Source organism: Stegodyphus dumicola, chromosome 6, assembly GCF_044657685.1.
Source record: "Stegodyphus dumicola isolate Sdum_Otavi_A_Nest chromosome 6, ASM4465768v1".
Taxonomy (NCBI): domain Eukaryota; kingdom Metazoa; phylum Arthropoda; class Arachnida; order Araneae; family Eresidae; genus Stegodyphus; species Stegodyphus dumicola.
The window spans coordinates 230667622-230955979 of record NC_140773.1 but is presented as its reverse complement, the minus strand read 5'-3'; the positions used below and the strand labels follow the sequence as shown (position 1 = coordinate 230955979).

Below are 288358 nucleotides of genomic sequence, written 5' to 3'. Positions count from 1 at the left end.
GAATCTTGCGTTCCGTCAAACAAAGAAGATCCGTGTCTTTTCACAAAAGGGGTTCGTGATAAAAGAATTAATTTAATAGTGCATGTTGATGACATCCTAATAAGTTCTACAGAAGGACTAATTCTTAAAACAATTAATGATTTAAAGAAACGTTACCAAATAACGCATCTTGGTGAAGCTAAATATTTCTTAGGCATGGAAATAAATCGCAAGGAAGATGGAAGTTATCTCTTATCACAGAAAAATAAAATAAATCAACTTGTTAAGCAATTTCAACTTGAAGAAGCGAAACCCGCCAGCACACCAATGGAAACAAACTATTATAACCTAAACAAGGAAGAAAATCTCCTAACTTCAAATGATAAATTTCGCCAAGCTATTGGAAGTCTTTTGTATATATCGTCTATCACAAGACCAGATATCTCATATTCAACTCACATACTCAGCAGAAGGTGTAATAATCTACGTCAAAAGGACTGGAATGCTGTTAAGAGAATCATTAGATACTTAAACACGACAAAGAAATTATCCTTACAAATTTCGTCGAGTGAAGAACCTAATATTACAGTTTATTCAGATGCTGATTGGGGACAAGATATTGAAGATAGAAAATCTACATCAGGAAGTGTTATTTTATTAGGAAGGAACTGTATTTCATGGTTTTCAAGAAAACAAACTTGTGTTTCTTTATCCTCAGCAGAAGCTGACTACGTTTCACTATCGCAAGCTACGCAAGAACTTGGCTATTAAAATTAACAGAAGATTTCAATCTACCCCAAACTCTACCGATAAAGGTATTTGAAGATAATCAGTCTACTATAAGACTCGTAGAATCTGAAAAATTCAGTTCACGCACAAAACATATTGATACAAAAGTTCATCATATACGCGACTTGAATAACAAAGGAATAGTAAAACTTGCTTATCTTTCAACAGAGGAAATGGTTGCTGATATTATGACTAAACCAATTCCTAAAGCTAAATTTCAGTTTTGCAGGAATGAATTACAATTGGTATGAGTTTCATTAGCAAAACAGGGGCAATGTTAGCATAAATTTAAATATTTTGCATAATGAAACTCGAAAGGCATACGAAACGAACGTGCGCCAAGGTATATATTGGCGAGAGAAAGTAAAGCTCGTGTGCAATGCAGAATATTTGATTTTCACCCTAGCTACTTGTACCTGGCCAAAGGTCTAATCCAGTAGTACTTTCTTCTCTTTCAGGTACTATGGCAAAGTATATTCCTGTTTATTTTTCTTATTGCCTAATATAGGTAAGCCTGATGATATTTAGTACTGATGTTGATTCTCTGTAAGTTATTCTTTTGAATACTTCAATTTTAATGTCTGTGAAGATTATTACTTTTGTTATGCTTAAGTTAAGCAAAATTATCCTATTAAATAAAGATTTCGTAGTTAAAATTTTTGACTTATGATTCTTTAATTCTGTGCTTGAGGAAACGTACTCATTACGCCTTCAGTGCTAATGCACAACCAACATAAACTCAACGCATAGTTACGCTTGGGAATGCTTTGGAATTTTATAATCACATATGCTAAATTGTTAAATCGAAATAATTCAAAAATGTGTCATTACACTCAGTCTTCTGTATATATAAAGAAGAAAATCTGTGTGTTTGTTCGCTAATACCTCAGTCACTACTATAGATAACGTCGCCAAACTTTCTACAATTCTTTTCTGGGTTCTGAAAATGGTCGACGCGCACATTTTCCTCAAAACAAGTAGCTAAAATCATAGATATTAATTAAAAACACGGAAAAATGACAATTTTCGCCCTCATTTTTCCGAGTGGCAACGGTCTTGCAAGCTGGAGATGAAAATCTGCTTTATTTCAAAAGTTGTTGCCACTGATTGCTTTCAAATCCTAGAGTTTGTTAATAAAAAATTTCTAAGTTTTAAGATGAATTAACCCCTTAACTGCCGCGGAAAACGTACAAGATTCATTTCCCAGTGCCACGGTTTTTCACATATACGCGCGTAGTTATGCGATTTATTAGGGGGAAAATAAGAGCAAGTTTTACTTTCTAAAAATTGTTTACTTTCACAAAATAAACAGTAAAAGAAAAAAAAATGAATGCACAAAATTTAATATTTTGAGTAAAAATATAATAAAAAGATGTAAGTATAATAAAAATGATATTCTTATAATAAAAAAGTCCCTATAATGGGTTTTCGATCAATTCATTTTTAGACCAGTAAAGTGTAATATCACGTTTCAGTGTTATATACCTTGTGAAATCAGTATGCCTATAAAAACATATATTCTTTTAAATGCCACGATATTGTTCTTGATTCTTCGTTTGCAAGGTGTTGTTGGTTCATATACTCGTCTACAAAACGGTTAGTTTCAGTAGCAATATAAAGCACGAGCAGTTCATCAAAAAATAATTCAAAAAAGATAAATGGATTTGAAACATCCGTTATATCTTTCTTTATTCCTGGAACCTACTACAAAAAGTAAACGAAAACGGAGGACACAGAATAAAAAAAGAATAAGTTTTATTCAAACAACACTAGCCAATACCACGCAGTCATTACTTTCAGCACTTTAGACACGTCCCTCTCTCCAATTTCTCCCCACACTTCTCTGAAATAATATCCTCCTTCACATACTTCGTCAAGGTCATTCTGGTGTTGCATTCCAAAAGTTTGCGAATAATTTAACGGGTAGCAGCGCAAAGCAACTGATAGTGTTTTGTAAGGGCGTATATATACGCCCGGGGCAGTTAACGCATCGGCTGAGCAAGGCGTATATATACGCCCGCGGCAGTTAAGGGGTTAAAAATAGTATTGCCAAACATTTAAATGCATTATTCCCGATTCTAAAAATTCGTGAGAAACCATTTCGACTCTTCCCATCTTCGTACGACTTTATTCAGCCGAAATATTAATTTAAAACTCTGAAATCGCTAATTCTTGCACTTATTTCTCCGAGTAGCAACAGTCTCGCGTGTTGGAAATAAAAATGCTTTATTTCGAAAAGAGTCGCTACTGCTCGCTTTTAAATCGTAGATTTTGTTAATCAAATATTTGTAAGTTTTATAAAATCTGTACATATAAAGAAGAATGTCTGTTTGTGTGTTTGTTTGTTCGCGTTATTGATTTCTCATCAATTATGAAAAATTTTTTTGCCACATTTTATCGACTCAAATTGAATATAGGTGGCATATTGGATGGAATTTGAGTTTTTACGACCGTTTGATTAGAAAGACGAAAATCATTAAAAACTGCGTGCCATTGTTGCTGATACAATGACAGAAAATTAGCTTATTTTTCTATCGAAATTTTTTATGTGGGTTCCATGTCGCATCAGCCTGAAGAATGTATAACTGTGAATCATATTTTTGCATCGTTATTAAAGAAAGATTACAGAGGTATGGTTCTCTCAGTTTTTTAGATATATTACTCTGAATCTAACTTAACTGGCAATGGGTAATTCCCCTAGTTAAAGAATAATGAACAAAAGATGACATTATCTTAAAGTGCCTACTGAAATAATATAGCATTCATAAAAAATAAAAATTCTAAAGAGCTATTTGAAATCAACGCATGTATTACAGCTAAAATTATTTTTGATCCAGAAGACCGAATAAAAGATAAATTGAATATACAGCATTTTATTCAATCACATCTATTATTTTTGCTTTGGCATTGTTTACGTTAAACATAGCACTAAGTTTTTGAAAAGGCTTTTAAGGAATTGCATTTTCTCTCTCAAAGGCAATATAAATGATTTTCTCAAATGTCTTAGTGTTGCTTAGTGTTGCAAATCCTAAAACAATTCCTTTTAGCGTAGTATGATTTTATTCATTGGTTCTGGAAGCAAAATGTCAATAGTTCTTTTTAAATGCAAGATTGCGTTTTAGTGGTATTAATATTTAATACATTTTCAAAAGTTTTTTCGATTCTTTAATCTTCTAATCTACTCCCAGACAACCGCATTAATTCCAATTTAAAATTCATAGCAAGAATACGAAATGCTTCGCTTTAACGAAAATTTCAGGAGAAAATCGCTTTAAATAAAGCTTAAAAATAAATGCATTAAATGAATTCACTTTAAATAGACTTGTATCGGTAGTTAAACTTAAAGAATGGAAGCTTTCTTCAGAAAATGCTCTTGCACTTTTATTTATAGACTTTTTTTTTCATTTGTGCAGAAGAGAAAATAGCTGAAAGTTTTCTTGAAAGTAACAAATATATAAATGAAACATTTAATTTTGTGTTATGACGATTATGCTAAATGTTTGAAACTTGTGTGGTTTAACAAGACGTCTGGAAAACTTAGTCGCAAAAATTATTTCTGATTTAGTTACATTAAAAATGAAATAAAATGCAATATATGAGGTACTTCTCAATACATAAAAGTCAATATTTTCAGTATCATGCGGTTTTAGCAAAGGTTAAGAATAGAATTGTTATATAAGAAGCAGCTTTGATATGCGCATGTCTAAAAAACCAAATTTCAGCTTAGCATGCAAAATTTTTAAAAAACGCGATTCTTCTTCATAAAGTTTTATACCTCTGTTTCTTGCATATTTCTCTAACAAAGATTTCTAACTTCTTATTACACACCAGTACTAAAACTATAAACTAATTTTTAAAGCTTTGTTGAAAATTACGTTCAGTCTACAGAGGGCATTCACACATTTTTAGACGAATTTCATTGTATTTAGAGAAATATTTTACCTAACATTTTTGTGTCTTAAATGTTCTCTTTTATAACCCTTTTTCTTCCCTATCTTTTTATACCATCGAACCTGGGACCTCTTAAATAACGCGCTGAGTGTTCTAACCATTACACTACGAAGGCATGCTAACAAAGCAGGAGAAATACTCTCCCTTTTAAAGGGCGACTGGGGATTAGGAGACCCAATAGCCAAATCCTGGTGGTGGAGAATCCTCATCCACCACCCTTTTAGTTCGGGCTCCACTGTAGAGGCATTAGTTATTTTGAAAGTAGGAGACATGAAAAAGAGCAATGCCCTCGATGGGATTCGAACATCGGACCTCTCGAATACGCGCCGAGTGTGCCGACCATTACACCACGAAGGCATGCTAAGAAGGCGGGAGAAATACCCTATTATCCCATTCCTCTTGAACAGCTTTCCAAAGTTCAAGGAGGGTTGTAGGTCCCCGTTTGGATAATCCGCTTTTTAAAAGTCCCAAAACGCAAATATCTGTGAGTTATCTGTGAATTATTGTATTATTTAGTTGGGATATGAGTGAAGGGTATAAACCTTCATACCCTTTTCTTGTTCCCTTTTTTTAGGAAATTAAAAGTGAATTAATAGTGCATAGCACACTGAGTGACTGGGAACAAAGCGCTTAAAACGGGTTGTAATGTAATCTGCAATGTATGAGCAATGCCCAAACTTCGATGCAAACTTCTGTACAAATTTCAGTTGCACAGAAACTTTACATTTTACAGACGGTTTTCATTGTCTTTACAGAAATATTTTACTTAACATTTTTATATTTTAAATGTTGTACTTGATAACACTTATTCTTCACTATCTTTCTGTACCGTAATTTCCAAAATAAGAAAACCTTTTGTAGTGTCGGAAGAGGTATTTCATCTTATTCCTCTTGAACAGCTTTCCAAAGTCCAACTAGTCTTGTAGGGCGACTTTTTAATAATTTTCTTTTTTAAACTCCGAAAGCGCAAAAATCTATGAATGATACGTTAGGGAATTGGAAGATTTAGTAGGGATACGGGTGAGGATATGAGGAGTGAGTCTTAATACCTGTTTCTTGCTCGCTCCATTTTTTCCAGGAAATTAACAGTGGATTTTGAAATTTGGATGCCTGCTTTGTCTTGATTCCGTTCTACTGATTGATGGCACTGTGGATAAAGAGAAAATATTTCATATTTGAAAACTGAGTATAAAATAGATTTCTGATAATATGTAAAGTTGATCTTAACATTTTTCTCCACTCTCTTTATTTTAAATTTGCCTTTATATGTGAAACCAACAATCATAAATCTGTTTGAAAAGCTTTCTTTAGATTCTTTGAACCATGATTTAAGTATTTTTCTCCTCTTTGATGAGTAGTCATTTAAATATATCCGAGATATATCTATTGCGACAATATTTTTTCATTTTCCTCCGAATAAATGTTTTTCATAAAGAATTTTGCAAGGCGTTCTGCGATATGTCGCGGAGAAAGACGACGCACAATACGTTTTTTTCTCCTTTTCAAGATTCAAATCAGCATTAATCGCTTTATTTACATTGATCATTTTAATTGATTTGCAACTCAACTTTTTCTAAGAGCTTAAACGTAGCCTTCCATTCTTTGGGTCTTTAAAAGCGCCATTTTGCATGAAAACAAAACTTTCAAGTATAGACGATAATTTATTCTTTCAAAATATAGCTGCAGTTAAAACAATAATTCTAAGCACACGCTGTTTTTTTAATAGCAAAGTAAAATCGTCTGAAAAAAGATGTGCGAACTATTTCAATGGTTTCCTATCGCATCCAAAATAGTCTTCTATTCTCCAATGTAAAGCCATTTTTCATCAATATTTGGTATACCAAAGTATCGTTTAGCTGTACCGCTCTTTCTTACCATCAACCGTTTTACCACCATGCTTTTTTGCGATGGCTTTCTCTATAATTTCTTCATAAATGTAATAATATGAACATATAGAGAAGGAGAAAACATCCAAAAACATGTGTACGAGATCTTTACTCCTAGCAAATATATATTTGAACCCTCCGAGCATTACGGGTTTAGCCCTGAAATTTCAAAGTTCCTCAAAATATCATTAATAAGTGGTATTTTCTTGACTTTAATTAACAAAGGACACTCTCATTTTGTACCTTGATTGCTTTTCTTCCAAAGTACATCCAAACCGAAATTAGATACATTAAAAGCTAGCAGAAACTTTCATGTATAATGAATATAGAAGGCAGACTTCTATACGGAAGTTTCCGCCGTAACGCTGAGAGAAGATCAGAATAAATTAAATTATGAGATACAACCTAGATCGGGCACTAGGACCATATTGAACTTTTGCATCACCGAATCATTAACGATAAGCACATGAATACATTTATGTAATATTTGAGACGTTTACATTAGGAAGTAATATGTTCTTCATATGTGCGCATAATAAACTCTAAGCTACACAGACTAACTCTGAATATCAGTGTACGTTATCCACAGTACTGCAAATGGCGCGGTAAGTCGATCAAAAGAAAGCACAAAAGCAAATTAAATCAACAGATCTAAATTGAGCAGTATGTGGTTTTCTTGAATTGTTTGTGTTAACACGGGAATGATGAACCTGCTTGATGCATTATCATTAACATATCTGTATCTGATGCTGTTGAGGCGTTCCAATATAAACATGTGAGACCTTGAGTACTGGAAGCAAAAATGCGTATATTTTATTAGTTTCAGAAGAACACAATATCCGCGGTCTGACATAATCATGTCTTGACAATAGGTGTTTCTGAGGATGAAAAAGATCTTCACGATCTGCATACTGCAAGAGTCCTCCAAAGATTCATCTTATTTAGACGCAAGATGAATCACTAAATTTTTTTTGTTATCCACAGCAACTGACTTATTGAGCGAGAAAAAGTCATGTTGAGTAACCTTATAAGGTATTTCTCCCGCCTTTTTAGCAGGCCTTAGTGGTGTAGTGATCAGCACGCCCGGCGCGTATTCCAGAGGTTCGGTAAGGGCATCGCTCATTTTTCATGTCTTCCAGCTTCAAAATAATCTAATATCTGTACAGTGGCTTCCGAACTAAAAAACGGTGGTGGTAGATGAATTCTTCACCACGAGGATTTGGCGATTGTGTCCCCTAATTCCAGGTCGCCCTTTAAAAAGGGGAGTATATAAGTTATTTTCCCCGTTTTCTTAGCATGCCTTTGTGGTGTAATGGCCAGCACACTGGGCGCGTATCGAGAGGTCGTGGTTTGAGTCCCAGCGAGTGTTTTTCTCATTTTTTCTCTCCTTCTTTCAAAAAAATACCTAACGTCTCTACAATTTTGATTCAGTAAGAAGTAATTCCAATTTTTAATGTTAGTAGCTGAACCGTTTAGTTCTCATTTCAATCACAGTTAGCAGTAATGGAAAATACCCAGTCTTTTTTACCGGCCAGTCTCATGCAAGAGCAGAAACATGAAATACGAATCCCAAATAACGACCAGATCCATAAAACATTTACGTAAGCGATTCACTTGCTTCGAAATGAGTTGAAATTTAAGATTTCATGAGAGAGATGCAAATGATAAATCCCATCTGTACAATCATGTCCTTAATTAACGTACTCAAATATACTTAGGACTTTATGAAGCATATCTAAACATCTCAAACGTTTCCATTAATCTCTCTGCAATCATATGTTTTAAAATTTATCAATTTTTTATTAACAAACACTACGATTTGAAAGCGAACAACGGAAACACTTTTCCAAGTAAAACATTTTACCTCCAGCTCACGAGAGTGTTGCCTCTCCTAAAAATGAGTGAGAAAATTATAGTTTTCAGAGTTTTTAATTAATATCTTGGCTGATTAAAGTTGTACAAAGATGAGAATGGTCTAAATGTCTTACAACGAATTTTTGAAATCCGAATGTACCTTTCTCGAAACTCAAATCCCCGCCGTGCCGGACCAGATGACACAAACAAAATAAGAGGCAGACGTGCACAGATTTTAATAGTATAGATATTAGCAAAAGGATATAACTATACGTAAGAGAAGCAAAACATACTCTTCTCTTTGGGATGATTAGCGGCGGTGGCCAATCTTCGACCTACATAACCATCTTGATTTTAAATCAACGCACTGTTCTTGCAATTTTATTCCGGTGCGGAAGATATTTAAATAGGATAAGATCTAACACCTTTTATCGGTATATATGTAATTCACCAAACTCTCTATTCTAAAAGTTAATCTTTACCAGCTTTAAAATAGAAGTGATAAAGGAAATAAATCCCGCTTATACTAGAGACAAACGGTTCTTCTTAAATCTTCCCTTATTCCTAATATTGCTTAAAAGGTATAAGGTACTTCCCCCGCTTTCCTAGCGTGCCTTGGTAGTGTAGTGGCCAGCAAAATGAGCCGGTATATCAGAGGTCCGTGGTTCGATTCCCGGCGAAGGCTTTGCTAATTTTTCATCGTTCCTGCTTACAAAAAATACCTAATGTCTCTAGCCAGTGATGATCCTTATCAGGTTCAAAACCCTAATGTCTCTACAGTGGCGCCCGAACTAAAAGAGTGTTGGATGAGGATTATCCAATCCCCCCCCAGGATTTGGCGATTGGGTGCCCTAAAAACTTCAGTCGCCCTTTAAAAGGGGGAGTATATAAGATATTTCTCCCATCTTCTTGGCGAGCCTTCGTGGTGTAGTGGTTCTGCACGCTGGGCCGGTCGGTATTCCAGAGGGGCGCGGTTCGATTCCCGGCAAAGCCGTTGCTAATTGTTTATCTCGCCTGCTTCCAAAACTTACCTAATGTCTTTACGAAGGTTTATTTTGTGCAACGAAGCTGAACAAGGTGCATGCTTATTTTCAGAAGATGGGGAATGCTCAGTAAATTATTTGAATTCTGTGATTCTCATAAATAATACATGGAATGGCAGATAAAATAGAAAGCAAAAAACGATGCTTGTTCAACTGAATCCAAAACTAAATTTTAAAATATTAGCTCAAGTCCGAAAATAGAAGCAAGGAAATTTTAAAAAAATCTGATATTAAAAGCAAAAATGCTTTAATTTAAATTAAATGAGAATACCTTTTATAGTCTTCTTTTCCTCTCGAGAACTCAACCTCATTTTCATGCATTAAAAGCACGTTTCTTATTTATGGCTCCTTGAATGTTCATTTTAACGACTATCGACATTAACCCTTACAATTCCTAACAGCAGTCTCTTTCTTCCCTTTATTTATCATTATATTTTTATGTAAAGAGTTATTTATATTCACTTTAACACTAATTTTAACAGCTTTTACATCGCATATTATTTTGAAGTAATGTGAAGTTAGAGGCAGCTATAAGATAATTGATTACAGATTCAACAAATGATTTTAATTTCCTAAAAGTATTTAGGAAGCTGTACTTAAAGCTTTAGTTTCGTATAGCATTTCAAAAATAATCCTATTATTGCGTGAATATTTTGAAATGCTGTTTATTTACAGGGGGGAAAACAACTAAAAATCTACTGAAAATTTAGTAATAAAGCGCGCACAAAACAATCCAATAACGAAGAAATTTAATACTTTTGAAATTAAATTTGATTTTTAATTGTAAGGTATTTCTCCCGCCTTCTTAGTATGCCTTCGCGGTGTAGTGGTCAGTACGCTCGACACGTATTCGGGAAGTCAGTGGTTCGAGTCCCCGCTAGGGCACTGTTCATTTTTCATCTCTCCTGCTTCCAAAAAAACCTAATATCTCTAAAGTATAATTAATTTTGTACTTTGTAAAATTAATTATTGTTCAAATCCTTTTGGCAAATTACACTGAAAATATCTGATGTGGACAGCACATTATCTCCTTGTATGGCCAGTTACGTTATAAAAACTCGAAGTATCGTCATAAAAAATTGCAAAATACAGAAAAACATAAATCAAGAAATACAGTTAAAAAACGATTTTCATAATTAAAATTAGAGTTTCTGTGCAAAAGCAAGCAATTCGGCCAGCGGTCAAGAACTTCCGGTGCGGCCGATTGTAATTAAAAAGGGAGGTACACAACTACATGTTATAGCAGTTCTATATATAAAATTTGAACGTTTAGAAGGTAGTCGTTTTGGATTTATGCGAGATACCTACATACATATGTACGTACGTACAGACGTCAAGAAAAATTCTTTTCGGTATTCATTTAATTCTAATTTCCATTCTTTTTTGGAAAAAAATAGTCTTTTATTTTATCCGTAGGTACAGATGTCTCGTAAAAACATCGTTCAAATGGTTTCGAGCGTGTTTGAAATGGATATTTTCGTTGAAGAACGATTCCCGAAATTTTTCGCGATTGTAAAAATGAGCCTCAAGATTCAAACGGTTTAGTAATGTTTTTCATTTTCTATCTCCGGAAGATATTAGACTATATTTTGGACACCACAGTCTTATTTTGCTTTTTTTTTTTTTTTTTTTTTTAATTTTGCTTTAGTTGAAAATTTTATATACCTTTTTCCTATTTTCAACTTTATTCTTATGATTTGAGAAACACGAGAACTATGTAGGACTCCGATTCTAGAAACTTTAATCTACATCCCTTTTTAAAAAACATGTGTGAGCCATGATTTATTCTATGAAAGCGAAAATGTGACATTTAAAGAAAATTTGTTTATATACCCATCCCGTTATTTATAAATCCTAAGTGATCACCACGATACATAATATTAAAAGATTGGAATTTTTTAATTATGGTAAAGCGCACGAGGGCTATCTGCCTAAAGGGATGGATGCCTTCGTGGAGGACTTTCTAAGGGAAATTGGCTCGTATACACGTTACACATGGGTAAAACCACGAAAACGCCCATGCAGCCAGCCCGTTCACGCATATTAAAATAAAATTTGTTTATATACCCATACCGTTGTTTATAAATCCTAAGTAATCACCACGATACATGATGAAACCGCAAGCAGAATTTGAAATGTAAGCCAAAACTGATAGTGAAAGTCGAAAGAAAAAAAATTGGAGATATGTGCAAATAGTTTTAAGCTCCAGGTTTCCTTGATAAAAAAAATTAACAACATAGCAAAATTTTGATTTCTGAAAATCACCAACAAATCCCGTTTTATGTGTACCGAATATATGAAGCTTGCTCGAGCTCCGAAGCGAAAGAAATGATTTCTTCGCAACCAAAAAAAAGAAAATTACGTAAGAATTTCTTTCCATCCGCAATTTTTTAATATCGCCCTTTTTTGCATACAAGATTTTCATAACTTTTTCTTTTATGTTCCAAGTACTGACATAAAAGTTGTGGTTTTCGGACTTTAAAGCAACTCTTCGACGCAGTTCCTTAATGATTCCGGAGAGCATTAGTGAAAGGAATTTTGCTTTTTTTCTGCCCGCGATTATTACCATTGGAATGCCTTAGGTGCAAGACACGAAATAAAAAAACAGCATCCACGAAATGATCTTTATTTTACTTTTGAAATTTTTCTAAATTTCCCAATGACTTTGTCGCTCTTTCATTTGAAGCTCACGTGTGGATGTAAAAGAAACGAAGAAGGGAAAAATTAGCTGTGCTGGATACCCGCTTCCAGCTAACTCTGAATTTATCTTTTAAATCACGGTTTTACGTTATGCTGCATTGAACGTGCTAGTGTAGAGGGTGCAATTAGCGAACTCCGTAAGCTCTTCGAATTTCTTTTCCACTCGTAATAATATTCCTGGTGACTTTTGAACTTGAATGAAGGAACTTGAATCTCCGAAGTAATCCTTAAGTTTCTGAAATAAATTGGTAAACTATAGGAATTGATTACAAATAAAACACTTTTTCTCTTTTTAATTGTCCTGATTAAAAATTGTTTAGTCTGGATTTTAGCATACTAAAGATTGTTGTTGAGCTTGGACTTTGATATACATGCTCAATAAGTTTTATCCTTGCAGATGAGAGACCTTATCCATATTCTTTTGAAATAGAAAACATTTTTACTAATGGCTAGAAATTTGACGAAATGGACCTAGTTATTTAACAACTAGGCGGCCAGCCTTCGTTTGGCTTTTAAATGTAAAGAAAAAATGCCTACAGGGAACACCAAACATTAAATTTAAAAACTGCATAGAATTTTACTCCGCTGAACAACTTTATCGAAACAAAAAAAAAAAAAAAAATTTCAATAAAAATGTATTACATATAAAAAATTACAATAAAATAAGCAGTATCCCTTAATAAAAATATTAATTATCCTAATAAATTAATTAACTTCCCGCTGCCTTCTCTCGACAAACATCCAGTGTCCAAGAGAAACATTAAATTTAAAATTTGCACAGAATGATCGCCCTCATTTTTCCAAGTGGCAACAGTGCCGATCAGCAGTCCAGTATACAATTGAATGAAAGACTGTTGCCAAAATCACATTTGTAAAAGAATGAAACTATTCAAAATGATGCGATAAAATCGAAAAAAATAAAATTAAAAGAAATCTGGTTCGAATTTTAAAAAAATCGCTTCGAGGTGCACTCGCTCCTATCTAATTGCACTTATATACCAAATTTCGTAGCCCTGGGTCTATTAGCTTATGCGCAGCACGAAAGAAAGACACAAACACAAACAGACTCTTCCTTTTATATAGTATATAGAGAGAGATTATTATTTAACAATTTAGGGTTTTTCGAAACTGGATAGACTTATTAAGATAATATATGACTGAAGTTTGCTAACGTTTAGCAGATTTAACACGTTCATAATCAGAACTTTCAGTTTAAGGATGCAACTGTAGAGACATTAGATTGTTTAGAAGCAGAAAAGATGAAAAATGAGCAACGCCTTCGACGGGACTCGAAATGCGGGCCTCTCGAATACGCACCGTGCGTGCTGTCCTCTACATGGCATGCTAAGAAGGAGGTACGTGCTGGCATGCTAAGAAGGAGGGAGAAATACCTTATATACTCCCCCTTTTAAAGGGCGACTGGGGATTAGGGGACCCAATCTCCAAATCCTGGGGGGTGGAGAATCATCCTCAACCACCCTTATAGTTCGGGCGCCACTGTAGAGACATTAGGTTATTTTGGAAGCAGGAGAAATGAAAAATATGCAACGCCTTCGCCGGAACTCGAACCACAGGCCTCTCGAATACCCGTCGAGCGTGCTGACCACTACACTACGAAAAAGGCGGGAGAAAAACTGTACAACAATTTACCAACGTATGAGGAAAAAAACCTAAGGTCGCCGAGCCACGTTTGATGAGGGTGATTGCAACCAAATGGGAGGACATTGCAGATTTTTCAAGTCTCCTCCTTCAAAAAACCTAATGACTCTACAGAGGCGCCCCAAGTAAAAGGTAGTAGATGACACCAAGATTTCACGATTATGTTCTCTAATTCCAAATCGCCCTTTAAAAGGGGGAGTAAATATGATATTTTCTCTCTTTTCTGCATGCCTTCGTGGTGTAACTGGAAGCATACTCGAAGCGTATTCGAGAGATCCAGGGTTCGAGTCCCGGCGAGGGCACTGCACATTTTCACGTCTCTTTCTTCAACGAAAACCTAATGACTACATATTTCTGTTTCCAAGAAAAATTAAGAATTAAATACTCTACCAGTTTTATATATATTGTTCACTGTATAGATTTTTTCTGACATAATTGTGAGTCTGATCCTAGAGATGTTTCTTCACATGGTGGAAAAACTCAATTCATTTACCAAAAAAAAAGGGGGTACTCATTTTTTCCGAAATGTTTCGGTGTATTTCGTTTTTTGATAAGTCCTTGCTGCAGCCTCTGGTTTTTTAGTGCTACACGGCACAAGAGCAACCAAAAAGGAACCGATATAAGGTCAGTATAGTAAATAGTAAAGTTCGACAGTTTTCAAAAAGGACGGGTAATCTTAAAAGCATTCCTTTCTTCCCATTATATTTAAGCATTTAATCGTTAGAGTAATATCCGTAATTTTTCTATGATTTGTATTCGTCTTTCAGGCAACTTTTCAGCTCCTATTTTGGATGAATTCTTTGTATTTTGACACAAAATAGTCCTTTATTACATTCCTGATCGCTTGTTTGCCGTGAAAGCTTTCGCAATAAAATTAAAATTCTACCGTCTCGTCACCGAGAAATTGCCCAGAATACACTGCAGAAAGCGACCGAATTGCGCCTTAAAAAGGACATCTTTTTTTATATTGAACTCGTCGGGAGACGGTTTCAAGAGTCTCCAGTCTCCCTTCCCCTACCATCGAACCTCTCGAGAGATCTTTCGACTTTCTCGTATTGTACGTTTTTTATGTGCTTTGTGCCGCACCATCACAACACAGTTACAAACATCCAAACGTCCTCCAGCATTCGAAACCTGGCAAAACGATTAATATTTTTCGATGCAGATGAAATTTTGCTCTGTAAATTCCTATATTACTTTCCAATAAATCTTATGAATAACATGCTGCTAAGAATTGCAGAGTCATTAGATTATTTTGATGCTGGAGACGTGAAAAATGAGCAACACCCTCGTCGAAACTCGAACATGGACCTCTCGAATACGCGCCGAGGATGCTACCAATTACACCACGAATGTCTGCAGAAAAGAGAAAATACCTTAAAATTTAAGCAAAACTGCGTTTTCCTAATACTCATAAATTATTATATTACATTATTCATAATATATATCATATTGTATAATTCGAAATTAAATTCTTTCGTTTTCGCTATAAACCGTATTCAATCTTAAAAATATTCTTACCTGTTTTATTTTTTCAGTTTCAAATTTAGCATTATACTAATTTTTATTTTAGACTTTAGCTTAAGCAGACGCTAAATACGCTCTTAATATTTTAATGCTTAGAATAAAACTTAAAAATGTTATATGTATCTTGAGAAAAAAAAATAATGAAACAGAGGTAGAATAAAATAATTTACTGACGGAACAAGGTCCTCAAGCATAATAATTTCTTTTATACAACACGCAAAAAACAAGAAAATATGGCGTGAAAGGGCAGGCAGAGAGATAACAAAAAAACTCTGAATTGAAAAATAAAGGGCAGTTTATGCCCTAAGGTATATAAAGGCATTAAAGGAGGCAGCTCTTTCCAACCAACAAAAAATTGCTTAATTTTCCTCTTATGTCAGTTTTGATGCAATTTTCTTATTCTTTATTAATTTGCCGTGAGGTGAGTTGACACTAGTTTGAAATAATTTATCGATTAAAATATGTTCTTAATCCTTTTTATTCAAAGTGTTGTCAAACAACATGAAAACAGCAGTGGAGAGTTATTCAACATCATTCTAAAAATATGGAAAGGGTGGTAAATTAAATATTTTGTCTGTGAATTTAAATAAATCGTATATAACGAGTAATTAATTACATTAATTATGTACGGCTAAAATACATTTCATTATGTATTAGTAACACTTAGTCGACAGCGTTGTCCTAATTAAATGTATACCTTAATTTAGCAGCCATATTGTAAATTATTATTATTGTTAATCTTGAGATTGAAATTCTGAAGCATTTCATACCCCACTCTTCTTTTTTCTCGTAGATCTCCTGCCATTCTTGAGCCATTTCCATAACTTGTCTTTTCTCTTAATAACGCTGCTAATGCTGTTAACTTAGTTTCAGTGCTCCCTAACTTGTAGTGTTCCTCCCTTTTATTTAACTACTAAGTGTGGAGGAACCTAGTGAACAGCTAAATAATCGCTTACGTTCAGTAACAGAAACGTAAAACACACGAAGGGTTAGTTATCCTTTATTGATTCATAAGTCAAACAACAAAAATCAGCGTTATATTTTCAAATTTTCACAGGACTAGTTTCGATGGTTTTTACCGAACCACCATCCTCAGCTGCAAAACCGCGAATGAACGAGATAGGATATAATGATTAGATAAAGCCTGGACAGAAAATAAGCTGGTGGCGCCATCTGTTGATTAAACCAGAACTAAAACATAATTTCTTTAAAGGCCGAAGGCACAGATGGTTTGGAATTACTATCCTTAACTTGATCCTTTATTGCTCAAAGTAACGATTAATCGATGGTCTCTTTCTCAGCACGTGCAACGAAGCCTCCACTTGGACTTCAACTCAAAATTATCAGAAATAAGAACTTAACTAATGCCTCCTAAAGACATTTAGCCAAAGTTAGCACAGTTCTGTGTAGTTGGCCTATAAATATCGATTTACCTAGCGAAGCTGTTAAGGGCCCGTAATACAGCCGAGCGTAGTAGCAGCTTAGAAAGATATGGCCAAAACGCAAACGCGCTTTAGTCAGAAACTCTGCTTCTCTCTGAATATCTTCTAAATGTAATTATTCCTGCTATGTACATCGTACCATGCTTTATTTGTAATACTAGTTACATATGCTAATGCTGTTCTCTAGATAATGGTGGGCGTGGTGCTGTAGTGATTAACCAATTTGGTAAAGGGACAGTGCCCACGCCCCCGTCACTTATCACTTATCTCACCTGTCACCTATCGAAGTCAGTGGAATTTCGACTTAAATACTATCCTTTCATTTGCATTGAACGAGATCCTAAAAACATATTCTGATAAGGAATTTGTAAGCTGAAATTAGGAGAGATAGGAAAAGCGTTTTAACTTAAAAATAACTGTTATATACTTAGGATAAACTCAGAACAAACATCACCCAAGGTGTTAACAATGTTAAAAATGCTCAAACTCAAAACAATAAGCTCCTCAAAAAACTACTTTTGAGTGCGTACGGGTTCGTAATAGTAGAATAGGTTCGAAACGAAAATAGGTTGCTACATATTAAAACGTTCCCCAAGAGAACTATTCTTGGCGCAAACTTTAAATTTCTCAGTATGTTTCTCATCAAACTTTTACAAAATTGATATTTTGGCATAATTTGAACCGTAGAATCGAAATATTAAAAAGCTATTGGTGTATTATTAAAGAAAAAGTCTGATTTTGTTTCAAAATACCTATGTTAGAATAATGCTGTATATAAATATGATATATATCCTAAGTTGCTCTTTCGAGGCATGGAAAACGCAAGTTACATTTCGACAATCGCTCCAGTAGAACGAGAGATATAGAACTGCCCCCCTTTTTTTTTGTCTCTGTGTGTGTGCAAGGTACACCTGACTAATTATATGAACTGAGAAGTAGACTCAACTCATGCTGTGCTAGTCAAGTACATTCATCTATTATTCATATGATTTTACTAACGTTTCATTAACACTAACAATGGTGGCGCTTCCTTCTTAAGAAAAGAAGGAAAAGAGCTTAGGCAATGTTGCCCGTTGCTCTTCTGCTATTTGAACATTTAAAATCTTTTTTTAAATGTTCAAATAGCAGAAGATTTTAAATGTTTTTTCCCGAGCAAGGTAAATAGTAAATAAGTAGATAAGATCCCAAACTGCCACCAAATATATAGTATAAGTAAAAGATGCCATCTCTAAATTCAGGGGGTCGGTTAAATCGTTAAGACATTCCAAACCAGTTCAATCCCTCCCAAACCACCAAACGCGAACTCTTGACCAAACAAGGGTGCAATGGTGAGTTTGAAAAATAAGTTACATAAGGAGGACAGAGGTACTTCCTCAAACCAAGTGACCAGGTGGTGTATATAGATTTGATATCTATATTTATATCCAAAACACAGCTGTGAGAGGGAATTCCCTGCATAGTTTCTTTTACCCAAAAAAAGGGGTACTCACAGGGCGTCTCATTGCTTGTTTCTTGTGGTTTAAAATTCACCTTACCTGTAGGTGTTTGTTATACATTAGGAATTCTATTATGCCAGACAGCAGAAGGGCCTGATCGAAGCTGATGTAGGGAAACCCAAGGAATGTGTTTCTAGGAACGGAAAACACAAGACATCGTCACAGGAAGTGAATAGGTGTTTCCTCTTCTTCTCCACAAGCTGGGCAGGGAGGAGATTCGACAAGACCACATTTGTGGAGATGCTTGGCCAGATAATCATGTCCGGTAACAATTTAAATTACCTGGCCTAAGTTAGTTCTACTGAGGTGTATGAGTTTACCTGATAAGTTAAGTGTACCGAGCACCAATTTAGAATGAGCGCTAACGTGTCATAGTCTGACATGATGTGTTCGTCTGTTTTGTTAAACTTAAGGAAATCCGCCATTAGATCTTGTATTTTCAACCTACAGCAAATGTTCTTACTCCTTTGATAGGGAAGCACAGCGTATCACTCTCAAAAGCATCACTACACAGCGTATCATTACAGCGTATCACTCTCAAGAACTTCAAAGGAGGTAAGATGGCTTCCCCGCAAAGCAGTTTTAGGGTTGTCATAAAATGGCAAGATAAGCCAGGATTGTCACATTTAGCAAGAAATCGCCCATTTGGCGATATTTGGCGACAAAATTGGAGATATGACATGGACGGATGGAGAAAAACAGCACATAACAGAGCAGCCAATGCGCTATAAAATAATGACTTACGAAACTCGAGATTTATAGATTTTGTGTACAGCTGATAAAAGTATGAGAGAAGGCTTTCTGAGAATTCTGAGATTGCCAATCGATGCAAAAACTTTTAAAAAAATTAGTTTGAATAATATGCCGGGTGAAGAAGGTATTCGCACATTTTTAGACAATTTTCATTATAATTACAGATATATTTTAACGATAATTTTTATGTTTTAAATGTTCTATTTGATAACCCTTATTCTTCACTAACTTTCTACAGCGTAATTTGAAGATAATAAGGCTTTTGTAGTATCGAAAGAGGTACTTTATCCCATTGCTCACGAACAGCTTTCCAAATTCTAAGGAGTTTGTATGTTCACGTTTGCACATTTCGCTTTTTAAAAGTGCAAAAATACATTGGTGACAGAACAGGAGATTTAGTAGGGATCTGAGTGAAGGGTATGGTCTTGATACCCTTCTTATTCCATTTTTTTCCCAGGAAATTAGTACTAGAATTTGACATGTGACTGCTTGCTTTGTCTTGCTGCAGTTCTACTGCTTGATCATACTGTGTGTAAAGAGAAGGTATTTCCTATTTGAAAATTCGGTATAAAATATGTTTTTGATAATATGCGGAGTTGATCTTAACATTTTTCTCCGTTCCCTTTATTTTTAATTTGACGTTACATGAAAAACCAGCAACAATCATAAATCCCTTCGGCCCACCAGCGGCCGAGCGGTAAAGTCGCTAAACACTCGTAGTTCGATCCGACTTTCGAATCCCGCGAACGGGCTGGCTGCATGGGCGTTTTCGTGATTTTCCCCATGTGTAACGTGTATACGAGCCAGTTTCCCTTAGAAAGTCCTCCACGAAGGCAACCCTCCCCTTAGTCCTCGAGGCTTTGCCATAATCACACACATAAACATAAACATAAATCCCTTCAAAAACCTTTCTTTAAATTTCTTGAACCATGTTTTAAGACTTTTCTCGTCTTTGATGATAATAAATGGATCTCTTTTTATTAGTCATTTAAGTGTACCCAAGATTCCTCTATTATGACAACATTTTTCCATTTTTGTCCGGATAAATGTCTCTCATAAAGAATTCTCCAGCGCGTTTTGCGTTCGGCGATGTCGCGGAGAAAAACGATGCACATTATGTTTTTTCATCTTTTCCAGATTCAAATCAGCATTAATCGGACACTGAGCATTTTAATAATTTTACAACTGCCCTTTGAATTGACGGATTTTCTTTTAATATTAAATAGCTTACTTTTGCAACTTTTCAAACATTCCGTTTGCTCCTTGGCTACGCATTTGGAATAATTTTTCCACTTGAAGCTAAATTTTGACGTTTCCTTCCCTTTATTGATGATAACCTTACCTATCATAGCTTTAGATATGGAAACACCATGACTTTCACAACATTTTTAATAACTAGATAGGAATTATTTTCTTCGGAAAGAACATAAACATAACCTTCCTGTGCTAGCAAGCCGGCATCTACCATCAGACGATATCGCTTCAAGAATTGTCATCGTATCGTCCAAGCTCTTGGTGGCAGTTGTTGGACCGGTTTTTTTTCCTCTTCTGCTGCTGGCGTTCGGGGTGTAGGACGGGCTGCGGTCTGTCCTCTCCCTGGCCAATATGATGTGCCATTTTCCTGCTGCTCTTTGCTGTTCCTTCGATGCTGTCCGCCATAGATGAAAATCCTTTTAGTGAGATCTTTACATGAAGATTCAAGAAAATAATTACTCCTGTTTCCTGTACATTGCTGCAGAAAATAAATTTTGTTCGGCTTCTTCCTCCTTTTGAGAAATCTTCGCAGCACGTGTTTATGAAACCTGAAACTTCCTGATCTAAAGAAGAAAATGCAGAAATACCAGGATTGATCAAGTATGCTTAATGACTGCCATCAAAATTTGATTGTTCCTTTTACACCAAGACTTTGTTTCGAGTGGATCAAGAAGGATTGACTTCATTCTGAGTGCAACGTTAATTCTGGTGATGCGCATCACTCGTGCTTGATGTTCAAATTTATTCGTCTTTATTTATATTAATACTTAATTCAATATCAAAGATGAAGAATAAAATATAATTGATTTGGTAACATACTGTTGTCATACTTTGGGGTAAGTACTTTATTTTGCTATCCTCTGTGGGTTACATATTTTATCCCTGCCATTCGGGTTATTGCGGAAACAACGTGATGTACTCTTAATCATTGTTGTAATTTCATCGCTGATAATTACATAAGAAATTAAAAAATATAAATATTTTTACTACATACAAATATTTTCACTACTTATAGCTCTTCTTAATTAATTTTTTCACTACATATGGTGCCGTGACAAAAGAAATAACTTAAAATCATTTAGTTCAGGTTGAGAATTCAAATAAAATGTGTGACCTATAGTATATTTGCTACACATATGATTTATATTGTTGAAAATTTATGATAAATGATGGGTAATATGCCATGAAAGAGTAATTCTATTTTGAATAATTCAAAAAATTCAATTTCATATGTATTGTTATATATATGTGCATATTTAAAGAAAGTTTTAAGATATTTGAATCAAAAACTGATTTCAGTAATTTCATTGGATTGTGGTATGTAATGATAAAATAATGTTCAGCAGTATTAGAATCCAGAAGTGTTAATGATCAATGTACTTATATTGCATCACTAATTTGATATATGCATGGTTAAAGTTACAGGAGATCCTAATTAATTACTAAAAAAAAAATTACCTTAACTTTGCTATCTACTCTTATATGCATGTTTGGTAAATGTATATGTAAATTATCAGAGAGAGTGCTAAGTGTTTGTGTAAAATAATGTAGATCTCAATAACATTAAAATAGAAATAGCAGATTGTAAGCTAATGCAACATAAGTAACTATATTTCTTCATCCATGTCAAAGCTTAAAGGTAGATCTAACATTGGTATGGCAACTTCCCTAGCTTCTGCTCTGCCCACATTTAGTGGCAACTTATCTGAAAATGTAAATTTCTTTCTTGATCAAATAAATAGTGTTGCTAAATTTAAAAAATGGTCAGAGGAAAAGAAAATCATTCTGAAAATAAACTGTAGGGATAAGCTCTAGATTTCCTAATTAATGATCCAAGAGTGGCTAAGGAAAATAAATTTGAAAATTTAGAAAAATTATTAAAGAATAAATTTGCACTCGTTGAATCCTTTCAGGACATTCTACAGCAATTCTCAAACATTTCTCAAAAGTGTAACCAATCTGTTAGGGAATTAGCTGACGAGATTACTACAACAGCGACAAAATACATAAATGAAGATTCGGTTGAGGATTCTAGTTTACATAAATTAAAAGAGAAAATGAAGCTCACTAAATTTCTTGAGGCCCTCAGAACAGACATTAGGATTGAAGTTAAGAAATTGGGTCCATCTTCCTTTGATAAGGCTGTAGAATTGGCAAGTAATATAGAAAATGCATTGAATGATGAGAAAACATATTTGAACAGTATAAATGTTGAGCAAAATTTAGAGATTAATAATCTTCTCAAAGAAAGACTTGAACAGAATAAGATTATTCAGGAGCTAACAGATAAAGTAAATCAACTTTCTCAAAATAAGCCTATAAACACATCTTATACAAGAATAAATCACAATGCTTCTACATCTCAAAATTCTAGCAACTTTAATAGTGTATCTTGTCATATATGTAGCAAAAGACACTTAACAACAGATTGTTGGTATTTTCCTAGGCAAGACCAGCATAATTTTAGAAACAACACATTCAGGGGACACAGACAATTTCGAAACACTTGGCGGAGGAACTATCATCCTTACAGAAATAATAGTCAATACAAAAAAGGTCAGAATAAGCATTTAAACTAACTAAGGATTCTTGCCAGATATATTACAACAAAAATTTTAGACCCCCTGCAAGAATCCGCAGAGACTGGGGTTATAAAGAACACCTGTATAGACATCATAATCCAAGAAAGATCCAAAGTAACAGCAATAATGTCCAACACAAGTTTGCAAAAAATAAAAGATGTAATAATAGAAACTCAATCAAATTGTTGATGTCTTGTAACTCAGAAAATTCTAATTATCTGCCAATAATCAAACTTAAAATTGGTTCTCAGACTTATGAAGCTCTTCTTGATACTGGTGCTAATTTATCTTTAGTCCAACCAGATGTTATTGAGGAAATTAAACAATTCACTAAAGTTGAATTTGTTTCTCGAATGGTAAGAATAAAAACTATTGAAGATTCATGCATCCCTTACATGTCTGCAGTTAATTTAAAATTCAAAATTCAAAGTAAATGGTTCACTAATTTATTTTATGTCACCCAAAACAATTGGAATTCTACTTATCAGATAATCCTAGGTTATGACTTCATTCAAAGTAACAAAATTTTGTTAGATTCCATAAATAAGAAACTCATAGTAGATAATACTCATTTGGACTTTGAAGAAAATTATCCCAATAAAAAATTAAGCAACTCAGTTAATGCAAGAAGTAAAAATTGTAATTTAAACTCATTAAGAATGGTTTCTAATATAACTGTCCAGCCAGGTCAATCTCAAATCATTTCTTTAGCTGTTCCTGAAGCTTTAAAACAATTTAAAGAAATTTTGCTTTCTCCAAAGCCATCAAAAAATAAGTTCCATATCAATGAATCTTTACATATAGTTGATTGTCACAACCACATTCAAACTATTGTTGAAAACAACACCAATGAGAAATTAATTCTTAGGAAGAATTCTGTTATTGGAACTGCTGTGCCATTTCACTTTGAGGATATTGTTAGTCCCAAAAATCATGAGACTTTACAAATCAACACACTAAATCTGCAAGAAGTAATTAAACTTAGAAAAGAGGAATTAAATGTATCAGACTTTAAACTAGATCATTTAAATGAACAAGAAAAAAATGAAATGATAGAATTGCTAATGAATAACTATGCTGTGTTTTCAAAATCATATAATACTTTAGGATCTACCGATAAAGTTGTACCAGAATTTAAACTTCTTCACAATTTCCCAATTCAAACTAGACCTTACCCTATTCCTAAAATTGCAAAACAGTATGCTCAACAAGAAATTGCAAAATTATTAGAAGCAGGCATAATAGAACCCTCTTCTTCAAGTTATAGTTTTCCTGTAATATTTGTTAGAAAAAAGAATTTACCTGGTGAAGATAAAAATGCACCAAAATTTCGTATGGTTGTAGATTATCGTCTATTAAACTGTATCACAGAATCATACAAAATTTGTTTACCAAAAATATCTGAGATTTTGCATAACATTGCTGGTAGGAAATTGTATTGTGTACTGGATTTGAAGTCAGCCTTTTTCCAGATCAATTTGCAGGCCTCTGATAAAGAAAAGTTGGCATTTTGAACCGAGCTGGGTAATTTTCATCCTTGTAGACTTCCCTTTGGAGCTCGCAATAGCACTTCTTATTTCCATACATTAATTTCAAAATGTTTAAATGACATTAAAGGTAGTAATGTTCAATTTTTTCTAGACGACATTATTATTGCAGCTGATAGTATGAGTGAGTTAAAAGTAATTCTTCAAAAAGTGTTTGACAGATTAAAATCATTTAATTTAACACTAGATCCAGCTAAAGTGCAGCTCTGTAAATCTGAAATAACTTATTTGGGGTTCAATATTTCACAAGCAGGTTTTTCTCCTTCTGAAGAAAATATTTCAAAGGTTACAAGATTTCCTATTCCAAAGGATGTAAAACAAGTTCAGGCTTTTCTTGGCATGATGAACTATTTTAGACATTTAATCCATAATTTTGCTGAGATCACTCAGCCAATAGTACACTTAACTAAAAGAAATGTTCCCTTTGTTTGGAATCAAGATTGCCAAGATGCTTTTGATAAATTACAATCAATAATGTTGGACAAACCAACTATAAGGAACATTGATGATAATCATGAGATATTTTTGATCACTGATGCTTCTAAAGTAGCTATGTGTGGTATTCTGTTACAAAAGATTGATGATAAATTCTTTCCTGTAGAATTTTATTCGAAACTTCTCACTCCTGCTGAGTCTAGATACCCATCGATCAGGCGTGAGCTTTATGCTATTTTTTCTTCTGTCAAGCATTTTTATGAACATTTATATGGCAAAAGATTTACTATTTTAACTGATGCTAGACCACTCACTTTTCATATGCAGCTGGATAAGCAGCCTGACATTGTTGCCAGATGGTTGTTGTATTTACAGGATTTTGATTACTCTCTAAAACATATACCTGGTTTTTCCAATCCTGCAGATTTTCTTTCTAGAGTTCCTGAAGCATCTCATAGTGTAAACAATATCAACTTATTTCATTCAGATAATACTCAGTTAAGCATCCAAAATATAGTTAATCACCAAATAAATGACAAAAACATTAAGGATATCTTAAGCCAAATTAACAATAATAAAGCTGATATTTGTGGAAAATATTTTATTGACAAAACAAGTGGTGTAGTAATGATAAAATTAAGACCTAGAGCACATCATTTAAAGACAAGGCATTTAGAAAATAAAATTCTACTTCCAAATTCTTTAGTAAAACCTTGTTTAGAGATTGCTCATGCTCCGCATTTTGGTACTAGTAAAACTCATGAATTCATTAAGAAAAGTATTTCTGGAAGGGCATGTTTTTAGATACAAAAAACTTTTGTGAAAAATGTCAACAGTGTCTGGAGAATAAACCAAGGTCATGTTAAACAATTACAAGCAATATAAAAAAATCTGATTTAGCACCTGGAGAAATGTTAGCAATTGACATTGTGGGTAAATTGCCCAGATCACATGATGGGAAATTTTTCATTCTTACTATTATTGATCATTATTCGAGATATTTAGAAGCTATTCCTCTGTCAAATATTACATCTGCTACAATAATAAGGTGTATGAATCTTTATTTTTCAAAATTTGGTATTCCAAAAGTAATTTTATCTGATAATGCTTCAAATTTTTGTTCAGCTGAATTTGAAAAATTTCTAAAAGATCTCAATATTGAACACCGAAAAAGCTCCATTTATTATCCACAGTCTAATGGAATCATAGAAAGAGTTCATCGAACTATGAAAGAAAGCATAGCTTCTTTATCCAATAAGGTAATCGAATGGTCAGATAGATTAGCTTTTTTCAAACTATATTACAACAATTCTAAACACATAGTGACAGGTTTTACTCCCGCACAGTTATTTTTTGGGCGAGAACTCAATACACCTCTAGATACAAATAATGAACCGGCAACGGTTAGATAATCCTTCACAATACTTGTTACGTCAGAGAGAACACATTAAAGCTACTAGAGAATTAGTGAAACAAAACGAAGAAAAATATTTTCAGTCTCAAAATAAAGTTGTTAAAGGCAGAGAACCACCAAAATTTAATATTGGAGATGATGTATTTTTAAAGGCTTTACAACCACCTCATGCTTTTCAGCCCAAATTCAATGGACCTTTCAAAATAATAAAAAATTTTCGAAATAAAAACTACTTAATTCAAAACATCGAAGACAACAAAACTACAAAAATTCATTGTAGCAAATTATTTAAAAGAGTTGATCCAAGGTTCAATTTGATTAATTAAGAACATTTATTTCATCGAGCTTGTTTTTCTTGTTCACTAAGTTAGAAAAAAATAAATAAATAGAAGACATACACACATTTGTAAGTGTTAGGAAATTAGTGGATTTATTTCCAACAAAAGAATTTTTTTTTTTTAAGATTTCTTGATCAGTGTGGGTGTCGGTTGGCCACCTTCACTCACACGTTTGGTTGGCTGCAGGCTGGTCCGGGTTGACTAATGTCATGGAAATTACAGAAAAAAAAAAAAAGTGTGCAGTACACTTAGTGATCATTACAAGTAACGAGCTAGACATGAAAATTGTGCTACTAAAACAAGCTTGAGTAGTAAAATATATATACATATATAACAATAATAAAAAGAGGAAGAAGAAAATTAATGTGTTCAAAAAAAAATGAAATTGTAGAGTAATTGGTCTAGATGAATTTAGTAATTTCAAGGGCAAATTGATGTCATCCAGAAGAATTTATAGAATCTGTATAATTAGAAACTTGTCAAAAACAATGATCATTAATGCAGAGTTGTGTTTAACAGTGAAAATGTATGAATGTAAAAATAGGTATTAGCTTACAATTTCCATTTACAAAGAGAAAATTGTAACTTGACTACAGATTGTAATGAAAGTGTATGCTGTAATTATATGAGTAACTTGTATGATATGTATTAGTTATTAATTTTTGATTGTACTTCATATGTGTAGCACTTATCCCAGACAGTGAAATTATGATAAAATAATTTTTGACTATTTTTCATTTGATTTAACTATTATACCAGATCATACTTGTAATGAGTGTTGTGCGTCAGTAAATTTATCGTGCAATGAACTGTGTTTCGGTGAAATTTATCATACAGTGCTCAGCGTCAGTGAAGTGCAGTGTTCATGCGGTGATCTGTGCTTTTTCTTTGGCCGGAGGGAATGTGCTAGCAAGCCGGCATCTACCATCAGACGATATCGCTTCAAGAATTGTCATCGTATCGTCCAAGCCCTTGGTGGCAGTTGTTGGACCGGTTTTTTCCCTCTTCTGCTGCTGGCGTTCGGGGGTGTAGGACGGGCTGCGGTCTGTCCTCTCCCTGGCCAATATGATGTGCCATTTTCCTGCTGCTCTTTGCTGTTCCTTCGATGCTGTCCGCCATAGATGAAAATCCTTTTAGTGAGATCTTTACATGAAGATTCAAGAAAATAATTACTCCTGTTTCCTGTACATTGCTGCAGAAAATAAATTTTGTTCGGCTTCTTCCTCCTTTTGAGAAATCTTCGCAGCACGTGTTTGTGAAACCTGAAACTTCCTGATCTAAAGAAGAAAATGCAGAAATACCAGGATTGATCAAGTATGCTTAATGACTGCCATCAAAATTTGATTTTTCCTTTTACACCAAGACTTTGTTTCGAGTGGATCAAGAAGGATTGACTTCATTCTGAGTGCAACGTTAATTCTGGTGATGCGCATCACTCGTGCTTGATGTTCAAATTTATTCGTCTTTATTTATATTCAATACTTAATTCAATATCAAAGATGAAGAATAAAATATAATTGATTTGGTAACATACAGTTGTCATACTTTGGGGTAAGTACTTTATTTTGCTATCCTCTGTGGGTCACATATTTTATCCCTGTCATTCGGGTTATTGCGGAAACAACGTGATGTACTCTTAATTATTGTTGTAATTTCATCGCTGATAATTACATAAGAAATTAAAAAATATAAATATTTTTACTACATACAAATATTTTCACCACATATGGTGCCAGAATATTTTTACTGCATATCTATTCTCAATAATATTTTTTACTACATCTGCTGCAGTGATAATTTTTTACTACATACTACTAATATTTTTTTACTACACTTCCATACATTTCTTCTTTTTTGAAACGACATTTTGCAAAAAAACAAAACTGTCCAATAGCTGATGATAGCCATTGAGACAGTATACTTTGAAAAAGAGGCGTTTGAACTAGTTAGATTTAGGAAAGGAAGTTTTCCCAAGCGGAAGATTTCTTACAGAAAAGGAGATTAGTCTAAAAAATGTGTGAACAGTTTCTGTATAATTCCTTTCATAATATTTAACCCTAACTTACAATTATAAATCTTATCTTTTGCATACAAAAGCTTTATTAAATTCTGTTTGACTTTATAAATTTAGAGCTCTTTCAAGAGGAGAAAATCAATTCGACTTCCATCTGAGAAAGAATGAAACTTTCTCGCTTGATTAAATGCACCATTTTTCTCCACATTTCGCTAACGAATCCCATTCAGATTCGGAGGACGTATCCTGCGGCAACCTGTCAAGAATGCAAAAGCATTAATTTATTTACTCTTCAGACAGAAAAGAAAATCAAGAGCATATGATTTTAGCAGGCTCGGTCGTCAAACTCCAAACAGCGTTGAGACAGAAAAGGAGGCTCTCTCATCCATTAAACCTAAGTGCCGGAAATTTGAAAATCTCACTAGCTCTCTCTCATTAAAAATCAATCCTAACTTTCAGAGAGCTTCCATACTTTTTATTCTTTGTTCCAATTTTTCTTATTAGTTTACATCATCTCTGAACACCTAAGAGAAAACATAATCACTTTCCTTATTTTCCCACTGAGATTTAAATTAAAATGATGAAAACCATTCAGACAGTATGGAAATGTTAAAACTTCTTTATCAGTCTTATCTTTATCAATAGAATGAGAGGAAATTTTAAGCAAATATTGAATACAGAGTTAGGAATCAAAGCAAACAAGATACACTTAAGAGCTACATGTACAAATTCATCCTTAAAATTATTTCGTTTTTAATAAACTGTGTCACATACATAGTTAAATGTGAATTTTATAGAAGAACGAAAGCAACATTCACGCACGATCTCAGGTGCAAAGAATTTAATGAAAGCTGTATGTTGAAAGGTAATTTTCATTTTTTTTTCCACCAAGAAAATGGATTCAGCTGATTTATTTACATGATATGAAGGTCAAAATCCCTGCCGTTTTTTCAATGGCTGTTTTAGTTATGGGATGTATTAAAAATGTTTATGGCCATTAGAGGATTATAAATAAGGTAAGAAGAAAAGACAATTAAAAGTGATCAGTTATGTTGGAGTTTCTTCTTATCATTGGGAAGTGTTAAAAATACTTAAATCCTGAACAAAATTGATGATACTGGAAAAGAGTCGGTACCCATAGCTTATATGAAAAAGGAACTACCGGTGAAACCAATCAAACGGAAGAGAAATATTTCCCAAAATTTGCTTACCAGTTTCCCGTTGAAGCCATCCTGGTCAGTTCGGTGGTTATCGGACTCGGTTGTCATATCATTGATCTGGATTCGATTTTCAGCCTAGATTTCGAAAAAGAAAGATTTGCTGCTATAAATTTGCAGACCAGTCTTCTTGAGGATGTATTGCTCTGCCACTGTGTTTTGTTAGCTTTAGATATTATCGCGTGGTCACTTACTATAGTGCAACCTAAGCAATGCCATCGTTGATTCGAAGCTGAATAACTTCTCATGTCCAAGTTATAAGGTATTTCTCCCGCCTTCTTAGCATGGCTTCGTAGTGTAGTGGTCAGCACCCTCGGCGTGTATTCGAGAGGTTCGTGGTTCGATTCCTGGCGTTGCTCATTTTTCATCATTCCTGCTTTCAAAAATTACCTAATGTATCTACAGAGGCGTTTGAACTAAAAGGGTGGTGGATGATGATTCTCTACCCCCCGCCAGAATTTGGCGATTGGCTACCCTAATCCCCAATCGCCCTTTAAAAGGGAAGTATATTGTTGCGATATGTACAGGAGCGGTAAGATGGCATCCTCGCAAAGCAATTTTAGGGTTATAGATAAGGCAGGGTTGCTACATTTGGCAAGAAATCGCCCATTTGGGGACATTTTGCGACAAAATTGGCGATATGCTATCGACGGATGGAGAACCTTTTGAAACGAATTCTTACCTGTTTAGGCCAGAATGTTCTCGAACACCAGCCAAAAGCTATATAAACCAGGCTGGTACGCGGAGAGTTAGTTAGTATCGAGTTAGTGTCTCATCTAGCGACTCAGTCCGTGCGGAGTCGATCGAGTTGACAGCCGGGCAGCGAGTGCCGAGTGGGTCATCGTGTGCATCGGAAGAGTCTCTTAGTGTATCGCGGTTAGTGCATCGTCGAGAGAGTGTGTTAAGCTCCGGGAACGACTGAACCTAAGAGTCGGGAACTGTGCTCTGTGTGTCGTCGAATGCATCGCGAGTTGTAGCGTGGAGAATCCCGAGAGTACGTGGAGAGAGTCGGAGTTGTACTCTGGTACTTTGCAATGAAGCTATCTTCACCGTTATTGCATGACAGTGGGAAGGCTGTGTCGCGGATTGATCCAGCGTGTTTATAGTAGATCTTCGACGATTGTAAAAGTGTTTTGGAGCTGTCCTGATTAATATTGGTAAATAAAGTGTGTTTTGATACTTCATTAAGAGTCTTCGTTGTTCACTCCAAATCCACACGAACCCCGTACAAACGTGAAGGAAGAAAATAAAGTAACAACTGGTGTCAGAAAAGAAAAACGTCACAATATAAAGTATTTCTCACACCTTCATAGCATGCCTTCGTAGTGTAGTGGTCAGCACGCTCGGCGCGTATTCAAGAGGCCCGTGATTCGAGCCCCGGCGAAGGCGTTGCGGATTTTTCATCTTTCCTGCTTCGAAAATACCTAATGTCTTTACAAAGTTGCCGCTGACTTCTAAAGTAAACATTTTCTGTAAACTCAGAATCACAATGCGTAAAACATTAGATCCTCATTTAGCGCAGTCAAAGTCTTGGCAGGGTCTCTAATAACCGCAGGTCACAAATACCCATTTTCCGAAGTAATTTTATAAATTCCGCTGCAAATTTTAATATGCCAGAGAGATTTTCGGCTGTGCCTAGCGATAGTAGAATGCTCCACCAATTAACTACAAATACTGATGGTCATATAACAGGCGGTACAGCAATTCAGCTGGTAGTAAGTAAGTAAATATCTGCGTTATATAAGGAAACTAGTTACTATAAACCGTAAAAACAGTCTTGAAATTATTGAAGCTATCCACAGGAAAGAAATGAGCGCACCAAACATATGGTATGTAAATTTTCCTTACTTTTCCACCGATTGTCAACTAGCGGTCGAGTAGTAAAGTTGCTGAACACTGGTAGTTCGGTCCGGAATTCGAATCCCGACGAACGGGTTGACTGCATGTGCGTTTTTGTGGTTTTTCCCATGTGTAACATGTATATGAGTCGGTTTCTCTTAAAAGGACCTCCACGAACGTATCCCTACCTTTAGGCAGACAGCCGTCGAGTGCATTGCCGTAATTAAGTAAGCCAAGCCAAAATAAAACTTTTCCACCAATGATCCACCATCCACTGTGTTTAGTTAGCTTTTCGATCAAAAGAAAGCCATATTATCGGAACTGTCTTATCACTTATGCCATATCTCTCGCGTCGGCTCTTGCGATGCAAATCTATCGACATCTGTACCTGTAGCTGGCGATATAAGTATCTAAAGCTGGAAAATTGTCGGTCGGTTAACGGTAAGGTGTCTAAACTGGGATGGAAGACGGTATGCAATGTGTTCGGCAACCCAATTCTGTGCATTACATTATTTGCACGCACGAAAAAAAGACAAAATAGTTAATATAACATGCACGGATACACTATTACAAAGATACTAAAACCATTCTAAAAGTACAGATTGTATCAGAATGCACAAGGTAAAAGGAAGACTGACAGTTATCTATAAATATATTTGTGTAAAGGAATAATGTATTAACCCAACTTTAACATAAGAACTGTATTTAAAGAGATAAACCACACAACAAAACTATATGGCGCATTTCTTCCTGCATTTCATTTAAACTTTATTTCTTAGAATTTCATTAGAGACGTATTTCGTATTCAGTTAATACAGTTCTCACTTCGCAATAAGGCATACATGAAAACTCAAAACACCTTCACTAAAAATTCTAAAATACAGAAAATTCGAAAGCACCAAATACAGTCAACACAATTAAAAAAAAAACAATTTTTGCAATTCAAATCAGAGTTTCTACGCTAAAACACGCAATTCGGCCAGCAGACAAGAAGACAGACTTTTGGGTGCACAAAATTGAAAGTTAATCCTTGGTCCTACTGGGCAGAGAGACACTGAATTTGGTGCACCAACTGACTTATTTCACTCTTCTACTAAGAGTTTCAAATGTAAACAAATGACGACCTCGTTAGGCTTTGCTCCACTTAACCTTTTAAATTGTTGATAATTCTACAACTATTGCATGCAGATTGATTAAACGCATAAAAACCTTCATCAGAATATAAGAACCACATAATTCAATGACTTTTAAAGCAAAAAAAATGCACAGTTTACCAACATGCAAGAATAAAAAAAACTGAGCTCACCGATCCGAGTAACAGAGAGGGTATATATATATATATGTGTGTGTGTATACTCTTGGTGCGGCCGATTGCAACCAAAAACTGAGCTACACAATTACATTTTATAGCAGTCCTATATACAAAATTTCAACATCCTGAGGCTAATCATTTTTTAATTATGCGAGATACATACATAGATACGTACAGACGACACAAAACAAAAACTCCTCTGAATCCATTTTAAACCCATCTTACAATCAGTTTTGGGAAAAAGCGTTTTTACGTACAGATGTCACGCAAAAATATCATTCAAATGGATTCGAGAGCGGTCAAAATGTATATTTCCTTTGACAAATGACACCCGAAATTTTTCGCGATTATAGTACTTATTTTACTTCGTATAAGGAAGTTAATATAACCCTTGCATTTTATAACAGAAAATTTCAGTCTCCTGCGCTATTATTAGTTTTATGATATGTCAATGGAGTTGTTCAACTTAATATATCTACTGAAATAATTTAGAAAAGCTGAAAACTATTGTATTTAAAAAACATACGAAGAAAGCAATTGTAACATTATCAAATCTTAGTATTCTGTATTTTAAGAAAACTTTTCTAAACATCAAGTACTTTCTGGTGAATTTTCTTTTGACATATATAAGTTAAACTAAGGAAATGTAATAAACTACAAAACACCATTTTGAATCTCTAAAGGTAAGTTTCAATAGTTTTAGAATAGATTTATCTGTTCTGTGTTCTACTTGTCTTTGTATTTTACCCTGAAATCTCTGAAAGCTTTGAGCTTTTGCGACACCTATAAGTTTTCCAGACAGCGTTATATACAGTCCTTACTTCTTTTCTTTTCCCTGAGGAGTTAAGGTTTTGTATTCTTTTGCTAAAAGGAAAATGTATTATACTCATGCTTTATTTTATCTTGGGATTGAAGACTGTTACTTAGCTCTTCGTATTATCCATTTAAGGCATCGATTAACACAATCTGTATACACTAATATTTCGGAATGTCGATTAATATAAAAATGCTGGAATAAATTCCCCAAAATGTTTCAGAAGAATAATCAGAAGTGAAATGTCAGTCTTCATATAAGACTGATGTTTTTGTTCTAATCATCATGACCTTGCTTTTTGGAAAATCATTATTCGCCCAAAGAAGCGTTTGCCCAGAAGGGCTATTAGTCTCAGAACGGAATTTTGCGTTGAATCACTATAAAAGTTTGAATCACTTTTCAGATTGTTGCCACTAAATATTATCGCCCTGTATTATATTAAAAAAATTAAGTAATGAAGAATTTGCATGAACGTATGTATGTTTTTCGAATTGTGAAGAAAACAACGGTACCTGGAGCCTTTGAACTTTGAATAACGTAGTCCTCCAACCGAACATGGGCACCTGGAAGGCCAAATTTCGAATTTGGTTTATTGTGTATTTCATATTTTGTGTAACTTTAACGACATTTTGATTAACAAACTCAACAATTTCAAAGCGAGCAACACTGCACGGAATAAAACACTTTCATCTCCCCCTGCAATTTAAATTTCAAAAGTATTTAACCCTTTGCGGCACAGTGTGTCCGGTCTGGACACCCCTAAAAATTTCCTTCTGTACGCACAGTAACATTGAATGAAAAAAGATTTATAAGTTACTATAGGTTACTCTGAACCTTCTTTAATTATAGTAGATGGCAGCTCAACACAAGCCCAGTCCATATATTTTAACCATGTTTAGCTTTTTAAGACCCTCATTTTTCAACGAAATCTTCCAGATTATTTTAGGGTATAAAAGGAATTGTTTGAAAAGAAATTTCTATGTTATATTTTTGGCTGTATGCTAATCTCCTTATTCTGCATTAGTTTTAAATTTTAACCTTGAAATCTTGCCTAAATCAAACGGTGAACTCTAGGTGGGCTCAGACAGGGCTCACTGATAATCTAGAACAACTGAGAGTCTATATTCTTTGTTTCTCCGTATCTCATCGGACAGTTCATTTACAAAAATGCTCGTTTCAGCACTCTTTTCGAAGCTCTATTCGATCAGTGTGCCACTTTGGGCACACCCACAGAATTAAAACCATAAATGCTATATTCACAAAATTTTACGTGTGCACTCCTCTAGGCCTAACTAGACTGCCTACCTTTTTTTTTTTTTTTTAATCAAAACTCTGACTTTAAAAGGTAGCGTGCCGGAAAGGGTTAAATAACATTCACACAAAGAGAATCAGAAAAATATATTATTAAAACTTTTACACGCCTTTTATTTCCGTTTGCCATATAACAGTGAATATTTTTAATAAAATGTTATTGAAATAGTGAGAAAATAGTTTCCTACTGTAGTTGTCAATAGGGTCCATTTTACATATCCATAACAAACAATTCGATTCTCTTAGTTATTGTTATTAAATTTATATTTAATGAAGGAGAACAACTAAAGAATAACTCAAAAAGCAATTCAATGGCAATCAATCCATTAATAATACTTATCTGTGAAAGCATCAGAATTATTTTCTAGTTGTCATTGCAATCCTTGATAATTACTGTCAGCTGGTTGTGCCAAAGTGGAGTCGATCTGATCATGAAAATGCAAGTGTCAACGTATCATTATGTTGTCATAAGTTGAGAAAACTCTTATTCTTCTTAATTTGAAGAATGCTAAAAGGGAACAATTAATATGACAGCATATTAATATTTTATTTTAGAATATATGTATATTGCAGCATGGTATCTAGCTAGTTAAATGTATCATAATTACCATAGCTGAAGTAAAAATATCTCATGTGGTCACCACACGGCCTATTAAATTATATATATTTTTGCTGCATTTCATTTAATATTATTTCCTCGAATTTCATTAGAGATATATTTCTAATTTAATTAATTCAGATCTCACTTTGTGCAAGGCAAAAACACATAAAAACTCGAAACGTCTTCATTAAAAATTGTAAAATATAGAAAAACATAAAACACTAAATATAGTTGAAAACAGTTAAAAACAAAACAATTTTACAATTAAAATTAGAGTTTCTACTCAAAAGCAAGCAATTCGGCCAGGGAGCAGGAAGACAGATCATTTGATGCACAAAACTGAAAATTTACTTTTGCTCCCATTCCGCAGAAACACTCTGAAGTTGCTGCACAAATTGACTTTATTCGCTATTCTACTAAGAGTTTTAAATATAAATAAATGATAACTTGTTAGGCTTAGCGGCACTTTTTAAATTGTTCGTAATTCTACAGCTACTGCATGCACATTAACTAAAGGCACGAAAACCTTCACCCGAACATAGAAACAACATAATTCAATCACTTCGACTGCATGTTATAGTAGTACCATAATACAAAATTTCATTGTTCTACGGCTACTCGTTTTTGAACTATGCGAGATACATATATACATACGTACGTACAGATGTCACGAAAAAATTCTCTCCTGAATCCATTTTAAATTCATTTTGCAATCCGTTTTGAGAAAAAGAGTAATTTATGCTGTCCGTGCGTATAGCTGGCATGCAAAAGCATCGTTGATATGCATTCGAGAGCGATCAAAATGGATATTTTCACTAAAATATGTTTTCCGAAACGTTTCGTGATTACAATACTTCCCTTACTTCGTACAAGGAAGCATAAAAACATAAAAAGTATTAATTAAAATCGTAACTAATAAGGCGTATTTTACAAAACCTGAGAAAAATGTGTTTTCTTTAATTATTATATTTTTTAAATTCTCATTTTAAGATCTCTAAGCATCTTGATAAGGTTTGTAACATAATCTGATTTGTAATGCATTATATCTGAAATGACAAGAATTACGGATTTATAAAAATACATGAAAACTCAAAACATTTTCATTAAAAATTGTAAAATACAGATAAACTAAAAACACCAAATGCAATTAAAAATTTTTAAAATACAATTTTTACAATTAAAATTGGAATTTCTATGCTAACTAAAAATGGTGTTTTTACGGAATTCGGGCTTCAAGCAGAAAGACCGACTTTTCAATGCACAAAATTAAAAGTCTGCTTTTTTATCCTACTCGGCAAAAAGTTACTGAAGTTGGTGCAAGAACTAAGAATTTCAAATATAAACAAATCGCGGCTTCGTTAGGCTTAGCCCCAGTTAAACAACTTTAAAATTGTTGATAGTTCTAACACGCAGATTAACTAAACGCATCAAAACCTTAATCAGAACATAAGAACAACATAATTCAATAGCTTTTAAAGCAAAAAAAAAACTCACAATTTACCAACACATAAGAATAAAAAACATGAGCTCAACTTTTGTTGCCGAGATTGCAACTAAAAAGGAAGATGCACAATTACATGTGATAGCAGTTTTTTCCATGTAAGAATTGTAACGTTCTGAGGCTACTTGTTTTGGAGTTATGAGAGATACATACATACATATGTTAAGAAACGACGTACATACAGACGTTACGAAAAACTCTCGTCTGAATCCATTTTGCAATCGAATAAGGTTTGTAACATTACCTGATTTGTAATGCATTTTATCTGAAATGACAAGAATTACGGATTTAATCCTCAATGTATTGATTTTAAAGAATGTGTCTGATTTGAAATATGTTTCTTTCAATATAGCAAAATATTTAGAGCTCTGTTTTCCAAACAGTAGTGTGTTTTGAAGAATATTTAAGGGAAAACCATTAAACCCCCCTTGATTCCTGTTCCCCGGAATTTGAAACTGGGCCGAACTATCAATCTTCAGCGATCTTAGTCACTCGGCCTGTGGGACGGGACAAACAAATATGTTTTAAATTTTACAGCTGCATTGAATTAAAAACGAAAGCATTCAGTAATTCTGAGCGCAATTAAAGCTATGAATGAAAGAGTACTGTCTTTTTTTATATAAAATGTATAATAGTATCCAATTTTCAATTTCCATTCCAAGACAATGACATTAGACAAAACACAATGTTAGTTATGACTATGTATACCATGTGAGTTGGGAATGAATATCGACATATTTCGTTCGTTTCACTTTTAAAACTGTTGCCACCAAATCTTATCATCCTATATTATTATTAAACAAATTAAAAAATGAAGAATCTGCATGAATGTAATGTATGTTTCTCGCATTGTGAAAACATGGTGGTACCTAGAGCCATCGAATTTCGAATAGCTTAGTTCTCCACCCGAACATGTGCACCTGGAAGCCCGAATTTCGAATTTTATCTTTCAATAATTTGTAAACCTTTAATGAATTTTTAGCAAACTCAACGATTTGAAAGCGAGCGCAGGGAATATTGTAAGAAATAAAATTTTGCTATCTCCAGCGTGAGGGACTATCGGAAATCCTAGAGAAGTGCTGTTTTTAAATATTTTCTGTGTTTGCTATTTAACTGAATTTTATGTGGCCTAAGTGCAAAGAACATGATATTTAATTAACAAAAATAACAAACGAAACATTAATAATAAAGAAACACACAAAAAAAAAATTGTAAGCCATTTTACTAAAATCAACTGTACATTGATATGTTAAAATGAGAAAAGACAGAAAAAAATCGAAAAATATATGCTAACACTTAACACTTCATCGGTAATTCTAAACACATACTGCTTTTAAAATATTTGTAATTTTGCTGTTTAGTTCTACATTAGTTTTTTTTTTTTTTTTTCTAATGGCAAAAACTATATTATATAAATGCGAAGAAAATTATGCTTAATACTAAAGCTAAAAAGATAAAAAGAAATGTGTTAGAAGGACTATGTGCAAGAAAATATGAGCCCTTTCAGACTTTTCATATCAAATCTTATTTTATACTCGTCAACTCTATACTTCACTTGTAACTATGGCATTGGAACTTTCTGTAAACCGCTGGACAATGTTTGCCTGTATATCGGTTTCTCTAGCAATGATCGTAACATTGTAAGAAAGCCTCACTACAGTTCTGAGTGCAAATAGCTCTTCTGCTGTTTACAGCTGCGTAAACAGCTTAATTATTTTAACAGGATTAAGGATTTTTCAAATTAATTCAGTTTCCAGTTTATGTTCATCAATAATTTTAATGGGTAAATAAATGATGATATGTTATGCAGCAATCTGAAAATTTGTACTTCGAGTTTTTTATTTATTTATTTCATTGGTTTAATAAAAGCTTTATTTTAAAAATTTTAACTTGGACAACAGCGATAACCTTCTCGATTATGAAAGGACCTTTTCTCCTTCTCAGCTTCATTAGTCTGAAATCCTTTATCTTTAAGTTAAATTTTCCCACCCTCAATTTGAACACCAGTTTTGTTCATTTGAAAATCGAGTATTCAGAATAAATTGTCAAAAATTTTTAAATGTAAATTAATACATTTAATTAATTTAATGTATTAATTTAATACGTATTTTTATAATTTAATGTATTAATTTAATGTAAAATTATACATTCTAAATTATACATTTATATTTTATCACTAAAAAAGTCTGTAAAGTTATTTTTTCGGTGGGGGGGAAGGAGTTTTCTAGATCAGAAAAGCTCTTGAATACAGTCATGCATGTTATCTATATTATATAATGCAGATAACCTGTTATATTAAGGATATATGTATATTATAGGAATTTTGTTTTACTAAAATATTACCATAGAAAGCGGTTTATTCTCCCCGTAGCTATTAGAAGTAAAAGAGTGTATTGATTTTAAATTTAGAAAATGCGGTCCGCATAATTACAATAATGTTTCGGTAAGTTGCTTGTTTAATGTTTACAAACGGGGCTTTGATTTACAGGGGAAAAAAATGCTGTTTGTTTGTCTTGCGCCGTCGTACAATTGGATGTGCAAGTATTTCGGATAATTATTATGGTACTTGCATACCCGAACATAGATTCTAAAGTAACTGAATTCTTAATATTATAAGTAACAATTCTCATCAAATAGAATCATTAAGATTTTTTAATTAGGAAGCACGAAAAATGAGCAGTACCCTTGCTGGGCCTCGAACCTGCATCTCTCGAGTATGTGTCGAGTGTGCTACCGTTACACCATGAAGACATGCAGAAAGGAGGGAGAAAATACCTTATATACTCCCTCTTTTAAAGAGCGACTGAAGTTAGGGGATCCAGTCACCAAATCCTGGTGGTGAAGAATCATCATCCACCACCTTTTTAGTTCGAGCGCCACTGTAACGTCAGTAGGAGTTCTTCGATATTAGGAAATTGAAGAAATGTGTAATGCCTTTGTCCGGATTCGAACCTGGACCTCTCGAATACGGGTCAAGGGAGCTACCGTTACATCAAGAAGGTATGCTGGAAAAGGGAGAAATTACCTTATAATCATACTGGTGATGGTATTGTAATGCTTTTTCTGCTGTGATAGATAATTATGGATTTCCTGCTGTGATAGATAATTATAGATTAATTGCTGTGATATATTATTATACTCTTTCTGCTGTGATAGATAGTTATAGATTTTCTGCTGTAACAGATTATTATCATATAGATAATGATAAAATTTTTGATAAATGATATTTGAAATATGAAGTCTTATAAAAATGTTTGAAATTAGGGACCATTTTCACATCAGCGTACTTTATGGAAAGCCAAAATCTAAGGTAATGTAAAATTTATCTTTGCATGTTAGCTTGTTTGGGCTTCAACCACAAACTGCCCCATGATGCTTTGAAAACCGAATAGCTATTCAAATCTTTGAGAAAGTTAATTACTTTATTTACGATTTTTATAAACATAATGCTATTTTTAGAAACTTAAATGAAGTAGTTAATAACTTCTATTGTAAACTGTTTTCTCATCTGTAAAATACATAGAATGATGACAAATTATAGTCTTCTTGTGTGTTTTGGGAGCATAAACTGTAGACCCTGCTGAAAGGCGAATTAGAGAATTGTTACTATGTCTTGGAAGAATAGTTTACTACATAGGAAGGTTATAATAACATTTTTACTTCCTTGTACGAAGTAAAAAGGAAGTATTGTAATCGCGAAAAGTTTCAGGCATCATATTTCAAAGAAAATATCTATTTTCACCGCTATCGAATGCAATTTAACGATGTTCTTGCTTGACATCTGTACGTAAGGACAGAATAAAGGACTCTTTTCCCCCAAACAAATTATAAAACTAATTTAAAATGCATTTTGAAGAGAATTTTTCGTGGCGTCTGTGCGTACGTACGTACGTATGTATCTCGCATAATTCAGAACGTTGCAATTTTTGTATATAGGACTGCTGTAACATGTAGATGTGCACCTCGTATTTTGTAACATCTACTCTGTTAACATCTACTTTGTTACCCGACTCAATGATCTCAGTTTTTTTACTCTTATATGTTTGTAAATTGTGCATATTTTGCTTTAAATGATTGAATTATACTGTTGTTATCTTCCGGTTAATGTTTTTATGCCTTTGTAAATCTGCATGCAATATTTTTAGAATTATCAACAATTTAAAAGTTGTTTAAGTGCCGCTAAGCCTAATAATTTTTGCCCTGTCGGCCATGGCTTGTTTACATTTGAAACAACAGAATAGTAGCTTTGTTGCCAATCTAGAGAAAGTAAGCTTCGCAACAACAAAGATAACGCCTTCTTTTATTATGAAGAATTAAATCATGCTTAATCCATTCCGGAATTTATTCGAGGAAATAAGTGTTTAAGATTTACTTCATAATTTTCAATACAGACATTTTGAGTTTTTATGTATTTTTGGATTGTCGCGAAGTGAGAACTGAATTAATTGAATGAGAAATGCTGAATCGTCTGTGAAAAACTGTTTCTTTTTTTGTTGTTGTTGTTGTTGTTCTTTGCTTAATTTCTTTTATACATCGTTTTAGATTTATTATAGTATTTGAATAGAACATGTGGCAAAGATTAGGTAATTCTTAACTAAATGACTGAAACGTAGCTCTGTTAAGTGAACCTAGGGCCAGAGTGTCGCTATTGTAAACAAATATAGTCAATTTTAAAGAGTACATTTATTCTATTGTGGTTTATGCGCTATCGACGAAGTAGATTTAATTTAATCCAATAAGTTTAAATGAAATGCAAGAAAAAATGCGCATGATTTAATATTTCTTCATGTGGTGCACACATCAGAATTTTTATTTTAACTAAAGGGAACAGAAAATGCAGGGACTCGGCGCTCACAATTTAACCACCACTTGCGGCTAAGTAACTTGAACACAAAATAGTATGTACAATCACAATGAATTAAATTTTAGCTCCGAGACTGGCTCCTAATCAATCTAAACCGCTTGATCGTCTGCCCGCAGAAAAGTCGAGCCTAGAATATCAATATAATCTAAAGTAAGTGGTTATTACCGACTATTCAACTACAGAGCTACTTTCAAACGTTCGGCCTAAATTCAGAACTAACTCTTCTACCGCAAACTCTTTAAAATCTGTTACGTAAATGCTATTTCCGAACTCACTTAGATTTGCCTATACGTCATTTAATTTTGCATTCTAGCAGGAAATTGAATTCAGAAGTGAAAGGAAAGTTTTTTTGGTTAGATCTTTATCTTGTAAAGATCTTAACTCTTTTATACTTAAAAATGTTTTGAATCAGTTTTCTGCATGCATTACGCATGATTCTGAAAACGTACATCATGATTCGCAATGAAATTAGTTGAAGTGATTTCTGAGTTAATTGAAAGATAAACGAAATACGAAATTTAATGATTGCGCGAACTTTCTTACGCACGCTGCGAATATTAAAATGCTATTTCATGCATTTGATTTGAAATTTTTTGAAATTTTAAGAATTTACTGTGTGATCTACATTTGGTTGCGAGACATGAAAGGAAAGCCATTCGTTACTCACCATATACAAACTGAAAAATATAGCTCTGGAAATGAAATAAGGTTTAAATAAAAAAATTCTAAGAAATTGCCAGCGTGAAAAGGCTTTATCTACTAACACAGGTCAATAGCCAGCATATTCCAATGGTGGCGCCACAATATTAAAAACCTATCCGAAGATACATCTAACAGCACAAAAGTTTTGGGATCTTGAATGCTCGCGATATATTCGCGATGGGGGTTGCTGATGACACCGTCCCTCCGTAGTAGGCGACATGGGGTTATTTACGGGATCTATGTCGCGTCTCTCTCATAAATCATTTCTTCGGCAGACGATGGGTTGGTAGCGAGAGAAGAAAATGTTGTCGTGCTGCTAAGGTACAAGAAATTTCGTACAATATATTTTTACTTTATATATATATATATATATATCTTCAATGCATTTTGTTTAATGGGCATTATCATCAATCACAGTTCTTTGAAGTGTTTCGCGAGTAATAGATAATCAATACGTATTTTTATGATACAAAAGGGTGCAAAAGCAAATCTTCAATTAATGCGCAGAATGATTTGAATTCACAATGCAAGAAAATTTTGAAATCTTATTCGGAATAAACCGCGCAATCGATACCAAATTTAATTACACAAAAATAAAAGCAAACTCATTAAAGAAATTGTACGCGTTTTACAAATGCACAATGCTAGTGCAGTAGGCATCAGTGCATCTCTGGAGGCATCAGTGCATCAGTGCATGTGTATTATATTTATGTATAGCATTCTATTATCTATATTTTATACAGCATTCATATATAGCATAATGACGTGGGTATTCTGACACAACATCGGACTTTTCTGACATGACATACGATTTTTTTTTTTTTTTAGGTATTTCGATTCTACGACTCAAATTATGCCAAAGGGCCAAGTTTTATTTAAAAAATCCCAGGAGTAGTTTTTAAAAAATTAGCTGTCAAAAGTGTGAATCCTCAGTGTGAATTGAATTCGGTGCATAGTTATAAATCTCTCTTTTTTACAAAACTTCCTGGATTCCTTCTTTCATAATTTGAAATTTGGTTTCAATCCAAATAAAATTCGCAGCTATTTTTTATTTGTTTTTTAATTTGTATTTTCTAGTAATTTTTATAAATTTTTGAAAACCATTTTTGAATTTGAACCTATCAAATTTTTGCCATCATCTTAAAGTAGATGTGTTTCTAGGTATACAATCAAAAAATTAAAGTTTGTTATTCAAAATTTCCAAAGATATACGTAAATTTATATATTGGTGCGTTTTGAAATTTGGCATATTTGTTATAAGCGATAATAACTCCGAATGAGCTTTTCGCACTTTGTTAAAATTATTTGAAAGTATGAGCGATACAACTTTTTTCCGTTAGTTCATAATGAAAAAAAGAGAAAGGAAAATAGGTTACTACGAATTAAAAATTTCGCCAAGGGAATTACTTTTGGCGCAAACTGGAAAAAGTGCGCCTGGATAAATTTTTAAATTTCTCAGTAAGTTTCTCATACAATTTTATAAAATTTAATGTTTCGACATAATTTGAGTCCCAGAATCCAAGTATGGAAAAATTCCGATTGTGTATCAAAAGACCCATGTTAGAACAATGCTATATATAAATGTAATACATATCGTAAGTCGCGCTTTCGAGACATGAAAAACGGAAGTTAAATTTCATTAATCGACCCATTAGAACGGAAGATACAAAACTGTTCCCCTTTTTGCGTGCAAGGTGTACCTCAATCAATATTTGCCAAAACGACATTATTTATTATTTACGATATTATTTACGATAATACCTTAATCGAAATTTGCCGCTAAAGTGGATAAGATGCACACGACGAGGAGTTGATGCGTAAATATGGTAGCCGTTCCCAAACTTCGGATTTAATTTTCAGAAGTTTCGTGATATTGTGCCTCTGGTCAGTCATCTCCGATACCAGCGTGGGAGGAAATATTTAAATAATAAATGACACTGTATATTTCGTATCAGCAAATATAAAGGCATCAAGCATTTGGAAGTTTGCAAAAGAAACATTAGGTAATTTTGCCTCTGTTCCAGTATGGAAGATTTTGGCACTGTTTTGCGCAGTTAATTTGTTATGAATTTATATTTTTTTTTAATCCAGAGGCGGCCTCCAGCCATTACGGCCACCACTAAGGCCGAAATCGGTGGTAACTTTATTACGGAAGCATTTAGCAGATGTATCACCGTTGCCTCCTGTGAAAAAATAGACACTTTATGTCCATGTCTTCTCCGGGATTCGAACCCGGGCCTTTTGGTGTGGCAGTCAGATCACTAATCGAATTTTAAATTATTTTACAGATTTATGTATAACCGCTGTATTACTCGAACTTTGTAATTTCGTTTTATTGTTGGTTATTATGAATAGACGAATAATGTATCAAATTCATTTAGCTTAACTTATGTTCTGAAGTCCTGTTTCCTAACTCGATAAACCCAATGACTCTAACGTAGCGGCCGAACTAAGAAGGTGGAGTAGATGGGGGAGAATTATCATCTACTCTATAAGGTATTTCTCCCGCCTTCATGAAGTACCTTCGTGGTGTAGTGGTTCTGCACGCGGGGTCGGTATTCCAGAGGTTCGTGGTTCGACTCCCGGCGAAGGCGTTTGCTCATTTTTCACCCTGCCTGCTTCCAAAAATACCTAATGTCTCTAAAACTCTCTGAGGGTAGAATTATAATCTACTGCTGAGAGCAGAATTATCATCTACTCTCAGCAGGACTATATGATAATTCGTCACCACGAGGATCTGGCGGTGGATGGGGTCCCCTCCTCTCCATCCCCGTTTAAGTAAGGAAGAATGTAATGCTCTTCTTACCACGTACCTTCGTTATGTAACTGCATGCAACTGGAGAACACGTCCAATTAGCTATTGGAAGGTTTGGAGTTCGAATTCCGGTTAGGACAATGCCCATTTCTCACGTCTCCTACTTTGACAAATCTAATGACTCTACACATATACAGTGCGTTCATCAACAGCTGACTCTCGTTTGCACTGCTTAATTACGGTAGCCAGTGCTGCTTTATGAGGTTATAAGATAATTTCTTCCTCTCTCCAGCATGTAACGGTTAGCACACTCGGAACGTATTTGAGAGGTATTCGAGTCTCGGACGGGGCATTACTTCGTTTTTATGTACTCCTGCTTCAAGAAAGCTAATGACTCTGCAGTGTCGCCATAACTAAAAGGTGGTAGACAACAATTCTTCACCACCAAGTTTTGACGATTGGATCCACTAACTCCAGTCGCCCTTTAAATGGGGGCGTATAAGGTATTTTCTCCCATCTTCGGGCACGCCTTCTTGGGGTAACGGTAGGCCACTCGGCGCGTATTCGAGAGGTCCAGGTTCGAGCCCTGGGGACGGCATTGCTCATTTTTCATGATTCGATGAACGATGGTATATCAAACCGTAAGATTCTAGCTAAATTGACTTTAATTTGCTGGATAGGTCTCTACTTGAGTTTTGAAGTGCTAAGTTCAAAGTGTATCAATGACAAGACGTAGGAAGAGTGAAAAAAATTTACTTTTATTCTTTATTACATTTTATTCAACTCAAGAAAGAATTTACAGACGGCAGTCTTGGTGCTTACAAACCAATACTTAAATACAAAATTAAAACTACGTTTAATAATGAGCCGAAGCAGCACAGAGATAATTAACGCGAGTTGGCTTTTAGCCCTAACACCGATGAACACAAACCGACAGTTAATATGCATGCCAGTAAAAAAAATAAGCTTAACTCAGTGGAACCACCTGGCAGAAAAGTAGAATACGCTCTATCTAAAGTTACTCAGACACTGGCTTAAATAGTATCTTTCTACCGTACTTTGCATAACTCGTGAAACTGAAGTATCATTCTGGCAGGAAATAGAAATGAGAGAAGACAGAAAACATAAGTAACTGAACAAAACTAGGTAGTTTAAAACTAAGATAATATTCCTTACAAAAAAATTCCGAATTAGTTACAGTGTTTTAGGCAGGATTACATTTTAGAGAGACATAAGCCTATTAGCTTTATGTTGCAAGATGGCTAAATATCGACGTTCTGTGGTAAGCTGGCTGTGAAACCAATTTCTGATTGCTGGTTCAACCGCTCCAAGACCTACCGATCGAAGGTAGGCCAAGACTTACAATTTCTGAAAACGACATGTAAGACGTAATGCTCGTCGCAGCAGGATTGCAACTTCATTTCAGTTCAGATACGAGCTTATTTTTGCTACAATACAAAGGACAATATCAGCCACGACAGTAGTGAGAAGTCTGCATGAAAGAAATTTGTTTGCTAGGCGATTGGTATTGTACGTCCTACTTAGCTGGAGCGTTTGAATTAGGCATGTAGTCATGCAAACTGGACTGAAAATCAGTGGCAGGCTGATTTGTTCCCTGGTGAGTCCAGCTTTGCTTTATAGAATGATTCTTAATGTGCTTACATATAGAATGAAACAACCCCGCGATATCTTTTAACATACAGGAATGGGATACCTGTAGAGAACGTAGTTTTCTTTTTTTTTATTGGTATGGAGACATTAGGTTATTTGGAAGAAGAACACTTGAAAAATAAGCAATATCCTCGCCGGGATTCGAACCAAGGACCTCTCGAATACGCGCCGAGCGTGCTGACCACTACACCACAAAGGCATGCTGAGAAAGCGGGAGAAATACCTTATATATTTCCCCTTTTAAAGGGCGACTGGGTATTAGGGGACCCAATCGCCAAATCCTGGTGGTGGAGAATCATCATCCTCCACCTTTTTCAGTTCGGGCGCCACTGTACAGACATTAGGTATTTTTTTATGCTGGAAGACACAAAAAATTAGCAACGCCTTCGCCGGGACTCGAACCACGGCCTCTCGAATACGGCCGGAGCGTGATGGCCACTACAACACGAAGACATGCTAAGAAAGCGGGAGAAATACCTTATATATAGATCTTTAGGAAGGCGTACAGACGTGTCGGTGCCTGTAAGACCTCTCATTGCTCAGATGTAGAAAAGACATTCTAGTTCCTGTTGTCCGTTCGTATACTGCTGCAATTAGCAATACCTTCATTTTGCAAGCAAGTAATGCTCGCCTCACGCCGCTCTCCTAGTGGACCAGTTCTTGAAGAAAGAATATAGTACAAATGGAATAACCAACACGTTCTTCCGACTTTAATCCCATTTAGCCTGTGTGAAATGCTTACGGGAAGCATTGCACACAATCCCCTTCCCAAACCCTAGATAGGCGTAAAGTAAGGCGTAAAGTACTAATTAAGATAACATTACTACCTATGCAGTTCCTTGACAACATCATATGCAACATACGATATTGCTGTCAAGCCTGTATTGTTTCTCGGGATGATCATATTCACTGTTGAGAATTTTTTGTGTATTTAGTTTGCATGTTTGAATACAGGAGATATCATATTCCTGTTGTTATCACAGAATGTAAATACTCTGTACAACGTTCTCTTAGGCTTTTAAGCTACAAGTGGTATAATAAACGTTATCATTAATTTTGGTCTGATTGGCTTGCATACTTGTTGAGTTATCATCAGTTTTCTGTTTGTCGCCTTTGGAAACTACTATTATATAAACGCCTTTGAACATCACTCATAAAGCTTGAATATTTCGATTTGTTTTAAGGATAGCCTTCTACAGGCAGCTTGAAGCTGACATAGTTGAGATAAATTATGTCGAAATCAAGTTACTTTAATTGTATAATAAAAGCACAGATTATGTGTTATGCTATTTAGCCTGAATTCGTGCTTATAAATAGAGCACTGCAAAAAAAACTGATAACATTTAATTTTTTCAGCTAGGCAAGCCAACCAGCGGCCGAGCAGTAAAATCGCTGAACACTGGTAGTTCGGTCCGAGGTTCGAATCCCGCGAACGAGCTAGCTGCATGGGCGTTTTCGTGGTTTTTCCGCTGTGTAACGTGTATACGCGCCAGTTTCCCTTAGAAAGTCCTCCACGAAGGCATCCCTCCTCTTAGGCAGATAGCCCTAGTGTGCTTTGACGTATTCTCAATACAATAACAACCAGCTAGGCAATTTTCTGTGCTTAATAAATTTAATACAATATAAATTATCTAATATCTCTGTACCCAGCAATTTCCTCATCTCGTACATCTCGAACAGATGCCTCATCTGAACTGCACCCAAACAGTTTTGGCTGTTGCTTTGCTTACCAAATAAATAATCTTGGTAAATGGTAATTCGATTTTCAATTTTAAAAAAAAAAAAAAAAAAAAATTGATTTAGGCACGACATGATTTCCTTGTACGCTCTTAAATTAAACACATATTTTCCTGCATTTTATTTAAACTTATTTTCTTGAATTTCATTAGAGATGTATTTCTCATTCAATCAATTTAGTTCTTCCTTCACGGCAAGGCAAAGATGTATAAAATCTCAAAACATCATCATTAAAAATTGTAAAATAAAGAAAAACATAAAACACCATATACAATTAAAAATAATTCTTTTTTACAACTATAATTAGAGTTTCTATGGAAAACTAGCAAATCCGGCAGAGGGCAAAAAAGCAAATTTTTCGGTGCACAAAACTGAAAGTTTACTTTTGGTCCCACTTGGCAAAAAGACATTGAAGGTGCAGAAACTGACTTAATTCCCTGTTCTGCTAGGTTTCAAATGTAAACAAATATGGCTGCTAAATTAGGCTTAGCCGCACTTAGCCAACAAATTATTAATAATTCTACAATTATTGCATGCAGATTAACTAAGAGCATAAAATCCCTTATCAGAACATAAGAACAACATAATTCAATCATTTCAAAGCAAAAAAAAATGCTCAATTCATCAACATATAGGAATGAAAAAAACTGAGAACAGAGTGGGTATTTATATATATATTTGAATACTTTTGGCGCGGGTGACTGCAACCAAAACGGGAGGTGCATACTACGTGTAATAGCAGTCCCATATATAAAATTTCAACATTCTGAGTCTACTCATTTTTGAGTTGTGCGAGATACGTACGTACAGACGTCACGAAAAAAGTCTCTTCGGAATCCATTTTAAATTCGTTTTATAATCGCTTTTGAAAAAGGAGTCCTTTATTCTGTCCTTACGTACAGATGTTGCGTCAAAACATCGTACAAATGCATTTGAGAGCGTCAAAATGGATATTTTGGTTGAAATATGACACCTGAAATATTTCGCTATTACAATACTTCTTTTACTTCGTACAAGGAAGTAAAAAACATTGATCAATAATATTATTTCTAGAAAATATTCTGCTGAATTCTTTCCTGATCTAAGAGGTAGTCGTATTTTTTTGTATGACTCTTCGAATAAAAAACTTCGGCCCAATAAATTCCCAAAGCTTCATTTTTAGAATCTGTTTTCTTTCTTTATGGGTATTCAGAATGGTCGCCATGTCTGATGTTATCACTCTAGAATAATAACAATATTTGTACTTAAAACAAAACACACAAAACAAAAGATAGTTTTGCTACACTTTTTGTCAGTGTCTCCCAGTCGGTACAGTATTTTTTAATGGTTTCATTTAGTAAATTTATTTCAACAGTTCTCGTCTGGTATGAGGAAAATTTAGATGCAATACGGAAATTCTCACACTATTATTTTTTTTAATAGTAAAATGCTAATTTGAAGTCTCAGTTTTTGAAAAAAATTGTCGCTTCAGTTTTGTAGTGAGTTAATTATCAATGAATTCGCAGCAATACTTAAGAAAAGTGAATGTTATTTTAATTTCAGTAAGAAAACGCAATGTGTCGAACAAGATAACGAGCTGCCTAAAGTGTTCTTTCACGTTCAAGTCTTGAAAGATAGTAATCTTCATGGCTGCATAGATTCAGGTATTTAATCACTTATAACATATAGTGTATTAAAATGAACACAGATCGTCACAAAAATTGCGAAGCAATATAATCGGAATTATGAGCAACATTTCAGATATCACAGTAAAAATAGAAAAAAAATCTGAAAGGTTTCAGATTTTAAATTTCATACAAAGAGGCGTTTTTTTAACGTTTTTTGTATTACCTTTATTTATTAAATATCATGTTCTTTGCACTTAAACCATAAAGTTCAGTTCAACAGCAATGTCGCAAAATAGTTTTAAAATGAGCCTACTTTTAAAATTTCCGATACACAGTTCCGCACGCTAGAGATAAAAAGGTTTCCCCCACACACACACACACCGTAGACTGTTCCCATTGCCCGCTTTTAAATCGTTGAGTTTGTTACTCAAAAATTCATTAAAGTTTCACAAAATATGAAATCGATCATAAAACAAATTCCAAATTTCAAATTTGGTCTACCACATGCCCATATTCGTAGGAGGATTACATCATTCAATATTCGATGGCTCTAGGTACCGCTGTTTTATCACAATACGAGAAATATACATACATTTATGCAGATTTTTCATTATTTAATTTCTTGAAATATAATTAACATTGGGTGGCAACAGTTTGAAAAGATAAACGGGCATTTATAGTGGTTCAACGCAAAATCGCAAAACGAAAACAATAGTTCTTCAGGGACAAAGCCCCTTTGGACTAAAAAAAAAAAAAAAAAATCTGAAAGGTTTCAGATTTTAAATTACGTTTAAAGGATTTTAAATTACGTCCAAAAAAAACATGTTAAAAAATAAATTGTTAAATGTTAAAAAACATTTTGTGTGTTACCTTTATTTATTAAATATGTTCTTCGCACTTAAACCATAAAATTCAGTTCAAGAACAATATCGCAAAATAATTTTAAAGTGAGCGTATCTTTAGAATTTCCGATCCGATAAACAATCTCGCGCGCTGGAGATAAAAATGTTTTTTCTGTACAACGTTGGCTTGCTTTGAAATCCTTGAGTTTTTTAATCAAAAATTCGTTGAAGTTTTAGAAAATAGGAAATCGATAATGAAACAAATTCCTATTTTGGACTTTCAGATGCCCATATTCGCAATAGGATTACATCATTCAAAATTGGAGGGCTCTAGATACCATTGTTTTATCCCAATGAGAGAAACATACATACATGTATGGAGATTTTTCATTATTTAATTTCTTCAAATATAATACAGGGCGATTGGTGACCTTAAAATTAACGATTCTAGATATTATATTCTAGATATATTATTATATTCTAGATGCTCTCCTCCTAAATTCATCTGTTCTTCCAAATTCGAGATGTTTTCATGTTACGTAACGTGTAATGCAGATACCTCTTTCCAATCAAAATAATTGCAAACTGAAATCGGAACTTAAACTTTGACTCCCTCCGTTCTTCCTTGGAATTGCAGCGTTCACTTTCGTTTAAGCTTTCCTCCTGGAAAGGTATTTTACTGCTTTGTTTTTCAAATGCCTACGTCATTTCTTTTAAAAAACCAAAGTATAGAGAAACTTATCGTATTAAATTATGATTGAATAAGTATCTGCCAAACTAATTGGATATGTGTGAAAATAAAGATTGGTGATTTTATAAAAAAAATCCAGTTTTGTTATCTTCATCGGTATGCCTTAACCATCAGCCATGACAGATATTCAAAGCTGCTAAAAGCTCCATTGTTTTCTTCTACGCATCAAAATAATTACATATATACACTCATTTAAGTCAGATTGTACATTTTGCTGAATATTTCGAAGCCAGAGTTTAGACATTTTGAATCAGCCTGTTAAAAGACTGTCACACAAAAGTAGTTAATAACTTGCATTTGCAACAGTAAAACTATAAATCGCTTTAAACTTAATACACATCTATCAATGATACTCAGCGATGATGTTTGCATGCAATCTAGTAACAGTTTACTATGACTCTTTGGCATACATTTGCAGTAGATGCAGGTGTTACTTGATTCATTATTATTCCGAACTGTCTATATTTTAATTTCATAGGTAATTCTTTCGGCATATGTTTAGTGATGGCCATTCCACGTGAGTTATGAATATTCAGCTCGGCTTAACTCATTGTATATGAATATCGTCGACACCTGAATGAATTCATTATAACTCAGAAATTGGTTTTACGTGCCATTGGGTTGCAAATAAAGTGAAATTTATTAATTATTAATGCTCAAATTTATGTTCGGCTCTTGGCTATATTAATTAGTCATCATTTTATTCATAATTCTCTTTTGTTTCGTGTACAGATAACTCCTCGTATTTATTAAGGATAAAGTTGCCAACTATCTCTTACAAATAATATGACTGGCATAACATTTGAGATCACCACAGTGACTACGAATCTATTGAAGGCTATACAACAAGCAGAAGCAGTACAGGCTCCAGCTGAGCACTGCAAGTGCATCCTAAGATATTTAAATCATTAAATAAAACATGAAAAAAAATTTTCGTTAGGATAAGATTATTAGTTTGAAACAAGAAAAGCGAAAGAAAGCTTTTCATAATATAAACTACTACTACAATGATCAGAAAGCATTTTGAATGATTCATTAATTTGCACTTAAAAGACACTACGCACTTAAAAGAAATCGCTTGCAAAATGCTGTCTTTCACTGCAGTCTGGCAGCAATACGTATATTAATTAATCTCCGTTCGCAAAAAAAGTTTTTTTTTTTTTAGTCCAAAGGGGCTTTGCCTCTGAAAGACTTGTTTTCGTTTTGCGATTTTGCGTCGGAACTCTATGAACGGCGTATCACTTTTCAAATCGTTACCACCAAATTCTATCCTCCTGTGTTATATTTGAAGAAATTAAATAATGAAGAATCTGCATAAATGTTTCTCGCATTGTGATAAAACAGCGGTACCAAGAGCCATCCCATTTTGAATGACGTAATCCTACTGCGAATATGGGTATCTGATAGCCCAAATTTTAAATTTGGAATTTGTTTCATTATCTATTTTACCTTTTATAAAACTTTAACGAATTTTTGATTAACAAACTCGACGATTAAAAAGCGAGCAATGGTAACACTCTACGGGAGAAAAAAAACTTTTTATCTCTAGCGCGCGGAACTGTGTATCGGAAATTCTAAAGATACGCTCATTTTAAAATTATCTTGCGACATTACTGTTGAACTGAATTTTATGGTTTAAGTGCAAAGAACATGATACTTAATAAACAAAGATAACACACAAAACGTTAAAAAAACTCCCCTTTGGACGTAATTTAAAATCTGAAACATTTCAGAATTTTTTTTTTTAAATATTTGTTTGCATTTTCAGTTTCTTCAAATCGCGAATGTTATTGAGCAAAGAGACTATATTAAATTTTTTTCCAATAAAACATTTCTGCTTAAAAAACACTTGAAATGATGCTGCAAAACTCCAGTAACAGTACGTACCTTTTTCGGATATTTGTTTGGAATCTTCTTTCCTTGTAAAAGTAATCATTGACGGTTTTTTCCTCTCCAATTAAAAATGTAGCTTATTCAGCATTTAGAAATTTTAATACCATGCAATTCGTAACGTTTCTGAATTATGGAAAAGGAATATTGATCTCCGGAAAGCGCAAAAACATATCCTTCAATCCACAACTTGTTTACATGCAAAATTTTGAATTAGCAGACGTTATATCTAATTTCAAATAATAAGCTGCTGCTAGAAATTTTTATTCTAAAAAAATTTGCTTTTCACCCCAAAGTAGCAATTTGCCGAGAAGGGCTATTAATTTTGTTTTGGCATTTTGTGTTCTCCACTATAAAACGGCGTTTTCCTTTTCAAATTGTTGCCACCAAATAGAAGCCTACATTAAAGATATTAAATAATGAAGAATCTGCATGGATGTATGCATATTTATCGCGGTTTAAAAAGACGACGGTACCTAGAGACATCACATTTTGAATAACGTAGACCTCCACTCGAATATGGGCATCTGGAAGCCGGAATTTGGAATTTCTTTTATTTACCTATTTCGTATTTTGTAAAACTTTAACGAATTTTTTATTAGCAACCTCAACTATTTCAAAGCGAGCAATGGCAACACTGTACGGGGTGGTAAAATTTTTATCTCCAGTGCACGAGACTGTGTATTGAAAATTGTAAAAATGTGCTCTTTTTAAATATTTTGTGGTGTTGAATTGAGTTTTATGGCCTGAAGTGCGAAGAATATAATATTTAATAAGTAAAGGTCACACACAAAACGTTAGAAAAAAGTCTCTTTGGGCGGAATGTAAAATCTGAAATCTTTCACAATTTTTTTTAAAATTTTTTTATCGAAATTCTTCTAAAATGTATAAATAATCTCTGTAATATGAAGGATAGGAAATATTCTTGATGATATAACCGTTCTTTCGTTACATAAAAATGTACCACTTGTATTCAGTCCCCACAAGATCGTTTATTGCTTCTGTTGAGATCTGCATTTTGGAGTCTTCGAATCTTTACTTGCCTTGGGCTCTGTAAAGAATATTATCACGAAGCTGGTTCTATTTAGGATCTTTTCTGGAGGACTCAAAGTGACCAACGACCAGCAATTTGAAAAATTCCTCCACCCTTATTTGAAAAGGCCAGTAGACATCAAGTTGAGGACTGCAAGACGTGGAGTCATGTAGTAAACCCTTAAAATAAGACAACTTGTGGAACCTGCTCTTCCCAACTAATAAAGTAGTCGAGCCAAAAGGATGAAACCTCATTGTGCACTTAAACGCAGAAAGAACCACGCGTATATATCATTACCATTATTTTTTCTATAATGATTCAGTAATGCAATATATTTACTTTAACAGTATAATGATCAGTACTAATATCTTTAACAGCTGAAAAATAATATAGAATGCCAATCCTAATTAGGTTCGCCTTTCAGAATTGTAATACATTAATCTACTGGGAAGCTGACGAAAATAATAAAACGGTAACAATTATTAAACTGAAAAATTATGCAATAAGTAAATAAAACTGTATAAATTTCTAAATACGATTTAATGTAATTACTTCCTAAGTTTTAGTTTAATATCGAAGAAAGTAGACATCACTGGTAATTTCTCAATTGCGTATTCTTTCTTCTTCTTCGCAGTCTGAAAATTTTATTTTTAATTCATATTACATGTTTCTAGTTCTGCACATAGATGGCGCCTTGTTTGTCCTTTTTCCTATTAATAAACGAAATTTTGATTTTAAACATATGCGATTCAACCTTAAGTTGATACCGAAAGTAAAGGAAAGCTCTGTATTAAGTGTCAAATATCAAAGTTCTTCAAAAAGGATAGAATTGTATGAAATCAATATAAGTCTCATGTTCGATTTTACCAAAGTCAGTTTGCAGGGTTTCTCTGTTCGTGTTTTGTGTATCTTCATTTCCTTACCATAAAGCTTCAAAAACTAATTAAAAAAATAAGAATAATACTTATCTGAACTTTAAATTCAAAAGTAATGCGCACAAAATTAAGGTCAATCAATTGTACATTTACTGTTTACTTATGACATCCGTTAGATAAAGTTATGTTTGAAAATTCAGTGGCGCCATCTATGTGCATGAGAGTTTTATAAACATGCCTAAAAGTAGTAAGTGCCTAAAAGTAAAATAAAAAGTGTAAGTAAAGTGCCTAAAAGTTTCACAAGTAAATGCGAGATCATTATTTTTAGTCTAATTCTCCTTAATAATTAAATTTTGTGAGATCCTGGTAAAAACTCAATGAATATTGTAATGAACAAAATTATAATTCACCGCTTGAGGAACAATAATAAAATATACGCCATAGCTGATTTCGTAAAATTCACCTTAGTTAATTACTAAACATAACTGCTCCATCAGTTCGCATTTATAAGTTTTTAGTTCAGTAATAAAATTAAATTTAACGAAATATGATCCTGAATTATTAGCACCCAGGAAAAGGAAATAAAAATATTCCAAAAAGAAATTTGTTTTTTATTTTTTTAATTTAAAAACAAATTTTGATAATTTAATAAAATAATATTGTTGGGAAATGTCCAGCTGCGGTAAAATAGCTTCCTCGCAAAGCAAGTTTAGGGTTGCCAGAAAATGGTAAGGGAAGGCAGGTTTGTCAGCTTCGGTGTAAAATCACCCAACTGTCGACAAAACTGAGATATGCGATAAAAGGATGGAGAACATTCTAGAACGAATTCTTACCGGTTTGACGCAGAATTTTCTCAAAAGCAGGCCAAAAGCTATATAAACCCTGCGTGTACGCGAAGTCTAGTCGATCGCGAGTCCATCGAGTGTCTCTTAGTCTATAGAGTTGATCGTCAGTCTAGTGTCGAGTTGGTCGTCGAAGAGTGCCGCGAGTTGTAGCGTGGAGAGTGTCGAGAGTACATTGAGTTCCGAGAACGACCGAACCGTATCGGGAGCTGGTCTTACCCGTTATAATCTGATAGCCTGAAGGCTGTGTTGCTGAATTTTTCAGCGTGTTTGTCGTAGATTTTCGACGACTGTAAACGTGATTTTGGAACTGTCCTGAGTAACACTGGCTAAATAAATTGTGTTTTCCTTCTTCATCAAGTGTTGTCATCAATCACTCCAAATCCACAAACCCGTACAAAACGCAACAATATTATAATTAATTAATAACACAGTTATTTAAATTTAGTAGATTTACAATTAAATTTTTAAGCATTACGATATTTTTCTAATTTTAATTTTCGTACTCAATTTTATTTCAATCACAAAATCGATGAATACCTTGAAATATAGTATTTTCAGTGTTTGTAATTTCCTAATAATTGTAAGTTTTCTGCTTATTAACAACTTATTTTTCCCGCTATTTTTAATCATTTTTCTATTAGTCTATTATTCTATTAGCTATTAATCTAGAAAGCAGTTGTTAAACTAGAAAAATGCTGTAACATTTGTTTACATTTAATTATATTATAATTACATTACAATTAGATTTATAATTATATTATAATTACGTTGCATTTATAATAATATTATAATTACGTAGCTGTATTATAAATATATTTAATTACATTAATATTTGCATTTAATTATATTGCAATTATAATTTGTTTACATTTATTTACTCTGCAACATTAATTATAAAACTTCTGAAAACCTCATAAAACAAACTATTACATTGTTATATTTATTAATTACCCTATTATATTATTATATTATTGAATATAATATTAAAGAACACGAATGCTGAGAAATGCATTGACCCATTTGATTTACGCATAATGTTTAAAATATCCGAGAGCAAAACAATAAATTCCTTTTTTTCTTGTGCCAGGCATTGACTTTAGTTACTGTTAGTATTATATTAATTGAATATATATAAATTTAACATTTTTGTTAAATGTTTAACGTTGAATTTATCCTTCTTGATAGTAAAATTAAACTTAAAATAATTTAAACTTAAATTTCTCTACAATGAAGTTAAAAACAAAATTTAATATCGTTTCTTTATAGTGAAGTAACACTTCATTACATAAAAGTATGAAATTTTGAGCATTTTTAATCATGATAACTGCACTATATTTAAATAACAGAGGCTGTTGGCACATTTTTAGACGATTTTCATTGTAATTACAGAAATATTTTACCTAAAATTTTTATGTTTAAATGTTCCGTTTGATAACCCGTACACTTCACTACCTTCATACACCGTAATTACCTAGGCCATAATTTTATAGTATCCGAACAGGTATTTTATCCCATCGCTCTCGAAGGGCTTTCCAAAATCTAAGGATGTTGTAGGTCGACGTTTGGACAACCCGCTTTTTAAAAGTTCAAAAGCCAAAAAATATACCGATGATTAGATCAGGAGATTTAGTAGGGATATGAGTGAAGGATATATCCTTGATACCCGTTTCTCGTCCCATTTTGTTCCAAGAAATTAACAGTAAATTTTGAGGCGTCGCTTCTTGCTTTGTGCAGTTCTATTGATTGATCACACTGTGTGTAAAGAGAAGTTATTTCATATTTGAAAATTGGGTATTAAATATGTTTTTGATAATATGTGGAATTGATCTTAACATTTTTCTCCTGTCTCTTTTTTCCCAATTTTCCAAAATTCAAAAATGAAAAACCAACAACAATCATAAATCCCTTAGATAAACGTTTAAATTCCATGAACCAGTTTTTAAGATTTTTCCTCTCTTTGATAATAATAAATGGATCTTTGTTTATTGCATTCATTTAAATGCAGCCAAAATTCATCTACTGTTGCAACGTTTTTTCATTTTTTCCCGGATAAATGTGTAGGGATTTATATTTATTTTAACTAACATTTTAAATTTGAAGTTCAGACTTTTCTATAAGCTTTCATTCCCTTAATTGTCAGTGCCAGAATAGTTAAATGTTGTAGCTCGCGTGAACGCATGAAAATTTTCTGTGTTGCAGGAAGTAGATAAAAGCCGAGTTTCGGTAGGGGAAGGAGATAGTTTGGCTCTAGCTGCCTTCTCTGCCGTAAGTGCGTTTGCTCATTGCTGGTTCAAGTGGCTGAGGTTGCATTGCTTTGCTGCCACTAGCTCAGAAGGGAATTGAAGTTCGGAATCTCCCTGAGCCCTCTAGCTTAGTTTAGCACTTGTTAAACATTTCAACTTTTAATTTTCAGTTACCTGTCTTTCAGTTATTGCCCAACTAGAGGCGAAGTTTGTTAGCGTCGAGTTGACGCACTGAAAATTTTAAAGAGTTAATAAAGGGTACTTGAAACCCTTCTTCTGTGTAGTTTCCTGCTACTCCTGTATCCAGACAGAAGTTAACCCACCTACAAATGTTTCTCATAAAAAATTCTGCAGCGCGTTCTGTGATATGTCGTCGAGAAGGACGATACGCATTATGTTTTTCGCCTATTTAAAATTCAAATCAGCATTCATCACTCTGTTTACAGTTGACATAGAGCATTTCAATGATTTTGCAACTGGCATATTTGACTTGGCATATTTTGTTTTGACATTGAAGATCTTACTTTCACAAAATTCGAAATATTCCGTTTTTTCCTTGGATACGTATTTCGAACAATTTTTCCACTTGAGCTTAAATTTTGACGTTTGTTTGCTTTTGTTTTTGACAACATTACCAGTTCGGTCCGAGGTTCGAATCCCGTGAACGGGTTGTCTGCATGGGTGGTTTTCTACGAAGTCCTCTACGAAGGCATCCCTCCCTTTAGGCAGATAGCCCTCGAGGCTTTGCCGTAATTAAATAACCTAACCTAACCTAATCTTAATAACTAGATACAAATAATGTTCTTCGGAAAGAGCACAAACATAACTTTCCGTCCATTGTTTCTTTAAAAGTGACATTTTGCATGAAAACCGAACTGTCAAGTAGCAGATGATAATTTATACTTTAAAAAATATAGTTGCAATTAAAAAAAAAATTTCCAAGCAGAAGATTTTTTTTTTTTTTTTTTACGACAAACCAAAACCGTGTAAAAAATGTGAAAACAGCCTCCATGCCTATGTTCAGTATAATGAAATAAACAGAACGAATAGATTTGGCTTATTTGCGAAGTTGTTTCTTACAATACAAAAAACGTGTCACACATAACCTGTTAGAGTAAAGATGATAATTTTCTGTTTCGGAAACCATAGGTGTGCGTCTTCCATAATTCGACATAATTAATACAAAAACATGTCACACATAACCTGTTAGAGTAAAGATGAAAATTTTCTTCCTGAATCTCGAGGTTAATTTTTTCAGTATAATTTGACAAAATACATTTGAGTTGCAAATCTCTTTCTTATATTGTTCTAGAATCTTTTTTAAATCAAAGTAAGTGCGAGGGGAGCATTATTCCAAAAGTTTGCACAGACAAATATTAAAGATAGAAAGATAAATTTCTCCTAAAAATTTTGGGCATAGCATTCAAGACCACTATGAAAATATATTAATGATTCAAGTCAACCAGTTCTTCTTTTAGGAAGTGCTTCTACAAGATGTTAATAAAACCAATCTTTTTAAAACTTTTTCATTTGAAACTTTAAATGTTTTTTGCGATGGGTGGAGGGGGAGATTAGAATTCGAATGATGTGTGAAGATCTGAATTTTCACATCTGAATCTGTTTCTCATATTCGTATAATTAGAGCATTGGAAATCCCCATTCTTATTGAAAAGTATATCGAAAAGTCGGTACTCAAGGATGATGAAAATAGCGTCAGGTTATCAGGTTCAATGTTCCGTCTTACTTTCTTTGGGAAAATGCACAGACCTGACTCGGAACAGGGAGCTTACTAAAGCTATGTTCAATAACTGTGGGAAGTAGACAAGATACACAGGAAGGGTATACAAAACCCTTTATTTTTCACTCTTTACAATAATTTCCGTACTTCGGAATACAGAGACCAACTACTTGTGGTCTGAACGTAAGAATATAAAAATATAACTAAACGCTAACTTAAATTTGGAATAATCAACAAGGGCCTACGTGTAAGATTGGCCGGATATTAACAGGAAGCCGTATGTAGTACAGAGAACTGTTAACACTACAATACGTTTAAAATTATCACGAGGATTAAACCTCTGGCCTGGAAGGCAACTAGCAACTGAGTAAAACTTCTAAGGAAAGCGGCCTGCTTCGACTAACTCCTTCCTCTCTCTCGCTTGGCAAAAAGCCACAACTTAAGTACTTGGCGTTCGCCAGACAAATTTTGCATAAATAAGTTAACGCTTTTAATTCTGGCCGGAAGTAGAAAATAAGAAGTGATAGTAAAGATTTAAAATAAAAATAAACGTTAGTAAAACTTAAGATCCTTACAAGGTTATCTGTTGGCACAATTCATATAGGCAAAGCAGAGTGAACATATAATCTTTTTAGCCCAAAGGGGCTATTACTATAATTTCGTTTTCACATTTTGCGTCGATTCACTTTCTGCGTTGATCCACTTTTCAAATTGCTGCCACCAACTATTACAGGCCTTTATTATATTTAAAGAAATTAAATAATGAAAAATCCACATAAATGTATATTTCTCGCATTGTGATAAAATAACGGTACCTAGAGCCACCTAATTTTGAATAACGTAATCCTCCAGTGAATATGGACATCTGGAAGCCCTAATTTGGAATTTGTTTTATTATCTATTTGATATTTTGTCAGACATTAAAGAATCATTATTAAGAAACTCAACGATTTCAAAGCGAGGAATGGTAACTCTGTATAAAAAAATATATTTCTTTTTTTATCTCCAGCGCGCGAGGCTGTTTATCGGAATTTCTAATGATATTCTCAATCTAAAATTATTTTCCGATATTGCTGTTGAACTGAATTTTATAGTTTAAGTGCGAAGAACATGATCTTTAATAAATAAAGGTAACATACAAAACGTTAAAAAAGCCCCTTTGGGCGTAATGTAAAATCTGAAAGCTTTAAGATTTTTTTTCAGTGGTATTATATTCTGTTTTTAATACAAATGGTAGTGCGTATAGATTTAAAAAAAAAAAAAAAAAAAAAAAAAAAAAAAAACTAGAAAGAAATTCCATGATCTAGGCGGGTAGTACAAGGAATAAAATATCTTTTATAAATTATGCTGATCTCTAAATTGTCCAAAGAATGTTTTTCTACAACTAAAGCTCCTTTTTATTAGCAAAAATATTACTCAAAAAACATTCCAGTTGCACAAAAAAAAAAAAGAAAAAAGAAACAGAGACATTGCTTCGTGAAAAATGCTGTTCAAACAGCTAATATCTTTCAAAAATTCCTTAAATATTTTCAATATATTACTCTAAATGGTTCACATTTTTACATTCATTAAAAAGATGCTAATTTAAGCTGAAAGATAAATTAAAATTCTTGCATACAGTGGAATGCCAGCATTTTTCTACTTTGTTCGGATATAACTTTCAAACTACGTTCTTCTCTTATCCAAATAAAATAATCCCAGCACATCTAAATGAAATTTATCTCCTTGCAAGTATTATTAAGAATTATATTCGATCGTTTGCTTTTGTACGTAGATAATGCAGAATGACTTAAGACTTCCAGTATTGAAATCACATCACACTTGGGAATTGAAAACTCGAGCTTCAGTTCAGGATTGAATATCGAAGTTCCAGTTCATAAATTGCGTTGAAATGGCTCGTCGAAGTGTTCTATTAATGACCCCTGTGGCGCCGATGAAATCAGAAAAAGTCTTGTTTCCACTGAAATAAATCTTTTAAATGATTTTTACTACTTTATCTGAAAAGAGAGAGAGAAAATATTATTTTTTATCGCCTGCTGTTCATTTGGATTTCTTTCGTCTTAAAATATACAGTAATCTGATTCAGAAACGGAATTAAATTCTGAATGGAGAAGAACTGATTTATATTTTTAATCTTTGTCAAAAACATTCAAAACTGAAAAATCTGTAAAGCGTTGCCGGTTTATTAGAAGCTAAAACATTTATCGCTATTGATCCAAATTATGCTCTTTTTTGAATATATGGGAATAATCTGTTCCTAAATGCAATTCGCATATGAACAAGTTTCATCTCCAGAAATGTTATTGGCTGAATAAAGGTTTAATCTAAAATGCTTTGACATATTCCAGAATTAATTTCGTAGTTTCTTAACTTTGAAAAGATTTAAGCTTAGAACTTAGAACGTAAAAGTTATTTCAGTAAAAGTTAAAATCTGTTTTCCAAGAATTATAATAATTAGTTAATAGTGTAAGCAAAACAGCATAACTTTAATAAACAAAGTACATAATAACTAACAATTTATTAAAATGCAAATATTTGGAAAGTTTAACAATTAATATCCTGCTATCAGTTTTTCATATTATTCTATCAAAACGTATTATTATGAATTCTGCATATCTGTAAATTATTTTAGTTAATTTATATGTGAAATTGTAGTATTTTTTTGCATAATATATATTCAAGTACTCGAAAAGAGACGATGTCCTGCGGAAAAATGAGAATATAGAGGTAAGTCCATTTAACATTGAATAAATGGCTATCTCCCTAAATTGGCGAGATATCGCTAAGCTGGAGATGGTTTTGGCGGCCGAATCGCCGCACTTGGCGACAATTTTGCGACATTTTGTTCCGGTCTCCTTACAACTGTAACTGATGTGATTTAATAAATGTAATTGATCCCATTATGTAATGTAATTGTATCTGGCCCTTATAAGCTTTTCAGTAATTTTGAGAAATGGAAGGTTCTAGAGATTTTTCGGCGGCCGGGGGAAAATTATATAAGGCTGGAGAGAGCATCTGTTTCTCAGTTGTTAGTTCGGAGCGACTTCGAAGCATTGATATATGTGTGAGAGCTTTGCCTTTTGCATTGCGTTTTGTTTAACGCTCTTAGTAGTAGTTTGAAGTGTAACGACTGATTGTGCTCTGTGGTACTTAGAAGAGCTGTACAAGGATTTTTGTGGAAAGTTCCCGAATGGTAAAGTGTTTCTTTTGACGAAAGTAAATTTCATCAAGATATCCACCGGTGCTGTGCAGGGTCGGCGTCAGAGCATGTGCAACCAGTGCGACTGCACCGGGCGGCAAAATTGTTAAAATTCAAGAAAGAATCAGGCGGCAGAATATTGGATTCGCCGCTTTCGTACCGGGCGGCAAAAGGTCTAGCCCCAGGCTTGGTTCTGTGTGCATTCAATTTATTACGAATCTGTACGCACGCACCATATTTAAAAATTACTAACATAAAAAAGAGCAAATATATAATAAAATATATTTATTTATTTTCATTTTTCTCTGTATCTGACACTCGCTTAACTTTACAAATAAACCATTTATATATAAGGTTATTCTCCCGATTTCTTAGCGTGCCTTCGTGGTGTAGTGGTTCTGCACGCGATGGACCGGTATTCCAGAGGTTCGTGATTCGATTCCCGGCGAAGGCGTTGCTAATTTTTCATCTTTCTTGCTTCCAAAAAACCTAATGTCTCTACATATAAATTAATTTATAATAATAATTAAAAAATAACGCTTTAATGCGCTTAATTTTGTTAAGTTAGATATTTTCCATTTAAAATAATTCTGTATATTTTTCTTCAACGATAAAAAATTCAGATTTCAAATTAGTTCGCTTTGGTAAATGTGTAGTTACAAATAAAAGAATCTAAAACTTTTACGAAAGGAAAGGTTTTTGAAAGCAAATATTTTAAACTGTTTTACTAATTTGACATCTGGTAGAACTTACTTCTACTACATTTTATAATTAAACGTGTTATATTTTATTGCATTTTATAAGCAAACGCTTACCTTATACGTATGTTTAGCCGAAGTACTGAATATCAAACCCAGTCCATTAGTTCTAAGCAATTAATATTTAAATATTCTTGTTGAAATTTTATTTCGCGAACACTGGTGGAATATTCTCGTATCTTTTATATGTATCATAAATTATTACTTGGAATCATAGCGAATTCAATCATTTTGTAGAAACGTTAGGATATTTTGGAAGCAGAAGACGTAAAAAATGAGCATTAGCCCTCGCCGTGACTCGAACCACGGACCTCTCAAATACATGCTGAGTGTGCTGGCCACTACACCACGAATGTGACATGCTAAGAAGTTGTCAGAAATACCTTATAATCTTCTCACTTTAAACAAGGAAAGTTTCTTTAATTCTGTATTAGTATTTATCATTTTAAAATAAATTTAACAGCGGCCTTCAATATAACTGGAATTTATATTCCCAGAATACTTTCTCTGTTACATAATATTTAGCGCAGGATAAAACAAATTTTAATTTCTGATTATCATGAATGCTATATACAGGGTGACCCAAAAGTCCGTTAACATTTGAAAATTCAATAATTCACGAAGTAATATAGATAGAGAGGTTAAAAATTGACGCATAGAAATTGACGTTTGAAATGACATCGAAATTTATTGAAAGTAAAAAGAAAAAAAATATTGTAAAAAAAGGCCAACATATGGCGCTGGTCAGCAAAATGTGAATGCTGCCACAATGAAAATCGTGCGTGAAATGAGTCCCTTCATGACTTTGTCAATTTTCTATTCTCGCCTCTGGGTGGTGCGAGGTTCTTTGTTATGTTACAGAATCGCATCATCCCTAGTTTGGCTGATAAACACTTGTTGGAAGGTATGCCTTTTATGCAGGATGGTGCTTCACCCATATTGCTACACTGTGTGAAAGATGTCTTGCGCACATCTTCTGGTGAGGATCGCGTGACCGCTTCCGTCATGCTTGGCCTCTCAGATTCCCACATTTCAATACGTGTGATTATCGGTTGCTCGGTTACCTGAAAGTCTTTGCTATTGTTATGCTAATTATTGCTTTTGTTAACATATGAAGCGCCATCTGTTTCCGTTCTAAGCCCTTTTTACTTCCTTGTACGAAGTAAAAAGGAAGTATTGTAATCGCGAAAAGTTTCCGGCAGCATATTTCAACGAAAATATCCATTTTGACCGCTATCGAATGCAATTTAACGATGTTTTTGCGTGATATCTCTACGTAAAGACAGAATAAAATACTCTTTTCCTTCAAAAAAATTATAAAACTGCTTTAAAATTAATTCTGAAGAGAATTTTTCGTGGCTTCTGTACGAACGTATGTACGTACGTGCGTACGTACGTATCTCGCAGAACTCAAAAACGAGTAACCTCAGAACGTTGAAATTTTGTATATAGGGCTGCTATAACATATAGATGTGCACCTCGTATTTTGGTTGCAATCGGCAGCACCAAACGTATATAAATATATTTATATAAATATCCACTCTGTTACCCGGGTCAGTGATCTCAGTTTCTTTACTCTTATATGTTTGTAAATTGTACATTTTTTGCTTTAAAAATGATCGAATTATGTTGTTCTTATCTTCCGGTTGAGGTTTTTAGTAAATCTGTATGCAATATTTTTAGAATTATCAACAATTTTAAAGTCGTTTAAGTGGCGCTAAGCCTAATAATGTTTTTGATGGCGGCCATTGCTTGTTTACATTTGAAACAGCAGAATAGTGGATTTGTTGCCAATCTAGAGAAACGTACCTTCGCAACAACAAAGATAACGCCTTCGTTTATTATTGCGAATTAAATCCTGCTTAATCCTTTCTGGAATTTTTTCGAGGAAATAAGTGTTTAAGATTTACTTCGTAATTTTTAATACAGATATTTTGACTTTTTATGAATACTCAATCGTACACAGTCGTGTGTGAAAAATTGTTTCTTTTCTGTTTCGTTTGCTTAATTTCTTTTACTATACATCGTTCTAGCTTTATTATAGTATTTGAATAGAACATGTGGCAACGATTAGATAATTCTTTAAATGATATAAATTTTGTGCATTCTGAGTTCTAATATGAACGAAATACAATACTGTTAAGTGAACCTTCGCTCCAGAGTGTGGCTGTGGTCAAGAAATAGAGTGAATTTTAAAGAATGCATTTATTCTTTTGTGGTTTATGCGCTGTCAGCGAAGTAGATTTAATGCAATTTAATAAGTTTAAATGAAATGCAAGAAAAAATGCGTATAATTTAACACTCCGTAAAAGGAAGTCATGTGGTGTACACATCAGTTTTTTTTCCCTTTCAATTGAAACTCCCCTAACATTTCAGGCATGCGTGTCAGTTTTTAACCTATCCACTTACATTATTCAATGAATTATTGAATTCTCAAATGTTAACGGACTTTTGGGTTACCATGTGTGTTAATGATATGACGAAAATGCATTTGTGACAGTTGTCATACTATAAGAATTTTTTTACTTTAGATGTAAAAATAAACTTCTGTAATAAAAAGTATAAATTTCGTAATATACCTTACAAAAGTTTAAAATGCAAAATGTACCCGTGTTAAAAGTATTTAGGGGAAAATGAGTAATAATGTTTTAAGTAAATCTGAATGTTTCTAAAGCTAAATATTTATAAACAGGCATATTTTTGCGTTGTAAATGTAGGAGCATTATTGAACTTTTAACAAAGGTGTCTCTTGATAAGTTTTTAAAACTGTAACACCAGTTTGACACTTTAAGGAAATATTTTTTTAATCTTTTTAATCAATAATGCAAACATGTTTAAGTTTTGATCATTTTAAATACTTTCATTTCTGTGTTATGAAAGCTTAAATTCTCAGAAGGAAATATTTCATGAGCCTAGATTCCAAACACAAGAAATATTTAATTTGTTGCATTCATATTCATAAACTTAAGCATGTATTTTCCTTGTTGCTTGCATCTGTCGTAAAAGAAAGTATTTTAACAAACTCTTTTTAAAAAAACCATAACATTCATCCGCATTTCAAGCATTAATTTTTTATTTTCTCTCTTCATTTTTAAAATACACTCTAACAATAACTGGGGAAAATTTTTAAATAACACATTTATTGTTTCCGAAATATACTAAGAAAGCATTACTGAATCTTTCATAGATTAACATTTTCACTTCTAATTTTAGCAGTTTAAAAAGTTAGGTAATAATGAGAAACATGAATCGGTGTAAAATGAATAAATTTGCAAGACAATAATGTCGAATGTTAAATGGAGCCTTCCTCTTTATCCACGGTAGAGAAAATTTGTCAAACTGTGCCAGCTAGGATTAAAGGGCATCTGGAGGGGTATTGCCCTACCTCTAGCTAATGCAGAAGTCACTTGTTGATTGTTGTGATAGCATTGTGAAGGTAGATAAGCAAGATGTTCGTTGAGTAGTAATGGACAATGAAGATGTTGCTAATGGCAAAGAGGTCTAGGCATTGGGAAGCTTCCAAAAACATCAATCGGGTAGTGAGGGAAATAGTTGGAGCTTTCCTCGATCTGGTGTAGTAGCAGAAGGAAGGAGCAACAGCATGCTTCTTTAGCGAAGTCTACAATGATTCTCTGAAGAGTTAACAATGAAGGCGAGGACTGTCCAGGCCAGATAGAGGACTGTCCACCTTCAGATAGGAAGAGGTAAGCGAGTATAACTTGACACATTCGACCAGGAAATATATTATCGTCATCATTTCATTTCAGTTATCATAAAATTTTTCTAAGCTTAAGATTTTAGGTTACGGTAAAGCACACAAGGTCTCTCTTTCTAAGGGAAAGGAAGTCATCGTGAAAGACTTTTTGAGGGAAACAAGGCTTATAATTCGCAATACACTTGTGAAAAACCCCGAAAAATTTCCATGCAGCCGCTAGGATTTACCGCTGCTCAATTATCGTACCGCTCGGTGTCTGGTGGGCTTTATGAACTTACGAAATATGTATCTTAAGTTGGTTATTTACATAAAAAAGAACAAGATAAAATGACAGATTATAAATCGTATATTTTACTGACAAAACTTTTCTGTGAAAAACGAAAAGTATTCCAACAAGTAAGAACGATACAATCAAACCCAAAAATATTTATAGATTGTTTTTTACAACTGTTAAAATAGTCATGGACTATCTTTTTTAAGAGTAGACCTTCGTGGGAAATTTTCTAAATAAAAATAGCTCAAATTCACGTTACGCATAGGCCTAACCGCGCATAGCCACTAACCTGTTTGGTTGCCAGCAACAAACCCAGGACAAACTACCAACGTCCAGCAGTCATACTCACTCAGCTATAGTAAACTTAAATTTTTGCTTGTATATTATTTGATTATTAAAATAATAAAAGTATTTATTCTAATAAAACTGTTGTTTAATAATCCTCCCTTGTAAAGAATTTTCGTTGGTTTGGGATTTGGTCTTTTGTATGCTGTGTTCAACAAGATTTTTATTTAAAACTTAGTGCTTCAAGAAATGAATGCTGGGATCCCAAGGAAAAGCAATATTCCACAAAAATTATTTAATTATTCATATTCTTATAATGAATTATTAAATAATTAATAATTGCTATAATTGTGAAATACAGTGCTTATTGATTTATTACAAAATGTATTACAATAACCTTTCTTTCAAAAATACCACATTGAGGAATTCTATTGTAAGCTAATAAGTAACAGCATTGCTTTGCTTCTTATTTATTATGTCTACACTTTTTTTTCAACTTTAAGTTTATAAGATATTTCTCCCGCCTTCCTAGCATCCTTCGTGGTGTAGCGGTCAGCACACTCGGCACGTATTCGAGAAGTCCGTGCTTCGAGTCTCGGCGAGGAAGTTCCTCATTTATCATCTCTCTCAGCATCAAAAATCCTAATAGCTCTACAGTGGCATCCGAACTAAAGGAGGTGGTGGATGATGATTCTCCACCACCAGGATTCGGCAGTTGGTTCCGCTAATCCCCAGTTACCCTTTAAAAGAGGCAGTATATAAGGTACTTCTTTCGTGTTCTTAGCATGCCTTCGTTGTGTAGTAGTCAGCACGCTTGGCACGTACTCGAGAAGTCCGCGGTTCGAGTTCCGACGAGGGCATTGCTCAATTTTTATCTCTCTAAGCATAAAAAATCCTAATGTCTCTACAACTTATAATGTTTTTAATCCTATTTCAGATAGGATGAAAACATCGGCGTAGCGGTAAAGTCGTTGAGCAGTCGTAGATCAATCGGGTGTTCGTGTTCCGCGAACGGGGTGGTTGCACAGACGTTTTCGTGCTTTTCTTCATATGTAACGTGAATTCAAGCCACTTTCCCTTATAAAGTCCTCCACCAAGGCATCCCTATCCTCAGGCAGATAGTTCTAGCGTGCTTAGCCATAATAAAACAAACCAAACCCAAACCTACCTCACATAAATTTTACTGTTGTTTCAAGGACAAGAAAGCAAACTCAGTCAATAAATTCATGATCAGCTGAAAATTCATCAGCAAAAACAGATTCAGGTTAAAATTCTTTTCCTGAATACCTTGAATGTATATAAGAAAACGTGAAATGCAAATCTGACATCGATATTTTCAACGTCTCAACCCGTAATAACTTCTAAATGTTTTGTTTATTGCTCTTAAAAACAGTTCAAATGCATAAAGGTTAATATCATACTGTTTGTATTAAAAAATCTCGAAATTATTGCTTAAGCAGAAACAAAAGATTTATTTATACGAGAGGCAAACTTAATTACTTTATTTAGATTCAGTACTGCATGAATAGCTTTCAAAATATAATCCTCAAAGAAGTCTCTTTGCAGATTTGCCATTTAGTATTAGAAAAATTGAGATACTACTGTCACAAGTTTCTAAATATATTTTCAAATCTAAATATCATCTACCACATAGATTGTAATCTTACACTAACTTAACAGCATGACAAAGAACTCAGAAAGTTTTAAGAGGCATTTCGTTTTGTCAGCATTGTCGTAAATTGAGCATAATTTTCATTTCTTTAACTTGGTTGTACACACATAAAAGAACGGGGAAAAGCAGAACGTCATTAAAATTGCTTGTTTAATTAGAGTTGTTAAAAATACAACATTTTATTCTGCAACAAAAAAAATGACTGATTTCAATTGAATTAATTATAGTTTTACAGAAAAATATTAAATTTTTAATTAAAATTAAAATTTTGTGGATTAAAAATGTGATAATTGTCGATATATTTGTAGATAAAAAAAAATCGGCTATTCTTCTCAAAGTGAATACACTAATTTCCATGAAAAATGCAACACCACGAATTTATTGCACATATTACTGATAATATAGGAAATGAATGAAATTTATTGCGCATATTACTAATAGTAGTTCAAATTTATAAGACAAAAAAAATTTGTCCGCCACGCTGAGAGATGAGAGCCTCTACATGTCGTGGCATGGAATCATACAGATTCTGAATGCAATCCTGGGGAATGGCATTCCATATGGCTTCGACTTGACTCCAAAGTTCAGTCTTAGTGTGTGCGCCACCACACCAAGTCGCGAGACTAAGAGCGACACCGCACTAAGAGCGAGTCGCCGACCGATGAAATCTTAAACATGCTGAAGAAACGACATATCCAAGGAATAAGTTGGCCATAGAAAAAGCGAAACCTGTTATGCCCTAAAGAAGATTTGTGCAGTCTGAGAAACATGTACACTGGCATGATCCTGCTGAAATACTGCGCCCAGAATGCGTCGAAAAACGGGGAGGACCTCTGGCTCCGCAACTTCCCTTATGTAGCTATCCTAATTGAGGCTGCCAACAATCTGCAGTAGATGAGATCGACAAATATACCCAACAGCTCCCCACATAATGATGCACGACGTTTGTGCGGCATGATGCTGGATAACACCTTGTGGTAGCAGATGGTCACCTCTGTAAAATCTGACGCGTACTCTTCCAGCATTGTACTCCAAATTGTAGGGAGATTCATCGAGAAAAGCAACTTGTTGCCACATGGCACGCAGTATGTTGCAGTGTACATTGACGTCGGAGGCCACTGAAGTTGTCTGATTCCGCGACAAAGGAATCCTGCGTACTGGAAACCTTGCACGCAATTTATGCTGCAGCAAACAGCGACGAACCGGGGAACTAGACACCTGCAGGAGCGTTTCCAACATTGTACGAACACACGAGGGGATACTGTAGGATCTGTCCCAGCCATGAAGATGAGGTGTTTGTCGTCTCATGCCATTGTGCTATTACGTGCCCCCCACTTCCAGGGTTCCGCCTTCTTTAGTTTTCCTCTGTCCATTTCTTCGGAACGCGCATCATATGTGTGGAATTACGCTGCGTGTAGCTGCGATTACTCGATACCAAAGTCCACAGTCTCGCATGTCTCCGATGATGCGACTTTAAACTCCGTTCGTTTTTGATATGGCATCCTCCGCTGTAGACAATGCACACTGACCACTAATTAAATGTTCACCACAAACAGAGGACGATAAGCAGATTCCAACGTCGTGACTTTATATATGTTACGGGCAAAGTATGAAATCCGGCATTCTATAAAATGCCTAGGCATTGTATATAATGTCTAAACCTAGCCGGCAATATATGAAATTATTCATATTTCGCACATTTCCTAGGCATTCTTTAGAATGCCAAATGAATAACCGGAAAAGTATGAAATACATTTCCGACTCGTTTTGAAGAACCGAAACTACTTACCACTAAATAAATTAAATGACCTAAAATAGCCAAAATGACTACTGAAAAGGAACCACGGGAGTACTGGCCGCTGAAATCGCTAGGATAAGATGTTTGTATAAAACAAAATGGGTATTCATATATCCTGTTAAAGAAAGCGTCACTACTATGCAGTATTACGTCACGGACGCTGAGTTATTTTCCGTATTTCATAAAAACTCTTTTAAGTGCTGCACAGGAACGACGTGACAAAATGTAGAAAGAACTTTCAAACCAATTACAAAAGCATTACATGTACTATTTAACTGTACATCCACCTTTATGAGCCCTGCCAGAAAAAAAAAGGTATTAAAAAAAGGCACTAATGTGAAACTTATGATTGTTTCTGAATTTAACTTCTGTTGTCAGGTGGATCTTACCTTTTCCCAATTTCAGCCAGATAGAAAATACAAATTTATTACGCTGTATCAAGATCACTTCACTATCTGGTTTTTTTTTTTTTTTTTTTTTTTTTTTTTTTTTTTTTTTTCATATTTCGAAGAACAGTTTTTTTTTAATTTCTGCTAAATTTTCCTGCGGATTTGTCTGCTTAACTTTGTCACTGTAAAGGTTTTTAGGCAATTCTTGATTAGTTTTGCCTGAAGCTTGAATGAATTCGGGGAAGTCATCTTTAGTGGGAATTTCTTGTGGTTTTTTCATCTTCTCTAAATGATTGAATCTTTTTCTGTACACCTTACAACCACGATAAGAACCGGCGTTTCATACTTTGCCGATAACATATACATGGAAGAAGCAGCCGATTCTCAATCCTCGCATGCGCAATCGCTTTGTAATTCTAACTCCACTTTGCATTCTCTCTAAGATGCCCTACTTTTTTATGTAATTGTCTGACGTCAATTCCCTTGTATTATTTCAGTTGCCTACTCCCTCTCTGTGTCATGTTATTCCTTCTTCAAGAGCTTCTCGTTCACGTATTTTTACACTGAACCTGAGTGCAGCTTCCGAACATTTGAAATCTTAACATTCTGGTAAGCTTACATAATAGGGAACTAATTTTTAAATTTAGTATTTTATACTGAAATCACTCGGATCAGTGAATAATTATACATTTTTCGATTAGTTTCGACAAAAGTGGTTGGACCCTGTCCACGAGCAACATTCATTATTTTAACATTTGGCATCATCTTCGATGTAAACATTTCGAAACGTGCGTTTTGCGTTGGTTCTGGTCGCGAAAGGAGTAATATGCCAACTTGGCATTGAATGCCTTTAAAATTATGTAAAATTTGGTGACTACAGAACAAAATCGGTATTTGAAGATGGATGATTTACGGCAGAGATTGAAATTTGACGACATTGCTGTTCGATCTAGAGTTAGTAAAATTGTACTTCTTTAAAATTTCTGACATATAGAATGGTTAATCATCTCGTGTATCTTATGTATTTTGTTTTATGTATATTATATGTTATAACATTGAAAAACTTTTTTTTTAATCTGAGTAATTAAAGCCGTTACTTAATAAATTTAAGCATGTCTAGAATTAATATTCGAATGTCGCGTACATTTCTCAATCCGGTTCCGATAACAAAAAAGTACCATTTTAAAAATTTTGGATCAGATGCAGAATCGCCCACATTCTCTTTCATTTACATAGACATAATTTCTTGTTCATTTACAAAGTGCGAAGTTCTGTAGTTGCCGTGTCGAGAATTCGCACTAAATTGTCAGTCGAAACGTTTTCCTTCTCACTTTCTTCACTATCGATATAATAAAATTTTCTTCATTTATAACTATATTACAGATTTCTCCATCTGATAATTGATTGATGATTGGGACTTTGTTGTCACAATGAAAAACTTATGTTATATAATGTTTATGTATTACCACTTCTTGGAATTTCTGTACAAATTTCATTAATTAGAATATTTTCCTTTTGTGATATCTGGAAACTTTTCAAATTTGTGGCGATCATCATAAAGCTTAGCTAACGCTTTTGGCAATGTATTATTAGATTAGCAACTAAAGCGTTTTGTTCCACTAAATTTTGTCTTACTTCTTTCGCACACTGATGAAGTTCAACCTGAATACCTAGTTTATACTCATTGTTGAATTATAGTGAAACTGAATTAAGTAAAAGTATAGTTTAGGGTACCACTTGGCAAAACGTGGTGATTTTTGGTGGTACATGGATACCGTTTTTGTGCAATTATTTGACTCGTTATTTTGGCTTGCGAAGCGGCGGTTTTTGCCCCAAAAATCTCCGCTACACAAAACTTACAGGTTGATCTTTGGATTATGGTAACTTGGCGATTTTTTGGCGAAAATTTGGCGACCAACTCTGCTACAGCAACCCTCTATTTTTTTTTTCCCCCGCCATTTTGTCTTCACGAAGTAAAGACATGTTTCTTTTCTTTTTATTTACTGAACACTTTTTCCAACAATCTACTAGCCGAATTACACTTATGCTAGAAATTTTATGTAACAAAACTGCTAATCATGACAAATATTAACTGCAAAATTGGGAAAAAGTGCACAATCGCAAACTCCTTGCATGTTTTTCAGAATAGCACATACACATAAACCATTTACATGTTGACTTATTTTTACTTAAAAAAACATCTCAGAATTGCACAAAAATGGCATTGCACACACTCTTAACTTTATCCATCTATACTGCTATTTTCTCATAAATTACAAAAATTTGCACGAAAATGCAAAAAAATTCTGTGAATCTTTAAACTCGGTAAAAAGCACATATATGAAATTACCTGATCGCAAAAAAGTATTTACCCTTTCCAAAGATGAATATTTCCACGTATAAAATAAATAAAATATCCAAAAACTTTTACCTCTAAATTATCTATTATATTATAAACGTCACCAACAAATTCATACCGCAAACATTACAAATGGTTACAAATACTTAGTGTCAAATATTTAAATTACTTCCATGCACGTTTACTTCAACTGAAACGTATACCGAATTCCTACAAACATAAAATTCACAAAATAACTATCATTTAATTAAAATATCACTAAACCATGTACACGTCGACTTATTTTTACTTAAAAAAACATCCCAGAATTGCACAAAAATGGCATTGCGCACACTCTTCACTATATCCATGTACACTGCTTTTTTCTCATAAATTAGAAAAATTTCACGAAAACGCATGAAAATTTTGTGAATCTTTAAATTCGGTAAAAAGCACATATATGAAATTACCTGATCGCGAAAAAGTATATACCCTTTCCAAAGATGAATATTTCCACGTATAAAATGAATAAAATATCCAAAACCTTTTACCTCTAAATTATCTATTATATTATAAACATCACCAACGAATTCATACCGCAAACATTACAAATGGTTACAAATACTTAGTGTCAAATATTTAAATTACTTCCATGCACGTTTACTTCAACTGAAACGTATACCGAATTCCTACAAACATAAAATTCACAAAATAACTATCATTTAATTAAAATATCACTAAACCATGTACACGTCGACTTATTTTTACTTAAAAAAACATTCCAGAATTGCACAAAAATGGCATTGCGCACACTATTTACTTTATCCATGTACACTGCTTTTTTCTCATAAATTAGAAAAATTTCACGAAAACGCATGAAAATTTTGTGAATCTTTAAATTCGGTAAAAAGCACATATATGAAATTACCTGATCGCGAAAAAGTATATACCCTTTCCAAAGATGAATATTTCCACGTATAAAATGAATAAAATATCCAAAAACTTTTACCTCTAAATTATCTATTATATTATAAACGTCACCAACGAATTCATACCGCAAACATTACAAATGGTTACAAATACTTAGTGTCAAATATTTAAATTACTTCCATGCACGTTTACTTCAACTGAAACATATACCGAATTCCTACAAACATAAAATTCACAAAATAACTATCATTTAATTAAAATATCACTAAACCATGTACACGTCGACTTATTTTTACTTAAAAAAACATCCCAGAATTGCACAAAAATGGCATTGCGCACACTCTTCACTATATCCATGTACACTGCTTTTTTCTCATAAATTAGAAAAATTTCACGAAAACGCATGAAAATTTTGTGAATCTTTAAATTCGGTAAAAAGCACATATATGAAATTACCTGATCGCGAAAAAGTATATACCCTTTCCAAAGATGAATATTTCCACGTATAAAATGAATAAAATATCCAAAAACTTTTACCTCTAAATTATCTATTATATTATAAACGTCACCAACGAATTCATACCGCAAACATTACAAATGGTTACAAATACTTAGTGTCAAATATTTAAATTACTTCCATGCACGTTTACTTCAACTGAAACGTATACTGAATTCCTACAAACATAAAATTCACAAAATAACTATCATTTAATTAAAATATCACTAAACCATGTACACGTCGACTTATTTTTACTTAAAAAAACATCCCAGAATTGCACAAAAATGGCATTGCGCACACTCTTCACTATATCCATGTACACTGCTTTTTTCTCATAAATTAGAAAAATTTCACGAAAATGCATGAAAATACTCAACGTATTCTACTCAAACATATTCCAAAATACTACAAACATATAATTCACAAAATCACGATCATTAAATTAAAAAACACTACTTAAAATATAAATAAGCACATACATTAAATTAATAAAAATTAGATTACAATCCTAATTACTTTAAACTAAATCATTGCTAATAACAATTTTCCAATAATATCATATTAATTTATTTACTCCTTACATTTAGAACAATGCATAAAAATAATATCCTCAAATGATTAAAAATGCTAACTTACCTAATCTTCAGAATCTTCATTATGTGGCACGCAGACTTCCACTATTTCACACAACACACAATGAAGCTTAATACAAAATAATATAGTACTACTGTTTTCCAAATTCCCCCCCCTTTTCCGATTAAAGAACTGTAATTCGTTCATTAATTTCACATGACATATCTCGTGATCTCTCATTTCCCTCACACAAAATAATGCGTAATCGGAACTGAGTACTTCTCACATTATTACCAAAGTCCTAGGTAGTAACCTTTATTGCCTCCAAAATGTCGCCAAACTACCAGTTACCCTATTCCAAAGATCAGCTAACTTAAATAACAAGACAAACAATTGCACAAACTTGGTATCCATGTACACATCGACTTATTTTCACTTTAAAAAAAAAATCCCTGAATTGCACAAAAATGGCATTGCGCACTCCTTTGACTTTATCCATGTACGAGGGCCATCCAGGAAGTAGATTACGTTTCCGTCTGTGTCCGCTAGGGGCGGGGCTAGCGCGGCCATCTTGGGGTCAGAGCGTTGCGCAGCTCAGTCTGCATCTAGCCGTGCTAGTGAGAGGTTCGTGCTGTGCTCCGTTCAGATACTGTGACGGTTTGAAATGTCTGCGTTAATTGAAAATCCCGCGAGCTGCGAGGTGCGCTCAGTAATAAGGTTTCTGACTGCAAAAAACTGTAAACCGATAGAAATCTATCGGCAGCTTCGTGAAGTGTATGGGGACAACATTATCACTGAAGGTGGAGTGCGTCAGTGGGTCATAAGATTTCAAAATGGCCGAACCAATGTTCACGACGAAGATCGAAGTGGGAGACCCAGCATAGTGACCGCCGAACTTCTCGAAAAAGTCGATGCTAAAGTCCGTGAAAATCGAAATTTCACAATAACGGAACTTTCTTTGAGTTTTCCACAAATTTCACGAAGTTTGTTGCACGAAATCATCAGCGAAAAGCTTGGTTACCACAAGTTTTGTGCAAGATGGATTCCAAAAATCTTGACAGAGGACCACAAAAATCAGCGAATGGCTGCAGCGTTGAACTTTTTGGACGCTTACCATAAGGATGGTGACTCTTTACTCGATCGCATCGTTACTGGTGACGAAACATGGGTGAAACATGTGAACTGTGAAACGAAATTGCAATCAATGCAGTGGGGGCACACAAGTTCTCCCCAAAAACCCAAGAAATGCATGCAAACAATGTCGGCAAGGAAGATGATGGCGACTGTTTTTTGGGACAGAAAAGGTGTAATTTTGGTGGACTTCCTGGAAAGAGGCACTACAATAAACTCTCAAAGGTATTGCCAAACTCTCCAAAAACTCAGAAGAGCAATTCAAAACAAGCGCAGAGGAATGTTGGAGCTCTAAGATCTTGTTGATTCACGACAACGCCCGGCCCCACACGGCAAATGTCACTCGTAAAGTTCTTGAATCTTTTAAGTGGGAGTTGTTTCCTCATCCGCCGTACAGTCCCGACCTGGCACCGAGCGACTTCCACCTATTCCCAGCAATGAAGAAGTGGCTGGCTATGCAGCGTTTTGATGACGACGCACAGCTGCAAGAAGAGGTAACGAAGTGGTTGAAGGCGCAGGCGGCCGAATTTTTCGACGAAGGAATTTCCAAGCTCGTACATCGCTACGATAAATGCCTTAATTTGTATGGTGACTATGTAGAAAAGTAGTATTTGAGTGTGGCTTTCATCTGTATATAATAAAATTTGTTTCCTATACTTTGTTTATTTTTTTATTCCAAAACGTAATCTACTTTCTGGATAGCCCTCGTATACATCGACCTATTTTCACTTAAAAAGAATTCCCGAATTGCACAAAAATGGTATCGCGCATTCTTTTAACTTTATCCATGTACACATCGACCTATTTTCACTTTGAAAAAAATCCCAGAATTGCACACTCCCTTTACTTTGTATGTACACAACGATATATTTTCACTTAAAAAGTCAAAGGAGCGCAAAATTCTACAATATAGGCAAACAAAAAATACAGTCAAAAGTCGTTAATCCGGACTCGTCGGGACTTCGACGATTCCGGATTATAGATCATCAGTTTAAATCTGGTAAGATGGCATGCAGAAATTACAAAATTAAAAATATGAAACCGCAATTTATGAAATAAAGAACAATTATGATCTAAAGGGTATCAAAATTTACAAAAAGAAAAAGCTTAATATTTATTTGTTTACTTTATTAAACATTTCTTTCAATGTAAGTTGTTTAAGTTGCTTCATTTCATGTGATAATACTTTCTCTTTAATTCTATTAAACAGACATAATTTTTTATTTGGTTACAAAGTTCCGCTGTTCAAGTCCTATAATTACTGTGTCGAGAATACCAACTAATTTGTCAATCGAAATTTTTTCGTTTTCAATAACCTCTGTGTCACTTCACTATCGGAAGCGAATTATAATGATGAGGAACTTGATTTAAATCATATCACAAATGGAGTACATCGAGATGAAATACTACATTTAGTAAGGAATTATAAGCCAAATAAAATAAAAACATCTGCCCTGAAGATAAGGATAGTGCTGACAGATCAACTTCCAATTCATTGCGTGCCGCGGCGTTCCCCTCCCCCCCCCTGCACAGCAGCGTGAGATTGATAAACAGATTTTGGATTTCGAAACATACTTTTGCTTTGTAACAAAACGCTTTGTTCTGCTTTACATATTAGTAGATATATATCGGAAATTCTATTTGACATAATCGAAAGTTCAAGCTTACTTTTATAAAATTGCTCTAACAGTCTGCAAAAAATAATAAGCCGGATCCAATTTGATGATTAAGAAACAACGCAATCTGCAACACTAACTGAATTAGATAATTTTAGCTTAGCTTATACCCTCTGTTATATATTAAATGCGCATGCGCAAACGTATTATGCGCGTGCACACAAGCATATTCGCAGCCGTAAAGGTCTTACGCACACGCGTAAACGCCTAAACCTTTAGTACCTAGGGGGGACGCACACGCGTAAACGCCTAAACCTTTAGTACCTAGGGGGGATACTGGGGGGAATCATTCCCTTTGCCCCCACTAGAGGGCAGCACTTCCCAGGACTATGTTTCTTTCGCAGTCGCAAATGTGCATTCCAGGATTATAGAACTTTCTGTTTCAAACATTGCAATGTAAACCAGCATGTAGCCTAGCAACTGTAACTTCAAGACTTAATATAGTGTTTTTCTACCAAATCTTTTTGGTAATATATTTGTTATTGTATATCTTAATTGTTATTAAACTGTCAATTTTTAATTAACATTATGGCTGGTGTTAATTAATGGAGAACTTTTACACATGTGCTAATTCAGCCCATCAAAATCTAATTATAAGTATAATTGCATTAAAAACTCAGTGTATGCTAAATTAATATAGAAAATAATGAAAACTTTCTGACAAATAAAAACATATCCAACTTAAACAAAAGAAATCTGATGTTTTTAAATCATGTTATTTTTTTCTTTCATAAACACCTTGGGCCCGAGTTTAAAATGCTGAGGTTAAAACTGGTTAAAGTAGCTGTGCAGTATCTTTTTGTCACTGCAAATGTATGTGCAAAACTTCAAGAAAATAATTTTTTTAGGAAAAGACAAAATTTAACTTTCTGACATTTTAACCGCACTTTACAATATATACTTCATATTTCTTCTGAATGTTCATATTACTAAATAAAATTAGCTACTTTTTCTATACATTCTAAATGCATTTAGTATTTTTAGAATAACAGAAATCCTTAGTTAGATTCAAAAATTCTAAAATGAAAAGGAAACATGTTGAAGAAAGAAACTGAGTACATAAAGAAAATTACTCTTCAAAGATATGTGCAGTTGTTATTATGTAACTTACCTGTTGTTTATGATTCAGTCGAGGGTTTGGGGCTATTTAACTTTTACCAGATCAAGTAAACCCTCATAGGTACCTTGTGAAGAGGTTGACAAGTTAGAAGATAAGCACGCAGAAACTAGCGAGAGCATTGGTTTGCATATTGAGACAAATTTCTAATTTTTAGAAAAGATGCTTAAAGAGAAGGAAATTGATATAAACTAGCCAAAATGTTTGTTAAACATAAATGTTTTGTAGCTTTTAATGTGTATCCTAATATCATTTAAGAATCAATGTCATAAATTATATATATTTTAAACTGTGAAAATTTATTAGCTTTTGATTTTAATAGGCTTTTTTTAACAAATATTGTTAAAAATAAAATTTAATAGTGGCCATGTAAATCCATTATGACTAAGGTTATCTAATTATTTATAACTAACTGCCTACCCTTAAAAATTATGTCTACATATTAAAGCGAGTTATTGCCTTTCATTAACACTCACTGTGGTCAAAATAAAACACAAAAATGTAAAAATTCAAGTAAAACTTATTCTTTACATCTATTGAAACTTAAAAATAATACAAAACAACCTATCATCTCTGGTACTTTAATCGCTTATTGGAACATTAAAGTATATTAACTGGGCTACAAGCCCTTAAAACTCTACACAAAGCTATGACACTAACTGCATCAAACAGAGCCCGACTAACTTTCAACACTTCCCAACTGTGTCTACATCAGGCCTTTCAGGTTTGTTCTAATGAGCAGGTCTCTCTCTAGACACGCAACAGCGGTGACAGCTTTCAGTCTTTTGTTATGAGTCATGCTGATTATGATCTCACTTCTCATTTTAACCTATGCCTTTTGACATAAAATCTACCTGCTATTTACTAAACTTCTAGATTGACTAAGTATGTGACAAAATGAGACATAAAAAAAAATCAACATAAAGCTAACTATTAGTAAAACGTAAATGTCACTTATCTTCTTTCAAATATGTCCAACTATTATAAGTGTAAAATAGTTAATGCTACTTGATAAATTTCATACTGTTTATTTTATTCTCAAACTTATTAATAATTATGTTAATTCATGTTTTGTAATAATGCATACTACTCAGGGATCTATTTTATTTTTAGAATGGTATTACAAAAATGAAAATCAGACATAGAATAATATTTTTAATTGAATTTATTCAGTTCCCATTTGCTCAAAAGTCCTTAATTTTTTCATTAATGGCCCTTAAAAGTACTTAATTTCCATGTGTAGAAATGTGTACGAACCCTGTATGTGGTATAGCTGGAAGCATACTCGACGTGTATTTTAAGAGGTCCAGGGTTGAGTCCTGGCAAGGCATTGCATATTTTTCATGTCTTTTTTTTTTTTTTTTTTTTTTTTTTTTTTTTTTTTTTTTTAACCTGCTGACTCTACCTGTTTAATATCTATTATTATTTCAAATTATTATTGTATTTCATACCATTCAGTACTTCAATTAAAACAGAAAATAAATTGAAACTGTTTTGACTATTAAATATTATGATGCATATATGCAGCATAATTAGTATTCATCAGTGACAAGTGAAAATGCCTTAGAAATTAGAAATACAATTAGAAAACAGATGGTACAATTAAAAATTAGTGATACAATTAGAAAATTGTACCACTTCCATTAGGTTTTGTTTTTGCATTTAAGATTAAAAAGAAAGATATTTTTCCTGCAGAATTATATGATTGTTAATAATTTAAACCAAAGGTTGAAGTCTCATTTGGCAGTACCATCTAAAATTAATGTGATGTTGAATTTTTATATGTTATTATTTTATTAGAAAGCTCTTTTTTTTAACCTTAACTGTTTATATTTGTGAGCATTTATGGTTATGTTTTTTTTAGCGTGAAATTCCATTTTCCCTTATATTTAAATGAAACTTTTGCATGTGTGAAATGGTTATGAATGATGTGTTAGAAAAGTGAAATAATAGATGTATAATGCTTTATTAACTTCAATTTTTCAGTGTGTGCAGAAATTAATAACTGCTGTTAAGAAAAAGAGAAGAGGGGAAATGATAACATCATCGACTCCTCCGGTATGTTTTTTATACAATTTTTTACATATATATCATAAATGTTAATAAATAGATTGTTTTATTTCATATGGAAATTTTTTTTTAAGTTAATTCCTGTATTTACATTTCCTAAAATGTTTCCTAATTATAAGCTGATTTTGTGATATCATTAATTTGTTATAATGTTGAACATAGTGTCTTTTAAAGGTACTACAACATTTAATTAGATACTTATAACATTCTAATAATTACTAGTATATTGTTAAAGTGGTCATTGTGTTTAGTTTCCAAATTTTGCAAACTGAATCATCCAGTGTGGAACATGCAAACTTCAAATGTTGCCAAAGACTATTGTTATTGCTGCAATTTGTGATTCTCCATTAAAACAGGGAAGGTCTAATTATCAAAATTTCATTAGTAATCTAAAAGAGAATATTTCACATATTTTGTTTTACTGTTTTATTTAAAACTACTGTTGTCAATTTTTATTGCAGAAAAATATGCATAAATATTTGCATATTTTTCCTATTTAGTAATTTTTCATGTTTAATTAAATTTAAAATTTCTTTTATTTCTTCAATTTTTTTAAGGAAAAGATTGAAAGTTGTAAAAAAGTTTTCTTAAACTAAAAAACTTTTTTATTTTTCTCAGTCTTAAATAGAAAATGTAAACGATGTTAGCACTACTGTTACACTATTTTATGGTGACATTATAGTTCATTGTATTAAATATGTAAGCATTGGAAGAAAAACCTCAGTATAGGAATATTTGGTACTTTTTCATTTTGCCTGCGCAGGTGATAAGGTTACCAAAAATAGTACAGCCAATGCCAAACAGAATATCCTCGCTGGTAACCTTTTATACCTCATTTTCAAAACAAGTCGCAGCCATTTCTTATCAGATTGATTGTTTCTTTCAATAATAGTGTACAATTACATAGAATTTTTACCCAGATAGTTCAATTTTATGCCCTAATGCCATTCGCGGTACTTAAGTCAATTAGGATGCAATCACACCGCTCATCCAAAAGCAAAAATATAGGAAAGGCAAAGTCAAGGGTTAAATTCATCAATTCTAATGAGAATGCACTGCGGTTTTACATAATTTTTTAGTAAGCTATTTGTACAAATTGATATAATTCTTGCACTTAAACTTGTATTCCATCTTAAGATTTAACTTGAAATTAATGTAGGTAATTACTGAGAGAATTGGACTTTCGTAACGTAGCTTACGTGAGATGAGATCACTTGGGGTCACGTGATATGAACCAGTGAATCAGGATGTTGTACCATGAAAGCATAGTAAATTCTTAAATTAATGTCTTTTTACAAATTTATTGTTTTTATTTATTGTCTTTTTACAAAATTTTAAATGATATTAAAATATTTATGCCTTCAAAATAAAAAATTCTTAGAACTAACATTTGTTAAAATTTTTTATGTGTATACTGTGTATTGTCACCAATAAAGTCTGCTTGACAAGATTTGCGCCAGCAAAAGAGAAAAGTTTTGAATATTTTTAACATTTCAGCCATGTTCGTTATAATAGTTTAAAGCAATTTATTATGAAGATTTCTTTTCAAATTTTCACATTATATGACATATTTAATACGCTCTTAGCTTCAATAAGATGCAATATTTGTGGTATGATGAAATAATCATCCTTTGGAATTTCATCATCCTTTGGAAATATATAAGGGAAGGTGCTCACAGCAGATGTTATTGTTTCATTTTTGAGTCATTGTTAAATGTTGTAAATAAGAGGTGTCTCTTGATACTGGAAATATCAAACACCATTTTGATGATTGAGTTTCTGATAAAAGATGGCATAATCATGATCATATGGTTACAGTCTGTGATGATACATTTCCTATGCTTCTATCAGAAGGTGAATTTCCATATTTAGACAGCATAATTTTGAGATGTACCAGATCAGCGAACAACATGTATGTGACCAGTAAAGAAAAATCTGCTGAAGTCAAGAAAAGTTTAATAGGAAATAGGTTAGTGATATAATAGTCTTGTGGTAGTTTCTCACATTGCTATGGAAATGGGCATTTGGATCAGTGGGAAAATTTCCTTTAAGGAAAGCTGAAGAATGTTGATGAATTGCCACATTTGGATACCTAAGGTGTAGACGCCTGAAGTGACAAAACATTAAGCATCTTTAAAACTGCTGTCTAAAAGCCATTTTGGTACTTTCTGATTATCTACATCTTCACCGAAAAGTTGAAAAATATTATTTATGAGGTAAAGTATTATATTGACAAAGTAAGTTATGTGGCAACCCACAATGCTACCAAAAAGTAATTATGTGGCAACCCAAGTATGTGCACAGTACAGCACATTTGTTTTCTTTGGTGTGTAGTGCCAAAATAAACATATGCCAATTTTGCACTATTCTCTGTTTTTTTTTTTTTTTTTTTTTTAAAAAAAACAAAAACAGATCACTGTATGTATGGGTGAACAGCAGCACAAAAATGAATTTCTTGAAAAAAAAATGCTTTATTACCAATGTTTTTTGCTTTTTTTAATTTTATTGATTGATTGCTCTTGAAAGAAATTGTTATTGCATCACCATTTTGAAAATGGCTGTTGCCTTTCATGCGTCAGCTTAGTGAAAAAGTGGCCACAAATGTGTTCATAACTTTTGGTAGGGGTGCAAATAATCAGAAAGGACCAAATTTTTTTATTCATGGCTGATATCAGATGAAACATTGCTTCTTCAGTGTACTGTTAGAATGAAATGAAACTGAAAGTATAGTGTGGAACACACTGTAGTACTTGCCCAACCAGTTAAAAAGTCAAACATTTGGTTTCTAACAGATCTGATCTGGTATCTAAGATCCACACAAGAACTATCAGAAACGTCCGAGTTCTCATAGCTGCTCCGCATTTCAGACTCCGTTTTAAAAGTCCAGCAGAAATTTCAAAAATACATTTCAATCCTTATAAACACACCCGTGAACAAAAGACTTGTTAACAACTCCAAAATCGTACCTTTTAACACTAAGTTTACTTTCCACACAATCTAAAATACCCGACTGAAATCTTGCCACCACGTCTATCATTGCAACATAGACCATTTCAAAACACGCACGACATGATCCAACGAGCAATTAAATTACTCCGGCAAAAGATTTTCAGCATTAACGGGGTTGCCATACAACACGCAGTCACACCAAAACCCAGCGCAGAACACATATCGCCACATTTGGTGATATTAGGGTATATATAAGAATAGAGCCCATTTAAAAATCCCCTTTGGGCATAATGTAAATTCTGAAAGCTTTCAGTTTTTTTTTTTTTTTTTACCTTTTAATTTTTAAACAATTAAGTTATGGGTTCATGATCTTTATATATATCTCATCATTTTACTCAAGATACAGGAATTGAACTTAATCTGGGAGGCATGTGGTGATGAATCCACAGAAACATCAAATCTTGCAATTCAAGGAATAGTTGCTTTGGTTACTAATCGGCATCTTGATGTCAAATATGCCATGAACAAGTTTCTAAGTATTATTACTCCTACATGGTAAGTATATATTTTTGGCCTTAAATTTGCTCTTTTTTTTTTCTTATGTAGAGTAATTAGGATTTTTTTGAAGTACAAGTCATGAAAAATAAGCAATTCCCTTGCCGGGCTCTAACCTTTTAAATACATGCCAAGTGTGCTGACTGTTACACCACGAAGGCATGTTAAAAAGGTGGGAGAAATATCTTAAGGTTTTCTTTTCTATAATATAAGTATGTAATAGGAATGTTCTAAGTATTTGTATGCTAACTGCTATCAGGAAGCTTAGTGGTTACCAAGTTAGTATTAGTACCAAACTAAATACCAGGTATTTTATATTTGTATTTTGATAGCAGTACCTTTCTCAGTGATGTTCATTTCTTGAAGATGAATTTCCAATCTATGATGCTTATTCCTGCTATACCCAATTCTTTTTCTTTTCTCTTTATTTTATTTTATTTTTTTTTTTCAAAATTTGGCTAATGTTAATTTACTCTTAAAGTAAATGTATCGCACATTTATTATAAATTTCATCCATCTTCCATCAAAGCAATTTCTTCCTGTTAGTCCTGTCCTCTTTCTGCTTGTGTTTTGCATTATAGATTTTCTACAGTCATCAGTGATATTTAATTTCATAGTGTGAGAATTAGAGCATTTTCAACATTTCAATTTTCTATGATTCCAGCAAAAGTATATTGGTTAATCTTTGGATTATGGTAACTTGGCGATTTTTTGGCGAAAATTTGGCAACCAACTCTGCTACAGCAACCTGCTAGTTTTTGTTTGGACACCATTTTGTTTTCACGAAGTAAAGACATTTTGTTTTTTTTTTTTACTCAACATTTTTTTCCAACAATCTGCTAGCCGAATTACGCTTATGCTAGAACTTTTATGGAATAAAAGTGCTTAATCATGACGAAGATTAGGTGCAAAATTGGGAGAAAGTGCTGAATCGCAAACTGTTTGCTGCATTTTTAAGAATTGCACATACACGGTATCCATGTACACGTCGACCTATTTTCACTTAAAAGAACATCCCAGAATTGCACAAAAAGGGCATTGCGCACACTCTTGACTTTATCCATATACTAGGTAGTAACCTTTATCGCCTTACCAAAATGTCGCCAAACTACCTGTTACCATATTCCAAAGATTAGCCAGTATATCTTTTCCATTCTGTCATTTGGCAAATTCCTTCTGATGATAGGCCCATGAGTGGCCGCATGATAAAATCACTCAACACTGGTAGTTCAGTCTAGAATTCGAAAGCCATATGGGCATTTTCGTGGTTTCCTCTTGTGTAATGTATATATGAGCCAGTTTCCCTTAGAAAGTCCTGCACAAAGGCATCCTTACCTGGTGTGCTTTGCCATAATGAACTGAGCCAAATTTCAGATGATAATTAATGCAGAACATAAAGCTGATAGAATGAAGCTGAGCATATAGTTTGCTAATGAAATATGAGGGGCAAGACTGCAGCAGAGTAGTTTAATATTTGCTGGCAAATTGATTATCTGACGCACATGTTAATGGTTATCACATAAGTACCATTTTGATTTTTAACTTTAATGACGTTTTCTCTAAAGTAATAATTTAAAATAAAATTTACCAGTTTTTTTTTATTATATTTTCAGCAATGCATATGTACTTGTAAAAGCAATTTCTGCAATTATGATGTTTGAATACAACCAGACCAGTGAAACTAACAGAGTGTTCCATTATTCCCTTCAGTAAGTTTCAGATATGTGTTTGTATTTATTAAAGTAGTTTTTCATCAATGTTTTTCTGATACCATATTTACTTGCATACTGTTTACCCTTTTCCTACTGATTTTACCACTTGAAAACTAGGAGGGGATATAACTCCCAATGTAAACTGTTTCCATAGATACAGCTTAAATTAAGGTAAAATAACATGCTGAACAAATATTAATTTAGAAGTCAAACAACAAAAATCAGCATTATATTTGCAAATTTTCTCAGTCAGTGTGATAATTTGAAATATAAGGCTGATTTTTGTTGTTTCACTTCTAAATTAATACAGCTTAAATGGCAAGCGCAGCACTTTAAAAAGTATACATAAAGATACTAATATATCCATTTCATATTATGCATTTCAAATGATTATCAAATTTCAATCATATTTTTTTTTTTTTTTTTTTGCTTGCACAGAATAGTACTTTCTTATTTGTGAATACATTTTACATTGTTACCACAAATCAGAAGTCGTAAACAAATCATAAACTGAAAAAAACTAAGGAGAAGTATGCATTGGAAAGAACGTGTTTTATTTTAATTAAAATATTATTCATTATTTAAGTGATATGCAGAATTTTACAGTAGCTTTAGTTACTAAATGTTTATTGAATTTTTCCCCTAATTTTGTAATTTAAAGTCTAATTTAACATATTCTTTTTTTTTTCAAGTGATATTAATATCTAATGATGTTTTCTCAAATGATTCATATACAGTTTATACTACAATGCTTGTGCATACAAAAATTATAGTATATTAATCAAATGTATGCGTAATTTCTAAAGATGCATGGTTTTATATGTTTTTTTTTTTTTTTTTTTTTTTTTTTTTCTTTCTTTCTTTTATAGCTGCCCAAAGCATCCTTTAATTACTGTTTTGCAAACTAATGATGATTATTTGCCCCTTATTCTTGAAAGTATTTCAGAAGCTATTGATGAAGATAATTTTAGGTAATTAAATTTGCAAACTGAATTAGTATTTATGTGTAATGCCCTTTTCATAAGCATGCTTTTAATTCAGTGTGTTTTCCATGTTTTTTAAATTTTATTTCTTCTGTGGATCATCTTTTATAAATATTTTGAGGATAGATAATAGTTTCATTTAACATTTTATGCTAGTACAAAATACACATTCTGTTTTTTATTCTTTAGAATTTCATAGCATCAACCATTGTTATTACATAAATATATATATAGTTGATATTAGATGAATATGCATAGTAAAAGTAATTAACTGTAATGCAGAGTTAAAAGTAACTTTGCAGAGTCAAATGCATAGTTAAATGCATGTAACGTATGCAGAAATTACTACAGTCAAAAGTCGTTAATTCGGACACCCATAATCCGGAATGATCTATAAACCGGACCTCAAAGCTACAAACTTTCTGTGCATGCGTCGCGTTGAGGCATGCGCGTAAAACCTTTACAGAGTTGCCAACTCTCCCGATTTAGGCGGGAGACTCCCGATTTTCGACCGATCTCCCACCAACCCGATTTACAATATATTTCTCCCGACTTTTTCTTATTTTTAAAATTTCTCACGATTTTTATGGAACTTGGCTTAATACTTTGTTATATGAACAAAAGTGATTTTGGACGTCTGAAAGCAATTGAATTTTCTCTAGATTATATCTAAAACAAAACCTTGAGAATTAGATAACTTCTGCTTTGTGAGTGAGAGCATTATACGTATCCCAGAAACGTCGTTCTCCAGTTCTCCAATGGGCATCGAACTCCACTGCGTGTCAGCTGGCATATATTAGCCAATGAGGACAAGGCAAGCTGTTATTTGGATGTTCTTTAGTTATTTCGTTCAATTTGTGCTGAGTTGTGCGAGTGCCTTCGGGAAATAGTTTTAGAAATTATCATCTTTTGTTGTGTCTGCGAGAATGAAATACTCGTGCACGTTTCAAAAATCGTACAGTTGACTTTCCTTCCATTATTTCCTCATGGAAATGTAATAAATTTTCGATGTGCACCGCCTGTCGTTGCGATTTTTCGAATTCGCAATGTGGAAGGGCAGATGTTCTCAAATATGTGCAAACACAAAAACACAAGGATAACATGAGTTGTTTTTTTAAAAAAACGAAAACAAAGGACCAAAAAGTTATTAATGCAGAATGTCTGTTCTCTGCCTTTTTACTGGAGCACAACCTGCCACTGAATGCGTCGGATCACGCTGCAGCTTTATTTAGAAAAATGTTTCCCAATAGTGAAATGGCTAAGAAATACTCAAGTGCAAGGACCAAAACAGGTGCAATTGTTAAAGAAATGGGTTTGAAAAAAAAATCTTCAGTTATTGATTGCACAAAACAGCTCCGTTCTGCCTCTCTACGGATGGAAGCAATAATACCGATTCAAAACTGTATCCAATTGTTGTTTCTTTTTTTAATCCAGATTCTTCAGAAATTGAGTGCAGTTTACTTTCTGTCCCCATTTTAGAAGGACATTTGACAGGCTTTAATATACCACAGTTAATTATTAAACTTTAAAAGAAAATGCAGGCCCTCTGGATAATTGCTTAGCACTTGGTGCCGATAATGCACCAGTATTGGTAGGCTTGAAGACTGGTGTTGCAGGCATCTTAAGAAAGGAAAATTCAGATTTGCAGATTATGAGGTGCACCTGTCACCTCTTAAATTTAGCAGCTGAAAAAGGGGCAGCTTCTTTACCAATAAATGTGGATGAACACATTGTTTATATTTATTATTATCTTGAAAGGAGTTCTAAAAGGAAGGAAAAATTGAAACAGTTCCAACAGCTGCATAACAGCAGTTTACAATTAGAAAACTTGAATGAAGTTATAAAATCAGCTAGGATTGACACCCAGTGGAGTTTAATTGGAAAACTGAAAGGTGCTGATGGAATTTTAAAATATAGTCAACTGTCTAGAATTGTGTTGGCCATCTTGATAGTTCCCCATAGTAGTGCAGAGTGTTAGAGGATTTTCAGTGTTGTTGCGTAAACGAGGACTAAATTTAGATCTAATATTAGTGATGACACATTAGAAAAACTTTTCTTAGCGAAAGCAAGCCTACGTGGCAATTGCAGTGAACAAAATTAGGAAGTTTCTTTCAGAAAGAAACTTCCTAATTTTGTAACTAACATTCCCTCCTTTTTTTTTCCCCCTTAAACAATGCAAGTAATAAAAATGTTTTTTTATGCGTAAGGTATTTTTGTGTTGCTTGCATTTAAGAATTAGTTACTATTTAAAGTTAATTCATTATTAAAAACCATATTTTTATCATTTAAAAAGTCTTTTTAACATTGTGAAAAATCTCCTGATTTCTTAAAAAAATCTCCTGATTTTTGAGTGTCATAGGTTGGCAAGTATGCCTTTACAGCTGCGAATATGCGTGTGCACATGAGCATAATACATTTACGCTTGTGCGTTTAATGTATAACGCAGTGCTTCGCAACCGGTGTGCCATGGGTAGGATATAGGTGTGCCGCAATCAAATACATGTATTTGACATTTTGCAATTTTTTATCATGTATTTAATACACAATCACAATTTTTTCCATTAATAATGTCTATTTTAAATGTTTTTATATATTTCACTGTTGTGTGGTTGTGTGTGTGATTGTAAGTGAGTCAGCATTTGAATTTTTTCGGCACTTCCTTGATAACTCGGAACTCTTTGGTGTGCCATGAAATTCCAGAAAGATTTTTTGTGCGTCGCAGGTGAGAAAAGGTTGCGGAGCACTGGTATAATGGACGGTATAAGCTAAGCTAAAATTATCTAATTCAATTACTGTTGCAGATTGCGTTTTTCCTTAATCTTCGAATTGGATCCGGCTTTTTATTTTTTGCAGACTGTTAGAGCAATTTTATAAAAGTAAGCTTGAACTTTCGATTATGTCAAATAGAATTTCCGATATATATTTACTAATATGTAAAGGATCTACAAAGCAAAAGTATGTTTTGAAGTCCATTAAACAAAAAGTGGAATTGCTGCAAAAAATGGATAAAGGCATAATCCTTTGTTTATCTAACCATTCCGAAATCTTCTTATCAATTTCACGCTGCTCTGCGGCAGGAGGGGGCAGACGCCGTGGCACGCAATGAATTGAAAGTTCATCTGTCAGCACTATCCTTATCTTCAGGGCAGATGTTTTTATTTTATTTGGCTTATAATTCCTTACTAAATGTATTATTTCATCTCGATGTACTCCGTCTTTGATATGATTTAAATCAAATTCCTCGTCATTATAATTTGCTTATGATAGTGAAGAAAGTGACACAGAGGTTATTGAAAACGAAAAAATTTCGATTGACAAATTAGTCGGTATTCTTGACACAGCAATTATAGGACTTCAACAGCAGAACTTTGTAACTGAAGAAGAAATTATGTCTGTTTATAGAATTAAAGAGAAAGTATATCACATAAAACGAAGCAACTTATACAACTTACATTGAAAGAAATGTTTATTAAGTAGTAAGCAAATAAATATTAAGCTTTTTTTTTTTTTTTTGTAAATTTTGATACCCTTTAGATCATAATTGTTCTTTATTTCATAAATTATGGTTTCATATTTTTAATTTTATAATTTCTGCATGCCGTCTTACCAGATTTAAACTGATGATCTATAATCCAGAAGTCCTGACGCATCCGGATTAACGACTTTTGACTGTATTATATAATTAATTAAATTAAATTCATCATATTTTTTAATCTCATTTTTTGGGGGAGTAATGTGGCTAAGTATAGCATTAATTCTTTCAAATGAAGGCCCACCAGTGGCTGAGCGGTAAAGTCGCTGGACAATGGTCGTTCAGTCCGAAGTTTGAATCCTGCAAATGGGCTGGCTGCATGGGCTTTTTTGCTGTTTTCCCTTCATGCAATGTGCATACAAGCCAGTTTCTCTTAGAAAGTCCTCCACGAAGGCATATCTCCCCTTAGACAGATAGAATTGGAGACTTTGCCGTAATCACATAATACCTAAACCAAGTCAAAATAAAGACCTTTTTTCATGTTGAAAAATTTGTCACCTTTTGAAAAAATATTTTCACATAAATCTTCTAAAATGAGGCTTAAGAAGAAGATATTTTCTATTAAAAAACATACGTTTATCTGTAGTAAAATTGGTCTAAATATAAAAAATACAGTTAGTTATTTCAGTGATTAAAAAACAAAACAGAATGACCCTTATAAACTTTTTATTGACAAAACTTACTTTGAAAACAAAAACTTTTATGTAAGAGATTAAAAACAACATCTTAAATTTAATGGCTATTAGGCAATATTAACCTTTCCATAAAAAAATTTTTACCACGTTGTTCTCTAATGATAAAGATCCCAATGAAGTTCATAACAAAAATCATTTTCATGTTTGCATATCAACCAAAAGAATTTGCATAGAATTTTCATATGGCTTAAGTTTGTTGTTTCCTTCATGTCTTAACTTCAGTAATGGATTTTGATCAATAGTGTCAAGTTATTCTTAATCTGATCCTTTTATATAGTTTTTTAAAGGATACCAGACAAATAATAACATTAACATTGCAGCTATGTGTCAGTAGTTAATGTAGTATTTATAATTGTAAATCTTATTTACTTCATGCAGTTTTCAAATTTAATCTTTCAGTTTATGTTAACATATAGTAATCTATAATTACAATATACTATGTGTGAAAGAAGTTAATCAATGTTCCACATTGAATAAAGCTTGATTATTTAATATTAGAACTGCTATAACTGTAAGAACTTGGAATTATTTTGTTAAAACTTTTATTGCCCAAATGTTCTTGTTCTGATGACTGGGCACTTGATTAGCATCCTTCAGGAGTGGCCAAATATGTTGGTCATTGAGTTATCAAACTACCAAGAATGGTTCTAAGATCTACCACAAGAAGTGATGTATCTTGTATCCACAAATAGGGAGATCAACAACAGCAAACATCATACCTTTCTTAGGATTCAAGCCCAAACCTAACATTATATAACAGCTGGTCACACTAACCATGATACCAATCTGGGTAGCTGCCAAAATAACTTCTAAATATTTCTGCAAGTACAAAAATTGTTAGCTATATCATCAAATAAAATTTGATTAGTTATGTATTGAAGTTATTAATTAGTTTTTAAATTTTAAACTATTTCTATGCCTGTGCAAATAATTTTAGAACAATTAAGATCATTTAATTGCAGAAGATGTGCTTTGTTTAAATGACACATTATTAAATCCAGTTCATTCAAAAAGATGGGAATAACTTTTCCTTAGTGAATTTTTGATTTGAACGAGATTTTAAAAATATGAGGGATAATCTATTGTAGGCCTAAACGTTTATTTGAATATGTATGATGTTATAAATTATCAAATTAAATATGGATGAAGATGAGTAATTCATGTATTAATAAAAATGAATGTTACAGAAAGGAAAAACTGTGAATATGTCGGAATGTTTTAAAATCCAGAACTGTTATATATAAAAGTGAAGAATTCTGTCTTAAAATAGGCTCTGGAAGAAAAAATTATTTTTAATATAATTTATTGAGAAGATAGATATATTATTGTGTTAGCTAATTCATGTTTGCATTAAAATTTGTTATTCTTTCATTGTTTAAAAATTTTGTTTTATTTTTATATTAAAACATAGATTTTATTTATTTAGAGGCTTTCAAGTAATGGAACCTGTTATTTGCTATATTTTATCCAACCCTACTCAACGAAAGAGAATTGATTATTCTAAAGTTTTATTATTAGAAACACTTATTGATATAGTATCATCTCAGCCTAGAACAACATTTTACATGCTGCGATTTATTCCATTTTTACAGGTAAAATGTAATTTTCGGTGACTTCTTATTTAACAGAAAATATTACAAATTTTATGCTTAATTTAATATTTTGTGATGTAAACATATTATCCATTAGTCTCTCATAATCCTAATTGTGGTTTATGGTTTTGTTATTGAATTGTGTCTGTAAGAGTTCTTGATTATTTGCAGAATACCATGGCAATAACAGTTAATAAAATAAAATTCTGTGAATACTTACTAGCATAAATCTATAATCCTGTTTGTGGCTTGAGTGTTAAGTTTATGAAGTCTATTCTTATTGTGGTAGTTAGTGCATGGTACTTATATTACATTATGTTCCATCATTTCATTTGAAATTATCTCTCATATAAACAATTATTAAAGTTGACTGCATTGCTTTTATCTGTTAATGCCAATTTTAGTAGTCTACTGTAAATATTTTTTAAACATTTATCCATATTGACTTCTGTTATACCCATAATTGTGTAGCTTTTTATGAAACCCCTTCTAATATAAGGGTAACTCTGAAATTTATGATAGATTACTAAACAGTGATTTTGGTAGTTTAACGTACCAAATCTTAGGAATATTCAAGTAGCTCCCTCCAATGTCAATGCACTTTAATAGGCAGACTTTCCAAAGATTAATTGGTTCAAGTCATCCATCTTGAAATCGATGAAAAATATATCTTTATAATAAATTTTGTTTTAAAGTAAAAAATAGCTGAATGTCACACACAGCAGGATCAGGAGAATAGGGTGGATGTTCTATCACTTAACATGTTTGTGTTCAAAAAATTCAACTGTCACTTTTGCTGAATGAGAAAGTGTGTTATCAGGATGAAGCATGAGACTTCTAATTTTTGCATCTTAAAGAATTTTTGGAAGACACTTAAAAGTGAACTCGTGAGCTGTTATTGTCTTCTGAATCCTCTAACTTGGCAGCTTTGATTGCCCCTGCACTTCTGGGAGGGGGAGGGACATACATTACTTTTTTCTTTGCTTGTTATCTCTTCACCATTGTTGATCAGGAATCAGAATTGTGGATAACTTATCAAAAACCTATACTTAACTTTCTTTACATGTTAGAACGTCAAAAAGTAATATAAACATTTCATCACCATTGTGATTTTAGAAATAATGTAGTATCGACCGCAAGTAAAGATGGTAAGGAATTTTAGAGTTTCTGTACTGATTATGACATGCCCGGAATTTTGATGTTCCATTTTTTTTCTTGGAAAACCAACCGACAAACACATTGTTTCACATGCAGTTCTTTGTGAATAAATTTATGTAAAGCTGTGCATTAATTTCTTTCTGTATCATTTGGTAGGTACAGTGATAGACATGATTTTTTTTTTTTTTTTTTTTTTTTTATATGGCCAGTGCATTTTCTGGGATTACAGCTGACAAAAGGTCTTCCTGGGTATCCTTCATCCAGGAATCATCCAAGTCATCTGAATAGAGTCACGTGAGATGGAGATGTTGAAGGCACTTTTTAAAATTAAACTCCACTTTAAAATCATAACATAATAATGCTCTTGCATTAGTTCCATTTTCCTTTCTTTCAAAATTTATTTTACAGTAGATGAATTCTGTTGATAAACTCTTTTCACATATTATCAGATGGAGATATAAACTATTTTAAATTTACAGATCTAATAAATTTTCTTTTAATGCATATTGTCTGTCTCTATGTCAAAAATTTCAGAATTATGTATGTATTTGTTCTCTTGTATCCTAGTATCAGTTCTAAATAATTATTTACATCATATAAAAATTATATAATTCTAGCTGTGTATTAGTCATTTTCCCTAATGATCATCTGTAATAAATTTTAGGGAATAGATTTCAGAAAAAGAACTAATAGGAAATTTTATTTTACTTTGGTTTTAATTAATATCTAAAAAATGTGTGATATTTAGAATTCATAAAAATATTTCAGATTCAAATTAGTACTTCACGTCACAGCATTGAAAACATTGTGTTTGTTAATCCTATGTTGATTTGAAGTACTTAACATTATTTCATATTCTATTATTGTATAAAACACTTTATGACATAAGAAAATAATTTAACATCATTTTTCCCTCCCTTTTTAGGTTGAAACCTCACATCAAGTGATTGAAGCTTCCCAATTTGTTGTTAAAGCAAAGAGAGTTTTCAGTGAATTTGAGTGTGATGAAAAAGATCGAATTTATGTTTCAGAATTCATATTAGTTGCATCATTATCTCTTTGTGAAAGAAATTTAGCCTTCGGAAATAACTTCAGCAGTTTACTCAAAATATCCCTCAGTTTGCTACAGACTTTATCTAAGGTAAGTTTTAGACTGAATTTCAGTGCCTTTGTTTGTGCCAGTTGCTAATTTTTAATAAATATTTTGAAGTGCTTTTATTTTATTTTATTGAAGTTACGTTAAGTGCTGGAGAACAGGCTCTTCAAGAAATAAAATTGCTGTTCACCCAGTAATTTATCAGCTTGAGAAAAAGATCAGTATGGATATTCAAATCTGAACTACAAGATACATGAGGCAGTGCTTCCCATCTGTACTTTTACATAACATAACATTTGATGCATGTGGCCATATCTATTTGTTGTTATACAAAACAGTAATATGCTACTATGGCATTTATTCTATATGTTATATGTTACTTTTTTCAGGCATAAAGTAACCTAAGTAAACATATATGTAGATCATTATTTTCTACACCTTCTGGAATGTTTCGCTCCTAAAGAGGATAACATTCTACATTCACATCTCAGTTTCAAATGAAGCTTGAAATTTCTAATCAATATTCTGTTAGTTAAACTATATGTTTCAAGGGAGCATCTCATTCACACCCAAATCTGTACTTCAGCAAGAATGATTTGTTCAAATGAGTCTTTTTCATTGCTGCAACTAGTACACAAAGGATCCTTCTATTATAGATGCATCATCTGTCTAGCTATTTATGTTTTCTGCAAACTAAAATTTAATGTTAATAAAATTTCTGTAGCTTCCTCACATATTACTCAGTTTTGTCCTACAGCAGTAGTGCCCAACCTTTGGCCTATCGCGAGCACATTCCAAAACCATCAACATTTTTATTAAACATATTTCCAATCTCATGTGATACATCTGAAATATTAATTTCTCAAATGGGTTTGAAATGAATAATAATATTAGCTGAACTTTATGGAAATCAGAGAAGCGGAGTTCAAAATAATTTTTCAGTGCATTTAAGTTTTCTGAGTATTTCTCTGTTTCAATTGCCTTGTGGTTATTAATATGGCTTGATAAATTCTGAAAATGGGTGAAATTTTTTTCTCTTATCTGATTTATCCACAAATTTTACTTTATCTGAAAAGCAGTTACAGTCCCAGTCAATTAAAAAAGGATTTTTTCTGTTCCCTGGAGATCTTTGTTCAGTTTGCTCAGTTTAGCTGTTATATCTGTGAGAAAATACAGTTTGGGTAACCAATTATTATCATCCAATTCTTTATAACTTTCACTTTCGGATTCCAAAAAGTGCTTTATTGGCAAAAGAAGTTCTACAAATCGTTGAAGTGCTTTTTCCCTGCTGAGCCATCTAACATCTGAATAAAGCAATAAGATTCCATTTTCGCTATCACGTTCATCAATCAGCAATCAATTATTTTGTAACGTCTTGCAAGATATCTCTTATAACTATAAATGCTTACCATATTTTAACAATTAAGAAATATAAATGAATGGTTATTTTTAAAATATTTTTTGTTCATGGTGCCTAATCGGGCTGGCAAGCACATATAAAACGATCGGTGAGCACAAGGTTGGGAACCGCTGTCCTACAGTATGAAAAAAGTTCAAGTTTTGCTCATTTAAGGTAATTTTAGCTTAAATGAGTGATTCATTTTATATGTGTAAATGTTTTTAATGCTCTATTAATATTTAATGCATTTTTTACATAAATATGAATCTTAATTTACAATCAATGATAAATTTTCATTAAAAGTCTGAAAAGCTACTACATCAATTTTTACAAACATTTGCCAGAGCTAAACAGCACATGCTGCGAAATTTAAAAAATAATAATAAGTAAATAAAACAACTTTGAGAAAAATGATTATGTCACACATTTTTATAGCATTACACCACACTGAGCAAGATATTTGAAATCACTCTTTCTTGGGGATGAAGTGGGATGCATTTCATTGAAATAATCTTTAATAAAATTAGTTTTAACGTTGAAATTATAAATTATATTTATACTGCGTTTTTTTATTTTTTCCCTAATAGTTTGACTACTATTCATCATGTGTTAATGTGTGTTTAACTTTAATTGGAATGATATTAAAAGCAACATCTGGTGTAGTTCTTGAAAAATTCATTGCAATAGGTAAGGGATTGAGTGATATATTTTTTAATGTTACATATATGTTAATATTTTACATGTAATTTATGCTGCTAAACTATGTTATATATGATTTCTCTAAAATTTGTTTAATGATTCATATATTTATTTATTGATGCATTTTAATGAATTGTTCTTTAAATTTTTTTTTTTTTTTTTTTTTTTTTTTCTCTATAGGTATGGCTTTGCTGGATCTGAAACCTGTTTCTCCTACAGTTGCAGCATATGTGGCATTTTCTGTAATCCAGCTATTACCTGAACCTTCAATTCTTTCTTTTGATGAAACTATGAAATCCACTCTCTCTCAACTGCTTGGAAAATTAGAATTGTTTTTCACGTGCGATCTAAATAATGTGGACCGAAGCACAGATAATAATGAATCATCACCAAAAAATAAATCTGATTTTTGTGATGGTGACTCTTTGTCCAAAACCAGTACAAGTGATAATTTCAATTATCTTGAAGCTCTAACACCATCTGTTGAGTCATGTTTTGAATGTGTTAGATTTGCTTTAAAACTTGATTCTTCTAGTCTGTATTACAAGTCAAAATGGTTACAATCCATAAAGGAATATTTAGACTCTGGTAGTAATGATAATTTAGAACTGCTATTTTCATTAGCTGCAGCTATATTTCTAATGGCTCCTGATGAACCAAAGCACCTCAGTTCATGCTTAGAAACAATAGAATCTGTTCTTTTAAGAAGTCAATCTTTGGTAAGTGGAATATTTTATTCTTTAATAAAAGAAATTTGTTATAAATTGAAAGTTTACTAATAATAATTCAGGGAAAGATGTCACACCTTCTAATCTGAAAAGCTGTATGTTGTATAAATTTAAATATGGACCTTCATTTGTCATAAATTCTATTTTTACATCTTTCCATGTAGTTGTTACTTAACAAATTGATTGCCAACTATGAGAACATTCATAGCCGGTGATCTGGCTGAGAGAACCAACTGTGAAAAACCTAGTAATTGCTAGGCTAGGTTTTATTAAGAAATTCATATAAATTCATTCACTGTGCTTTAGCTAAGCAAGTTGAAGTGTGTTTGTGTATTCTGTTAGGTATGCCAATATGTAATAACTTTTGAGATCTTTAAAAAAATTTTTTTTTGGGGGGGGGGGAGGTGATTATTAGAACTAGGATCTTAAATTATATATGATATGATTAAATCAAATTGTCTTTTAAGATTCAAATTTTTAAAAAAAATCTATGGCAATCTGTTTCAGATTCTGAAAATTTACTATGATAATCAGCATGTTAATTAGAGAATTCTAATTAATAATTTTTATTTATTTTATCTTTTATTTTGATTTTGTTTATTTGTTTACTGAAATATATTGCTTTCATAGTTCAACAAAAAAGTAACTTTTGAAGTTGGGTAACTTAAATAAAATATCTGTATTATTGCATACTTATTAAAGAATTGTCAGTATTTATTTGATATCACTTCTTATTATTTTTGTTACATGCTTGTTACATGCATCTGTGGATTAAAATTTTTGTGCTGATGATGTAGAGAGGTTGATTGTACACTCTTGATCAAATTTAATTAAACAGAGACTTAAATTAGTGAAGATTGGGAAAATGAACTGTCAGCAACCTTTTAATTGAATGATAAATGTTTATTGCAGTCAGAATTTTTATCTGCACAAAATAACTTATTTAAATAAATTTTTCATAAAAGGTTATTTATTTGCTTTTTTGAAAAAAAAATCATTTTTCAATTCAAGAGGAAATAAGCAATCACTGCTTTCAATATGAAATATACCACCAAAGATATATTTAAAAAAAAAAAAAAAAAAAAAAAAAGATGTGCACATCAAAAGCCATTTAAAATATTGAATCTTTGATTGCAAAACAGAATATTCCGGCTCAAAAAAAAAAAAAAAAAAAGAAAGCAGCTTTTAAAATATGTTTCTTTACTCCATAAGCTAAGATTTAAATTTAAGAAAATTTTAAAAAGTACAGTGTTCATCGCCATCTCCTGAGACGTGTGGCAGAGCATATGTTCTGTGTGAAAATCATTTGTTGTGTGATCAATTTACTGTCTTATAAGAGAAAAACTTGAAAATTTTGTTCAAGAATCCTAAAAATGTATCAGTAGAAAATTAATGATTATAACTGGCTGTTTTTGTAATAGAAAGCTAATATTAAGGATACCAGGGAAAAAAAGCTGTGTGTATTGTTAAAATGTTTCACTTCCTATATTTTAAAAAAAAATCCCACATTGTTATCCATACAATGTAGAATTCTACCAAAGCTGCAAGTCACCTTTGTGACTAAATTTCTATTTAAAAAAAAAAAAAAAAAAAAAAAAGGAAAAGATGGCATGTGTAAATTGTGTACTTTCTTCACATGTTCCAGCAAAGTCACCTGTTCGAGCACTTACTTTTGGACTCGTTAAAAGAGCACTTTCTATGTGTTTGCCAAAGCCAACTGACAGATTAGAGAAGGCACAATAAGAGAACTGGAAAATGTCTTCCAATGTAAAATTAAAAAATGCTATTTTGTTATTGAAATCAAACTGCAAATAAAAAACAGGTTTTAGACTGTGTGTTTAAAAACAGCATTTGTTCAGTAATTAATAGTTTGGTACATTAGAAAATGTTTAAAAACTTACTAACATGCTCTCAAAAACTTTTCAGACCTCTCAAAACAGGAAGATTTTGGCATCATGTATACAGAAAGCAGGACTGAATGCAAAGCTCATTATTCAGTAAAATTATGATTAAAAATTCTAAACATTCATATCAATTGTCCATATAAAAATATTGGATTTTACAGTAAGGAGATTTATATATTAGATTAAAAAAATGCAAGGAATTATACCAACTGAAATCATGTAATTAGCTCTGTTATATATATGTAATAATAGCAAGAAAAAAAAAATGGAGCAGCGTCGATGTATAATAATCTCTTTGAAGGAGGAATATCTTACATGTCCCCACCTTCAAAGAGAAAAAGGCTTGGTGACAGGAAAGCATTACAGCCCTATCGAAACAAAGAAAAATACAATTTTGAAAAAAATCACAGAATATATAAGATAAAAAATATGTAAATCAAATTATAATTTAAACTAATGGTAACCCTTTAATTTTCCCTCTCTGTTCTAAAAGTCGTAATAACTACTTTGGGTTGTGTCATTTCTATATCATTCCATTTTGCATGGTCTGCACAGCACTGATAACGTGATGGAACCAAAACTTTTAACTCAAACCAAAACTTTTCTCTTCGTGTGCTTCCATATTGGATAACTACGCACTTTGTCTGTATAGTGCTTATACGTAATTTTGCTGGACTTGCTTCCTATTGCAATAATATTAAAAATGTGAACTACTACTGGGCACAACTAGAGTGCCAAGTGAATTGTGGCCACAAATATCAATTCCAAATAAAAATGGAAATAAAGCTGCCTCTACTGCCAAGTTTTTTAGATATTACAAAGTCAACATATTAGCATACTACGCAATCAGAATTCTTGAATTCTTCCTCTTCAATATGGATCTGCGATCTTATATAGCTATTATGCATCGAAGCTGCTGTTCGTTTTTTTTTGCTATCATTATATATATGTGTGTTACATATCATTATATGCATTATAATATAAATTGACAAAATAAATCGCTACTTACCAGTGCAACATTTTAAAAAATTAATTAAGAATAATTTGAAATTTAAGATTTTACTGTTTTAAATAGAAACAAATTTAATAATAGAAATTAAAATATATGATAAAGAGCCTTTCACTAAAAAAATTTTGTACAAAATATAAAAATAGGTCAGATGCATAAAAGTTTGAAGTAATTGGTGTAATACATTGAAATTCTTTAAATACTCATAATCAGGGGGTAAATATTTCAGTCTTTCCTCCAGAGACTCAACACATTTAATTTTTATTTACAATAATAAGGTCTTAAATTTTAAATTATTCTTAATTATTGTAATTTAAAAAATGTTGTTCTCATTAAGTGCTGATTTATTTTCTTAATTTGTTTACATAATCTAAGCTACTTTAGCAACTTATGTTTGTTTTGAAAGTCCTGATTACATCTGATTCTAATTTTATAACATATATGTATGTAGTGTCTATGTGAGCAGTAGAAGTTAAACCTGTGGGTCTTCTTGATTTAAGACAACAACTTTAATTACATTCACACATACACAGTCTTCATAATAACATAAAACAATAAGCACAAAAGCTCACTTTTTTTACAATAAAATAAGTTTGCAGTCGTCTTGTATGCAATACATATTTTTTTCTTAACATCTTTATGGTTGTCATCAATATTACTCTCATCATCTGAGTCTAAATCGAGCTTAGCAGAATATAATTTGCAATCAACCATTCATGTAACAAAATGAGATGACTTCACTGGTTCTTTTATTATACAAGTTTTTAAAATACAGCTTATGTCATAATTTTTTCTTAATTCTGAATTTTGTAGTTCCCAATTTCAAGCAGTCGTTCTTTTAAACAAAAAACAAACAAAAAAAAATGCAGTGTTGCTATATATTTGCAGATGATTAACTTAATGTATATTTCCAAAATTGGATATCCTAGCAGTAATTTTCTATGAATAATTCCACTTATTTTATTTTAATCATCTCTCTTCTTTTACTTTTTCTGGTCCACCTGATTTCATCAGAGAGAACATCTCAACAGGTGCAGCCCAGCACCATCTGGCATTCAGTGTGGACACTGCATACATATAGTATATTATTGATTTTTCATTTTAATTATTCTTTGTCTGTGTTGATCAGAAAACTAAAAAGTTAACCTTTATCTTCCAGTCGACAAGAATATTTGCTTTATTATTATATAAACAAAGTCTTCTGAAAGCACCAGAATCAAAAATATTGATTTTGGAATATTTGCCAAAGTGTGCTACTCATAAAGTAAGTAATGCTGCTCTTTTAATGCAAAATATTTCTATTCTTTATTTTCCTTAAATGCTGCTTTAAAATATAAACAATGTTGCCTTATAAAACTTAATAATGCAAGTTATCAATATGAATGATTCTTTGGCTATTAATATTTATTAAATTTTTAAACAATCAAATAAATCCATATGTTACAGGCAGTTAAATAAATTTGCGTATTCAAATATTTTCTCAGTCCTGTGTAATTTTAAGATGTAATATCTGGTTGTAATGAAAGTTTTCTACCAAAAAATGATCTGAATGAAGTTGGAAAAAAAAAAAAAACATGGAAGCAGTACCTTTAGTGCAGGTAGTATCACCCAAATCTATGATTTTCTGCCAATGTTTTGGTAGTTTTTCAAAGCCTTCAGTCCAGAAACTTGGTGTTTGGGAAACCAAAAGAGCAGCAAGATGTAGATGCAGGTGTGATGTCTGGGCTATATGGTGGGTGTGGCAAAAGATCTTATTCAAGTCCGTACAGAGTCCAATCGGCGAATGCAGACACATGTGATCTTGCATAATCTCAATGGAACATTATCTTTTTTTTTGTGTGTATGCCAGAACTCAGGTTGACATTTTTCCTTGACAGCAACATCAACATGGACTAGCACCTTACTGCTGAAGGTTTTACCTTTTTCCAAACACTCTTTGTGGATAATACCACAGCAATCCCACCCGGTACTAAACATCATCTTTTTGTTAGTCAAATTGCATTTTGCGACAGGCTTACCGAGCGCAGACCAACCCCCTTTTCAACCTGTGTTATTGAATTAAATCCACTTTCCATCACAAGGGACGACCCAATCCCTAATCTGCTCGAATATCCTTGCATTGATATTCGAGCAGATTAGGGCGATCCCACATATGTCTGTCCTTACCTGCTTTTGAGTCAACTTATGTGGCACTCACTAATTGAACTTGTACATGAAGTTTATGCGATGCATAGCATGACTAATGGACATGGCACTAACGTTAAGCTCCTTAGCAAGCTCTCAAGTGGTTGCATATTGATCTTTTTCCGCAAGTTCTCACAGATGGGCCTCATCAACATCAGTGGGCCAGCCAGAGCACTTTGCTTCTTGAATGCCATAGTCCTTGTTTTTTAACTTTCAGTAAACCTTCACAGTGTCATATGATACAACATTAGCACCTAAAGCTGTACACGTAATTTGTTGACATTCTGTTGTTAACTTTTTGCAATAGAACTAGAAGTAAATGATAGTTCTAATGTGGTAGTGTGATAGTTCCATTTTAGACACTTTGCATTTAATGATAACAATAATTTTTTAGAAAAATTTCACAACACAGTGTTCTAAAGCAGGTGCTGTCAATGCCAAAGATCATTTGACAAAATATGATTAAAAATGCCAGCACAAATTGTTTGCTCAGAGGATATTTGTGGTGGCAGGAAACTTTTGTTAAAATCCGATACATTAGAAGTAAAATGATTTCTAGTACTGAGTGCATTCATATTGTAAAGTATTAGAATTTTCTATAAGTTAATAGATTTCAATTTTTTTTTAAATTTTCTTTTATATTTGTATGTTATTTACTTAAATTAATCATTTGTAACATACACACGTAAAAATCTAAATATTGCCTTAACTCAAGCACTTAATGTGATTCAGGCTCTTGTTTGAAAATCATTTGAAATATAAGTGATAATAAAAAATGGCCATTTTCTTAATAAGGATTTTTCATAGGTAATAGCATTAATTTTTAAATACGGTTGCAAACATTTAAGAAAAAAGCCACTGCAATCTTCAGGGATTTGGCTTTTACAGCAGATTACAACCAAATCTCTAATGCTTATGTTTTAAAAATTCATCTGTTAGATTTGTTACAGCACAATAAGTTTATACTCAAATAATAAATTTAAAAAAACAGCTAGAATGCAACTGGAGCATTTAAATGAAAGGAACAGAATCTTTCTCGGTGAGGTCGAACATGTCAGTCGTAGCTTTGTATGACTTGACATGAAATTCTTGTGAAATCAGAATTGTGAAAAAAGTTTTTCATGTAATCCAAGTCCTATTTTCGTGCTGGTAACGTATGATTAAGCTCTTTCAGAATTTTTCCATTAGTCAGTAGAATAAATTAATAATAACCTTTAGACTTAAATTTTAATCACAAAATATAAAAAATCAGTAAGTGAAGTACTTTAGTGATCATTTTATGTCAGTTACTCAATTCAGAAACAGCAGCAGTTGGGATATTTTTGGAATTTGCTCATTCTCAGCTTTGAACATCATCTAAAAATATCATAATTTGTGTCAGTGCTGATAAATTAGAAATTTTCAAAATTCCTTTGATGAATTTGCACAGCAGTCTTACATGAAAGGTGAAGTGTAAAATAATTAATTCCCTGCTTGCCCTTCCCCATTATTTTCTTTGTGAATATAGGGAAAGAAAGCGGATTGCAAGTTTATTCCATTTTAATCTTAAATAATAATTCCCACTTTCTATCACACATGGAAACAAATTTCCCAACTTGAAGTTAATTCACTACTTAACCATTTTTATAAATTTTAAATAAAGTAAAATTAATTAAAAGTTACATGTGTAACATATGTAATGGAGCTGCTTTTCTGAAGACTTAAACAGGAAAATGATTCATATTTATGTTTCATCAAAAAACCCATGGAAACATCCATGTAGCAAATGCAACATCTCTTTATCTATGTATCTGACACCTCTATACAACGAATTTGTTTTATCAAAGCAAGTTAACAACTTAGCCGTTGATGGCCTGTTTATCATTATGATCTAATAGAAAGAATTTTTTATTATGTTATTTTTAGTTAACTTATTGACATCACATATTCAGATAATGGAAAATGCTAGCAAAGCTATTTTTTGTTAATTTTTTAGCATAGAGATTTCATGAAACATTGTAATAAATGTCTAAAATGTTGCATATCTTCATATGTAATTGCTTAAAATTGTAAGGAACTAATGTATTTTCCCTATGCATGCCTGTAAATTGTAGTGGGTAGTAAACGGATTAGAAAATCAATGCTTCAAAGTTTGAATGCAGTTGACTATTCATTTTTTATTCTGAAAAATGTCCTAAATGAACCCAGTCTTAAATACAGTGGATGATAATTTATTGCCACATAGATTTGAGTGACTGTGTATCTTCAGCTCTAAACTATCCCACTTAACATGGTGGTGGCAGGGTAATATAAGGGTTTAAGGCATAGTTGTCCATGTGATGTAATGCAGCTAACAAACTGGGAAATCTTTGGATCCTGAAAAATTCTGGGTAGGCCACAGTTAATCTTTTGTTTTTTGTACTTAAAAGTTCTTGAATTCTCGCTTGATAACATATTCTAATTAAGCTTGCACACTTTTTGTAGAATATAGCATACTCTACATTGTTTCTTAAGAGTTTTTCAATTTGTGATTTTTTTACTACTTTTTTTTTTTTTTTTTTTTTTTTTTTTTTAACCCTCCAAGTGTTATGGGTTTTGCTGTGAAATATCAAAGTTGCTCAAACTGTCATGAATAAGTGATATTTTCTTGATTTTAATTAAAAGACTACTCTCTCACTTTGTACCTTGATTGCTTTTCTTTCAATATACATCCAAACTGAAATCAGATACATTAAAGCTTGCAGAAATTTTCATGTGTAATGAATAAAGAAGCCAGCCTTCTATACGGAATTTTCCGGCCATAACACTGAGAGGATTAATGGCAGATATCTCAATTTTTGTTGTTGACTTTTATTATTTTTTGCTCTTAAAAATTTTATAATTTCCTGTTTTTTCACATAGTTCATATTTCAAAGCATATTATTTTCACATTCTGTAATCATGTGTGTCATGCTGCTTCACATAGCTTCAATAAAGTTGTGTGTTTCAGTTTTGTGTTTTCTGCCATGTATGGATTTTCATTATTTAATAATTAGCATGTATGCCTATAAAATGCTATTTTCACTACAATTTATATGTAACATGTAATTTTTCCCCAGTATTCCATTCCACCTGTGATAAGTATTCTTAAAATGATGGCAAATGAGACTGATTTAAAGGCTCTTGCGATACAGTTGATGCTGCAGTTATGGAAAAAACAAGATCGATGCTTTACATATCTGCACAAGCAACTAGTAGAACCTTGTAAGGTTATTTCCAGTGATACAGGCATAAATGAAGTTAAAATATCACAAGCAGCAGCTATCAAAGAAATTTGTCAGATGGAGTGAGTAAATTTTTCATTCAATCCCTTTTTTCTTTTTAATAATATAATTTTTTATATTTTGTGATCTTGGAAAGCGAATTATCCCTTAAGAATCATGCTGCAAAATGCACTTATATGAAGAAGAAACAAGTAAAGCCATTGCTGTTATTTTTCATCTAGCTATTTTTTTTTAAACTAACAAAGATTATTTGCCAACCTTGAGTTCCAGATTGGTTTTAAAAAAATAACTAATTTTGTACATTTAAAATGAACAGTATTGATTTAATTGAGCTAATAATAATTTTGACCTAAAGATAATCTAGAAAAAATTATGTCATGTGGAGCTTTTGATTATCAAAGGTGAATTTTCTGACAATTTAGAAGCATTTTAAAATTTGAACAGTTACAGAAACAGTGCTATATCATCAAAAATAGTGGCATGCCCATAATTTCAACTTTCATTTTAAATCCATTATGTTATTAATTGATCTTTAACTATGTATAATTCTAAATGAGCGGAATCATTTGTAATAATCTGTATATCCTTCTCTTATTGATCCAATTTATAATATTCTAGTTGTCGCAAAGTTCCGTATCTGGATTACATTTTTACTACTTTTGGTCTACCGTACCAGAAAAATCCAATTACAAAACAGTTTTAAATAATGCAAATATTCATGTTTGGGCATTTTTAAAATTTAAAATAACTTATTTTGTAAAATAAAAAAAAGTGTTCAACTTTTTATATATTCTTCTAACCCTTGTGCTTATATGAAGGAAAATTTTGTACTCATTATTTAAAAAAAAAATGACTCCCATGCATCAGAAATTGCTGAGATATATAAATTCAGAATTTGTGATTTTTTTTATGTCATTTTCAGTTACCATTGGTTGGTTGGTTAATAAATAAATTAAAATAGTTCCAGTTAGTTTTTTACCCCTCAACATCATTCAGTGATATTCTTTTGTGATTCACTATTTTCTTTAATTTCTAATTTTGTTAACATTTGGTATGCTGAAAGATTTTTAATACAATTAATTTATGAAATTTTCAAAGTATATAAATACATTATTAATATGAGATTTTAGTATCTTAAAATCATAATCTGGTGAGTATGCAAAAAATTCAATAAAATACATTTTTTTTTCCTTTAATTAATGCAAATAATATTACAAGTTGGCTATGTGCCTATTACTAAAGGTCTGCCGGCATTTTCTAGAACACCAGTTCTATAAAATTGTTTGAATAAGATTTCCATTTTGAACAAAATTATATTGATAAAGATTTTTCAGAAATAATACTGCTCATTATTTAATCTGTTAACATTAGAAATATTTTTCTAAATTGATATTTTATTTTTAACTATGTACAAATGGAAAGGTGTTGCTATTCATTTCGTGCTCCTGAATATAATCTATGATTTTAATATAAAATATTTCACTCAATTTTTGTTGTATGGCAGTCAAACTTGTATTTTATTTATTTATTTATTTATTTTTAATAACAAAAACAAATTTTTCCTAAATCTCAGTATGCGGACCCGAAGGAACATATAAAATGTTAAGTTTGTAATTTTTACAAAATTAATTTTCATAAATTTAAAAATGCCAGAAAATGTAAATTTGCCTTATTTAAAACATTTCTGTAATTGGTAAGTATATGTTCATGACTAAAGAAAGGCCAACTAAGAACTTTGTGAACATGGTTTATATGCATATCCTTACATGAACATTTGTAAAAGTGAGAATGAACACCGACTGAAAGAATATCATGCTAATAATTATTAATTAATAAAATACATACAAAGGAATCTTACATATGAGTAAGTACATGCAAATTAAGGTTTTACATATGCCTGTTTATTATTTTGTATCTTTGTTTCAAGAATTTGGGAACTGAAGAAATAATATTTTGAAATTTTAATATATTGTCAGATAATGCTTTATTATCAAATGTTGTTATAATTTACATATTATATTTGCTTATCTAAAGCAGCTAATTTTTTTAATCACTATGTATATTTATCTTCATATATATATATATATATATTTCTCCCAAAAAATATTGAGAGTTCAAGGTTGATGGACATTTCTTGTTAGATTTTTAAGCTATTACGTGATTCTGTTGTGTAGGCAAATTGAAAGACTGTTCGTTTTTTTATTCTAGTGTCATTTGAGAATCATCAGGTGAATAATGTATTTAAAATATGCCTTCCCTGCTTTTAAAAACATAACAGAATGAAGCTATGTAATCTAAATAGAAATGAAATTTTAATGTCAATAGTATGATATTTTATTAATTCTCGGACCACATTAGAATTCTTGCTTCAATTTCAATTTGTTTTATACATGCAGCAAGACTGTAAGAAATGTCTACTATATATGTGCATTTTTAATTATTCTACTAACAAATTATCACTTTTAGGCCTGAGAAGTACGGGAAAGAATTTCTAGATACTTTGTCTTCTATATTTAATGAATCACATGATGAAATTACTTCAGCCGCTGCCTGTTTAGCATTAGATGGTGTTATAAGTCTTTGTAAATATGAGGTAACTGTTTTATTGGAGTTTGTATTATTTTAATTCATTATTATGTGAATAGTGGCATAATATTCAAATGCATAATTAATAGCAATATGATTTCTTTCATGTGTATTATTTGGTTCATTTGATTATGGCAAAGCATGACAGGGCTATCTTCCTAAAGGAAAGGAAAGGATGCCTTTGGAGGGGGGGGACTTTATAAGGTAAAACTGGCTCATATATGCATTACACATGGGGGAAATCATTAAAATGCTCATGCAATCAGCCCATTAACCTAGAGTTGAACCCAGCTTGAACCACTTTTCAGCAACTTTTTTGCACATCTGCTGTGGCATTTTCCATTTTATATATGATACAAAATATTATGTATGATAAATCATATTATGAAAAAAGTCTGAAATTATTTTTTAAACAATTTTGTTGTAAATGTTAGTAGTTTGTGTTTTAAATCTTATGTTAGTGACAATAATTAAAACATCCTTTTTAAGCTAAATTTTTTTTTTTTTTAATGCTAAAAATATTTGTATATGAAACGTTTGTAATTATTATTTATGATATGCTTTTTATGCTAAAAATATTTGTATATGAAAGATTTATAATTATGTTTATTGTTATTTAGGTTATTGATCTTCGATCTACATGGAAAGCATTAGCTCCAAGGTTGATCAAAGATAAAAGGTATTTGTATATACATAGTTTTTAATCTGTTTTCCATTTGCTATGCCAAACTGTAATATGTAATTATAACAATATAATTTACTTTTGCTTAAAAGAAAGAAAATTATGAAACTATTTTTATCAGTTCTTGGAGGATAGTTTTGTTCTAGCAAAAAAATTACATATTTTTAAAAAAATTATTTTTGATGCTATATGTTTGTCAAAAATGTGTTTTTGGAAAATTATAATATATTACATAATTTTTTTTTTCTCAATAGGCCACTGATAACTTGTAGAATGTTTCAGTTGCTTGCTTTGGTGCCTGAACTACGAGTGAAATCCTTTGAATATGATAATTTTATGAGCGAAGTGATGTCTTTTATTTGGAAGCAGATAATTTCTGGACTTACTGAGCCAGTTGCTATAAGTGCTGCATACAAAGCTTTAGCAGAATTTCCTTTAGATTTTTATGTTCTGAAACAATTTCCTCCAGCTGTAAGACCTGTTTTCTATTAGTGTATTAGTATTTCTATCATTACAATACCTATTTTATATTCTCACGATTAATCATTCTAATACCGTTTTAGTAGTATTCTTCTGATGCATTTTAGGAATTTTTTTTTATTGTAATTGTAGTTGTAAAGATAATTTTTTAATTTAACTTATATTCAACATTATAACAAATATACTTTAAAGAAATGACAGAATGATTTTTACTGTTGCACAAAAGGCAGTTTTACAATAAACACCGAAATTGCAAAGAAAAAATGTAAATTATAATAAAATATGTATTTGAAGATCGACTATAGATGACACAAAAACAGCGGAGTTTACAGTAGTAAAAGCTTGTGGTAAATAAGAAATTTTAATGTCTATAAATAGCATATAAACATGTATTTTTCTTTTGAAAACTGCGTTTCATTCTGCCTTTGGGGAGGAAGATGCGCAGTGAAAATGAAAAAAAAAAAAAAAAAATACTGTATTTGTATAATACTTAGAGCAGAAATTTAGTAAATGATTTTCAAATTCTTCAAGCATTACTTTGCAAACTAATTTCATACACTATTAAAAATACTATTATGTATTTCCTTAATGTGATAATTTTAAAATTTGCATTTGAGAATTTAAATCTCTTATAGGCAAAACAAAATTTAAAGCTCCCTCCTTCTATGAAAGCTACACCTTTTGATATGGGAAAATTGCCTGAAGATGTACTTACATATATTCCTGGTTATTGCTTCACTGACTTGCTGAAAAGTTTAGATAATGATATTATTATTAAAGGTAATATATTTATTATCATTAGAAATTCAGTATCAAAATTCTAATTAAATTTAATTTTCTGTATTTATTTTGCTTTTGTTGTTACTTCTTAATTATACTTTAGTGCAATCATAATTTTTAACAAATATATGTGTTAGTCATATTTTGAGTATATAATTTTATGGAAACTGCAATTTTTGTTAACAAAGCAATAGATTGATAGATATATTTATAGTTTTTTTAAAAATAATTCATTACTAAATGGATATCTATTGCAGTACTTTTATTTTTGTAATTAAAACAGGATCTTTCAAATTCTTTATTTCATAAACTGATATGCAGTAACTTCAGAATATTAAATGCATGGTACTGAAAGGAGTTCACTTACCTAAATCGACAACATTTATTGTTGTAGATTTAAGTGACTTTTTCAGTTCATATTCGCTCAGTATTACTATAAAACAATATTCACTCAGTATTACTATAAAAATTTTCAAATCTAGTGTTGATCAAATGGTCAAAACAGTGGTAGTGGTTAGGGCCAGCAGAAGTGGGCCTGCGCCATAGTCAGGTGCCACCAAAAAAGGGACACCAGTTGAAGGTTTATAATCATTTCAATTTTTATTAATAATTCTGAAAAGATGCAATTATACAATGTACTATGTTTAATATAAATATTTTCCCTCTGAAATTAAGCCGTTAATGTGTGCCAAGTGTAATAAAAAATCAAAAGTTAATAATTTATAAATTTTGTTTTATATTACATCTCTGTGTATCAAAATGCATTTGTGATTGTTTTCTGTTTGATTTTGAAAAGTTATTACATGCTGCATTGCCCCACTTTGAAATAAAGTGTTAGATGAAAGGGTTAGATGTTAGGGTGTAGATGAAAATTTAACTGCTAATGTGTTCAACATCTTTGTAATTTTAATAGTTTGTTATCTGTTGTATACTTTATATATATATTTCTTTTTACAATATAAAGATGAAAATCTGTAAATATTCGGTATTTTCTAAAAGATATACTTTTATTTACACATTATACTATAGGACATCAAATATTTCAAATGGCAGTTATTTTCGTGCAGTTTTCAAAAAATTTTGGGAATAAAGAAAAAAAAAAAAAAAAAAAAAAGAAATCTTTTTAAAAAGAAAAGATACTTAATGTTAAATTTTAAATTGATTAAAAAAAGATTTAATTCTATGCATTCAAGTATGCATATATCAGTTAAAATTAGTGGCTATAGATATTAAAAAAAAGTTCTGTATCTTGAGTTTTGGATTGCAGAAAGCAAATTTTCTGATAAAAATTTGACAGCATTCTGAAATAAGTGGATAAAAGAGCACTGTTTCACTAGGTATATTTGTTTTAATATAGTTGATTATCTAATGTGTATCTATTTAGGAACTAAATTTTTAATGTTATTTATTTTCTAATGAATAGAATGGTTTGAAATATTTCTGCATTTTTTAGATCGTACTTTTAAAAAGCATATGTCTTCTTCCGTTAACTATTGCATATGTGCATTAAATAAAATGTTTGAAATATGAATGAAATTATTAAATGGATTGACAACTGAAGTCAAGGTCAAGATTCCATACATCTATTCATTATTTTATGTTTTTGCTTCTAAGAATTTGAAAAATAGCTCTGCATTGCTAGTGATCTTTTTTGAATATCCTTAGCAGCTTCTGTATGGTATTTTAGTATATGTGAAAATAATTGTAAAATTTGTTTATGTTAATAATTCTTAGGAAATCATCAAATAAGTTGTATCAAAAGAATAATGGAAATATCTTACAACTTGGCAGTTTAAACTAAATTTTATACTCTACAAATTATTTGCTACTAAGTTACAGAAATTATCTTAGAAACGGCCTCATTGAAAACTGCTGCTTATGTTACGTTATTTTGGAATACATATGAAATAAAATTTCACAAATTTTAAGCAATGTAAGTAACAGTTTTGAAAAAAAAATTTGAAGTTCACCAAATATTATTCTAATCTTCAGTGCATTTGATGTGAGAAAATCGAAAATGAGTAATTTTAATGCAGTCTTCTGTTTGCATTATTAAAACCTTGAAGATAGAAGTGTTTGGCTTCAAATTTAATCTTAATCACAGCACTTTTAAAATACAAATAAAAAAAAATGTTTTGAAGTATTCAGCGCAGTAGTTCTTTTTATACTGTATATTTTAATATGCTACTGTTAAATTATTTCTCTTTGTGTAAATGTAGCGTATAGTATTTATGTAAATATATATTATCATGCATTTAATTTTTGTGCCAAATATATGTTATTTCTTTATAATGATTAATGTTCTTGTACATCAAACATCAGAAGAGTATACGTTTATTTTAACAATCGTATCTTCATCTTATGCTTATGCTTATCTTATGCTTTTCCATCATTTACTTGCCATTATGATTATTTCTAAACTGCTTAAGGATTACAATCCAGTCACAAATATAAATTAAAGTACTGTTTAATAAATTAAGATTTTAACAATTTATTAGGAAATAATTTCTGTCTCAGATCTTGACCTGATTCTGATTATACATTAATTGAAAGCAGTGAAAACTATAAAAATCTTTTTGCAAGTAGATGAAACTAGAGATCATCATATATTTGAAACAATATTAAAATATTAAAAAATATGGTTATTTTTTCTGAGGATATAAGCAATCAAGGCAAACATGAAAGAAGGAAAAGTTAAATTTAAATACAGTCAAAAGTCGTTAATCCGGACTCATCGGGACTTCGGCGATTCCGGATTATCGATTTTTCTGGATTATAGATCATCAGTTTAAATCTGGTAAGATGGCATGCAGAAATTATAAAATTAAAAATATGAAACCGTAATTTATGAAATAAAGAACAATTATGATCTAAAGGGTATCAAAATTTACAAAAAAAAAAAAAAAGCTTAATATTTGTTTGTTTACTTTATTAAACATTTCTTTCAATGTAAGTTGTTTAAGTTGCTTCGTTTTTTATGTGATAAAACATTCTCTTTAATTCTGTAAACAGGCATAATTTGTTTTTCAGTTACAAAGTTCCGCTGTTCAAGTCCTATAATTGCTGTGTCTACCGACTAATTTGTCAATCGAAATTTTTTTTGTTTTCAATAACCTCTGTCACTTTCTTCGCTATCGGAAGCGAATTATAATGACAAGGAATTTGATTTAAATCATATCAAAGACGCAGTACATCGAGATTAAATACTACATTTAGTAAGGAATTATAAGCCAAATAAAATAAAAACATATGCCCTGAAGATAAGGATAGTGCTGACAGATCAACTTCCAATTCATTGCGCACTGTGCGTTAAAGATAAACAAAGTTTAGATAAACAAAGGGTATGCCTTTATCCATTTTTTGCAGCAATTCCACTTTTTGTTTAATTGACTTCGTAACATACTTTCGCTTTGTAGATCCTTTACATATTAGTAAATATATATCAGAAATTCTATTTGACATAATCGAAAGTTCAAACTTACTTTCATAAAATTGCTCTAACAGTCTGCAAAAAATAATAGGCCGGATCCAATTCGAAGATTAAGGAACAACGCAATCTGCAACATTAACTGAAATAGATTATTAGGTAATTTTAGTGATGCAAAAGCAAAGTTTAAAGTTTATAAAATTAAACATTTAGCAGCAGTAGCAATAGAAGCTCCCTAAGATTATATGTTGTGCAGACATTGAAGACAATAAAAAGGTTTCAAACTTAACCAATTTATTAACAATATATAAAAAAATAAAAACACAATGAATAAATTTAAACAATATCAGTAACTTAGAAATTATAATATAACCATCATTATCAAAATTTGATATATTAAATAGTATTTTACCTGGTCTCCAAAATACTGGCATTCAATACGCGAAAAAACGTATCCTAAACAGAAATTATGCGGTTTCAAATGAAATTAGCTACACTGTCAATAGGTCCACTCTTAACGATCAAGAAAGCACCTGAAAATTAAATTAAGTCCTTGAGAGCACTTAAATCCGGCCTAACTCTGCTCACTGTAGTTGAACACGAGGAATCATAGCCCAGTAAAACATCGCCGCTAACTTATGTTAAATGCCGCCTTCATGAAGAACATGGATGCCGCCCACGGCAGTCACTCACATTGTAGCTTCTTTTGAGAATCCAGTCTCAAGTCATCTTGGAGACAGGAACCAAGGAACTTATTCCGGAAAAATCATCTTGCAGACTGGAACCAAGGAACTTATTCAGGAAAAGTCATCTTGTAGACTGGAACCTCGGAACTTCCGAGGTTCCAGTCTACAAGATGACTTTTCCTGAATAAGTTCCTTGGTTCCTTTGAGGTCCGGATTATGGGTGTCCGAATTAACGACTTTTGACTGTATTACATTAAAATACAAATCTTGGGACATTTTTGTTTTGTGTCCTGTTTGTATTCTAAATTAAATAATAAAGGGAAAGTAAAATTAAAGGAGTTTAACTCTCACTATATTGTCTCAGAGGAGTTTATTATGCAATCAGTTTTAAAATTATCTTGTTATTTCAAATGCATTTAATGCATTTGTTGGGAGTAGCTGTCGGTCATTAAATTGTTTCATTACCAAGAGCACTGCAGGGAATTAATTTTTGCCGTGAAATAAAAATGAAAATCTGTTCAAAAATTGAAACTAAAAACATACATAATATTGATGAAATCTAGCACTAGATATGTGGCTAAAAAATTCCTGCAGCAAAAATAAATCAAAAAGCTTAGAGTCTTTATCTAATCATTTAATACTTATGAACTTAAATGTTATAATTTTAAATGTTTTCAGTATTACTTGCTGATGCTGCATGCATTCAATTCTAAATCCAAAATTTCCAGTTCTAAAACCAAAAATTATGTATTCAGCATAATATATTAATTTTTACTGCTATTACAATAGAAGTTTATTTTATAAAATCACAATAAAAGTACACAAAAATCATATTCTAAGGGCTCAAATATGGGCAATTGTTTCTATAAATTATGGATTATATTATGTCTTTAATCTTAAATTAATATTATTTCATCTTAATATTTATTTTCATTTTAACTGCTTGCATATTTTTGTGTTTTGTGTAAACAGCATCTGTAATAATAGTATAATTCACTTTATTTATTCTTTAGATGTTTGAAAAATGTAATTTATGTCATTTTTAAAATTTCATTTTGAATTCTGCACATAAATATACCTTAAATTTCACATATGTTTTGGTTTATAAAAACTTTGCGAAATGTTCAAAGTTTATTAATTAAAATGAAAGAATTATTTATCTGCAGTGTGATTTATTACTGTTGTAGGTTATTCTTTCAATTTTTAATGTTTCACATTTTTTGCAAATGCCAGTTTTTATAAATTTTAGGTTACACTCATTTCTTACACTCCCTTCTAAAACAAGAACTTAGAGACTTGCCTAGAAGTGCTTTCACTCAAAGAAGACATATAGTTAAACGAGAAAATACTTGTGAAGTCTTGTCCAAAGTTCCTGGGTTTTTATGCAGCCAAATTGAATCAAGAAAATCTCCAGCTATTCAAAAGAATCTTTCAGGTCGGTGTGAATATCTGTGAAATATCTCTTGCATAAAAGCTTGAATTTAGTTTTGTTTTGCATGCTTTTATTAAAACACTCCATTTGTACTAAAGAAATTTTCTGACATTATGTAGTTTTATTTTTATTTATTTATTTATTTATTGACTTTTTTCTTTTTGGTGTGAGTGTGTTAAAATGTGTCAAAGTATTTTCTGAGTGAAATAAGTGTATCTTCTAAAAATTTAACAAATTCAGATTTTTAAAATTTTTCATACAGGTTATATGTAAAATAAAGTTATATCTGAAATTCTCTCATAATGTCATTTTTGCTTGTACACTGACTACCAATAAGTATTTAGACACCTGTGATGGAAAAGAAAAACTAACTTTATTCAAAATCAATAGTTGGTAGAGCCTCCATGAGAGGTAATTACAGCGTGGACCCTCCGGGGCATACTTTCCACAAGTCTTTGTATGACAGCTAGTGGTATTTTCTTCCACTTGGCTTGGAGAAGACATAGAAGTTCCTTCACCAATTTTGCATGGGTAGTGTACCCCTGAATTCGCCGATGCAACTCGTCCCAGAGGTTCTCGATAGGGCTCAGGTCTGGACTCTGGACAGGCCAATCCATTCGATGAACTCCATTGGCACCATACCAAACCTTGGTTAAGGTCGAAACATGACAACTGGCATTGTTGTCCTGAAAGAAACGGGTCCAACCCGTAAAACTGCCACAAAGTAGGAAGCACATTGTCATCCAAAATGGTGCAGTAGGCATCGGAGTTGAGCTTACCATGAATGGGGACCAAGGGTCCCAGCCCATACCAGGAGAAACACACCCAGACCATAATTCCACCTCGCCGAACTTGACTGTTGGCACAATGCATTCTGGCAGGAGACATTCTCCAGGTAGATGCCAGACCCAGATCCTTCCATGCGAACTGTAAAGGGTGAACCTGGATTCGTCACTCCAAAGAACCCTTTTCCACTGATCTACGGTCCAATTTCGATGTGCTTTGCACCACATTAACCGAGCAGCGCGGTTGGACCTTGTGATCAAAGGCTTATGGGCAGCAGCACAGCCATGAAAACCAAGCAGATGGGCTTCCTTACTTATGGTATTCATTGAAACAATACTCCCGGATGCCTGTTGAAACTCCTTGCGGATAAGGGCCATCGGTTGGGTGCGGTTCTCCTGAATTTCTCTGGACAGCACTCGTCGGTCTCTATCTCCTAGTTTCATTGGTCTGCCGACTCTGGGCACATTCCGACAATCACTGCTCACCTTCCACTTCTTAATCACATAGGCCACTGTCGATTTTGGGTACTTCAGATCGCTAGATATGTCCCTTAAGGATCGGCCACATTTGTGATACCCGATAATTATACCTTTCTCGAAATCAGAGAGCTCCGAACTTCAAGGAATCTTGCATGTGACTAAAGCCGACGCTGTTTCCTACACGATATATACCGGCGGAGTTTGTGACGTACCTTAGGACCGCAGATATCGTCATTTGCATAGGTGTCCAAATACTTATTGGTAGTCAGTGTAGATGCCTTTCTAACTGAGACTAAATATACAGGAAGGTCTGAAAACCAGTAGATATTAAAAAATAAATTTTAAAAAAATATATATTTCAGTGAATTTACCTTTTATCATTATTCATTTAACCAAAAGATATAAATTTATGGGTTTCTTTCTTTTCTTATACTCTAATAATTGCATTGTGTCCATCAGATGATGATGTACCTTGGATTTAAAAATGTATGCCTCTTCTTTCAAAGTATCACTATCAAAAGCCAGCATTATGCTGACTTGTGAAACATTTTTTCCTAACCTTGAAGAAGAGAAAATGTTGGATTCTCTATTATTTATATAGAACAATGTTACTTTACTTTTGCTCTCCAGTTTTAGAGAAAATGGTGTAATAATCTCTCACATCCAGTATCAATACACATACAGATGCTATTTATCATCCATGAAAGTTTTTTTTTTTTTTTAATCAGCTACTGTTTAGTTTTTAAACCTTAATGTGTGTTCTGATAATGCTTTGTAAAACAGACCTTTTTTATTTTTTATAAATTTCCTGTGTTTTGTATTCCTTTAACAGCTGAGATTAAGTGTGCTTTATTCAGTTAGCTGTATAATGATCTTCCTTTAGTTTCTCACTATGCATCTTCCGATGAGTAATATTTTCTGTCTTATGAGCTGTCTGTCAGTTGGTCAAAATTCTCTGTTAGCTTTTGAGCAAATTCCACAGCTTTTGTGATCAGGAAAGCTCTAGAAATAAGGACAGATTTTATTCTTATCATTTAAAACTATACTAGCTTCAAATAAACTTTATTCTGAAAGAGCTCGCTCAACATCTCTTGATTTTCTATTCCTTTTGTGCATCCTTGACACATTTGAACTTTAATTAGTTCTTCATCAATTACAGGTCTTTTGTTAAGTAAAAATTTTGCAGTGTTTGGAAAATTCCCAATTTAAGTGTATCTTGGACAAGTGAGCATTAGTCAACAACAACATTTGTGTATTTACATATATATGTATTTTTGTGTAAGTATTTAATAAAATAAATATGTGATGTATGTTGAGGCAGTTAGGGGGCATTTCATATCTTCTCTTTCATTATATAGCAAAATATATAATAAAAGAAATGCAGTAAAATCATGTAGTCAGTTATTCTGATTTTGAGCAAGGGACATAAGAAGCATAACTTTTAAATTTTTATGGGTTGCTGACTGCTTTGTTCTTTAGATGAGGGCTAAACATAGAAAAAGAATTACACCAGAAATTGATTGAATGATTATAATTTTTTACTCTAGAAGTTGCTATTATCAAATTATATTACTGGCAGTTTATACTGTCAGACAATAAAAGATTAGATGGCATATTTTTATTTATACTAAGATTTGATTATCAAGTTTTTGACAAAAAATAGATCAAAGAGAAATATGCTGTAATTACTTTAATTTCACAAGTTGCTTTGTAAAGAAGTTTTGCCAAAAAATTGCAGATGATTCATTAAAGTTTGATTGAAAGAAACAGAACATGATATGTGTTACAAAGTGGATAGAATTTCCTAATTGGCCTTCCACATTTAGCATTTTGCCTGCTGACTGTCAGAACACAGACTAGCTTCCTCTAGCTGAATGGAACAAGGATTATGTAACTCTCCCCACCTGAACTCGAATGAGTTCACTTACTATTGATTTTCAACAAGGTTTACATTCAAGAACCATTTAAAATTACGTCAAATACTAAACATCACAATTGTGCTCAATTATTTGATATATAAACACAACACAAATTATTTTTTTAATATTCTAAATAAAGTTATTTAAATATCAAGCTTAAAAATACATAACAAAAATATCATTAATGCATAGATAGAAAATTGATAGTTTTTCAAGTTTAAACTTACATAATTAAGGGTTAATTTCCAAATTCTAAGCAAGTTGTTGAGTGTGTTATATTTTCTTTAGACATTTTAATAAGAACAGAATGAATTTTTCTGTCTTCTCCTGGGAAAGAGTCTAAAATTTTTCCCATCATCCACATATTCTGATTTATCATTAATCAAAACAATATAATTTACATTAAATGAAACTATTTGACCTGCTTGTGGAGAAATAAAGGCTGATCTGATATTAAATAAATACTCCTTTCCAGCTTTTGATTGATTCAAAAGAATTTCCTGATATTTATATTTCTCTACCAAAGAATTTCTATTAACATTCAAATCTTCATTTTTTTTTGTTTTGTTACAGGTAAAGACGCTAACATTTTACCGAGGAGAAAAAAAGGTAAAGTGAGGGAGAGGGTTCTAAGGGTTCATTGTACAGATACATGATAGGCCTAGAATTAACCAGGGCTTCAATCTCTTAGAAAACAGTTTTCAGTTCTTTCAGTGAAAGAGATGATCATACAACAATTTTAAGCAAGTTTTAACCATTCGTATATGTATCTCTCAGAAATCTCCCCACCATGGACTTTTTTCGGCAATAAAATTTTAAACTATACCTTTTGAAGTAAACATATTTTAACTTGATTATTATGTATCTGATTCCATCATTTTCTCAATTCACAACTGGCTTTTTTGAATGCTTTGGCATTATCAAAATACATGGTAGAATATCAACCTCAATGAGAAACAAACCATTGGAATCCTAACAAAAATGAATGAGCACTTATATTAAGAACTAATTCTAAGTGGATAGCTCTTGTCACTGCGTATCTGAATATAAGTAAATAACACTTTGAATTAAAATCATATTCAAAAAAGCATCCGCTGAATTTTGCACTACATACATTAAATTGTGTGAAAAGAAACATATTGCAAACAGATACATCTGTGATTTTTCAGTACAAATTAGATATATATTCCATTATGACTGTCTCTGATACATACAACTGTGAAAAAATTTGATCTCTATTGTACAACGTCAAAGAAATTATTTTGTTTTTCCTGTGAAAATCTAAAATCATATCCTGTGTAACAGCTTCAATAATATTGAATTCAACTAACTTCTATTTCATCATATAATTTAACATAAACCCTTAACATAAGAAAAACTTTTCATAGGCTCTAAGTTTTATAATTTTGTCTTGTAAGAATTTATAATAGAATAAGCTTTACCATGTCTTTGCTTTAAGAGTTTAAGACATAAATTATAGTTTTTGTCATTTGATTTGAAGTCGGTGACAACATTATATGCAGAGCCAGGAAGAAGGAATTTTAAATAGTGAAATTTTTCAGTGTTTGTAACAGAATTATTTAAACCGATTGTATTATCAAGACAATTTACAAATTGCATAAATTTGCTAGAATCCCCAGAGAATTAATTAATTTTAAAGCCATAACAATTTCAAAAATACTACATGTATTAAGAACTGAAGGAGTCTACTGAACATTTCCTAGTTTAATTTTCACAGACAATATTTTGTCATTTTATTCTTGTGAAAATCTCAATTCAATTTTTTCATATTGTCTGTGAGTGTTTCTGTAGAATCACCATTGAAAATGGAATTGATTAAGCTGCTTATCCTACATTACTTCCCTCACCTCTTCAACTAAAAGTAGACTTGACCTAAAAGAAACTTTCTCTGTAAATGACTAATTTATGCATTCTGCTATAAAGAGTCATTATTAGTCAATATTAATCATTCTGCTGTGACTAATTTATGCTTCTGCTTCATTCTATTTTAATATTTGCTTATCTCTAGTAATCTGCATTTGGGTAATAAACAAATGGACTGTACATTCCTTCAACAGCTTCTACCTCTACATCATAGCTTTTCAAGATCTGTTCTTTCATTTCTAAAAGTTCCAATAACTCTGATAAAGAATTTAAGTCATTGGCAACTTTATCAAGTTTTGAATTTTTTTAACAACTTTAGTAACACAAGTACAAATGTTACTTCTCTTTTCAACAATTTTCGAGAGCTTATCCATATTAACTCAGAATTTGCAAGTTCAAAGAGACCTTACCTTTATTGTGTAGAATACAGAAATTGGTAAAGTAATTAAATTTCTCAGAATTATGTATCCAATTACTTCCAGTATTCCAGTTTGTGGTTTGAATGCACGAATATTGTATCAGATGATTCAGTGTAAGTTATGGTGCAAGAATGTTCCTCCAAATAGCTCAACAAAATTAATTAGCAACAAAAATATGACATTAGTTAAACAATATATTAGACTTCTACATTCTTTTCTGCCTTTTACTTTGTATACATATAACGTCTTGCCTGCTACCATCTGTTGGAGTATAGACATTGCCCTCTAACCAAACAGTGTGGGAATTATTTATAACAGCATCTATAAGTTATGAATCCATTAAAATGTGTATTTTCTGTTAGTTAGATTAGGTTAAGTTATTCGAATATTGTCATTTTGACACATAAAAGGCTCTCTACTAAAGGAACAGATACCTTTGTGGAGGTCTTTTAAGGAAAATTGGCTCGTATTTTCTTGGGGGAAAACACTCATGCGGCCAGCCCATTTGACACAGGTCTGAACCCAGGTTAAATTATGAATATTCAGTGATCTTAACCACTCAGCCATTTGTGTGGCTTTAAGCTTTAAGTAAGGATGTGCTGGTTGTAGGTAATTCTAGTGCTAAAAGTTTTTTTTTTTTTCCTCTCTCTCTAAAGCTAATAAGTTTTTTCCTCCCTTTCAGTTGGTCTTCTTTTGTGCTATGAACCTCCTGTAGAAATGGGAAAAGATGGGCAGCCTATTAAAAGGTCACTAGCTGCTCAGTATCGTTTTTATGAGCAAGTTTTAGTCGTTTTACTCGATGAAGTCAATATTGAAGCAAGTGAATGGCAGCGATGCATTCTGCTTCCAGCCGCCTGGGGTGGATACATGGAGAGAGCATTTTTTGCTTGCGAAGAAGCTCGTAAAGCAGAACTAGAATTGCAAAACAGTCACGGACACCTTAATTTATCACCAGATGAACTGAAAAATCAATGCAAATTAGCTTGGCTTTGGTAAGATATTGTGATCTTCAATTTTAATGAAGTTAGAGTAAAAATGATTATGGCCTAGAGTAAAATTTTTACAGATCAGTGTTCTACATTTCCTTCAATTATAAAACTGTAATATGATAGAATTCCAGTAATCCGTGAATGCCCATAATCTGCATTCATTTTTGGATAGAAATTTTTTCTAATATGTAAAACAAAAGTATGCTATAATATGCATGGATTAAAGAAATATTTTTTCTTTATTCGTTGTATAATTTTTTCTCTGAAACATTATACAATTATATATATTTCTCTGAACATTATACATTTCTTTTTGTAGTAATTGTGCATCATTTTTAATGTAAAAATTAGAAAGGATGAAAGTTAAAAAAAAAACTATAAAAAATAGCATTTCGTAAAATTCACGAATCTACAGAACACTCGGTCCCAAAGTGTATAGATTATTGAAATTCTACTGCAATGTTTAGTTTACCCAGATTTCACAAAAACGCGTAGTGGTACCATGTAATGGAACCATGTAATATACCATGTAATAGAAAATTCAGTAGAATGTAGCTTACTTTGTATGTAATATATGTAGCTTTTAAATTTCTGTTTTTCTATTGCATTCTAAATTATTGCAGTGGATTTTTTCCAACCTGTATTGCTACTGCCATTCAATTTGGAATTTAATCATATTTTATTTTCATTCTCATAGTAATTCCTGTCTTTATGAAAATTTAATAATAATTTACCTGAAGTTTCTGAGTGGAAAATTATATCAGAAGTTGTTGCTATATCTAAGGCTGTTAATTATTTTAGTTAAGTTTGTTTCTATATCTCACTTTCAGTTATCAGCATTCACTATGCATTCATACAGTATTATTAAGAAAAGAGAGAAAGAGACTGCAGAGAATTTCAGAGTTATAATATTGAAAAACAGTAATTAAAATGAAATATTTTATTTTATACTGCATTATTTGATGAGTTTCGTGATCAAATTCGAAATCTGAACATGCTGAATTGTGTATATTTTATTAAGATACCTTGAAAGCCAGTGCAGTTTGTTCATCTACAGTGAAATTTTAATTATGAATGCAGTTTTTCATCTGAAATGTTTGAAAATCGAAACTATTACCCCTATAGAAATTAATGTAAAAAGGAGTAATGCTTAACAACAGTGCACAAGTTTATAATACAAAATTAACTGAAATCCTTAAATTTGAGACAAAAAAAAAAAAAAAAAGTGAAATACAGTAGTAAATATATAAAAGCTTTATTTTACTATATCTGTATGAAGGAGAATTGGTAGCACAAGTAGAAAGGAATGAGGAAGATAAAGTCAAGGGATGTTATTATGTGTGGTGCAGCTCCATCCTACAAAAGCATCAGGTTGTTTTCTGCATTATCTCTCTGTGTCACTTAGTGCCAAACCTGATGCTTCACTGGTATTCTTTCCAATGTACATTTCTTGTCATCAATGTCTTAAAATGTTTCTAAAGAGAGACATGGCATTGTTACTAAAAATGCTTGTATTCTTTCCTGCTACTGCATTATCAGGGTGATATTGCTCCATGAATATTTCACAGATTTTGTGATTTAAAGAACTAGGATTGTCTTCTTTTTCATCCTTTTCTTTTGAAGGCATTTCCTTTCCATTCACTTTTGTTGCTGTTTTTGAAGTTGTTTCAGCCCTGCTGAGTTCATATCTGTGGTTCTCTTGTAAGCTCATATCTTTATTGTTCTACTCAAAGCCCATGATTTTCCCTAGAGACCACAGTATTACAAATAATAGAAAATCCTCAGCTATAGCAACTGCTTCTATTCAATAGCTCTGTCCCCTAACAGAGTCTTTTCACATATTATTGACCAAATGATTAAAACGTTCTCATTTCAACATGTTAGAAAGCACTTTAATTTTAGGATATGAAGAATTCTGTTGTCATTCTTCTCTTTCCATTGATTACCTATAAAATTCCATGTATTTTACAGAAATTCAACTCTTGGGCATTTTCTTTCCTATCAGTAAAGTTTGCCAGTTTCATACTTAAAGACCTGATTCTGGATATTACCAATATGGTTTGATTGATTAACTTTGAGCAAACTAAGAGAACATTAAAATTTCATGCTAAGGAACATAAGCCATATGTTAGGAAAAAAGAAACAAGTAAATCTGCTGTTGCCCAACACTGTTGGTCTAAAGATCACATTTTCCATTTTTCTGCAGCCAAAATTAATCAAAAAACATTTTACATTGGTGAATTAGATTTTTCTAGAAGCATTTCACTTTCCAAAAAAAAATCTTTCAGTTCTAGTTAAGGATCCCAATTCCAACCCATCTTTACCCTCAGCATTTAAAGAAATTATATAGTTTTTTTTTTTTTTTTTTTTTTTTTTTAAATCAGTAGGTAATGCCAATAGCTTGATTTCCTTCCTTTCATTGTTATCACCTGAGCACAGCTTCTCTTTCATCATTTGTACTTCTGCAGCTGAAAAAGAATGTTCTATATTTAAATCTTTGAAACTAGTCCTCCAAATTTATGAATATTACACTGATTCTTGGTGCCTTAACCTTCAGTAATCATTATTTGGCATTTTATTCTAACTCAGATCAAAATATATTTCCAGAAGTCTGCTAATACTGTGTTAAAGTTGCCTCAAAATACATCTGAAAGTAATTTGTTGCTGACTTCAGTGTTCATTATTACGTTATTTCAGGGTTCGTAGCAGTCCTTATAAGTGCTTGTAAGTCCTTATATTTGAAAATAAAATATAAAGGCCCTTATAGGTGCTTACTTTTTCTTTAAAGTCCTTTTTTTTTTTTTTTTTTTTTTTTTTTTGATTGTTTGTTTTTTTGTTTTTAGTGCTTATTTTTTGCTTTTAGTACTTTTTTTTTTTTAATGAACGCGCTATTTTTCTCCGTCCCAAAGCCGAAACTAAATAAACAACTTTTCTTCTTAATATGGAATGTCAGATGGTGAGTCATACTCCCGGAAATAGCTTTTCCCCCTTTCTCTGCATTAACATAACCTTTGGTGTGCACGAAGAATACAGACAGGTGCCCGTCGTTCTATTGGTCAAAGAATTGCGAAAGCAGTAGAAAATTCCGCTACATTCGGCATTCTTTTCCTCCCACCCAAATACTACACACGTTTGAATTTCTATCAAGATCTTAAAAATTTGCATTCTCGTTCTGTTTGGTCAGTTCATATTCATGTTTATTATGATCATTATGCTTATATTATAAGCATATGTATGAATATTTATAATAACATAGTTGCAGTAACTGAAGTATAGTAAACTTCCAAAAATGGTTGTGTTTTAACACAGATTAGCTTTCTAAGGAATAATATTCAGAATGGCTTAAATAAAGGGAAAGTAATCGAATAGTCAAAATAATTTCATTTTTTTGGCCAATATATTATACAGTACGAAGGTTGGGAGGTCTCCGCTTTCTCCGCAAAATCTTGAATATTGAAACTGTTACAGTTCGCTGCAAAACAAGCAACGGACTTTTTTTTTTTTTTTGGTTACTTTCCAATCTGGATTGAATAGGACTAAAAGTTCTGTGGTCTACCAACCCAAGTGAAGAATGATTCTATTCCAGAAATTTAACGCCGTCTGTTGAAAATTAGAATTAAAAACACCCCCGTTATTTAGTTCTTTATTCTCCCAATACCAGCAGTTGTTGATTCCGATTGCGTAATATCACGTAGGTAAGAATTACGGAGCACGTATTGCGCAATAACGCTTGCGATATTTTGCAGAGATAATTAATTTTGATGTTCAGTCCGAGATTTGTTTATGAACACTTACTTACTAACTGAAAGAGTTTTACTATGCTTGCTAAACAGAATATTTTTTAGTTCCGTTAATTTATTTTTATATGATGCACATATTAAAATGTCAAAAGCATTTATTAGCAGAAAAATCTAAAGAGCGGCTACACCCCCCCTCGGCTCCTTCAAGTTACGCTCAACTGTCCGAATATTCGCCAATTCCAAGCATGCGGGTTAGTTAAGCTTTTACTTTTAAAGATGGCTGCATGAAACAAATTTCTGGCTTCTGATTTCAGAAATGTTCCTCTTTTTTAATTAAATTATTTTGCTTGCAATTTCTGTTAAGAGAAAACTGATATACAATGAAAATTTAGAAAATGTTCAGAATTTAGATTTAAATTATTTAAATATCAATATGAGTGGAAAAATAAATCGTATTTATTATTAGGTTCCAAACGAATACAATAAATATGCCTTATTATTATTTATTTTCTCTATTTTGAACTGAAATTTCATCATTAAATCTTGCAATATAGTTTAGTTCTTCATAGTTTTTTTTTTCTCTCATTGTAAACTAGTTCTGTAAATTGAACTATTATTTAAAATTAAAAAAAAAGTAATTATTTTCCATGGTTGAGGTAATGCTTATTCTCTCTTAATAAGTACTTCATTTCTCATATTTTAAATTACAATTCTAATTTTTAAGGTTATGCAGTTGTGTATGATGTAATTAGACAGGTGCTTATTTTTTTTCTTAAAATGTGCTTATAGGTGCTTATTTTTTTAACTAAAATGTGGCTTTGAACCCTGTATTTGCCCGGAAGATATTTTTTGTTCAGAAAATTTGTTCTTGATGAAAGGTGTTCATGATCCAAATTTCTATGTAATATTAGTATAGTGGTTATAAAATAAATTGTAATAGGAAATTTTATTATTTTCAGCTACTCAGTTTTTTTTCCTCAAATTGTTTCAGAATCATAAATTGTAATTTATAATATATTTCATGAATATATGATTTCTTAAAGGCAATCCCCCTCCAAAAAAATTAATGCGATATATATGTGTTTAAAAACATGTTGGGACAAAATGGAACACAAAGTATTTTTAAATATGTGAATTTGAGGAAAAATATCTGTGGATGTTAAAGTCATACATTTGCTTGATTAAATTAATCAAATTTTACATAATAACATACATTACATTACATTTTTACATAATAACTAACATAATTTGATTGTATATTATTCTTCATAAAATATTTTTATAGGGTGCGGGATCGTCTGATTTGTTTAATAAAGACAAGTGCAAAGTTAGTATATATTTTTTGTTTATTTTTAAATATATTTGATTTATACGTACTTGCATGTAATGCCTTATGTTAACTATAAGATAAATGTGTGTTTATAGCTGTATTTTTTCTGGAACTTCCCCATCTCCCTGATCGCTTTTCAACATTTTACAGAAAGCAGTAAAATATTGCACGCACTTTACTGTTACAATTAAGTACAACTTTGTAAATTTTCTATTTCTGTCAGTTTCTATATTATGTCCATTGCATTTTTCTGTATTCAGTAGTTCAAGAGTTTGTAAGCAACAATTATTATTGGTCATAACAACTACAACTACTTCTAGATAATAACTACTACTTTCACTTCACTTTTTGCTTAGGGTCCACAAGCAGCCGAGTGGTAACGTCGCTGAACACAGGTAGTTCAGTCTGAGATTTGAATCCTGCAAACGGGCTGGCTGCATGGGTGTTTTCGTGGTTTTCCCCATGTGTATCGTGTATACGAGCCAGTTTCCCTTAAAAAGTCCTCCGCGAAGGCATCCGTCCCTTAAGGCAGATATTCCTCGAGTGCTTTGCTGTAATCTAATAAATCAAACCAAACCTTTTGCTTAGCTTGAAGTGTTGTCATGACTGAAATCAACAAGGAGTTATCGATCGCTACAAAGAATAATAAAGATGTTATAATACCCCCAAAAAATTTATTATTGTTTTTTGTTTTTTGCCATTTAAATTATTATAAAAAAAGAACTTTGCAAGCAACTACAAGTTTAATCTCATATTGTCTTATGGAATGAAATTATGTTGTTTATTTCAGCGTTATGTAGTTTCTATACCAAACATCCTTGAAAATTTAATGATTATGTGAAGCCCATTTATGGCCAAATATGTAAACTCAGTGAAGATTTACTTATTTCGTTCCCGTATAGCCCAGCTGCTGCATGAAGTTCTAAACCAATTCATTCATGAAGATACCCCTTTCCTTACACTGTTTACCTCAAATGCTTTGTAATGATATGGTAATCTAATTCTTCAAGTTACATTTAGAATTTAATTTTAAAATTTTTTCTCTTAATAATATTTTTCAATATTACTTTGTGTAGGAAAGGACCAGCATCTCATGCCAATTCAATGTTTGCTCTCACTGGTTTGATATATGCCACAAATAAATTTTATACAAGCCTCGACGATAGCAGTAAAGTTTTCTGTGATGAAAGTCAGAATTACATTAAGCATCAAGATTTCTTAATTGAATATACAGAAACAGTTCTTTGTGCTATATTACCTGACTTTCAACCAAATGGAAATGTGCATAGCTGGCTGTTAACGGTTAGTAGTTATATACAATTATAATATTCCTTTTACATATATTTATGTATGTATATGTTTTTATCTGTGCACATATATATACAAAAACATATTACATGTATGTACTGTGAATTACTATATTTATGTTCTTTTATGTCAGTTTTGATCTGCTTTAAAGTTTACATTTACACAATATATGTTACAACACTTAAGTATAGAAATGTGTTAACGTGATGTCCCAAAATTAAGACCAAATATAGCAAACAAGAAAGATACAGAAGTAAAATGCTCAGATTTTTCCGTTTTTGTATTTATTGTTGCATTTGTTTGCCATATTTTGCATTTGTTTTTCTAAATATTGTCTGCATATTATATGTCTCATTTTGATGCAATAATAATAGTTGATTTATTATTATGTTTTGTACATCTTGTTTAAAAAAATCATGCACCATGAAAACACAATGGAATGCAGCAACACATGACATGGAAGTTCCTCAAACCTGAGTATGCAAGTATTTTGACATGAACAGTGTCTGAATACACAGATCACATGAATGCCACACTGGAATGAGGCCAGGTTGCATGTACAAAAGGCCAAACAGTGACTGGTTTTGTCCCGATTTTTATAGCATTTCTTCATTAATGCAATGCATTACTGACATTTTCTGTGTCACGTATACCTCATGGAATGTAGGAAACTGAAATTCTATTATTTTTAGTAATCAATCCAATTTATTGCTTGGCCCAGACACATCCTTGTGTGGAGACAGCCTAGCCAATGCTGCACACTCCATGTCATTGTGGAGCAGCTTACTTCTGTCATTCTTAGTGTTATTATGTATGATACTCTATCAGCTGTAATCATTGTACACAGCACCCTAAGCAGCCTGTGTTACATTAATGACATCCTGCAGCCTGTTGTAATATGCATACTGTGAGTCCTGCTAGAAGCCATTTTCCAATATGATAATCCCCATCTGCATACAATGTATGTGATTATGGACTTTTTCCACAACATGGCAACTATTTCATGGCCATTCAGAATGCCAGCCTCTTTCCCCATCGAACACATTTGGAACATTTCCTTTCTGGCTGCCAGCTCCAGAAATCTTAAAATATGCGTGACTTGTCTGCATTAAATCTGGCAAGACTTACCTCAGGGCAGAATTAGATATTTATTTGTATGCATCCATGCTAGACTGCATTTCTGCCTGCATAAACAGCTGAGGGGGGCTGTGCAGCATGTTAATCAGTAATAGTTCTGTACTATTCTTGCTGCAGTAAATATTACTGGTTCTTCCATTAATATTATCCCCTCCCATGTTCTTGACCAGTTTCATCATTTTCCACCACTTTGTCTGGTTGCATGAATTATTATTATTGGCTATAAAGCATATTTTTATACTGCTATTTATTGTATACTTCAGGGAAAACTTAAAACAAAAGAATGTGTATTTACAATTCAAATTCTGAATTTGTTTTTTTTATTTTTCAGTCATTTCTGTAATACTAAAATTTCAGTCATTTCTATAATACTAATGATTTAAATAAATCATTAGTAAATTGCATATCTTAAAAAGTATAGTTAAAATTAAAAACTATCTTAAAAAAGTAAAGTTTCCTAGTATGTTGCATATCTTAAAAATTATGAGTTAAATACTTAACAGAAACTATTTTATTTGGAAATATTTTTCCAGAGAATGTTAGCCGTTTCATTTTGCATGCAGTAAAAATGATAATGGCAGCGTAACTATAAATGTATTCACTCGTATTCTATTGTTAATGATAGGTATAATACTGAGGGCCACATTTATTTCCCCCCTCTCTTCTTGAAATCTATAGAACCCTCTACTTGTTCTAGGAAAATCTGCTTGCAAGTTGCACTGACTTGTTAGAAATTTGTATGTATGTTATTCCAAACATTTATAAGAATATCTTTTCATGTCCATCAACTTATCCTTAGTCTGTTGTTTCATGGAATGACTTTGAAATGTTATTTTAAAATGAATTTGTCATGTGATTTGAAATTTCTTGCACCACATAGTGTGATTCAAATGATACCTTGGAAATGAGTCATCCAAGAAATAATTAAAATATAAATAAATGAGATCAAGTTATATTTAAATTTCATTTTAATATTTAAAGTGCTTTTGGTCCTTATTTCCCTTGTTTTCTCTATTTTAATTATATTTTGCCATGCATATTCACATACAGAAAATCTTTTATAATTTTCATTTTGCCTTGTGTACAAATAGAAATTCATTTCAGTTATTTTAATTTTTCACAGACGTATAAAATTATTGCAAAAATAATTTTTAATTTGTGGGGTTCCGCTCTTTTATACAACAGCTAAATGTTCAGCAACCTCATGAACAGATAAGCAGATAACTGATTGAGTTTGAGAACAGAGATGTAAAACTCAATAAGAGTTAATAACCCTTTATTATCAAAAATAAGAATGTACAGTCAGCTCCTTTCTCAAAACGTACAGCAAAGCCTCTACTTGGGCTTGAACTCAAAGTAATAAGAAATCAAACTTAACTAATGCTTAACTATAAAGATGTAGCCAAAAGGCGAATGCGCGCTAGTCAGAAACTCAGGACTCTCTAACAAAGTCAGTGGAACTTCGACTTAAATACTGCTCTTACTCATTTGCATTAAACACGATTCTAAAAGCATGTTCCGGTAGGAAATTGTATGCTGAAATTATGAAGTACAGGAAAGTAGCCTTAATTAAAAATAACTGTTAAAAACTTATAATAAATCTTACAAATTTAATGTTAATGTCATAAAAAATAGCCATTTTATGTTTGTATTTTCCTATTAAATTTAGCAATTTCTCATAAAAATTCTAGGTGTAATTAATTTAGTAATTTAATTAATATCTTTATTAATTGTACAGCTTAGCTTTTCCAAAATGAAACAAAATGTCAAAAACTATTCACATGTATATCAGATTAAACAGTTTCTGTAAATATCTAAGTTAAATCATGTTCTATAAGAAATATCGCTGATCAAGTTTAAAGGTGTAAATAAAATTGTGTAGATCTCCTGTCTAATTCTGTGAAGTACAGTTTTGAAAATATTGTACTAGTATTTATATCTTATCATAATTTCTCATGCTTCATATATTGCATTTAAAATGCTGCATGAAAATTTGACAGTTTAAATTGAATCTATATGTACTTCCTCTCTTTCAGCATTTATCTCGACCAAATTCTAGTGCTAGCTATTTAGTGAAAGGTTGTTCCTGTGCCTCACTTTTCCATTTAATGCCAGTGTTGATAAACAATTATGTTAATGATATACGACGTATACTGGATCATTTGTTGGAAAATCTTTCACATAATTCTCCAGTACTAGGCTGCTATTCTGCTATTGGATTAGGTTTATTTATTCGATCAATGTGTGAAATTGGTTTGGTGGATAATACAGAAAAACAGGTTTGTTTTGTTTCTTTCCTTTATTTAAAAAATGTATGATTTTGTGTCTTAACACAAACAAAAGAATTGTTTTTCATCTTGATGAGAGATGAATTTCTATTTACTCTGTGTACACTATCATTTTATTAAAAAACAGTGTACATATTTTTGTCATTTCAGACTGATTTGCTGTCAAAAACTCTTAATCAGATTGTACGAGATTCAAATTCAGAAGAAAGTCCTCTGTAAGTTTTGATTGCAGAATACATTATAAATATGTTTGATTTGCTTCATAATGCTGTAGCTTTTTCATAATGCTTATGAAAATGTTTTAATGTGCAGGTTTCACTATACAAAAGCACAAAATTTAAATTAAACTTTTATTAACAAACTGCAGAAGCATTGGGCATTTAATTTAAATAAAAAAAAAAATAGTCCAGTCTCTAAAATTAGTATATGAAATAATACAATATCTAAATGCTAAAATAACACTGACGTACAACAAAAGTAAGAATGACAGAAATAACATATATATATTGTAATTTAACCTTCCAGATCTTGGAAGTGAGTATATATGGAAGGATGAGAAGTAGCAGCTGTGATGATTTATGTCAGACTGAATTGCTCAATATTGTGTGGTGGGAGATGCATATTGGGAGCATAACATTATTTATAAACATCTTATGGATTGAATATGTCAGGTGTCAACATTTAAAATTTCTGCATCGACCTGCTTTAGTGTTGAAGTAAAGATGGTTACATCTGTGGTTGATGTGGGAGACTTGAAAAACTTTGATATGCTTAATGGCTTCAAACTATTCTGTTTTTTCATCATATGGTTCTTTGAAAACTTCCTGCAAAATTGTTCTAAGTCTATTTGCGTTTTCACAATTAATATAATCTTCGCTGCTGTATTTAAGCAAAACAGATACTAATTGTTATTCCCATTTTCCCCTTTTTCATGAAAGGGAAAAGTATTTTTTTGATTCCTCTCCATTAACAAAAGCAGATAATGTAGGTCTTTTGTAAAAACCTGATGATGCTAAATACAAATCACAGACTGGGAGGTATCTACATAATAATGATTTTATGAAATGCAGATTATATAAAAAATCTAAAATTTACATTTAAAATGAATTTTTATGTAAATGACTTTTTTTTACATGTTAAAATTTCTTGGAATAAGATACATATAATTGTGTTTTCTTTGCTTATGCATTTATGTGAATGTAATTACGCTCTAATTTATAGCAAGAAAGAAGCATTGCAAATAGTATTAATTTTTTTTAACTTTTTATAAACACAAATCTTGCAAAATATGCTTAAATACACTCTATAACAAAAAAAAAAAAAAAAAAAAATCGATACACCAAGAAGGAATCATCCAATTGCTTTGAAATCTCGTGTGCATAAATGTTTTGACCAAATATGCAAATGATTAAAATTTGGTGACCAATGAATTAATAGTGCGATCTCCAGAGCATCCAGCAGATGTATATAAGGAGCTGTTCTTGAACTGTTGTTAAAATTGCATTGTGATTTAGGATACCTTTCAACGACTGAAAATAATTCCTTGCCACAGGATTCAAGCTCAGATTACAAGCAACTGACAGAAATTGAAAGAGGCAGATTGGGCAAATCGGAGAATCGCTCATCATATGAATTGAAGCGATACGGCGATTAGAAGATGGCAATAAGGGTAGACAAGGGCAGATATCAGCGTCATGATGGTAGTGGTCGACCTAGGGCCACAACAGATCAGAAGGACAGAGTGATTGTTAGATCAGCTGTCACAGTTCCTGATTCATCTCTATCAACCATCAGACTTGCAACCCGCACACGTGTCTACCATGACCATTCACAGACGGCTGATAGAGCGAAATCTACGCTCATACTGACTGTTATGCCACCTGCCATTCATGCCTGCTTACTGTCGAGCCCAATTACAGTGGTACTTGGCTCGATCAGGTTGGATGCTGACTGGGGATGTAGAGTCTTTAGCGACGAATCCAGCTTCCAACTGTGTCATGACGATCATCAAAGCCGTGCCTGGAGACACCCAGACCAGCGTGCCGATCCTACTTTCATTATCGCATGCTACACAGGACCTCAACCAGGAGTTATGGTCTGAGGTGCAATTTCCCTTGATAGCTGCACCCCTTTGGTCGTCATTAGAGGCACACTTACAGCACAATGGTACATCGGCAACATTTTGCTACTGTTCTTTTTGCAGTACCCTGGCCTTATTTTTTAGCAAGATAATGCCAGACCACATACGGCACGTGTTGCTATGAATTCTCTTACAGCTTGTCAAAGACTTCCTTGGCCAGCCAGATTTTATCTGCCAAGGAATGTTGATGACCTAGCCAGACGGAGCAAATTTGGGTAGAAATACCACAAGAGATCATCCGGAAGCTTTATCAGTCTGTGCCACGCTGTGTGGCAGCTTGCATCCAGGCTAGAGGTGGGTCAACACCTTACTGAGCTCATTACTTTGTAGCTATGTAACTCTGAAATAAATCATTTAGTAGTTCTGAAATTTTAATCATTTTATATTCTGTACATAATCTTCCTATCGGCCAATTTTTGTCTCCATCGGACAACTCCTTTGAGCGTCAATTTTTTTGTTACAGAGTGTATATTAAATTGAGCATATCTGCGAAAACCTTTTCAAAAGTTATTTTAATGAAGTATGGTGATAGATGGGCATTTACAAAATAATGCAGATTGTTGATGCCAGTGCCTTGAAGAACATTTATTGTTAATGTAAGTTTAAGTTTCATAATTTATACAAGATGTATGAATACTGCATTTAGTTTCCCAAAGCATTTGGCTGGAATCATTCCAAGAATATAATTTTTATGCCGTATATATGATTATGAAATAATTTCTTATTGGAGAAATTTATTAAATTATTTTTTAATCTTTTTTTCATATTTTCTTTCTTTCTGCATAGTCTGGCAAAAATATATAGCTTGTGAATTACAAAGTTGTTCCATTGTTAAAGACATGAATCTTCTTTGTGTTACAAAAGCATATAATAATTACTTATCTTTGAAAAAGAACATCGTAAAATTAAATATCAAACAGAAGGAAGTCAAAATTGTTCTCAGCATTGCTTTAAAATATTTACTAGAATCTGTATGTATTTCAATAATTTGAAATATGGTGTTGATTTTTGGCATTTTGGTTTTTATTTATTTATTTATTTATTTATTTTTTCAGTTCAAATTACCTCATTGCTCTGACAATTTCTGTGGCATCTGTTGCCCAGGCTATGCATGAAGAATTTAAAGCTTTTGTTTCAACTACTTGCAATGTATTTTATGAAAAGCTCATGGAGGAAGATCCTTCTTCAATGAATTTTGAGGTACTGGTATTTATGCTTAAACTTATGAAAGTAGATCTCTTGCAAACAGCCTTGATTAAGAGAATATATTTCAAGAAAACATTGTGTAACTTATAGTTTCCATCAATTTGCTTGTAGAATTCTATCTTATTAAGTTTTAAAGATGACCCATAATATATTAAATTATAGACAGTAAATGCAATAAAGTTGTCACTGAAATGCACTATTTAACAGCTTTTTTAATTACTGGTGTTTAAATTATGAAAAAAACAGCAATAGCAAATTTCTACTAAATAAAAAATTTACTTTTTTTCCCTTTTTAGTTAGAAACGTGTGTGTATTTTTGTTTAACTTAATACTTGGTCTACTATTAAAAATAAGAGCTGTTATTTTCAAAAGCCTTCACATTTAACTGTATGTTCATCAGATCGTTATACATGTTCATTAGTACCAGGGGTTAAAAATATATTAGATATGCAAAATACGCTTATGAAAATGCATTATTTTATTTGAAAATATTGTTAAATTTCAGGAAATAAATGTCATAAATTATATAATTTATGAAAAATGTTTTTCTCACCAAGCTTAGTTGCTACTTCATTCTGCATAAAGAGTGTGTGTAATGTGGTATATTTCTTTAATTTACGTGCTTTAGAAGAGATTAAATTGTAAATACAACTTATAAGTTAGTTCTTTTAATGCATATTCAATGTATGTATAATTTCATATAAGAAAATGATGTGACTTCAAAAAGCATAAAACTGCAATATGTATTTAATTTGCCATGCTAGTTGCAAAACTTAAGCAGATACTCATGAAACTGGAGAAAAGGGCCTGTACAGGATAAATATAAAAGCGAAGCTTCACATATCATATGCGAAATCGTAAAAATCCTGCAGAAGACAAATGCTGTGCATGAGAGTAAGCAAAGAGAAGGTGAAAAAGGTTATTAAAGGTGTTCACTGGAAGTTCAAGTGAATTGTATGTGTGATGTGGCTAAAAGAAACTATCTGGTTCACCTATGCATGGAAGAAGGATTGGTAAGCTTGAGGAGGAGTGGACATGATTAGTGTAGCCTGAGATTCATATTTAGATTATTAAATTCTACGGAGAATCTGATAGAGATTGAGGGTACCACATAAGTGAATTGATGCTCCTTCCACACAGTGAATCCACGCTTCCTTGATTTTTATTATACAGAAAATATGCTGTTTTTCAAAACTACATTCTCCACCAAAAAACTAAAACAGTTACTTATCAAAGAATAGGTACTCTCACCTCTTAAGGCTTGTTCATTCATCTGGTATGAAATATAGAGAAACAGTGTCATGCAGCCAATTAAAGGAGATCATAGCCCTTATCAAGCGAATCTGTTTTATTCTTCATCATTTGTATTAATATCAGCCACTCAGCTGGTATGGTGGTTAGTGGCGCTGGCTATCGTATCGACGGGCCTGGATTCGACTTGGTGAAGGCATGGATGTTTGTAAGTGTATGGTGTTTGTGTGCCAAAAGTTCTCTTGAGAGCTAAGTGGTAGGGAAAGAGTGGTGGCAGATCCTTGGGCATCCCCCAAGCCGTCCTTCAAAATTTGGCCAGAAGCTTAACAGTTTGCTAGGTTCAGCAGTACCTCAATCACCTGTGGTAGTACAAAGGTGCTGGCCTAGCTTTTATCTGTTCTTGTGTCAATACCATACCACCTAGTTGGTATAATGTTTAGTGATGCTGTTTGCCATACTACAGATGGACTAAGACTCAAACCCTGGAAAATGCAGGGAAGCATGTAATGTAAGCATATAGTGTCTATGTGGCAAGGGGCCATTCAAAATCTGCATTGAGTTGAAGGTACTCTCAAGAGGATGGTGGTAGAGGAACAGAAATGGGAGACTCTAGGCCAAAACTCATGATCATTCTCTCTCCAAACTGGAATGGAAGCTTAACAGTTGTCAAGGTCCAGGGATACTTAATATACCTATGGAAATGCACAGGTGCTGGCCAGTTACTTGACTCCATAGTACATGCATCATATTTATTTTTGTATTAATCTTTCTGCGTCCTTTAAGTATAAAGTATGTTTGTATTCGGATTTTCATGTCTACCATGTCATTTCTTTCGGAGTTAATACAAAGCAAAAAAAAAAAAAAACTGTCCATTCTGAAATATTGCATGCTAGTGAATGTTATTTTTATAACACATGTATTAAATCTTGCATTTCAGTTGAAGTAAAAATTTGATCTGTGTAATAATTAACCTGTTTATTTTGCATTTTCTTTGTGTGTTATACATAAACATTTTTTTTTTTTTTTTTTTTTTTAGATTTTAAGTATTTGTGTGTCTGCAATGATGGTGAGTGCTTCAGAAGGGAGCTGTTTACCAATAGAAGATGTTGAACATTTAGCATCTTGGTTCAATGATCAACGATTCGATTCACCTCAAGTATGTTTGAAATCAATATTTTTTCTGTTCTCTGATATGCAATTTTAATTCAAAATAAAATTTTCTTGTAATCCTCTCTCTTCTATCGGCATAAGTGAAAAAATATAGCCCCATATATTTTTTTTATTGATAAAAATTTATATTTCTTGATTATTAATTAAGCAACAGTATATATATTTCCTAAATGTTAATAGCAACATTTTGTTTTCTTCTAAACACTAAATTCTTTAGATCTGCTTGTTACATAGGTTATCCAAATTTTTGCAACTGTTTTTTAATATAAATCATCCTCCACCCGAACATGGCATCTCGAAGCCTGAATTTTGACTTTGTTTTTAATTTATTTCATATTTTATACAAATTAATTTAATTTTTATTCAACAAACCCGGCGATTTGAAAGCGAGAAATGGTAATACTGTTCAAAATAAAATATTTTTATCTCCGGCGTCAGATTGTTGCTATTTGGCAAAATGCAAGATATTTATCTTTCAAGTTTAATCACTAATTTGGCTATTTGGAAGCAATGTGTTGCCACTGTCTAAATTATAATGCTTATCATCTCCATGCACCAGTGTGTTGCCTTTCAGTAAAGCTTAAGGTATTTACTTTCAAATTTAACCTTTCTGTTACTGAGTAGCAAACCTATTAATTGATTCTTTAAAATATGTTTTCTGCTTTTAAATTTGATTGATTTAAATGAAAATACATTTAAATCATGGCATGTCTAATTAGAAATGTTAAATATTTTTATGAAATGACCCTGGCTAGACTCACTAAAATAATCATATACTCTTTCCCTTTTATGATAACACTTTTAGGCAGCTGGCCATTCGATTTCTAGTTTTCAAAGAAATATTATAGCAAATATAAAAAGTTTTATGCCAACCCTTAACACCAGTGAATTTTAAAGATAGACTATTTTTACGTATATTATTTTTAAGTTTATGTGACATAAGTGAGAATAAAGTGATGCTTAATAATGAAGCTAAAAAGAACAAAATGTTGTGTTAACAGGAGTGAGACCAAAAATAGGTTAATAATCTATGATGCTCTGCGAGAGCATAAAAAATCTTAACAAATCCTCTGGTGTGACATTTAAATCCAAATCCTTTCAGATTTTCTTTCTGTCCCCCCTTTCCCAGTTTATTTTCAGAAACTGTAGCTCATTAAAATGTTTTCACATCATGAATAAAAATAAGGCAACAAAATATTTTTTTTAAAAAAGGAAATCGGAAAAGTTTCAGATTTTAAATTACGTCCAAAGGGGCATTTTTATAACATTCTGTGCATTACCTTTATTTATTAAATATCATGTTCTTCGCCCTTAAACCATAAAATTCAGTTCAAGAGCAATATCACAAAATAATTTTAAATTGAGCATATCTTTAGAATTTCCGATATGCAGTCTTACACCCTGGAGATCAAAATGTTTTTTCTGTACAATGTTGCCATTTCTCACTTTGAAATACTTGAATTCATTAATCAAAAATTCGTTAAAGTTTTAAAAATATGAAATCAATAATAAAACAAATTTCAAATTTGGGCTTTCAGATGCCCATATTTGCAATAGGATTACATCATTCGAAATTTGATGGCTCTAGGTACTGATATTTTATCACAGTGCGAGAAACATACATACATTTATGCAGATTCTTCATTATTTAATTTCTTCAAATGTAATGCAAGGCAATAATATTTGGTGGCAACAGTTTGAAAAATGGTACAGCCATTTATAGTGTTTCGACACAAAATCGCAGAACGAAAACAAGAGTCCCTCAGGGACAAAGCCCCTTTGGACTAAAAATAAGATAATATATGCAAAGGACAACAAATCTTATGACTGGGTAAAGTCTTTCAGAAGGTTAAAAATGGAATCTTAAATAAAACTAAAGATAAGTAACAAGTATTTGAAAACAGTAATTAGTGGCTGAAATGAATGTATTACTGAATTATATGAAATGATATCAGTATTTCAAATGGTATTGGAGATTACCTGGCACCCCATAGTATACTTAGCAGCAATTTATTGGTGCATTTTGGTGATGAAATATATTTTCGACATCAGTAGATGATAATTCAGAAGTCAAACAACAAAAATCAGTGTTATATTTACAAAATTTTCACAGGACTAGTTTCGATGGTTTTACTGAACCACCATCCTCAGCTGCAAAACTGCAAAATGGTGGTTCGGTAAAACCATCGAAACTAGTCCTGTGAAAATTTTGTAAATATAACGCTGATTTTTGTTGTTTGATTTCTGAATTAGTATTTGTTCGGTGTGTTATTGTGTCTTAATCAGTAGATGAATTAAACAGTTTCCCCCCTACACACTTCTGGTGGGTAATATCTGGGAAATGAATCAAACAGTTCTTTTTTTTCCATGGCTTTTCTGTGCTCCCATATAAACTAAGCTAAATAAATAGTCAAGTGATTTCTTTAAAACCGATTCAAAGCTTTTATTGTAACATTTCTTAGCAGTTGATAAAGAGTTAAAGAATCTCAAATGTGGTGAGATAAGTAGACTATACTGGAATGCCAGAAATTTCATGAACTCCGTGTAAAGACTACATGTGTTATGTTCCTTTCCTTGTTGGTTAAATTTTTAACTTTTTACTTTTGTCCCCATGGTCATTTGTTCGGGTTCTTAATTTGAATGTTTGTTCTTTTTTTATTATATATCATTGTTCTTGTGTGATACTTTAGCTGTTTTATAGTATATTTGGATTGATCCTTTTAATATTAATAAAGCTGTTTGTAAAAACAACATAATGAAAGCTAAAAATTTCATCTTTCTAAAAGAATTTTGCACAATTCTAGCATTACCACAATGAAGCACAGGAAAGCCAAGTCATGAATGGTATTTGGGGGGGGGGTTAACTAATACTCAGGTATGTTTGAAACTAGAATGTTAAATCAAATTCCATCTTATTTAATGATATTTTAAGTACAGTCATTCCTAGAAAGTATTAGTAGCTTTATTTATAATAATTTTGATAGAATGGAAGAAGAAAGTATGATTTTAAACATAAGTTTGGCATGACTAAAATGTGAATAAATATATTAATATTTCATTATCTTTGATGTCCTCTTACGATACTAGAGGTAAGAAATTTTTGGCATTTTAAATTTTATATTTTAAAATTAACTGTGAAATAAACTGAAACTCATAATTATGGGCATGTTAACACAACTTAAATATTAACAACTTGATTTTATCTCTGTGGTAAGTATGATTATTAATGATTTCAAAAAGGGATTGCAATAATAGTTGTTTGGTGACACCATTTTGCAGCAAAATTTTTGTTTTTTATGTCTTGATAATACCAGTTTTTAGCTCACCAAAATTAGCCTTGATGAAGTGTGACAGAAAAACGCCTTTTATTTTAAAATGTGGGCTTTGGCCAGGGAAAGGAAATATAGCCAATGTGAAGTTACTTGCTCACCAGGAAAACCAAAAAATTAGCCTAGGTTTTAATCATTAAAATTATGATTAGATTATTATTACTAAAATCTTTCCCTGTGTGTTTCTTTTGCCTAATTTTGACATTATTATGTCATTAACAGATACGACTAAATTAATAAATGTATAATTGTATAGATAATTGAGTCGGAAATCAGAAATATTAATTAGTTCAATTAATTAGCTCTGAATTTACATACATCATCTGTTTTGAACAAAGCAGCAAATGAGTTCCTTTACTTTTGATGCATTTATTTATTTGTTTAATTTATAATAATTTTTGTGAATTCAGAGCCGTTCATTGTGACATCGCAACACTCACTAAGTATTCTGAAAAATTAGTTGCTAAACTTAGTTTTAATAATTAAAATTCTGCATTACACTAATGTCATCTGTATCTTTAGAAGAAAATACAATATATTGTGCATGGGGAATTCAATATTTGGTGCATAATTTTCTAATCTTCTTAAGGAAAAAGCTTTGATATCATTCCAGTATGTCCAAATTTGTGTATCTATATGGCTTAGTTCATCACCAATAAGTGATGAACCAGGTAAGCATCTGCATATAAGCCAAATGTGACTGTCATAACTAATGATAAATCTTCAACTAAAATGAATCTTCAGAGATTTTAAAAAACAGTAATATGATAGCTGTAAAAATAGAGTTTTTTTAATAAGGATAAGTTGTATATGCTATGTTTCTCGGAGGATTTAGAGAGAAAGCAATTTCAGGGAGTACATTAATTAAACTATGCATCATTTGAGGTCTTAGTTATGACCGGTTACTCTACAGCTGGTGGGGAAAATGCTCAAGTTTTGCACGCATGAAAACAATGAAAAAAAAATACATCTAATCTGAAATCTGAAAGTTTAAGATTTTATAATATTTTTTTTTTCATTTACATGCACATACACATTTTGAGAGCTATATCAAGGGTATTTGGACTAAAAATGTTTAAAAACAGCCCATTTTTAGAATTTTCTATAAACAATCTCATGTGTTGGAGATGAAAATGTTTTATTCCATACAGTGTTCCCATTGCTCGCTTTGAAATCCTTGAGTGTGTTAATCAAAAATTCATTAAAGTTTTACAAAATATGAAATAGATAATAAAACAAATTTGAAATTAAAAATTCTGGCTCCCAAGTGCCCATGTTCAGGTGGAGGACTACGTTATTCAAACTTTGATTGCTCTAGTTACCCTTGTTTTTCACAGTGCAAGAAACATACATACATTCTTGCAGATTCATCATTGTTTAATTTCTTTAAATCTAATTAAATATAATACAGAGCTATAATATTTGGTGCCAACAATTTGAAAAGTGTTTTGACACAAAATGCAACCTCTTAATATATTTAAAACTGCATACAAACTACAAAAGCTATTTGGGGACTAATAGCACTTCTGAGTGAATGTCTCTTCAAGATAAAGAAAAGAGTAATGAATCCATCAGCAGCAATACAAGGATATTATTTTGTGATTTCTAAATAGAACACGGGGCATTAAAATGATAAAAATTGCTCTAACCTTAAATGAAACAGCAAAGCTGTTGTGGTCAGTGTGGTGGTTAGCAATGCTGTTTGCCACATTATTGGGCCCAGCTAGGTTTGCATGTTTGTAAATATGCAGTGCCTTTCCATCTTTGGGTTGCTTAAAATCCATCATGCCAAAAATCTACTCTAGAAGTCGGTAACAAGGAAAGAGAGGTATGAGATAAAATGCCCAAAGACTTGCGTACTGACAGGCATTCCACTGTTCTTGATCATAATGACTTTACTTGACTTAATGGACTTGACTTAATTTAAGTGAGGTGGATAAATAACAGCAACAGAATATAGAGAGCAGAATATCTAATGACCATGAATTAAAAATTGCTGTCGGCAGTTCTCCGACTACTACTACAGGATTTAGTATTTTATTAATTTTACACTAAAATGGATTATATATATTTTTTTTTTTTTTTTTGGAATTGTATCATTTTTTTAATGTTTAAAATTTTTAAGTATTAATTCACATTTCTGAATTTAAAAAAATTATAAGCATCCTTTTTAAAATAAATATGATTTGTTGTACATTTCAAATAGTTAATATTTTTAGGTGTTCATAGCCATGATGTTGTCATCTATTGTTTATCTATCACACTAATGGAATTTTAACTTTAAAATTGAATTACAGTGTTCTGGTATATCTGTATCATGTGGAATTTTAATCGAGGCATTAGAAAGATTTGGACATGGAAAAGGAGCTGAAATGAAGAAAAAGGTTCAAAAGGACTGGTTAAATACCTTGACAAATGAGGTATTTTTTTACTCTATTCTCTTTTGCATAATTTATCCAAAATAGCCCAGGGTGCTGAATACAGAGAGAAGCCAGGCTGAATAATCAAGAAGTTTTTAGAACACCAAAAATATCCCTTGTGAAATGTTCCATCATGTTTTTTAGGGAAGAATGCTAAAACTGTTAGCCAGGGTATCAAATACAGAGGGTATTTAAACTTTTTAGAATGATATGTAGCGTGTTTAATATTCAAAATGTTAGGTTTTTTTTTTTTTTTTTTTTTTTTTTTTTTTTTTATATTTGCTCTGATAACCTTTTCTTTCTTTGGCCTATAAATCTCTGTCATGATTTCCATGATAGAATGGTTTTCATAAAATTTCTAGGAATATTGATTTCTGCTCCTTTTTCACTACTTTCCAGAGTCCATTAATCAGGGTGGATATGCGCGTAGGAACACCTCTTTTAAAGAGACCATGGCACAATATGGTCCATAGCTGAAACATCAGGGGACTTTGCAGGAATATGTTGAAATGATATGTATGCAATACCTGCATCAGTCTTCATTTTTTCAATGAATGCAGTGGTACATTTTGAAGGTGTGACCTGTTGCTTTGTCTTGATAAAGTTTACTTTTTGAAAGTCATAGGAAATAGAGTAGTTCTATTTCCTATGAAATAGAACATATGCATTAGGAAATAGAGTAGTTCTGTAAATATCGGATGTAAAACTTTTACTTGATAATAAGTTGATTTTAACATTTTTTTTCACTTTTCTCATTTTTAATTTCGCAATGTAATTGAATCCTGTGACAGTCCTTTTACTGAAAATTTCTCTGCACTGATGGAACCACATTTGCACATTTTTTCATCTTCATTTTTGATAATAAATAAACCTTTTTCTGTTACAGTCATTTAGGTAAACACATGCTTCATCAAGGATCACAACGTATTTCTATTTATCTCCTGCTAAATAGTTTTCACATAGTGTTCTGCTTTGAGCCACACGCCTCGGCTAAAGCTGGTGAATATTATGTTTTTAGACTTTTTTTAGTTGTAAATGTGCTTAGGCGTCTGACCGGACATGACTGTTTGCTGCAAGACCACGTCTACAGAATTGGAGTGGTGGATTTCCCAAACTGTATTTGTGTGACTCCAATCAGCCTATGATTTTTGAATATTTAAATAATTGTATTGCACTTTCTCGGTATGAAGAGCTTGTGAGGCTTAAGCATTAATGTTTGGCATTTGTAAAATAAATTTAGTTGTAAATTTTGGTTTATTATTTTATTGTTACAGGAGATATATTTAAAGACTTTGTAATTCATTTCTGTGTCAGTGGATTTTTCTCTTGTTACCAATGATTTATCTGTAGAAATAGATAAACTGTACCTTTTTTAGGTATTCATTTGGGATCTCTGTTCCATGTAGAAGTAATGATTGACAGTTTTTCCTTTTCCGATTGATAATGTTGCTTATTTTGCACTTCGATGTTTGAATACCATGATTCATAATGTTTTTGAATTAAGCAATAGAAATATTTCTCAGTGGAAGGCACAAAAACATATCCTTCAATCTACAGCTAGTTTAAATGCAGCATTTTGAAATCTTAAAGTAGGAGACAATCTCTTATTTCAAATAACAAGCTGTTGCCAGAAGTATTTATTTCAAAACTTTTGATTTATACATTTATCTGTAGAATTAAGAACTGATCAGCATCTAGAATTATTTTTTGCCATTTTGTCAAAGTTTAATGTATGCCTTTTTGCATTGCATGTTAAAAATCAATTTTTTAAATTTCAGTATTGTATTTGCAACATTATATTCTCTCCATATGCCTTATGATAGGTTTCATATTTGGGTATTCATTTCTTTTTATTAGCTCCATGGGTGTATTTTTTTGTTTCCAGTTTAATGTGCCTATAATAGAATTTTAAAAACAGAATATAAACTTATGATAATAATCACCAATTACAAAATTTTGCATACTACCATTTTAATCTATTGTTAAACTTTTATATTAATTTTTATATAAATTTATACATTATTATTATTTGGTATTAATGATTCTCAAAAAGTTTTTTAAAAAAATTAGCTTTATTATATTTTTTATCATATGCCACTAAAATCAAAATCATGGGATGTTAATATAAGAACTGATTGTGACATTAACAGAATTTCAAGATACAGCAGAATTGATACTATAGAAATTATATATATATGAAGATCACGTTTTTGAAGTCTACAGAAGGGTTGTTGATTGAGCTCACTGTGCTTTTGGTGTTTTGCAGCAATCTGCTCATGGCGAAATCTATGGGCATTCAACAAAAGTATGATGAAAAAATGTGCTTAGAAGCAAATTTTTTTGGGGCCAGAACCTGGGGCTGATTCATGTAAGTGTGAATTCCTTTACCACCATCACAAAAGAGATCCTATATGTTGGCTTAAACAATTTCATCTCTTTCAAACTACAAATATTTTGAGCAGCTCTTGGGACCAGGGCACACCCTTCCACAGCATCATTATATGATATATGGTTGTGATTTGAGTCAAGGTGTTGTGATGGTGGTTGCAAGCCCGATGCATTGATATGTTTGATTGTTGCATCGGTGGGCTCTTGTTGGTTATCTCCCATTTGTGGGCATGACTAGTTGGGCCCATTGAACACTTGTGGAGCAATGTATTGTGGGCATGAGTGATGTAGTTCATCATTTTCTCAGGTGAGCAGGTGTGTGCTCCTGTCGAGGTCTACCACTGCAGCAGCCTGTAAGAGATAGTTGATTGATGCTCGCTGGCTGTGCTTTTGGTATTTTGCAGCAACATGCTCATGGCAACATCTGTGGGTATTGAAGAGAAGTATGATGCAAGGGTAGGAGTCCTATTGTCCTTGGGGAGCAAATTTCCATCAGGGCCAAAACCTGAGGCTGATTTGTTGAATTGAAATGCTTTATCATTGTCACAAAAGAGCTGCTATGTGACAACTTCGAGAATTTCAACTCGAAGTGATATTGTTTTGAGGGGCTCTGAAAACCATCGCACACTCTTTAGAATCACTTCTATTTCTCTTTGATAATTTTCATTTAAAAATCTGTCATTGTTAGCAATATCATGGTTTTATTTAACACCACATATGAATGAGAATATTCTCATTTATAGAATTTATTTGAGTAAATTTATTTATTTGAAATGATATGAATTAAAAAATATGGTATTCATTTGTGATTTATCCTGTGTCTTCATTTATAATTTTGTTAAATTTGGTATGCTGAAAGAATTTTCATGCAAGTTATTTATAAATTTTCAAAATCTAATATTACATTAATATTCTTATGAAGTTTCAAAACTTTAGAATCATAATCTGGTAATCCCACAAATTCAGTAAAGTACAAATATTTTTTACTTCCTTGTATGAAGTAAAAAGGAAGTATTGTAATCGCGAAAAGTTACAGGCAGCATATTTCAACAAAAATATCCATTTTGACCACTATCGAATGCAATTTAACTATGTTTTTGCATGATATCTGTATGTAAGGACAGAATAAAATACTCTTTTCCTCAAAAAAAAATTATAAAACTGCTTTAAAATGAATTCTGAAGATAATTTTTCGTGGCGTCTGTACGAACGTATTTACGTACATACATACGTATCTCGCATAACTCAAAAACGAGTAGCCTCAGAACGTTGAAATTTTGTATATAGGACTGCTATAACATATAGATGTGCACCTCGTATTTTGGTTAAAATCGGCCGCACCAAACGTATATAAATATATTTATATATATATCCACTCTATTACCTGGCTTAGTGATCTCGATTTCTTTACTCTTATATGTTTGTAAATTGTACATTTTTGCTTTAAAAATGATTCAATTATGTTGTTCTTATCTTCTGATTAAGGTTTTTATGCCTTTAGTAAATCTGTATGCAATATTTTTAGAATTATCAACAATTTTAAAGCTGTTTAAGTGCCACCAATCCTAATAATTTTTTTGATGGTGATCATTGCTTGTTTACATTGGAAACAGCAGGATAGTGGATTTGTTGCCAATCTAGAGAAACTTAGCTTCGCAACAAAAAAGATAACGCCTTCATTTATTATTGCGAATTAAATCATGCTTATTCCTTTCTGGAATTTTTTTCGAGGAAATAAGTGTTTAAGATTTACTTTTTAATTTTTAATATAGATATTTTGAGTTTTTATGCATTTTTGCCTTGTCGCGAAGTGAGAACTGAATTAATTGAATGAGAAATACTCAATCGTCTGCGAAAAACTGTTTCTTTTTTTGTTTTGTTTGTTTAATTTCTTTTATACATCGTTCTAGCTTTATTATAGTATTTGAATAGAAGTTGTGGCATTGATTAGATAATTCTTTAAATGATATAAATTTTGTGCATTCTGAGTTATAATATGAATGAAATATAATACTGTTAAGTGAACCTAGCGCCAGAGTGTCGCTGTGATAAACAAATAGAGTGAATTTTAAAGAATGCATTTATTCTATTGTGGTTTATGTGCTATCGAAGTAGATTTAATTCAATCCAAAACGTTTAAATGAAATGCAAGAAAAAATGTGTATAATTTAATATTTCATACAAGAAAGTCATGTGGTGTACACACCAGATGTTGTATTTTTAGGTAATGGGTATACTATTAAGAGTTGGCTATTTACCAATACTGAAGCCTGCCAATATTATTTCAAATAGAAATTCTTTAAGAGACTTATTTAATCTCTTAACATCAGAAGCAGTTTGTTAAATTGATGTTTTATTTTTAATTACATACAAATGCAAACATTTTGCTGTTCATTTTATATAGAGCCCTGTATTTAATCTCTGATTTTAATATGAAATATCTTATTCAATTTTTATTGCATGGAAGTCAAACTTTTTGTGTTTTATTTTTTACAACAAGGGAAAAGTTTTCTTAAAATAAATGTAGGGATTGGAGGAACATATAAAAATTTCATTTTCATAATGTTTAAAAAATTGATTTCTTTCAATTTAAAATGCTAAATCATGAATCTTTGCATCATTAAGAACACTTATTTATTTTATTATGACTGACAGTTGTAAAAATAAAGACAGGATAAGGACTTCTGTGGACATGGTATCTATTATTACGGATAAGAAGTCTGTTCACGTAGACTATGTGTACAAAAATAGTTTAGTGCGGTGTGCAAGACTTGTTCTGAAATCTGTCTCAATTAGAAGGCAGTAAAATTAGAGGCCGTGTTAATTGAATATAAATTTTCTCTTTTCCTCTGAACATAAGCAAAGGAAACTTCATCTGTTATGCACTACTTAACTCTCCATGTGCCTTTTTCTTGAAAATATAAAGTCACCAGTAAAATTGTATTTGTGACAGCCATTGAAGTTAGTTATACAAGTCCTTGTTGCATTTTAAAAAATTTGATTAAACAAGCACCTTTCATGCAACTTTTCTACTTGTATCACATAATAACAAATTATTAATCATTGTCAAGCTGCAACATAATATCTAGGTATAGGGAAACTGGTTTTAATTCTTAGATTACCATGGTGACAATGAGTGACTGCATATTGATTAGCTGATTGGTTGAAAAACGAGCTTTCTCAAATAAAAAATAATTCAGCATTTTTCATTAATTGAATAAAAGGGGGGAAGTAATTAATTGTTGTCTTCAATTTATCTAAGTCTGAATATATCTTGTCTTCAGTTTATCTAAGTTAACTAAGTTTATCTGAGATAAAAATTTTGTTTCAAAATAAATAGAAAATATCCCATTTTGAAGCACTTTTTAGTGTAGTTGATGTCTAACTTAAGGACAGAAATGTGAAAGTAAACTTATATAATATTTTAAGAAAAGGAATGGTATGTGGGCAACTGAGAAAAGTTTTTAGGTAATGTTTTAGTAATTCTAAGTGTAACATCTAAAATGTTAATTTAATAAGAAGGGAGAAATCTGAAGTTTTAGAGTTAAATTGTTTTAGAAATAGTTAGGCAATAAGATTAAGACATGATATTTAAATTATGTTGCATTTGATGTAAAGTAACAAACTAAAAAAAAAATAGTCTGTGATGTATTGAAATATTGCATAGTTTCTTTGATTTTCAATTACGTTCCTGAATTAATAACTTTGCTAATAACTGGTGTATCTCTTATATGAAAATGCAAACACTTCTTCTCCCAAACCGCATGTTAGTATATTCAAAGAAGAAAAAGGCCACCAGTAGTTGAATGGTTAAAACACTGAACACTGGTTGTTTTGCCCTTGGTTCAAATGCTACCAGATGGGCTATCTACCTGAGTGTTTTTATAAATAAAGCAAAAGTATGAGAGAATTTCCTTTAGGAAGTTCTTCATGGAGGTATCTCTTCCCTTAAACAGATATTCTGCATGCCATTTGCTTTATTCAAATAGCATAGCCAAACCAAACAAAAGAAGAAAAAAATGTTTCATGGAAAAAACTGAAAATAAAAAATAAGTAAAATAATGCTACTGAAAAAAAATCATTGAAATGAAGAAATTTGTGTCCATTTATTATAAATCTTTCTATAATAAATATCGAAAGAAAAACAAATGTAAGATTTATATTGAATTACAAAGCAGTATAATGATAGGAAAAAATATTAATTACCATATGGAACAACTGTATCCTGAAAAGTATAAGGGTTTTTCTAGCAGCTTCTACAGAATGAAAAATATAACTTTTTAATTTCTTTATTCTTTTTGGAATTTATTACATTACCATGCCAATAAAAATTTGCCATTGTTTATATTGTCACTTATAAGTAGTTATATTTCTTACCCATAGAAAAGGCCAACGCTGCACAGAATTGCTGCTTTAAATGGATTATGTACTTTGTATTCTGGTGGGAGAGGTCTTATGCAGGTAGTAAAAGCATTTTTATCCATAGTCTATAAAATGTAGATTTATTGAAGTGCACCTTATTTTTATTATATAAGGAAAGAATTATTATTTAATATAATCTGCTGTTTTTCAAAAATGCATTAAATTATTCTCTTCATAAATCCTCATAGCTCACTTTTTTAAAATAAAGTTATTTGATATATAAAAAATATAGTTTATTTGAATTTCAGTTTTAATATTCTTTGCTATTATCATAGTACAGCATTTATGTAGTTTATGAAATCAAAATTTAAAGCTGAATATATTTTAGATTTCAAAGTTTGCATATTTTGAAGTTTGTTAAGTCATGAATTGAAACTTTTGTGAAATAAATGTGCATTTTGACCAGTGTATAGAATAAATATACTATCAAATCAAAATATGGCACATATCGGTTAATGAACAGCATTATGAACAGGTGTTTCTCTCAAAATAAGCAGTATCCATCTCTTATGAGTAATTAGGAGAATTCCATAATTCTGGAAGTGGTAAATAGCAGAAAATCCTGTATTTGGCAAGTATGAACAGCAACAAAATGCAAGAAAAAACAAGGGAGCCTTTGAAAAACAATAAAATATAACATATTTTTGATTACTTAATGATTGCAAAGATTTTTTTCATTTCCACATTAGTATATCCATGATTTTAATTTACTTTGTCATATGGAATTTTTCAGTCTACAAAATAGTTACAATGTTTATATCTGTGCTTCAGTACCAGGAATCACTATCCATTAATCATTAAGTGCTCTAAGTGCTGTATACTTTACTCATTGATGTTAATATCCAATTTTGAATTTTAATTAGTTTTCTTGTAATTTTGAGAATAAAAATTTTTAAAATACAAGTAAGTATTTAGTATATTTGGAATAACTAACACAGCAGATAATATAATAATATGCATGAATGTGCATGAAATTATGTTCTAATTTAGTTTGCGTAAAAAAATCCTGCTTCCTTTTTAAATACATATAAAATGCTACTTAGTCTGCTTTAGTCATAAATTGGCATTTTAGTATTCTTGTGAAAAACTTATTAGTGAATTCCTTTGGGCTATGCCATAACTATGCGATTTTGTTACCAAAAATTATTTAACTCCAATAAAGGAATAATTGCTTTTTTTTTTCCCATGTTCATCAAAAGTTGCAATATAAAATGCATACACCAAAAATGTAGAGTAGTTATTCAAGATATATTGCAATATATATTCTGAAAAAAAATGTTCATTAATTTACAATATGGAGTATTTATTGAATGAACCCCTTGCCACTGCAGTATTTTTCAGGAAAGTGCATCAGAAATGGGAAAGTGTTTTTATTTTTTCACTACTGATAAATGTATTTACAACTAATCCTGCCCAACTTCCAAATAAATAGGGGAAAAGTGTTGCCATTTATTGACAAAGTAGTGAATTACGATTGCCCGAACTCGATTTAGGTGATGCTGTTAAGAGGTTAAAAAAGTATGGAAATTTTTAGGATATATTAAATATATTGCATTGAATGAAATATTATGTGCATGGAATGTGTGATGTTTGCATGAAATCCTTATCTTCCAATTTCATTAAGAGTCAGCAGTTAATTTAATCATGTATTTCAATATAATAAAATTTTACATTTTCACTTGTAGATAAAAAGTAAAGCCACTGCAGGAAGTCTCACTGCTTTAAATGATTTGGTGCCACTCATGTTTCAAATTCTGAATGCTCCCAGAGATACTGGATTACAAAATATATGTTCATGGGAAGTTGGACGATTATTTTCAGTAAATTGTTCACAGCAACAAGTTGAATCAACAGGTTAGGAAATTGTATTACTTGAGTGTTTTGCATTGGATGTTACTGGATAATTGATTGTATAAAAGGAATACATGAGAACTGTACCTTACTTTTGCAGTTTCATCCAGTTATTCTCACCTAAGTGAAAAGAGTATTTTGAAGCCCGTGCTGAATATTATTCTTGACGGTCACAAAGATGGCAAGTAAAATTCTAACTACCTGTTATATATATATATGTAAGATAAAAATATGTAATTCTCACTAAAACGTGTAAATCTCAAAATTATAATTTAAACTGGCAATAGCCTCCTTAAAAATTTAATGAGCTCTTGCTAATTTTAGTTAGTTTTGATTTAAAACATGTTCTTTTTCTTACACAGGCACACATATAATGTACATATCGGCTGCAATATTACAGCTAACATAACATTACAACTTAAATATTTTTATCATATAACCATTTTAAGTGAACTTGAAAAAAAAAATGAATTAAAAATGTAAGGACATGTTTGTCAATTCTAACTGTTTTGTAATTAATGAAAAGTAATTGAAAAGCATGTAGGTTTCATATCTTTACATCATATTCAAATGAGGTCTGTTTTATGAAATATATTTTAGTTTACTAATTGATGTGAAGCTAGTATGCAGAAATTCTTTATGCATTTAGTTTTTTATGTTCTTTTTATATCTTATAACTGTATTTATAAATCAAAAGTGCTGTATTTTATAATATCAAAAGTTAGATTAAATCTTTATCTAAATGTATTGTCTATTGAATTGCAGTATGATTGCTTTTGAACTAAAACTTCTGCCTAGTGCTAGATTTATATTTTAAAAGTTTTAGATTAATTTCTATTTTATTTTTTATTTCAATATTATATAAGAAATTTTTCCTATCGTCACATTTGAAAATTCTTTGTCAAATAAAACTTTTTAGAATGTTGCACATATTCATATACTAGATACTTTAAATCAGTATATCCAAATATAATGTTATAATAGAAATATTCTTTAAAATTCCAGATGAATCGGATGTTAAATTTTTTCATGTATTAGCTTGTTTATCAGCTCTGGGTGATCCATTTCCAAGACCATTACCACCATTGAACTGGGTCACTGTTTTAACACCTTATCTGCAGATGAAAAATGGTAAGAATATATTTTTTATCATTAAATGAATCTCTTATAAATAAAGTAGATGTCTATTAATTTATTTTTATCTTTTTCTGGTTTAAACTTTTTTTAAAAATATAGTAGTCAACTATCTGCTGTTCTTTTAGAGGCTGTGCTTGAAGCTGCACTGAAGATTGCAGTCAACCAAGCTAGTGGTTCACCACATGCTTTAAATCTTATTTCTTCATATTGTAATCCTCCTCTAATTCATACATTGCCAGTATGTATATCAATCCACAAATATATTTATTTCTTTTTGATTATAGAAATACTTTTTGATTGTTTAATAAAATTCTGCTACCTGAACATGTTGAAATACAAGACATTTCTTAAAACTTTAATGGAATTATATCTTGAAACACCCATTTTATAAACCAGGGGTGGCCATACTTCAGGGCAGTAAGAGCCACACATTCGGATTCGGGAAATTTCGAGAGCCAGAACTAGATTTCCTAAGAGTCTCAATTCATTAACTAAAAAATCATTTCAAAAGTAACGAAATAGATTTTCATTCCAAGAAACATTTGAAGTAAATTAGTGCAAAATCTGCATTTTTTATGCAATTTATGAAGCTTTGTATAAATATAGATAAAACATTTTCTCTCCCTGTATTATTCAGGGAAATTTGCTTTTACCATATATAGTTTAAAATTAACGTAAGATGTAACTGAACATTCTTTATCAAGGCAGAAAATTCATGTATTTTCTTGTGGCTTCCGCTCCCGGAGATTAAAGGCACTACCACAGCCGATTATGGGAAACAAAACTCCTTGAAATGGTGCAGTTGATTCGTGAACTGAAAGTGGCTTACTGGAAAGGCTTACTACTCTATACGTAGAATACAATATCCAGTCTGGCACTACAGTTGCTTATTCAAGAGAATGTGATTCCTAAAACTATATTCCCAGAGGAAGAAAGTGCACCACCACAACCGATGACGGGAAACAATTGCTCTACTCCCCGGTTTATAAATTATTGAATGTTTTTAGTCATCTATACAGTACAAAGTCTTTAATCCAGACTCGTCAGGACTTTGGCGATTCCGGATTATAGATCATCAGTTTAAATCTGGTAAGATGGCATGCAGAAATTATAAAATTAAAAATATGAAACCGTAATTTATGAAATAAAGAGCAATTATGATCTAAAGGGTATCAAAATTTACAAAAACAAAAACAAAAAAAAAAAAAAAAAGCTTAATATTTATTTTTTTTTACTTTATTAAACATTTCTTTCAATGTAAATTCTTTAAGTTGCTTCGTTTTATATGTTAATACTTTCTTTTTAATTCTATAAAGAGACATAATTTCTTGTTCAGTTACAAAGTTCTACTGTTCAAGTCCTGTAATTGCTGTGCCAAGAATACCAACTAACTTGTCAATCGAAATTTTTTCATTTTCACTAACCTCTCTGTCACTTTCTTCATGCCTTTATCCATTTTTTGCAGCAATTCCACTTTTTGTTTGATGGACATCGAAACATGCTTTTGCTTTGTAGATCCTTTGGCAGCTCCAGAATCGGAAGCTCTTCTTGACATAATCAAAAGTTCAAGCTTACTTTTTATAAAATTGCTCTAACAGTCTGCAAAAAATAATAAGCCGGATCCAATTAGAAGATTAAGGAACAATGCAATCTGCAACATAAACTGAAATAGATAATTAGATAATTTTAGCCTAGCTTATACCGTCCGGTATATATTAAATGCGCATGCGTAAACGTATTATGCGCATACGTAAAGGTATTATGCACATGCGTAAACGCTGTGTATGCGCAGAAAGTTTGTAGCTTTGAGGTCCGGATCATAGATCATTCTGGATTATGCACGTCCGTGTTAAAGACTTTGTACTGTACTAAAAATCTTTGTATTTTTCTTAATTTAATGATTTTTCATTATTTTTAACTTATGCACACTCCTCTGGAAAGATAGCAGCAGGTAAGTGAAACAGGTACATTGCACACTGTGGAGAAATTGCTATTTGAGACAGGTGTGCTTAAATTTGATAAAAATGAAGGTTTAATTAAGATAAGTTCTACATGCCAAAGAGAAATGGGAGGGAAGTTTTAACAAAAGTTTTTGTAAGGTGAATTGGCTCATATATATGCTCTTCAAGAAATATTATTTTAAAATAAGGTTTTAAATATTTCAAAATTATATATGAAAGTAGTTTAGTTTCCGTCATACAAATAATATGAGGAACAACATTCTAAGATCAATACCTAGCTATTGATTTAATTCTTTAGATATGAATTGTATTATCAGGTACATTTTTTTTTCTAAAGATGAGACATTCAAATTCTCACTTAATGCTAATTTAAAAAAAAATAGAATTTCCAAAACTTTAATGCTTTTCTTCTTATTATTATTAGTAGTAGCAATAGCAGTATTTATTAGTAATAGTAGTATGCCTTCTCATTATGATCATCTTCCTCCTCCTCGCCCTGTTCTTCCTTCTCGTCATTAATATCACCAGGAGCGTCATCCTACTCATTTTAATCATCATCATCTTCTGGATTACCCTAATCATTCTCTTCATCATCACCTGAATCCAAGAAACCAGTAACCATTTTAACTCGAAATGTGAGGAAAATTAGTTTATTGACTTGCTGTTAAATGAATGTAATTGTTGTGATTTCAATGATATCTAAATCACTGAATTCACTCTGTGATGTCTCTAAAGGTATGGCATCCAAACAAAATCTGCCGAAATTCTCAGTCTGGTAACTGACTCGCTGCACTGTGTCGAAAATTCTCGAAACCAGTTTTCAAATCATCTCGATAATTCTGAACACAGCAACAAATATCTTCTCATTGTTTTATGGCTTGTTTTGAGGCTTCAATGCAAATGTAACCAGTAAAACAGCATGATAACCCTGGATATCAAATGCAGAAGAATGCTGGGCTAAATAATCTAGACCAGGATTTCTGAACTTTTTTGCCCCATGCACTCCTTTCACCTTTGCTAGATCATTCTTCCCCCTCCCTCCATTCTCAAACTTGAAAAATACATATATGCATTTTTTTTTATTCAGACTATTTTCTATTGTGTTTTGTAAATTAAACAAGAGGTATAAAAAGTGTTGGTTAATACCAAAACTTGAATAAAAGTACTTTTTTTATATTCATAACCCAATTTTGAGGTTATGAATCCTGTATTAGATCTGAATAGTTAATTACTGTAAATAAATTAGTTAGTTCTTTTGCTATACAGTCCACTTATTAGTTTAGAATCACAGTACATGGTCAGCAGAGCCGGAGAAGTGAACAAAATGCTGGCATTAGATAGAAACAAAACTTCGTTAAAAGCGAAACTAACTAGGTTAGAAAATGTAGTGAAGGAATATGATGATAGTTCGAATAAGAATGAAATTCAAATAAAGTATAGATCGCTACAAAGCATTCAAATGGATATTAGAAACTTGAGGATTAGATATTTCGAAAGCGTTGATGAAAAAGATGTCACAGCCATCGATGAAGAAATCGCCGAAATGGAAGAAAGAACTGAAGTTCTGGAGGTAAGAATTATGGAAATTCTATCATCTATAGCACATTTTGAAAATGAAAATGATTGTAGTAAATTTGATCCTAAAGTACAAATACATTTGCCAGAATTACCAATTCCTAAGTTTTCTGGTAAATATACCGAATGGAATAATTTTAAGCTTCAATTCGAAAACATCATAGCGAATAACACGCAATTAACAGAAGTTCAGAAACTCTACTATTTAAAGGCTGCATTAACTGATGAAGCAAAAAATCTTGAAACTGTTGATGATACTTTTAGTTCTCTATTTAAAGCTCTTCAAGATAGGTACAAAAATAAAAGAATATTAATTGAGACGCATATAAAGTCAATAATGGATTTACGTACTTTAACATTCGAATCGTCTAAAGGAATAAGATATGTAATAGATAATGTTACTAAAAACGTTAGGGCTTTGAATGTTTTAAAATATGAGAAAAATAATTTATCGGATATTCTGTTATTAAATATCATACTTCAGAAACTAGATTTTGAAATGCGCAAACAGTTTAAATTAAGCATTAATGCTACGGAAGTTCCTACGTTTGATGAATTAATTTCGTTTTTAGAGAAAAGATGTCAGTTATTGGATAACATTAACCGTAATGCTAATAAAATGAAATATCCGTTAGAAAAAAATTCAAAATCAAAGGCTCTGATGGTTAAAACCGATAGTGTTTCGATTTGTGTTATATGCAAAAATAATAATCATCCACTGCATAAATGTGATTCATTTTTGAAATTAAATCCAAATCAAAGATATGAAATAGTTAAAACCCATAAATTGTGTCTAAACTGTCTCAGTAACCAGCATTTAATCGCAAAATGCAATTCTAAGTTCAGATGTTCGGAATGCCATAAAAAACACCATTCATTAATACATCGCCTGCTCAGAAATGGCGCCATTCAACATAAGTTAGACAAAACAAAATCGGAAGCAACCAGTGACGAAATTATAAACAAGAATGCAGATGTCTCTAATAAAAATCAATCAAGTTGTCTTTTGACACGCAGAAAAAACGTGTTACTGGCGACTGCAATAATATATATTTGCAATTCCGAACGAAAAAGAATCCCAGTTCGCAGCATGAGTTGTTTCTTGTGTGAAGGAGTTGCTAACTTGTTAAATATAAAGAAAGAAAGAATTTTTGCATCTGTATCCGGAATTAATGAGAAGGTTATAAATATTAATTATCAACTAGATGTACAGATTTCGAATAAGGATTTAACATATGTAAGATCAGTTAATTGCTTGGTTATTTCTAAAATAACAAATGTAACTCCATCAAGGTGTTTAGATGTGCAGTCATTAAATATTCCCATTGATATTGAATTAGCGGATCCGCAACTTGGAACACCTAACAAAATAGATATGTTACTAGGAACCGAATTGTTCTTTGAGATTTTAAAAGAAGGAAAATTTCAATTAGAAAATCAACCGTTGATATTTCAAGAAACAGTTTTTGGATATATCGCATCTGGTGCATGCAAGAGTGACTCAGAAATAAATTATTGTGGTCTAGTTCTAAATAGTGAAGAAAGAGTTGAAGAAATTTTGCAAAGATTTTGGGAAGTTGAATCCATTGAAAATGTCGAGGATGCTTTGAGTGAAGAAGAAAAATACTGTGAAGAACATTTCAAGCGTACTCACTATAGACAAAATGATGGAAGATACGTAGTTCAGTTACCCATAAGGGAAGGTATAGAATTAGGAGAATCGAAAACGGCTGAGAAAAGATTGCATCAAGTGTGGAATTGACTAGAAAGCGATTCGAAGATGAAAACATTATATAAGAATTGTATTAAAGAATATAAGGATCTAAATCACATGGAAGAAGTTCAAGAAATTGAAACATCGACTTGCAGTTATCTTAGTCATCATAGAGTTTATCGGCCAGAGAAAGCCTCTACCAAGCTTCGCGTTGTGTTTAATGCATCCGCGGCTACTAGCAATGGAAAGTCACTGAACTCAATATTAATGAAAGGGCGAATACCTCAAGAAGATTTATTTTCTATTATTATTAGATTTCGAAAGTACAACTATGCATTAGGAGCTGATGTTCAGAAGATGTACAGACAAATACTTATTGAACCATCTCAACGAAACCTGCAGTTGATCTTGTGGAAGGAATCAGTTGGTAGTCCTGTGCAGACTTACCGTCTAAGGACTGTAACATACGGAACAGCAAGTGCACCATTCCTTGCAACAAGGGTCCTGAAGCAGTTAGCAATGGATGAAGCGACAGACTTTCCTCATGCCTCAAGAGCCATACTGAAGGACTGTTACGTGGACGACATTATTACTGGAGCTAATACAATGCAAGGAGTTACAGGCACAGTTAACCTATCTTCTAGAACGTGGTGGAATGCAGTTACACAAATGGTGTTCAAACAATCCAGAACTATTGAAGAATAAAGAAAGTGCTACTCAGGATTACTCCTTTCAAGTTACGGATAAGCCTCAGATTACAAAAGCCTTAGGAATGTCATGGAATACGTCTACAGACTGTTTTTCTTACGATCTAAAGATACCTGACTTTGAAGAAACAGGCACGAAAAGAGATGTCTTATCAACGATAGGTCGCCTGTTTGATCCGTTAGGTTTAATTGGACCTGTTACGACAAAAGCTAAAATATTTCTACAAAAACTTTGGCTTCTAAAATTAAATTGGAATACACCTCTTCCTAAAAATTACTCTGAAGAATGGAAGGCATTTCTGCATAGTCTCAAAATAGTCAACGATTATCGCATCCCTAGATTTGTTCTATCCAATGGATTACAACAAATAGAAATTATAGGATTCTGTGATGCTAGTCAGAAAGCCTATGGTGCTGCAATTTATGTGAAATGTATGCCATCTTCAAATGAATGTTCATCAAGACTTCTGTGCAGCAAGTCTCGTGTGTCACCTCTGAAGTCAATTACCATTCCTCGTTTGGAACTTTGTGGTGCAGTTCTGTTGGTAAAACTAATGAAAAGAATACTAGAGGCCATTCAGCTGCCTATAGTGAAGGTGTATTACTTCACCAATTCGTCAATAGTGTTAGCATGGATTAAGAAGGAACCTTATCAACTAAAGACATTTGTTGCTAATAGAGTATCTGTTATTCGAAGCATGACTGTGGTTCATGAGTGGTACCATGTTAGCACTCACAATAATCCAGCTGATTTAATATCACATGGAGCTGAACCTAAAGATCTTCATAATGATTTATGGTGGTGTGGACCAACTTTCTTGTCTAAGGAGAGGTTTTTGACTAATCCTTGTGAAGTAATTTCATCTGATATGGATGATGTGGAATACGTCAAAGAACTCAAACTTAAGGATAATGACTTAGTTAATCTAAATGTGAACTCTTAATTCTCTTGTTTTAGATCATATTCTTAACTTTAGTAATAACTATATTTGTATTATTCGTGTGCTAAGTTTTGTTTGCAGATTTATAGCCAATTGTAAGGGAAAAAATTTAATAGGTTCTCTAACTGTTAAGGAATTGGATGATGCTGAGAAAATCATGATCAGGTATGTACAGTTACAACATTTTAGCAAGGATATTCTATCTTTAAAAAATAAGAATTGTGTTTCTTCCAAAAGTAAGTTAAAATTTTTATGTCCATTTCTAGATAATGATTCTCTTCTGAGAGTAGGAGGCAGACTTGCCAATAGTAATCTTAATTACAACCAAAAGTTTCCTTATGTAATGCCAAAAGGTCATGTATTTACTAGATTAATTTTTCAGTATTACCATGTTAAATATTTACATCTTGGTGCTCAAGCACTATTGCATCAGGTTCGTAGTAAATTTTGGGTTATTAATGGTCGAGATGTAGCTCGAAAGGTTGTACATGAATGTGTAACATGTTTTAAGATTAAACCAAGTGTATGTGAACAACTTATGGGAAATTTACCTAGTGAGAGAGTTAATCCAGGGTTTGTATTTAATACGTGTGGACTCGACTTTTCTGGTCCATTCCTCATCAAGTATAAAAATCAGAGAAAGGGTAATTATGCAAAAGTGTATGTTGCTATATTCATTTGTTTAGCTACTAAAGCAATACATTTAGAGGTAGTAACTGATTTAACCACAGATTCATTACTTGCTACTATTAAAAGATTTATTGCTAGACGTGGAAAATGTAATACCATAATGTCAGATAACTGTACTAATATGGTTGGTGCAAAATCAGAACTGAAAAAATTGCATAGTTTAGTCCTTAAATCTAATTCTGATATAGCAGATTTCTTAACATCTGAAGGTATAAATTGCCCACCAGCGGCCGAGCGGTAAAGTCGTTGAACACTGGTAGTTCGGTCCGAGGTTCGAATCCCGCGAACGGGCTGGCTGCATGGGCGTTTCCGTGGTTTTCCCCATGTATAATGTGTATACAAGCCAGTTTCCCTTAGAAAGTCCTCCACGAAAGGCATCCCTCCCTTTAGGCAGATAGCCCTCGAGGCTTTGCCATAATCACACACACTGAAGGTATAAATTGGAAACTAATTCCACCTAGAGCACCAAATTTCGGTGGTTTATGGGAAGCTGGTATTAAGTCATTTAAATATCATCTTCAACGTACAATCGGCAGTTATAAATTAACTTTAGAAGAATTTTGGACTGTTGTCACACAGATTGAAGGTATTTTCAATTCTCATCCAATTTTACCCTTATCAACAGATGCAAATGACTTTGAAGCCTTAACACCAGGTCATTTTTTAATTGGACGTTCCATTACTTCATATCCTGAACCAGATTTGTCTCATCTTACAGATAATAGACTTTCTAAATGGCAAGTTATTACCAAGTTCATTCAAGTTATTTGGAAACGTTGGCAAACTGATTATTTAAATCATCTACAACAACGCACCAAATGGTTTATTAATAAAGAAAATTTAAAGGCAGGTATGTTAGTTGTGTTAAAGGAAGATAATCTTCCTCCATTTAAATGGTCTTTAGCTAGAATTCTAGAAGTTTTACCTGATAAAGATAATAAGGCCAAAGTTGTTAAAGTGAAAACATCAAATGGTGTGTATATTCGATGTATTAGTAAAATTTGTTTATTACCTATCCAGGATAATAATGCTTAGCTTACATTATGTTCTTATTGAAAATTGTGATTTACATAAAAATGGAACTGTTAAAGAATAAGTTCGATTGTAGCATAGTGAATGTTAATGTTCTCAAAATGATTATATTATTTTATATTATATTCATGATGAAATTATCTATTAGCTTTTATATTGTATTGTAGAATTAGTTATTCTTAGAATGTTAAATAGTATGTTTGTAATTTACATGTTGAAATTTGTAATTTCAACGGGCGGTGGCATGTTAAGTTAGAATACAGCGCCACCTATTGGATAAGTAGAGAAACTGGCACTTGGCCATCTGGATTCGACCAAGCAACATGCCAGAGCATGTATTAGATCTGAATAGTTAATTACTGTAAATAAATTAGTTAGTTCTTTTGCTATACAGTCCACTTATTAGTTTAGAATCACAGTACATGTTTTTTTTTTTTTTTTTTTTTAGCAAAAGAACTAACTAATTTATTTACAGTAATTAACTATTCAGATCTAATACATGCTCTGGCATGTTGCTTGGCCGAATCCAGATGGCCAAGTGCCAGTTTCTCTACTTATCCAATAGGTGGCGCTGTATTCTAACTTAACAAATCCAAATATCTTCATGGCATTGTACAGTACTTAACAGCTGAATAAAAGCTTGACTGCATTTCCCCCTCCCTGAAACTATGAAATTCTTCCTTAGAAGGAATTCTTGCCTGTTGAGAACCCTTAATCTAGACTGTTATAAGAACTCCAAAAAAGATATTTTGTGAAATGTTTTATCATGATTTTTCAATTTCAAGAGAGGTCTCCAAAATGTTATTCACTCAGAGCACTAAGTACTGTAAGGCCAACCCTGCTTCAAATTATGATGTGCCCACCAGCGGCCGAGCGGTAAAGTCACTGAACTCTGATAGTTCGGTCCGAGTTTCAAATCCCGCGAACGGGCTGGCTGCATGGGCGTTTTCGTGGTTTTTCCCATGTGTAAAATATATACGAGCCAATTTCCCTTAGAAAGTCCTCCACAAAGGCATCCCTTCCCTTGGCAGATAGCCCTCGAGGCTTTGCCATAATCGCACACACAAACTATGATGCAATTAATTTTGCTGTGCTAAGGCATTATTTTTCTGATATTGAAAGGGGCTGTTCTGAATTGTTACCAATGTGTAAAACATGCTATTGTTCACCTTAAGTCTGTAATCTATCAACTAAAGGCTTAAGCTCAAATCAGGCTCAGATCGTTACTGCCACTTTATTCTGTTGCTGACACAGCACTAGACGCAAATGAATTTTTGAATAATGTAGAACATTTAGTTAATTTCCATGAATAATATAGTTAATTTCTTGTTTTTTAACCTTACAAGAATATCTCCTAATATCATTTATGATTCATTTATCATTATAGCCAGTTCATATTTAACATATCAATATCTTTTCTTATACAGGAAAGCTGTTTTCTTCTGTTACTAAAGAATCTTCCTGGTTTGGGCCTTGTGTTACCTAGTCCAAAACTTGAAATATTTTTACAGTTTGTTATTTCATCTACAATAAAAGAGGAAAATGGTTTTAAAAAATGGGGATTAATTACTCTTCAGGTAAAGTGAATGTTAATATCAGCATGTTTATCTGTAATTTAACTATTATTAGTAACTATCTACTTAATAATTGGATACATTGTACTTGTACTTTGTCATAATCCAGTGACTTATTTTTAGCAAAAGAATTAAAATCTAATTACAGTAAATATAGTATTTAATTTAGAATCATTTGGGATATTTCTTTTAACTCAGAATTTAAATAATGTAACTTTATTAATATGTTGAGAAAATGTCCATTCATTATGAGCATTATAAGTAACATCAGTGCTACCTAAATATAAATTCAATTCCCCCCTCCAAATGTGAAAAGTGTGTGAACTAAAAGGAAGGAACAGTAAACATTTAAAAGCAACACACATACACCTAAATATGGTTGTACAATTTTAAAAGCCTGTAAGAATTTCTTGCCAGAAGTTTTCAGTTTTTCCACTTCAATTTTTGTAGTTTATCATCATGGATTGAGCTTTCAAACTAAATTAGCCGACCTTAACCTCGTAACTTTGAACCTATTCATCTCTCCATCGAGCTTTGATGAACAAATAGATACTGTACTCAAGGCTAGGGGTTGTAAATTTACCAGCTTTACCAGTAATTTTAGTAAAATTACCTATTAAAGCCAGGTAATAAATAGTAAATAAATACAAAAATAGGCATTTCATTCAAAACCACTACAGAAGATCTATGAAAATAAATAATAGTTTTAACATAAAATATAAAATATGGATGAAAAAATTTTAGTAATTTGTTATATGTTGGCAAATTATTCATATATGCATACGTAAGTCTTTACCTTAACCCTCTGAGCTTTTATGACCAGCTTTATCCAGTCATCAGAAGTTTTGCTTCTTGTCATATATTGGCTTATAATTTAAGATATTTTGCTTTCTTACTTTCTTTAATAATGTCAATATCATCTTAAAGAATGTAAGTTTATGAAAATATGGGCTAAAATAAATATACAAACTCATTTAATAAATGCTGTTTAAATACCGGTCTTCATGACGGATTTAAAATCCTGTGCCGCTCAGAGGGTTAAAAACATTGAGAAAATTCTTTGCTTATATATGTAATTAGATACACTCATATGCAGAATTAAGAGAATTAGCACATTATGTCAAATTTCTGAAAAACTAATGGACAAATTTTAATGAAATTTGGTATGAGTATACATTTACAACAGAGAAAGAGATATTACATTCAAAATTCATTTTAGATATCATGATTATCAGTAAAGCTCATACTGCAGGAATGTCCTAAATCCATGTTGTGATACTCATTTTCGGTAATATCTAACTGAAAATGAGTCTAATATGGGGTATTGTTTCCTCTCACAGCTAGAAAGGTTGAACTGTGTAATGGACAGGAGGCAGTTGAGGTGTTCTGTAGCAGTCAGTCCCACTCCTGCAACAAGGCAGTTTTCAACTTTAGGACATTTTTCAGAAGTCAATGGTAAGATGAAAATGCCCTCACAAGAGTGTCCCAGATGTGCTGTATAACGTTAAGGTTAGGAGATGTGGCTGGCCAGTCCATGTGGCAAATATCCTTACTTTCCAGGCAATCATTGACCACCTGAGCTCTATGTGTATGAACATTGTCATCCATTAACAGAAACCTAGGACCAACAATGCCCCTCAAAAGTCAAACTCTGGGCTCTAAGATCTCCTATGTGAGCTCACAGTATTCAGGAAGCTTTCATCAAATTGGTTGTAGGGGTGAGCAGCCATCCAATATAATTGCCTGTGCAAACTACTACACCTCCGCCATCATAATGATCTTTTTCCCTGATGAGGGAGAGATTGTATCATGTTTTAGGCTATTTGAAGGCACAGTACCCTAAGAAGAATTAGTGTCCAACCAGAATCTTGACTCATGGGTAAAAATTGCTGTGCTCCACAAAAATCTGGTCCAAGGCTTGTATTGTCTGCACCATGTTGAACATGCTCTCTTGTTTTCAACAGTGATTGGAACTCAAACGGTGGGTCTTCTGGTATACAGCTTTATCTCATGAGGCTTTTGAACAACTGTATACCATGAAACTCAGGTTCCAGTGGCAGCATACAGCTCATGTAGAGCTGTGAAGCTATACCTGCCCTGAGTTGCCATACTGAAAGTGCCAAATAACGATCCTCATTTGTCATTGTGGATCTTAGAAAACTTTTTCCAGGTCTTCTTGATATGAATCCAGTGTCCTGAAACTGTTTCTACAAATTGCAGATGATACAGGGTGTTACACTGAGCTCTGTAGACAATTGCACTTGTGATTGCTCGCCTCCAATCTGCCGACACTTCTCCATCTCACTTCATTTTCCATACGCTCATGGCTGCACATTTTACTTATTATTTTATAAAATTTACCCAACTCTTTTCAGAAGCACAGCAGATATTGTGAAGGAGTATGAGCACACAAATCTATGAAAACTCCCGTATGCTTATATCCCCTTCACAATCACAGACACGCTCATTTATGCTTATACGTTTGACTCTGAATATTTACATAATTAGTACTTTTAGTTCTATGCATTTCGTGAAACTAGACATAGTGAGTGTTGATATTTTTTTTTTTTTTTTTTTTAATTATGTATAAATTCTTTCTGAAAGTTAGGCATATAAGAAACATAATTTCTCCAAACTGTAACCTCCTAACTGAAAGTTTAATTTTTGTGCAAAATAAGTCAACTGTTGAAAGAGCTCTCTTAGCCACTATTTTTGTTGATTTGGTAGTCATTCAGAATATATGTTATTTAAATATTTTCCACTCCTCTTTTCCTGCTGAAATTACTCCAGGTCTTTTTTGAAAATTTGTTTATTTATTTATTTTTTTTAATAGTTGGTTTCTCATAGGCTACAATGGTCTTTATTAAGAACAGAAGGATTGTTTAGGATAATAGGTTTTCATTGATAATATACCCAAAGGTATTGATAGAATTAGGCCTGGAAAATTTTTAGAATTGGTGTCTCAGTTTGTTTTTCAGAATTCTGTAGTGTCTGTTTTGCTTTTATATATGCATTGACTTATTTCCACAACTTTATCATAACTATAGTTTTACTGAATTTATTAATAATTTCATGATTGTCATTCCAATCATGATCAAAAAGGTAGCATTATATCAAGCAAAGTAATTCATCTTTCTTTTGTACAGTGCTTTAAAGCATTCTCAACGTAAATGCTTTGATCTCTTCTTCATCATATTACATGGCAGGCTTTTTGCCACCCAGTTCAAACTCTTTTATTCCTAATTCTGCTGCTCAGATTAGCTGTAGTAGCCCTGATCAAACAGCAAAGTATTTCAGTATTATGTTTTATTGGCCACAATGCTAATATTGTGTCAGAAAGACATGCAAGCTCAGTGACAGTAAAAGTTACATCAAATTTCAAATTGATGAGAGTTTTATTATCACAATGACAATGAAGTTAAAACAATTTATATAGATCATATTGATATATATAATTTACCAAATTGCCAATGAAATAATATTGATTCTATTGGTAACATTTTTAGGCTATATTTTTGTGGATTACTGAAAACGACTTTACCAGTTTACTGGCATTACTATAACACATACTTATTGGCAATGGAATTTCAGAGTAAGGTTTACACTGTAATCCTCAATGACAGTGATGAATACTTAGTAGGGTATTATATGCCCTATTCAAGGCATTGTAAATCTCAAGAGTAAATTTCGAGTTTGTGATACATTAAGTTTATAGTCTCCAACTGAAGTGGTGAACAATTATAGTGGAAAGCGCAAGTCATGTTACCACCAGTTAGTTTTATGAGATATAAATTTGAGTCATTTGGAAAATAAAATTTCAGATAGAATAGATAAAATTACTTGTGGATTTAATTGTGGATTTTTTTTTTTTTTTTTTTAGCTTCAATAAAGAATTTTGAAATAGATAAGATAGAATAAAATTTCAACCAGAGCTTAGTTTTGTTTGAAATCTTTATGAGCCTGATCATTTCTGATGTACTAAGCAATTGTAATTAAGTTTCTAAGAAAATATTTTTAATGCCTGTTATTGTACTTGAGCTCTGCATTCTGTAGCTTAGACAGGGATTGCGTAAGTAAAATTTGGATAAATCATGATCATTTAAGGACTTGTAGCAATCTCAAGAGCTACTCAATGCTCATGAATTTGAAAGAGTCAGAATTCTTGAACCCAGTGAACTCTTTTGCATTAGTGGTAGAGAATTCTTGCATTAAATAGGCCCATGATCAAATCCCAAGGTTTTATCATTTTCAAGGGCATGTGAAACTCATGTGCTGCTGGTCTTTCCTTTGGTACTAACAGATGGTAACGTGAGAAAGCATCTACATACCCAAAGCCACCGAGGTCACTTGCACCATGTGATCTCTACATTGGCGTCCAGGAAAACGCCCTCTGCTTCAACCTAATGGCGACACAAATGCCAACAGAATGGGCTTTTCAACCATGCTCCATAATGCATCAATGGATCCAACTGAACACACCCACACACTGGAACTGCAGCCATCGCCCATCAATGCTGCATTCAATCACATCAATGCACTGGGCTTGCAACCATGCCCACAAATCGATCTTCTCCTCTTATTGCATCAGAAATGCTGGGGGGGAGTGTGTAGCGATCTTAGCCACTTAAATTTGAAAAGAATTGAAATCTTAAATTTGAAAGAGTCAGAATTCTTGAACCTATCGGAGGGGAACTTAGAGCTAGTGCACTGTCTTAAGCATTCAAGTTCAGATTGAGTTTTTCTTCTTTAAGCAGCAAAATTAAAATAAGTGGTATTTGCTTTGTTCTTGATATATTGCTTATGCTTTGAGAAACTTAAATGGTTATCAAATATTATACCGAGATATTTAGTTGAGTTGCACATGTAAAATGCCATCTTTAATGAATGCCTCATTTTTGTGGCTGGTCTTCTGTAGTGAAATCTTCTGAGGTTCTGCCTTTCTTTGGTTCAAATATATTTCCTTTATACATCTCTGGCAGCTGAATGGGCTAGCTATATAAAGTCCCCGCTGTTTTCTTCATGTACAGCATAAAAATAGACCACTTTCTTGTAGAAAGCCTTTAGTGTATCATTTCCCATTGTATCCCTTTAGTCTGTTTGCCATAATAAAGCAATGCAGTCCACTTTCGGTCCATTGCCTCTTTTTTGATTTAAGGAGTTTTTAGATAAATACACCAGAAATAAATGCATTTATTCTTTAAAATATAACTGTTCTCAGCATGCATAGGAGTATTAACAAAATAAAGTCTTCACAATAGCATGCACAAGGACTTGTGTAAAAACTTTGTTAAGTAAAAATTTATTGACACATCTGATGAATGGTAGTGTATTAGCCGGCTAACCATTATGGTGCATATTAACATTATCACTGATTAAGGGTAATAAAATCAAAATAACTTACTTATTTATGAATACTACCAGTTAAAGTTACCAAGCATTGCAAAAAATTTTAAAAACTTGCTTTAAAATTCAAAATTTGCCCAGTTATATCAGCATGTGAAAAGGTTATTTGCATGTAACATGAATTCAAGCAAGCAAGTACCACTTGAGGTAGCTTTTGTAATAAATAAACCACTTACTTAGCTGTGAGTTCTAATCTTTAAATTTCATTTGAGTAGAAAATAAATTTAGTACATTTTTCTCTATTTCTTCAGTTCTGGATATATATTCATAGACTCCAACTACTACGTATTCTCCGTAGTTTCTACGGAAATTCATGAAAAACTACGAGCTACGAAAAGTATGGAAAAAACTACGGATTTTACAGAAACAAGAGCAGGAGAACCAGTACGCAAAACGGAACCAACTAATTCATCCGATGATTGGCTGAATACTCGTGTTATCATATATCACGTGTTGAGTGCGTTCCTAGTTTTGAAGAATTAGCCAATCGTAGATCAGTAACTCCAACCGTTAACAACTTATCAATAGTTCCACCCAATTGTCTGTCTCCCAGGTTCCTCGCTGATGCGTGTTTAGGCTCATTCGGCTGCATTGTGTAGTTTACGGCGAGAGCTTAGCGTGTGTCTTGTGAACTGTGAATCAGGTGAAAGATTTTTAATCATAATGCTGCCTCGAACGAAGAAGCCAAAATTATCAAAGCAGAAGTTTAAAGATTCATATTCTTCAGAATTTCCATGCATTAAAGCGTCCGAAATTTCTGTGAATCACGCACACTGCAGTGTATGCAACAAAGACTTCTCAGTTGCTCATGGTGGAAAAGATGACTGTAAACGGCATGCGTTTTCTCAAAAGCATATAGAACTTGGCACTGTAAAATCTAAAGAAATAACAAATTTCTTAATAAAAGATGATGAAACAGATCCTATAAAAGCCGAATGCTATTTTGTTCGTTTTTTAATTGAACATAATCTACCGCTTTCTGTTTCGGATCATTCCAAAGAGCTTTTCAAAGCAATGTTTCCGGATTCTGCCATAGCAAAAAAATTTAGCTGCGGTCATACCAAAACTGCTGCTATTGTGAAAACGCTTGCAGAAAATACTGTTGCTGATATTATAAAATCAGTGTGCAGTACATCATTTTCTCTAAGTACTGATGGAAGTAATGATAACAAACTGTACCCATTGGTTATAACATACTACAGTAAAGAAAAGGGAGTGATAATTACTTCATTGATTTCTATTTTAGAATGCACGAATAATACAGGAGAAGGTATTTTTAATTGTATAAATGAAAACATTAAAAACAAAGATTTAGAATGGAAAAATTGCTTATCATTTTCTTCAGATAATGCTAGTAATATGATTGGAAAGTTTAAAGGTGTAGCATCATTTATCAAAATGCATCAACCAAGTATAATCACCCGAGGTTGTCCGTGCCACCTCTTGCATATAGCTGCAAAAAAAGCTACTGAAAAATTAATTGGCTCAGAAATTGAAATGTTGATAATAGATATATATTTTTACTTGGAGAAAAGTTCGAAACGGAAGCATAGCTTCAAAGTTGCTCAACAAATTTTGGGACAGAATGCAAAATCTCATAAAATTTTGAAATATTGCAGTACGAGATGGTTGTCTCTTTTAGAATCTATAACAAGGATTTTGGAACAGTGGGATGCTGTGATAAATTTTTTTGGAGATAAACCAGATAACTGTGAGAATGAAGGAAAGAGATTGCAAAACATTAAAAAAATTTTACAGTCACCAACCACCAAATTGTACTTGTTATTTTTGAAAAATACTTTGCCTTTGTTTATAACAGTAAATATTAATTTGCAACAACAAGCTCCTTATATACATAAATTGAGAAGAGAACTTTTTGAACTTTTAATGAATTTATTTGTTAGATTCGTAAAACCATCAGTAATTTCTAAAGAAAATGAAGACGTTACTCTAACGTCTATTCCATTTCAGAAGTATAGTAAACAAAAAGAAAATGAAAATTTAGTGATTGGTGCGGAAACAAGACTATATTTAAAAAATGCCAAGTTGAATGAAAGTGAAGTGAAATCATTTTTCAATTCTGTGCGAGCTTTTTTTGTAACTGCATGTTCATATATAATTGATAAATTTCCACTGAGTGATCCATTTCTAAAACATGCTGAAGTTGCTGACATCAACTTGAGAACTGAAGTCTCATTTTCATCTGTTCTTTACTTGATGAATACTTTTCCATCCATTATTGATGAAAAATGTCTTAATCAAGTAGAAATTGAATTTTCCATGTATCAAGTAGATGATTTGAAAGAAATTGTAGATTTGCGTATTGATATAGCATGGGGAGAAATTGCCAAATTAAAAAATATGAATGGGTGTATTAAATACAAAGTATTGCCTTCTGTAATGCTTGCTGTCTTAATAATACCTCATTCAAATGCAGCTTGCGAAAGAATTTTTTCTATTGTTAAAAAAAATCAGACGGAATTTCGACCAAATTTAGGTCTTAAAACTCTTGAAGCAGTTTTGATTGAAAAAATAAATATGCAGGCAAATGAAGAACTGTGTTATAAAAAAACATTCTCAAAATCAGAACTTAAGCTTGCTAAGCATGCTACATATAAATCTTTGCATTCATAAATTATGCGTATTTTGTTTAATACTTATATGTATCATTCTTGGTTATTTAAATTTTATTTCCCTGTAGAAATCATATCCAGAATAAAGATATGATTTATAGCTTCTGATTTTTTCTATGATTAGTAGTGATTTGAAGTACTTTTTATTAGTGAATGCTTGAGGAGTTAAAAGAAAATTTCTAATTAAATGTGCATATAATTTACAAGGTATATTTTTAATTATTCAGTTTTATATGTATATGGATTTTAAATGTAATAAAATTGATTACAATTAATTATTAATTTAAAATTAATGAATGGTTAATTACAACATACGCTACGCGCACATTTTCAAAGTTGTAAAAATGTCGTTCGCGCGTTGACTACTGACAAGGTTTGCTGAAGGTTGGAGTCTATGTATATTTATTGGTCATTTGTTAATTTTGGCTTCATAAGGAATCGTATCACATGTAAAAATATTTCAGGATGTTTTGCCCCCACTACTCTATATTCAGTGAGTGTTATGATAGATTATCATTTGTTTCAAATGGTCTATGATAGAGTTCATTCTAAAATATTAATTAAGTCAAAACAGATTCATAAACTTTTTTTGCATCCAAAATCCTTCATTTATGAAAAGTATTGAGTATTTGGCTTCAAGATGGCAAATTCTTTTTGGTGGTGATTGCAATTATCTCATTAGGACATTATTTTCTGCTACCACTGTTTTCCATCAGTCATTCATATATGATATTACTTTACTGTCAACTTTTTATAATACAGAGTACAAAATGCAGATGTCCTATATCCAGAATGAGCAAAAGTCCAGACCTTCAAACTGCCAAAAACTCTTTTTTTATTATTATTTTTTTAAATTTTTATTGTGTACTTTACCCCTAGTTTAGTATTTTTTCACAATAAAACAAGGAGAGTTCTGATTCTTAATTTCACTTCATAATTAAATAAAATACCACCATATTGAAGAAATTATTAATTTTTAGCATAAATCTGTGTAATCAATAATTTGGCACCAGAGCCGTCTTTTTGCTTGACATGCATCTTGGACCAAAACACGTTACATTAGAACGTTGATTTTACACCTACTGAATACTTTACAACCCTGATTCCAAGCTAGCAAAATTATTTTTTGCTTTTACCACTGCATAACTAATAACACATGACAGCTTCAAAAATGATTCAGGCAGCACATTAAAGACTCACACATTATTTTAAAAACCATTAACAATTACCAAAGAGCATGGTAACCTTTTATGCTGGCATTATGCTTAGCAATGATTGCAGGATGAGTGCCAGAGCTCGTATGGCTGCACTGGGTTGCAGAATTTAGGGGAGGCAAAATTTTTGGTATTTAATAAAACACCAAGTAACAAAAATCAAGGGAAGGAACTGGGATGCAAAGTTTAGAGACAGAAATATTTTTAGAATTTAGGGAGGTGCTTGGCAGCAGAATTTAGGACCTGCAGAGATTGCACCTTGCTCCAAAATATCTAACACAGGCCCTCTATAACCTTAAGCATATATGGGAATTTATTTATTCAGGACTCAGATAAGCTTTAAACAGGCACAGGAAATACTTGTGAGTTTGATAAATAACTGCAGTAATACAATTCAGGCTAAACTTCATCAGCGTGCAATAGAAGCAAAACAAAATTTAACGAAACAACATGCCTTCAGTCACTAACCTCATGATATATCACAACAGTGTATAGCAGATTCTAGCTAAGCTTTATGATGTTAGCTCTGAATTGTAAGATTTTCAGGTATCATAAACAAATGCAAATGAAGGTGATATAACAGAAGATTTGTCCAAATCATCAAACAACTAATGGCTGTTGAAATCTGTAGTACAGTTCTAAAGCCTGAAAATATTACTGCCATTAGTGACAGAGAGGTTGTTGAGAATGAAACTATATCAATTGACGGTTTAGCAGGAATGTTCGACACGACAAGGACTAGGTCAATTGAATTTAATGACTGAATGAGAAATTTACTTCTGTCTTTAAAATTAAAGAGAAAGTATTAGCACAAAAGATGAAGCAACTTGAACAGCTTATATTGAAAGAAATGTTTAGTGAAGAAAACAAATAAATGTTGAGCTACCTCTTTTTTTTTTTTTTTTTTTTTTTTTTTTTGTAAATTTTGATTTCCTTAAGGTCATAAATGCTTTATTATATCATAAATTATTTTAAAATCATTTTTTTTTCCAGAATATTCTGACAGCTCTAGAGGAAAAAGGATATAAGCAAAGGTCACTGAGCATTGTGCAAGATGCATTTATTTCTGTTTTTAAATATTTTAGAAATGACTATGCCAAGGTTATAGAGCATCTGTCATGGATTACACAGGGACTTCTTCTCTTGCCTAAAGATGGCATGGATACTGTAATATCAGTTTCTGAAAATGTGAGTGATATTTCAGTTTTGACAATGATTTGGTGCAATTTAGTGAAATGTGGCAAAGTGCAGCTTACGTGTCTCAGACCATGTATTGAAGAAGGAAAGCATGCTTCTCCTGAGTAAGTGTATTATTTTAAAATAACAGAAATATCTGTATACATTTTTACTCTTTCACATTTTTGCTACAGATTTCTGCATGTAAATATATTATTTATATTTTGTAATGAGTAATATATAGTAAATATGTCAATTCTGCACCTTGCTCATATTCGCACCTGCACATATGTACAGTACAAGTCATATTAGCTATTATATAATATAGAGCAATTTTTGGGGGTATAAATTTATTTATAAGGTCCTTTTTTTAGATATAAATTGGGAAAGTTACTGTTTATTATTTAGAATTATATTAATTTTCTGTAATAGTCGCCAAACTGAATTTAAGTTATATAATTTCATCATCAAAAAGGATATGTATTTATATTTCTACAGCTGTAATATATACTAAATTAAAGATTCTATGGAATGTCTTGCCAGGAGGAAAGCATAATTGAAAAAAAAGGATGTAGCAATTCAGAGGAAGAAGGGAGGGAGTAAAAGCGTTTCAATTCTGAGTGGAAAACATTTTGGTTTACAATTATTTGTTTGGGCAAGTGTTATCTGTATCAAGCGCTATGTAGGATCGCATGATTAATTTCAATGACTCGATTTAGACTTATAGTGCCACTTATAAGATAGAGAGATGAAGTCCCCAAGTTAAATAAAAAATCAAAGATGTTATAGCCAATTCAAATTAGAAGTTTGCATTCATACTTTTTATTTTACACATTCCCTCCTTCAAAAAGAAGAAAGTGGAGCGATAGAGAAGCCTTTTTGAGAGAAAAAGCATTAGAGCAACAAAATATGAAAGAGATAATTTGGAAAATACAAAACATAGTAAAATTACTTTTGAAGAATTAAATAATTTTAAGTGCTATGTTCTTGTAAAATAATTGCACATTTTTAGAGTCCTATTAAGATTTGAGTCCAATCTGTAAAAAGTTCTTGTTTCTGGAACATTCACATCACAATTTTGATATTTCAGCTAAGGATTTCCAGAAATTTTTACACACAATATCACAATTATAAAAATTTTATATACCCATTAATTATTACAAATAATCATAAATCTTAAAATTTTATTCTATTCTAATTTTCACATTTATAAGTACTATTTTATCATTTGAAATTATGGTTTTTACTTTTAATATTACATTTTACAATGTTCTTATTTTACACAAACTGGGAGACCACACAGCTTTCTCGTAGTACACACATATCCAGCTGTTTTGGCATGACCACTTTAATGAACTCATGTACTAAATTTTCATGAACGTTTAAGGGTTGCTTTGGCATTTTATAAAGGCCTATGTTCCTTCTTTAATAAGAAGTAAGATCTAGACTGTAAACTAAGTGAAGGTGTGGTAAAGTTCCATTATCCATGTTGTACTTTTATTTGAGGTGATCTCATAATGGACAATGATTTGATTTTTTGATTACTATTCCCAAATCTTTCACACAGCGACCAGTAAGAAAACATATGTACAATACAAAGTCTGTAATCCAGACTCGGGACTTCGGCGATTCCAGATTAGGGGTTTTTTCCGGATTATAGATCATCAATTTAAATCTGGTAAGATAGCATGCAGAAATTATACAATTAAAAATATGAAACCATAATTTATGAAATAAAGAGCAATTATGATCTAAAGGGTATCAAATTTTACAAAAAAAAAGCTTAATATTTATTTGTTTACTTTATTAAACATTTCTTTCAACGCGCTCATGCATAAAGCATACATTACGCGCGTGTGTAATGTATGCACATTCTTTACACGCATGCGTAAAGTTTGTGGCATTGAGGTCCAGATTATAGATCATTCCGGATAATGGGCGTCCGGATTACGGACTTTGTACTGTATATCATTTGAGAGTGATGGTGTGATGACTTTCTGGCATTACTGTTAAACATAACCTACCTAATTAAAGAACTTGAAAACCATTATTTTTTCCACCACTGCACCTCAGTTGATTTTTATTGATGCAGATTCATCTGATTTGGTTTAGTTGGTTATGGCAAAGGAGAGCTATCCGCCAAAGAAGAGGGATGTGTGGAGGATTTTCTTAGAGAGACTGGCTCGTATACATGTTGCACAGAAAACACCACAAAAACATCCATACAGTCAACCCGTTTACCTGGAATCGAATATCCAGGTCGGAGCTACCAAGTGTTAAACAATTTTACTACTCAACTGCTGGTCGGCCCCGATTCGTCTGGAAATATTCATATGCTAACTATAATTTAATATGCAGCGGATGAGACACTGAAATGTTTATCTTCATGATATCATTTCACAGCCTTCGGTGAAATCCCTCAAGCATTTTCATGTAAAAATCAATGTGTGCCTGCTTTTAACTGTCACCAGTTCATGGGGATACATAATATCCAAACAACCACAATGACCACACAAATCTGTGTATCTTGGGCAATGGTACCAACACTTGTACCATTGCCCAAGATACGCAGGTTTCTGCATAAGTTACTCACTTGTTCCCTTATATAGTGTATTTCATATTTCTTATATAGTGTATTCATTCTCTCATATTTTTGCTTTGTCACAGTCATTAGATGGCCATGACATATCTCATCACCCAGCTTTTGCCATCCATGATAGTACTGAGTAAATTGATTAAAAATAATATTATATGGGAATTCCATTTAAAATGCAATTTACTTTTCAGTCAATCATACTTTTCTTTGATAAGAGAAAAAAAAAATTGCTGTGAAACGCTCTTATACTAGCTCTCTTTTCTGCTTACATAGCAATACCATAGCTGCCAACCTTGAAATTTGAAAAACTGATTAAATTCACTTCACACTCACGATACTGATTTAAATTCACTTTGTAATGTATAATTCAGTTATTGAACTATTTGTAGTGGGATTCTGACATAAAACGTAGTAATAGTTAATAAGCTATTCTGAATTTTATGTTTTTTAACTGATTTTATTTCATTTTGTTTAAACATGGACAAAATCATGAATAGGAAAGAAAAGCTTATTTTTTAGAGTACTTTTAATTATGATAGAAATAAAATTAATAACTAATGCCAAATAATAAAATTTATCACTTAACTGCAAATTCAAAACACTATGTCATGTGAAACAAAAAAGCATAGCAGTCACATTGGTTAGGTTATGATCCTATCACTTCCCTTTAACCTGAGCATGTATGCAGATTCATTCATTTCTGCATTCTTCTTCGCATAACACCTTGCATCAGCCACTCATTTTCATTGTGCAGTTTGATGGATGAAAAGATGAAGATGTCAGTAGCAGCAAAATAAGGGGCTAAAAATTAAAAATGGGAGATTCGATGATCTACTGGGAGACAAAGAGATGTGATAAAAACCCTGAAGAGTTGGCAGCTATAGCCAGTACAATTTACCTTATTCCAGATACAAGACAAACCCACAAATCTAAAAACTTCTAGTTTTATTTTCATATGTAAGAGCAGTAACTGCTATTTATCACAGAATATATTTGTTAATGTATATTTTAGATATCACCATCTTGTGATTTATCAAATTAAGTCCTTTACAAAATACTGAAATGTAGTTGTTCCATATTCAGGTTTTCTTATGATATGTAATGTATGTAATTACTGTAATTATGTATGTAAATTATTTAACTACTCATATTATTATATGACATTCAAGAAAATGTTCAATTTTCTTTTTAGGGATAAAGCTCTCATTTACATTTCTGTTTACAAATGTTTTCTTTCTGGCATTCTAAATAAGGAAAGTGAAGTAAGCCAAGCTACAAAATGTATATCTTGGCTTCTAGAAACTATTGGGTGGATCAAAGTCCTTTGCGATTCAAAATCTAAATACCAGTTGATGACAATGAAAGAAGTAAGTTTTCTTTCAGTAATAATATGCAGGAAATCTCATTTATTAATTTTTATACAGTATGTTTTCACTATCAGGACCAGTTATTTTACTGATAATTCTATTATAACAGACCGATATAAAAATTATCAGGAATTATCTCATTCTCCTATATGTGCTTTTCATAGTGTAAATGGTCACACGTTCAGCTTTAGACTGGAGGATATGTTGTATAAATCCTGGGATAGCATAGATAGTTTTTCTTATCTCCTATTCCAAAAAATGTAGTAGTTTCTACAAAGTTTCCAAATGATGAGAATGTATTAAATCCATTTTAGGATAGTGGTCATTCACTATAACATTCTTGTAGAATGTGAGGAGTTCTTTTAACAAGCATTGATTATATTTTTTAATTTTGAATTGTTACTAACTGTTTATGTATTTTATTTTGTTATAAAATTACACATCTTTGTTTTCATGTAAGAGCATAATTATTGTATTATAATTTTCCATTTGGAAATCTGTGCACACTACGATTTATGTTGCTGTAATAATTGTAATACACCTGAAAATATTAAGCTTCAAATTTTGTGTAATTTATCAAAAAAATTAGAGAATTTGTCTGTGCTTTTATGATAAGAGTGTTCTGGCAGTATCTCAATGATAATGGAGTCTACTTTTCCAGTTTGATTATATCAAAAGTAAATTTCAAAACTTCAGTTGAAGTCCAGAATTTTCATAGCATTAATTAATAATAAACATAAATTCAGCTAAAGTATAACTTTGTGCTTAAATATTTGAGCCCATCTGCAGGTATTTGATAAGTTAGTGGTTGAAACAATTAACATGAAAAATTATTAAATTGTGTTAGTATCTTTCATATGATTGAATATATCATATTATTAATTGCTTATTTAAATAAAGCTTAAAATTGTCTGCTGCTTAGCCAGTGTAGTGGTTAGCAATGCTGACTGCTGTTCCAAAGGGCCCAGGTTCAAATCCCAGAGAAGGCATGGATGTTTGTAAATGTATAATGTCTATGCAGTATGGGAGCTCTCTAAATTAAAGCCGAAAGTCCTCTCGAGAGGTTGCTAGTAGGGAAAGATGGGTGGGAGACCCTTGAAGCCATACCCCTGTGTGCTCTCCATCAAAGCTGGAAACAGAACTGAGCAAAGTTGTACTGTCACCTGTACTGTGCTCAAGGTTCTTGCCAACGACAGATGCAATCTTGCTCTCCTTGTCATGATGTATTTTGTGGGTTTGTTCTGATGTTACTGACAAAGAAGTGAGATAGTCACAACAATAACAATAAAATTTCACGTTTAGAATTTGCTGCTACCTGTTTAAATACTGGTATTTCTGCTTTATTATTATTGTGCATGTGTGAACAAGAAAATTTCTATCTTAATTTTAAAAAGTAGGCATTGAACATGCATGTCAACAAAAACTGAGCATGGATAAAAAATAACTGTTAAACTAGTTAAATTGTAAAATTAATCAGTTTAATGAAAATCTGTCTAAATTTAATGCATAGTCTTATCGAACAGATGAATCAAAGTATATATAAATTATCTCATACAACTGATTTCAAAATAAAAAAATTCTTTAATGTTTAAAAATAAATTGTCAAAAATGTAAAACTAGGATTATAATTTTCATTACCAGTTTTCAATGGTATATATTTAAATTATATTAACAAAGAATCACAAGCAAAATGTTTGGGGAAAACTGCTTGTTAAATTAAACTGCTCATTTAAATTTTTGAAAATCATTCTTTTAGATTTAGCTACATTTTTTTACACTTTTGGAACAGGCGTGTTTCGCATATACATCAGCCTCAAACATTCTCTCATGGCCAGGTGTGTCAAAAATGAATCGCCATTTAAATTGATTCTAAGGGACAGGTACTTTTGAATTTTCACATATGAATTTTTGGACAAAATATTAAACTGGTATTTTTTTATTGCTCTATGCATTGAATAGTAGAATTTATCATGTTTGGAGAATATTGACCTTTATTTTGTTGCAGTATTTTTTAGCCAGAAAGGGACGTTAATCCCGAATGAGTTACTAGTCTTGAAACGGCATTTGTGTTGAAACACTTAAATGCATTATATCACATTTTACATTGTTGCCACCAAATATTATTGCCCTGTATTACATTTAAAGAAATTCATGAAGTATCTGCATGAATGGACACCTGGAAGCTCGAATTTTTAATTTTATTATCTACTTCATATTTTGTAAAACTTTAATGGATTTTTTATTAATAAACACGAGGATTTCAAAGCAAGCAGTGGCAACACTGTAAGAATGAAACATTTTTATCTACAGCAGGGTAGACTGTCTATTGGAAATTCTAAAGGTATGTTGTTTTTAAATTTTTTGTGATTTTGCTGTTGAATTGAATTTTATGTGGCATAAGTGCTAAGAGTGTGTTATTTAAAAAATAAGCACACAAAACATTAATAATAGAAAGACAAAAAAAAAAGTTTTGTAAAGCCATCTTAGAAAGAAAACTGAACATTGATATGATGAACTGAGAAAAGACTTAAAGGGAAGGGGAACAGAAAAATATATGCCAACACTTAACACTGCGTTGGGAATTCTAAACAAATACTGCTATGCTGCTTTTAAAATTTTTGTAATTTTGCTGTTGAATTTTAATGGCATAAGTGTGAAGAAAATGATACTTAATAATAAAGCTGAATAGGCAAAAAGAAAGTAGGTTAGTAAGAGTGAGTGTTACAACAGACTAGTAGACTTAGAGCACAGAGACAGCATAAAAACCTTATATACTCTTTTTGGGCAACTGTAAAATCTGAAACCTTTCAATTTTTATTTTATTTTTGCTTTGGAATGACAGCAGGAGTAGTGGGAATGAGTAATGTAAATAAACAAAACTCTTTAACTGCCTCAGCTGTTATAGTTGGTCTGTTATAGTTGCCTCAGTTGTTATAGTCACTCAGCTGTTGCACCTGTACCTTATCATCAAAAAATAAGGGAACATGTGAATCCAGAACAGGTGCAGTTGCACCTGCAAACTGCACCTGTTTTGGTTGTTCCCTTATTTTTTGCTGATATGGGGATTCTAGGATTTCAGAGCATTTATTCATTTATTCTGGTTAGTATTGAGAGGAATGTTTTGTATATTCTTAAGCAAAATATTTTTTATTCTTCAAATGGCCAAACAAAAATAGTATTTGGCAATACATGTGATGAATCATTTTGTGGCATTAATGACAGTGATGATATTTCTAAAGAATTAGAAAGTGATAGTAAATAATGATTCAGATACAGATGCAGGTGCATGCCTTCTACATCTTAGTGACAGCACCTCTTTTTGACTAGGACATTTCAAGATTTGAAAACTTTTTATTTTGTAGGGAGCACCAAATATTAATATTGGAAGTGCTATCAAAGAAATTGATTTTTTTATGATTATGTTGTAATACAATATATTGTAAAAGAAACAGTTTCACACAATATCATCTTAGTTTACTCCATAAAATTTTTAGGTTGTGCCAGAACAAATGTAAGTGTTTAATTATTTCGGTTAAATTTATCAAAAAGACCTAATCATTTTTTGAAATATTACTTCTTTTTTTTAATTGTTTTCATGCTGGTTTTTTAATAAAGGAGATTTTGAATAATTTTTGTTTTTAATAAAATAAAATCTAATTGTTTGGATAATGTTTTTCAGATATATTTATTTACTTTAGGAAAGTCAAAAATTTTATTATTCTAGAATTTTTATAGAATGCTTATAATTGTTATTAATTTTTATTTTATAGAATTTTTCTAGTTTTATTGAATTTTTAAAGAGAATGTAATGATAAAGTTTTAAAATTATTCTGATAACAACCTGAATGAACTTCTTCTTGCAAAAAATAGAACTAGATCATAGATTTAATTTATGTGAATTAAATTTACAGTCCAAAGTTATGCTTAGCAGTGTGAATTACCCGTCACCAGAAGAAAATGCATCCCATTAGTGCATTATTCAGACAGAGAAGTTTGGTGACTGCGGCACCTATCACAAAAGGGTTAAATATTATTTTCGCGTGTATGCTTTCCTTGAGATATACTGCACAAAACTGTGCATGGAATGTTAAATGCTTTTATTATTAGATTTAATAAAAAAAAACATTTTGATGTCATCTCTTAATGAGAAAAAATGGAAATCTAACAAGTTAACTGCGTTTTCTAAGTAAGTTTAGTGTGGTTTTTTTTTTTTTTTTTTTTTTTTTTTTTTTTTTTTTTCTTTTTTTTCAGGTTTTTTTATTTCTGGTTGATGTTTGTTTAGCTACAATTATTGGCTGTTCAGGATTAGAATGCAGTTATAGTTTTTTTCCAATACAAAATATAAGTCACCAACTACTACTTGAAAAGCTCCCAACTGCAGTTAAGAAACTCACTACCACAGAAGAATGGAATAAAATTGCTGATAAAGTATGTTCCTATTTTTAATTTAATTACTTATATTAATGTTTACAAATGTTGACAATTACATGTTGATTAAATATACTACCAAGCAACATCTTGAGAGTGTAGTATTACAATATGAATAGTAAAATCATCACGCATGCTGAAAATACATTAAATCACGTGAAAATTTTATTTAGCAGCATGTTCAACGTTACTGGGAACAGGTTTAGTAAAAACTGGTTTCTTCCATATCTAACATGCTACTATTTGTAAAATTTTCTATATTTGCCTAACATAGAAAAATATCTTGCAGGTAACTGTGTACTAAAGTATTAATTTATGCCTAATTTTTATAGTTTTCTAGCTAGTTAATGCATATAATTTATTTCTGTGAAAATTTTAAAATACACAAATTTTTTACATAATTATCTTTATTTTATTTAGATAATTGACTGGCTACTTTTATTAATAAAAAGTGAATATCTTAGTGAAATAGAAAAGTACCATATCAAGCTGAGTCTATGTTCAATGAAAGGACTTCAAGAATTTCAGAAGACAGAAGTGTGGACTGAAATTATATGTAATATCAAAGATAAATAAATAAATTACATTTTGTTGCAATACATTTTATTCTGTACAAGTTGAAGTTACATTTATACATACATACATTAAATGCATATTTATAAAAATGTTACTTTTTAAATTAAACACATAGCAATATGCTGAGATAGAAAAAATAACTATTGCTAAAATTGACTACTATTATAGAGTCCTATCAAATCCTTTCCATATTTTATCATGGCAGTTGTTATTTAAGTTTATGTGTGCAGTGTAAAATATCTTTACATATTTAAACATTTTTTTTTTTTTTTTTTTTTTTTTACAAAACTACTACATTTATAAATAAAGTACAAAATAAGTAGCAGTTATCCTTTTAATAATGATACCTAAACTCCAGCTGATATCTGTTGTTGAATTCTTTGCATCATCCTCTGATCTAGCTGTTTTTGACGAAAAGATACAATTATTGCTCCTATAATTCCAAAGCAGGCCATACAACTTTCAAATATAAAGAAGTTTCTTTCTTCTAGCCACAGAACTTTATCACAGCTAAAACAGATATAATATACATATATTTAATTTGCATTTAAAAAATCATTTATTTTTATCTCGTAATAGATAACATTTAAAAAAGTTATAAAAAAAATTCTCTTAAGAGATGCTTATGTTGTCAGATGTCTACTTAATCCTGCAAAAGTCACAAAATCCTGCAAAAGAACAACACATATTAACCTATTAGCTGGGGATAATGGCATTTTTTGTCACTGAAATTAACCGCATTATGTTGCATGCATTATGCTTTATGTAGTTTTTATATCTTTAAACCTAGTGTGATTATATGGCATTATAATCTTGATGAGTCATGTATATGTACAGTCATGTTTTTACAATCTGGTACTTGAGTGCTATTTGCGAACAACTGGTCGGTGCAAGCACTTGTGCAGTTATACAACGTGAATCGAATTTGCGTAATTTGGCTTGATTTTAGTCTGCATTTAGTATTTTATGTATTAGTGATTTCAATGATTATTTTTTCCAAAATGTGACTAAACACATTTTTTTCTTTAAAAGTATGCCACATTGCTTCAAAGAAGTATTATATCGCAAATTAATTTTTTGAACACCGAAGATACTTGATTTATATATTAAATATCACAAAATTTTTTGTGGAAATAAAAAAAAAGTTGAAAGCAATTTTCTTTTATTACCTGAGGTTTGATGACTTATCACTATGAAAAAAGTCCCAGTGTGAAACGAGTTTCACAAAATTTTATTCCCCGGTTAACAGGTTTATATTGCAGCTTCAATGAAAATTTCAGATAATATATCATCTACAATCTTAAATATTTTAATATAATATTTATCTGAAAGTATTTCATAAGCCATTTTCATTCATATCAAAGATGTCTTTGGGTCATATTTCTGAAATTACTTTCAATGTACTAATTTTTCATTTAATCATTATATCCTTATTCTCATGGCATATTCCTTTTGTCACAACCCAGTGTCTTTTCCTGAATTTATCAAACTCCTGAAATTGACTGTGGTGAAATGATGTTACAAATTTAAAAGCATTTTCCACTTTAAAGAGATATTCAGTACAAAATATACATAAACATACTTATTTATACATTTGGAACAAGCAGAATTTCTAAAATCTTATTAATTTTTTAGGATGTTGTTAACTATTTGGTAAAATACCAAACTTTGATGCAATATGCTTAACTCTTTAAAAGAAATGCAATGGCTGAAAATTTCAGAAGCACACGAAAAATTGCTGATGCAATTTAATTAAAGTTTATATTTTTGGCCATTTTCAAATAAATGATTCTGAATCAGTTTTCTGCATTGTCTCATTGGCTATCCCTTCTAGGATAAAACAGGAAATTTTATGCCTGAAAACCAAAAAAGTCTTGTTGAAAGGAAATGCATTTAATGAAAATTTCCATTATCTATAATTATGCTTTGATATTATTCAAGTTCTAGCAAAGTAAACATCAGTGGTGGTATTTTCTGCCTTTGTTCAGAACCCTTTCTTTTCTCATTTACAAACAAACATGTTTAGCCCTTTGTGTGTAGTAAATGGTTGTAGTTAAACACAGTTTCAGTTATTTATAAGAACAAATCATAAGCAGATATATGCTTGCATTGCTTATCATTGAGCAAATTGCAACATTAAGCTTAAAACATGCATTTCAAAATTGAAAAGTTACAAAGTGCCATGAAAATATATGGCAAGACTTTCAAAAATTTGATTTATATAGTAAATATAAAATTCTTCGTAGAAATAAAAAAAAAATCAATAAGCAAAAAACAATTTTCTTTTATTACTTGAGGTGTGATGAACATTAGTTATTAGTTTGTCCTATGGGGATATTTTTATTTAGAAATTTACATTTTAAACAATGTCTCATCAGAAAAATAAAATATAAAAATTTGTGAAATAGATGTTCATTATAAAAGGTATGACTGTAATTATTTTCATAATATGATGTTTAGGAACATACTGATAGCACTTAAAGTTTTACCATTTTTAGCCCTTATGTCAATTCTGACTCTAGAAGGCGAGTTCTGAAATTACAAATGTAATAGTTTCTCAGTATTCATTAATCAGTGTTATGAAATGGAATTCTTTTGTCACGTTAAAATGTTATGCAGCTTAATCATGCAAAATGTTTAAGCTTAATCTTTTGTTGCGTTAAAATGTTATGATAATTTTTTTAAGGGGAAGACTCCTTAGTCTCGAAATGGCAGTTTGCATCAAATCAGTATAAACAGTGTATTACATTTCAAAATGTTGCCACAAATATTATCACCCAGTATTATATTTAAAGAAATTAAATAATGAAGAATCTGCATGAATGTATGTATGTTTCTCGCATTGTGATAAAACAGTGGTACCTAGAGACATCAAATTCTGAATAATGTAGTCTTCCACCTAAACATGGGCATGTCGAAGCTAGAATTTGGAATTTGTTTTATTGTCTCTTTCATGTGTTGTAAAACGTTACAAATTTTGGATTAAAAAACTCAATAACAAATTTTGGATTAAAAAATGTCAAAAACACTTTTACTGCAGAGACTGTCTATCATAAATTCCAAAGATATGCTGTTTTTAAATATTTTGTGATTTTGCTGTTGAATTGAACTTTATGTGGCATAAGTGCCAAGAATGTGATTAATAAGTAAACACACAAATGTTAGTAATAAAAAGACAAAAGTTTTGTAAAGCCAGCTTAGTAAGAAAACTGAACTGAAAAAAGATAGGGAAAAAAATATATGCCAACACTTAATGCTGCATCAGGAATTTTTCGTGTATACTGCTAAGATGCTTTTAAAATTTTTGTGATTTTGCTGTTGATTTGTATACAGTGTAAGTGTGAAGAAAATGGTGCTTAATAATAAAGCTAAAAAGGAAAAAAAAAAAAAAACAGTTTAGTAGGAGTGAGTCTAATAGCAGACTGCAAGCTCAGCAAAAGCATAAAAAATCTTAGCAAAGTCCTTTGGGCAAATTTAAAAATCTAAAACCTTTCAGATTTTTTCTTTTTGTATTTGTCTGTGAAAATTTTTAAAAACTGCATATTGTTGTAATAAATTAAAGTGAAAGAAATTAAGAACTAATCGCTTGTACAAAACAAATTTGAAAATGAATTGACAAAAAATTATCATAAAGCTGTATAACGTTTTAATGTAACAATAGAAATATACTTCCTAACAATGTTTAATAAATGCTAAGCTATTTCCTAGAATATAGTCATGACAGATAACAGTATACCAATTCATGTTGTTTACTGAAAAATACAGTCGGAAGGTGCTGGTTTTATACATATACATATTTGTATTTGAAATTTTAGCTTTAATATTGTTGATAATTTAGTAATTTTCAAGTTCTTTTACAGTACAAAAAGGCTTTTAATTAACTTACATGTTAAATACTCAAAAGTCAGATTCTGAAGATCAATAATTTTTCACAAATACTTATACATAGTGAGGTCATTCTGCATTATAAAATATGTATTTTATTTCTGAAGAATGAAGCAGAAAAAAATTTATTTTAAGAAGCAGATTGGTTTTAGGATTTTCATTCTCTATCACTCTAGGTCAAGAGGATTTATCAATTAGTTTAATAAATGCTAACTTCAGTTAAACAGAATTTTACTGCATTTTAAATTACATAAAGATATTTAAATACAACAGTCTCTTCGACAATAAATATAAAATTGTATACCTTCTATATACATCACCCGATATCTTGCACGAAACCATTTCCTTAAAGCCTGTTGGAACACAAGCAGGGAGATGTCTGCTTACCTGCAGAAAAAGCATGTAAATTATAAAGTGAAAGAAAATCGCTTCCCAAATAGAGAATTTATTTACAAAAACTAAAAGAAATCTAAAATATTTCAAAAGAATTATTTGGCAATAATTTACCATTTTAAAATTAAACTGTCATTTCACATAAATCAAAATACTGTCTTCTTTTAAAATTGTGTATGTAAACAAATTTTAAATGAAATACAATGATTTTTCACTTTTCAAGAAAAAATATTGGATTGAATAACATTTTTAAATACAAAATATTTTAAATCATAAATATTTTAAATACAAAATATATAAATTAATATACTTTTCTGTTTCGCAGGCATAAATCTCGCCAAGCAGACTTTATTGGCAACAATACACATAAAAAATTTTAGTTCTAAGAAATTTTTATTTAGAAGGCATAAACATTTTAATATCGCTTAAAATTTTGTAAAAAGACAATAAGTAAAGATGATAAATTTGTAAAAAGACATTAAGAATTTACTATGCTTTCATGGTACAACATCCTGATTTGCGGTTTCATATCACGTGACCCAAGTGATCTCATCTCACGTAAACTACGCTACAAAAATCTAATTCTCTCAGTAATTATCTACATTCATTTAGAGTTAAATCTTAATTTGGAATACAAGTTTAAATGCAAGAATTATTTCAATTTGTACAAATAGCTTACTCAGAAATTATATAAATCCGCAGTGCTTTATTTCACTAGTGCATTCTCATTAGAATTGATGAATTTAATCCTTGACTTTGCCTTTTCTATATTTTTGCCATCAGGTGAGCAGTGTGATTGCATCCTAATTGACTTAGGACATAAAATTGAACTATCTGGTAAAAATTCTGTGTAATTGCATGCCAGTATTGAAAGAAACAATCAATCTGATAAGAAATGGCTGCAACGTGTTTTGAAAATGAGGCATAAAAGGTTACGAGCGAGGATAATACGTTTGGCATCGATTGTACCATTTTTGGTGACTTCATCGCTTGTGCCGGCAAAATGGAAAAGTACCTATAATTAATATATTCAAGGCTGATTAAAATAATATATGGGCTCCTACCCAGGTCTCCTTTAAAAGTGCATTTTCTATACCATGCTTAGATTATTACATAATTCATTACCACTAATAATTTTATTTCAAAATTACACACTTACATAAAATATTTTATATATTAAAAATTTTCAAAATTATGTAGTCTTTCATAAAAAAACAAAACATAAATGTAGTAAAAAAAAAACTGTAAAACCTGCTTTCTCTAAATTGTGCTCAATCCTGCAACAAAAGAAAACTCTTTTTTTAAAAAAAAAATTCTATAGTTTACATCGCTGAACTGAACTACATACCTTATAGATGTAACCAAATCATTTGCTTATTTCTTAGCTTTTTCAAATCCATTTATAAGTAACGCTTAACACTGTATTTATAAGTTTTATTGTAGCATGTAACTGCATGTCTTCCTGTTGAATTACTTTATTAACTTTACCGAGATCAATAAGAATATTGTACTAATCCCTAACCCTCTCCATTTATTCCATAGAAAACAAATTAAGGATTAACATGTACCAGACCAAAAGAATGAATGAAAACAGTTACCATTACACAATAAACTGCTACAGCCAAGCTATCATAGTGCTAAGGATTGAAATTTTGATCTAAAAAATTTTAAATATCGAAATACTGTTTCAGTGAGAAATTTGACATAACTTCATTAATATTTACATATGCTTACAATGTCCTCTACTGATGTTATATACATTCATTTCTTTTCACTGAAATTGTTAATCAGTACTATGCAGATTTATAGTAAAAGTATGATTATGTGGGGTGTCTAAAGCAGTCATTTATATTAAAGCTAAAAAAACCATCAAACACTACTTTTACATGAAGAAAAAGCAAGAAAAGAACACCTGAAGGAAATGCATACTTTTATGATTGTTTCTAAAGAAAATTCACAGCCTTATTTAAAAAAACAATGCTTTTAAATAGCTCCCGTGTCAGAAATGAACAAATTACCAATGAAAACATTAAAAAATCGGCTAATCTTTGGAATATGGCAACAGGTAGTTTAGCGACATTTTGGTAAGGCGATAAAGGTTCCTAGCTAGGACTTTAGCAGTGCACATGGATAAAGTCAAGAGTCTGCGCAATGTCATTTTTGTGCAATTCAGGGATGTTTTTTTAAGTGAAAATAGGTCGACGTGTACATGGATACCATGTATATGCAATTCTTAAAAATGCGGCAAGCAGTGGGCGATTCTGCACTTTCTCCCAATTTCACACCTGATCTTCGTCATGATTAAGCACTTTTGTTCCATAAAAGTTCTAGCATAAGCATAATTTGGCTAGCAGATTGTTGAAAAAAAATGTTGAGTTTAAAAAAAAAAAAAAAAAAAAAAAAAAACATGCCTTTACTTCATGAAAACAAAATGGCGTCCAAAAAAAACAGTACTTACATATTAACGCAACCAGGCCAAAATTCGCATAAATCGCCAAATTTGGCGACCCTACTTACGGCAACCCTACATGTTATACGTAGTTTTGTAAAAAGAATAAATAACACTGGGCGTGTACTACCACAGCAATGGGTTTTCGGCGGAATTTGCCAAGAAAAGAAAGAGACTTTTTTTGGTTACTGTACCTAACAGAAGCGCCGTTACCCTCATGGAAAAAATTTGCGAAAATATCAAGGAAGGAAGCATCATTTATTCGGATTGCTGGAAAGGATACAATACAAATGAGTTCAAAAATGCTGGATTTCTGTATGGAACTGTTAATCACAAATATAACTTTGTGGATCCCAACACGGGCGTTCACACACAACATGTAGAGCGCATGTGGGGCTCAGCCAAATGGCGCAACAAAAAACAGAGAGGAACAACCCGTCATCATCTTGACTCATACCGTATCGAATTTATATGGCGCCAAGCTCAAGCTGTTAATGGCGAAGACAGTTTTCAATCAGTGCTAAAAGCAATAGCCAAAAGATTTCCGCCGAAAAAATAATTCTGCAACTTATTCAAATTCGAAACCGGAAGGGTTTAATTGCTATTTTATATTTTAAAACAAAATAATATAAAAAACTGTATTAAAAATTATCTGTAATTAATTAATGTACATTTTCTTTCTATTCATACTTTTTTACTCAAACTTACAAATCGCGCCAACCTGGTTGCGATAATACGTAAGTACCAAAAAAACTAGCAGGTTGCTGTAGCAGGGTTGGTCGCCAAAAAATCGCCAAGTTACCATAATCCAAAGATTAACAAAAAAATCTTTAAAATTCTTCACTACCTACATGTATGGATGAATCCTAAACAATAACAAAATCATTTAGCTGGAGACAAATAGATATGCTTTGTTATTGTTGATGAACCAAAGCTTTATTAAAATGACTGCAATAAAAAATATGATTAATTCTTCATTTGTAAATTTGGCCGCCTTAGACTGCTGATGTTAGCGAGGGCCAACTCTCAATCTAAAACCAAGGACATTAAACCAATGAAAATCTCCATTCATTCACAAAGGTGTATATTTATATACACAGATTAACTACATAACAAGTTTAAATTATACAAATTAAAGTTCAGAATGAATTGCAGTCTCAAGCTTTTCCTTAAGTTACACCCGGGTAAAATACGTTTTCACTGAAATTGTCAGACGTATTTCTGTTTTGCATATTATATGTACGTAGTATGGATTTATATATGTTACAGGATTTTTAACAATGAAGGGACAATGAATGGATTCTCAGTGCCAGTTTCAAACTCCTTCCTTGCTCTAATCGTAAAGTAAAATTCTAGTTATTAATATGAACATATCTTAAATGGGTATACAATTACTTCGTATACGGTGTATAATGTATATATCGGTAACAAATACAGTGTCATAGAAAAAAAAAACAAAAAGATGGCACTACTAGGTTTCCCCTCTCATCCAGTAGGGGGGAATTTGTGACTGAATGAGTCAGTCCCTCTCTGGCCCTATCGGTGAAAGATTGAAGTGACCTCGCTCACATCAAGCAATATCGGCCGACTTTTAAACTAACATACTTGCTACCGCTGTAGAATTCCGCTTACTTTTCTTCTTTGATTATGTTGAATGACTTACATGTGATGTTTATTTTTACATATGTGCTAATCTAATCTAATTAAAGTAGTAATTTATTTTCATTAATTTCCAATAATATTTTTTTAAGATAGAAAAATATGAAATCTTATGGGAAGATTTTCAATATACATTACTAAACAGAGAATGAAATTATCTATTTGAATGATAATTTTTGTAAATAAAAATTAATAGTTTGGCTAGTGTTCCACCAAAAATTTTTTAAATAAACACCTGCCATATAGAAATCCAATTATATTTAGATATATTTTACTATGAAAGAAAATTAATGTAAATCAGTATCTAGTACATGCTTAATTACAGAGGAAAAATTTTGAAAAAAGTATATAATATTCACAGGGAACTATTAAGCAGTGAAAAATGATCATTCGTAGAAAATGTAATCCTAAAAGTATATCACCTTTTCAAATTCAGAACACGGAGCACAGTGCTGTTTGATAAAATAGTCCTCATTCTGCCAACATGGTGCACTGGATTTGTTTTCTTCTCGACTTCCAGGATGGTGCAGGTATTTTCCATTGGAAGGGGTGAGAAAACTTTCTATTGTAAGCACAATAAGTGAAGTTCTGGAATATATGAATTGTATTAAATTTTTGTCATTTACTTTTAATAACATATTAAAACAAAAGTAAAAATCTTAAATACACATGTAATTATTTTTTTTAATTTGCTTTGAGCTGTATATTGAAACAACAGTCTGTGTATCTATGTGCATATGTAAAGATAAAAAGTTAACAAATTTAGAACCAATCATATATATATCATAAATAAAAGTTTATAGCATAGATGTTAATCCATATGAAGAGCAAACTTACAATTAAGGCAGATTTAAATATAAATTTTTATTTTTATTTAACATTTGTGGTGACAATTAACTGAGCAAACTACTCATGCCTGTCCCAGAACATAACATATACACTTTTAAGACATAAATTTAAAAAAATAATAATTAAGATACAATGAAAAATTTAAAAACTTCATGTTAAGGGAACCGATTTATGTTCCGATTTTAGAAACAATATTTATTCTTACACATTAAAAAATATAACGGCATAATATGTATACATATTTCATAAGAATTTACATTTACAACTGACAAATAAAGTTATAATAATAGTATTTAATTATTCATGTAACATTTCAAAATCAGAATCGCTTAAAAATACTCCAACGTACATTATCAAACCAATAATAAAGATGACCATGCGACGAAAGGTACAAAATTCAATCATCTTGGAATAAAACTGAAACCAATTAGCAAATCTTTACTGAATATTATTTTCATTTTCACTGTTCATAACATGCATCAACAGTCGTATGTCCAATCAACACACTGCTTGTTGATGGCCCTGACGACATCATTTGCAATACAGAAACGCCGTCTGTCAAAACTTCGCATTGCAAGCGATTTTCTTCATACATTTGTCCTTAAAGCTTGAACCCATAATATTTTTATTCTTTCTGTAGTATATTTTAAAATTACTTGCTATTGTATTGGCGGATTTTTTTTCCTTTTGTTTTCAGAAACAACAGTATTTTCTGTTGCTGAAGGAATAAATAACTCGTCTGATAAATTGATATGAAATTAGATTTTAATATATTGGCCGACTTCAAATGAAGTGAAGACATATCCAGAATAAAATATACAATTGATTGTTTACGTTTAGTTTCTTATAATATAGAAAAATGGGTAAAGGTTATAATAATTACATGTGCAAGAAACCGTTTCATCCAGGATCCAAAGCTAATATCAAACGGGTAAGGTTAGAATTTTTATGTACAGTAATTCAGAATTATTGTTTAAAGCAAAATTTTAAACAGCGAAGTTATGTACAACAGAATTTTTGTGATAAGTAATAATATTTTGCATTTAAACTTCTTTGAACTATGTTATAATTACAAGTGAGTTATATTTGTTCAGTATTCTAAAAGTAAAATAGCTAAACGACATTTTAATAAGGCAACTTATTAAAGTATTTGTATTTGAGCTAATATTTTATTTATGAGGTATTATAAAATCAATTTATTTTATCATTTATTCAATTCTTACTATTACTAATTTTGATTAAATTGAAATTTTTTATCCAATTTTTTATTATTATTTATTTTTATATTAAAAAAAGCTGCAATTTCGAAAGTCAGCCCTAAAGAATTTTTAAATCGTTAAAACTGCTCTCTCCTTCAAAATTAATGCTTTCCGTTATAACCCGCAGAACTTGACTCCTCTTTTTCTATTCTGAAAGAATTAAACGTGTGAAACTATTGGAGATACTGAAAACGAGAGTGAAGTAACAGTAGTAAACGCAGATATTTGTAGAAGTGGAAATGAAATAAGAATGCAGTCAATTTTAGGGCGTATTCTGATTTATTTTCACAGTTTATTTAATTATCAAAGGGGAAAGTCAACTTTTTTTTTTAATGAAACATGTTTTTATAATTTGTATTTTTTTGTTAAATGAAAGTTAAAGTTTCATGAAGCACTTCTTTTTACAGATTATAAAATGCACTGGTCTCATTATTGTGATAAAATTAGTATTTAACTATTTTAATACATCATTAAATGCTGCTAATTTTGTACTAAAGGTTTTGGTGTACAACTGAATCTTTTTGTAAACACGACTTTTTTAAGGGGGAGAGTAAATTTTCTCTTAACCATTTATTCCATTGATTTATTATTATTATTATACTTGGCATTTCTTTCAAAGAAATATCAAGCTCTGCCATTAGTAATATGTAGCTAGGGCTTTGGAGTCTGAGTCGAGCAGATTTTGGGGTAAAAGGATTCGAAGCTGGAGTCTTTTAAAACATTTCGACTGATCAATATCTGACCATTATGCATGGCATTTTCTGCTTAGTGGAAGAGACGATATTGTGTTTTCTCTATTTGGGCTTTGATGTCTAGAGGGAGAGTATGTGCAAGTACTTGTAACACGGCTGTAGAAGTTCTTGAGTAGACTATGGTTATTTTGAGTAGAACAGTAGGCTGAATTTGTTGTGTAATTTCTGCCAAACTCTGACAGAGTTAGTCACCCAAACCAGACAACCATAAAGTATCATGCACTCAATATCTCACAGGTAAAGCTCTTTTAACAGTTTACCTTTCAGGCCCCATTTACTTTCAGCTATTCAATTTAGCTTAGCTTATTGACTATGCTATTGGTTCTTTCCCGGACATTGGCTAAGTGGAGGACCCACATTAGCTTTTTCTCCAAGGTGAAGCCTAAGTATTTCAGCATATCCTGTCTCCTAAGGTAGACTTCTTACCATTTGATGCAGGGAGGGTTTGCTTTGATCTTATGCCCTTTGGGAAACATAAGGTAGTTCTGCCTTTTTTTTTTTTTTTTTTTTAATCTTGAATTTTAATTTGTAATTGTCACTCCATGTTAGTTTTTCTAGTGCTTTGGCCGCCTTTTTTCTGTAATAGTGTGGTTGCCACTATTTATTTTTAGCATAAAGTCATCGGCATAAGCCTGACTTTCAGCTACGTACCACACATGTGGTTGAGTACATGTGAATTTATATAGTAGCCTTTAAGATAGATTTCAGAGTCTATCTTAAGGGCATTGTCAGCTATAACATTCCAGAGAACTGTTTGTCATCAAGCAGAAATTTTTCTCCATATGCAAAAAAGAGATTTTTGTAAATAATACATGTAGGCCAAAAGATAGCATTTAATACTATATGTATTGAGAATAGGTAATTTATTATTCAGTTAACCCCAGGACTGATACCAAAGCTACTGTAGCTGCACTAGGCTGCAGAATTTAGGGAAGGCAAAATTTTTCAAATTTGGAAAAATTACTGGAACACAAAAAAATTTTAGAATTTAGGGAGACACTTGACAGTAGAATTTTGGACCTACTGATACTGCACCAGGCCACAAAAGTCAAACACCAGCCCTGGATAATCCTTAACTATATGTGGGAAACAGTCATAAATATAATAAATAACTAAAGTGATATAATTGAGACTTAACTTCATCAGCATGCAATACAAGCAAGACAAAATTTAGCGGAACAACATGTCTTTAGTCAGTCTCATGAGACATCGCCAGTAGTGTATAGCAGATGCTAACTAAGCTTTGTGATGATAGCCACGAATGTGAAGGTTTTCAGATATTGCTAACAGAAAGAAAAATTTTCCAGCTAATGTAATTTGTGAGAAGTAGTAATAAATGAAGATATGACAGAAGTTTTTCATTGCAATGACAGTGCCCTAATCACCAATCAACAGGCAGCAAGATCTTTGGTATGGTTCTAAATCCAGAAGATATCAACTACTGATAATGAAGAAAGTGGCAGAAAAGTTATTGAGAACAAAAAAATTTTGATCCACAGTTTGGTGAGAATTCACGATGCAGCAATTACAGAACTTGAACAATAGAAATTATGTCTATCTATAGCATTAAAGAGAAATTATTAGCACAAAAAATAAAGCAAATTAAACAACTTAAATTGAAAAAAATATTTAATAAAGCAAATAAATATTAAGCTTTATTTAGCCCAAAGGGGCATTAGACCCAAAGGGCTATTAATCTCAAAGCAGCATTTTGTGTTGGTTCACTTTTCAAACTGTTGCCACCATATATTATATTTAAAGAAACTAAATAATGAAGAATCTGCATGAATGTTTCTTGTATCTAGAGACATTCAGTTTTGAATAACATAGTCCTCCACCCAAATATGGGCACTTGGGAAGCCCGAATTTTGAATTTCAAATTTTGTAAATGTTTAACAAATTTTTTATCAAGAAACTCGATGATTTCAAAACGGGCAATGGCAACACTGTATGGAAAAAAGAATTTTTATCTCCAATGCTTCTTGAGACTGTATCAGAAATTCTAAAGATATGCTGTTTTTAAATATTTTGTAATATTGCTGTTGAATTGGCTTTTATGTTGTTTAAATGCGAAAAACATGATATTTAATAAATAAAGGTAACACACAAAATGTTAAAAAAAAAGCCCTTTTTGGCATAATATAAAATCTGAAAGCATTCAGATTTTTTTTGTCTGTTTTGATTTCCTTAAGGTCATAAATTACCATTTCATATTTTTCATTTTATAATTACATGTCATCTTATTAGATTTAAACTAATGATCTAATATGTGGAAAAATCCCAAATCCAGAATCGCCGATTATCCTGACGAGTACAGATCCTGGGTTTTGTTCTGTATATATAAGTACCAAATTAAATTGTAAAGAATTTAGAAAAATGAGTCATTTATCTCTTTATATTAATAATGATAATCAAAGAATATTTTACTTAAACATGCAAAGAACTAAATATTCAATATCTGACAATTTTTAGTGAATGTAATGAAGTATTGAATGAGGGATAAAATAGCTTGGTGCATTCATAGGCTCCAAAAGAATTTTTATTTCAGTAGTTCATAGTTATTTCTGAGCCTGTTTGTCTTGAAGAAGATAAACAAGTTTATAACATATAAATCATAATTATTTATTTAACTATGATTTTAAAAAGTGTATTGTTAAAAACTTTTGATATAAAGTAGTCTGTAAAAATTTAATTTCTTTCTTTTAAAAGAACTGCACAAATTATTTTTTGTTACTATCTGGTTATCCCTGCTTTCAACATTGTATACCACACGTGCATTTCAGTACACTAAGACCCCGCTTAACGCAGGGGATACGTTCCATCAAAGTAGAGCGTAATGCGAAACCGCTAAACGAGGCTATCTTAACATGTAAATAATGGGGTTAGGAGAAGATAAGTAGAAAATTGGTTAATTATTAAATTTAATAATGTTTTTTAATAAAAATAAAACCAAACATTCATTTCTTACAAAAATAAAACAATATAAATGAATATACTTATAAAAACAAATAAAATTCTAAGTCAGTCAGATCATTCAGTCTATTCTGTGTTTCCAATTTTCTGATTTTTTGTCAAGAAGGCATTATGATAGTTTGGCTTAGTGGCATATTGCCCTCAATTTCGTCGTCAATCCATACAGACAGTCGTTTTCCCATTTCCTCTATAATGTTATTTCTAGAACAGTTAATTCTAGTTGCAGAGCTTGACGTAGCTGCAGTTGCCGATGACAGTATTTTTTCTTTATTCTTAAGAATTGTCCTTATTGTTGAAGTTGCCAAATTCAATGCAGCACTAATTTAAGATTGACGTTCACCAGAATCTAATCTTCTAATCACTGCATTTTAGTTTCCAGTGAAATGCTTTTTCTGGTTGCTTTCTTTTCTTGTTTTTTATTATAACCCATGATAAAAACTAAAGATCATAATATTTGTCACTGTATTAATCGTTATAGTATTATATAAATTTATGCTTACAATATGGTCAACAAATGTTTCAAATGATAAAAATGTGTCCGTAATGCACCGTACCAAGCAAGAAACGCAACTACACTGTTTCGGATATGTTATTTGGAAACCTAGCGCTGCGCACAATTTTGGGGAATCCCCGTAGTGCTGCGAGCAATTTCGAGGAATCCCCGGGTTGAAAAAAAAAGAGCGCTAAACTGAAACAGCGCTAAACGAAACAGCGTTAAACGGGGTCTTACTGTACATGTGAATTTACATAGTGCACATGAATTTACATGCTTTATTTAACCAAAAGATGCCTACCAGCTGGGAAAATGTCAATATCAGCTCTATAGATCTTTTATTCATAAAATTTTGTTTATCTTATAAAATGCTTCATTTGTTACTATTTGTAAACAGTAAAATATCTGTGAGCCATAAAGCTAGCAAATTGCCAGATGTTTTTCAGCAAATTGCCAATGAGTTAGCCAGTTGTTTTTCAGCAAATTGCAAATGAGTTAGCAACTTTTTGAGGGCTGTAGATAATCAGGAAATACCTATTTTGTTATGCATTATTATTTAAATTGGAATTCTGAGAATAAATTTTTTAATGTTTTTGTTCAAGGCATGGATGGCTGAACAGAAAACAGAAAATGAAAAGAAAAAACAAGAAGAGCTGAAAGTGCAATATGAAAAGGAGCAGAATTTGTACAATAATAGGTAAATTTTCTTAAAACTGAATTAATCGAAGAATGAGAAATACTAAATCGTCTGTGAAAAACTGTTTTTTTTTTTTTCCTTTTGTTATTGTTTTTTTTTTTTTTTTTTTTTTTTTTTTGTTGTTGTTGTTGTTGTTGTTGTTCTTTGCTTAATTTCTTTAATACATCCTTTTAGATTTATTATAGTATTTGAATAGAACATGTGGCAATGATTAGATAGTTCTTAAGATGATATAAATTTTGTGCCTTCTGAGTTAAAAAATGATTGAAATGTAGTGCTGTTAAGTGAACCTAGGGCCAAAGTGTCTCTATGGTAAACAAATATACTGAATTTTAAAGAGTGCATTTATTCTATTGTGGTTTATGTGCTGTCGACGAAGTAGATTTAATGGTAAGCAAATATAGTAAATTGTAAAGATTGCATTTATTCTATTGTGGTTTATGCGCTGTCAACGAAGTAGATTTAATTCAATCCAATAAGTTTAAATGAAATGCAAGAAAAAATGCATGTAGTTTAATATTCCATACAAGGAAGTCATGTGGTGCAACATCAGAATTTTTACCTTTTGGAATTGAGTAACTTAATATTATAGTGGTGATTGTTCGGCAGTTATGTATTATTTAATAGGAACTGCTCTCCCGTTGCCGTTTTGTAAACAATGACTTCTGTATTTTTAATATTTTTAAAACAATAAAGCTGTCAATCTTTAAATACTAAATCTATCGTATTTAATGGTGGAAAAATCTGGTGTTTAAAAGTTTATACATAGCACTGAAAAATAAATTTCATTTCTGATTTTGCTTGGATGGAAGAGATCGTATGCATTTAGTTTCTTTTGTAAATGTGTGTTTTTATGCATGTGAAATTTTTAAGCTATGCTTTTAAATTATACTAATTTATATGTGTTGACATTTTATTATAAATATATTTCAGTGTCAGTGACTGCAAATATTTCAGATGTACTAACAATCACTTCTGGTATTATATATTCTTTTCATGTAATTAAAAAGTCAATATAATTGGACTTCACTAATTTTATGATACAACTTATTGCTGAAGAGAATCTTGGTTTAGTATGTAAATAATGTATGGCAAGTTTTCTTAATTTGGGAATAAGTTAATTTGAAAGTTACTGAGGGAGACAACTCCTGTTATAATTATAATAGTAAAGCTGTGAGGCTTCAAAAGGGCAATTTTTTTTAAATCCAAGTCATGTGTAATTGGCAAATTTTTGTGTTTTCAAGTGGTTCTGTAAATAATTTACTCTCAACACAGCCAATGCATACCATGCAGCCAGACTGGAATTGTCATAAAACATACCTGGAAAGGTCACGGAATTTCATTCTTGTGTTTGATTGGTAACCCTAATATAAGTCCAGGATCCAAAATTTTTGAAAATCTGCTAATTTCAGATTTTGTTAATTTCTGAGTTTCACATTATTTTTAAGTCTAGTAAGGTACCACAGAGAAATTATAAAAGAAAAAATATGAAATGGCAGTTTGCGAAATGATTAATCTAGAAAGTATCACTGATTGATTGTATAGAAAGTAATAAAAGAGATTATTGTAAAGGAAAAGATACAATTTGCAAGACTTGTATGGAATTCAGTAACTTTGTAACTGAACAAGAAATTATATCTCTATAAAATTAAGGAGAAAAGTATTAACATGCACACACAAAAAATAAATAAATAAAATAAAAAGAGAAAAAATCTGAAAGCTTTCAGATTTCACATTACGCCTAAAGGGATTTTTTTTAACGTTTTGTGTGTTACCTTTATTTATTAAATATCATGTTCTTCACATTTAAACCATAAAACTCGATTCAACAGCAATATCACAAAATAATTTTAAAATGAGCATATTTTTAGAATTTCTGGTACACTTTTGCATACTGGAGATTAAAATGTTTGTTTTTCCAGTACAGTGTTGCCGTTGCTCGCTTTGAAAACATTGAGTTTGTTAATCAAAAATTCATCAGAGTTTTACAAAATATGAAATACATAATAAAACAAATTCAAAATTTGATGCTATAGGTACCGTTGTCTCTTTTCTCCTGTCAGAGCCATACCACTAGGTGATTTTCTGGTTTGGTGTAGTTCCTTGGTGCCATTCATCACCAGTTTTATTTGGCTTCTTTCCTGACATAACCACGTTCTTCATCTAATCATAAGTATTTTATAACTAAAAAATTTTTTTTTGATTTGGAATATGCCAAGAGAGGAAGAAATGGCTGTATATTATTTTTTTTAGAAATAGGTATTCTGCACAAAGAAAGACTGCATTTAAAAAACTACCACTGAAATTCATGATTTAAACCTGAATGACAGTATTTTCTGCCATTTTGACTTACTGCAGATTTTGTTGTCTGTTGATTGATTGATGACTGCAGCATTGTCGTGCAGTGGCAGACTAGTTATATCATCATCTTTATTCAGCATTTCTTCACATTGTTCCATTAATTAGAAGACTTTAGTCGCATTTTAATTGTGGATATTATCAAAAAATATTCAGATTTGCAGTTGTCATCATGAAATATGGTAGCCAACTATATATATATATATATATATATATCTTTTTTTTTTTTTTTTCCCTACACCTGCATGAACTCCCTCCACACAGCAAACCTTTATATTATAACATTTCAAGAATTCTTGGATGGTCTTACTGCTTCAATGATTCCAAAAAGACTGCTTTATATTTGCATTTTTAAAGCATGCAGAGTTTCGGTATCTGTTGGCCGATGTATGGACAAACACTGGAAAGAGTAAAACTGGAATGTTACTTTATACAAAAACTTTAATTTTGATAACAGTAATAATAATAGACTGAATAAAATAATAAGTCAAATCAAACCAGAAAGTTAAGGAAGAGCACAATTTGCATTGCTGTCTGAACTTAACAGGAATCTTAATTCTTTCTCTCATCTTCTCTGTTATGTAAAACAGGACTACTTTATATTAATAGTTTTCAAATGTAATTTACAATAATTGAATTAATACATTTTGAATGATAAGGTAAATATTCAGTATTTAAATATTATGTCTAATGTAACATAGGTTAAGGTTTAAAGATTGTATGGTAAAATTATGCAGAATGTGATAAAACTATTTGTATACTTTTTATTTTTCTTGTGCCGCCTGTAAACAAATCTGAAGTCAGTTAGCTAAATGTATATAAAAAAAAGGACAAATCACTTAGCCTCTTTGAGGTAATGTTACGAAATGAAGGAACCAAAATGTGTGATGAAATGTATGTTACCTTTTCTCTAATACTGATAACAATATGTTATTAATAGTATAAAAGAAAAACATAATTCAAAATGCAGTCTTCATTTTTAAAATTCAAAATTTTATTCTTTTACTTTCTTTATTTTTTAACAGAGCATTATTAAGTACAGAAAGTAAAGACAAGCTAGAATTAAATTTTATGTATGAAGCTCCACCTGGTGCCAAAAGAGGTAGGTTTGTAATTTTAGAATATTATTGCACTTTTATAGTAAACTTTTTGTTGTTGTGTATATGTGTTCAAAACATATTTGCATCAATATGTATCTATCTATATATATATATTTCTAAAATGCATTGGTTTCTAAATTAATTTTTCTGAAAAATTAATTTTTTAATAATTTAATACTTTACATTGCTTATTTCCCAAAAAACTTCCTTTTTGACCTTTAATTTTTAATTGCTAATTTCTAAAGATACCACTTTATTGGTATTTCTTTTTGGACATTCTTCACTATTTACTTTTGGTTTTGACTTTTACCCTTGACTGCATGAATGACGAAACACGAATTGAATGATTGAAAAGTTAGGTTTGGAGGCAACTTCCCCTTGATAAGTCTGTCTCCTGCCTGCTCAACAGTCATTCACTTATGCATTTTAAAAAAATTTTTTAGATTAATTTTAATTTGCTAAATTGGTAAATTTATTTTCATAGTTTGGTTTTGCACTTTACTTATGCTATCTGAATTTAAATGATATTGTAGATTAGTTCGAAAATTAAGTCTTTTATATGTTTGCACATTTTTTTTAATTAACTTTAAATTTCCTTTTTTACGTATATGCATGTTTGTTAAAATATATATATATATATATGTATATATTTGAATTTAACAAATATTCTATGTTCGTATAAAGCAAATATAATTAAAATTTAATTAAGAAATTTAAATTGCAAAGAAATAAAAATAAAATAATTATTATTGCTGCGAACTAATTTACAATATGATTTAAATTCTAAGATCATATGTTAATTAATTGCACGTATCTAAAACCATGAAAAAAAAATTATTTCAAAAAATTGCATAAGTGAATCATTGTTCAGCAAGCAGGAGACAGACTTATCAAGGGGAAGTTGCTCCCTAACCTAACTCTTCAATTGCTCAATTCGTGTTTCATCATCCATATAGACAATGTTAAAACTCAAAACCAAAAGTAACCTAATGTTGTGAATTACTAAAAAAGAAATTTAAACAGTGGAATTTTGATAAAATAGCAATTAAATGACTAGAGTTAAATTAATTAAAAGACGATTAAAAGTAGAAAACCAAAGTACTTGTCTACCAGAAACTTTTCCAACACGAATTATGCATGTAAACCTAAAATAAACTATATACAACTATCAAAATATAAAAATAAAAATAATAATAAAAAGGCTAGTAAATAGCAAGTTTTAATTTAACTTACCTAGATATACATATTTGAATTTCTGAGTTGTGCAATTAATTTACATATGCTCTTAGAATTTAAATGATACAGTCAAAAGTCGTTAATTCGGACACCCATAATCCGGACCTCAAAGCTACAAACTTTCTGCGCATGCGTCGCGTTGACGCATGTGCGTAAGACTTTTATGTTGGAAAATATGACCTATTGTAACCCTATTTCTGCATCATCTCTCCTCCTTGAAATATTTCTAACTTTTACATAAGGCTTAGTTCTTATTTTAAAGGGATTCAGTAGTTACTTCTACTTCGTTTTTCACTGCCACTGTTTGTATTAAGAACAGACTGTTCCAGTCTAATTAAGATGCAAAAGCGAAACCTTGCTGTTACATCATCTGGAAAGCTGAGTCGTGCCGATAGCTGATTGGTTGCCGTGAGATGACGTCATATTCTACTTCAGGTATAAGTATCTTGCGTCGTTCTGGCTCATTCCTTCTGGTTCCTGTTTCTTTGCTCCATGGTGTGCCGTTCCAGCATCCATTGGAAGACGATATTGAGATGTGTGCCGTCCAGTGATAAGTGCCGTGGTTCCAGTCCGCAAGATGACTTTTCCTGGATTCTCAAAAGAGGCTACGATGTGAGCGACTGCCGTGGGCGGCATCCTGTTTTCATGAAGGCGGCATCTTCAACACAAGTGTTTTTGCAGAGTAAGCGGCGATGATTTTCCAAGCTGTGATTTCTCATGTATAGCTACAGTGAGCGGCGTTTTGCCGGTTTAAGTGCTCTCAAGGATTTAATTTAATTTTCCAAGTGCCTTTTTGACCACTAAGCATGGACTTATTTGATAATGAAGCAAATTTCATTAAAACCGCGTAGTTTCTGTTTATTGATATGTTTTTCGCATATTGAATGCCAGTATTTGGAGGTCAGATAAAATATTTACTGTGTCTTTAATAGTGTAACATTCTTTAAAGGAAAAACCCTTGGGATTAATGGATTATCAACTAAGTGTAATTTTTGATAATGATTATGTTATACTCTTTAAGTTTCTGATATTGATTAAATTTATTCATTGTGTTTTTATTTTCATATATTGGTAATAAATTGGTTAAGTTTAAAATTTTTGTCTTCAATGTCTGCACAGTACATAACCTTAGGGAGCTTCTATTGCTACTTTTCTATTCGAAGATTAAGGAACAATGCAGATTGCATTGTTCCTTAATCTTCGAATTGGATCCGGCTTATTATTTTTTGTAGACTGTTAGAGCAATTTTATAAAAGTAAGCTTGAACTTTCGATTATGTCAAATAGAATTTACGATATATATTTACTAATATGTAAAGGATCTACAAAGCGAAAGTATGTTTTGAAGTCCATTAAACAAAAGTAGAATTGCTGCAAAAAATGACCTAACCATTCCGAAATCTGTTTATCAATTTCACACTGCTCTGCGGCGGTGGGGGGGGACGCCGCAGCACGTAATGAATTGGAAGTTGATCTGTCAGCACTATCCTTATCTTCAGGGCAGATGTTTTCATATTATTTGGCTTATATTTCCTTACTAAATGTAGTATTTCATCTCGATGTATTCCGTCTTTGATATGATTTAAATCAAATTCCTCGTCATTATAATTTGCTTCCGATAGTGAAGAAAGTGACACAGAGGTTATTGAAAATGAAAAAATTTCGTTTGACAAATTAGTTGGTATTCTCGACACAACATTTCTAGGACTTGAAAAGCTGAACTTTGTAACTGAACAAGAAATTGTGTCTGTTTATAGAATTAAAGAGAAAGTATTATCACATAAAACAAAGCAACTTAACAACTTACATTGAAAGAATGTTTAATAAAGTAAACAAATAAATATTAAGCTTTTTCTTTTTGTAAATTTTGATACCCTTTAGATCATAATTGTTCTTTATTTTATAAATTATGGTTTCATATTTTTAATTTTATAATTTCTGCATGCCATCCTACCAGATTTAAACTGATGATATATAATTCGGAAAAATCGATAATCCGGAATCGCTGTCCCGAAAAGTCCGGATTAACGACTTTTGACTGTATTGTAAATTAGTTCACAGCAAAATAATTATTTTCATTTTTTACAGTTTAAATTTCTTAGTTAAATTTTAATTATATTTGCTTTGTACGAACAGAGAATATGTGTTAAATTCAAATTTCATTCCTTGCAGCAATGTCACAAGAGAATTATTTAAATTTAATTTAACTTTACTATTTTATTCTGAAGCAATATATATATATTGAAGAATCAGTTGAAAGCCTTTTATATTTGAAATTAAGATAACACTGAAGAAGTTAAGTTTTTTAAATTAAACAAATTTATTGCTGGATCTTGTGTCTGCCAGAAAATTGCTACCTTGTTTTGTTAAATTTTATTTGGCTAAAATTTTTTGTTGCTGGATCTTGTATCTGCCAATAAATCGCTACCTTATTTTGTTAAATTTTGTTTGACTCAAATTTTTTAAAAACGTATATTATGCAGAGGACCTTCAAAAATCTTGATATATTTTTTTTAAAAAAACATTGATGAATTTGTTATCCTTGCGTACAAGGTAACAGATATGCAATTAATACTTTCTTTGCAAGTAGGGTACTTTTCCATTATGTACCTGTCTTATATTTTGGCTGTACAATTGTAATAATGCATGTCTGTTTAATTATTCTACTTTACATACACATATAATTCCGAAATGGTATTATGGTTGGGTCTCTTCTTGTGTTTGCTCTATTTTTTATATGTACCAAAATGTGTAGTAGGTGCATAACAGAAAAGTACCGCAAATAAAAAACACATGATGTACTGTTGATCTTTGTCAAGGCAAAATTGCTCCTAACCATCATGTTCAAGTGGTCACATACCAGTTTAAGATATTGTCATATATTATGAGAATTCTTTTTCAGTGTGACTGTATCATTTCATTTTGAAAGCTGACAGCATCTGAATGCTTGCTTTCACTTTGTTCACTCTGAAAGCCAATAATTCATAATAATTTTCCACACAGGTTTTGCTTGTTTTTCCTTTATGTCACTATAATTTCTTCCTCGGTGGTGCCCATAAGTTTTTAACTGGTCATAAGCTTGAAAGTTCACATTAAGATATACTAAAATCCATCTCAGATTGCAGTGTATTGAATCTTTTATTCCTGTTTTGGTATTTATGTGTTTTCCAGGTACAAAATTATTTCATGCTATTTTTAAGAACTAGTAATAAGATAAATTAATAAATTCTTTTTTTTTTCATATATTTATTATTTGTGTAGAGAGTTTAATAATTTCCTTTCATTGTGAAAGTTTATTCCTTCTTTTTTTTTTTTTTTTTTTTTTTTTTTTTTTTTCCATTTTTAAAAGTCCCAAACATTTGAGCCTAAGGATTTAAATTAAAAGCTTTATATAAAGCAATGCTTTTTCATAACATATGATAAATTTAATCTTTTTTAATAATTTAACTTCAGTGGGATTCCTTTGGTGACGTTTCATTCACCATTAATGCCAATGTTTTTCAGTTAATACGATCTACCAAATTAACATTTACACATGTCTAAAGGTAGTTTAGTTTTTTTTTTATTAGAGAAATTTTGTGCCTGAATCTTGTAATGCCATAAAATTGCTACCTCATTTTGTTAGATTTTGTTTGGCTCAAATTTTCTATGAGTATGTATTATGCAGAGTACTTAAGTCTTGGTCTGTTTCATTAAAAACATTGATGAATCTGTTATTCTTGCATATAAGATGAATCATGCTGACAACTAAAGAAACGATTGCTGTTGTTTGTGTAGGACTGGGGAGTATTAAACTAGGTTGAGTAGACTATGTATTTTAGTAAAAATTCCATGAACCAGGTCCAGCAAAAAGTCAATGTTAGATTATCCTTCGATGAACAGTATTTTGGAAAATAGGACAAATGTTAGATGAACATTGTTCACAGAGGTATTCAGCATAAATTGTTTCAGAGGGTTGAATAGGCTGTTGAAAAAAAGCTTTAAATCCTTTCTCTATATATGAATCAGTCTGAAATTTTTTAGATACACATAGGTTTTTAAAATTAACTTACAAAATTTTAGGAGTGTTCAAAGCAGTCCTCTCCAGCATCAATGCAGTTCTTTAGATGAATTTTCCAAAGATTAAAGGCCTCAAGCCATTAATTTCTTGGAATCAATGAACAAAATATATTTGTAGCCACATCAGTTCTCATCTTCGGAACAAAAAAAATCCATGTAAGTTCTTTTTTTAAATAAAAAATTCATCTCCTAGACTAAAATAGTTCATATTTTTAAATCTAACCATTATTTTTTTTTTCCCTGCCGTTTATCATCTGTGTGTATCTAAAAAATTTCAGAGTAATCTGTGAATACATTTTTCTTATGCAATTTCTTTTAAGAAATATGCACATTCAGGTATTCTGTGCACTTTATTCTTCATAAAGTCCTGCTGAATGCATAGTGGCTTTTGCTAATTAAAACTTCATGTAACTAATTTTATGTACTGCAGAAGTTACATTTCACACTTGTGGAGTGTTAAGTCACCATAACAGCGATATATAAGCTGATCAGCATCCTCATACAGTATTTCAGTAGGGTAAATAAAGTAACGGCTAATTTTAGATGGCATGGTATTTATGACGTGACTGTGCTTCAATAAAATTATAGCATCATTGCATTTTGTTAATATCATGTGTAATTATGAGTGCATATCTTCAATCATTGATTGGAAGGGGCTAATAAAAAGCATATGGTCTCTGGCAAGTTCTTATTCCTCCCTCCCTCCTTAGGGTTTTATAGTCAGAAATGTACTGGGTTACAAGGATGGGCCAGCTGAAATTTGGCATTTTAAATGTAAATAAAATGACACCTTCTGTACTGCATAAGATTTTCAGGTCATGACAGATATATATGTAAAATTGACAGAATGTATTGAAAGATATTAAAATTATTTTATATCTACGCAGCCTGTACTTTTAAGCTGATATTTCTGATGATAAATGCTGTCATGTAAAATGGGTTGAGTCTTTTGGAATACCTTGTATTACCCTAAGTGTACTATAGAATTCCATAGTAGCTGCTTTGTTTAACTCTTTCAATCACACTGCCACTTTACTGCTATTACCCAGAAATGATATATAATTCCAGTTTATGTTTATTACATTGTTCTGTAAAATAATTTATTCTATTTTACATAAGGTTTTGTGAATCATTCTATGATCTGTGGATTATAAAATATAAATATACAAAACTGTTTAAAAAATATATTAGTATACAAGCTATTATGCTAATATAGCTGCAAGGTGTGCTGTTGCTTTCAAAGTAAATAAGCTTTTAATCTCATTTTGTTAGTTATGATTTGTTTAACATCATATATTTTAAATTGTTTCTAAATTATTTTTTTCTCTTTTCTTTCCCTATAATGATATATTGGCATTTGCAGAACGCCAGGTGAGTTTTATTTTTGTAACATTTTTGCAGTTGTTTTAATTTATATTTTTAGCTTCATAGTCCATTTTGGTTGTAATTTATATGAAAATATAATTATATGTACAGACATAAATAGTTTTAAAATTAATTTTCTGTTCATATTTTTTTAATTTTGTCTTGTATTTTAAGATCATGATTTTTTGGTGTTCATTTGATATTTCTTGGAAATATTGAAGTGCTAGGGGCACTCAATAAGTCAGAGCTGCCAACTCGCATGTTAAAGATAAAAATGCCCCCCCCCCATACAGTGTTGCCATTGCTCGCTTTAAAATCATTTATTTAATCGAAAATTCGTTAAAGATTTACAAAATATGAAATATATAATAAAACAAATTCCACATGCCTACATTCGAGTGGAAACATACTTTATTCAAAATTGGATGGCTCTAGATACCATTGTTTTATCACAATTTGTGAAACATACATACATTTGTGCAAATTCTTTATTATTTAATTTCTTTAAATATAATGCAGGGCTCTATTTGGTAGCAAGAATTTGAAAAGTAAACCAACATTTATCATGAACCAATGCAAAACGCCAAAGTAAATTAATAGTTCTTCTGGGCAAATTGCCCCTTCAGACCAAAAAAAGGGGGGACTGTGATTTTTGTCTCCTCATAATGAAACGTAAACTGTAAATTCTATCCTTTTTCCATGTAATTTTTCTGATTAGTTTTTATTAAATCTTATCTGTTTTAATCTAGGATTACAGAGCATTAACCTTTTCTTGAGAGTATGAATAGATATATGTCACATTATAGCATTGAAGCATTATACAACATTAAAGAAGGCTAAAAAAAGTTTAGTGTACTATGGAATTTTAAAACTTTTGCTATTAATGTGAAGCAGAAAATGCCAGACCCTGTCAATTTGTTCTGTGTTCTTTCCTGGCTTAATAGCTGACTAAGTGGATTCAGTGCATATTAATGTCTGTTATTAAATTAGCTCCATGGGAAAAGTTTGACCAAAGGCTTGCAGAGCATTTTATGGAAACTTAATCTTATATTGAATTGCTAAATACTTATATTTTAACTAAGCTTTAAATCTACAAATTGTACCTTGCTATGTTTGCAAACATAATTTTATCATATCTAATATGAGTTTTATTTTTATACCCTTTGATAAACAAAAGCTTGTCTTCAGTATTTGCAGTTTCATTGGTGCATATACATTAGTTAGTGAAATTTGTCATTTTTTCACAAAGGAAAATGAATAACGACTTATAACTGGGAACATTATTTATTTCATTCATACGTATTATTACATACATATTTTACTGTTTATTTGAGTATTTATTAAAAAATTAATAAACTTACTCATGAGTGGATTTTGTTTCTCTTGTTCTGTTGAAAAATTTGGAATGATCTCTTGAAAAATAGATTCAAAGTAATTGTTTCCTTTAATCATTTTATGCAAAATACTGTATTCCTGCAGAAATTTTACTGCAGTTTCTTTTACTGTTAGCAAATCCCAGAAACGTATATCTTAAAATTGAATTTAAGATAAAAAATGTCGCTACTTTATTTAAAAATTATTCAAATACAACAAAAAGAATGCATACGAAAGTTGTGGTGTTTTTTTTTTTTTTTTTTTTTTTTTTAAGTGAAGAAATAAGCATAGCAACCTGTAGGAACTTACTTATTTCTTTACCAGAGTCAAGCATATTCTCAAAATTTGGTGATTGCACACCATTATGTAAGTATACATTCATCAATATAAATTTTAAGAAAATTATAAAATCAAAATGAAATTGGTCAAAAAACATGCAATAAAAATCAAAATCATGCTACAACATTTAATAATCTAATTATGCATGGTAAACTGATTTCAAATATAAGTCTTTGTGTAGAGTAAAACTTTGTTTTTTTTCCGCTTTTACATTTTAAAGTTGGCAGCAATGAGTAAGTTTTAACCGTAACATATTTTTTAGAAATAAATACGTAAAACTACTTCATCAGTTTTGAAGTTCCTGTGGTTTCAGTGTCAGCACAGCATGATTCTATCACAGGGGAGGGAAAGTGTTTTGTCTCCTCACTTGTGCAAACCATTCCTAATTTATTTATTTATTATTTATTTTAATTTTTTAAAAAAAGTCAGGTCTGTATTGAAATCTGCATTGTTGCATAACAGTCTGGGAGATCTGAGCTTTGTATGTCGCAGTATTATGATGATGAGCACTATTTTTTCTGAGTTTTCTGTGTCACTTAACCTTTATAATGGGTTAGCATAATGAATATTTGTTATTGTGGTATTATTTGGGTTATAATCAATAAGCAGTAGTCCCTTTTCATAAAAAAAAAAATTGTTTCAAAATCTTTCTGGCTTTCTATGTTTTTATCTTGTGCAGTCAGGAAAATCTGCGATATTTCCATTTTTTGCTTTATTGTTCCTATCTTCCACATTGGTAAAGCCATGTTTCATGTTTTGTCACTAGCCATAAATAAAATTTTATGTTGGTGAGAGTAGTTCTAAGAAAACATCTGATGTAGTATTTATTCATTTCTGCATAAATATTTTTAGTACTCATTTGGCATAGATTTTTGACATCCTCAGTTCTCATTCATTAAACAATAATTTTGTATTATGTTTTTCATAGTTATGTACTAACAAATAAAAATTAATTTAGCTGATGTTATCCTTTTTCGTAACATTAGTTTTGATTTGTTTAATTGACACTTCTAACCATTTATTATGTAACATGCAGAGCTGGCTTAAGCATTACACAAAATAAGCATGGGTTTGGGACATAAGCAAAAGGGGCACCACCAAAAGATACTTGCAAACTCCTGAAAAGGACACCATAAAGATTTCCATTTCCAGTTTTACCATAAAATATATGGTACAGCTAAACAAAGACCGAGAGAGGGAAAACAAAGAGAAAGCTTTTATAAGTGTATTTGGGAGTACCAAAGTGCTTATGGCCTTTAAAAGTTTTAATCCACCCCTAATTTAAGAAAAAAAAGAGAGAGGTGCACATGACAACTTGTTACTGTTAAAAATTATCTTTTCTGATTTTGAATAAACATTGGGAAACTTGTACATTTATGGCAGATAATCAGAATGTCTTGCATTTGTAATATACGAGTGTATAAATATTAATTTCAACTTTGATACTTTATAATTATCTGCACCCCTGGTTTCAAGTTAAGGTATCCACCGGTTGGCTCAATCTGGAATTAAAAGATATATGACATACATGAAAGTAACTATGTTGTTATAAAAATGATGTGCTTGAAAAGGTATTGGTCTGAAAATATTCTATTTTACTGTTGAATTGATACAAAATACAGATATTAATGCTAATAGTTTAATTTCTTTTATTATGTTAGAATATGTTTATTTTTATCAATGATTTTTTTTTTCCTTTATTTATTTATTTTTGAGTTCCTTTAATATAACTGTAGAAAGAAGATGATGAACCTGAATATAAATTTGAATGGCAAAGAAAGTACAATGCCCCAAGAGAAGAGTAAGTGGTTATTTGTATTTTTATGAACATTTGAATAATATTCTATTAATTAAAGTTTTTTTTTTTTTTTTTTTTTTTTTTTTTGTATAACTGTTTTATGAAAAATTTGCTTTCCATCTCTGTTTCACTGAAAAGTAGCTGATAAATTCATATTCATGTGATGTATTTTTATATGTTTTATTGTGATCCTTTTGGCTTCTGTATTTTATTTGCTTCCCCCCTTTCTTTTTAAAGAAAAAGAATTTTTAATAATTCTTGAAATTTTTATGTATGTATCTCAAAATATGGTGTATTAAATTTTCTGGATGCTGCATTGGTGATATATTTTAACAATATACGAGTATATATATACAAGGTGCGTCAGAAAAATGTATACACACTTTATACTCTCGTGGGAAATTTATTTTCAACTTAAAAGGTTAAATTTATTGGAATCGTAAGGTTATACTCCAGTTTGAAAAATAAACATACTTTCTGGTCAAACTGAATGCTCGAAATGGTGTTTAAAATAAATGTTCAAACGGTAATCTTCAACATCGTTACATTTCTGCATCGACACATTCAGGACTGATTCCGTAACTTTGCATCAAAATATCCAATGGGATTTCTGTGCATATTGCTTGAATCTCATCCCAAAGTGTGTCAAGGTTACATGGTTTACGACACATTGTGATGGCATTCGGGTCTAATTTTGTGAATGGGTTCAGGAGATGGTTATATGTGAACCAGGATTTATGGGTAACATTGTTTCACTGGATGAAGTGCAATTTAAACTTAATGGAATTGTCAATAGGCATAATTGTATGTACTGAAGATAATCCTCACATTACTGTTAATAAGGCTATGAATTTGCCTGGTGTAAAAGTGTGGTGTGGTTTTGTTTTGTAATGTAATCATTGGACCTTTCTGTTTTGAAGGTTATGTAATTTTAGCAAAGTACCTAACAATGCTTGCTAATTCCATTTTCCCTCATATTCTGTAATGTCATATTTTATTACCAATAAGATGGTTTTTCTTTGCACTATTATAAGGATGTGCGAGAATATTTGGATCAGAATGTACCAGGCCAGTGGTTAGGATGTAGAGGACCAATCGAGTTTCCTGTACGCTCTCCAGATCTTAACGCTGCTCGATTATTTTATGTGACATAGACAAAGATGAAGTGTACCATCATAGACCACGTAACCATGGCACACTTTGGAATGAGATTCAGGCAGAAGTATGGAATCAAACGTGACTCGTACTTGTAATATTTAATAATTTGTAAATGGTAACATTTAATATTTAGTAACTTGTAATTGGCAACACTTTGGATAGAGATTGAAAAATAGAACTATGCTGGTATTGCAGTTCTCTGTGATTATACATTCTAAGATTGTAAATAAATAGTTTCTAAAAATTAAAAGTGTACCCTCATAATTTTATATGGTGTCAGGAGTGTTTTGCTTTCAAAATGGAAAGTTTAAAACCACCAGAGCCGATGAAATTTGATGGAAATCTGGCTTCGAATTGGCAGAGATGGCTGCAATCATTTGAAATATATGAAGTAGCTAGTGGATTACATAATAAAGAAGAGAAGGTAAGAGTTAATACTTTTCTTCATGTAATAGGAATTCGTGGTCTTGAAATATATAATACATTTCCTATAGAAGAGGGTAAAGAAATTAAATTAAGTGAAATTAAAACAAAATTTACAGAATATTGTATTCCTAAGAAAAATATTACGTATGAAAGACATTTATTCTTTACTAGAAATCAAACCGCGTCAGAAACCATAGATGAATACGTAACTGATCTTCGAAATAAAGCTAGAACATGCGAGTTTGCACAATTAACGGATAGTTTAATAAAGGATAAAATTGTTTGTGGTATTAAAGATGATATAGTGAGAGCAAGATTGTTACATGAAACAGAATTAACATTAGAAAAAGCTCTTGATATATGCAGATCTGCTGAAATAAGTGCACATCAAATGAAAATCATAAAGGATGAGGAAACTGCTGTAAACTTAGTGAAAAAGAAACTAAGTAAATATAATAAGAATACCTACAAAGAGGTAAATACCAATAAACAAAAGACAAAAGTTTGTTCTAAATGTGGAACATCTCATGAGTATCGAATGTGTCCAGCATATGGAAAAATCTGTCATAAATGTAAAAAGGCAAATCATTTCGCGAGTCAGTGTAAAAGCTATATAATAAAAAATGAAGCAGTCAAGGTAAACAAAAAAGATAGACAAATTAAATTAATAAATCATGACTCTGAGAAAGAGTTAGAATTTTATGTTGGCACATTAAACCTTAATTCAGATAACAAGGAAGAGAAATGGACTGTTGACGTTAATGTAAATAAAAGTAAACTAAATTTGCAGTTAGATACTGGAGCAATGTGCAATGTTATTTCTAAAAGCAAACTGAAATTGCTAAATGTTCCGATACAGAAGTCTGAAATTAAAAGATTAGTTACATTCTCTGGGAATAAAATGGATACTTTAGGAAAAGTAGTACTTAACTGCCAATATGGAAAAAATAATTATGTTGTGGAATTCCAAGTTATTGACAAAGAAGTACCTTCTATATTAGGATTAAAATCATGTTTGCAACTAGGTTTGATTCAGAAAGTAATGTCTGTTTACACTGAAGACTTACTGGAGGAATACAAAGATGTATTTGAAGGCTTAGGTTGTTTGAATGGAGAATATAAAATCCAGTTAAAACAAGATGTAACGCCAGTCATTCATCCTCCAAGAAAAATACCCATAGCTATACGTGATAAAGTTAAAAAAGAATTACAAAGAATGGAAAATTTAAATGTTATTGAGAAAGTAAGAGAACCAACTGAATGGGTAAATTCAATGGTTACAGTTGTCAAACCGAACAAAATAAGAATATGTTTAGATCCTAGAGATTTAAATAAAGCTATAAAACGAGAACATTATCCGATGTTAACCATTGACGAAGTTGTCACTAGAATGCCTAACGCAAAAATATTTTCTGTTTTAGATGCTAATAGTGCTTTTTGGCAAATCCAGCTTGACGAAGAAAGTAGTAATTTGTGTACATTCAATACACCTTTTGGCAGATACAAATTTAAAAGATTACCTTTTGGCATATGTTCAGCTCCAGAAATTTGCCAAAGAAAATTAAGCCAAATAATAGAAGGTCTAGATGGTGTTGAATGTATTATAGATGATATCTTAATATGGGGATCTAATGAAAAGGAACATGAGCTACGACTTAAAAAAGTACTCCAGAGAGCACGAGAAAATAATTTGAAGTTCAATAAGGCTAAATGTAAAATAAAAGTTAATCGTGTGAATTATATAGGACACGAGTTAAGTGAAAATGGACTAAAACCTGATTTTTCTAAAGTGGAAGCAATTGTTAAAATGCCAGAACCTACAGATGTGCCTTCGCTACAAAGATTTTTGGGAATGATTAATTATTTAGCCAAATTTATTCCTAACTTAACTACTATTACTGCACCATTAAGACAGTTACTTGAGAAAAATGTCCTCTGGCACTGGACTGAAAAGCATCAAAAAGCTTTCGAAACACTTAAAGAACTGATTGCAAAAGCACCCGTATTAAAATTCTATGATGTTAATAAGATTGTAACTCTTTCAGTAGATGCAAGTTCTGAAGGATTAGGTGCTGTTTTACTACAAGAAAACCAACCAATTGCTTATGCTTCCAGAGCTCTAACAAAAAATCAGAAAAATTATGCTCAGATAGAAAAAGAGCTTTTAGCTATTACTTTTGGATGTTCTAAATTTCATCAATATATATATGGCAAACGTATTACAGTTGAAACTGATCATCGACCATTAGAAAGCATAACTAAGAAACCTCTTTTTAAAGCACCACAGCGATTGCAAAGAATGCTGTTAAATTTACAGAAATATGATCTAGATGTACGATACAAAAAGGGGAAACACTTATTAATAGCAGACACTTTGAGTAGAGCATATTTGAATACAACAGAAGAAGATAATGATGAAGATACAGAAATTTGTACACTGATTCCAGCATCTGATGACAAAATTTATGAATTAAAGAAAGAAAGTGAATGTGATGCTACACTACAGTGCTTAAAGAAATATATTCTGAGAGGCTGGCCAGAAAGGAAACATCAAGTAGAACCTCAAGTCAAAGTATTTTGGGACTACAGAGATGAGTTGACAATGGAAAATGATTTATTTTTCAAAGGAGGAAGGGTAATTATTCCTTTATCTATGCAAAAGGAAATGTTAAATTTAATTCATGAGGGTCATTTTGGTATAGAAAAATGTAAGAAAAGAGCTAGAGATGTTTTGTTTTGGCCATTTATGAACAAGCAGATAGAAGATAAAATTTCAAAATGTTCTATATGTAATGAATACCAGAACAAAAACATAAGAGAGCCTATGATACCACATGAAATTCCCAATTTACCTTGGTATAAAGTTGCGACAGATTTATTTGAGATTAACAAAGATGTATATTTATTAATTGTAGATTACTATTCCAACTTTTTTGAAATCTGCAAACTACCAGATACTCGAAGTCAGACAGTGATCAGTTACATGAAATCTCATTTTGCAAGATACGGTATACCATTGATAGTGATATCTGATAATGGACCTCAGTTTGCAAGTAAAGAATTTTCAGAATTTGAAAAGAAATACCAATTTAAACATATAACAAGCAGTCCATACCATCCACAGTCGAACGGATTAGCAGAGCGTTCAGTACAAACGGCGAAGAAATTGTTAAAGAAAGCTCAAGCAGATCATGCTGATCCTTATTTAGCATTGTTAGCTCATAGGAACACTCCAACTAATGAGATGCTAGGATCACCAGCTCAACGACTTATGAGTAGAAGAACAAGAACGATTCTTCCTACATCTGAAGAATTACTTAAACCTCAAGTTGTGAGAAATGTAAAAGAAAAAATCAACCAAGAAAGAACTAAACAGAAGTCATATTATGATCGTCATACAAAAACATTACCATTGCTAAATAAAGGAGATTGTGTTCGGGTATATCAAGATAATCGCTGGAAACCAGCAGTTGTAGAAGAAGTGCATAAGACGCCTAGATCATATATACTTAGATCAGGTGGATCAGTATTGAGAAGAAATAGAAAAGATATTAGAGGAAACAGTTTAGCTGTTGATGAGAATATCAGAGGAACAGAACAAGGAGTTAATACACAGAAAACAGATGTAAAAGGATATGATTCCAGATATTCTCAAGGGCAAAGTTTAGAAGATCAACTACCAAACTCTGCTAACTCAGAAACAAGGAACGGTGAGCTAAGAACTAGAAGTGGGAGACTGATTAGAAAGCCGGCCAGGTATTTGGACTGATTTTAGACTGTTAAAACTTTTGAACTTTTTAAAAAAACGGAAGATGTAATATTTAATAATTTGTAAATGGTAACATTTAATATTTAGTAACTTGTAATTGGCAACACTTTGGATAGAGATTGAAAAATAGAACTATGCTGGTATTGCAGTTCTCTGTGATTATACATTCTAAGATTGTAAATAAATAGTTTCTAAAAATTAAAAGTGTACCCTCATAATTTTATAGTACTGAGAAATGTAGGGATGCTGAAGAGGACCAGAAAGTATACTTATTTTTCATACTGGACTGTAGCTCTACTTTACCAGAAAACCTTGTCGGTTGGAAACTAAATTTTTTATTGCAGTTCAAACTGTGCATACATTTTTCTGATGCACCATATCATATATATTACCATATCATATATTGTGAATGAAAATATCTTTTGACTGGTGATTAATATTTTTAATATATCATACTATACAGCCAAGTATTTTTCAAAAAAAATAAGGAAATTCTTTAATATTTCTTAGGCTTTTAAGGAGAAGATTAATGAAACTGATTTCTTTTCTGTAAATGTTATATTGCATTAAAATCCTGAAATAATAATGAGTCGGAATACTTGCTTACTGTTATTTCACTAAACAGGAATTCGTAAATTGCATGCGAAAAATATGTGCAATACACAAGTGGCCTTTTGTACAAAAGAAATAAAACTTGAGCATAAAAATATCATGAAAAGTCTTTCAAATGCAGTTGTTCTTGTTCAGTATTGATGAAAATTTGCTACAAAAAAATTTTAATGATAAAATCTTTAAAAAAACATGCATTATCATCATGTAATGAAACTTAAATTAATCGGATTATATTTCCCCATCAACATAATTTTCATTTCAGCTGAACTTGTTAAACTACTAAGACCGCTAAAGAGTTAAGATCACTAAAGAGATCTGCAGAGCTTTTTATGCAAATGTAACTATGTTCAGTGGGATAATTTTGATTTAAATCTGCAAATAGTACATTGCTAAGTTTATCCACACAATTATGTGTGTGCATAATAATCATTAATGTTTTTTTTTTTTTTTTTCTTTAAAACAGTTAGTCTTTTACAGTTAATTTGATTTTTTATGTTTTTACCAAATACTTTAATTTACCTTAATTAATGCCTATTAGTATGCTCTTGCATGTAATTTAAATATTTTCCCTCAATAGTATTAAAGATAATGATTTTTCTTACTATTCCTTTTTATATTATATATATTTATAGATATTTTTGTTTCTATAAATAAATTTTATTTCTTACTTTGCAATTTAAGCACTTGTATTAGGCCTTTTTAGTACTTTAAAACTTTGTTTTTATTGTTCTGTGAAATATTATATATATTCAGTGTTTTATTTCAACATTTATTCATTATCTTTCAGTTATGCTAAAGGAAATGCAGATATTAAAGATCAACCATTTGGTATACCAGTAAGTTTCATTATTCATATGATATTTGACATGCAGATTAATAGAATTTGTTTAATTATTTGGGACAGTATGGTTACTAGACTGAAAATTTTTTGTAGTGTGGTAGTATTTAATATATAATACTTTGCTTGGATATGTAGTCTCAGTTGTCAGCATAAATAAGATTTTTATTCACTCTCAACTAATTTTGGTTTTAATATTCTATTGATTAAAAGATGTAGTGAATAAGTATAAGAATCTGATTATAAATTTGCATTAAATGTTACATAGTTAGTTACTAAGAAGCTTATTGTAGTCATCCAAAAACAATCGTATTTTTATGCAAATATTCAAATTTTTAGTAATGTTAAGTTTCCTATCAGTCCATTTGTAATTATGTAGCAGTATTTTGTCATTTCTATTATGCTACGTTAATTAGGATATAGTATTTTAAATATATAGTTGATACATTATGTATAACTTCCAGAAATACAATTTGCATAAAAAAAACTGTACACATAGAAAAATTGTTTAATCAGGATGAAACTTGACATCAGCTATTGTTGGACAAGAAACACATTTATTGTATACATGTGAGAATCATTCTATATTATTGTGATAGATAGTTACATGTCTCAGAAGTGTATATAAATTTCCATTCGGGCATGCACTGCATTCATGGATATGTTAACAGCTATTGTAAAGTTTCCTTAAATATCCCATAATCGCTCATCAAGCTTATGCAAATAGGTGAAACCTGTATCCTAACATGTTTATATGTTAGGAAAAAGTTCTGGATATCTTAAAAGTTCAAGAGAAAATTGTGATACTGTAGAGATTTCTCTGGAGATGATCTGCATAGTATCACATAAACTGTATATAGATGTTAATTATCTTGCTTAAGTTTCGTAGACATTAACTCTGAAAATGATTTTGGAAGTTATATATTTATCAATAAGTTAGAAGACAAAGTTACAAGAACTTTCTTAATAATCTTGTTCTGTTTAATGTTAAATGTAGGCCGTCTGTGTAAGCATCCCTAAAGATATATTTTTAACTGTAATCCAATACCTAATTTAATCTGTTTCAAAAAAATTTATTAAAAGTTATGTTTAAACTAAAAATATTTTAAATGTTATATAGGTGCGGAATGTCCGTTGTATTAAATGCCATAAGTGGGGCCATATTAACACAGATAAAGAATGCCCATTATTTAGTCAAGCCAGCACATCATCAATGCCCACAAGTAAGTAATGTATGTTAATAATGTATACCATGAAATTTCCAGTTCTTGTGTATAAGCTGATATCCACTGATGCATGACCAAAAATACCATCCACAACTCTGATTCTTGCAAACATTTAGCAACCCAAGGTGCTGTTTTGGTTTTTCTAGAAAGTGGAGTTCTGCCCCTCTGTCTAAGGAAAACCTTGGAAGGCTTCTCTCCCCCCCCCCAATTTGAACTTTAAACCAATGAGAGCAAGAACATATCTATTTGTATCATTTTCTTGGCCAAAATATCTGTTTGTCTCAGGTTAATTTTTACTGCCTTTTGCATTATCTGTTTACCACATTTGCTGAAAACTGAAACAAAAGCAGTCCATTATTTTCAAGCATATAGTATTTTGCTCTTCTTCCCCCAAAAAAGGCTAATATTTTAACTTCTGGGCAGTGAAATGTTATGTCATGTAAGATATATGATAGAAATGTAATGTTAATAACTGCTGATCGATTGCTAGAAAAAGAACTGTGAATTTATTTGAAAGAAGTCAGATGCCTTCTTATTTATCAGAGTTCATATCTGTGGAAAAACAAGCCAGGCAAAATAATAATCTGATGCAGTATTCTATACTTTGCCAGACTGCACATCCTGGAAATCAAAAAACCTATTTCATCAATCAGCAAATGTTGAAAATGTGTTTCACACCCAATGACATTAATAGATTGTTACACACACTGGCCAATGAATTAAAAGAAACCTTTGAGATTTTCATTTGAATATGTACTATAGATGAAGTATGCAATTTTTATATATATATACATGCATTACATGTGGTTAGTGTTTAGAATTCTAGTAAAGTAAGGTGTAAGAGTGCTTTTCATGATCACTGAATTAAAATGGGAAAAATGGCAGATCTTTCACCATTTGAAAAAGAGCTTATTGTTGATGCCCGTTTAGCAAGGGCCTTTCAAAGACAACAAATCTCACTGGGCTCTCGAATATCAAAGGTTTTCAAAAGTGGGAATCATAATCCACAGTCCTTTAGAAGATGTAACTGGGGTTCAAGCACAATTTTCCAGGATCGTCGGCATCTCCGATGAATTCTATGGTAGAACAGGGATTCTACCGTTCTTCAACTGACACAGATCGTCAACAAAGGCTCTTCCCAACAGATTTCAGCTTATGCAAGGATTTGTTTGCAGTGGTGTCAGGAAAGAAGGTACTGGACATCTGAAGATTGGAAATGAATAATGTGGTTGGACGAATCACGCTACACCTTATTTTGCACTGATGGAAGACATCGAATTTGACAAGAACCCCATGAATCCATCTTGCCTTGCTCACACTATGCAAGGGTCTGCTGGGAGTATCATGATATGGAGCATGTTCTGCTGTCATGGAAGTGGTGCCTTGGTGTTCCTCGAGGGTAAACAAACAGTCATGAGATACCTAGATATACTGGCAGATCAAGTGCATCATGCAATGTTGCATTTTTATTCTGGTGGCAACAGATATTTCATGGACAATAATGCAACTATACATCGTGCCAGAAGTGTTCAAAGTTGGTTTCCTGAACATTAGTCTGACTTCCAACACCTTTCCTAGCCATGGCATAGCCTAAAAACTGTGTGGGATATGGTGAAAATACGCATCTGACAGCACTCGCCTGGGAGGAATTATCCGTGCAAAAGTGGGCCAATAAAATATTGATCTTGGGTTTTAATTCATTGGCAAGTGTGTATAACACAAATAATATTTATTCATAATAATCAAATTTCCATTATAAAAAAAAGTTTATTTTGATATCTAGTAAAAATATCTAATGAAATAATATCATGTTTAGTTGATAAGTGTTAATTATATTTAATGTCTTTCAAATTTTTTCAAAATGTCTGAAATTTATGGTCCATTGCTGCATTAGACCAAAAAGTTGTTGCACATCATTGAAATAATATGCTAGGTGTCTCACTGTGCAATATAGATTATTTCATTTTGATAGTCATTAGTGCAAGCAGTGCTGATTTTCTGACTAATATTTTCATGGTTTTCTTAATATATAATGTGAATATGAGTCATGTTCCCATAATTATTTACAAAGCCAACTAACTATGTAAGCTTTTTGGAGTGTCAGGAAAGAAAGTGTTTTAAAAGCTGGTGATTTATATCTTAAACAAAATTACTTATCGGAAAAGTATTGAAGATGGTCTTTAAATCAACTGCAGGTTTTCAACAAAAAAATTCTAATGAAGTATTTAATTATGATAGAATAAGAACTGAAAGCAGCATATAAACTGTAAAGTACTTTAAAGAGACTTTAAAAGCGCAAAAAATGTTTACTAAGATCGTGGATTTAGAATTTTCTATGTGCAAATTTCTTTTAAAAAATCAAAGTAAACAGTTAAGTTTTCTTTTATTACTATTATTATTTTATGTATTAATTATATAAATTGACATAAAATACATAATGCACATATGCATTTGAGTAAGTATTTATAAATCTGTATTTGAAATTAAAACATTTGAATAAATATGTCAAGGAAATAGTTAACTTTTTTCTAGTGACATGAAATAAATCAAAAATTTTTTAATGCTTTTATATACATATGTCTTTGCAAAGAGCAGCAGAAAAATATTGAAACATTCTTTCAGCCATGGAAGCCTTGGAAAATTCAGCTGATGCAGGTTTTGCAGCAGAATTTTCATTAGTTTGAATTTTTACAAAATTTTATGTACAATGGGCATTTTTACTAAGTACCATATTTTGCAGTATCATATTTTACATAATATTATGTAATATTCAGAGCCCATTGTGTGATATTTTCCAGTGGAGGGATAGAGTAATATTTAAAAATTAAAAACCTATTATTTTGCATTTAGTATCTAGAACAGAAAATTTTAATAACATTCCACAAGGTAAACATTTTTTTTCTGATATTTGCTTTTTTAGTTAGTGTGGTAATTATCCTACTTCTGTATCTTCTAAATAATAAAAATAATTTTGGAAATTTAAAAAACATGAACTTCTACCTGTATATAATATTAAATTTTTAATGAATTATATGAAGCAGTACACAAATAGTAACATGAAAAGGCTAAATGTGACACCTTTTGAGATTCACGCTGGTTCCATTATGCTCTGTGGAATTCTGTCTTCATAATATTATGAAACCGTTCATGTTGACCTCTGAAAATAATTACACACACACAAGTTACTTTGTAAGGACAAATTTTGCCTTATTTTTTATAACAAATGGCAAAAAATGTTCCAAGCATTAAAGACCAAAATTTTGACTTTTTTTCAAAGCTGCAAACTTGACAGGTCTTTTATGATTTCTCCAGCACTTTTCCTATTCAGGAGTTGGAAAGATTTTAGGAGGAAAAAAAAAAAGGTTACTCTGTTATTGGAGTAGGTTGCCATAGGAGACAAATAAGTTGAAATTAAGGGAAGGGAAAAGTAGAAATTTTTGTATTAGTTTGTTCTTAATGTGGATGTTGGAAATTCACGCATCATTTGTTGTGTCGATTGGAGTGTGGTAGTTTTCACCCTTTATGAAAAAAAGAGATTTTCAACTGAGTTTGACTGCTAAAAGAATCTACACCCATTTCAGCAGAGCACACTTGAATGAGAAGCATCTCCATCTCAGGAACAGGCCGGCACCTTGATTCCAACTTGTCTTCAAATCAAGATCAGGGATTCTGCTGGCACAAGATTTGCTGTCTTCTAATAAAAAAATAAATAAATAAATAAAAACTAGGCAGGCAAAACTCTTAAACTCTTTCTTTGAAAAACATTGACAGAGCCATACTGTTTTTTTTTTGGGGGGGGAGGAGCTATGGTGATTTGAAATTGTAGTCCATTCACTATCTCAAGCTAGGTACTGCTTTTTAGTATTTTATTTTTTTTCCCTTGCTAAGCTATTAAATCCCAGAAATGTTAGGAAGCACATAAGTCAGAAATTAAATAAATATATAAAGGTTCATCAGTTAGGACCAACTGATTGTAGTGTAGAAGAAAGAGAAATGTTAGTATTCACATTAAGGTTTAAGATTATGATTTTAAAAAGGGAGGAATCCATTAATCTTTTTCGTGTAGTTAATGTATTACAAATTTTTAATCAAAATCTACCTCTCAGGAGGTTTCATATCAGTTTCATTGTAAAGCAGTCAAAGTTAATTAATTTAGCTATGGTTAAATGAAATGTTTTCTTTTTTTGAAGCCACCAACTCTTGATAAACAGGATTGCTGAATATCAGTTTTCAAATTTTTTTATACAACACAGTTACGTGGTGTTTCATATTGAATGGCACAAAAAAAATACCTGTGGACACTGCAATTACCTTATTTTGATAAATCAAATTTACAGTGAAACTATAGTTATCCAAGTTTCTATAGATGTTCTAATACTCCTCTGTTATCAGGATTGGATTCAGAAGTGTATGTATGTGCGTATATAAGTTTGTACACACAGAGATACATATATATATGTACATTCATGCATACATACATACATACATCTCTGGACCCAGTCAGATAACAGAACAGTACTATTGTTTTATGCAGTACTGCATAAAACAATGTTCCTGCAGTACCTGCAGAGATATTTAGAATACTGCCCTTCCGGTAGTATTGCAAATATCCCTGCAGTTCTCCTGTTCTTGTCATGATTCAAGTACTTCAGTTTCGGTTGTTCCAAAGTCCTGGGAAATGGGGTCACGAACACTTCGTCTTTAGCAAAACCCCATAGGAAAAAATCACAAGGGGGTTTGATCTAGAGATCTCAGTGGCCAACAAAACAATGGCTTATCGTTTGACCCAGCACGGCCAATCCAGCGCTAGGGTTCAGGTGCTGGCATACATTTTTATGCCAGTGTGGTGAAGCACCATCTTTCTGGAGAATGAAGCGGGGAACCTCTTACCCCAACTGAGGGAACAACTCTGATGGTATATCTTGGTAAATGCACCCGTTAATCAGTTTTTCCATAAACTAAAGAGGACCAAAAGCACAACTGTTGGAAATAGTGCAGAAAACAGACACCTTTTGAGATTCATGCTGGTTCCATTATGCTCTGTGGAATTTTCATGCTCCAGAATCGTATACCAGAAATGTGAAAAGTAGCTTCATCTGTAAACACAGTCTGCTGGTAAAATGTCTACCTCTAGCTTATCTTGTAATTTCTCTTAGAAAGCGTTACTCATTGGTTTGTTGGAAGGTTTTAATGTCTGCACTATGTGTATGGCCAGAACTGCAGATGTTTGTGTAACACATGCCTCACTGTTACATGAGGCATGAGTTCAGGACTGAGCATTGATTTTATAGGACTTCGTAAAAATATTTTGTGAAGTTTTTCACCCACTTCCATTTTGGCCGCTGTTCATCCTAGACTGGTTTTCTTACATAAGCAATCCATGTCTTAAAACCCACCATTTGTTGTTGTGATGTTATGGCGGCTCTTTTCCAAATTCCATATGAAAATGTCTTTTAACAATGATAAAAGATTATGATTTGGCATATTCCAAAGCACAGTACGCTTTCAAGTATTCATGTTACATACCGCGAAAACCATGAAAACATCTATGCAGCTAGCCCTTCCACTAGGATAAATCTATAAAGAATATTTGTTAAATTTTAAGAAATTAAAATATGGTACTTAAATTTAGACTGAATCATAAAACTGACATCAAAGAAATTTACTTGGTAGTTGAACCTATGGAGAATCCAAGCATTATAGTTAGAGAAAAAGGAGGGAATGGAATAACCACTTAATTATTGAGATTGCTTTGAAAGGGGAAAATGTTGTCTAAATGGAAATTTTATTTTAATATTGTAAAGGTCTTATTTTATCCTGGCCAATTATTTTTAGTTTGACTTTCCCTTTCCTCTTGATTTCAGTTTCTTGCTGGAATATAAATTGTAATGACGTCGTATGCAAAATCTAAATGTGTTCAGAAACAGTATTAAGCTGCAGTTTCAAGAGTTCGTGAGGAGTAGTAGCGGAGTTAGTTTGAAGTTTATGATGCGTGTTTCAAATAACTGTCTTGTTGGTGTTAGCCACCCTCTTCAGATGATTGATCTAGGTTTGGCATTGCTGTGTGCAGCCAGTTTAGCAGTTTAGATAAATAAGGAGGCAATCGTTTAGCCATCCTAATTTATTGTGATTTTACAGTTTTATTTTCTGTTCAAACAATTTAGCTGCAAGTGGTGGTGAATTGCAAGTGCATCTTGTTATGTTAGTTCAAATAAAAAGGTTATTTAAACCTTCATCCGTAATTTCTGTTCTTCAAAGGCATAACGAGAATTCACTATTTCTTCAGTGGGATCTGCAGTTTATGCTCCCAAAAAGATATAGACTCTGCAACATGTACGATGCTATTTCGATTAACAGTGCCTCTACCAGCAATTTCATAACCAGATAAAACTTGTGTAATTGTAGCTTTGCCAGATAAAACTTGTACAATTGTAGCTTCAATACACAATTTGTACTATTCTGTTATTTGTGTCCCATTCAATATGAAATAGTATTTTGTTTAATTTGAGTAGTTGAATAAAATCACACATTAGTTTTGAATGAAATTACACATTAGTTTTGTTAGGTTTTAACTAGAACCACTATAAACAAACGAGACATGAATGCTTGTAACCAGATTATCTTTACATGCCTAAGAGCCCGACCAACGGCTAAGCGGTAAAATTGCTGAACACTGGTAGTTGAACTTGGGATCAAATCCCAGCAAATGGGTTGGCTGCATGGTTAATTTTCATGGTTATGTTTTACCTATGGGTAATGTGAACACGAGTAGTTAAAAAGTCCTCCACAAAGTCATTCCTTCTCATAGGCAGGAAAGCTCGTGACTCAAAGTTGCTTTGCCTTAATCAGTTACCCTAACTTAACCTAACCTTTGCACATTAAAAAACTCATTGATCTACAAAGTCTTTACTGGGTTCTATTGAGCCTTGAATTCCATTCCTCAAAATGTTATCAGTCAGTAATAAGCTAAACATATAGTCCTCATTTGTTTTGTCTTTACTTATAATTTGCATTGTGTGGTCCTTTTTGACCCCAAGCAAATTTAAATTTACCATCTCTTGAAATATCACCGAGTCTTATTTAGTTTTATGGCTTTTTAATAATATGACACTAAAAGCTTTATTTGAGTTCAGTGTGTTTTTCTAGAATGAGAAGAAACTATTCTATAACACTGATTGCATATGTATTTCTTTTGCAAACTCTTGCATCTTCTTGTAGATTAAAATAGTAGCCCTTGCTTTATTTTAAGTAAATAAATATTTTTTGTTTAGATTTTGGAACAATGGGAAAAAAATGGTTAAACAAAGTTGATGTGTTTAAAGATAGGTGAGAATGACTTTAAAGAAGATCTGAATTACAGTTGCAGTTATGACATGCAATCTGCGTTATGCGATGAGTATAAAGAAGACATCCAGATTTCAAATTAGCATGCATCTTTCTAGAATGCCATAGCATTTTACATAAAATATGAGAGCTTATTCATAATCTGAAGCTGTGTGATGAAGATAAAGAAAATCAGGTTTTAAATTTCATCATCTTTCTGTAATAACATATGATTTTTTGTAAAATATGACAGGTCTGCTAAATAATGTTTGCACCCTACAGTGCAGTATAAGAACTTACTATACGAAAAGTGCATTTTATTTAATCTAAGAAAAATCCTTATATCTTTCTAGATTTTTCTTCGTTAAAGGTTTATTTCAATCTTAGTTTTATCATATTTGTAAAGAAAAATTTGACTGACATTTGAGTAATGAATTATGATTTTTCAATCAAATAAATTTTGAGAAAATTTGGATGGTTAAAAGAAAGAGAAAATTGAAAAATGATAGGTTTTTTTTAAAACCGTCAAATAAAGGTTTAAATATTGCTGTAAGATTAAAAATGTCTAATTCCTCTGATTGCAGTTGTGTATGGGTGTTTAGAAATGCATGAAATGGAAAACTGTAAAAGCAAAATAAAGTGAAAATAATTTTTATTTTAAACTTTATTTACATAAATGTTGTGTTTAATTATGTATATTTAATTGTGTGTTTTTATTAAAATTCAGGATATGGAAGTTTATTTTTCTTTAAATATAACAAATATTCATTTAAATTCAATTTAAGATTAAAAAAAAAACATTGAATTGGTTATTTGTTTATTAACTCTTTGAAGGGTGGCGGTTACTTACAGTAACCATCTTTTCTATTGAACGTCTTACTCACTCGTGTGAGTATTTTTCAAGACTGACTGTTTCTGAAGTTCCCTTGTAGCTCACTAGATGGCAATAAAGAAACATAAGCCAGTAGTTGATGCAGCAATTCGTCTTCAAGAATATAAGCATCAGCTATCGAAAACAACATCACAACGATGTGCACTCTGCAGCACCTGTAAGAACAGTGTGGGAATGCAACACATACAAAGTTGCACTCTGCTTGAAAAAGATAAAACTGTTTCCATGAGTACCATAAAGACTGATTTGTAGGGATGTGTTCTGTGGGTGGTGGTCACTGACACTAACCATGAGAAGGGGTCATTTTTTTCACGCGTCTTGGACAAAATATGTGTAATTGTTGCAAATAATTTCATTGTAACACCTGATAAATAAAACAAGAGTTTTGCTGAAAGAATTAATTGCATTTTCCTGCCTCTCAAAGAGTTAAACCATGATGAAAAGTCAAATAATTTTTAAAAAATAAAAAAGCACTCTTTTGAGTTACACGAGGGATCGCCCTGGGTCCAAAAGACCAGGCTCATGTTTTTTGAAGAAGAAGCTTTTCATCTTCAGGTAAAAGTGTTACATTTATGCCAAAACTTTATGATTAAAATTTAAAAATATGCAAACTATAAAAATTAAAATTTTAATTTCAATTTCTATAATATTTTTTACGAAATAATGTTTTTTAAAGGAATAAAAAATGATATTCTATTAATATAGAATTTATTAGAAATTTATTATGTTATTAATCAGGTTTATTAGGAATGTACTGCCTAAAAGAACATCTTTCTCAGAAAGCTTCAAATTTTTCATCAATTGAATGAACTAACCGACTGTGTAATTTCATCAATGAACTAATCGACAGTGTAATATTTCTGGCAGTTATTCACATAATCTTAAAAAACTCTAATAGGTGCAAGTTTATCTGATTCTTTCTTGATGACGCGAGTTCCTATGTCATCAAAATGCAGGCATCTTGATTTAAAAAAATCGTTTGTAGAACAGTTTTGTGGAAAATTCCGAAGCCGTTTCTATCTGTTGCCCACAGATCCCATACATTTACATGAGAGGACTTATGCCACAGAAGTATAAAAGACCTATAAAAGCTTGAATTTCAGTTAGAGTTGTGTGATGAGCATCTTTCTCTCTTTGAGAGCTGAAATGTATGCAACATAAATACTTGTATAACTGATGACTTTCACCAACATTTGTTAGTAAAAGCTCCGACGATTCCTTTTTGGGTCTACACATATTTTGCCTTACTGATGTTTCCAGGCAATTTAGTAATAATATTATGAGAAGGAGTTCTGACATGAGCTTTAGGCTTTTCTCATTTTCATTTTAAGAATGCATCTCGATTTCGGAATCAGTATCATGAGAACTGAAAAATTCATTATAACTTTCATCGTCAGTTTCTTCAATGGAGTCTTCAACAGTTGATACATCTAATAATTTTTGAAAACGTAACATTTCTTCCTTATAGGATAAATTATGCACAGGGGCGTAACTAGAGGGGGGCAAGGGGGGCATCTGTCCTCGGGCGCAGAATCCAAGAGGCGCCAAACTGAGTGGGAAATCTTCTGTTGTCCCTTGGGCGCTGAAAACCCTAGCTACCACTCTGATTATGCGACATGTTTGCAGCTTTCTGTGCTACCACAAATGAACTACATTACAGCAGTGTGAATAGGCGTGCTGGTTTGAAAGACCCGATCCTATCAAAACAAAACTTCGAATCAAATTTCCGGCAAAAAACTTCAGAAATATGAAGAGGATAGCCTTCAAAGAGACTACACAGAACCAAAACCACTTGGGGAAAATAGGCTCGTTTTCAGAAAGGTTTCTCTAGTCGGGCTGGGTCCAATCGCTCACAGGTTAATATTTATATTACTGAAGAAAAGTCTTACAGGTTCAAAACGATCTGACCACAGTACGTATGTTTTGATGTTAAAAGTTAACTAAAAATACAATGCATTATTTTATTTCATATCTCCTCATCATAGTATATTAAAACTGCTTATTCATATTTTTTGTTGTTGTTTCTTAATATACGCTTTACAATAATATGCTTTACAATTGCTTTACAGAAATATGCTTTACAATTGACACTAGCTATAAATATATATTAATATTTAGTGATTTAGACCATTTAAACTCCTTTCCAGCTTCAATGGATCCTATGGAACTAATGCGCCAGATGCGAGAAGATGGTTTTGGTTTAAAAGAAAATGTTCTTGGTCACCATTTAAATCCCAAAGAAGCAAATCAGGTATCTGATGGAAAATAAATATTTTTGAATGCTTTACTAAAATACAATTTAATTTGTCATATAATTTCAAAGAATGTGGCTGCTGAGTTTAGAAATGAGGTATATACTTACTTTGCTGTTGGTGTATATACAGTCAAAAGTCGTTAATCCGGACTCATCGGGACTTTGGCGATTCCGGATTATCGATTTTTCCGTATTATAGATCATCAGTTTAAATCTAGTAAGATGGCATGCAGAAATTACAAAATTAAAAATATGAAACCGTAATTTATGAAATAAAGAACAATTATCATCTAAAGGGTATCAAAATTTACAAAAAGAAAAAGCTTAATATTTATTTGTTTACATTATTAAACATTTCTTTCAATGTAAGTTAAGTTGCTTTGTTTCATGTGATAATACTTTCTCTTTAATTCTGTTAAACAGACATAATTTCTTGTTTAGTTACAAAGTTCCGCTGTTCAAGTCCTATAATTGCTGTGTCGAGAATACCGACCAATTTGTCAATCGAAATTTTTTCGTTTTCAATAACCTCTGTTACTTTCTTCACTATTGGAAGCGAATTATAATGACGAGGAACTTGTTTTAAATCATATCAAAGACAGAGCACATCGAGATGAAATACTACACTTAGTAAGGAATTATAAGCCAAATAAAATGAAAATATCTGCCCTGAATATAAGAATAGTGCTGACAGATCAACTTCCAATTCATCGCGTGCCGCGGCGTTCCCCCCGCCGAGCAGCGTGAAATTGATAAACAGATTTTGGATTTCGAAACATACTTTCGCTTTAGATCCTTTACATATTAACAAATATATATTGGAAATTTTATTTGATATAATCAAATAAGTTTAAGCTTACTTTTATAAAATTGCTCTAACAGTCTGCAAAAAATAATAAGCCGGATCCAATTCGAAGATTAAGGAACAACGCAATCTGCAACATTAACTGAATTAGATAATTTTAGCTTAGCTTACACCATCCGTTATACATTGAACGCGCATGCGTAAACGTTTTATGGGCATGCGCACAAGCATATTCGCAGCTGTAAAGGTCTTAAGCGCGCACGTAAACGCCTATGCGCATGTGTCAACGTGACGCATGCGCAGAAAGTTTGTAGCTTTAAGGTCCAGATTATGGGTGTCCGAATTAACAACTTTTGACTGTACTTACTTTGCTGTTGGTAATTCTTATTCCTTTATTATTAGTAGTGTATTTTGTCTTATTTTTTAATCAATTAATCTTTTTAATATAATGTTACTTTGTGCTGTTGCAGAAAAACTCTTTATATTCCTATACGGTGATGAATTTAAAATGGAATAACATTTAAATGGATATTTTATGAATATAAAAAAAAAATTATCTTTATATTAATGAAATGTTGCTTTGTAAAACATTGTGGTTTTTTTATTATTATTCATAGAGCAATTCATAGTTAGACTTTTTCTTACCTTATTTAGCATTTTAATAATAAAAAAAATATGAAAAGTTTTTTAGGTAGTGTATTTTTTACATCTTCCAAAAATTGCGCTAATATTACAACATAAAAAAAAATGTACAGTAAAAAAAATCCTTGAATGAATGTTAGTGAATGAAATGCAGAAATGTTAGTGAGCATATCAAAAAGCTGATACACTGAAAAGGGAAATATTATTTTTAAAAAATAGAACTCAGTAAAATGAAAGGGGGGATACTGCTAAATTTGCAACATGTATATTCCCGAGGAGACTAGAGAAGACAATATTTTTTTTTTCTGCTTTCACAGAAATACAAAGTATGTTCAAAAGCTTCATTGTTACAATATAAGAAATTATATAATCCTACATCTCAGTATAAATACTTTTTACTTCCTTGTACAAAGTAAAAAGGAAGTATTGTAATTGCGAAAAGTTTCAGGCATCATATTTCAACGCAAATATCCATTTTCACCACTATCGAATGCAATTTAACAATGTTTTTGCGTGACATCTGTACGGAAGGACAGAATAAAGGACTCTTTTACCCCAAAAAAATTGTAAAACTAATTTAAAATGAATTCTGAAGAGAATGTTTTATGGCGTCTGTGTGTATATAGGACTGCTATAACATGTTAGATGTGCACCTCATATTTTGGTTGCAATCGGCTGCACCAAAAATATATGTATATATATCCACTCTGTTATTCGGCTCAGTGATCTCAGTTTTTTTATTCTTGTATGTTTGTAAATTGTGCATTTTTTGCTTTAAAAATGATTGAATTATGTTATTCTTATCTTCCGATTAAGGTTTTTATGCCTTTAGTAAATCTGTATGCAATATTTTTAGAATTATCAACAATTTAAAAGTTTTTTTTAAGTGCCACTAAGCCTAATAATTCTTTCCATGGTGGCCATTGCTTGTTTACATTTGAAACAGCAGAATAGTAGATTTGTTGCCAATCTAGAGAAAGTAAGCTTCGCAATAACAAAGATAACGCCTTCTTTTATTATTGCGAATTAAATCATGCTTAATCCATTCTGGAATTTATTTGAGGAAATAAGCGTTTAAGAATTACTTCATAATTTTCAATACATACATCTTGAGTTTTAATGTACTTTTACTTTGTCGCAAAGTGAGAACTGAATTAATTGAATGAGAAATACTGAATCGTCTGTGAAAAACTGTTTCTTATTTTGTTTGCTTAATTTTTTTTATACATTGTTTTAGATTTATTATAGTATTTGAATGGGACATGTGGCAACGATTAGGTAATTCTTCAAAGAATATAAATTTTGTGCATTCTGAGTTATAATATGAACAAAATATAAAGCTGTTAAGTGAACCTAGTGCCAGAGTGTCACTATGGTAAACAAATATAGATTATTTTAAAGAGTGCATTTATTCTCTTGTGGTTTATGCGCTGTCGACGAAGTAGATTTAATTCAATCCAATAAGTTTAAATGAAATGCAAGAAAAAATGGGTATAATTTAATATTCCGTACAAGAAAGTCGTGGGGCACACATAAGAGTTTTTGATAAGTCATATTGTTTCAGTTATTACATCTTTTAGCTTAAATTACTAAGTAATAAACCTAACTCTTTCAGACTTCTTTCTGTAAATTTATAGAATTACTGTTTTATATTGCATGTGATTTTATGTTAGGGCTTCACATTTTCTCTTTCCAATCAAGTTTATATTTTTTTAGCTTAACATGTTTGCTGCCAGTCACGTGCAAAAGCATGATGTGATGTTTTCATCTAAAGCACTTTATTTTCATGTTAGTCTGCATTGTGTCGTACATATGTATAGATGTGATAGTAAATGTAGTAAATTTTACTTTTGTTTTTATATTTTCGTGCAAATATTTTTCAAAATTTTCTCATAATGAAAGTGATAGAAATGATAATTTGTCAAGGATTTGCTCACTTATGATAAAAATCCTAAGTGAGCAAGATATGAATACAAAAGACATTAACAAATAAAGAACTTGTGGAATGGAAAACAGCTTATCAGAGCAGTGGCCATCTTGAAATGGAAGTTTGGGAATGCTTCCTTATGTTTGAAAACAAGTGTTATCTAAGCTCTTTGTTATTGTCTAAAATAAGATCAAGCTTAAATTTTTTTCCATTTAATATTCTGTGTTTTAAATATTTAATGTGTAAAAATAGGTATGTTTCCAAGTAATCAAATGCTGCTGTTTATATGAATATTTTTTGGTGATATTACTCCTATTGAATGAAAGTGAAGTACAGTGAAACCTTGATTCACAAATTTATTTAATTTCTGAAGGCCTTTCATGAACTAAAACAATTTTTAATTCATCCCTGAACCAACAGATGACTGTTTATATAAACTTTACAGCATTTAGTGAAAAATGCTTAGGAAGCTGATATTGTTTGGATGCAAAATTTCCTTCCATAAAAACATTGGTTTAACTTTCTTAAGCAACAGCATCTTTTCTTCGTCTCAAGCACAAATGGACTTTTTTGAGACCCACTGGGCTTGTGTTTTATTCAAAAATTTTCCCAGTGTAATTTGCTGCTGCCTTTGAAATGCTTCTAAAAGTTAGACATAGCACTGTCGTTGGAAGCTTACTACTTCTTTATCAGGACAAAATCTTTATATGAAAACTTTATCCCATTTTGCACAAATTTTGCAGATCTTGGAACTAGTTTATTATTATTATTATTACTCTTCTGAAAACATTTCTTCCAAATCACCTTTTAATGCTGCTTCTGAAATTAGATCTTTCATGTTAAATTCATTTTTATGTTCCTGTAGTAAATTCTACATGTCTTCATTGTTCATTTCCTAGCTTATGGTTTTACCTAGAAAGGTAACAAAAAAGATCCTAAGCGTCAACTCCATCCTGAGCAACTCAGTCTGGCCTTTATTTCTTCTATAGCAGCATTCATGATCTTGTAAGTCACTTGGTGCCAGTCACTAATGAAAAATGGGAAATATTAAAATGATGTTTTCAGAAGTCTCCGAGTATTAATTATGTGACACAGAGGTTACCTGAAAACACCTTCAAATATTACATGTTGCTAGATTGAATGTTTGGAACTTGAGATACCATTTATCATCTGAGACATTTTTTTTTTTTTTCCAGTAGGTGTTCATGATCTGATGTTTTGGTGTGTTGCCAAATGCAAAAGAACCGATATATTACATTCATTTTCAATGTATGAAGAGCACAATTCTGCCTTAGAAACATACACTCAAATCCAGCCTTAATGAACTTTAAAAGAATATAATTTTAGTTCCAAAAAAAAAGGAGGGGCAGGGAATCATCTTACAAAATACCATAAAAACAGATTGATTTTTCACAAAATATGACCAAAAAGAAGTAAATATTTCAATTTTGTGCAGTCATATTAAGGATCAATTGCAAGTTTTAAGTACAATGACTAAATTTCTTTGTCAACGTTTTTCAGTTTTATCATACGTTAATGTTTTTACATGGTAAATTATGTGCATAAAAGTCATAGTTTAAACTCATCCCTCTAATTACACATCTCCATCTAAAATACATATTTATAATAGCATTGTTCATGTAATGGCAGATTACAGCTTCTTTTCAAGGTGAATTATTTTGGCATTGCTTCGTCAGCATACATATGCTTGGTCTTTGTAATTTTTTTAATTCAGATTTTTTCCCCCTAAACGGTTAAATTATCAATTCTTGGTTTTTCTATAGGGTACCAACTATAAATTTGGATAAACTATATATTTGGGGCAGATATTGATTTGACTATAGCCATTCTGTATTTTTCAAATAATGCTCACCTTCACTCTTTCATAAAGTATGTTATTCACTTACTGCTCGTCAAGCAGATGAATTCGAAATTGAAAACGTCCTTCATTGTATGCAAGGTTTGCTGTAGTGGAATTTAATAATAATTTTATGCCATTATAATTTTTCTAAATATGTTGTTAAAATATTAATTTCTGCTATAAAATATTGGTCGAGAATTCAAAGTACTTAATGGCAGAAAGTTTAGATTTTATTATGTTCTGATTTGTATGATATTTATAGCTAATGCATTTATTTATTTAGCAACTCATTCCAAGTGATGAAAGTGATCCTGAAATGGAATTCCTTAAATCACTCTCAACTTCAGAAAAAAAGAAGCTGCTGAGGTATATTTTTATTATCTACTCTGATATGGATTTACATAAAATCCATATCTCGTCTATCTATTAGATATGGATTTACATAAAATCCATATCTCGTCCTTATGCTATCTCTTGATCAATACGATTCTGGTCAGTGTGGGTTTAACAAGCACAGTCAAACTTATGACCATTTTTTGATTTTCATTAAATTTGTTTTACCATACCCCATTATAAGTTCATAAGAAGATTTCATGTATAGACAGTAGCCACTGAATCAATTATATTGTGTGTTTTTGGAAAATAGAAAGGAATGCAAACACCAAGTAAAAATCTGATTATTTACATCATATGCAACTTGCATTCCAGTAAATATTCAATTAAAATAGCAGTTTGTGTTGTAAAAACACAGAAGAATATGCATCCCAAAAATTTATAGAACATAAACTTCTTAACAACTTGTGATCAGTTTCAAATTACTGAATACTTCAAAGTTGCCTCATTATTCCATATGGCATCGAATACACATTTCTAAATTGAGAGAACTATGTTTTGTATTAACTCTGGTTCCACATTGACCACATTGAACTCTCCAAGACATGATGCCTCTCATAGACTCAACTGAATTAAAATCGGGGCTTATCGGTGGCCACTCAAGAGCAGTGACATTTTTCATGTCTAAATTATTTCTTGTAGCATTAGAGGTATAAATAAGAGCACTGTCATTCTGGTACCCCTGATTCTGTCCTGCAGTGTTTTCTGCAAATGGTAAAAGATGGTCTCTTAGTGTTTCTATGTATTTAAACGAATCTTGCCAGCCAGAAATGTGAAACCCATGTGCCCATTGAAACCAAAAGTTGCCCACACCATTAAAACTCACCTCCACCTGTTCTTAATGAAATAGCCCCGAGGCTGTTTTTATAAGTCATGCTATTAATATGAATACCTGCCAGAATCATCTAGATGCCAATTTTTTTTCGATCACTGAAAATTAGAGATCCACTTGTCACCATATGCCATGTGGTTAAGGAACTTTTCAATTTCATTTGTTTGTGAAGCTTTGAGATGCTAATGATCAAGCCATTTTTATGTGAATCATGTATCCAGATTCCTTGATTTGCCTATGAACAATGTTTTTTGATATTTGCTCTTGTAATTTGGCGAACTAACTTTTTCTGTGTTGACGTCATTCATTGTATTCATCTATCACTGCGACTATCAGTCACTCGAGGTCTTCCTGAACATGGGTTTGGCTATGTGGCATCTTATGAGACAGTACACGATAAATCGCGCTTGCGGGATCGATTCAGAAGTTCTAAATTTTTTTAACAGACCTACCATGCAAGTTAAAGTTCAGAATGCTATTAACTCCGGCATCAGAAAGTTACATAACTTTAGGCATACTTAAACACAATTAAAATAATCTTTTTCCTTTTTTATATTGAAGTTTGAATGAGGGCATTATTATATAGAAAGTTCGAGTTCCCAAACATGAATGTTGCTAACCAATTTGCATAAAATTACGTTTGTGTATAAACTTTTGGGACACATTTTTTTTTTAAGACAAATTGATATTTTTGTTAAATATTTACTCAGATGCAAGGCACATGTGTTTTAAATAAGTTAAATAATTGGGCAATTTTATACATTTATATTTTTCTTAAACATGTAAATTTACTTAAGTCTAAAAACTGTAGGGACAGAGTGTAAATGTTTTGTTTATGTTAACAGAAATAATGCTTTATTTGATTCATAGGGAAGTGATTGCTTTAGATTGGAAGTAAACAAGATTGAATATGGTGGGGAAAAAACCACCATATTCAATCAGTGATTGTCATACATTACTCATCAGTCATATATTCAGTTCAGTGATTTTTCATACAATAAGTAGAGTGTAGAATGAGTAGATATAGAAAATTGCTTCCATGTCATTAAATGGATCATTTATGAAATCAACTTAAATGTAACTTTTCAAACAAACAAACAAACAAACAAACAAAAAAAAAAAAAAAAAAAAAAAAAAACAGATTCTCTAATAATAATAACACACAAATAAATTAAGAATTATTTTATTCACAGTTTTTATTGCAGTATGAATACATTTCTTCAGTTAGCCATTGATTTATTATATAGAGTATATATGTTTGTGTGTGTGCGTCAGATGTAATTAACAAATTAAACTTAATTGGAACAAACTGGCAGTAGACTCTTAAATTTCTAATTTTCAATTAAAGCACAGCCCCCTTCAAGGCATTTTCCCTGCAGTAACCACATTGTGAAAACTCTTTCCCAGTCTCTGCAGGATCAAAACGAAGTGCTCCAAGATTATAAATGTTACTGCAAGTATTGTGCACTCTCTTTTGCCTCCTAAAGGGCATGTCTCGCGTGGCTGCTTTTGTTCATTATTATAAATGTAATATGTCATAATTAAAACTGTGCAATGTGGATTGCCCGCATTGTGCTGTGCCATGCCATAAAGTAATGGACAAGTAATAAAGATATGTTAAGATTATCAAGTGATTTTTTCTAATTCTTCGAAAGTTCCCATCATCTTCTACTATGTAGTCGATATTTCTGTGATCTGACTTCAACCCACTCATGAGTACAAAATAATTGGTGTCTTCCCTAATCGAGCATGCATCTAATATCACTATATGCAACAAAACAAAATTAGCATCACATATAGGACTTCACCATGTGATTCATAACACGTATTTAATGATAAGTTATTTAGGAGATACTCAAACCCTTGCAAAATAACTAGGAATTGCTTTTTTAAATGATATCGAGACATGAGGCTCGGCAGCTACTTGGAATCTCGCCAAACCTTTTAGAATCTGATTTAGAAAATACACATACGAACATTTTTAAATATTTTATTTACATACATACTTTCTTTGCACATACAAAGTTTTTCAAAATGTGTAACCATTATCCTTCGTAGTCTGGCAATATGCGGAATGTCTTGTGGTAAACTGTTCAAAATCTCTTTCATCACTGGAAGATACTAACTCGCACTTGTTAAGAGTTGACTTTTTTTCCCATTCCATGTAATCGGTGATCAGTTTTTGTGCCGACTGTTGTTTTATTAAATGCTTGTATATGTCTCTGTAGCCAAATATACAAGATCGAAGCTCCTTTTGGAATTTTGAAGTTCTTTCAGAACTAGCATCGATTGCAAGAAAATGACATTTTTATCGATAATCTCATCAATTATGTTCCACTTTGAAATTTTCATATACTGCACAAAAACATTTACACAAAAACAGGTTTGAGTGTATATAAAATTAATAACATCTTATTATTTTACAGAAACATATACATTCTTGCATCTTATGCTTTTTAAGACTAACTCGAATTCTCTTTCTATACGTGCAGTTAACAGTTAAGCTCCACTGGCATGAGAATAAAATACTTAGACCTTAAAGATTTTGTGGGAAAGAGGCAATTTAGAAAAGTTTTTATAAACAAGTTATAAAATTAAGCAGATTATTACAAATAATAAAATCATGAACTATATTTTTATATGTTTTTAATTAGAAGGAAAGTAATTGTTCTAATTTACATTAACTTTGTACTTTAGCTTTGCACATTTGCTTCATGTATACTTAGCCTACAAAGCTAACGTACATGTACAACTAGAAATAGGATGGTAAAAAGAGTATATTGATTTTAATTTTCAGACACTAGTAGTAACTTACCAGGTACCTAAGGTGGTTGTATTGATAGTACCATTATTATGTACTTATTTCTCTGAACTTTTGGGGGGTAATGAAACTAACCATATTTAGGTAATTATTGACATATTTCAATTATTATTTTTAGGAAATTGAAAAAACTATCAAAAAAGCAAGAAAAAAGTGCTCACTGCAAGAAGAAAAAGAGCAAAAAGACTCGAAAGCATAAATCTAAACATGCTTCAGATTCAGGTAGAGTTTTATAAAATTTCATTTTCACGTGTGCTTTATTAAATTGCATGCAAAAAACTACAGTATTCTAATAAGATGGATCAGTGATTTGTGAAAGAATGACATTGTATGTTTCCCATTATAGGATAACACGCACCAAATGCAAAACAACAGTATTCTAAATTGCACGCTTTCAAATTAATTGCCTTTTATTTTATGATACAGTCAAAAGTCTATAATCCGGACCTCAAAGCTATACGTTTACACATGCGCGTTTAATGTGCAACGGACAGTATAAACTAAGCTAAAATTATCTAATTATTTATTTCGGTCAATGTTGCAGATTGCGTTGTTCCTTAATCTTCTAATTGGATTCCGCTTATTATTTTTTGCAAACTGTTAGAGCAATTGTATAAAAGTAAGCTTGAACTTTCGATTATGTCAAAAAGAATTTCCGATTCTGGAGCTGCCAAAGGATCTACAAAGCGAAAGCATGTTTTGATGTCCATCAAACAAAAAAATGGAATTGCTGCAAAAAATGGATAAAGGCATATCCATTGTTTCTCTAACCATTCCAAAATCTGTTTATCAATTTCACGCTGCTCTGCGGGGGGAGGGACGTCGCGGCACGCAACGAACTGGAAGTTGATCTGTCAGCACTATCCTTATCTTCAGAGCAGATGTTTTTATTTTATTCAGCTTATAATTCCTTACTAAATGTAGTATTTAATCTCGATGTACTCTGTCTTTGATATGATTTAAATCAAATTCCTCATCATTATATATATCACGAATACACATCAAATAGCTTTCTGGATGCAGTTTTCTAATTTCGACTGTGTGTAATGTATGCTTTACGTATGCATACGTTGAAAGAAATGTTTAATAAAGAAAACAAATAGATATAAAGCTTTTTTTTTTTTTTTTTTTTTTGTAAATTTTGATACCTTTTAGATCATAATTGCTCATTTCATAAATTATGGTTTCATATTTTTAATTTTATAATTTCTGTATGCCATCTTACCAGATTTGAACTGATAATCTATAATCTGGAAAAACCTATAATCCGGAATCGCCAAAGTCCCTACGAGTCCAGATTAAAGACTTTTGACTATATAGCTTTGAAATATATTGCTTAAATTATACACTAAATTAAAAGAGTTAATTTGGGATGAAGAGAAAAGATATTAATATTTAATATTTATTGAACATGTAAATTTTACTTTTTTCCTTCACAATTTAGTTTTGAATTTTCCCTGCACTACTGGCTAAAAATTATATATGTGTATAATATCAGATATTAAATTCCACTTACCTACATATTAAAAAATTGTATGAGATTTTTGAAAATATCAACATTTTGTTCTCCACATAGCAATCGGTTTTGACAATTTATACAGACTTTTAAACATTTCAAGGAATAGATAAAACTGCTAAGTACCAGTGCTCTCTCTCTCTTTTTTTTTTTTTTTTTTTTCAAAACAGCTATTACTCAATAAGGTCTGCAACTGCACTGATTATATAACTTACTAGCGGGCAAGCCCGCTTACCATTGTCCGTGTGTATAAGAGTAGCGATTGTAATTTCGCCGGTATGCGAAAGTTGGACCGAACTACAAGTATACAGAGGTTATGATCGGGCTGCGCCGGCTTTGTTCACTTATGCATGGAGAAGTGACTGCATAAACGATACACATGCGTTAAAGCAAGAAAACACCCGGGAGCCAGCTCGTTCGCCGAGACCGAAAGTTGGATCGAACTACCAGCATTAAGAGATTTTGAGCAGGCTGCGCCCGCTTTTATCACATATGCATCCAGAAAACACTTTATACACTATACACATGCGGAAAATCACGAGAACACCCATGCAGCCAGCCCGCTCGCGGAATTTTTCCAGATAACCCATCAGCTGGAGTTAATAGTTTGATCAAGTTGGTCATCTTTTATTAATTTCCACAAGGTTGCTGTACTCAGAATTGAAGTTGAAAGAGAAGATTCTGTTGCAACATGGTGAAAACAAATTCAGAACTTTAGCAAAATTATGTTAATGTACCTGTTATTGATTGTAGGCTACTCACGGTGATAGTATGACTTTGGTCAACAATCATGCCAGTTCTGACACAAGGTGATTCTTATGATTTTGATCTAACTTTTCCTTTCCTTCATGATTTTTTGGCTTCTGAGGCATCTTTTAAATCGAAAAATGTAAGTCAATTTATAATTAATGCTCTATTCGGTTCATTTTAAATTAGAGAATTATTAGGAATTAGCGAAATACTTTAAATAAGTATTTCTCTAATTCCTAATAATTAAATAGGTATTAAATAGTACTTGACTTTCTCTGAACATTTCTGAAAGAGAATAAATTTAAGTATTATTTAAAACTTGTAACTGAGTTATTATAAAATGTAAGGGGAATAATTCTTTTAATTATACTTATCAGATTTTTTTTTTTTTTTTTTTTTTTTTTTACCCTTCATTTCAACAATACATTAAGTGAGCATCTCATAGCATTTGCTTTACAATACCTTTTAACAGATTGCTTTCCAATACGAACAATTCTTGCTTAAATAGTTTTATAACGTATTTGTCAACAGGATTTCAATCTATGTTTACAATTCAATATTAAGGTTATTATATATTTAGATTACATTTATAATCATTATAAATTAGATACATTTAATAATTAGATTTCTTCACAGTACTTTCACAGTTGTTTATAAGTGAATAAATTCTTCATTTCAAATGCATTTATAAATAATTTAATGAATATTTAAGTATTTTGTCAAAGGCAGATACATGCTTTTTGCAAGCACATGCATAAATACCCATACATATTTCCTATTTTTCATTACCGGCATGTGCAAATCTTTAATTTCTGTGCATTCACTATATTTTTCGTGTAAAGTAATTTACACTAATTTAGCATACACCCGAAAGTTTTACATAAAAAATATATATGAATATAATTTGAATGAAAATTATAAGTATTATTTTTAATACCCACTCAAAGGTCAGTTTTTCTTCAAAATTCTTCCACGATGGCATCTTTCTCTTTAGGCAGATAGCCCTTGCATGCGTTACTCTATTTAATCTGACCTATGTGCCTAATTACAAATATTTTAACGTACATAATTTTATATTTATAAAACGTGTAAGCCCAAAGTGATTATTTTTCAGATATATAAAACTAAAACGATGGGTTTAAAATGAGCAGCAGTAAAGCCTCTCCTCTAAAAAATTTTGAAAGGTACATGTTACAATAATATATGGATGTGAAAAAAAAATTTGTTTTATTTAAAACATTTTGACGTTTGGAAAATAAAATAAAAGTAGCGAATACTCTATCAAGGGTATCGAAAGACGTATACAATTTTAAATGTACCGTAAGGTATTTTTCATTCTTTAAGCATAACATTTTTCTTAAAATCTATATTTTTGTAGTGCAACAGCTTAGAATTTTATAAAACAAATTCATAATCAAAATCGCTGTTGTTAGTTATCGAAAAATAACCAAGATGTGATTTTTGCGTAAATGTCACTAAACTATACAAATTACTATTATCCATCCCACTATGAATGTTTCTTTCATGCGAAAGTGTCCCTTTTTCGATTTCTATAGAACTGTCGTGTGTCGAAATACTATCAGAATCTTGTCAAGCGAGCTTCTGAATGTAAACAAAGAACACCCCATCTGGTGACCCAAGCCTCAAAGCAGTGCTTCACTTTTAGTGCGGGTTGGCCCCTCCTCCCTTTCCTACCTCCATGGTACGGGGGGGGGGGGGGATCCAGGGCACGAGACTGTGTATCGGAAATTCTAAAGATATGGTCTTTTTATATTATTTTGATATATTGCTGTTGAATTGAATTTTATGATTTAAGTGTGAAGAACATATTTAATAAACAAAGGTAACACACAAAACATTTTTTAAAAAAGGCCCCTTTGGGTGTAATATAAATCTGAAAACTCAGATTTTTTTAGTATACTTTCTATATGGTCAGTAATGTAGCTCTTTAACTGCCTTTTTACTTCGAATACATCTCAAACATTGAGCATTGAAACATCATTGATTTTACACCTGCTGAATAATTTATATCCCTGATCAGCCTGGTGAATCATTATTTATTATTTTTACCTTTCATCAGGCATGGCTATCAATGTATGGCAGCCTGAGAAATGACTCACACAGTGATGGTGAGCATGGTTACCATTCATGTTGGCATTACACTTGGCAGTGGTTAGACTTCATCAACTCCAATGTGAAATGTTAGGTCTGTTGGCCAGGACAAATTTAACAGAAATTTCTCTTTTCATTTGTAAGAAATAGGCTCTGTAGAATACTGATAGGACAGAAGTAGTGCATTTAATATTGTTTGAATTAAGAATAACCGATTTGTTATTCACATAAGCCCAAGACTAGTGCAGAGGTGCTGAGTGTCAGAATTTAGGAAAAAATATTTAGCATTTAAAGAACCACCAAGCAATAAAACTAAGCCATGGCAAGATCTTTATTTCAGGAGGATGTGAATGAGGAGTGTCTTTGTTGGTGACCTGCTTAATGTCTTTCTTAATTACCTAGTGTCTTTCTTACTTAATTTCTTAGTGCCTTTCTTGATTAGGGTCTTAATGTGTCTTTCTTGCTTAGTGTTAGCTTAATGCCTTAATTGCTTAGTGCCTTTTATAGTATGGCAGATATCGCACCTCGTGTGCCTCTGTTGACCAAGTGTCATTGTCAGCTATGCCTACAATGGGTACATCATGGTCTTTCTAGGTTAGCACCTTAATTAGTCTTTCTTGCTTAGTGCCTTATTTGCTCAGTGTCCTAATTACTTAGTCTTTTTATGGTATGGGACTGCGCAGAAGACATCCCACTCGTTGATCAAGCGTCACTGTCAGCTATGTCTACGTGGGCTCACAAACATAGAGACTGGACCATGGAATAAGTGAAAGGTAGTTGCCTGGTCAGAAGAATCACGATTTCTCATTTATGCCGCTCCTTCCCTGTACAGCAGATCATATACTGGTTGCTTGCTGGTGGTGGAATGTGTGGGTTGTTCTCATGGGTGGCTTTGGGACCCTTGGTTGTAGTTGAACAAACCACGAAAGCTGCAGATCAGTTGCACCCATATATGGCGTCTGTCTTCCCAACTGAAAAAGAAATCCATGTCACAAAGCTTGATTTGTGCTGGAGTGATTCGAAGAGCATAAGGATGAATTCCAATTAATGTCCTGGCCACCTAACTCGCTGGATCTTAACCCGATAGAGCACATTTGGGATGTGATGGAGCGGCAGCTCTGCATTCAAAGCAATATCCTATGCATGTTATAAAATACTAATTAAAACTTATTGAAAATACCTGTAGTTCTAGTCAATATATGCGTTGATTTCAGTGCTATATAAGTGGTTAGTGACCTTATTTTTAAATGAAGAATTTTTGTAATTTAAGAAAAAAGATCAACAGATTTCCATCTCATTTGAGGGGGATTTTCTCTGATCGTAGTTCTGTGATCTTTTTTAAATTAAATATCCCTTCTTCCAGATATTTATATAGAATTTAGCTCAAAAATCTAAAAGAAATACAACAATTTTTTATTATAAAATAATTCTAGTTAATTACATAACTATAACAATCACTTATTATCATATAATTATTCTAATTATAAAGAAATTTTTTTCATTGTATATTAAGGAACATAAATTTTAGCTCAAAATTTTAAAAAATACATAATTATTTATTATAAAATTATTATAGTAGAATTCATTGTAATGATAGTATAATAATGGAAAATCATACAAAAAAATAGAATAATTATTCATTACACTTTATCATAAAATTAATGTATATGTAGCACAATTAAATTTTAAAAACATTTCGTATTTTTTCCAATCTGTAAATAAATGCACAAAATTAAACACATTGTAATCAAACAGTTAATTACAAATGATGGTTAGCATATCGTATTGGATTACTTGCAGGAAAAATCAACAGGGAAAAAATCCCTACCACATGATTATTGTGCATCCTCCCTATTACCTAAATAAATCGGCTCGAATAGCGCATGTGTGTTTATGCTCCTGGTCGAAGTTAAACTATATCTACATTATCCACCATTAACATCAAAGTTTTCAACATATAAACACATAATTTTGCATATTAAAATATTTCATGAATGGCTGGTTATAAACCCTTATCTCCTGTATATAGAATGAATTATATGGAATAGGTCTTCAACACAGCATCAACAGTTTTGAAATTACATGATACTTCTTAGTGAAAATAACAAAATTTAATTTTTTTATACTGGCTCCTTGGATTCAGGGATTTTCAGTCTTCTTTATCTTCATTTCTGCACTGTACACTATAGATAAAATATCGAGTTTATTTTCAAAACTAAATTACTTTTTCACTTTTAAATGTATGTGACAGTTTTTCATAAAAAATTTTTAATTATTTGCTATCTCATTATCACTGCAGAAAATTACTACTTTCTGTACCTTGCTTCCTGAAGCTGCGCTCCATTGCCTACCACTTTGCTATAAAGTAACTGAATGAGCAAAAAGATATTCACGTGTCTCCTTGGTTAGGATCCTTTTATCATCTGTATCACCTAAAAAACTTTATAAATTGTTCTTATCAATTATACAGTTACTTATTATTTGCCAATTTTGAATGAACTTTCTCACTTTGAAATGTTTCAAAAAGTTGTGCTTCTTTTTGGGGAGAGGGTATCCTTTTAAACCTGTTAATGAAATAAGTTTGTAAGGTTTATTCAAGTTTTGGACTCTCATATTAGCCCACTGCACAGCTTCACTGTATATGCTCAACTTTGTATAAGGCATGAATAAGTTCCCAAAGAAACTGAACAAATTCACAACCCAGTTTACAGATTGGACTTAATAATCCCAAAGACACCTCACAGAGTGTGGGGCTGTTGCAAATTGACATCTAATAAATAGAGTGTCAGAGCTAAGTAGAAACCAGCAGGGTTCATAGCAGACCTTATAAGTGCTTATAAGTCCTTATATTTGAAAATAAAATATAAAGGCTCTTATAGGTGTTTACTTTTTCTTTAAAGCCCTTATTTTTTTGTTAGTTTTTGCTTTTAGTGCTTTTTTTTAATGAACGCGCTATTTTTCTCCGTACCAAAGCTGAAACTAAATGAGCAACTTTTCTTCCTAATATGGAATGTCAGATGGTGAATCATACTCCCGGAAATAGCTTTTCCCCTTTCTCTGCATTAACATAACCTTTAGTGTGCACGAAGAGTAGACAGGTGTCCGTCGTTCTATTGGTCAATGAAATGCGAAAGCAGTAGAAAATTCCAGTACATTCGGCATTCTTTCCTCCCACCCAAATACTACACACGTCTGAATTTCTATCAAGATCTTAATAATTTGCATTCTCGTTCCGCTTGGTCAGTTCATATTCGTGTTTATTATGATCGTTATGCTTATATTATGAGCATATGTATGAATGTTTATAATAACATAGTTGCAGTAACTACTGAAGTATAGTAAACTTTCAAAAATGGTTTTGTTTTAACACAGATTAACTTTCTAAGGAATAATATTCGGAATGGCTTAAATAAAGGGAAAGTAATCGAATAGTCAAAATAATATTTTTTTTTTTTTTTTTTTTTTTTTTTTTTTTGGCCAATACATTATACAGTACGAAGACTGGGAGGTTCTCCCCTTTCTCTGCAAAATCTCGAATGTTGAAACTATTATAGTTCGCTGCAAAACAACCAACGGAACTTTTTTTTTTTTGTCACTTTCCAATCTGGATTGAATAGGACTAAAAGTTCTGCGGTCTATCAACCCAAGCGAAGAATGATTCTATTCCGGAAATTTAACGTGGTCTGTTGAAAATTAGAATGAAAAACACCCCAGTTATTTAGTTCTTTATTCTCCCAATACCAGCAGCTGTTGATTCCAATTGTGTAATATCACGTAGGGAAGAATTACGGCGAACATATTGTGCAATAACGTTTGCGATATTTTGCAGAGATAATTAATTTTGATGTTCTGTCCGAGATTTGTTTATGAACACATAAAAGAGTTTTACTGTGCTTGCTAAGCAGAATATTTTTCAGTTCCATTGGTTTATTTTTATATGATGCGCATATCGAAATGTCAAAAGCATTTATATAGGGGAAAAATTTAAAGAGTGGCTACAGTCTACCCGCCACTCCTCTTTTTCAAGTTACGCTCGACTGTCCGAATATTCGCCAATTTCCAAGTATGCAGGTTAGTTAAGCTTTTACTTAACTGTTAAAGGATGACTGCCTGAAGCAAATTTCTGTCTTCCGATTTCAGAAATGTTCCTTTTTTTTACTTAAATTACTTTGCTTGCAATATCTGTTAAGGGAAAACTGATATACAATGAAAATTTAGAAAATGTTCAGAATTTAGATTTAAATTATTTAATTATCAATATGAGTGGAAACATAAATTGTATTTATTATTAGTTTCCAAGTGAATACAATAAATATGCCTTATTTATTTTCTCTATTTTGAACTGAAATTTCATCATTAAATCTTGTAATATAGTTTAGTTCTGCAAAGTTTTTTTTTCCTCTCATTGTAAACTAGTTCTGTAAATTGAACTGTTATTTAAAATTTAAAAAAAGTATTCTCTCTTAATAAATTCTGCATTTCTCATATTTTAAATTAGTAGTCTAATTTTTAAGGTTATGCAGTTGTGTATAATGTAATTAGACAGGTGCTTATTTTTTTTCTTAAAATGTGCTTATAGGTGCTTATTTTTTAACTAAAATGTGGCTATGAACCCTGACCAGACTGTGTATTTTATACCTGTACCTATATGGAATGAGCTGAGACTTCATTCATTATGAATACATAAAAGATAATATGCAAATGATAAATATTCAGGATTATAGAATATTTTTTATGTTTAACAAGGAAGAAAAAAATAATAACAAATAAAAGTGAAAAAGGTCTATCCAAATAACAATCAGAATCCCTGGGACTGAAATCACACCATGCAATCAAATCACAACAATTGTTAACACTAATTTGGAAATTATTTTTCATTCTGGAAATATCCTAAATAAGACAGTTTTGTGCATATGTGAAAAAACTTTATTTTCAAAAATAAATTATAGCTTTTTTGAACTGCTTTGAAACTTAGAGTGTAAATAAAGATCAACAGTTGATGACAGTTTGATGATCCAAAACACAAAATTTTATCATCAACAGAAAGTAATTAAATTTCTAGGGTAGTTCATTTAATTTGCATTTCTTGCAATCCTAGTATTTGCTGCTCAATTATTTCCTTTAAAATGTCTTTCCAGTCTCCCTGAAAATATCTATAAATCCTTGCAGTTTCATGTTAAATAACTAGATTATCTATACTCATTATTTAAACATAAAGAAAACTCTGTATATGAGAACTGTTTCATTTCTCTAATAAAAACTGCTTATCAAATATAAAAGTCCTTATTTTTCATTAATGAATTGTTAATCTTTCAGTTTGAAATTTTCTAAATATTATCTGCATATATAGTTATGTGGCACTTTTGTAGCAATAAGTTCTGTTTTGAAAAACTACATAATTTTAATTTCATTGAAAATTCCTTGCAGATCTACATAGTAAATTTGAAACTTCAGGAAGTGAAAGTATGGATGAAAAAGACAATTCAAATGCTATATCTGACAGGCATCAGAAGAAGAATTTCAAGCAGGAGGAGATCAAATCAAAAAGCAGTTGTGATATTTCTGAAAGAAGTCGTGTGAAAGATGAATCTAAGAAATCAGATAGTAATCATCAAAAGCATTCTAAATATACAGAAAGTTCTGAAAAGAAGGAAGAGAGAAAAGAGGAGAATAAAAAACATTCAACTGAACACTCCTCAGATAAGCATTCTGAAAGATCTAATAAAGCACACAAATCTCATGATGATGAAACAGTTCAAATAAAGAAAAAGAAATTAAAAAGTTCATCAAGCAGTTCAGAAGATGAAAGTAGCAAAACTAAAAAAGAAAAATACTCAAAAAAAAAGGAAGATAGCACAGAGAATATAAAAAGAAAGTATGAAAAAACATCCAATCCTGAAAGTTCAAAACAAATGAAAAAGGATCCCTTAGATTCAGAGATGAACAGTATTCAATCAAGTCAAGGAAGCGAGACTAGCAAACAGCTCGAACATCCCGATGGATTTAGTCATTTATGTCCTCAAGCTGTAATTAATGCTAATTATGAGAAAACTAAAGAAGAATACCAAGGTGATGTGCATGACCAATTTCGTCATGAAAATAGAGACAGACGGTCTCCGTCAATAAAACAGAAGTACAATCAATAGTATATATTAAAAAATTGATTATTCACCTGATTAACTGAAGCTTGACAAAAACAAATGCTGTATATATCAAAATTTTAACTACCTCTATGAGATTCACATTTTACATATTTTCAATCCTCATTTATTGAAAATTGAAAGGTGAACATTATGTACACATCATATACATCATATTAAGATTACAGCTTAGATAATATATTTCCTTGCAGCTCTTAGATAATATATTTAAGTTATTCTTGATCATACAGTTTCATATTATCTAAGCTGTTTCACATTATGAAATTGCAGTTAAATGTTTACTATAAAACAACCTACATATACATGTAAACCTTTTGTAATCATCATTCATCTCTGAAAGTAATTAGATTTTTCAATATAGAGAAGTGAATGAGGATGTTGCTTTAAGTTAGGGCTCTTGTATTAAATTTTGTTCCAATATTCATTTGTTAATATTATGTTCTTGTAAAATATACTTCCTTATCATTACCTCTGTATTCTAAAGAATTCCGCAGCAATAAATCTGTAGAAAGTATATAATAAAATCATTATATATTCTAAGAAAACTTTGTATATAATATTTGAGCTTTTTAATGTACAAAATATCTAGTCTTTGGCCCCTTTTTTATTAGTATTACATTACATTAAGCTGTTGGGAGTACTTACTATCATCCAGGCAATCTGTCAATTCACTTTTTAAATTAATATTTCACAGTACTTAATCTATGCAGCTTAAAAGGAATACATATGCTTCTTAATAATTTATACCTTCATTTTACAGTAAACCCTTATTAATACAAACTGTAGTATGTATAACTGTCTATGAAGTCACCTGCTTAATACAAAAAATATGTCTTTCTTTGCAGCAGCTGAAAGAAAATTTTTCAGAATGTATTCTTGAGAAATATAAAAGTTTAGCTTTAGAATAAATATATTATATAAATTTGAGCAGAAATGAAAAAAAATATTAATCAACTCAATAAAAAATCTGATTTTTCAAAAATATGTGTTCACTGTAGAAATTAAAGAAGTGTTAGAGATGGCTAATGTTCAAAATGAAATGCAGCTACCTAAAATTAAATGAAAAATTTTCTGATTTTCAGTTTCTAATTGACAAAAAATTAATGTTATTGGATTTATGTAGTATAAAGGCAACAGCTTAACTTCTAACTTAAAGGCAACAACATAGCACTCAAATATCCAATTGACATAAACACTGCAAAAATTCAGTCAGAAATATTTACTTTTACAAACCTGTTTCTATAATTCTAGACACTAGAACAGATATAAGCTTTACCATTTAAAAATAACTCATGAATGTAATTAAGTTCAATTATACCCGAACTTGCAAGCAGTATTAAGAATATTTTTACGTGGCCAGATAATGTTTCTAGTAGGGAAAGGAGATTCATCAAACTTAAAATAATAAAAAAAAAAAAAAAAAATATCTCTTGATCAAGAAAAACTTTTAAACACAGCCATTTTATGAACACATTTTCAAGCATCGCCACTCCGTTTCAATATGGCTATTCAATAAACATAGCTATTCTATTTCAAATATTGCCATTCTGTGGAGCTTTGAAATTAACTGAACAAGTTGATTTTAAGCAAATTATTGATGATTTTTCTTCATTAAACACAAGAAAAATTAAATTATCAAAAATGCTTGAAAAAATAAAGGTGATGCTTTGTACACTAACTGCATTACTATATGTACTATTTTCGATGTTATTTGCCATTTATTGGGAAGGAATTTTTTTAAGCTTTTCATTTCAAAACTAAATTATTGTGTCATTTTTCTGAAATTTTTTAAAAAGCTAATTAAATGAAAAATCTGATTTTCAGTTTCTAATTGACAAAAAAATAATGTTACTGGATTTATGTAGTATAAAGGCAACAGCTTAACTTCTAACTTAAAGGCAACAACATAGCACTCAAATATCCAATATATAACTGATAGCATTAATTATAATAATAAAATTAATTAATTAATTATTACTAGTAGGCAATGGCCAAAGCAATATATATAAGTTTTGTGTACTAAAAAACTGAAAATAAACTATTAATTTAATGTACTGTATACAAAGTTGCTAGCTGCAAGCAAAGTTCTACGAGGGTAAGGTAAAACGTTCTCGGCCTGACCAAGAGATGGCGCTCCAATCAGCAAAAATTTAAGTTTCCTGCCTGGGTGCATTTGTCATTAGTTCGTATGACAAGTTTCAACTTAATCTCTCAAGTAGTTTGTTTACATGAATTTTTGCAGTAGACGTCTTACGTGTTATTTGTTAAAATGGATAAACTTGAATACTGTGCAGTCGTAAAAGACTTAAGCTCTAAGGAAATCCATCCGAAGTTTGCTGGGACTCTGCTCCTTCCATGTCAACCGTTCAAAAGTGGGCAGCTGAATTTAAACGTGGTCACGTATCCCTCGAAGATGACTCATGTGGAGGACGACCAAAAACTGCAACCACACCGAAGATCATCAAAAAAGTGCATGATATTGTGTTGAACGATAGGCGAGTGTAGGTGTGGGGATATCGGAAGAAAGGGTGCGAAACATCTTGCATAAAGAATTTGGATGTGAAAGCTCTGTGCAAGTTGGGTGCCGCATTTGCTGAATATTGATCAAAAGTTAAATGCGCAAATGATTTTCGCAGCAAGGAAAGATTCAACAGGGATCCTACCGATTTTGTGTGCCGATTTGTCACTATGGAAGAGACATGGGTTCATCACTAATGCCAGATACGAAACAACAGCCCAAGCAGTGGATGGAAGCAGGAGATTCAGTGCAAAAGAAAGCAAAGTGAATCACATGTGCTGGAAAGTCTGTTTTGGGATGCGAAAGGATCCTATTGATTGATTACCTTACAAAAGGGAAAACAATTACAGGCAATATTACTCCAACCTTCTTGACTAGCTGGATGCCAAAATTCGTGAGAAAAAGCGTGGCTTGAAGAAGAAAAAAAAATCACATTTCACCAGGACAATGCAACTGCATAAGGGTGCGTTGGCAATGGGAAAACTGCAGGATTTGGGGTACAATTTACTAGGCCATCCTCCCCCGTATTCTCCTGATTTGGCATCCTCAGACTTCCGAAACTTGAAATAGTTTGTTTCTGGGAAGCACTTTGCATCCAATAAAGAAGTCGAGAGGGTAGTAGATTAATATTTTCACAACCTTCTAGACTCTCACTTCCGAGAAGGAATACTAATGTTGGAGAAATGTTGGACCAAGTGTGTTGAAGTCAGGAGAGATTATGTAGAAAAATAAAATCATTTTTTAACTGAAAGTTGCAGTCTTTCATTATCAGGCTCAGAACTTTTCACCTTACCATCGTATGTACACCTGAAAAAAAAACTGCATGAAAAACATTTCAATATGAATGAAATCAGTTCATTTTTTCCAAGCAACAAACAATTTATAATTTTTTTGTTGATAAAGCAGGAAACAAAAACTTTTGACTCATCAGGTTAATACAGATGTATATGGCATCATAATTTAAATTTCATGCAATATATCTACTTTTTCTCAATATCAATAAAAGAATTAGCATGGCAATAACATACTGTGTCAATTATCTTAATCTGAAACAAAAAAGTTGCCAACGACAAAAGATTTTCGATAGACAGTGACGCCACATGAAACCGTGTGCTTTTCTTCAATGTCAGAACATGACCTTATATAATAATATATTTAATGTTTGGCAAACCTATTTTTGTTTCATATTTTGTAAAGCTTACAAAATTTTTATTAACAAACTTTACGATCTGAAAGTTAGCAGTAGCAACACCTTTTGAAATAAAGCAGATTTTTTATCTCCAGCGTGCAAGATTGTTGCCACTCGGAAAAATTAGGGTGAAAATTAGTATTTTCAGTTTTTAATCAATATCTCGCAAAATTTTGGAATCCAGAGGTACTGCATTACACACAAGACTGTGCACTGATATCTTTGACTCAGGTTGAAAAAAATGTAGGCATGGTTCTGTACGAGACTAAGCTTTTTGAAACAAAAGTGGAGTGAGTAAGTAGAAAAATTATCTCCTAGAGTTTGTACACATTTTCTGAATCCATCTCCTTAAAGGAATCTTGAAAAATCTGGGGTTGTACTGCTGGAAGGATCAATGAAAAATGAAGATTATAATTGCCTCCTAGAATTTTAAAAGTTTGTAAAGGTAGAGGCGGGTATGTGTGCTAGTGCTTAATTCATACTGCTGGAGGACTTTATCAAAGGCCAATCCAACTGATCTATCTTTTCTAAATTGAAAGTGTAATATTGCATTTATTTAAAGTGCATTGTGTGTAATATTTGTTTATGCACATCAAAATTATACTAATTTATATTTACTTCAACATTCATTATTGATGTGTAAAATTGATAAATCTTAACAGAGTACAGGTGAGATGTGCTGCAACTTTTCATCGTAACAGGGTGCTGTGGCTCTGAAAGAGAATATTCTATATGTGTACATTATGTAACAGTTGTTGCATTGTTGCTGTGTTACTGTAATGTATCTTTGAAGTCTTTCATTAAAATATGAAAAGGCAATGTAGTCGCTAAACTTAGTCTTACCCAAATCAAGATCATTATTAATAACCATCAGCGATAAGTCATCCAGCCTGAAGTTGCATTTTGAGTTAGACAGTAAACAGTAAATATTTACTTTTGAAGTAGACTACTTTGGAAACAAAGTGGCATAACTCAAAAACCAGCAGTTTAGGGGGAAAAAAAAAATCCAAAATTTAACCAAAGTTTAGCTAAATATGAAAGCTATTAACTAATAAGTGACACCTTTTCTATTAATGATACAACATAAAAAATATACCACATTTTTTTTTATTGTGACATAAGCGAACCAATCGCATTTTTTGAGCTATGTTGGTTTTCTTCGAAATTCGCGAGTTAGACAGTTAATAAATATTAGATTAATAACGAAAAAGCCGATAGTTTGCCATTTTGAGAATTATTAGACAATGAATAGTTCTGAGAGAGTTAATAGTTAGAAAATTAATAGTTAATTAATTAATTACTAGATAATAAATAATTTCAAATTTTAAAAATGGTATAATTTGAGTAACAAAACTGATTGCTTTTTTTGTGTGTGTGTTTATATTGCTTTCATTGTTATTGTTTACATTTTATATATACCCAACAAACAAGAACAACTAAATTCTCTTACCTGTAGAGCACTGAGACAGTCATGTCACTGATCTCTACAATCTATCTCCAAAGCTGAACCTGAGATTCAGCATTCCGTAGAATGAAAATGAAGACAAGCTCATGGATATGATGGAATTCTTGCTATTACAAACGTCATAAGGTGACACAGTGACAGAATTTCTGAAGTGAAGAACTGTAAAGTGACGTATCTAATGCACCGATAACTGATCAAGAAAATTTAAGTACCTATTAAAACCTGACTTATATCATTAAAAATTGCTTGGGGATTACCTTTCACTAACTGATGACTGCTAATAAGACCTATGGTCTTCAGTGGCTCAGTGGGCACAGCTTGTTTCCAGTTTCCATGGCGACATTTTGGCAAGGCAGTTTTCTATAAAATGTATGAAATACTGAGGAAGGAAAAAAATACGATATGAAAAATTAAATTTATAAATTAAACTATCAGCTTGCACAGCCAGCTGATTAGAGTTAGTTAATAAATGATTAATTTTTAACTGTCAGTTCAGTAATAGTTTAATCAGTAAACTGTAATTTTGAGAATCATTAGACAAAGAATAGTTTTGAAGCAGTTCATAGTTAGACAAATTTTAATCACTAGACAATAAATAGTTTTTAGTTTTGAGAATGATTAGACAGTGAATAATTTTGAACAGTCGGCTGTTACAGAATTAACAGTTTGAAAACAGTAGTTTAATAATACTTAATAAACATTTAAAAATTACAATTACACAATTAGTAGTTTAATTAAGTAGACAGTTAATCATTACGAAATAGCACTCACCATTTTAAGGATCAATAGTTTTGACACAAACTATTAATAAAATTAAACACAAATAGTAATTAATACTATTGAAAATAGTTATACAAATAATAATTAATACTTTTATAATAATTAATGGCTAGACACTAAAAGCTAAAAGGGTTAGCAATTTTGCAGTAGGAGTATAGTACATGTTACAGAACGACCATCATGCACCCTATCATCCAACTCTTGAATTAAACGCAAATTAGAAATGAAGCACATAATATTTGAGCCACTATCAGAACTGCAAATTTATATTGAAAAATAGAATAGCTTAATAAAAATAATATAGTCGAGAAGAAGTAAGGTGATCCATATTTCATATTTCATATTTAATTGTTATAGAATAAAATACTTTTGTGCGCAAAAAAAAATTAAATGCTTTAAAATATTTTACTTCATTCCAGGACTTTTCAAAGCATGATTAGAATGCATTATCACATTAAAGAGCGTGTACAATGAGATGCAATATTCACTATAGCTCACTGGGTACTTACATATTAATGCAACCACCTTGGCGCAATTTGGCATTTTTTTACAGATAAGGTAAAAGTTACTACTTACTGGGTGAAAATTATGGCGGTTTCTGCGACTTGCTATAACTCTTGGTATTTATCGTAAGTCGGCAAACATTATCAACATATGAAAAAAAGCACTCTTTAGCAATTTAAAATGCAGATTTTAATTATAAATAATAATTACACAATATATTAAACAATAAAATATATTCTTCTCTAAATATTTCTGTCATTTTTTTGCTCTATTCTTCTTCCCAAGTATACAGCGATCTGTTTTCACTTCATCAGATATTTGGCAACAACGACTCTACCAAAAGCATCTCGTCGTCGCACCCTTTAGAAATTTTGTATTGCTGCCGAAATTTTGCTACAGTTCCTACCCCCCCCTTTTTGGCAAAATCCGCAAACTCATATTTTAAAGTAAAGGATACATATCATGGATTTGTTTATAAAAGCCACTGGGACTTGGAATACTACAAAAAGAACGCACACGAAAATGGTGACATTGCTTGACTTGGATTGTCAGCAGCATGGTTGCATTGTATTGGGCTGTCAGCCGAGCCACAGTCTGGCGCCGATTTTGCTTCACCAAGAGGGATAGTCTCCGACGTCATTTTTCATTGATGACGCGTGGACATCCAACAGATTGGTGTCTACTGTTGGTTTCACAGTCATTTATCCACTTTACATAAATAATAACAACGGCACATCGTAAACAACCTACCAGTCATGCAGTTTCGGAGGTAATCGTTCCGAGTCTTCCAGCCATTACAATCTGCCCTCTATATCAAATTCGCTTAGGTCAGCAAACTATATGACTATATTCGCTTAGGTCAACAGACTTTTTTCATCACTCCCAAAGTGCAAGAATAATCCCTTCTCCAAACAGCAGTTAAATACCATTCCCACTTAATCACTTGCCCTCCACATCATCCAGACACAATTCCCACTTAATCACTTGCCCTCCACATCATCCAGACACAATTCCCACTTAATCCTTGCCCTCTACGACATCCAGACAAGTTCGTTGAGTAATGTGAGGATGGTCAGAATGTTTTGGCTCGTCATTGTATAATGATTTGGTAAAAAAATACTTATCGAGCTCAAGCTGGCGATTTTGGAGAATTTTTTTTAAAAAATCACCAAACTATCAATATTTATTTCACTCTGCAAACATCATCAATACATCAAAATAAAACAAATTTCAGCAACTTAAAATACAAACTTTAACTATCCAACAAGGATTATGATGCATGAAAAAATAAAGACACTTACCTTTTTCGAGAAATTCTTGTGTGATTTTTCTGAGCTGTTTTTCTTGTCATTTACCTAGCCATACGTTTTCGCTCAAGAAAATATCGGAAAACTGCACAAACTCGGCAAACTTCTTCACTGTTCACCAGCCATGACCATGATTGCCAAACAACAGTTAAAACTTCAGTTAATGTCCTCCAGTGAAATAGTCTAACCTAATTAAAATAAAAGAGCTATTCTAATACCATCGCTTAAAAATATGCTATTTTAAAAATAACCAGTAGCAATCAAAAACAGAGAATATATGACAAAGAGAGAAATATCCGACAATTCCGTTGTTTCGAACGATCCAGATATAATTGTGCTGGAATAATATTCTCTAGGATAAATTAAAGAACTGTCAAATTTTGCATGCACCCGATACTTCAATTTAGCCAATACAGATGGCGGCCACTAGACGTTATAGGCCTTGGTCACTACTAAAGTCGGAAGCGGTGGTCACTTTATTCTGGAGGCACCTAACAGGTGGGCCATCATTTTCTCCTATGGAAGAGCAGACAATTTACATCCACCCCTTCTCCATTCAGGTTTGAATCCATCCGGGATTCAAATCTGGGCCCTTTGGTACGGCCAAAAAAAATTTTTAAAGAGATTTTTAAATCTGCTTTTAATGTTAGACCTTTAATTTTGCTAATTTAACATCCAAAGTCCAAACAGCCGAACACCTCTATACTGTGGCCCATATGCTCTGTAAACAGTACTCTCTTCCACTAACGGAACAGGGAAAAAAAAAAAAAAAAGAATATTTCCAATTTCCTGGAGAATTATTCCAAATAAACACAGCCTGATTAAATTATGGCATTATTTGACAAAATCTGTTTTATATCTTACAAGACAAAAATACATAAAAACTCAAAATGTCTGTATTGAAAATTATGAAGTAAATCTTAAACATTTATTTCCTCGAATAAATTCCAGAATGGATTAAGCATAATTTAATTCGCAATAATAAAAGAAGGCGTTATCTTTGTTATTGCGAAGCTTACTTTCTCTAGGTTGGCAACAAATCTACTATTCTGCTCTTTCAAATGTAAAAAAACATGGCCGCCATGGAAAAAATTATTAGGCTTAACGGCATTTAAACAACTTTTAAATTGTTGATAATTCTAAAAATATTGCATACAGATTTACTAAAGGCATAAAAACTTTAAAGGAAGATAAAAGCAAAAAATGCACAATTTACAAACATATAAGAATAAAAAAACTGAGATCACTGAAATGAGTAACAGAGTGGCTATATATATACATATATATTTATATACTTTTTGTGCGGCCGATTGCCACCAAAATTCGAAGTGCACATCTACATGCTATAGCAGTCCCATATTCAAAATTTCAACGTTCTGAGGCTACGTTTTTGAGTTATGCGAGATACGTACATACGTTCGTACAGACGCCACGAAAAATTCTCTTCAGAAGTCATTTTAACACCACGAAAAATTATGCGAGATACGTACATACATACGTACGTTCAAATGTACGTACGTATCAAAAAACGTACACGTACGTTTTTTGAGTTATGCGAGATACGAACGCACAGACGCCACGAAAAATTATGCGAGATACGTACATACATACGTACGTTCAAACGTACGTACGAACAGACGCCACGAAAATTTCTCTTCAGAATTCATTTTAAATCAGTTTCACAATTTTTTGTGGGAAAAGAGTCCTTTATTCTGTCCTGACGTACAGATGTCACGCAAAAGCACCGTTAAATTGCATTTAATACCGGTAAAAATGGATATTTGCGTTGAAATATGATGGCTGACACTTTTCGCGATTACAATACTCCCTATTTACTTCGTACAAGGAAGTAAAAAGCAGCATTTTATCTCATATTTTAAAGTCATCAGAAAGCATTGAATGGAAAACTGTTGCCAAAACCACATTTCTAAAAGAATGAAACTATTTAAAATGATGCAATAAAATCGGAAAGATAAAATTTTTAAAAAATCTTATTCGAATTTTGAAAAAATCGCCTCGAGGTGCACTGACCCTTGCCCAGATGCACCTATATACCAAGTTTCGTAACCTTGGGTCTATTAGCTTACGCGCAGCACGAACGAAAGGCACACAGACATCCTATGCTACAGGCTAAAGCATTCTTTTCATAACCCAACATTACAGACTGGGCAACTCATCTTTGTTCTTTTCTCTATGTTCGTTTGTGTACAACGGGTACGGCGACATCTCGATTTTCCAACTATTGGAAGATGATCCCCCAAACATTCAGAAGATTCTAAGTACTTTTTAACCCGGCATTAATCTTTAAACCTTTAGTGGGGACATATGTAATTCTCGTTAGTAGTCAGTCAAAAGGTTAAGCTGCAAGTGCGGCAACCTTACATTATCGTAACCTACTTAGTTTATTCTTTCTGGACAAAGACTTGAAAAGAGCGATCCGTCATAAGAGCAACCCGTCATGCCATTTTTTTAAGTCTCCAGAAACACATTTCACGAAAAGCCAATTTTATTTCAGACTACTTCTATTTCATGCAATTGCTCACATATGGCCGAGCGATAAAACTGTTGAATACTCGTAAGTCGATCTGGGTAAAATTCCTAGCTACCGGAACGGCTGCATGGGAATTTTCATGGTTTTTCCCCATGCGCAACGTAAATACCAAACACTTCTGACTTCAGTAGTCCTAACTGAAGAAAAGTTTCAAGCAGTTTAGTATCATTTGTTGTTTGTGACAATTTTTTCTGTAAACCATATAGTGTACTTTACGATATGCTTTTCCCTGCACGAACAAAAGATTCCCATGAGCATTTAGAATATTCTCTTTGCGATTGCTGTCATGCTTATCGAACTAGTATTAAAAAATCTGACGTGGACAACACATGACTTCTTTGTATGGCCTATTAAATTACACACATTTTTTGCGACATTTCATTTACACTTATTTCCTCGAATTTCATTAGAGATAGATTTGTCCTTCAATTAATTCAGTTCGCACTTCGTGACAAAACAAAAATATATAAAAACTCAAAATTTCTTCATTAAAATTTATAAAATACAGAAAAGCATAAAACACCAAATACAGATTAAACAGTTAAAAAAAATTAATTAAAATTAGAGTTTCTACGCAAAAACAAGCAAATCGGACAACGGGCAAGAAGGCAGATTTTTCGGTGTTCAAACACTGAAGACACTGAAGGTGAAGAAACTGACGTAATTCACTATTCTACTGACTTTCAAATGTAAACAAATGGCGGGGCGTTAGGATGAACTCGAAATTTTTAAATTTTTAACAATTCTACTACTATTGCATGCAGATTAACTAAAAGCATAAAAACCTTAACCAGAACATAAAAATCACGTAATTCAATCACTTTTAAAGCCAAAAATGCACAATTTATCAGCATATAAGAATAAAAAAACTAAACTCACCGAGCGAGGTAATAATCGTACATATATACATTTATGTACGATTGGTGCAGCCAATTGCAACTAAAAAGAAAGGTGCACAATTACATGTTACAGCAGTCCCATACACAAAATTTCAACATTCTACGGCTACTCGTTTTTCGGCTATGCGAGATACATACGTACGTAAATACAGACGCCAAAAAAATATTTCTTCTGAATTCATTTTAAATCCATTTTACAATTCTTTATGACAAAAACAGTACTTTATTTTGTCCGTACGTACAGATGTCACTGTAAAGACATTAGGTATTTTTTGAAAGCAGGAGAGATGAAAAATGAGCAATGCCCTCGCCGGGACTCAAACCACGGACCTCTCGAATACGCGCCGAGTGCGCTGACCACTACATCACGAAGACATGCTAAGAAGGCACGAGAAATACCTTATATCACGCATAAACATCCTTCAAATGGTTTTGAGAGCAGCTGAAATGGATATTTTCGTTGAAATATCATACCCCAAATTTTTCATGATTACAATACTTCCTTTAGCTCGCACAGTGAAGTAAAAATATGCATTAAAAAGTTATGGTCAGAAATAAATATAAAATTCTATATGTGGCTGTTGGCATACTTTTCCCGGATGGTGTGGCGCACTTCTCAAGAGCCATATGTGACCCCAGAAGCGCAGAAGGTTTGAATCCCTATTATTAAATTTAAAGCAGCCGAAGAATAAACAAAAACTTTGTTAATGCATAAGACAAAATGATTTTTTAAAGTTTTCTTAAAAGACTAATCAACAGTTGTAAAATAAATTAAAGGTTGAACATTTCAAAATGCTGCCGCAATAAATAGTACATTTGTTTTAATCACGATAGAAATAAATTGTTAATCGCTTTCAAAAAAATATACTCATAATAGCGAGGGTTACAGGCGAAAACATCGCTGGTGAAAACGTCGTCGCACAAAACATAGTGGGAGAAAACATTGCAGTTCTAAAAATATCGTGAGTGCAAAACATCGTTGTCGTAAATAAAGCTATTTAAAATCTTCGCAGTTTAAAATCGTGTAAACAATAAAGCACCTACAAATCGCCGCATGACAGTAACATCGCAGACATGCGTTTTCCAGACTTTAAAAGTTATCACTGCATATTTGCATAGTGATTCGTGCGCGTAAGAAGGACTGAGGAATACTTTTGTTTTTATATTTTTGAATTAATTAAAATTTGTTGCTGAAAAATTGAGAAGGAAACTTAAGCATTCAGAAACTGAAAATGAAAAGAAAACTAATCCTACTTATAACAGCTGACAGAATTTTTATAATTTAATAATTAATTAAGCAATTTTAATAGAGATAACTACATGGCAGTTACTTGTCTTCCTTTTTCTAATATTTTTAGGCTACATTTTGCATGAAAGATTACCACTAAAACTTTATAAAATAGATTAATTAATTAATGACCTTTATTAGTTAACTATGTAAGTTTAAGATTCTATTAACTGCTATACCTAGCATTCTTTTTCTACTCATTTTCAGTTTGTGTACATGCTTCTTGTTTTTTCAGCAAAAATTTATTCGTTAATTAAAAACATGAAATGTAAAAGTAAAAATAGTCCTCATTCTTTCTTCAGCTCATAAATTGTTATGCAAATATGCATTTAGAACTTTTAAAGCCTGAAAACGCATATATGCCGTGTTATTGTCATGGGAAGATTTGTAGGTGCTTTATATTTTACCACCGTATTTTCAACGACGATATTATTAAACTGCGAAGTTTTTGAACCCCTTTATTTTCGATGAGGATGTTTTAGAACTGCGATGTTTTCTCCTTGCTTATTGCGTATGACGATGTTTACGCCAAGACGTTTTAGTCGTAGAAATATAGCGAGCCCCCACCCCCTTCTTCTCGTCGCTTGCTCCCAAAACCTTTTTCGGGTAATTCAGCAGCTTTGTTTCAATTAATTTTCAAAAATATGAACAACCCGCTAGCGACGACAAAGATTATTAAGGCCGCCCAACCGGTATTAGTGGTTAGCGTCGCTGACTGCCGTGCTGAAAGGCCCGGTTCGAATGCCGGAGAAAGCATGGATGTTTGTAAATGTATACTGTCGGTGCGGCATGACGGCACTCTAAATATGCGGCTTCGTGAACGAAGTTCAGTTTTCTTGGGCGCCTGGGTAAACCCTATCCCAATCTAATAAATAGTTCGCTTTCCCAATATTGTCTATCGTGGAGCAGTATGCGACGAGCTGAAAGTCCTCTTTTGTGATTGGTGGAAGAGGAGAGGGGTGGGAGACCCTCGGACTCACCTTCCCTGGGTACTCTCCATCAAAATCGGGGAGCGGAACTGAGCAAAATCGCACTCACCTGTAAGGTGCTCAAGGCTATTGCTAACGGCAGGCATAATCTTGCGCTATTTGCCACGAGGAATTTCGTGTTCTCAAGAAGATTATTAAACACTGTCAAGAATAGGCTCAGTGGACTTTCGTAAAATATCGTTTTTATAAACTAATGTAACCACATAGAGCAACTCTTCACTCTGGTTTATATTATATTATACCCCCCCCCGCCGAATCGTCTAGAAGTTAAAGTTCGCTCTGCAACCAGTGCTCGTTTTGTTGTTTCCAGTACACTTTCATGTGTAAATATGTAAATAAAAGTTTCAAAATTCAATTTACTTTTCGATAGGTTTAATTTTAATTAACACGGCATCCTTTGCCGGGACAGGCAGTCGATTACTGTCGAACTCTGAATAATTAAAACATATTTTACATATAAGAAAACATGTCTACTGAGAAATTAGATAAACTGACGAAAAAACGCGGCATATTGCTTACGTCTGTTACTAAAATAATGAATAAGTTGAAAAATGAATAGGCGAAAAGTAAAGAAGTAACATCCGATAATTCAGAGGAACTCGTTACAGTTTTGACAAGTAAAAAAAAAAAAAAGACTCACTCCAAGCTGTTGATAATCAGTTAATATTTAGATGAATTGGAAACCGAAATGACAGCAGCTGAAGAATATACTTGCATATTCTTCAGCTAGTTGTCAGGAAATTTCGTAATTTCGATAATAAATATTTGTCGGGAATTAATAATAAATAATTATCGGGACATTTCACGCTAATAAAAGAACTCATGTGTTCAATGTAACGTATCATAAATACGCATAGTCAAAATGATAACAACAGCGTTATACTAAATACGAATTCGAAATAGCCAGAAGTTATACGTATTTAAACTATCGAAAATGAGCATTCCTAACTTCTACGATGATATTAATGGATGGTTAAGATTTTGGAACAGTTTTAATTCCGCAATTCATAAAAATGGTCCTTTGGATGAAGTAGATTACTTTAGTAAGTAAGCCGTGCAAATAACTGTAAAAATATTTCGCGTTTGAAAAAGTGATGTGATAAAAAGTTTGGAGATTATTACAATGAGTGGGAGTAAAAAATAATTTCTAAAAATTATCTTTTACTACCATTTATTGAAATAATCTCCATTTTTTTATCACATCACTTTTTCAAACGCGAAATATTTTTACAGTTATTTGTAAAGTAATCTTTTCGATTAGGGGTAGGGCCTGGGCTTTGTGCCTAGGTACCTGGTGTGTTAACTAGTGGAAATTTAATTATCTGAAGTCATATTTGGAAGTTTTAGCTTTAAATACTGTAGAAGAATTTTCTATATCAGCTTCTACATATGATACTGCTATTGAAAGAAAGGTTCGCAAATTCTGAATTAGTGATTCATACTTATATGAGTAATATTTTGAGTATAAAACCGTTAAAATGTTCATCTGACATACGAGCTTTCATAAAATTTTTATGATAAAATATCAATTGAACTGAGAAGTTTAGAAAGTCTTGCTTTATCTACAGGAAAGTTTCCATTGCTTTAAGCACTACTATTTTAAAGACCCCACCAGCGGACATTCTAATCGAAGTGAATAAAAGAGAAAATGAAAAAGTTTATTCTGTTGTTAATGAATTCATGAAAATCACTTAAAAAGTTTTGAATTCACGTGAGCGAGCATTAATGACTCATTCTGGCGACAGTTATATTTCTTGGTCGCAGCCATATTTAACTTCCGATGTTCTGTGAAAAATACTAGGATTCAAAGAAGGATAAATTTGGAAACACATCGAAATTAATTTCAACAACGTCAAAATATAACTGAACGAAATCTAACACTACATTTTATGATTTGTCAGACCATTTCAGCAAAGATTGAGACTATGCACATATTTTTCTGCACGAAAAGAAAGCGATTTTGATGAAAAGGGGAGCATGTTTTAAATATTTAGGAATCAAGAAGCATGTTTCAGTCTTCTGCAAAAATATAACAACTTTGAATATTACGTTGGTTATATTTACGACCGCAGGTCCCAAAAAAGTTATATTTTCTCCCTCCTTTCCGCATGCCTTCGGGATGTAACTTCGAGCATCTGAGTCCCGGCCAGGGCACACGAATCCTGCTTCAAATAATAATAATAATAATAATAATAATAATAATGACTTTACAAATAACGCCTGAACTAAAAGACAGTGAAAGATAATTCTTCACCACCAAGATTTGGCGATTGCGTCCCGTAATCCCCACACACCCTTTAAAATGGGGGGGGGGGTTATGTAAAGTACGAGGGCCATCCAGGAAGTAGATTACGTTTCCGTCTGTGTCCGCTAGGGGCGGGGCTAGCGCGGCCATCTTGGGGTCAGAGCGTTGCGCAGCTCAGTCTGCATCTAGCCGTGCTAGTGAGAGGTTCGTGCTGTGCTCCGTTCAGATACTGTGACGGTTTGAAATGTCTGCGTTAATTGAAAATCCCGCGAGCTGCGAGGTGCGCTCAGTAATAAGGTTTCTGACTGCAAAAAACTGTAAACCGATAGAAATCTATCGGCAGCTTCGTGAAGTGTATGGGGACAACATTATCACTGAAGGTGGAGTGCGTCAGTGGGTCATAAGATTTCAAAATGGCCGAACCAATGTTCACGACGAAGATCGAAGTGGGAGACCCAGCATAGTGACCGCCGAACTTCTCGAAAAAGTCGATCCTAAAGTCCGTGAAAATCGAAATTTCACAATAACGGAACTTTCTTTGAGTTTTCCACAAATTTCGCGAAGTTTGTGCACGAAATCATCAGCGAAAAGCTTGGTTACCACAAGTTTTGTGCAAGATGGATTCCAAAAATCTTGACAGAGGACCACAAAAATCAGCGAATGGCTGCAGCGTTGAACTTTTTGGACGCTTACCATAAGGATGGTGACTCTTTACTCGATCGCATCGTTACTGGTGACGAAACATGGGTGAAACATGTGAACTGTGAAACGAAATTGCAATCAATGCAGTGGGGGCACACAAGTTCTCCCCAAAAACCCAAGAAATGCATGCGAACAATGTCGGCAAGGAAGATGATGGCGACTGTTTTTTGGGACAGAAATGTGTAATTTTGGTGGACTTCCTGGAAAGAGGCACTACTATAAACTCTCAAAGGTATTGCCAAACTCTCCAAAAACTCAGAAGAGCAATTCAAAACAAGCGCAGAGGAATGTTGAGCTCTAAGATCTTGTTGATTCACGACAACGCCCGGCCCCACACGGCAAATGTCACTCGTAAAGTTCTTGAATCTTTTAAGTGGGAGTTGTTTCCTCATCCGCCGTACAGTCCCGACCTGGCACCGAGCGACTTCCACCTATTCCCAGCAATGAAGAAGTGGCTGGCTATGCAGCGTTTTGATGACGACGCACAGCTGCAAGAAGAGGTAACGAAGTGGTTGAAGGCGCAGGCGGCCGAATTTTTCGACGAAGGAATTTCCAAGCTCGTACATCGCTACGATAAATGCCTTAATTTGTACGGTGACTATGTAGAATAGTAGTATTTGAGTGTGGCTTTCATCTGTATATAATAAAATTTGTTTCCTATACTTTGTTTATTTTTTTATTCCAAAACGTAATCTACTTTCTGGATAGCCCTCGTATTTTCTCCTTTCTTTCGTTGCGTAATTCGAAGCATACTCGACGAGTATTCGAGAAGTCCAGGGTTCGAGTCCCGGAGACAGCATTGCATATTTTTCACGCTTCCTGGTTCAAAATAAATTAATGACAGTAAAAAGTTATATTTCGAAGTCTGTCGCGGAAACCATGAGATTTAAAAGCTTGGGAGAAGAAACTATTAATCACAAGCTGTTCGGAGACATAAAATAGTCTGAATAGTTTCAGAGGCATCGGATTAAACTAATGAACGTCGATGGTAATAATGAAAATGAGTTCGAAGTGATGGATCGAACAAAAATGTGCACCCCCTATTCTAAAAACTGACAATTTCCTAAAACGTCGGGTGAATAAAAGGAGTTAGACATCTTTCTAAGTGATATAACCTAAACGGAAAAGCTTGAAAGACATTTTAAAGCTTTGAAAGACATTCTAATGAAATTTATTTATCATTGGAGCAGATTTATTCAAAAAACTGCTCTCTGGGAATGTAATGAAACATACTTTTGGGCTAGACGGTAATGGGGAAAACTGATAAGCAAAGTAAAAAATAATACTTCGATGTTAGGGTTACTTCTTCATACAAATAATGCAAAAATACCGTATCCCTAGAATTTAGATACATTAGGAGCAGAGTCATCCACCTTTATCTAGTTATAGAGATTTTAGCCTACCGAAGACTTAAAAACACTGCGAATTCCCTTAATGCTGTGAATAAATAGAAAGCTTATCAAAATGTATCTTTTATGAATGGGAAAAAGGAAGGTATTAAAAAACGCACTGATCCTAACTAAGAAAAAGCTGATATAGAAAAGCCGTGTCAATATTATTTGCCACATAGATCAGTTTCCAGAGAAAAACTCAACAACTAAAGTATAAACGGTTTTCGATGTCTCTGCGAAAACTTCATGAAGCAGAACATCATTGAATGAATGCTTCGAAAAGGGGCTGAATTTCATCGAGCTCTAGTGTTAATAGATTTAGATGGGGTCATGTAACCAGTAACATTAATATCCGAATTGCTTCTTCAGGAGTGTTGGAAAATAAAAGCATCATGGGATGCTAAAACTAAATGAAGATATAGTTAAAAGGTTTCAGAATTGGAGAAATAAGTGATATGAATTAAAAGTAGGGAATATTCCTCGTAGGCTAGCAGAATTAGAGCTTGTAGAGAGATCAGTTTTTTTGGGGGGGTAGAAGCAGGAAACTTGAAAAATTAGCAACGCCCTTGCCGGGAATCGAACCGAGGACCTCTTAATTACGCGCCGAGCGTGCAGACCACAACACCACGAAGGCTCTCTACGAAGGCGGGAGAAATACCTTATACACTCCCTTTTTTAAAGGGCGACTGGGGTTTTAGAGGACCGAATCGCCAAATCTTGGGTGTGAAGAATCATCATCCAACACCTTTTAGTTCGGGCGCCACTATAGTGACATTAGGTATTTTGGGGGGGGAAGCAGGCAAGACGAAAAATCGCCGGAAATCGAACCGCGGAGTGTGCTGACCACTACAACACGAAGGCTCGCTAAGAAGGCGGGAGAAATACCTTATAAGCTGAATGACTCGAATTTAATTTTGCATGTTTTTTGCGACTCATCAAAAAAGACATATGCAATCTCTTTCGAGCAGAGAAAGCAGAGTAACCTGTAAACTAGTTCAAGCGATATCAAGAGTACCTTTACAGGGTCTATCTATACCGAGACTAGAATTTTTGGCTTGTAATACAGGCATAAAATTATCGAACTTGGTAAAGAAAGACTTACACCTGGAAACTATAAAAATATTTTACTGGACAGATTCTATGGACGTCCGCTTGGGAATGCGCTTGGGTTACTTTTGTATTTAACCGAGTAAAAGTAAAAGTAAAAAGAAGTTTAGTGTCGGTGGATCCTTGGAGACATGTTCCGGGAGTTCAAAACCCTGCTGATCTATCATCGAGAGGGCGTGGACCACAATCTCTTGAAAAATCGCAATGGTTTTGGGGTCCTGATTGGTTATGAATGGCCTAAAAGTAATGTCTTGTCCAACACAGAAATTACGAATTCTGCAAAGAAAAGTATGATAACTACAGTCGTAACACGGAAGAAATGAAAGAAAAGATGTTCTACCATCGTAATTCATATTATGCAAAAATTCTACGAATCGCTGCATGCATTCTCAGAATTTTCAATAATTCTAATAAGTCTAGAAGGGATAGATAATTTGGTCAGCTAGGCCGTGATGTATTTGCACGAGCAGTACGTGTTATACTTAAACAAATTCAGCGTTAAGTTTTTACAGCTCAGTCGGATAAAAGACTGAAAGCCCTCAAAATTTTCATCGATTCCAGTGAAATTTGAAGACTGAAAACCAAAACTTTTATGTTATTAGGCTTCCTACTGTTTTACCCTGTCGAGAAACAGCTCTCTGCTTATGTGGAAACATAAACAGTTAGGACATTGTGGAGTACAATTATTAATGGCTGAGTAAAGGCAGAATTTCTGGATTTTGATGAACAGACATATGATTAACAATACTCTAAGATAATGTAAACGATTCACATCTCAGCCACCAGAAGTGCTAGAAGCAGTTGTACCTGAAGACAGAGTGAGAAACGCATCTGTTTTCGAAATTATTGGAGTGAATGTTGCTCGTTCTCTTACACTGAAAGATAAAAGGTAGGTATACTTAAGCTTAGATATTATTACTGACTGCGCTGTTTTTAAAGCCGCACATCTCGAACTTTTGAAATCTGTATCCACAGAAAACTTCTTACTTGGTCTGAGACTATTCATATGGAGAAGAGGTTGCCCGTCAGTGATTTACTCAGATCACGGAAGTAATTTTATTGCGTAAAATCTACTGAAAAATATTGACTTCGAAAAATTAAAAGCAGTTTATCTTCTATTGAATGAAAATTTATTCCTCCTTCTACGCCATGGTTTCGTGACTTTTGGGAGAGATTGAACGGAGTCTTGAAAAGAATTTTAAGAACAGTTTTGGATAGGACATTCCTTAATAATAAGGAAACGTCGACAAGCACTTTGTGACTGTGGGAGCATAATAAATTCGCTTCCTTTGACTTACGTTACAAATGACATTGAAGATTTTAATCCTGTTGCTGCTTCCATGTTTTTGAAGGAAATTAGAGAAATAGGAGTACCCTACCCAGATCGCAAAAACCACCTTAAGTTGAACAAATGACACGTCTAGATTCAGAAAATTCGTCAAGACCTACGAACACGTTCTTCTGTGCAATATTTTAATCAACTGAGACAAACAACTTCAAACGGCAAAAAGTCGAAATCTTTGCAAATTGGAGATGTTGTCCTTATCTGAATAAGAAACACAGATCGAACAAACTTGCCTCTTGGAAGAGTACTAGAAGTTTACCCTGGTAAAGACGGAGTTGGACGAGTAGCCAAAACCAAGTACTTTAATTCGTCCTGTTAAAAAAAAAAAAAAAAAAAAACTTTGTCCATTAAAACTGATGGACTCTTATCTGGATACAATGACTGCTCAGAAACTAAAGAGTCTAGCGGTACAAAACTACACGTAGTGGACGATTAACAAGCAAACCCTGCAGATATCAACGCTGAAAACGATGCTGAGTTCTATTACCTATCCAAACTCACGGTGGGGAGTGTCAAGAATAGACTCAGTGACCTTCGTGAAATATCATTTTATATAAGATAACTGTAACCATACAGTCAAGCGTTTCGTTCTGGATTGTATTATTAGGCCAAAGAGGTGTAAACCCCAGCGGAGTAAGAGTCTCGAAACGGCATTCACGATAAATATCCGTTTCACGTTTAAAAGTGTTGCCACCAAATATTATCGCCTTGTATTATATTTTAAAAAATAAAATAATGAAGCAACTGCATGAATGTACGTATGTTTCTCGCATTGTGAAAAAAAAAGGTACCTAGAGCCATCAAATTTTTAATAAAGGTAGTTCTCCACACGAACAGAGCCCGAATTTGGAATTTGTTTTATTGTCCATTTCATATTGTGTAAAACTTTAACTAAATTTTGATGCCAACATTGTACAGAAAAAAAATTTTTTTTTCTCCAGCACACGAGACTGTCTATCGGAAATTCTATAGATATGTTGTTTTTAAATATTTTTAGCCCAAAGGAACATTACCCATCTCGAAACGTGTATATGTGTATAAACGAAAAAAGCACCCCTCTGGGCGTAATTATAAAATCTAAGAACTTTCAGATCTTTCTTCTTTTTTAATGTATTTTTCCCTTTCTTTTCTTGCCCCCCCCCAGAATCTTGTACATAAAATTTCAAACTTCAATTTATTGAGATACTTTATTGTCGACTGCTACAGGGAATTTTCAGAAATACGAAAGTCTATAGAGATATAAGATGAAATGGCTACTCACATTTCAAATGTTCACATTGTACATTTAAAATATGAATTTCTATAGGTTTAACTTTAAATAACAAGTACTGCGAATCATTTATGCACTGAAATTTGTATTACTTCAATAAATAAATTTTAGAAAATATTGAGCTTTACAAAGCAGGAAGCGGGAAGAATCAGCAATGCCCTTGCCAGGAATCGAACTACGCATCTTTCAGTTTGCTAGATAAATGTACCGACTATGAAAGCCCGAATGGGATGAAGAGTTAATTTTTTGCAATATTATCGGGGAAGAAAAGAAAAAAAAAAAAATGAGTTATATATTTGAACATTTAATTAAATTGACAGAAAATTAAAAAAGCTAATGTTTTATACATTAGACAATGCAAATAAATTAATAGATTTTGTTATTTAGGCGCGCAAGGCTTTTATTATTCGTGATATAAAATTATAGATGAATTCCGTACATAGAATTATTTAATCTTTTATTTTTCTTAAATTATATGATATTTTTTTTTCTCCTTTTAGTTCACTAATTATCACATCCATTTTAAACAAAAGCATATTTATTGTATGGTTGCGTGCGTACGGGTTCGTAATAGATTGAATTCACAAGTCCGATAAAAGGTTAATAAAATTTATTCTTATCAAAAGAAATATAACAGAACGCTGGAATTTTCCTCACAGATATTCGTACAATTACACAATATCACGCAATATAATCAGTAGTTATACACCAAACTACTAAAAACCTTAAAATACAACGCAACGCAAAGAGAAAGCTAATCCGATCTTACGCTGAACTCGCAAAAATAACACCAGCTAATTAAATAACTGAACTGAGATATTCTCATTCTGGCTTTTTACAGCTTTTAATCGGTCGCGAGAAGTTTCTGGTAATTTCTTTGCTTCTCGAGATTACTGGAAACCAACAAGAGGATGGAATTACGGTTATAGCTTACACAGTAGTCAAATACATTTATTCAAGGTAAATATAAATTACAGAGATAAAACTTTGATTCAATGTTAAATGCACATACACCTCTGTTTTTACTTAACAGAGCCTTCTCTTAAAACTCGTCCGCATTGCACGCGGAAATAAAAAAATTAATTACAATTACATTAGCTCTCTAAACACATAATTCGTAACACTGCCCCCTTCTCAAGGACTGCACGTCCAGAGCAGTACAACCCTTGAACAAGAAGCCATACTTAACATCTAAAGCATCAATGCAATACTACACATTATAATACAAATCAATATTATAATAAAATAATTGCAATAAGTACCATAAAACAAACCAAATACTAAATCAATGAGTGCACAAATTTACAAATTTAGAAACAAAAAGGGCCATGGTCTTATACTATTTAAATTATATATACTACGTACTAGCGCCACAGTATGGAGCCAGCCTGTCATAAATGAACTTCATTAGACTTGGAATTCGATGACTTACGGATCCGAACTACGACGTCAAGATTGTTTAGAACTCTGTAAGGCGTATTATCAATAGAAACGGAAGGTGACTGAAGTTTAGGAGTCCTTTCCGTCGAATCGGATTCCACAATCATACCTTGTCTCCTTCGTTGAAATGATGTCCTGTAGCTTTTGTGTCGTATCGGGTGTTCATCACCTCTGTCGCTAAGATGACTCGTTCTCGTGTAGAATTGTGAATGACTTCAAACCGAACCTAGAGATCTTGGATGTACCCCTCAGGTGATGAAGGAGCATCCAGAGGGCGACCAAACAAGAGATTGCACCGCAGACGAAGGTCACGACCGAAGAGCATCTCGGATGGAGAATCTGGGATGGAGCATCTGGGATGGGTAGTCTCTTGGACAGCAATGCGGTAAGCCAGTAAAAAAAACGAGGTAACCTCTGGTCCCAAGCCTGTTGATTTCTGGAAATTATCAATGAGATGTTATTAAGGATGGTTCGATTAAAGTTATCCACCGTGCCATCTGACATAGGATGTAAAGGTGTCGTTTGGGTTTTGTCAATGCCGAGTAGTTCGCAGAGTTCTTTAATTACAGAGGAAGTAAAATTTCTTCCTTGATCAGAATGTAACTGAATAGGCACTCCGAACTTGAAAATCCAGTGCTGTATCTTCTGCCACTGTGACAGCTTCTTGGTCAGGAATAGGGCTACAGACCACTTAGTGAAGTAATCAGTGACAACCAGGATGTATTTCTTGTCATAAACAGTTCGTGGCAGAGGTCCCAGAATGTCAAAGGCGATACGTTCAAAAGGTGCTAACTACATTGTAACGTTGCAGCTTGCCTAAGCTGCGTTTCTTCGGTCCTTTACTTTTGCACACCATCCTTTGCATTACTCCAGTAAAAGCGCTCAAGAACTCTCTGCAAGGTCTTCATTATTTCGAAGTGGTCTCCTGTAGGGCTGCTATGTAGTTCTTTAAGGACGTTCGGAATCCGGGATCTTGGAAGCATCAGCTGCCATCAGAAAGCCTTTCCATCATCCGATTCGAATTTCTGGTACAAGACGCCGTTTCGAATATGGAATGTGTCCCAGAGAGCCCAATATTATTTTGTCGAAGGCCTATATATCGAAATGTCCTGCCAGATAGTTTTATGTTTGAAGACTCCATTATGTCAATTATGGGTTTAATGTCATAGTCTTCCAGCTGGTCTTTCCTGACTTCTTTATCACTCCATGGGTCTCAATCAGCCGATGTTGATGTTATAATTTCTCGAGCGACCCGACTCAGCAGTTCGTCTTTCTCTTCGACCCTAGAACAATATCAGCAGCTTTCTGGGTAGGTCTTCTAGACAGGCGTTTCCATGTGATGATCCCTTCCGATGACGTAAACAGATGTCATATTCCTGGAGTCTTTGTATCCATCTGGCTAATTGGCCTTCCGGATTCTTAAAATTTAAAAGACAGGTTAACGAAGCATGATCCGTGCGGAGCAATTTTCTGCCATGGAGATAATGATGGAAATATTCTACGCCATTAACTACAGCGAGCAACCCTTCCTGGTGACATAGTAATTCCTCTCCGGTTTTGATAGACACCAGCTCCAGTAGACCACGACACGTTCTTGGACGTTTAATTCTTGGGACAAAACAGTGCCGACACTCTCATTGCTAGCATACGTGTCTAGAATAAATGGTTTGTCAAGCTGAGGATACCTCAGGATTGGAGCCGATGTTAAAACTTCCTACAAGTTGTTAAATGAATCCTCACATTCTTTTCTCTACAAGAACTTTTGTGTGCTTTCTGCCAGTTTGTGATGGGGTCTCATGACGGACGAAAAGTCCTTCACAAAAATCCTATTATAGTAGGTACGAAGCCCCAGGAAGCTTAGCTGATGAACATTTTCGGGGTGTCTTTAACTGCGGACACTTTAGCAGAGATGACATGTCTGAGGTAAGTCCCTCCCTGTCTGAATAATTAAATTTAGCGGGACTCGACTTCTTTCAGTTTCTGAAGCACCTTTCTAAAATTTCGCAGATGTTCTTCAAAACTCTTTCCGACAATGATAATGTCATCCAGGTACATCAGACAGGTTTCGTAGGAAAAACCTTTCAAAACAGTCTCAATTAGGCGTTCGAATGTTACCGGCGCATTATAGTGCAAACGTCATCACCTGAACTCCCAAAGTCCTTGTAGTAAATGCCGCCTTTTCTCGGTCATCAGGATGTATCTTCTACTTGCCACTCTTTATAACAAGCTTCGAAAAGCACTTGCTTCCAGAAAGAGTACCCAGAATGTCGTCAATTCTAGGAACAGGGTAGCTGTCTTTCTTCATAACTCATTCAACCGGCGACAGTCAACGCATAAACTGTCTTTCTGAGAGGACAATGGGAGATGTCCATGGATGATATCGCTTTCTTGCATATCCTTTAAAAATGTTCATACCTCTTCCTGTTTAGAAACCGGTAGACGTCTTGGTTGCATAATTTGTAGATGAACTCCGGTATCGATTCTATGCTGTGTAAAAGTGGTTTGACCCACGTCAGAAGATGAGCGGGAGAAAACCTCTTAAAGGTCTTGCATGACACGTTCCCCAGCATTCTTCTCTTTATCATTTAATTGTGCATTCTGCAATAACTCCGACGTAATGCTCTCTGAAGACACGCATTCTGGGGTGTTACTGTTTCGCTTAACGCTGGTTACGGAGTACAGCCTGCAACTACTTTATCTTTCTTAATAACTCTCGCCTTATCTGTTACATTGGCAACTCTCACCGGAATAACGGTCCTCGATAATGGTCGACGAGTGCTGAGGCTACTAGTACTCCTTTCGAGCTGCTACTAGTAGCCTCAGCACTCGAGAATCTTGGGATAGTCCATGAAGCCGTAGCGAATTTTTTTATTTTCGACTATGGATCCAGAAAGTAAAAATTCTGTTCTTGCTGGTATTGTGATATCGTCTTGAGCTGTCTTTGTGAACAGATTTATCTCCACCATTAATTCCGAATAAGGCTATGCACTCAGAGGCAGAATGCAATCCGTTATTTTTAAAAGTCCAAAGAAAAATTGCATTTTCTTAGCAAGTCTAATCTGAGTATGCAAGGATATGTAATCTCTACCACACATGCCGCTGTGATGGTAGGCGGCAGTTCCAAACATGATGTTAACGTTTACTTTACCGTCGATGTCGATCTTCTCGCCGGACACAGTTTAGAGGGTAACGCAGGGCGGCGTCCAGGTAAGTGTAACTTCCAGTTGCTGACCCAAATCTTTTCGATGATGGTAACATTGTATCTATCGTCAGATTGCAAAGAACTCCATTGACATGTCCCATGATGAAAATTTCATTACTGCCGCCACTCATTCCAGAAATCTGAAGGGCTTTAAAATGAGGCTCCTCATTACCTGGAAATCTCCGTTCCGCGAGATGGCCACTAATTAGTTTCCCTACTTTTTGAAGGGAACGGTCTTATTTTCCGTACCCTGGGTACCTTTTCCGTGCTCTGCAGTTTCTTCGTATGTGACCTTCAGCCCCGCAGTTCCTGCACTTTAGGAACGGTTTCGTGTCACTAATGTTCCGTCTCAAGGCATTGAGTTGTCTGCTTTTATCGTCCAAATGAACAGCCATTTGATCCTCTGAATTTTGGACTTGAGCAGCTCTGATTGGGTAGCGGTCTCCACGAGTTGCTTGCTGGGATGCCTCGAATTTCATGGCGTTTACACTAGAGCACTTTTTAAGTCACTGACATCCGCCGTTCGTAGAGCTTTCTGTAATTCAGGATCCCGTCCATGAAGTACTGCAGGGACTGGATTTCCCTTGTTTCTGTCGGGCATTCTGATAAGGCGAGATGAGACATCCGTGGCGAGCTCCTAGAGTGTTTCCGTGGACTTCTGTTGGCGGAATTTTAATTGAAACATGCTGTGCTCTTTTAAGCACTTCTCGCCAAAGCGCAGCTCCAACGCGCCGGTCAGAGCTTCGACATCCAGTCTCTGGTTTTCTGGAAGAGTTTAAAAAATATCCGCAACGTCTACTCTCAGAGAAGCGGCGAGATGACTGGTCTTAGCTTGGGAATCCATTCGCTTCAGCCTCTATAGAAAATTGTGTCTTATACGCTTGTTAGAAGGTCTTTCCTTCACATGTGGGTACCTTCAGAGAGGGACGAGCAGGCATGGGTAGAAATTTAAAACTCTCAGAACTCTTTCCTGCTGTCGCTATGCAGTTCTTTAAAGGAGTCAACTTCTTTAGCAACGGCAGCAAAGGCAGTCACGAGCTACCTTAATTGTCCTTCCATCGGTCTTGTCACTGACATTCAATGCCACACCTGACACCAGCGTCCGTACGGGTTTGTAATAGATTGAATACACTAGTCCGATAAAAGGTTAATAAAATTTAATCTTATCAAAAGAAATATAACAGAACGCTGGAATTTTCCTTACAGATATTCGTACAATTACACAATATCACGCGATGTAATCAGTAGTTACACTCCGAACTACTAAAAACGTTAGAATACAACGCAATGCAATGAGAAAACTAATCCGATCTCACGTTTAACTAGCAAAAATAACAACAGCAGCTAATTAAACAACTGAGCTGAGATACTCTTTCTCTCTGGCTTTTTATAACTTTTAATGGGTCGTGAGAAATTTCTGGTACTTCTCGAGATTATTGGAAACCAATAAGAGGATGGAATTACGGTTACAGCTAATATAGTAGTCAATTGCATTTATTCAAATGAAATAAAAATTACCGAGACAAACTTTTATTCGATGTTAAATGCACGTGCTCCTGTATTTATACTTTTCCGACATCTCTTAAAACTGGTCTCGCGCTGCATTGCCCGGGGAAATAGTCAATTTTAATTACAATTCTACTAACATTAGCTATATAAATACAAAATTCGTAACAGTATAAAAACCCTTTTTTGCAATGCATTTTATTTTTCGTTTTAGTTCATTAATTATTTGATGATTTTTAAATAAAATCTTATTTTTTAAAAACTTCTAAAAATATTTTATATTTTCCTTTTTAGTCTCAGCCAATCATGTCTCAACCAATCATGTTATGTTATAAATAAAAAAAGATTTCAACAATAGCTAATCAACAATGCCCTCTTTTACTTCCAAGAATTCTGTTTCCTGAAATGGTTAACAGCTTCCTTGCCAAAAAAATCAGAAATTAAGTTAAAAATCTCATATGAATTTCATTTAAAAGATTTTTCCCCCCGCTTTATCCGACGGTGCCAACTATAAATTTATAACTTCATTTTTTTCATTTGCACAGTTTAGTGTTCTTTGCAATCATTTAAAGTGTGCAAACTCTTGGTAGATGTTAAACGAATTTTCGTTAAGTAACAACTGAAACTTGAAAAGGACCCTTTATTTAAAACTAAATAAGAACAGAAGACACTTGTGTTTACGACTCAGCTAACCACTTGTGACGAGAAAACTTAATGTAACAATAAGTCAAATGTAAAATTTAACTTGAAACAGGCTACACAAATCAATTTAACGCGAAGTTGGCTCAAAACGTAACCGGCGTGGATATCAACTATAGACAATTCTAATGCAAGGCTAAAGGCTACAAATCTTATTTTATGTATCAACCCTAGTAACGTGGCATCGAAAGGCAAAACACGCTTTTTCTTACAATCTAAAACCCTTACCTTTACAGCACGCGAACTAAATTTGCACTCTGGAAAGAAAATCGAAGGGAGAAGTGACAATAAAGATCCAAAGAGTAAAATAACTCGTTGATAAAAATAAAGAAAGTTTACATTGTAGAGACATTAGGAATTTTTGGATGCAGGAAACTTGAAAAATGAACAATGCCCTCGCCGGGAGTCGAACCACGGACCTCTCGAATACGCGCCGAGAGTGCAGCCCACTACACCACGAAGGCACGCTAAGAAGGGGGGAGAAGTACCTTATATAGTACTCCTTTTAAAGGGCGACTGGGAATTAGGGACCCAAATCGCCAAATCCTGGTGGTGGAGTATCGTCCTCCACAACATTTGTCTCAGTTCGGGCGCCATTGTAGAGACACAAGGTATTTTTTGAAAGCAGGAGAGATGAAAAATGAACCGCCGGGACTCGAATCACGGACCTCTCGAATATGGGTCGAGCGTGCTAACCACTACACCACGAAGGCACGCTAAGAAGGCGGGAGAAATACCTTATAACATATTAATTGAAGATATATGTACAAAGATTTAGCACGAAGTTTTAAAACATGAAATCAAATTTTAAAACATCGCTTCAACATATTGTTGTCATGCACAATAGGTGTGTGTATGTAAATTCTGAGTTCAATAGCTGTCCAGAAATATCAGTTTAAAAGTCGAAGGCAAAGTTTTGACCATATTGAAAAACATCGCGAGGCAGTTAAAGCTTACAAAAATGCGACTAATTTTAAAAACATTCTAGAAATTAACATAATTGTTATTTTATCATTCTTGTTTCAAAAGAGGGTGAAGAATTTGTTTTAAAGGGTGTCCCAAAATTCAGACTAGAGGTAATTTTGATAGAAAAATGTATATAACTAGTGTGTTGATTCATAATGTATACAGTATAGAGTATGGAATAGCATATCGGGTAAAGGGCCTCCATGGCTTTGCTTGCACATACGCACTTTTTTGTTGAAATTTTCTCATCACCGTTTTGCATAAATGTGGCTGAATTTCATTGATACAGCGCTCAATTTCATCCTTCAAGGCGTGAATGGTCACGGGCTTGTTGGCATAAATCTCAGACTTCAAACAACACCAAAGGAAAAAGTCCAACGGCGTTAAGTCGCATGATTTGATCATCAGCACGGGAAATTACACGACTAGGAAATGACTCATACAGTAATCGAATTGTTTCTCGGGGTGTATGGTATGTGCCGAAACCCCATGTCGACATTTGGTCTATCTTGCAGTTCACGCATAAAACTGTTATTTCCTGACTAGACGCAGTTTTGAAGAAGAACGAATGGTCTGATGATGCCTCCAGCCCAAAATCTGCACCAAACAGTGGCATTTCTTTCTCTATAATCATTCCTGGATTTTCCAAATCCCAAATGGAACAATTTTTCGATTAACTAAGCAATAAAGATGAAAATTAGTCTCATCGCTGAAGATAATTTTGCTGGGAAAATCAACGTTTACCTGTTGTTGTTCCATAAGCCATTCTACGAATTCATGGTCAGTAGACTCCAGTTTTCGAGTCAACTGAACACTGAAAGCATGGAAATAAAAATCTTTCTTCAGAATAAGCTGTAGAGAACTTCTCGGAATGTCCAATTCTTGAACAAGGTGCTGTATTGATATGTCCGCCCTCTCAGCAACTCTAACGTACTGCTTCGATGCTTTGCATTCTTTCTCTATAATCACTCCTGGATTTTCCAAATCCCAAATGGAACAATTTTTCGATTAACTAAGCCATCAAGATGAAAATTAGTCTCATCGCTGAAGATAATTTTGCTGGGAAAATTAACGTTTACCTGTTGTTGTTCCATAAGCCATTCAACGAATTCATGGTCAGTAGACTCCAGTTTTTGCCCATGATGATAACATGACTTTTTTATTATGCGATGTATATGTTACGGTGAAACACCGAAATCAGGTGAATGTCGACATTCACATGCGCTTGGCGTATGTCCGAAATAATTTTCCAAATACTCTTATTTCTGACTTACACCGGTAAATGTCGACATTCACCATGTATTAATGGTGAATGTTGAACATATAAGAATATTATATTTTCTCCTCCGTAATTCAGTCACGAAAAAACGCACTTGAGATTTAAAATAAGAACTTAAAACACACAGTACATTCAAAATGAGAAAGAAAAATAATAGAAGTTAAAAACTTACTAAATTATGTGATTCAAATCTTATTTATTGCAACAACTTAAACTTTTATGACACTTTGAATTTCACAAGAGGCCCTTGCTTTTACAACTGCATTTATTTGTGGAACACTTCTTTCTGCAGTAACAGCGTGTACATATACTCCTCTCTTTTCGACTTACACCAGAGCATATCTGTGCTTGTCGACATACACCGGTGAGGGTCCGAATGTACAAGAATGTAATGCAATATTCGATCTTTCACCGACGTATTTGGTGAATGCTGACATTCTCCAATTTCGGTCTTTCACGGTAACATATATACCATGTTGAAATATTATCTACAGAAGATAAGGTGAATTATACAATCGTCTTTTAATGAATTTTTCGTGGTAGGGGTCACCGGTGAACCCCCGAGACGCTGTAGACTATGTTTTGCGATTTATTATACTTCAAACCATTATAGTAACAATGCTATCAGTATCGATATTTACTATAATTACATATTTTTACTATTAGTCGCGTCATCGGAACCGGTGGCCCCCACGGCGCTGTAGCCGAGTGCCGGCCACTGATGACGCCCACGGCATTCAGCGTGTTAAGATCACTAATTGATCCAGTCTCTCTGAATTTTTAAATTAATCTCTTCACACCGGATGAAGTTAAATCACTATTCGTGCCATATTGCGAAATTGCGAACTGTAGTTGCTAAACCTTCATTATTTTTTAAATATTGCTCAACAATGAAAACGTGTTGTACTTTCGCGTAGAATAACAGAAATGTCAAACGCCAACTTCGTGTTAGAAACTCAAAACATCTAACCGGAAAAGCGATATCATCTAATATATAAACCAAATTCATTGAATATTACTATGATAAAAATCTGAGTGCTACTTTTAAAAAACTGTTTGTTCAGTTTTCGAAAAACTAGGTAATTCGGCGCAATTTTTGGCTTCGTATGAAAAAAAAATTCCCATGTCATTTCAGAAAAAGTCCAGTTTAGTAATTAAAATAAGCAATAGTAGAACAATGCTGTGTATAAACCAAATATAGATCCTAAATTTAACTTTTGGGAGACATGAAAAATATGCAAGTTGAATTTTCCCACGTAGCGCACTTAGTTGCTGTGATGTTACAGTGACGTTTCAATGTTACATTTTCGTCACATTACATTTATGACCACATCAGAGATGTCACATTGTGATGTGGATGTGAATATGGCATGGATGTCACATGCACATCACAGCAAACATTTAATGTGGGACCATAAGAAAATTTCCAATTCCTCCCACCCTGACCTTGGATACTTATCGCGCTATTTCTGGCACGTCGGCTAATCCCCGGGTAGGGTATCAGCATGGACATAGGGAGTTCGACCTCCATGGGTATCAGAAGCTTTCTTACCTCTATGGGTATCAGAAGTGGGCGCAGCCCGACTCACCTAACCAAACAAGTTGGCCATATTGGTCATAGCAAGCTACACCGGCTCCCCGCGTGGGGTATTCTCGCATACAAAACCTCAATGGATTCTTAGAAGAGAACTGTAAGGACAGAAAGAAATGACAGGCCTATGCCTACTTGAGCGGCGATCAGACAACATGAAGACAGCAATGATACATGATTTGAATGGTCACGGGCAGATACGTGTGTCGTCACTGCTGACCCTGGCATATCGCTTGAGCTTCTGTTAACAGCAAGGATGTTCGGAATTCAAGGGAAAATATAATAGGTATTGTTATAAAATTGTATGACATAAGGCCTGACGTTGATATCAACTTCTAGAATCATATTTAAAATTGTCTGCGTAATTTACTAACTCATTAATGAGTGCTTTGATGTAAAAGTTGCTATTAAGTTTACGAATGCTTCGGGTACTGAAGCTTAAGATCTCTGTGCAGTCGTTCGTTACGAAAAAAACCAGGAAGCCACCGGAATTTTGCGAAGGTGTTTGATGTTATGAAATTAAAGCAAAACTTCGAGGGCTATTTGCTTAAGGGGAGGGATGCCTTCGCGGAGGTCTTTCTAAGGGAAACTGGCTCATATACACGTTACACATGAGGAAAACTACGAAAACGACCATGCAGCAAGCCCGTTCGCGGGAATCGAACCTCGAACCGAACTACTAGTCAGGGCTGTTCCTAGCGTGGATGCAGCGCGTAAAAGTACGCGAGCGGCAAAATCAGGGGTGGCCGGACTCTCGCGATACCACGTCTAAATATTTTAAATTCGCAAGTATTTACACATTATGTAATATGTAAGTATTTAGTAAGTATGAAATAAAAAATTTATTAATTATTGAGTAGGTTTTTTTTTTTTTTTTTTTTTTTTTTAAATTTGGAGGCGGCAGCTAATGGCCTCGGAACCGTCCTGCTACTAGTGTTCAGTGGCTTAACCGCTCGGCTGCTGGGGGGGGGGGGCGAATTTTGAGAAAGAAGTTGTTCTGGAAATTTTGAAGCTTACTGAAATCTGCATTGGAGGCAGTACTTCAGGCGAATGAAGCGCATGTGAAGATAGGACGTAGGACTGAAGTGAAGATGAGTTTTTTCCTGGCAAGGTCTAATGAGGATATTTTCCTGGGAGTCTTCCTGTTTCCGCGGTTGTCAAAAACGTTCCTGTTTCCGCGAAATCATCAATCTTCATTACCCCCCTTTCCCAAAGGGGTTACAAAGTGGGGTCCGACTGGACCTTAGCCTCTCCTAATATGTAGGAAAGCAAAAAATTTTTAAGAATTTTTAAAAGAAATAATCGAAAAATATTTACGATCATGAATGAAGCTAATACTGTATTTAAAAGGGGAGAGAGAGATGTTCAAACTCTGCGATGATTTTGTCAATGGCTTAAAAGATTAAATTTCCTAAAGTAAAAATAATATTCTTCCGAAATTTCGCATAAAGGTGAATTATAATAAAATCTTTCAGAATAAACATTCGTTACGAAAAGAAAGGTGGATTAAAAGAAAATGCTCAGTTATAGAGTATATTTTAAATAATTGAGTTTTACATATACTTGTATATTTGTATATAATGAAATTGCTAATTATTATCAACTTATTTAATATTATGTCATTATACAATGCTTTAAGTCTCCTTATTCCTCTAGCTTCTTTTTAAAGAGAAACTGTACTTTGTGAGTCACTTGCAATTCCAACTCTAAACGCGACTCGCAATTAAATTAAATTTATTCCTATGGTCGCAATATTAAAAACTTCCGAACATTGGTTCAACAATTGTAATTGCATTCAATAAGAGTCAACGTCTTTAAGGCAACTACCAAGTGACTTCGGTTTATTGTGACTGTGGATATTTTAAAAGACTGATTAAGATGTGAAAATGACAGCTAATATTGTAACAGAATTACAAACAGAATGAACCTAAAGATTTCGACAGGAGCCTAAACTAAAGCGCAATGTCAAGATGAAGATCAACTTATTCACAAAGAAACTATTCGGCTCTTCTTAATGACTTATCATGACATCCTCCGAGGAACTGTGGGGACTGTACCCTCCGATTTCGCGGGAACAGGAAGAATTTTGAAAAACGCGAAAAGAGGAATCGCGGAAACAAAATAAATTCGTTTTCTTGACCTTGCTTATAGAATTTTTCTTTAATGATATCTTTGAGCGCTTATCTCGCCAACTTCTATTCGCTGTTAAATGTTTCAATAAACCTTTTGAAATCAAATATTTTTTATGCTAACAGCCTGCGATTTCAGTTTTTCTTTTCATTAAAATATTGATAGTTTACGGCGTGTTTTTACTTTATGCGAAGCTAAGAAATCGTGAGCTATATTCTGTGATAAATACATACACATTTTGTCGTAACTAGTGTTATCAAGAGAGGTTGACCAAAGAGTTTATGTATAGCGTGTGACATCATACCGTGACCATCACCCGGAGGCGAGGATAGAAAACTGACAGTCATAAAGGGACTGATTCCCTCTCTCACTACAGCTCATTCATACGGTGTCTTCCTTTTTCCGCGATTCCTCTTTCCGCTGTTGTCAAAATCATTCCTGTTTCCGCGAAATCATCAATCTTCCTTACCCCCTTCCCAAAGGCGTTATATAGTGCGGGGTGGCGAGTGGACCTTAGCCTCTGCCGAAAGGTAGGAAAGCAAAAAATTTTTTTAATTTAAAAAGAAGAATTTTTAAAAGAGATAATCGAAAAATATTTAAGATCTCAGATCATTGCATGAATGAAGCTAATACTATATTTAAAAGGAGAGAGAGATGTTTAAACTCTGCGATGATTTTGGCAACGAATTAAAAGATTGTTTACTAAAGTAAAACA

General features: G+C 32.2%; 3 protein-coding genes across 5 annotated transcripts; 2 read left to right on the top strand and 1 right to left on the bottom strand.

Annotated features, from left to right (window-relative positions):
• The first annotated feature begins 73672 nt into the window (after positions 1-73672).
• LOC118187095 (focadhesin) lies at positions 73673-186200 on the top strand. 3 transcript variants are annotated; one of them, XR_004757887.2, is made up of 34 exons: positions 73673-73855; positions 83152-83223; positions 86585-86739; positions 88353-88448; positions 89321-89422; positions 95088-95253; positions 97337-97552; positions 99494-99593; positions 99786-100324; positions 104406-104510; positions 108508-108734; positions 111139-111265; positions 111879-111937; positions 112195-112411; positions 113056-113200; positions 118563-118748; positions 124915-125224; positions 130247-130288; positions 131368-131593; positions 134773-135015; positions 135175-135239; positions 138220-138364; positions 140658-140777; positions 146418-146540; positions 153312-153389; positions 155036-155204; positions 155302-155382; positions 156207-156332; positions 156464-156576; positions 166386-166535; positions 176776-177083; positions 180747-180921; positions 185204-185349; positions 185770-185946. XR_004757887.2 is itself a non-coding variant. In XM_035357288.2 (34 exons), the coding sequence occupies exons 1-34, from the start codon at positions 73802-73804 to the stop codon at positions 185923-185925; spliced, it is 5373 nt and encodes a 1790-aa protein (XP_035213179.2). In that variant the 5' UTR covers positions 73673-73801; the 3' UTR covers positions 185926-186200. The 3 variants fall into 3 exon arrangements, 2 of the variants coding, with proteins under 2 accessions (XP_035213179.2, XP_035213180.2); XM_035357288.2 differs by having other exon boundaries at positions 185173-185349; positions 185770-186200; XM_035357289.2 differs by lacking the exon at positions 185204-185349 and having other exon boundaries at positions 185770-186200.
• Positions 185936-195710, bottom strand: JTBR (jumping translocation breakpoint protein JTBR). The gene is made up of 4 exons (XM_035357293.2): positions 195510-195710; positions 194734-194899; positions 190115-190197; positions 185936-186435 (listed from the first exon to the last, which is right to left on the bottom strand). The coding sequence occupies exons 1-4, from the start codon at positions 195563-195565 to the stop codon at positions 186273-186275; spliced, it is 468 nt and encodes a 155-aa protein (XP_035213184.1). The 5' UTR covers positions 195566-195710; the 3' UTR covers positions 185936-186272.
• A 174-nt stretch (positions 195711-195884) lies between these two features.
• On the top strand, positions 195885-253825 carry LOC118187096 (uncharacterized). Its single transcript, XM_085819640.1, has 10 exons — positions 195885-196091; positions 201240-201334; positions 204718-204802; positions 214901-214965; positions 221715-221763; positions 222886-222988; positions 233354-233457; positions 238979-239061; positions 242860-242963; positions 252547-253825. The coding sequence occupies exons 1-10, from the start codon at positions 196020-196022 to the stop codon at positions 253263-253265; spliced, it is 1479 nt and encodes a 492-aa protein (XP_085675766.1). The 5' UTR covers positions 195885-196019; the 3' UTR covers positions 253266-253825.
• Positions 253826-288358: the final 34533 nt, after the last annotated feature.

Bases quoted from the DNA above. Each gene is read 5' to 3' on its own strand.
- LOC118187096 (XM_085819640.1), top strand. From the start codon at position 196,020: ATGGGTAAAGGTTATAATAATTACATGTGCAAGAAACCGTTTCATCCA. The intron at 201,335-204,717 runs GTAAATTTTCTT...ATTTTTTAACAG, and splicing joins CAGAATTTGTACAATAATAG to AGCATTATTAAGTACAGAAA. The intron at 222,989-233,353 runs GTAAGTAATGTA...ACTCCTTTCCAG, and splicing joins CACATCATCAATGCCCACAA to CTTCAATGGATCCTATGGAA.
- JTBR (XM_035357293.2), bottom strand. From the start codon at position 195,565: ATGATTGAATTTTGTACCTTTCGTCGCATGGTCATCTTTATTATTGGT. The intron at 194,900-195,509 runs GTACGTTGGAGT...CATATATTCCAG, and splicing joins TTTATTATTGGTTTGATAAT to AACTTCACTTATTGTGCTTA. The intron at 190,198-194,733 runs GTGATATACTTT...CTTTTTCTGCAG, and splicing joins CGTGTTCTGAATTTGAAAAG to GTAAGCAGACATCTCCCTGC.
- LOC118187095 (XM_035357288.2), top strand. From the start codon at position 73,802: ATGGATGATTTACGGCAGAGATTGAAATTTGACGACATTGCTGTTCGA. The intron at 135,240-138,219 runs GTAAGTTTTGAT...TTATTTTTTCAG, and splicing joins AATTCAGAAGAAAGTCCTCT to TTCAAATTACCTCATTGCTC. The intron at 166,536-176,775 runs GTAAAGTGAATG...TTTTTTTTCCAG, and splicing joins GGGGATTAATTACTCTTCAG to AATATTCTGACAGCTCTAGA.